Below are 288,358 nucleotides of genomic sequence, written 5' to 3'. Positions count from 1 at the left end.
TATTTTTAATAATGCAGCTTCTCAAAGTTGAGGCATGAATAAGTTTGGCACATCAGAGAAGCTATAAGCCAGCCAAAATTACTGAATCTCAACATTGGCAGTTGACAAGCTCATTGAGGAAGCCAAGGTTTCGATAATGCAAGGCCTTATGGGCTGTGGTAAGAATCGCATTTTGTTTTTGTTTTCCCTAAGAGTGATGAGAAAGTATAAGGGAGCTTAATTTGGAGCAGATAAGTGAAATGACCAGAGTTGAATTTTCAGAAGTCACTCGATGTGTGAAGGATAAACTACGAGGGCAAGATGGGGAATATCAGATGGTTCTGTGCCAAGGGAGAGCTGATAGGGGCAGAGCCCATATTGACGGTGGTGAGGGTTGGTGCCATTTGTGAAGTGCTTGGCACTCCTTGAAGCACACATGACTTTAAATTCAGATGCCCCCGTGTCGGATGATGCCTCTAACTCGGTCAGGTTAGCCATGCAGAGGGGAAGCTGGGGCGGAGCCCTGGGCTGGCACTTCGGTTACCTAGGTTCTGGTGCGCCATCTTTCCAGTAATGAGCTGTGGGCCACTAGCAAGTCCTTCTATCTCTCAGGGCCTACGTTTCCTTGCAAGTAAAAGGAGGGAGCTGGGAAAGATTTTACTTAAGCATGTTCGTACTCCTTCAAAAAGCAGGTGTTTTGCATTTTAAAAGAGAAGCTTGGAAAAAACAATTCCACTTGATGATACGCAGTAGGGAGATGTATTTGAGTTGGGACCTCTCGGGTCCACTGAATTATATGGGAGAGCCCCTTCTTCTTTGTTCATCTGATCAAATTCGTGAGGCACCAGGAATCTGCACCCCAGCCTCCCTTCCTTTTCTCCTTCCCCACATTAGGCCCCCAACTCCTATCCTCTTCATCACATGGGTATGTAGATCACACTTTAAAGAGCTAAACATGGAAAGCTGAAACACCATTGTGAGTATTGGCAACTGGAAAAGGATTTTTGTGCTTAACAGGACACATGAACGCTGCCCAGATTGCCTTTCTGTGCCTGCATGTAATTACCATAATAAGAAAGAAAGAAATATGAAATAATTACTCCATTCTTCTTGCTGTGCCATGGAGCGGGAAATTAACAAAATCCAGAAACTTAGTTTATAAGTTTCAAATCAACATAATGCTTTTTTTTCTGGGACATTGAGGAGACCTAACTTGATGGTTTAGATTAATTTCTATTAAACTAAAGGGAAAATAAATGCACAGCCTGTGGTAAAACCGTGAGAGCCTGGGCTTTTTAAGTGAGCTAACGTTTCCGTGCATCTTGCCTTCCTCACTTTCCTTGCTAGGGAAGGGAAAGCGCAGTGTGGAGGGAACTCATTTGATTGGCCACCTTCTGTGTGCTGGTCCCTGTGTAGATACTTTAAGCCTGTGAGCTTACTTGACTCTGATAAATTTCTGAGGTCTTATTCCCATTGTACAGATGAGGAACAGTGAGAGGCACCTTAGCTCTAACATTTCGGAGGTTGTATTGCTAAGGGCTGTTGAACTTCATCTCCCTTTGACCCATCATCTACTTCACAAGTAACTTAAGGATGTTTCTTTCAGGAAAGTTGGACCTGTCCTCTCAGGCTTTTACCACATCCCACTGAAAGTGCTGAAAACCCCTTCGTTTATTCATCTGTGCATCTCTTCCTTCATTCAATGAGTACTTGCTCTGTGCCATAATGCTCGATTTCCTCTCTCCTATGATTACAGATGTCTTTGTTGAATTTTTTTGTTATTCTACTACAATCTAAAGGAAAAGAATATTAACTTTTCCAACTATTCTTGTCAAAAGGTACTTGAATAATTCCACAAGTGGGAGCAAGGTGTGAATGGATTTGTTTTTCAAAAGGGAAACAGGTGTTAACTTATGGAAGGATAATGCATGGCTTCTCACCTTTAAAAAAAAAAAAAAAAAAAAAGGACATCTTTGAATACAAACCATTGGCTTTGCTATCCTTAAGTCTTAAGTAAATTTTTTTTTTTTTTTAAGATTGGTGATTTAAGAAGAATGAACATTTTCATGGAATTATATAAAATATCATACTTCGTATTCCAAAATAGACCAAATGGCTACTTGGATGAGTGATCTCAAAAACAATACATAATGCATGAATACTAGTAGCATATATCTAAGGCATTTTAATTTATTCTTTTCAAGCTGTGAACCATGATGGAATTGTTCTATGCTATGTCACAAGAATTTGCTAGCTTCCTGAGCTTTAGATTGTAGGAATCAAGCCCACCGTAGTGGATGTTGTCCTGAGTACATTCTGGAGCTTAGGGCATCAAGGTAGAGGTGCAGTAACTGTTCAAAAAAATCTTGGTGAACTGCTGTTTTATCACCCTTGAAATTCATAGTGTACGTCAGCCCAGGAAAGTAAGTGTGAGCCAGAAGAATGTAAGCGGTGACCTTTGATAATGTTCACTGGAGGAAGTGGGCATGGGGGTGTTGGCTGCCAGCTGCAGATAGGAAATGGAGGTGTGGACTGTTTGGATTCCATGATGCCAAATCATTTAGCCACAGAATAACCAAATGTTCCCACTGGGCACTGCATTTTTACCTAGGGGCCCACACTGGGACATTTCTTTAAAGCAGATATATATTAGCTGTTTTCATTGAACCAAAAAAGCAAAACCAAGCATGACCAGAATATTTCTAGAAATGTTCCAAGATGAGCTGACTTTGGATGAAGCAAGAGGTGACAGTTCAAGGCATGACTTGGTTCCCTCTGAGTCATTTTCTTCATAAGGATAGAGGGAGGGAGACCAATGAGACAGAAGCATTTCTCTTCCTGAAAGAGGAGTTACATTCCATCGTCCAGATGGAAGGTACATCGAGACCTACATAAAAGTTCCTAAGACATTTCCCCAAAATTGGGATTGTTCTTTAGTACACTAAAACAAACAAACAAACAAACAAAACAAAAACCCCAGCCTCCTGAAAAGCAAAAGACCAACTTCCCTGTTTCCTACCCTGCACAAATACAGTTGTTTCAAGGACTTGATTTCTCACAAAATTGTGCTGATGGGGAATGGCAGTCACTATTCTCACAGGCATCTTTTTGGGAGTTTTTATTTTATGGCACCTTGATTGTAAAGCTTTATTATCTTGTGGCTGCTATTGGGGAATAATGCATTCTTTGGATTGTAAAATCTAACTTGGTGTTTCCTAAGCTTTTTATGCTATTTATGTGACATCCGAGGCTGGGAATTCAATTTTCTTTTTATATTTGACTGGCTAAAGAAACTCTTTCCTAGCTTATCCATTAGTAAAAGAGAGAGGATTTGTGGTGAGAGAACACTAAAGAAAGGGATCACAGGAAACTGTGTTGGCCTTTGTTTTTTTTTCCCAGGCATGTCGAAAACTGAATTCTGTATTTGGCAAATCTAAGTCCTCTTGGCTTAAATCTCTCTCCCGTACCAAATGAGAGGCAGCAGGGCCCAGTGGTTATGTGCATAGAGCTTTGAGCCAGACTGCTAGGCTTTTAATCCCAGCTCCACTGTCGGTTGGCTGTGTCACCTTGGACATATTATTGAACCTCTCTGCACTTCATTCATCTGTTGAAGAAAAGAGGAGGGGGTAATAATAACTTCACAGGATTGTTGTAAAGATGGTATAAGTTCATGTCTGTGAAGCACATGGAGTAGCACCTGGCACAGAGCAAGAGCTCCTACGTGTAGGAGCTAGTATGTCACCAAAGCCTCCCGATCTCCATTCGTGTCCGGTCCTCTCTCCCAGCCTTCTACCAGCTGTGTCATTAAAACCATTCCTCAGCTGGCTTGACTCTGCTCCAACTTCGTTATTGCCACGCTGTCTTCCCTCCCACTTTGAGTTCACATCCACTTAGTTTTAAGAGATGAATAGTCATTTGTCTGTCCATTCTTCATACTTCTCATGAGTCTCTCATTTGTAAGCAGTAAGCTAATTTAAAAGACTATTAGGAAATAAGAGAATGTCTATACCTCATGTAAATCAATTGGTGGCTCGGGGAAAAGACTAGAAGATAAAGTAATGGGCTTAAGAAATTAGTAAAGTGATGGATTACATGTTTGCCTTGGGTTTTCCAGTCCTAGAGATGATCCTTCTTGGTTGGAATCAAGAACAAAATTTACACTTCTGGGTAATTTTTTGGATTTTTGTGGTGGTGGTTGTTCTGTTAGAATTGTTCTATCCATTTTACATAAATGAATGCACTGAAAAGAAGTAGTAGCACTTAGACTTTTTGCAAGGTTAAGGTTGATTTATTTCTGAACTGGCTTGAGGAGTCATAGTTTCTCAAACAGCTCTGAGGCCTATTTGAGGTTTCAAACTTTCTTAGAAAGATTGCCACTGTGCAATAAAATCCAGGATTCATTGAAACCTCTCCACATTAAAAATAAATAAATATTGCAGTGTAATCGTGGGCTAGAAAATAAGACCTCTTGAGGTCCTTAACTGCAAGGCTGGGAGGATGCACTGGGCCAACCCTGAACATCTACTTGAAGCTTTGGGTTTGTATTTCAAATTAAACTAGCAGCTTTGGAAATCTGGTTTGTTTTTATTCTTGGTAAAGTATTCCAGCCTTATTCAAAGGGAAAAACGAAAAGTTAATGTCTTCCATAAAAGCCAAAAGCTTCTGGAACTTCTAATAGCTCATATTAAACATCACAACAAACAAAATGTAAATAAGAAACATGTATTTCCCTGCTCTTGAAATATCTATGAATTTTAAAATTAGGAAAGTTGGAAGAAAAAAGATCTGGTGAGAGATAATAAATTGATCATGACTGTAGTACATTGTCTTATAATCAAAACATTCTTCTGTAGTTGAATATAAGATCAATTTCTAAAGAATTCTGAAGTTTGAGTTTGTTACAAGATCCCTAGTGTTAAAACACTGTTAAGTTACTTAGAAAACATCACTGAAGTATCTTTTTATAAGCATATATTCTTAGAGCAATTAATTTTTTTGTTCTAGTTGACCACACCTTCAGCACTGACTATACATTCTCCTTTACTACACCTAAGTGTTGCTAGAAAATTATCTAAACTATACATGGACACAAACTATATGGGACTATGCATGCATAATTTTCTGCCACTGGATCCATAGGATAAGGGGAGGATACCATACTTAAAAGGTGGTAGAATTCATTCATAAAAATGAATTTATAATGCTGTGAATATTTTATGAAAAACTGAGCTCAGAATATAGTCTATTTTCCAAGGCCACAGATGAAAAGAGGCAACACTTGGTGACTGTCCCATTGCTCATTGAGAAGTTGAGGACAGGAAGAGTTCATCTAGATGTTAGGTCCACTGTGCTTGCTCAAATCCAGATGAATATAGAAAACAGAAACTTTGCTATTAAGTTTGTGGTTTCTGTGCTCTTGTTCTGGATGAGATGAATTGCTGCTTTGTCACAAACATGGACATCAACCGTAAATAGCAAGTCAGAGTGTGGACAACCTGGTGATATAAACACCAACGGTGGTCAACTGGGTCAGGAAGGAATTTTTCTCATTGGACTTTTCAATCCAGTTTTCCTGGCCTTTGCCTTCAGGTAGTCCCTCCTTCCCTGGAATTCAGGTTTGATGGAGACTAACACGCATGCAGAGTAACACACACTGTCTGAATCCATCAGGACTAAAGTAGAACATGACCGAATATGCCATCCCCCAAAATGCCACTTTGGCATTTGGATTATTTGGTGCTGTAGGTACTTGAAAAAACTCAAACACAGGCACAAGCTTTTTCTCAACTCCGTCATTTGCCTGAAGACAGATCCTCCAAAAAGAAATCACTTGTTATAAATCACCTCCCTCAGAGTTTCATCAACAGGGCGGGGGGTGGGGGGGTGGGGAGAGATTCTTGTCACAGGAGAGAAGTCCTAGTCCACACCACATCCAGACAGACTATCATACCTGCGATCTGTTATTCTAAGGAGCCATTCATCTTTCCTAAAAATCATTTACTGTCCTCTAAGAAGCCTCTAAGATCCGCCCCATTCCCTATTAAGATGGTACTTAGGTCTGAATTCTAAGGCACCTTGGGGAGTTAATCATTCTCCCCCAGGTGTCCCCCATATATCCATGAGGTCCATCCATTAAGAAACTTCTGTTTATTTTTCTTCCATTAATCTGTCTTTTATTACAGGGGTCTCAGCTAAGAATTCAGAGGACTAGAGGAAAATTATTCAAATGTATAAGTAATCCTACCTTGAGGAGCTGAAGACCCCAGTGCTTCACATGACATTATTGAGGACCACCCTAGAGAATAATTCTTGGTGCTCCCCAGTTCAAACTGGCTACAGTATCCACTCAAAAGCATTTTTGTTTATTCTGCCCATCCCTCTACTTAGCTTTGTTTGGATAAATACTTGGCCTGCTACTGAAAAAGTTAAATACAGGTATTTTAATTCCTAATCTAGTTATTACACTTGATGAGATTCTCCCTACTTAGTGCATCTGTCACTTAAAATCTCTTTTTCATCTCTGCCATATTTCACCAAGTTTTAACTTTTTCATCTTCTCATAGATAGGGTTTACATGGGCTTCAGAATGACATTTTTTAGCAATATCTGGCCTGTAAAGTTTTATATTTGTCAAATTGTAGGGGAGAGGAAGGAGTTTTCTGTCATATTGACATGATTGGCTTCCTCTTTTTTTTTTTTAATTTAGTGTGTAAATGGGATATGTATACTCACACTAGGCAGGTATTGTGAATGGCCACAGAGCCCTCCAAGCATTCCCAGTCCAATTAGATTCTCAAGAGTTTCTCCCCTGCCCTTTGCTTTGGAGGGATAGCATATTCTTTTTAGGATTCTCAATTCCTGCTTGTTAATGCATGTATGTATGTACAGCAGAGTTTCTGAGGTTTTTTTATTGTAATATTCACCTGGTGGCAAGATTACAACAGGACCTATAAAAGCCTTAGCATCCAGACATCAGAGCCTTCTAATGTCTGCCAAAAGGAACCAGCTTGACTTAGCCCTGTTGGCAATGTATTGTCATCCCTCTCTACCACCACCCTAATTAACCGTCTCATTGTGCAACACATGTATGTAGATAGTCAAGTCTTTTATTTTTTAATACTTTATTTGACACACAGAGCACAAGTAGGCAGACAGAGAAGGCGAAGCAGACTCCCCACTGAGCAGGGAGCCCGATGTGGGGCTCAATCCCAGGACCCTCGTAGCACAACCTGAGCCGAAGGCAGGTGCTTAACTGACTGTGCTACACAGGCGCCCCTATAGTCAAGTCTTTTAAAAATGTGAAGAAACCCACAAGACCCTCTTTAAAAAAAAAAAAAAATTAGAGGTGTACATGGAGATACTAAATGGCCTACAATTTCCTTAATAAAAGTAAGCACATTTTGAGGGGCATGGGCACCACTGTCATCACCTCCAACAACACAGGAACCCAGCAGAAGAAATAATGACATGGGGTGAGGGTGGGGAGGTGTACGATGTGAACTTCAGCTGGAAATTCTCATTTTGCCCTTTTATTCCATTCCCTTGAGGGTCAGTTATATTCACAGCCAAAGCTCCTGATGGCATTTGGTTTCCTGGTAAAGCCTGAAAGATGTACTTGGCATTTGCTGAGCACAAAGAGCATACCAGCCTCTGCTGGCCAGATCAATAGATCCATAACCATGTGAGAAATGTGAAATGCGTTTCTGTAGAGGGTGCAGCTGTGGGCCTGGAAAATGTCCAGTGTCAATAAGAAAGCAAAAGAACGTGGTTAAAGGAGGAGGAGTCTGGCTTGATCTTCACCCAAGTTTTTCAAATAGATCCCTTTCACTTTCAGGGAAAGTTCTGGTCTGTAATTCATTATCAGTGGATCATTCCTTTTGTGGGAGCTGAAGTGGTACATAATAATTCTTTTCTAGGAAGTCCCCCAGAGATGTTTTCTGAGTATACTTTTTAATTCTCTTAAAGAAATGTCTGTGCAAATAGAAGTGGACTCTTGGTTTAATTTCTGGAAGGATCAGCAGTTGTAGGGTAAAAACATGTTTTTGTATTGATTTAATCATTTAACAACCATATTGACTACTTGATGTAGGACAGGCCATGAAGAATGCAACATAGCCCCTGCTGTATGGGAGCTTGAAGTTTGGTGAAAGAGACACCTATCACCTCTTCTCCTAGAAACTTTGAGATTGGTTACTTATCCCACCAAGATAGTTCATATGAAACCCAATGGCCCAATCATCTCATCACCATTACTAATAAATTCTTACAAGCCACCATAATATATACCTCTTTTTTTCTTAAAGTTTTATTTATTTTAGAGACGGAGTGTGTGTGAGTGGGGGAGAGGGAGAGAATCTTCAAGGAGACTCCCTGCTGAGTGTGGAGCCTGATGTGGGGTTTGATCTCCTGACCCTGAGATCATGACCTGAGACAAAACCAAGAGTGGGGTACTCAACTGACTGCACTACCCAGGCACCCTAACCATAATACATACTTCTACTTAGTGTTTTGTGTGATATTTGAAACATCATTTCTTTAGAAAGGTCCAAGAGTTTTGACAATGTAAGAAGTGGTTGTAAATTAAACTTCAGCTTTGAGACTTAGATGACCCGGAGTGGAATGTATAAACAATGTAGTAATGCATAGAGCTATCTGTTCATTTGAAACACATGTGAAAGGATTGACTACCATCTACATAAACACAAATCTCTCCCATTCTAAACAGGCTGACCCATTTTCACTAATTACTGTCTGGGCAGGAGGCTGACATGGAAGAAAGTCCTACCATTCTTTTGGAAACCTGACACTTTTCATCTATTGGCTGATGAGTAGATAGAATAAGGATGAGAGAAACACACGTATATATACACACTTGTACACACAGAATAATGAAAATTGTAAGGTAGAATAGTAAGGTTGACTGGATATAAAGAAGGGTTATGTAAAAGTCAAAAGCCTAACCCTTACTGTAATTCTCCAGGTAAATATAGTCAATATTCACAGTTATCAAAAAGCTAGTGAACGTTTTTCCTCAGCTTAAAGATATACTCATTGGGCTCCTGGGTGGCTCAGTCGGTTAGGTGTCTGCCTTCAGCTCAGGTCAGGATCCCAGGGTCCTGGGATTGAGTCTGGCATCAAGTTCCCTGCTTAGTGGGGAGTCTGCTTCTCCCTCTGCCCCTCCCCCCCCTTGTGTGCTCTCTCTCTCTCTCTCTCTCTCATATAAATAAACAAAATATTTTTTAAAAAAGATTTATTTAGTTTCCTTTTATATTTTTTTAAAGATTTCTTGTAAATACCCAAAAGGATAACATGACAAGGTCAAGTTCTAAATAACAAAGTTATTAATAAGCACAATGTCCTTTACAGGATCACTTATAAAACCTTTGGCTTGTGTTTAGGGACTTTGTCTTCCAGCACAATGGAGTAGCCCTCTTTTTCCCTTTATGTACAACTAAGATCTGTGGACATAGAAAACAAACTTATGAAGACTCTGAAAGCTGGAGATAAGGCAGACTGGCTAGGGACCTTCGAACTTGAGGCATGACAGAATAATAATAAAGTCGTTGGGTGTTCTTTTTGCCTCATAATGCAAATGAGTGTAGACAAAAACAAAATGAAGACAAAAGCATGCTCTCTCTTTAGCCTGAAGACTAGGGAAGTGGCAGTCTTGCAAGACAGAAAACTTTAAGGAAATAAATGCTTTAATTCAGCTAAACACCACAGAAAAAAAACAGATGGGATCGTCATCCAAGCCAGCAAAGGCTGAGCACTGAGCCTAGATCCACCCTCATGAGGTCATCATCAGGTGCTCCAGTACCCATCAGAATGGTATCAGAGAGGGCCAAGTAGAGATCAGACACTTTTATTCCTGCTGGCTGGTAATGTGCCCTTTTCTTGCCCACTGTGTCAATGGGGACCACATGGGAGTTAAAACATTTACACCTGATTGGCAGTAACAAGGAGCTCTCTTCACCTTGGGTGTCAGTGGAGCCTAAGAGGGGAACCTACTCTTCAACCTCCACTTGGCAGTAATGGGAAAAACAATTCCGTTAGAAAAGAGGAGGAAGATAGAGATATTTAACTAAAGAGAATATACGAATGGACAATAAGTACATGAAAAGATGTTCAACATTATTGGCCATTAGAGAAATACACATTAAAACTACCATGAGGTATCACTACATGCCTAGCAGAATATCTAAAATAGAACCTAGTGACAAAAATAATGCTGATAAAGATGAAGTAAAGCTGGATCACTCCTACATCATTGGTAGGAATGCTAAGCCACTTTGGAAAAAAGTATGGTAGTTTCTTAAAAAACCAAACATGTGCTTACCGTATGACCTACCAGTCCTCAGTGTTTATCTCAGAGAAATGATGATGCATGCTCATGGGTAATCCTGTACACAAATTCTTATAGCGGCAAATGTCTATTGGTAATAGCTAAAAGCTGGAAACCACCCATATGCCCTTCAGTGGATGTATGATCAGACACTGAGGTATAGTCTGTCCATACCATGGATATTACCCAGCAATAAAAAGGAATAAGCTACTGATACATGGAACAGTTTTGACCAGTGTCCATGATCAATCTCTTTTTTCTGAGTGTGTGTGTGTGTGTGTGTGTGTGTGGAAACAATCTCAAACGATTCTATATTTTATTCCATTAAATGTTAATCTTGAAATAACATGATAGAAAGGGAGAACAGATTAGGTTACTAGGCTTAAGGAGGGGGGTGAGAGTGTCCCTATAAAAGGGCAGGATTGTATGGGTGATTCTTGTGGTAAAGGAAATGTTCTGTGTCTTGACTGAAACAATGCCAATATGCTAATTGTGATATTGTACTGTATTTTACAAGGTCCAACACTGGGGGAAACTTTATAAAGGATATACAGGATCTCTCTGAATGATTTCTCACAAGTGTAGCGAATCCAGTTTCCTTGAAATAAAAAGCTTAACTAAAAAACTTGGAGCTTGAGGTTCTACAGATAGAAATGGTATAGGGTGTTTCCTTTATGAATTTGGATCTAATTTATGAAAAGTCAGGGTTTAAAATATAACTATTGATAAATACAAAATCCCTATATTTGACAATAGTTATTAGTCATTAACTTGCAAATACCTATTACAAGAACTAGCCATTCCATACCAAAGCTAATTAGGAAAGATCTTACCCTTCCTCCCACACTAATGTGAAAATTCCCTTTTCCTGTGGGATAGGAACAGCTCCAAGATTGCTGACAATGAGGCTTAGTGCACAAGGCCTCTTTTAGCACTTGGCAGTGTTGCCTTTCTGCTCTTGAAAAGGATGCCCTTTCCAGACAGAAAAATTGCCAAAAAGTGTCTTTCTGGGCAAACCATTTTGACAAAGGCTTTGCTTCCTCCAGACTGACTGCAGTCCTGAGCCAAGACACCAGGCTTGGCAAGCAGAGCTGAGGCCAGTTTTCAGCCCCCATTTCTCTCTCTCGGCTTTTGCCCTCATGGAGGTCAGTCTGCACAATCCTATGAAGCAGCACTGAGTCCTTCCTGCAGACCCAGGGCCTCCTTTTCCTGCTGTTGGCAGAGGGAAGAGCACCCTCCTAGGGAAACAAGGCTCTTAGGACCTCTTTCCTGTACCGTTGTCAACCTCCATTCTGGCGGTTTCTACAATAGAGGTTCAGAAAGAAGTGAGAGGAAAACTAATATTTACTGAGCACCTCCCATCTATATATCTGTAACTTTTCATGGTGTTTTACAAACATTATGTGGCATTTTAGAATCCTTCCTTAGCAGACGAGACCACTGAGGCTCAGAGAAGTGAAAATGATTTGTTAAGGCTATGCAGTAAGGAGAAACAGTTGGATTAAAGTCTAGGACCACCTGACTGCAAATAAAAAAAGACTCCACTGTGTCACTAGAGGTCCATTCTGGATTCTTGGCCAACTACATTGAGAGAAACTCAGCTGTTTAGGCAGTTATTAGCCTTGAACTTGATGGGGTGACTACCAAAGAGTTATCAACTGAAAGGCCCTCCTGGGGAGGAAACATGGACTTGGCATGATAAAGGTTGGTGTGAGTCCTTACTCTACTTGGCTATAGTATGGACTCAAGCTGAGGCCAACACATTCTGAGAACTTGAAAAACAGAACACTGAAAGTCCAAAAAAACAAAAACAAAAAAACAAAAAACCACTGGGGTAGACCTGAAGAAATCATGAGACTATAAAAACTCCAAGGAAATTTTGGTTTAGCAATTGAATAAATTGTATATGTTTCTAAGTGCAAACATTTTTAAAAAGAGTAAATGAAATCCCTTTAGGAATTAAAAAAACTATATAGCTGATGGACAAGAGATTGATATTTGTGGTTGAGACACATTTATCAAATAAGACTTCTGAGTTAGAGGCAAAATGACGCACAATAAAGACATAGCATCTCCGCCTCTCCAGCCCTTGGAAATGGCCAAAGTCTCAAACAGAATCTCCCTTATACCCAATTTACAGCCACAACTCAAACAGCGTGTTAGTAATTTTAGTTTTTTTTAATTTGGATTACCAGTGTTTTTTATCTACATTCAAAGATTTTTAGGTTCTGGAGATGTTTAAATACTTACTATATTTTAAAGAAATATTTATTCTCAAGCATTAATTTCTCTCATTCACACTTAGTTACATCATGAGTTAAAGGAGGTTTGGTGGACTACTTGGGAATCCAGCCAGCATTTGTGAGATTGTTTCTAAGATAACATGTATTCCCAGTTCCCAATACCCTAGTTAAAATAAAACACTGCACACAATAAGTATTGTCAAGTCAAATATTCAATGAACAATAGGAGAAAATACTAATTCAGTCTGTTCTTCGAGTCTTGTTTTTCCTTTCCCTAATTATAATTTTTCTCTTGTCAACTTGATCTAACTCCTTAAGCTGAGCTTTATGTTCTAGTGCATAGAAAAACTAGAAAGTGGGAATATGAAATCTTTGGTTCAAATGGTGACCTTGGGAAAGTTTTCTGCCTTCAGTGAAGTAGTCTGTCTGCACATGTATTTGCAGAAACATACCCATAGCTTGTAGGAAGTAATCCACCTTTTGGAGTGACTCATCTGTGATTAACCATCACAGGCATTTTCAAAGATCACATTTGGGTGACTGCTTTGAATGAGTTGAAAGGTAAGGGTTAGCTGAGATTTTTAGCTGTCACTCACTTAATGACAGAGCTTGGCACACTCTGAAGTGTAAGTCTCTTTCTCTGAGTACCCCTTCACGGGCAGGAACATCCATCCCCCAGAATAGGAACAGCTTCCACCTCAGAATCAGCCCAGGAGCAGGTATCAAAATGGAATTTCTAATGTGGAACACTCAACCCACCAGTGGTGATGTTGCTTTTGTTGATAATTTATGTTCAAGAGCCAAGGAAGTCAGACTGTGAAGGCTGTGAAGAGGAGGTATTATTATAGATAAAAGTAAGGGGAATAATAGAATTCATGCTGGCCAAAATAGAGCTCAAACATTCAAGAAACACACATGGAGGACACACTATCATTACAGTAGTGGCTCAGTACATCACATTTGAATAGCACCTCACAGTTTATAATGTCTTTTAAACATAGAGTAAGGAATCTCACCACAAACCTGGAACAACTCCATTAGGTATACTTGACAGTAATGGAATTTTTACAAAGGATTTTTATGGCTGGTTAAAGCATTTGTATGACTGATAAAATTTTTAAGCGTTATCTTAAAGTGAAGCTCTTTTCCTTTCAGAGTAGAGAAAGAGTATGTCATAGCACCAAATAGTACTGATCCAAAGTAAAAACTTAAAAGGATTCATGAAAGAAACCTCATCATGTCCAGTGACTTGATGCAAATCCAAGTGAAAATCTAAGACTTGAGTTCCCAGTTCAAAACCCATAACTCTAAACTAGATAGCCTTGCAGAACTTGTCATTGCCTCAATTTTTTCATCTATAAAATGATAATAATGAAAACTAATCCCATATAGCTGTACAAGTTATTGCTTACTCCAATTTTGTTCAACAGATATCTCTGGAATACCTACCATGTTCCAGGTGCTATTTTCTGCATTGAAGGTTCTGTAGTACAAAATGCCACAGACCCTGCACTGGAGCTTAAATTCTGGAGAAGAGAATCATTTAATGATGACTATGTTTGTCAATGGTGTTAAAGAAATATGGAGAAAAGTAAAGAAGGGAAAGAGGACGAGAGGCAGTGTGGAATAGGGGTATATAAATAGTAGGGTGGTCAGGAAGCCTTCACTGATGAGGTAATATTTTAGCTGAATCCTGACAAGATGGAAGCAAGCCAAGTGGCTATCTTTGGGAACAGCATGCCATACAGAGGAAATGACAAGTGTAAAGGCCCTGAGGCCAGTGTGATGAAAGTGAGCAAGGGGGACAGTAGTAGGAGATGGTAGCAGTCCAGAGTGTTAGGGTCTTACAGACCAATCTAAAGATTTTGAACTTCATTCTGAGTGAGCGGAGAAGCCACTGGAAGGTTTTAAATAGAAAAGTTATAGTTCAGTGTTTTAAGGATTATTCTATATTTTCATGTTATAGTTATTTATGTAACTTGAGATTCTTTATTAATCATACTAAAAGTAAAAATTGTAGGTAAAATTCACTTTAATAATATATTTTGTTTAGACCAATAGATCAAAATATTATACTTTCAATGTGTAAAAAAAACAAACTATCATTAATGGCATAGTTTACATTGTTGTTTTGGTTTTTTTCATACTAAGTCTTGGAAATTTGTCATGTATTTTACATTCAAAGCTTGTCTGAGTTAGGGCTGCACACATTTCAAATAGCCATACGTGGGTAGTGGCTACCTCATTGGGTACCACAGGTCTAGTTGCTGTGTTAAGAATTTACAGTGGCCCCTACACTGCTCGTGGGAATGTAAAATGGTACAGTCACTTTGGAAAACTGTTCAACAGTTCCTAAAAAAGTTAAATTTAGAGTTAACATAGGACTCAGAAATTCTACTCCTAGGAATATGCCCAAGAGAAGTGAAAATGTATTTCTTGCAAAAACTTCATTGCGAGTATAAACATCAGCACTGTTCACTATAGTGAAATGATAGAAACAACCCAAAAGCCCATCAGCCAGTGAATGAATAAACAAAAGGTGGTATATCTATACAGTGAAATGTTAGTCAGAAGAAGGAATGAACGAGTGATTTTTGATCCGTGAATAAATGTTGAAAATACTATGGTGAAAAACCAGACACAAAAGGCAAATATGATATGAATGTATTCATATGAAATCAACAGAATAGGCAAAATGATAGAGACAGAAAGTAGATTGCTGGGGCCAGGGGTGGGGGGAGGGGCGTGTATGAGAAGCGACTTGTAGCGGGCTGGGGTTTCTTACTAGAGTGATGAACATGTTCTGGAACTGGATAGTGTGATGGTCGCAGAACTTTGTGAGTATGCTAAGAACCAGTGAATTGTACACTTTAGGAGGGTGAATTGTATGGTATATAAATTATTTCTAAACTGAAAAAAAGATTTTAAGTTTCGCAAGGGCTGGTGGGGAACATGGTTGAAGCATGGAGGTCAGTTAGGAAGCTATTGGACTAGAGCTAGGAAGAAATAAAAATGATTCGGACCAGAGTGGTAGCAGTGCAGGTTGTGAGACATGGCAGGATTCTGGGCATAGCTTGAAAAGGAGAGCCACATACTTTTCTGATGGATTTTTGTCTGGGTGTCTGGAAAGATGGAATTTTCATTGTCAGTATGGGGTATGATGTTGGAGAAAAAATTAGTGGTAGTTTCAAACAAAACCTTGGCTTTGGATATGTTTGAAGTGCCCATTAGACATCTACACAGGGATGTCCAGGAAGTAGCTGGATATGCAAATGAGGAATGAGGGGAAATAGCTGGAAAAAGAAATGTGGGCATCAACACTATATAGGTAGGTATTTAAAGCCATGAGAGTGGATGGAATCACTTAGGAGGTGATTTTAGGTACAGCAAAGAAGAGCTGTAAAACTTGAGTCCTCTTTTACTCCCATGTTTAGGGGTCAGGGAAATGAACAATTAGCAAAAGTGACAGAGAAACAGTGGCCAGTTCGAAGAATCAGGAGTGAATGATGTTCTGAAAACCACATAAAGGAAAGGGTCGAGTGATCCATAACCTCAAATGCTGCTGATAGGCCAGGTAGCATGAGGAGAACGACCATTGGATCCAGCAGTGCAGAGGTCATTCAGGACCTTGCTGTGGTCAGGCTGAAAGGAGTTTGTATTGGGTCAGGAAAGAATGGAAACATTATTGTAAATGGGAGCAGAAAAATAGGCCCATGGACTAAAGGGAGATAGGGTCACATTATTGTTTTAAGGTAAAAGTAATAACCATCTATTTGTATGCTAATGTAGATAGTCCAGTAAAGAGAGAATAGTCAAGATTCAGGAGAGGGAAAATTGGAGTGTCATAGAAACAATGAGTGTAAAAATACTTTAAATACTTACAAAAGTAAGTAAAAGCAAATGTATATTATGACCTTTGGAAGGTTTTCCTCTTGATTCTGTTTTAGAGGAGTGAGTTGGAGAATCAGCAGCCTCACTTGGGTCACTCATGTACCTTTTCCCCCCACCATCCAGGCTCCAAAATATGCTCAAAGTGAGGTCCAGTTTGACCACTGAGAAAGCATGATAGTGGCCCTTGCATGAGGTTGAGACAAGAAACCAAGTGGTTGTAGAGGCCCCAAACATAAAAGAGAGGCAATGCAGAATGCCTGAAGTTTGCTGGTTATCAGCATGGAGATCAGAAGACATTCTGTCAGTGAGCTCAGCCACAGTCATGGCATGTCTGAGGTTTCATGAGACATTCTTCTAAAAACCTAAGTATCAGGCTATTCCTGAGGATACTGGAAACTGCTCATCAGACGTTTCCCTAATGATTACAAAATGGCAAGCCCTTTCCAAGACTCACAATAAACCAGTGGCTTAGGTCAGGAAATAGTTGTAAATTCTCCTGGGTCATCTATTGCTATTTTTTCTCTCTTTATCCATGAAGCTGGATCGAATCCGTCTTTGATTTCAGCTGAAGGAACTGCATTGCTGAACTCAAGTAACAGCTAGTTCCTGCAAAAGCCCTGGAGATGGTCACGTTTCCTCTCAGACTTTACAGGGAGGGATCCTGGCATCTCTGCCACATTCTCCAAAGGACTTGAATTCTGTAAGGTCAATAGTAACCTTCTGTAATGAAACACAATTTAGATGCTCTGAAAGGAAAGGCTTCCTGACCTGATTTTTGTCTCTAATGATCCATATTCCCCTTAGAGTGGAGACTTTGAGGGAGGAGGGGTCTTTGATCCTTGCTTAGCAAACCGTCCTAGGTATCATTTTTCTTAATATTCCTTAGTATAGTTGCAACCAGGTTGAATGTTCAAACCAGACTCTACTGATAGCAGAGTATAACCAAAAGAAAGTAAACTTAAATAAACCAAAGAGAAGTAACCCAGACACTCTGAATTGAAAGGCAAGTTTTTTGCATTTTCAGCTTCAGGTCCATGAAGTGATTGGTGCCTCCCTACCTAAACTCCAGGCTGCTCGCAAGTTAAAAAAAAAAAAAAAGTCTTTAATTAATCTTGTTCCTTGAAACACATATACGAGTTTTGAAGTCTAGTCCTATAAGGTCAAGATCTGGAAAACTACAGGAGATCCCTCCCCTACCTGCCTAAGATTTACTGCCTGGATATGAGCTATGTCACCACCAGCATTGGGTTATTTTAATTTTGTCTACCTCTGGGTAAAGAAAGGAATTTGTAAAAGAATAAGATAAGCCTTGAGGTGCCTATTCCAAATTCTCATGCCAGCTCTGTAAAATCAAAACTTTATTCTCCATTTACTGCCTGCTACCCAGCCCCTAAAATAAACATACTAACAAAATTAGAACAAGTGGGTCAGTAAAAGGTCTCAGTGACTGAACAACATCCGGTTGTCTATCTACTTCTTGACTGGCTTGTGGATTCCTATTTGTCCATCAGCCATGCCAGGGTAGGTATCTCATTCTAGATATTCTTAAAAGGAGGACTTCCTGTATGCCCTGCTGAGTGCTTTCTTCTCTTCTTTCCCTGGGGAGCTGAATGGGAGTTTTAGGTGGTGGCCATAAAGGATAATAGGGAATCTAGCTTGAAAGTGGACCTATGACTTGGGTCTTCAAACACTAGGAAAGAATGACGCTATTATGCATTACTAAGTTGATTTCTTTTAAAAATTATTTATTTATTTATTTATTTGACAGAGAGAGAGAGAGAGAGTACAAACAGGGGGAGTGGCAGGCAGAGGGAGAGGGAGAAGCAGGTTCCCCATTCAGTGGGGAGCCCAATGTGGGGCTCTATCCCAGGATCCTGAGATCATGACATGAGCTGAAGGTAGATGCTTAACAGACTGAGCCACCCAGGCACCCCTACTAAGTTGATTTTTTTCTGACCCTAGAACAAGTTGTTAAGACTTTCTTGAGTATAGATAATCATGCCTTGAGGGCTTTGGGGTATTTGCAGATAGTTGGGGAAACAGATGGAAACAGTGACCTGGTGGTGCTCTTTGGGTTCCAGATGATGTAGCAGAACCAGGAAGGGGCTCATAATATCCAGAAGACATGGTGGTATTAGGATCAGTTGGTTAGAGCAGAAGAAAGGCACAGTTCTTTCTACACACAGTAGAACCCGGAGACTGATTGGTCTTACTCATTAACCCATTTGGAACATCTCTCAGACTCCCAGAACCACTCTGAGGAGACATTTATAGGAAGCTAGAGTTCTAAATACCATGTGAAGAGGGAAATCAGAAAAATACAGGTCATGCTCAGAAATACCTCTGTCTACGATGGATTTGAGGAAGCAGAGGGACCCATTAGGAGGTTGATGTAGTAATTAACATGAGAGAGATGTGAGCCTCAATTAGGGCAAGACAAAGGGATTGAGTTAATAGGATATTTGTAAGTGCTACTATTGAATTAGAACTGACAGAAGTTGGTGTTTGATTGGGTATGGGGTGTGACTGATCAGATATGCTGAGGGAGAAGGCCATCTCCAGGATGATTCCCACTGTCCCAGTTGGGATGTCATAGAGGAACAATGCCTTCCTCCCATGTTTAGCACCTTGTAAACCACATGCATTCTCACTAGATTGTGAAACAGCGTTCTCTGTATCCTTAAACTCCTGGAGGTGGTGCTGCTTTTCTTCCACAAGAAGATGAGCTCGACATGGATTTTGTTTCTTGGGCAGAATGTAAGAAGTTTCTAGAGCCAGCTTTACTGCTAGTTCAACCTGAACTTTGTGTATCCATTCGTTTTCATGGCTTTGTCTTTCCTCTCAAATATCAGCAACTAGATCCCTGACTTAAAAAACTAAATTCCATAATACCTGGTGAATCAGGGCCAAGTAATCCTCCTTTGCCTATACTGGAGTCCTGTTTTGGTTACCTAATTCCAATCTCCCTAAGTCAACCATCTGCATTCCTGGATGTTTACCCATTTTCTACCAATAGAGTCCCCACCTTGATCATCCACTTTGCTTCTGGGAGGTCTCCTGTAGCTTATTGTTGACTCTTGCTGTTGCTAATCAACTGTATAATAGTGTTTAATTTTGTCATTGTCTCCTGGTGACACGCCATCTGCCTCTCTGTTTTTAAGCCGATGACTCGGTATCGGTGTGTCTTCAAGTATCTTCCCACCAGAAGGCTTTCTGATGTCTGAGTGGGTCTTTCTTTCCCCAGTTTGATGTGATTAACCATCACTGAAACCTCAGGAGGTCCTCAGGAGCTCTCTCAAAAAAATTGGCCATCTGAGCTTAAGTTTCTATTTGAGACATGGCATCCTTAATCCATATTTTCAGAGATTGAGATTTCTTTAAAAAAATATAGGCTAAACAGAATAAATAAAACCTGAGATTTTGAAATTATATTAAGTACTGATCCTGGAAAAATCAGCCACTTTGATTTGTGGCAAGATTTAGTAAACTACTTTTAAGACATATGGGAAAAAATTATTTAAATCTCAAGATGTTATAGACTTTGATTAGGTGTCATCTCTTGACTCTTGAAGGAACTGAATTTAAGTACATTAGAATTACACCAGAGGTTCTCAACTTCGGCTGCAAGGTGGAGTTTCCTGGGGATCTTTAAAAAAAAAAAATACCGATGCCTGGGGCCTGCCATCAGAGATTCTGATGACTTACTCCAGGGTACATCCCAGGCATTCCAATTTTTAAAAGCACCCCAGATGATTCTAGTTTGTAGCCAAATTTATGAATCATTGACTTAGATTAATGACATTTAATGGTAATGTTGAAATATTAAGTACTGATTGTATATGTGAGTTTGAAAAACAAAAGAAAATTTCATATACCACGCAGATATCACCACTTTTAATTTTTTTGGTTTATCTCACACACCCACACACACACAGAGGCACACAGGTGCATATATGGTATTAGTTTGTAATCTCAAACGATGTTAAATTACATAAAAGTAATAAAGAGGGAGCTCAGCTAGCTGCTGGGCTGGGGGACTTTTAGGGAAAATTTTAGTGGAAATTAAAACCTACTATGTAAAAGAATTTTATATGCTTGTTTGATTAATTCTACTATCTTTTACACAAAGTGTAATTTTCATTTACAAAAGGGACACTGGCTTCAAAGTGGTTGAATCACTTCTGCATGGTGGTGGAGCTGTCATTCAGACAGTGGCCATTCACTTCCCACACTACCTCACCCTGGCAGGTCTGTGTAGGAGGGAAGTACATGGATGGGATCATCCTGGTATGGAACTTAATAGTCTACTTTTAAAGGTCCAAAAACTTGATTGTTACGTGCTCAGTGCTCATCAAACTCAGAGGAACTGACTGTGCTAACCAGATTCATAAGACGGCACTGTGTAAAAACGTCAATGTATTATTTAAAAACTATGAAATAGAATGGCAAAAATTGATAAGACAAGAAACAAATATTGGACAAGTTGTGGAGAAAGGGGAACCCTCTTACACTGTTGGTGGGAATGCAAGCTGGTGCAGCCACTTTGGAAAACAGTGTAGAGGTTCCTCAAAAAGTTAAAAATAGAGGTACCCTATGACCCAGCAATTGCACTACTGGGTATTTACCCCAAAGACACAGATGTAGTGAAAAGAAGGGGCACACATGCACCCCAATGTTCATAGCAGCAATGTCCACAATAGCCAAACTGTGGAAGGAGCTGAGATGCCCTATAACAGACGAATGGATAAAGATGTGGTCCATATATACAATAGAATATTACTCAGCCATCAGAAAGGATGAATACCCAACATTTGCATCAACATGGATGGAACTGGAGGAGATTATGCTAAGTGAAATAAGTGAAGTAGAGAAAGTCAATTATCCTATGGTTTCACTTATTTGTGGAACATAAGGAATAGCATGGAGGACACTAGGAGAAGGAAGGGGGAAATGAAGGTGGAAAAATCAGAGGGGCAGATGAACCACGAGAGACTATGGACTCCAGGAATCAAACTGAGGGTTTTAGAGGGGAGGGGTTGGGGGGATGGGTGAGCCCGGTGATGGGTGTTAAGGAGGGCACGTATTGCATGGAGCACTGGGTGTTATACACAAACAATGAATCCTGGAACACTACATCAAAAACTAATGATATACTGTATGGTGACTAATATAACAATAAAAAAATCATAAAACATAAATAAATTTAAAAAATAAATTAAAAACTGTTAAATAGACCAGGGTGTTTGTGTTCGCTTTTTCTCCCTTGTAAAGAGTTAGAACACATTGCCAAATTATCATCAAAAGTTTGCTTAAGGGACGCCTAGGTGGCTCAGTCGGTTAAGCGTCTGCCTCCAGCTCAGGTCATGATCCCAGGGTCCTGGGATTGAGCCCCACATCAGGCTCCCTGCTCCGCAAGGAGCCTGCTTCTCCCTCTCTCTCTCTCTCTCTCTCTCTGTCTCTCATCAATAAATAAATAAAATCTTAAAAAAAAAAGTTTGCTTAATAAACTAGATAATTGAGCGAATACTGTCATTAAGCCACAGAGAACTTGATGCATATGTCTCCATTGTGGGGAAATAACCACTGTGAAATCAGCATCGCCCATGTCGAGGGTCCACAGTCTCTCTCTGAACACTGTGGGGTCACAGATTCCTGGGCTTTTATTTTCCCTCATATGGGCTCCACGCACAGCCCCTGCTGTTTATCCTCACACTTTTCTCCTCAGTTATGTTAACGTCAGTGTTTAAGCTATGGTTCCTTTCACTTCTATCAAATCTGGGGTTAGATTTCTGGGAGCTACTCTTCCTGCTTTGTCTAATGGGCATCCTGTTCCTTGATCTGGTGTTGCTCACATTGTGTCACTTGGAGTATCAGCATCACAGTTATTTGAGGTGCTTATTAAAAATTGTAGAATCAGGGGGTCCACTCCAGAAATATTAAACCAGAATCTTTGCTTTGGAGCCTGAGCATCTAGATTTTAAGGAACTACATAGCTGATATGCACGCAAACCATAAGATGCCTTCTGTGGAGGGCTCATCTCAACTGTCATGTGTTAGCTGTATTGGTTTAGTTCTGAAGAATTCCTCTAGTTTTCAAAATCTAGAATCAGCTTTAAAGTGGCATTAAATACTGAGTATAGTTAGAAGTTAGCTCAGGTTAAAAATGCTGCGAATTATAAAATCTAGCAACTGATAATTGAAGTGATGGATAAAATTAATCTCTATTCTTTAGGTAATTTCAAAAATCATGTTACAACAAAATGAAATAGAATATCATAATCCTTAACTGAGTTTTGAAAATAGAGGCCCAAAGGAAATATAAAAATAAGGAGTTTGGGGCTCTATCTTTAATGCCAAAAATAGAAGATTAAAAAAATCATGTAGAGGTTTGAGTGGGTTTAACATCTGGCTTGTGTCATAGCATGGTCGATTTGATTATCTCTGATATTTAATAGGGCTGCAAAAGCACAAAGAATGGAAAAATGATCATCTCTGAGGCCCCACAAAGATGAGGAGAGAGACCGCTTTGTCCCAGGAAAGGGAATTAAGAGGGAAGAAAGTGACTATCTCCTTCATGGTTTGTCTACGGCTATCTAGATGGCCTGAGACAAATGGTAAAATGACTCAGTGATTTTTCTAAGTCAGGCTTTCATTTACTTAGTCCCTAAAATCCTATCTTGGAAGATGATATGGGACTGCAAGATGACCATCTCGAGAAGCCAGCAAATAGCGTGGGTAAGAAAGAGTTGCACTTTTCATTAACCTGAGCCTGGAATTACCTGAAAGATGTCTGCACACAGGCTCATGGACAGCTATTTTCTATTTCCCTGGAGAACAGTCCAGGAAAAAGTCTTTACGTTACAGCAGTGCCTTGCAGTCTGGCTCAAGGGAAGTGTTTCCAGCCGGAAAGGGTAGTGAGAGGTTGTTAATAAGAAAACATTTCTGTGTCTCTCTAGAGATCTTTAGAAATAGATCTGAAACTGCATAAGAATCGACAAGTCACAGCTGACTTCTGTGTCTGTCTCTCCTTTTGCCTCAGTCCTAGGTCACAGAGGTGGGGAATGTCCTAGATCTTCCGGACTCCAGTTTCTTTTTGCTTTCTTCTCCTCAGTCTTTCAGACTGGTATGACATTTCTCTTGGATCATGTCACAGTACTGTCACCAAAACCAGTCCACACCCAATATGGTTCTACCAATTGTGAATTAGTTATTTTATCATAAATTAACAGAGATAATAGACCCAAGTCTATTGGAAAGTAGGAGAATTTTAATTTTTTATTCTTACTTTTTCCTCCTAATTCTAATTACAGTGAATTGAAAGCAAACCAGGAAATTCAGGCTCAGGTCTTGAATTACAACATTTCAGGTACTTATGGGGGCTCTGAATTCTTTTTTTTTTTTTAAGATTTTTTTAAAATTTATTTCACAGAGAGAGACAGCGAGAGAGGGAACACAAGCAGGGGGAGTGGGAGAGGAAGAAGCAGGCTCTCTAAGCAGGGAGCCCGATGCGGGGCTCGATCCCAGGACCCTGGGATCCTGACCTGAGCCGAAGGCAGACGCTTAACGACTGAGCCACCCAGGTGCCCCTGGGGTCTCTGAATTCTTGAGATATACTAAAACGTAGTAAGCTCTAGTGAGAGATAGATCTAGATGGTTAAGGGTTTTTTTGTTTTGTTTTTTGGGGTTTGTTTGTTTGTTTTTGTAAAGCATAGCAGAATAAAGGCTAACTCCCTGTGTTTGTTCTTGTATATCAGTTTCTCAACCTTATAGTACAACATAAATTATTTGGATTTTAGCGTATCTTAGCAGAGACTCAAGGGGCTCTTAGGGAATATTTCTGCTGCATTCCCCTGAACAGAGACAGGGATGGAGGAAGTTTTTGTGATAAGATAGGATGTTTAGGTTTAGAGTAATTTCTTAACCTCCAAATAGGCAAAAGCATCTTCAGTCTTGGTGATGTCTCCTCTTTCCAGATGGACAAAACAGCCACCAACCTGTCTGCTGAATGCTGCTCAGCAGCCCTCTCCACTTTCTGTCTAGGTGACTGGAGGTGTCAAGTGGGATGGCTCCATCAGTGTTCTGAAATGCAAAGTGAAACCACCTGAAGTTTACCACAGAGTTTTGACATTGTCACTCTCACTGCTACATGAGGGCCTCTCGAGAATTTTTAGATAAATTCCACCTATTTTATATCATTTTTTTTAAGATTTTATTTATTTCACAGAGAGAGACACAGCGCGCGCGCGCGCGAGAGAGAGAGAGAGAGAGAGAGAGAGAGAGAGCGCACAAGCAGGGGAGGGGAGAGGGAGAAGCAGAGCAGGGGAGGGGAGAGGGAGAAGCAGGCTTCCCGCCGAGCAGGGAGCCCAATGTGGGGCTGGATTCCAGGACTCTGGGATCATGACCTGAACTGAAGGCAGACACTTAAGAACTGAGCCACCCAGGTGCCCCTATTTTATATCATTTTAAAACTGAGGGCTGTTAATTCCTTGATTTATAGGAATATAAAAGGCTGCACCAGACCTAAAACCAGGTGCCTGAGTACTCAAATAGAACAGTCAATTGAACTCTATTTAAAATAAAATTCAGTATGCCAGGTGACATTACCCCTCCTCATTCAAATGTATCTTGAACTTTCCTGGCCTACATTAGCGCCTCCAGATGAACAACCCCAAGCCTGCTCCAAATTTCAGGATGTGTTTATGGCTAAAGAATGCTACCAAAAGCCGAATGGTAGCACAGTTTTTACAGACGGTGTGAAGTAGGGAGCTCTTTAGCATAGCTTTGGAAATAAACACCAAGCCCAAAGGAAGTTTGAGTTAACTTTGTTAAAAACAAAGGAAGACCTTAGCAATTTCATGTTTTGCATTTCTATCACTTTCTGTTTTGTTGGGACAAGAAGCTCTTCCGTAGGTCCATTTTTATTCCTGACCTGTCAGTTTCATCCAGTAATAGTTCCGTTTAGTCAAATAATCAGTTGATGGTGACTTAAATGGATTGACAGGTGGTTTTGAGGTCTTCAGGATAGTACCTCTGAGGCTTTTTACCCTGCGTGTGTGTACGTCTGTGTCTATGTTCTATACCCACGAATGTGGCCCAGGGGAGAAACACAGCATTGACTGTCAGAGAAAGAAGATGGCTTTTTGTAAATATAGGTAGGGCCAGTGCAAACACAGCAGGTCAAATAATCCTATGTGACCTAACTGTTCTTTTTTTTTTTTATTTTTTAATTAATTAATTTTTATTTGACAGAGACACAGCAAGAGAGGGAACACAAGCAGGGGGAGTGGGAGAGGGAGAAGCAGGCTTCCCGCTGAGCAGGGAGCCGGATGCGGGGCTCAATCCCAGGACCCTGGGATCATGACCTGAGCCAAAGGCAGACGCTTAACGACTGAGCCACCCAGGGGCCCCTATTTTTTTTTTAATAGTAGAATTGTTTTCAAATGAAAAGACGGATTCTTATTTAAATAACCAGATAGTTATTTTAATTTCCCGTCCATATTCCTAAGAGCATCTATTTGTAACCATATTAAAAGCATTGCTTTGAATTATATCATGTTCTCAAATGTTTCTTATATTCAACTGTATCTGTGACTAAGACATAGTCACATTCTTACCTTCATCAGAAACTACGTAAAACAAAAAGTTGTCAACATTTAGTACCACCGAGGACACTACGGTGCTTATTTAGGGGTTTGACTTCAAATACATTTCACAGTAATGCATCCTGGATATCTCTGTAAAGAGGCAGGGGACTGCAGTCAGAGGGACAGAGGGGAACAGTAATGATGGTAATGTTTTATTCCTTATCTAAACATAGGATACACAGTAGTTCATTGTATTACCTGACATTACATTGTATCTCAAACCTGGTTAATGACAATTATTTAAGTACTTCAGCGCCTGCTAAGAGACTTCATGCCCTTTGTATAGAGAGAAAGAAGTCCAAGATAAACTGTGTTTGAGCTCATTTTAAAGGTGATTATTTATCAACTCCTCCGTTTCCCCCACCTATCTGTTCTTTCTCAAAGGGAGACCTACCCCAAAGCTTGCAGGTTGCTCTAAATTGCTGAGCCCCTGTGAAAAGTAGTGAGGTAATTTATTTTCCATGGAAATAAATGGAAACTCTGAGAGCATTTATTTAAAAAAAATTTTGTGGCTATACAGATTGTAATGGGTTATTCAGAATAAGAAAATCCATTGAAAAAGATGTTTGCACATGACCGTGCAGATTGAGCTATGCTTTCACTTGCTGCTGCACGCTACGTGCTTCCTGAATCTGCATGGCAACATGACGTAGTCACGTCAGCAAATTAGCAAATTCCTAATGCTCTTCTTTTTTCCTCCATAGCACTTCCGCAGATCTCCTCATCCAACTGCCAAGCCTTAGACACTTCTTTCACCTTCTCCACATTTCTACCAGTTCTGTTCCTCTTAGTGATTAATGACTGGTCATCACTACATTTCATTCGCTCACTCTCCCTGAAGTTTGCTAGGATTAAGCCTGAGGAATGTCAAGGAAGTAAGAGGGGAAAGTAGCCAGATAATACTTTCATTTGCATTCCTTTTCAACAGAGGAGAGTCTACAAATTTATCCCATTCCAGATACGTTTGCTATTTATGTAGGAATCCTGAGAGCAAGATGGTATCGGAGTAGAGGTTGGTCCTATCATTTCAGGAGTAACCACTGCTTCTGAAATCACAGGCCCCAAGAACAATGAACAGGGTCACCCTTTACAGCCTAGCTGTGCTTTTGTTTGAGAAAAGATAGCCCTTCAATGCTGAGAAACCCAGCTTCCAGGAACTCCAGGCCTCAGCTCAGCCACTGTCTTTCACGTAGCCCTGCAGAGAACAATTGTGTGAAGCACAGTGACCTCAGAAGCCCAAAGCCTTGCAGGCTATTTATGAATGCAGTGTGCTCAAAAAATGGGCTCAGGATGAGGAAACCCTATCAGAGCCCAATTTAGCTCCCACTCTGACCATCCTATGAGAAAACAAGTATAAATATAGCAATAATCAGTTCAAAGGTAGAAGGCCAGTTGACTGCTGTGCTTCTGAGAACAAAAATGAGATCTCTAGAGACGTTTTAGCCAGAGAAGTAGATTTCTGGGGACATTTGTTGCTGACGTAGTTAATTAAGGTTTTGTTGTTGTTGTTGTTTCTCGTTTGTTTGTTTTTAATGGCTCTTATATTCCGAAGGTGAAAATCTAGCCAATGAATTCTCAGTGTGTGGAAGAAAACAACTCATGTTCAAAATGAGACTAAATAGTATTGTTCATCTCCGAAATATGATGGCCTCATTGTTCTTTCCAGAGCATTCTGAATAGATATGGCAGTTCTGGCCATTTTGGGTTAATGCAACTGTACATCTTGTTTGTGGGAATTAAGCCTGGCCTGAAAATGCCCTCAGCAGACTTCAGTATGATTCACCTGATGGGACATATCCATGTGAGTAATAATGATGGAGGGTGAGTCCTTCCCCTTTCAGGTGTCAGTCACCTAGTGAAAAGTGAACAAAGAGCCCTCCAATAAAGCAGCTGCTAATGCAGCATGGTACAAGACCCCAACCTCACTGGTTTGAAACTTTCTGCAGTGATTTTTCTTTCTTCATAGACTATATATTTCTCTTTTCAGAATGTTCTATGCTGCTTAAGATCTTGCATTCTTTTGGGGCACCTGGGTGCTGCAGTTGGTTTGGTGACTGACTCTTGGTTTCACCTGGGGTCCTGATCCTCGAGGGTTTATGGGATTGAGCCCTGCGTTGGCCTCCATGCTCAGCACATGGGGTCGGCTTGGGGTTCTCTCTCTCCCTCTCTTTTTGCCCCTCCCCCTCATGCATGCATGTACTCTCTCTCAAATCTTAAAAAATAGAGTTCTTTTCATGAAATGTCACATGCCTAGGTTGAGGCAAATGCTGATTTAATGAAAGTTCTGGAAACGCATGTATTATGAACAATGCCTGGCTCTTCAGGGGGAAGACAGTGGCGTTGAGTGGCGGTGGAAGTTTGTGTTAACAGCCAAGATGAAGGTAGGGAGGATGCTGGGAATGTAAAACGCTACAACTGTGTCGAAAAGCAGCACAGCAGCATGAGGTAGGGGGCCCAAAGGAAGTCAAGTGTCAAGTCAATAATTCTTTAGGAGCTTCTCCTAAATAATCAATAAAAAATACCCCCAAACTAAGTACAAAATTGTTCATTGCAGTATAATCTGTAATAACCAGTACTGAAATCCCCAAAGAATAGAAAACAAAATCCCTATGATAATGTATATATTGGGTATCTCACTCTGGCCATTGGTATAATGTTACAAACATTTTGGGGAATATATATATATATATATATATATATATATATATATATATAATCAGTTTGAAACAGGGAGTCAAGTCCTAGCTGTTGAAAGGCATTTGCCAAGAGAGTACAAATAATTTTGTTGTGACTTTGTAGAAACTTTTTCTTTGAATTTTCGTGTATCAAAATGAAACTTGATCCCATCTTTATATCCTCTGGAAGGATATGGGATAAACTTTACGGATTTCTTCTATTGAAAAAAATGGATTTTTCATGTGTACTAATTAGAGAATCAGTTGCTTATCATTTGTAGCTAAGAGCTGGTGACCCTTTCTCTCTAGAGTCCCAGGTACATACAAGGCGAGTGAATGACAGACCTTAACGTTTCTCTGGTCAGTCTCTACTACAGATAAAGAATCCATACCCAGGGCAGTGGGGCCATTTGTGAAACAATAGAATTCTTAATACAACAATGGCCCCTGAAAAACAAAGTTTTGTAAATGATGTGGAGGAAATGACATCATTTTTAGACCTAATGAGAGTCTTAATGTTTCAGAGATCATAAGAGCACAAGTCATCCAGCTTGACAGAATGTGTCCATTCATAAAGAAATCTTCAGAACAGGGTTAGAATTAGGCTTTTAAAGTCAGGAGGACAGGGGCCCTTGGGTGGCTCAGTCGTTAAGCATCTGCCTTCGGCTCAGGTCATGATCCCAGTGTCCTGGGATGGAGCCCCGCATCAGGCTCCCTGCTCAGCTCAGCAGGTGGGAAGCCTACTTCTCCCTCTCCCACTCCCCCTGCTTGTGTTCCCTCTCTCACTGTGTCTCTCTCTGTCAAATAAATAAAATCTTTAAAAAAAAAAAAATAAAGTCAGAGGGGTGGACAAAAAAAGAAAACAACCTTTTAATCTTTTTATTCTGCATAATTATTTTGATGGTACTAAGTGATTAATGACAATGGCTCACTGCCCATCGAGAATTTGTGACTTTAAAGAATTAGAAATGCATGAGTTTTTTTTTTTAAGTCAAGGAGAGAATTCAAAACTGTTAAACAGAAAATAATAAAAAGCAATTTTACAAAATTATTTTTTACCTTAGGGAATGATTTCAAGTTATATCCAAGATTCTAACTGATGGGTTGACAGATGTGTCTGAACTTCACAAAGGAACATGAATTCAAGGGGGAAAGGGTATTTTGGGAAGGAAAGAGCTTCATTTAAAAGACATTGAAATAAATGTTCGAAAAACTGTCTGCTTTTGGGAGATAGGAAAGGACAAATTAACTAGGGACAAGGATGGATATGAAACCTACATGTACGTATAGAGAGGTGCAAACACAGAAGCTGATGGACATGTATGTACGTCAGGACAGTCTCTACCCACAGACTGAAGAAGTCCAACCAGTCACCTTCTAGGGTCCGATATGTAAGAATAGTATTCTGTTCTGTAGCGGTTTCAGTGAAAGCTTAGGATTTCGATACCACAGCTAATGTCTGCAAACAAAAAAATGAAACGTTAAACTCACCAGTCTAAGTTCCAGTAAGGGTTGCATTATAAAGTCCCCCAATCCAGCAACTTAATTAGGAGCTCGGTCTTGACAGCAAATGTCAGGATATGTCAATATTGGATGAATCTGGTATGTGCTATCACAGCATAGCTGAGAAATTCTAATACACCAAACTTGATCACCAGACCTGGTGACTCTGAAGGCAATTGTGACATAAAGCTTATTTCAAAGCAATGAATAGGGTTGTACACTTAAGTATAATCAAGATCCTACATAAATCTTTCATCACTGTTTATGTTCATCTAAGTCTCTCTTCAGCTGCCTGAAACATCTCAAAAGGGGAGCTTTGTTTATTTCCTAATTGTGATTTCAGATTGTTTAGAGAAGATGTATTATCATGTACGCACCGGTCCATATACATAGATGGTGATGGTTAAAGAGAGGTATAGCATTGGTCATCTCTGGATTCCTCTCTTTACTCTTAGCACAATGACTTGCTCACAATAAATATTTATAAAATAAAATATAAATGCTTCCCTTATATATTACTGCATTACCGTCATTAAAAATGATTTTTATTTTACTGTGGGAGAGCTTGCTGTGTCTTTGCAGTCATGGTTTTGCATAGCACATAGTGGAAAGCACTGAACTGAGAAGCAGGTGGAGCTAAGTTCTGCTTCTGCTACTTTTCATTAGCCAGGTGATCTCCAGGGAGGTCAAGTCAATTCTAGAGACTCAACTTCCTCCACTGGAAGACAGGGAAGGAAAATGTACCTGGCTCATTTCATAAGACGGTGGTGAGGACTGCTTGAGATACGTGAATGCTTGGCATACAATGTACAGCCCATACCAGGGTGCATCTTAATACAGTTTAACAATTAATTGTTAAACTTTCATGCTGTCTATCCTTATTACTTTCTTCACATTTATAGCTACAAGACATTCTCCGTTTTCAGCCAGGGGTAAACACTAGGATTTAGTTAGGGCAGAGACTATTCAACAGGGCTTTCGCAGAATGAATATTACAGCTTTTGGAAGCCATTACTCATTATATTGAAAGGTTTAATTTTGAAGAGAGACTCATGTTTTGCCAACCAAGGAAACATGCAGTCTATAATGTGCAAACAATATAAAAATTATTGTTTGCAAGTCTTTTTGTATCTAATTCTAGGATTGCCATGGAACTGGAAAAGAAGAAAATGAGATATATGTAAAAGCTCCAAGCTTATGCTTTACCTCAACCCACCCACTCTGCAAGAACCAAAGTTTGAAGTTGGTTTCTAAATTAAGAACACAGTTTCCTAGAAGTTCTATATTTGGGAGAAGGAGATTTCCCTTGTCTAGAAATACACCCTTTCCGGTGTGGTCTGCAGAGAGCCAGATGGGAGTTTTCCTAAAACCAAGTAAACAACCTCAACTCCTTTGCTGTTATCTTAAATTTGAATTGAGATCAGTAGCTTTGGAAAAATATTTGGTAATTTGACGTGAGTGGGAATTCTTCCAGTGCTGTGTTTGAAGTAGAAGGCCCCACCTCTTTGTTCTGCTTTCATCACCTTGTTCTTTCTTTCATTACGGCACATACTGTGTTACAAATGATGTTCTTCCTCCCTGATAGAAAGTCACTGAGACGAGAGACTTGATATCTCATCTTGAGGTCTCTTGGGCCTAGCAGGAGTTTGACACGAGGTGTCTCTCCGGTAAGAAACTGTTGAAGGGGTGAATAAATAAATTGGGTACGTGTGTGTATGTATATATGAATTTATATTCAAAGACAGTGTGAAATGAACACACATTTATCCAAGTTGTTGAATAACTGCAGTCCGGTGGTAGCAATATGGTACAGTGATTAAGAGCACAGATTTGGAATAAGATAGATAGAACTGGGTTCAAAGCCACCTGTTGCCCCTTTACCTAGCCGCTGTGTGACTTAGGCAAGTTCTTAACCTTGCCATAATGATTACAGTTAGTACATCTCTTGGATCCTCATTGTCCCTATCTGTAAATTATGGGATGAGTATAGGGATTAAAGGAAGTAAAACATGCAAAATATTTAGCAGGGGTCTAAATGAAGCAATGAAGAAGTCCTCAATAAATGGTAGCTCTTGTCACTGAGTGGTAGCTGTGATAGAGAAATAAAGAATGCTTTAATTATTTAAAAAGACTTTCTCCATTAGAAACACTCTACTTTTTTTCTTTTAGGTAGTATCTTTATACAACTTTTTGTTCAATCTTATCGATGCTTTCTTTCTGGAAAACTGTTCCATTTCCAGTTTTCCTAATGCATGAATTCTTTTTTTATTCTCTTTAATGAAATAGGGGCAGCTGATAGGCATAGATCACTCTAACTTCCTTTGGAAATTACTTCATCGATTTCTGAAACGATAAAGGACCTGTAATGTGCCTCTAAATATACTCATTAAGTCACACGTTGCTCATGGCAGCACAGGAAATCTCAACATACTGTGCAGGCATCTCCTTCCTCCAAACACACATTTTCCCAAGGGTGCCCAACCCCGATCCATTATGGTAAGTTCTGCTGGAGCTAGAGTCGGAAATCCGAGAGCAACCTTCCAGTTCCTCATCCTCTTGGAGATCCCTTGGTGGGCGGGTTTTCAGGCTAATGTGCTAGGTCAGAACCAAGGATATTTACATAGAAGGTGATTAATTTTCACCACTCAGCTTTTTCTGTTACAGGATCAGAGTTTGGACACTAAAAGAAGTCTCTCTTGAACAACAGAGGGCTCTGGTGAGAGGGTGGTAGAGCCCCAGGCATTTCGTTTGAAGGCATCTCACCGTGACTCCTGTGTTGTGCTGTTAGGGGTCTGCTCCTAATGTCTTCCCTGTCGGAGAAAATCGTGACACTATTGGGATGCTAATGGTGGCTTTGTATGTAAGCAGCTTCTGGATGGCTGCACAATAGCACAGGTCAAGTTTTTGACATCCCTACCAGGAGCATGGGCGGTCTTCAGATCATTTTATCAAAAGTCTGGTGGATAGACACTTGGGGGAATCATGCCCAGCAGCGAAAATTCAAGCTGAATTGAGCTCTGAATGGGGAGGTAGGGGGAGCCTTCATAGCAAAATAATTCTTTTAACCTTTTCATATTGTCCATATTTCCCTCTTACTCCATACTGAGTGTGTTTCCCCTTTGAGTTGTATTAATTTTCCTGAGACTGTTTCCCTTTGTTTCTCCCCACATCATCCAGGACCTCCAGTCTCACAGTTCAGGTGTTTAAATAATGTATTTCAGTGTTACGCGGAAGAACACGCAAACACAGGAGCCTGCTCGACAGCAGCAGAACAGGCTCTGGCCTCCATAGCCTAAAAAAAGAACCCCATTAACGCCCTCCTGGTCCTTTTGGAACCATCCAGCACACCTCACTAATGGAAGGCTAGCTGGCAGCCACAGCTCACTGCTTTAACAAAAATGGTTTTCACAAGAAAACACAGTTCATGTGCCAAACGGAAGTAATTCGATCCAAGTACAGAATAATCTCCTTCTGATACCTCGTATTTATTTTTTATGTGCCCTATTTGAAATTTAATCATTTCCACAGAAGTAGAATTACTACCCACCATCATTCTTGGCTTTGCACTTGGGAATATTACCAGCACTCAAGAATTACCTGAGGGGTACATATTGAATTCCTGTTTTCACTTTCTTACTGGGGTCCCATCATCTCGCCACTGTTCTTGGCTTTTTAAAGTAAAAGAGGCCAGGTGAGCTTGAACCTGTTCAGAGCAGCAGCCTATAGTGAGGAAAGAGAAAATCTCCTGGGTAGGGTTTATTCAAGTCCCTTTAATGGCATATTAATTACATATGACCCTGAGGGCAGCTTTGGTGTCACTTTCTTCAGATAAATTATCAAGTGTTTATCCCCGGGGTTTATGTTGTTTCTCTTGGAGAAAATCCACCAGGTGTCTGAAATGACTCTAAGGCTACTCCCCTTGAACCTACCCTAAACTGAGCAGAGTTTGTCACTGACAGAACCTTAGAGGGAAGGGTTTTCATCCTCATTGCTGCTTTTCTCCCTGAAGTTCTGTGTTCTTCTATTTGATGCTTAGATCATCCTCATGCATTAGGAGTAGTCTAAAGCTCTTCTATTAATTACTGTGAAATTTCCTTTATGGCAGACTATGCATATATATATATATATATATTTTAAAGGAAAATTTGGTGAAGGCTTAACCTACTTTTTCCTAAAGGGTGAAAATTAATCTCTTTTAGTTCTGCATTCTCGTGTTAGGAAACGTGCATAGGTCTCACTAGCTTCCTGCATCTCCCCTGCTGCAATTTAAGTGAGGCTAGAGTTTGTAGGGAGACTGCTTAATTGTTGAGTATTCTTTGTGAGCTCTTTATAATAAGGGACAGCATATACTTGTATATTTCAAAAGTGAGTGATTGCAGAGAGTAGTAGTTCTCTTGAGAGCTGAATAATAACATGTTTTATATTGGCAAATTTTAGATGGTTTTCTAAGGTATATTGTGTACCTACTTAAACTATTCTATGCATGTTTCATCTTTTTATTAACTTAAGCCATCATCATGGGCATCGATTATATTCCTACGTCATAAGACATAATGGCCTTGGGAGTTATTGAGCTGTTTATGGCTATTTGCTCATGTATCACTGGTCCCATACTGCTAGACTTTTCCAATGTTTTGTCTGTCTTTTGTAAACTTTTTTCATTGCTTTTAGTGGTTGCTTTCACCTCTTGATGTGCTCTGGGTATCCTTAACGGCCCCCAGCTAATAAAATGCATTAACTCTAGTGCATGGGCATGGAGGCCCATGTTTTGACTATTCTCTCCCTCGGACACTGGCTTTATTTGAGTTCCCTATCCCACATACAACAATGATCTGTGTTACTCTGACATTGAAAGAAATCTTTCAAATGAAGAGGTCAAATGGTGGGACATGAAATATTTGTTTATTATGTGACTTTAAACGTATACGATGCAGAAATAAAATGCAGAAAAGCAAACAATGGGTATTTCCTGTAATAATAAATCCAGATGGGTTAGAATTGAAATTTTACCTCTTTTTTAAGTAGGCTCCATGCTCAGCATGGAGCCCAACAGTGGGTTTGAACTTACAACACTGAGATCATGACCTGAGCTGATATCAAGTGTCGGACCCTTAACCAACTGAGCCACCCCGGTGCCCCTGAAATTTTATCTCTTTAAAAACTATATGACAACCAAGGTCAGGGTTCTTTTGTTAAAAATGCAGATTCCTGGACACACTCTAAGCCTTCTAGGTCAGACTTCCCAGAGGTAGAGTTCTGGATTTTTAAACAAGGTAATTCTGAGACAGACACACACACACACACACACACACACACACACACACACACACACACATGATTTGGGACTGTGCTTTGCAAAATGTTGAGTATGGGTTATCATTATAATAATTATTAAAGGGCTGTTGAAACCTGGCAATGCTGGTTATCAGAAAATTTCAACTGATAAACAGAATTTCTTGATAGTTCTTTCATCATCCTGAAAGTTGAATTTAGCAGAGTTCTGTGAGATAGAAAATTTATCTCAGGGTTGAAAAATTGTTTAGGTACATGTTTTTACTCTCAAGATACTAAACGGGCTGTAGGGCATCTATGAACTTAAAAGTACAAGCAAAATTTTTTGTTGTATATATTTTTTTCAGGAAGAGAATTGATAACCGAATTTTTGTCCCCATTTTAAAGGTGAAGAAACAGAGGCTCAGAGAGATAAAGGAACTCACCCTTAGTAGTTAAGAAATAAGTCGTTCTTGCCCTGAATAGTTAAGGCACTTCTTCTTAGATGGATAGAACTAGGATCCCAAAGATAGGTATGTCTGATTCTAAACACATGCTGTTTTTCAACCCAGCTCAGGGCCTCTAAAGTTACTTTAAATTCTTCCTTTTGTTATTCTTGGAGAACTGGCCTAATTATGCCACAAGGCTGTCCTTCCCACAGTCTTGATCATTCTTACCAGCTTTGTTCACTACCTAACTGGTCAACCTTATCTTAAGAGTCTAATCACAATGTCATCAAGTGCTTTTCTTGCCCTAGTTCTCTGCCCTATTTGATCTCATTTTGTTTCCAGGTGTTGCTCATTAAGTTTCTCCAAGATCAGTTTCTGTGAGATGATCAGATAATAACCACAGCAGATAAAGGAAGTGGGCTGCAGGCAGCCCACTTCTCCATTGCCCCCATCTTCTTTCTTTTCAGCTTACACGGAATAGCACTGAAGCAGTTAGGAAATTTAAACTGCCATCTCAGGAAAGCCAACTTGATTTCTGCCTAGGAACAGGAAGTAGGATTTCTTGCCTATGGCATTGTTTGTTTGTCTCAAGTGCCTACTCATTTAAGAGACAACCAGTCCTCTTGGTTAAGTCATTATTTTTTTTTTTATATAATTGTTTTTTATTCATCTAAGTTGGGCACTTTTTTAAAATTTTATTATGTTAATCACCATACATTACGTCATTAGTTTTTGGTGTTGTGTTCCATGATTCATTGTTTGCGTATAACACCCAGTGTTTCATTCAGTACGTGTCCTCTTTAATACCCATCACCAGGCTAACCCATCCCCCCACCCCCTCCCCTCTAGAACCCTCAGTTTGTTTCTCAGAGTCCATAGTCTCTCATGATTCGTCTCCCCCTCTGATTCCCCCCTTCATTCTTCCCCTCCTGCTATCTTCTTTTTTTTTTTTTTTTAACATATAATGTATTATTTGCTTCAGAGGTACAGATCTGGGATTCATCAGTCTTAGACAATTCACAGCACTCCCCAATGTCCATCACCCAGCCACCCCAACCCTCCCACCCCCCACCACTCTAAGTTGGGCACTTTTTAACAGGTGGGCTTCCTTCCCACACATGGCCTGGTAATATTCTTTTTTTTTTTTTTTTTTTAAAGATTTTATTTATTTATTTGACAGAGAGAGAGACAGCGAGAGAGGGAACACAAGCAGGGGGAGTGGGAAAGGGAGAAGCAGGCTTCCTGCCGAGCCGGGAGCCCGATGCGGGACTCGATCCCGGGACTCCAGGATCATGACCTGAGCCGAAGGCAGTCGCTTAACCAACTGAGCCACCCAGGCGCCCCTGGCCTGGTAATATTCTTAATGTACAGCAGGGGTGGGAACTCTCAAACTCCTGCATGAAGTCCAAGAACAGCCAGGGAGAGAGGAAAAATGAGAGCTACTGCTAGGGGATACTTCGGTAGCAGGGAAGAGACAGACATCCGGAAACCTTGTGAGACTACCATTGCTTCTGCTTTTGTCCAGGGTAATGAGTACTTTTTTTAGGTATCTGCTACATGCTGTATGCATGGCTAGGAAGGAGGTAGAGACACAGAGGTGATGAAGAAAAAGTATGTGTCCTCACAAAGTTCAGCAGTGAGTGAAGGAGACGGAGGCATATGGGCAAGGAGGTGGCTGAGTCTGTCTGTGCATTAGGGACACTCTCAGGGATGAAGAGTAGAAATAGCTGGTCCAATGGAGAATAAAGGAAGCAACTGCTCCTTTGGGCTGACATTGGGTTTTCTTCTCGCTCATCACCACCAGTGTTATATCAATCTGACAGTGTGCTCGAGGAAACAAGAAATTCTCATGGGATGGTGAAATTTCCAAAGGCCTTTAACCATCTAGAGTTGCTCCTCCAAAGAGGCTGAGAGCACATCAGTCTGTCATTGGAATCTGCTGGAGACCTGCTGACCAGCCTAGAGGAATTAGCATTTAGTCTCTTCCAGAAATCTTATGATCTGAAACTGTGCCCCGGTTGAAATGAGAACTGACTCCCGAGAATAATATTCCTGGGAATATACATACACAATAAAAATAAAACAAATAGATGAATAAGTCTATGGCCAGACTGAAGTTTTTCCCTGAAATAGGCTTTTGGATTAGCTGGACTTTGCTGTTCAGATTTTTCTTCCTGGAAATATTTTGGAATCATTGCTTCAAATGTTTTATGTTCATACTTGGCCAAAATTATATTATTAAACTAATTAATTTGAAACAATTTAAATGTAGTTGGGTAACTAAACAGAAACGATCCTATACCGATTAGTTAACATCACACTAAAAATGTAAGGATATGAAGTAAAATACATTTTTGAATAATGCCTTTGTAAAGCCTACTACAAAAAAGTTCACTCAACTTGATACCCTTCTTTTCTGGAAGATCTCAAAACAAAACAATGCTTAAAACCTACAAATTTATATTTTATGTTATAAATATCAGTGTTCTAGTTTGATATCCTATATCAAACACCTATCAGGTAATGGGTTCAATTCTGGGTGCTAGACTATAGATGCAAATAGCATGGGCCGCTTTCCTTCTAACAGCTCAATGGTAATAAGGTGGGCAGACCTACAAACACCCACTCACAAAGTCCTGTGATCACTGCTGCACAAACGGAGTGTATGGAGTATTTTAGGAGTTCAGAATGGGAAGTGACTACTCATCAGAAGGAGGTATGGGCAGAGATGGCAGTGGGCTAGGGCTTTGAATGGTAAGTAGAAAGCAGTTTGATATGATCAGGTTCACATTATCAAGGAAAAGAATTAAAAAATGTTATAACTTCAGTTATTTAAAAATAACTTCTGGTCTAATGATTAATAGTATGCTGTACTTCATCAGTTTGGAATACAATATAAAGAGACATTTATTTCAATTATGCTTCTGATTCCCCTCCTTTCCCAGGAGGGAAGTTTGCACATGTAAACTCAACTGGTATTTATTGAGCTTTTACTCACTCCAGGCCAGACACAGGTCAGACACTGGGGATAGAGACAATGCCCTGCTTTTACAGAGTTTGCATACTAGTTGGGAGAAGCAGTGAATAACCCAGCAAACCAGCAGTCTGCCCAATAAACAAACATCAAATAAATAACAAGGAAAGTGTAAGAGCTATGCCAGAATTAAATTTGGGTGATGTGATGAACAATGACAGGGTAGTCAGGCAGGGCTTTCTGAGGGCAGGGGATTGGAGCTGAGGTCTGAATGACCACTTCCAGAAGGAAAGCCCTCTTGGCTGGAATACATGACTGAGGGTGAAAGAGACAGGGAGCAGGGACAGTCCTGCAGCGCCTGGTGGCGGTTTGGATTTTAGTGTTGTTGTGATGCAAAATCGTTAGCACCTTATAGGTAGGGGAGTGGTGTGATCTGATGAATAGTTTTAAGAGATTCAACTGTATGGAGAACGGATCTAGCTGCAAGATTGAAAGCAGGGTGAGTAGCTAGGAGCTTTGATGGTGGCCTAGGTGAGACTCAAAAAGGACTTGGAAAGTGTTCACCCATGGGGATATGTTATGTGGCACTAATTAGACCTGGATAAGGTATGGGAGGGGAATTGGAAATGACTTCTGGGTGGTCCCACCGATACCACAATGCTGTTAAAGGCTCTGAAACATTGTGGTCTCAGAGATTTCCAGGTTACCCTATCCAGTCAGGCCAATGGTATTTCCTGGATGTTTCCTCTCTTGATAACAACTTGCTCCAAGGAAAGAAACTATCTTCATCTTCAACAGTCCAAATGCCCAACTAAACCACAGTATGCCGTTGCAGATATCATTGAGAATTTCAAGTTTCAACACGGTTAACATCTTATCAGACTCAGGGTTCCTGCCTGAAGACCAGGTCCTGGGGTTAGCTTTCTCTCCTGGACCAAATGGAAATCTTTGTTCTCCTAATTCAGAGTCCAATTACCCCTTATCCGCCTGTCATAGATGACATTTCATCTCCCCTTGGTTCTGGATGATTAACGGAAAATTCTTTGCTTGCATGAGAATCTTATATGCGTCCATCTACAACATACAGTTAGAATTTCTCCACCAAGAAACAGCAATGAAAATAGGAGATCCAAAGCCTTGATGATTTATCCAAAAAAACTTTTTGTAAAGTAGTTAGAGCCCAATTTACATACATATTTGTGGGCAAGCATTATTTAATAATAAAGTATGTTCAAATTTTCATTATAAAACCCAACATTTAACACTATTCTGCAGCATATATATATATATATATATATATATATATATATCGGTTTATGGCCACTTTGTTAAATTCTCAGAGAGTAATGGGTAAGAATTTGCTTTATTTTACACTTTTCACTAAATAAAGCTTTCATTTAATGGTGTTCTCAATTTGATTTGATTTGGAACAAAGAGATTCTTCTCTAAAAGTAATGGTTTCTCAATCTTCGGAAGCCAATTCTAACAAGATCTTTGGCAATTTTCCACAAATAAAACAATAAATCAATTTAAAATTTCCTTTGATTGCTCTTCCACTTATAATTGCTATACCACCATCAGAAAAGGAAGACAGTATGTTATATGAAGGGTTGAGTTTTTAGTGATAAGTGGGGATTACATCTTTTAGATGTGATCCAGAGAAGTGGTTTTGTTGAAGATTGGAGGGGGTGGGTGAGTGCCAGGGAACTAGTACATTAAAATCACCTGAGGATATTTTTCTAGTAGTTGTGGCTCTCTATCTTGCTTGAGAACCACTCATTTATATTCAGCAGTATAATAGGCACAAGCACATTTAACTGTGCAAAACCAGCTTTATAAATTCTGAACATGGAACTGAGGCACCAATTGGTGTACATGTGACACATAATTTATAGAATAACTTATTTTGAAAGTGACTTGTATGTAGACCTCGACTACGTTAGAGATGGAGTTTCTTAGAAATAGAAGTCATCTTTGCACATGTTATGCCTTTTGGATATGGGAGACAACTAAAATATCCTTTTTTTTTTTTTAAAGATTTATTTACTTATTTTGGAGAGAGGGCGGGAGCTCTCATGCACGTATGGTGTGGGGGGTGGAGGGGGTAAGGGGCAGTGGGAGAGAAAGTCAATCAGACTCCATGCTGAGCATGGAGTCCAACGACGGATTCCATCCCACAACCCTGAGATCATGACCTGAGCCAAAACCAAGAGTAGGACGCTTAACCAACTGAACCACCCAGGAGTCCCCTAAAACATTCTTAATAATTTCAAATAATGTGCTTCCCTGAAGAATAAGGAATATTCACATACCAACTTTAAAATGAAAGATTCTTAGTTCTTTAATCTTTCATTTTCCTTGGATGTTGGCTATCACCTATCTTAAAACAGGATCTCAAAACAAAAAAAAAAGGAGCGGGGGGAAGTCCTCCAGGGAGAATAATGATATTACTGAGGAGAGACAGATGGCCCTCAGGTATGGTTTCTTGAGCCCACTGGAACATGTTCTGTCTTTTCCTCCCTCCTTCCTTTTCCGTTACATTCAGCCTGTCCTCCTTTGTCTGTTTCACTTTCTCACACACAGTCACCTTTCACAAATTGAAAAATAAAAAATATCACTGGGTCTGAGAGACTCTGATGTGAAATATTGCAAATGGTCACAGCAAATTCTGTGCCACGAGAAAGACCTTTAGAGAGAATAACTTCGTGAAAAATATGAAGAAATGAGAAAATACATTTGAAAAGAACATACCTTTGTTTATTACCATGACCTGAGTACACTGGGTCTTTCATTTTTTAAAATAGTTCTCAAAGGAATCTCATAGTAGCATTCATTCAGTAGACAATATTCTTTACACATACATTCCATTTGTCACTTGCCCCAAGTAGGTTTCCATCAAAAGCTCCATAAGCTACCTTACCACTTAATCTAACTCTCTCTGATTTCAGAACTTCATTTCATTTAGGGATACAGATAAGGTAGTCCATGAAGGGTTTCTGGATTTCTCTATCCATTTTTACTTCTTTCAGCTCCTGATTCTTAGGCACAATTACACCCTCTGGCTCATTCTTCTAGTAGTTAAAGCAAGATGCTACTTCTCATCTGAGAGGCCAGCTGTCCAGGAAGCCAACCTGTTGACTCTTACTCACAGAGATACTTGTTCTAGATTCTGGCTTTGAATCCCCACCCACTTAACTCTCTGACCTTGCCTTTTTGTTTCTAGTATATGTGCTCCCGTATTCTTGGTATCCTTCCCCATTGCAACACCATGTACTTAGTTAAGCACTTGATTCCTAGCAGAAAATTACTTACTTTCCTCAAAGCTCGGCGCTCTCCTTGTACAAGAAACCATGCTAGAATTGTTTCTCTAGATACACAGGTTGATTTGATTTTTACCGTGGCTCCCCCGTCCCCCAGCAGTTCTTGCTTTGTCTGTGAATCACATATAGAGGCTCCCAAGGTAGGGACTCTATCCATATTTTCCAAAAGAAGTTTTGAAAACCTCCCTCATCTTTCAGCACAAAATACTACATGCAAGGGAAGCTTCATTTTGACCCTTATTTAAAACAGAGAAAAATGATTTTTTTCAAACCAAATTTGTTCTCTTGAAGTTCATTTCCTCTGTTAATTTTTGATGATACATGTTTATTTATAATTTAAAAATGAGAGGAGAGTACCTAATACTGTGGGGCAAGTTTAAAACACCACCGTTGTGTTCCCAAGTGCTTTCTAAGCCTTCTCTGTTGTTACTAATACTTGAGGTCTCTAAATTGATGTTATGGACGCCATATTTCTGTCAGAGCAAACTTACCTGGGGTAAAATCCTTAACATCTGACTTCATGGGCTTCACAAAGTGAAGAGCCAGGTGAAAAGCCCAGTGAATCACAGCATGCCTGTGGTACTGTGTCAACAAAATGTGGTCCAGCTGGCTTCTGCTTACACACACTTCCTCTGGTGCAAATGGACATGATGATGCCATTCTAGCTGCAAGGCCAGGCAGTTGTATGATAAAGAGCATTCATGAATATTTTAATCTCCTCAGACAGCAACTCCACATAGTCACTCCAACATCTGGATAAAAACAGAAATTCTGGACTGTTTTTCATCACCAAGGAAAGATTCTGGGGTCATTCCACTTAAATCATAGAGGTATCTTGAGGTCAGGGATAAAGAGGTGATAAGTCAAACTTCTTTCTAGTTTGCTGAAGTTCTGAATACAGTAAGTCCAGTGATGCCAATCCATGGGCTCAATAATCTGAAGGGATCCGAAGGACTTTAGAATAAGCAAATTATGTTCTAATATTTCATTGCCTTCCTCCTCTCAGGCAAAATAGGATAACTAATACAAACAAAAGTTGTTGCCCATCATCAAGTCCACCTCCTTCATAGAAATTCTCCGGTATGCTAGCCCCAAAGGTTTAGGATTCTAAAGACATTTAAAGAAATCCAAAGTTTGGTAGTCTATAATCAAGTGGGTTGAAGTAGTGTTTAACTACACTAGTAACATAACTCTAAAAATTTACAGTGATCCTTCTATAGACTTCTGTGTAGACAGAATCCTTTAAACTATTTTGCATATTACAAAGGATTTATCACAATTAAATGACCTAAAAATGCATTTAAATTTTGGCAGATGATATACAGTAACCTTGCCTTTATGACAGTTGATTTTTAATTTGTATCTTAAAAAAAATTCAGGCTACCTGGAACCTTTCAGTTTCCCTGGAAATAGATAAATGGGAAGTACGTTAATCAGCTATAAATCTGCTTTCCCTTAGACTCTCCCCCCAACTCAAAAACAAAAACAAAACCCTAAAAAAACAAATTCTGTTGCCAATATTTTCTAGTTCTATAGCACACTTAGTAACATAGCTAAATGAATTTAAGTCTTCATTGAGCGTATTTATCGAAGATGACTGGAAGGATAAATGAGATTTCAAAGGAGTGATGTTTGCTCTGCTTTCTAAAGCTCAGGCCTCTAATCCATGGTATTCTCATTAAGCTACACTATCAGTGCAGTCCAGGGAAATTTGCCCCAGACTTGATAAGGAAACTGAATTCTACCTGAGGTCCTCTTCCCCAGAAAAGTTGTTCCACGACAACAAAGGGTCGAGGAGTAGCAGAAGGAGGTGAGGTGTAGAAGAGCAGTCAGTGCTCTTGAGAGTCTAAGAAGATTCGATCTTCTGTGGGCCCTTAGGTGTGATGGCAGGATGGGGCTAGGCCAGGGCTGCTAGGGCCTTGCTGAGAAGGAGAATTCAGGATGGTCAGAGATGGGTCGTTCTGGGGTATGGGTGAGGACAACGGACAAATAGGTGGATTACTACTGCTGTCCCCCCAGAATCTCTAAACTACATCTGTGACAAAGAAGCCCACTTTTCTCCAAATCAAAGGAGCCCAGAAATGCTAGAGAAAGAGATTGTTCGTTTACATGCCTTCCACTAAAATTCTTCAAAGTCCAAGGGTCTCTATGTGTGTGGCCTTCGAGAAAAAAAGCGATGTGGTTGAATTTGAGAGCCAAAACAGCCTAATGGTGGTCAGATAAGCTCTCTGGGGGTCAAAAACAACACATAAAACAGGATGAGATTCAAAAAGGGTCTTGATACTCTCATCCTAGAAGATCAACAGTAAAAGGTAAACATGAAAAAAACAGGAATTTGGATCAGTTCAGATGCATCTCAAAGGTTAAGTGCCACAATAGTGTTAACTCTCCAACCTAAAGACAGTTTCTCATAAAACATCAGGAATGTTTTCCCCTGAAGATTAGCAAAAATAACCTATTTTTTGAACCGTACCTCTAATTTAGGCTTGGGTCCAGAAGAGAAGACAAATCATCTGTTTACATATTTAGGTTTTTGATCAAGGCCTGTAATTCATCACAGACCTTTGTTCTCCTTTCTTAAGACCTGTTAGCACCGTGGCTCCGGGCTGGGTGGCTTGAGTATCACTATTCAGCCATTTCTGTCCTTATTGACGTCCCGGGCTGGGCTGGGCATGTAGTTACTCAGCTGCTGAGTTTCACTGCAGGAAGGGGGTCCACTTTAGGGGAGAGTGAAGTGAGGCACCGGTCTAATTTGTTGAATAGGTTGTAAACAGCTTTGGATATTTCAGGACAAAAGACTGCATTTAAAGGTAAGATGTTATTATAAAGAGCGGTAATAAGAATAATAACAGTGATTAGTGTTCTAATAAAATACAAACAAAGGAAATGAGTACATGTATCTTTAATAGTCTGAGGTTAACACAACAAACCAAACAAAATAACGAAGTGAAACCAGCTTTTTATTACTTCTTTAGAGTTGACAGTGTCTTGCCCACTGAAGGTATTTGTCTTTGCAGGAGGGTATGTGAAAGCTGCCTTAATAATAAAGGAATCAAAAAAAATAATAATAACCAAATGATACCTGTATTCCTTCAATACATTTAAATCTAACTTTAGCATTTAATGAAAGGAAAGAATAGTTTGGTTATACTGTGTAAACCAGCATGCTGTCAATTGCCAAGAAAAAAAAAATGTACTTGCTTTCTTCTAGCCAGTTCTTCCTCTCCTTATGGAGCACAAACGGGTGGTGGTACTAGGTTAGGAAGGATTCTCTGGGCACATGGATTGTAGCTGACCCTCTTCTCTTGCAAGTCCTTCTCTTTAATGTGAGATTTGGAAAATTTGGCTTCCCTTGGGTGACAGACACGGAGCTAGAAAAGAGCTTCTAATTCCAGAGGTGGGTTCAGAAGGCAATGGAAGAAACCCAGGTGTTGATATTCCCTAAGGCAGAGACTTCACTGTGGAAGTGATCTCAAATGATGATGCAGATAAGCTGGTAATAACTATGCATGTCTGCCATAAATTAAGGGGCTTTTCTAACTCCCAAGTCTCCTTCCTATGACACAGTGCGTGTGTGTGTGTGTGTGTGTGTGTGTGTGTGGTTTCTTTCATCCACATTACCACATATTCCAACGGACAATACCAACAGGAAATGCAGAGGGTGAGTGTCTGGAGATGACCCTGGCGTTTGACCCAGCAAAGGTCCCGGAAGCAGGAACCTCTTCCAGGAAGGAGGGGGCTGGGAAACACTCCGCTGCTGTATTATTCTGTTTGTAAAGGGCTGTCCTTGAAACCTGTAAGGGTTTGCGTTTTCTCCTGGGAGAAAGAAGTAGTAATTAGACAAAGCAATTTTTGACTCATGATTTAATATTGCTCCAGAAAGGAATTAGAAATTATTTTCTTCTTGGGGCGCCTGGATGGCTCAGTCAGTTGAGTGTCAGACTCTTGGTTTCTGCTCAGGTCCTGATCTCAGGGTCCTGGGATCACTCTGTATTGGGCTCCATGCTCAGTGCAAAGTCTGCTTGTCCCTTTCCCTCCCCCTCTGCTCCTCCCTCTGGCATGGGTGCATGTGCACTCTCTCTCTCTCTCTCAAATAATAATTATTTTTAAAAAAAATTTTTTTTCTTCTCATACATGTATGGTTTGGCTCACAACTAAATGTGTATATAAGGTGACAAGGTGGATTTGCTGTGTTTATTGTAATGGGAGTTTTCCCTCTGCCTTAGATAGGTACTTCAATTGATAGAAAGTTACAAGTTGAAGGGAATTCTCTATCAAAAGAACAGAGATAAGCATATCTACTATGTTTACAAACTCATTTATTCATGCAGCAAACACTTAACTGAATGCTTAATAATAGTTCAAAAATTAAATAGGTCTGCATAATTCTAAACCATATCTTATTTGAACTCTGCTAAGATTATGTTATTGATCACTATGACATATGAAGTTGAGTTCTAGGAAAAAAGTAGAAAATTTGTGGCCAGTATTTTTTGAGTAATTTCTCTTTTACGATCGCCGTTCTGTCCCTTGATGTATATTGTCTCATCCATCCTCATTTGGTAGTGGTGCCCATTATTACCTCTGTTGTAGAGATGAAGGACTTGGGCTTAGGTTGTGTCTGTTGCTCAGGCTGCCATAACTAAGTACCACAGATGGGTGGCTTAAACGACAGTTTGTTAGTTTCTCAAGTTCAGGAAGCTGAAAGTCTGAGATCAAGGTGTCAGAGGGGCTGGTTTCTTCTGAGGACTTTCTCCTTGGCTTGTAGATGGTCATCTTTTCTCTGTGTCATCACATCATCTTCCTTCTGTATGTGCCTGGGTCCAAATTTCCTCTTCTTAATAGGATGCTAATCTCAGTGGATTAGGGTCTGCCCTAATGACCTCATTTGTACTTTTGCCTCTTTAAAGACCCTATCTCCGGGGGCCCCTGGGTGGCTCAGTCGTTAAGCATCTGCCTTTGGCTCAGGTCATGATCCCAGGGTCCTGGGATCAAGCCCCACATCGGGCTCCCTGCTCAGCCAGGAGCCTGCTTCTCCCTCTCCCACTCCCCCTGCTTGTGTTCCCTCTCTAGCTGTCTCTCTCTCTCTGTGTCAAATAAATAAATAAAATCTTAAAAAAAAAAAAAAAAGGAAAAAGAAAAAAAAAAAATAAAGACCCTATCTCCAGGTGTAGTCCCATTCTGAGGTACTGGTGGTTCAGGCATCAACATTTGAATTTGGGGTAGTTGGTGGGGAGTTCATAATTTAGCCCTTAACAGAGGTTAAAATAAGTTTCTCAAGATCACATAGAAAGCAAGTGGTTCAGCCAGGATGTGAATTTCCTCATGCCCTCTTTGTTAGCCTTAGGATGACTTCACACAATAGTGCTTCTTCTATTTCCCTAGTTCATGTCCTTACTAATCACCTAGTATGCACCAGACTGCGCTGAGGGTGCTGAGGCCAGAGCCATGAGCAAGATTCCCAGACTCCCTCTCGTTCTTTCGTTCGTTCATTCATTCATTCATTTGTCAGAGTAAGAGAGAGAGGACACAAGCAGGGGGGTTGGCAGGCAGAGGGAGAAGCAGGCTCCCTGCTCATCAAGGAACCCGATGCGGGGCTCGATCCCAGGACCCTGGGATCATGACCTGAGCTGAAGGCAGACGCTTAATGACTGAGCCACCCAGATGTTCCCCCAGACTCCTCTCTTGATGAAGCCTGCTGTGGTCCAGCAAGAGGCAGGTAACAAATGAAACATGAAACACACAAGGTAATTACACAAATGTAGTAAGTGTCATAAAGGAAATAAACAGGACAATGGGATAAAACCTAACTAGGTGGGATGAGGGAGTGGGAGGCTACTTTTGAGAGGAGGGTCCCACAGCATTCTCTTGAGAAGCTAATCTTCAGAATGAGACCTGAAGCAGAGGGTGGAGATCTGTTTTTGTGTAAGTCACTTCCCAGAACTGCTCAACATAGGTATTAGGACAGAGTCGCGTCTCTGCAAAGCAGAGAAGATGTGAGCATCGGAGTGGAAAACACTGGGAGTCACTGTGTGGAAGAGTGGGAGGCAGACAACATGAGCCCTCCTCTAAGCTTCCGCACCTCCTAGCTGTCTGACCTGGAAGGTCACTCTCCAGCTGAGCCTCAGCTTCTTCCGATGGTGAGCAGGGAATATCAGTAACACACGGCACCCACCCTGCCTTGGCCCAGAGCTTGTCACAGTGCCCAAGAGAGGTAATACCCATGAAAGCACTTTTGAGACTGAAGAATACTATGTAAATAAATGTGGTGCCACAGAGAAGTCCTGCAGCCATTGTCCTAACATGTAGATCTACCTGTATATTTTTTTCTTCCAACTCGTACCTAAATGAAATCCCGACTCAAAACCAATTACTGTATGAAGTGATTAAACTCATTGGCCACAGCAAAATATCCAAGAAGGTAAGTAGGGCATTGCCCTTCATTCATTAAACACTCAGAGTGAATTAGTTATTTTTTGTTTATAGAGAGACTTGCGGAGCTTAATGCATTCCCTTTGAGAACTGACCAGGCATGACCAGGCGCACCCTCATTGGCCAGAGCAGGGTCTGGCCGGGGCTTGATTTAGAGGAGGGTCCACAGAGCTGTGTGGGAGAAGTGGGAGGGGATAAGTCTCTGTCACTCTCTGCTTTTCATAGCTAAGACCCCCTGAGGCACATGGAAATGGTTCTTATCCCTTGACAACCAGGACATTTTTACCATAATGGGGAAACTTCAGAACTTGGGAAAATAAGTTTCTGTTGTCTAAGCCACCTAGTTTGTGGTAATTTGTTACAGAGGCTCTAGCAAACTGATCCAATCTCCCTAAGCCTTATTTCTTCATCTATAAAACAGGGATAATAACGGGCACCACTATTAAATGAGGATTGTTGAGATAATATATAAAGGGACATAACATAGGGATTGTTAAGAGAGAAATTCTCAAAAATACTGGCTACAAATTTTCCACTTTCTTTCTAGAATGTAACTCCTTCATATGTCATAGTTGTCAGCATGATAATCTTGACGGAGATAGGAAACGGTTTAGAATCATGCACACCTATATAATTGTGAAGTAGCACCATGACCACCATTATTAAGCATTAAGTAAATGTCTCCTTGAGGGAACACAGCAGCAGGTGCACAACCATCAGGCTCCGTCTGGCCTCCACGCCTCTATGCACGCTGTTCCTTTTGCTTGGAACGCTCTTTTCACAGGTCTTTGCGGGACTGGTTTCTTCCCACCACTCCCTTCCCATCTCAAACATGACTCATCAGAAAAGGTTTCTCTGACCACCTGGTTTACCTCCTTGAGCCAAATCACCTTCTACCAGCTCACCCTGCTCTGTTGTCTTCACAGCACTTAGCACTCTAAATGTATCTCAAATATCATTCCTTCACTGTTTAGTATCTGTTTTATCCCATGACACATCAAACTCTGTGAGAGCAGGGACCCCAGTGTATTCATCACTCTCTCCCAGTGCTTGGATCAAAATAGTTGGTCAATAGTCACCGAATCAAGGAAGGGATGACGGCATGGGGGAAACTATTCAAGGTAAAGCTGAGTCCTAGGCCAGGGATTGATTCTGTGCACAGTAGAACATTACCTAAATTACATAATGTCCTTGGGCTCCACGGGACACGGTTCCCTTGGGAGGAGAGGTAGTGAGGTATAGAAAAGACAGTAGATAACAGGAAATCAGGTAGGCCTGGGTTCACCACCCAGATTTGGCCTATTTAGGTACACTCCATTGAGGATGTCACTCAATCTCTACAAGCCTCACTCTCCCATAAAAGACTGGAAATACTACCTCAGTGCAGAATGGTTGAAAAGATTAAATGAAGCAATGTTTCCAAAGCACATGGCAAACAGAAGATCAGTAAATGGCATCAATTATTTTTAATAAAGAAACATAAAGGGCAAGCCACTCCTCTTTTGACCTAGTAAAAGGAGTTGAAGGGAAGTGTAAAAAAAAAAAAAAACTAAAAGCCACTTTGACAGTTTAATGCAAAGAGCTAGTGGATCCTACGCCATCTGGGGAATGGAGATTAGATTTCTAATTGCCTGGCCCTGAGGATCCTCCTTGGTCCTACTGGCCTCCCTCAGACCACAGTGCAACTACACCTGAGGGCCACAATGCTTCTTTGATCAGCAGGAGCATTTTCACACTAATGAAAAATTCCTAATTTTAAGGAGTTATTGAAAGAGATGAATATTTAATTCCCTAATATTACAATCCAGAGAAGAGGGCTTTAAAAGAGCCCAAATGTGTATGTCAGCAGCATCCGTCTCCGTTAGTCAAGCTGCCGTGATATCCTTCATCTGTAACTTAAGGGAGGGAGAGGACTCCATGCACCTGAGCTGATGGATGCTGATTTCAGCAGGCCCCTCCGGGGGTAGCACCCGCATGAAGGATGTGTGCAGGAAGTGTGCAGGTGTTCCTCCTGCTCTATTCAGGTTTGCTAAGTGGTGACAAGTCATCATTTTCCCATGAGTGGCCGCCTAGTCCTTTCTCAGACTTCTGAATCAGGAAAGGCTTGGGGCCATTTTCCCAGCAGGAGCAGTCGCCCAGGAAAGGCTAGGTGCCTGAGCATCCTCTCCCTGTGGCCTCATGCTTTCTGAAACAGGCCCAAGGAAAAAACGCCAGGAGGCACGTTGATGAGAGTAAATGGTGAAGAACAGTGGGATATGCATTAGAGCTGAGTGCACACTACGAGAATAATTAATATAGTTGTTTAATTTCATTCTAGAACTATCTCAGTCTTTGGCCTGCTTTGTCTAAAGAGAGAAGTCTGATTGTTTGCTCTCTGAAAAGAGGTGACTGGACTTTTCTGAAGAGCTCTGGGTTCCCCATCTTGAGGAAACTTCCACTCTCTTTCTTATCCTCCACCCTTCTTCCCCCACATAGTAGAGATCTTTTGGAGTCTCACGAATGATGCTTTTCTTTTTCCGTAGAGCACTTGAGTAAAAACAGGAAAAAAAAAAAAAAGTTGATTTTCCATCTTCCTCTGAAAGTAAAGAGATTGGAGACAAAAATATCTGGGTCCTACATCCAACATCTCAAGTCCTCCATCCTTCTGCCCAAGGATTACTTCCAAGAGAAAGTACTCATCTTCCAACTTGGATCCAGTCTTTTGAAAGCAAATTTTAAAATACCGCTTCCTTTCCTTAAACTGCTCACTCACTACCCATTGTCCTCCAAATGAAGGTCAAACACCAAAACTCCACTAAGAAGTCTCCTTCTAATCTAGGCCTGTGCGCTTCTTCTTACACCCCAACCACACAACTGGCCATGTTTTCTGTTTTGGGCCCTTGCAGGTGCTGCTAACACTTACACTGATTCTGAATCATGGAAATCTTCTGAGATACCATGTCCTAGACAGACTGCTTGGGAATCTCTGGTGTTTCCAGAGTGAAAGCTGTCTAGGTGACTTTAAAGTGTAGCCAGTATTCACAGCCACTAGCCCAGATTCTCAGCGTTTTCTGCACATTAAATTTCTCTGGGGAACTTTAAACTCCAGTGCCTAGCCTACACTCGGACCCATTACATCAGAATCTGCATTCATGGGCCTCAGGTACCAATTACTTTTTTTTTTTTTTAAGCTCCCCAGGTATGTGCAGTTTTGAGAAGTACTAGCCTTGAGGGTTCTTTGCTACAATTTCTGGAGAACTTCCACTCATTCTCTAGGTCTTAGCCTAGATGGAACTTTCTGAGAAGCCTTCCCTGAATCAGATGCTCCTCCTGAATGTTCACAGAATGAAAGCCCTTGTGCAGTGACAACTCGGCAGGGCTCCCTGTGGATTCATCTGTGTCCCCATCATTCAGTGAGCCCCTTGAGGGTGAGGACCATGTAGAGCCTTGCCTAGCTCCTAGTTTTACAGGGAAAGCCTCCAACAGAAGGATCTCCTATGAGCAATATTTCCAATTCTTTTTTTTTATGTTATGTTAATCACCATACATTACATCATTAGTTTTTGATGTAGTGTTCCATGATTCATTGTTTGTGCATAACACCCAGTGCTCCATGCAGAACGTGCCCTCTTTAATACCCATCACCAGGCTAACCCATCCCCCCACCCCCCCTCCCCTCTAGAACCCTCAGTTTGTTTCTCAGAGTCCATAGTTTCTCATGGTTCGTCTCCCCCTCCGATATCCCCCCTTCATTCTTCCCCTCCTGTTTTCTTCTTCTTCTTCTTCTTCTTCCTCTTCTTCTTCTTCTTCTTTTTTTTTTTTAACATATAATGTATTATTTGTTTCAGAGGTACAGGTCTGTGATTCAACAGTCTTACACAATTCACAGCGCTCACCATAGCACATACCCTCCCCAATGTCTATCACCCAGCCACCCCATCCCTCCCACCCCCCACCAATTCTAAGAACACTGTTCTCATCCTGTTAGATTTCTAAATAAAATATCAAAAAGTGGGAACACCGGGTAGGAACAATACAGAAAGGTTAATTTTTAGAACAGATTCTGGACACACCCATTCCAATTTAAATCATCAGTATGAACAGAAGCAGGCTTCATCTAGAAGGTTCTAAATGCAACCTATAAACAGCTGAATTGAGACATGGTTGGAGTTGCTGATGTCACTGTATATGAAAATGGAAAGATTGCCACAGCAAGAAGATACTGAGTTTGAGTCTAATAGGAATTGTCCATATGTTCTTACTTTTAATCCCTGCAACAAAATGCTTATTTTCAGTCATTATAGGACTGTACAGTGGGTCTTGATTCAAGTCCTAGCTTTGCCAGCGGCTATGTCAACTTGGGAAAGTTAATGATCTTCTCTGGACCTCAGTCTCCTCCTCTGTTAAATGTGGACAACCAGGTTATCCATCTCCCAGGGTTGTTGTGATGATGAAATGCGATTGTACAAGTAAAGTACAGAGCACAGTGTCTGACCTGTAGTGATTTAACAGTAAATATCTGCTATTATTAAATTCTCCAGCCAAAAGTGGGACACCTAGGAATGAACTGCTTTCAGCGCTAACGAGCTAAGATACAGAGCAGGGATTTCATTGGAGACTGTGCCCTCACATCCATGGTGATGCATGTTCAGATGGAGGGATCACAGAACCACCATTCTTCACTATTATTCAGTCCTAGATTTTTATCCTCGCCCTTTTAAAGGACTTTCCATGAATACCCAACCGCACTTCTCATTTCCTGCTTGCTTCATTGCTTTCCTTTTCCTTTCCTACTTATATCTGAACAGGTATGAAGAGCAAAACTCTGGAGATGTCTTGTCATTCTTAAACATTAGATCCAAGGACTTTTAGGTTCCAGCAGTTTCATTTCTTTTCTCTTTTCTTTTCTTCTTTCTTTCTTTCTTTTTTTTTCTTCCTTTCTTTCTTTCTTTAACTCAGTTAATTAACATATAATGTATTATTGGTTTCAGAGGTAGTGGTCAGAGATTCATCAGTCTTATATGATACCCAGTGCTCATTACCTCATGTGCCCTCCTTAATGTCCATCACCCAGTTCCCCCATTGCCCCACCCCCCTCCCCTCCAGCAACCCTCAGTTGCTATGATTAAGAGTCCCTTATGGTTTGTCTCCCTCTCTGGTTTCATCTTGTTTTATTTTTTAATCACTATCCTTGTACCATCAGTATAGCTGAATTTCTCTCAGATTAGTATTTATGGAACTCCTTTTTAAGTAAATGGAAATGGATAACTAATCAAGGAATTATTATGAGTTTAATGAAGCTCTTCAGAGTAGAAAATATTAGGGTCTGTTAGGATTTTTCAAATTAACTTCAGCTTCATAAATAGGAAGTAATTTTCTATCACTGTAAATGGGCTCCTATTTAAGTTGGAAGTATTTAGTGAAAGGTTATTTTGGAGAGCAAATTGGGTGGAATGTGCATTAGGAAAGGGGACAATGTGTTTTGGAGGGACCAGCAGTGTGTCTGTGTCAGGGGAGCACCTGCTAACTTTCTGTGTCAGGAAATCCGTATGAAAATGTATGAGTCCATGGGGAATTGTTACATTACGAATTTCCTAAGGCCAAAACCTGTGGGTGGGAATAATAACTCAGGTCCAATAAACTCGTAATTCTCCCAAAGGATCAGAAAACTGGACATCTACAATGTCATCTTTAATTTCTTCTTACGAACTTCTTCATGCTGTGTTGGCGAGATATTTGTGCTGCAAGTCATCTTGCCTCCTGTAAACAAAATCATCGCTCCAAATATTCACCATATGTGAGTAGTTCTCTACCCAGGCTGGCCTAGTTGGTACTCTGACAGTTCCTGCTGAGAACTCTGCTGCCTGAAATACAACATCCAGCCTGTGGTCCAAGTTCCCAGGAACAAGATAGTAGGGAAGAGGACCACCTGTTCAACAGCTTTTTCGTGGAGCCTGCTACTTGCATCAGTATTTGTAGATCTGGAATCAAGTGTGATGATTTTTACCCCGGCATCCATCAACAAACAACTCTTTCACCTTGGCCAGTCACCCCTACTAGGGGTGCATGTGCACTGGACCATTGAAAAGGCAAGCACTGGCCTGGTTCCAGAACAGACTGAAAACCATGTTGACCACCACACAGATCTTTAGGCTTCTTTGTTTGCCACAGCTTTGGTGGAGGGACCAGTTCTATCCATGCCAATGGAATATATAGTAGTGATGGTGAGAAGTCAAAGTTTTCTCCATTGTTGGAGCAAGAACCCTCAAGTTTTCATGTTGTAGTCAAGCAATCTAACTCCACCATCATTGCCAACACAGCCACCACCCTGGAGCATTCTGATGGAGCATTGACTACTACTCTATGATAATAGTCATGAGGCCATCCACAATGTCACAAAAATTTCATTCTTGAGATTCTCATCTACAGAAATTCTCATTGCATTAACCACATTGTGTTCCCTTTCATTGCAACTCTTGGACTTAATAGGGCCCATAATAATGACCCAACTCAATTAGTTCAACCTTGCCCAGACCCACTGCTCACATGAACACCTGTCACCTCTTCTGGAAAAGCCTATCATGAGCAGGTAGGGAGCTTGGGAAAATGCGGTCCTTGTCAGTTAATATATGGCTCAGTGCCCTTTGTTGTATGATTATATGTTCTTGGATTTATCACCTACTGCCACTATAAACTCAGCCTAGTGTCCTGTTGGCAGACTGGTGTTCTACTGGTTCCAGTTCAGATACGAATACTAGATTCTCAGATGGAAACCTTGCTGAACTATAATGAAGAGCTATATAATCAGTTACCCTGCTGTTTTAGTTGAGGTCTAATCTCTTCCAGATCTCAAATTTAACTTAATATACTCAGGGGAACTTTGTTCATTAATAAGTGGAAGAAGGGTTAGAGGAAAGCAGAGTTTCTGAGGTATGTGAGAACATAGCTATCCTAATGTTTGGACTCAATTGTGTGACACCAAAATTCACATGCTAGAGTCCTTACACCCAGTGCTCCTCAGAATGTGTCTTTATTTGGACATAGGGTCTTCAAAGAAGTATTTAGGCTTAAATGAAGTCGGATGGGTGGGCACTAATTCAGTATGACTGATATTCTTAGAAGAAGAGAGAAAGGGACACCAGGGATGCACACAGAAAAAAGGCCAAGAGAAGACAGCCAGAAGGTGGCCATCTGCAAGCCAATAAGAGAGACCCCAGAAGAAAACAAACCTGCTGAAACCTTGATCTTGGATTTCTAGCCTCTAAAATTGTAAGAAAATAAATTTCTGCTGTTTAAGCCACCCAGTCTGTGGTATTTTGTTATGGCAGCCCTAGCAAATTAACATATCTTGAGAAAAATTGTGATGAAGCTAAAACATGTTGCTGAGAGGGAAGAAGAAAGTGAACTGTCATTTTATACTCTATTTTTTGAGTTTTCCTTATTTCTGTCCTGTGAAACTATTGTGACTCTTAACTGTCCAAAAAAGTTCAATTTTTTCACAACATTTACCTTGCATTTATTTTTTTCTTTTTTAAATTTATTTTTTATTAAAATTTTTTAAAACAATTTTAATTCCAGTATAGCTAACATACAGTGTTATATTAGTTTTAGGTGTACAATAGAATGATTCACAGTTACCCAGTGCCCATCATGATAGTGCACTCTTATTCCCCCACTATGAGTTTTACCCATCCCTCCCTCCCACCTCCCCTCTGGTAACAATCAGTTTGTTCTCTATAGTTAAGAGTCTCTGTTTCTGGGTTTCTCCCTTTTTTATTTTGCTCATTTGTTTCTTAAATTCCACATGTGAATGAAATCATATGGCATCTGTCTTTGTCTGACTGACTTGTTTCACTTAGAATGATACGCTCTTGCTCCATCCATGTTGTTGCAAATGGTAAGATTTCATTCTCTTTTATGGCTGAATAGTATTCCATTGTATATATTTACCACATCTTCTTTATCCATTCATGAAGCAATGGACACTTAGGCTGTTTCCATATCATGGCTATTGTAAATAATGCTGCCATAAACATAGGAATGCATGTATCCCTTTGAATTTGTGTTTTTGTATTTTTAGGGTAAATACCCAGTAGTGTGATTACTGGATCATAGAATAATTCTATTTTTAACTTTTTGAGGAACTTCCATATGGTTTTTCACAATGGCTGTGCCAGTTTGCATTCCCACCAACAACGCAAGAGGGTTCCTTTTTTTCCACATCCTCGCCAACACTTGTTTATTTTGCTTTTGATTTTCGCCATTCTGTCAGAATGTAGTTTTGATTTGTATTTCCCTGATGACCAGTGATGCTGAGCATTGTTTCATGTGTCTGTTGGCCATGTGGATGTCTTCTTCAGAGAAATGTCTACTCATGTCTTCTATCCATTTTTATTTGGATTATTTGTCTTTTGGGTGTCGTTTTATCAGTTCTTTAAATATTTTGGATACTAACCCTTTATCAGGCATGTCATTTGCAAATATCTTCTCCCATTCTGTAGGTCGCCTTTTTTGTTTGTTGTTGTTTTGATTGTTTTTGTTTTTTGTTTTGATTGTTCCTTTGCTGTGCAGCAGCTTTTTATTCTGATGTAGTCCCAATAGTTTATTTTTACTTTTGTTTTCCTTGCTGCAGGAGACATATCTAGAAAAATGTTGCTATGGTTAGTATCAAAGAAATTACTGCCTGTGCTCTCTTCTAGGATTTGTATGGTTTCAGGTCTCACATTTAGGTCTTTAATCCATTTTGAGTTTATTTTTGTGTATAGTGAAATAAAGTGGTCCATTTTCATTCCTTTGCATGTAGCTGTCCAGTTTTTTGAACACCATTTGTTGAAGAAACTGTCTTTTTCCCATTGGATATTCATTCCTCCTGTATAGAATATTAATTGACCATATAACTGTGGGTTTATTTCTGGATTTTTTATTCTGTTCCATTCATCTGTGTGTCTTTTTTTGTGCCAGTACCATACTGTTTTGATTACTACAGCTTTGTAATATAATTTGAACTCTGGAATGGTGATACCTCCATTTTTGTTTTTCTTTCTCAAGACTGCTTTGGCTGTTTGGGGTCTCTTGTAATTCCATACGAATTTTAGGATTGTTTGTTCTAGTTCTGTGAAAAATGCTATTGCTATTTTGATAGGGATTGCATTAAATGTGTAGATTGCTTTGGGTAGCATAGATGTTTTAACAATATTTATTCTTTCAACCTATGAGCATGGAATGTCTTCTCATTTGTTTGTGTTGTCTTCAATTTCTTTCATCAGTGTTTTATAGTCCTCAGAGTACAGGTCTTTGACCTTTTTGGTTAAGTTTATTCCTAGATACTTTATTACTTTTGGTGCAGTTGTAACTTGGGTTGTTTTCTTAAAGTTATATGGGTTTTTTAATTTTCTTTTAAGGAGTCTCCATTTGTCAAGGCCTTCTCTTTTACAGGAGACTTTTCATTGTTTGTTTTTCATACATTTCAGGAGCATAAGGAAGTGGGTCCTAATCAGATCAACCTAGGTTCTGATCTCCAACACTTACTAGTTCTTTTCCCCTGACCTCTATGGCCTCTACGACTGTTGACAGCCTTTTCATGGTTCCACATTAGTCCCTGTAGAGGGGATTTAGGATGAAATCTTTAATTTGTTCATACCTCTCCCTGCTTTTCCATATATAATGCTTTGTCAAGACTCAATCTCCATTTTAGGAGTACTTTCAAAATATTATTTATAAACATGTATGATTGTATGTGAAAATTATAAAAGTAGAGAGTTATGAATCAGAACATATGGATCCATTTATATATGTTCAGTTCTGTAAACTATGGAAGATGGTGGTTTCACAAATATAAGTTGGGGACTGAGGTTTTGCTTAGAGGAAAAGATTCACCTGTGATAATCAATAAAAACCATCTGTCAAGGCATCAGACCTCATTCATGAAAGAATAAAATCCTCAAACCACTGAAGAAAGGGAAGGATCTCCTTTGGGATACCATCTGGCATACTCCTCTACCTCCAGCTTGTCTGACTCCATGACCTTTGACACTCCTCACAACAGGGGCTCTGCCCAAACATCAAAAGGGCCCATGCTCTATTCTTATTCTTCATTTTTATTTATTTATTTTCATTTGTAGTTTTTTTTTTTTTTTTGCATAATGGCTAAAGCAGAGAAGCTAGAAGAAATACACAATATTTTTAAAAGTTTAATATTTAAAATTATTAAAAAATATTTATACAAAATATCTTTAAAAATTTCTCTTCCCTTTCTTCTTATTTATTCTTGGTCCATTATTGATCTTTATCTCACCAGGACAGGAGTCAATTACTAAGACAATCATAAGAACCTTAATTTGACCATTTGTATTATAATCCAAAGATGCATTGACTTTTTAAAGATTCAGTTTTCTAGTCTATAAAATGAGAATAATAACAGTTGGGTAACATGGGGATTCCCTGTGACAGGGCATGTTCCCTAGCCCAGGGCCTGACATATGCTCAGTGCTCACAGATGTTAGCTATGAGCCTGGTTACTATCGGCCTCAGACCCCAAGGGCACTCCTCACAACCACATTGCACATCTTCTTCCTTCGGGTGTGGCAATGCTACTGTATGATTTCATCTTCACCTTTCAGAGATTTTCTATCCCATTCCCCCAGCATTTCGTTTATTTGTTCACAGCATCTTAGAATCCAAGTGGTGACTCCACTAAGGGAATTCTCCTCCTTGTTCTCTCAGGACTTTGATTTATGTACTTACGATTCACAGAAAAACCTCACTCTTGATTCCAGTGTTCTTTTGCTTTCTATCCTTCCTTGAATTGTATGATCTGTTTAGGAAAGTCTATATGCTGTGATAACATCTGTCTGACTTCTATGTAGTCCTCAGTGGCACCACCTGAGTCACTCTGTGCACACAGTTAGCCGTATTAGTCACCATGGAGTGGGTGATCTGTTTCACATCAGAGCTCCAAGTGCCACTTCTAGAATGAGTTTCAAATGCTGCCGACATCCTTTCATCCCAGGCCTTAGACATCACAGCTCAAGGTTTACCCACCTTGCTAATCTTAAATTCCCCTCTTTACTGTCTCTACTCTAGGCAGATTTTATTTTGTTTTTTGTTTGTTTGTTTGTTTGTTTGTTGTTTTAAAGAGTGGGCCTTCTCTTAGCAGCTTTATTTTCCTATTCCAGCTTCTCTCTTTCATTCTTCTCGCAACCTTGACTTCTCCTGTGGTTACACCCTTTTGTCCACATCATCCACTGTAGTCAAGCATGTGCAAACAATACAACTTTCTGTGAAGATGAAAATACACACGTGTGTACGTATATCTGTGTGTGTATGCGGGTATACTTTCCAATATGACAGTCACTAACCACCTGTGTCTATTGATTGGAAACGTGGCTAGTGAAACCAAAGGAGTGTATTTTTAATTGTAGTCAGTTTGTTTAATAACCATATGTGGCTAGTGGCTTTTGTATTGCATGATATAGCTCCGCTACGTAAGCGGTTACTACAGGATATGACTAGATCCAGTAAGGAACTCCCATAGGTCTATGTGACCCAGGTGCCTTTGGTCAGATGGAGAACTATAATTTTGTCCCTTGGAGGAGAGAGTTAAAAAGGAGCAAACTTTTCCTCTTAGGTCTCTCTTCTTTTATTTCCTCATTAGGCTAATTAACAGCTGTTAGAGTGTTCTTCTGGGAACCTAGATGCATGCAGGGTCTGAGATACTCACAACTGTCTCAAAAGACAGTTACCATCCACATTTTATAGATAAGGTCAGAAAAATGCAGTAACTTGCTTGACACTGCAAAGTTAATAAGCCATGGGCTTGGGATTTAAATTAAGGTGTGCCCTAAAATCCTTTCTTCTCACTGTCTCCACTTTCCAACCTGTGACACACATTCACCGGCAAGATTATTTGTCATCACTGCATATTAAAAACACTGCCTGCTAATGAACAATCCTGCTTTTTGCTGTGATTATATATGATTCCTTTCACAGCTTTTCCTCTGCTCCATATTTTTCTTTTCTAGATGTGTTCCCCTTCTTATATTTTTCCCATAAAAGGCTACTTTGTACTCCATTCTCCTGGTTTTATTGCCCTGTACCCCTGTCCTGCTGACATTGTTAAACTGCTGTGAGTCATAGTGCATTTCCTTTCCATGTTTCCTATATGACTAAGCAGTGCACACCTGAGCTTCCAATGCAGCCCCACAGATTCCTGGCTCAGTTTCCCGAGTCCATATTTATTCTTGAACACTGACAATTCCAATTTGCTTTATAGGCCCTTCCTGAAACCACTACCTCCTTAAGGAGTTAAGATGGTCTTTCAAAAGGCCAACTCTTTTTTTTTTTTCCTCCTCTTTTTGCCATCTATCTGCAAGAGGCTTCTAAAAAAAATCCAGGGAATACACACACCCAGCTCATCCTCCCAATTCACCGATGTGTTACTCTCTCCCATTTCACTAGTGAAGAAACCCAGGCCCAAAATGATTTATTTGATTTGCAGCAAACCTATCAGGAAATCAGAAAGGAGTCCAAAAATAGAAGCTTGTTCAAGGTGCAGCCTAAAGTTTAGGCACAATTCCCAAAAGTAGTGGTCGAGGGTCACCCTTTTGTAACAAAATCAAGGGTATTTATTTCCAAGCAGTTCTAGGAAAAATAAAAACAGGCAGAACTACAGATACTATTTCGGACCACACACGCAGGCTGCTTCTCCCACTGACCTGGCTTGGGAAATTTCTCATCTCCTTCAGCACACACTGCTGTGAGGAAGGGTTAGCAACAGCAGTGGGACTCCTTTTTCTTAAGTGTGGCTGGATTTCTGAAAATACCCTGCCATCAGCATAAAAACAGTATCTTTATGCATGGGTCAGTCTGGGGTACTAGCAAGACAAGCAGTATGTAATGGTAACTGTGTGCCGTAAAGAGGACTGGGAAAGGTTTGATTTCAGCCAGTCACTGCAGGGAGGTCTCTGTTGGTACTTATTTTCAGACACCTCATTCTTGGTAAGACCTGAGTTATCTTCCTGAGTCAAAGAGTACTTTAGTGCACAGGAAGTCAACAGCATTATTTTTTAAGCTTTCTTCGTTGTTTGCATAAAGCGAACTTCCGTTGTGCTACGTATTTTAAATGGAACTTCCTCTTACATCTTCACTGGATTTAAATGAAGTGGAGTCTCTACTCTCCAATTTCACTGGATTTAAATGAAGTGGATTCCCTATTCTCTTTCATGATCAACAGTAGCTATCACAGCATGGGAAAACACGGTCCATTGTTTAAAAGTGACAAAAGCAATGTGATATCAATGTAGATCCAAGAATTTTTCTCAGCATAACACATCACTACTCATGAGGAAAACCTAGAAAGACACGAAAGGGCATTGGTGTGTCCAGCTTTAATAGCCGGGTCAGTGATGGGAACAGCATGTGAAGATTTTTTAAAGTATTGTGAAGAAAGATTTGAACAAAGAGGGATGCCTGGCTGGCTCAGTCAGTAGAACATGCAACTCTTGATCCTGGGATTACAAATTCAAGTTCTGTGTTGGGCATAGGGTTTACTTTAAAAAAAAAAAAAAAGATATGAATAAAGATACTGGTTTCCCAGGGCTGTCATAAAAAACTGCTATAAACTGAGTTTCTTAAAATAACAGAAATGTATTCCCTCATAGTACTGGAGGCCAGAAGTCTTAAATCAAGGTGTGAGTGGTTCTATGGGGGGAGTCTGTTGTCCGCTCTGCCTAGCTTCTGGTGGTTAACAGCCGTCCTTGGCATTCCTTGGCATGTAAAAACCTCACACCGATCTCTCTGTCTCACTACAATCTCAAATGTCATGCCAATTCACAGTGACAATCTTCCCATGGCCTTTTAAGAACACATCATTTAGATCTAGGCCCCACTCTACTATACTATGGCCTCATCATAGTTGAACTAATTACATCTGAAGAGACCTTTTTTCCAAATAAGGTCCTGTTACGAAGTTACAGGTAGACACGAATTTTTGAGCACGCTGTTTGATCAGCACAACCTCTTTAAGAATGATCACTATTCCCTTATCTCAGCTCTATGTTAGAGATGCAAGGCATGATGAAGGGTTGTTGGATTGGGAATCTGGACGCCTGGTCGGTGCTGCAAACTTGCTCTGACCTTGGACTTGACTGCAATTCAGTCAAGGTTTGGAGCTTTCTAGCAGTATCCATGTTTCCCACAGAGTCTGAAATGTCGCTTGACTGACATTTTAGTGTCTCCCTAATAAGTAACAACTTCCTAAGTATTAAAAATAATTCCCTTTGATGGCCGCACTTATCAGGTCACATAGGTTCTACTGTGTTTTAAAAGAAAACTCTCCCTCTGTCTTTTATAGGGACCCTTAATGTATATTTACACCCTAACAATGCAGGCTCTTGAGGAACTATAGATAGTTAAGTTCATCTGCCCTTGTATTTTCCCCTCTTCGTTTTTTTTTTTCTCTTCTTCTTCTCTTTTTCACCTGCCTGATTTTTATTTCTTCATCTCTTTGGAGCTTTCCCACAGAAGAATGAGCAAAAGAAGGAAAAGTGGATTCTAGTCTTCTGACTATATTGCTATTTTCTATTATTTGACAAAGGTATGGTCCTAAGGAATGATTTTTAGCTCTATATATTTTTTTTGTCCCATTGCCACAGAAAACCGAATTAGTCTTTTAAATTAACATGACATTAACATGACATGGAAAATTCAACTTTGTGAAGGCTGAGTTTAGAATAATAAAAATAAAAATATTTTTTTTTCTTCATGATAGTTTGGTTTTTCCAATTCCCTTAAGCCTAATATCCATTTCTGTGAATAGAATAGAAAAGGTGAAAATACACCAAGTAATAATATAATCTTTTATTGGTTTCTCTAGTCTGGTCTAGTCATGTTCCAGAGGCTCATATGTGCTTGACCCACAAGTCACTTTCTCTCAGGTGTCCTTACATTGACACTATTGAGTGCTCCTTAGAGAAGAATACTCTCCAACTCTCAGAAAAAGGCATTTGGAAATGGGCTTTAAGTTTCTTCTCTAGAGTAGACTATCTGCACATCCTCATTTAAAACAAAACAAAACCAAACCATGGTATAGTCTGAGAATGTTGAGTTCATAATTATTCTTTCAAAGTCAGTGAAAAGAATGAAAAACAGTAAGCAAGACTTAAAATGGAACTCTCTATTATATTGGCCAGGAAAGGAATCCTAGGTAAGCAAGACTTGAATTCTAAGAAAACAGGCTTAATGTTTTTTTGAGCTTGAAATAAAAGGTGTTGGGTAGGAAGGGGAAAATAGGAGGGAAACTGATCCCTAAAGAGTTGCTGACCACACAGAAGGCACAGAGAGAAACTACCAAGGGTCCACATAGTCACTGTCAGTCTTGACCTACCCTTTAAAGACTTAGAGCCAGTTGATGTCAGTTGAAAGCTCAAAATAAAATTGTCTTAGCTATTTGGGATTTGTCATTTTATCTTATGATCAGCCTTTCACTTTCTAGATAGCTGAAAAACAGCCAACAAATTTGCTTTGTATTAGAATAGAGTCTAGAAGTAAAAAGAGTATATATATGTGTGTGTGTGTATATATATATATACATATTTATCCTTACCTTTATATTTACATTTACATTTATATTTTTTTTTCCCCTAAGTAGGGGAATGGAGACACTACCTAGACTAGAGCTTTCTAAGAGGGAATCTTAACCAAGTAAATTAATTTTTTAATGGTTTTAGGTTTACAGTTTTCAGTAGTTTTTAATATTTGTAATACTACATTCAAGTAAGGGCAGGTTGATTGAAGTCATTTATAATTAAGTCTTACCCTCTGTTACAGGTTTAGAAGTTCTGTTTTCTTTTTCTCCCATCTCTAAAAATTTGCAGTTCAGGGACCATTGCAACACTGACAGAACTGAGACCAAGGATTTACATCTTACATAGTTAATTTCATGGGTATTTACTAATTCACCGGTGTCCCTGAGAATAACAAGTTCTAATTTTCCTCCTGTGCTTTTTCCTTCCTTGCTCCAAATACCTTCATAAGAGATGGAGCCCATTGTGCAAAATACACAATAACATCATCAAGAGGCACAGAGAGGCTGGGAAGGGCTTTTCTACCAACTTGGATGTGGAAGTGGCTGTTCTGTTCAAGTATTATAATTCAAAAGTTGCCACAAACCACAAGGAAGGAGAATTGGCCAAGGTAAATTTCAACTAAGTTCGTATCAGAAAGTATTTCCTTCAGGGGAAAGTTTCCCCAGAGGAGCTAAAAAAAAAAAAAAAAAATCCACTGACAGAAACTTTTGAAAGCAACAGAGGGGCCAAAATATAAAAGCAGCCTATCTTATCCTCACAAGAGAATTGGCAATACAGATACCTTTAATAACCCTAGCTTATATGGATGATAAAAAAAAAGCAAAGCTGATGAAATATTTATTTAGTTATTCTAAATGGCCTTGTGTGGTGCTTAAAATAGAATTAACATAAAAAAATACTTTCTCCTCTTTGTGCTGCAGAATTACACCACAGATCTTCTTTCTTCCCACACATGTTGATGATCTGGCACCTTCTCCTTGGATCTAAGGAATCTTAAGCAATAAATTGGTTTAGTCACTGTTAGTGAAACTTCTTCTATTTGTTCCTTTTAAAATTTTACTACCCTAAGAATGGACTTGGACATGGGCTATCAAGTTTCTTTCAAGATAAAGTGGCAGTTAGTAAATAATGGCTTAAATAATTCTCAACACTGGGTGGCATAAAGCCATGATAAAACTCTTCCTAGTACGTGTAACTGTTTGCGTTAATCAGAGTTTATCTAGAGACACAGACAATTGTATAGAATTCTGAAGCTCACTGAGGTTTGAAAAAGCTAGTTAAAGATGTTGAGAAATACTCTTAATCAGTATTTGTAAACCTCAGCCCTATAGAAATGTTGGATTTTGTAATTCTTTGTCGGGGGAAGGGACCTGGCCTGTGCATTGTAGAATGTCGAGCGGCGTCCCTGACCTTTACTGACTAGATGCCATGGCATCTCCCCTGCCCCAAGTTGGGACAACCAGAAATGTCTCCACACATTGCCAAATGTCCCCTCAGGGACAAAAATCACCTCCCATTCAGAACTGTTGCTTTAAATCATGGCAGAAGGACAAAGTAATTCACCCTGACATCCCATTTTTCTTTCCCTCTTAAATGTATTCACAGGAGCCTCTGAACACTGCATTTTTTCCTTTTAATCTGTGAACATGTGACAAATCTTTGAATAATTGTGTTTTTACTGTCTTTTTTCGGGGGATGAATCCGGTAGATTCCCTCCCCACCTAGTCCATTGCCCATCTCAAGCTGCCCAGTTCTACTCTCTATTTGTACGGGGAGAAAAAGCCCTCTTTCAATCAGGGAGGCCTTCCTTCTGTACTCTCCTTCTTCTTGGTGCTGCGACCCATGGGCTACTGCCTTCGGGGCTGGAGGTCTTCCTGAGAGCGTGGACTTGAAACATGCTAATACCTGGGGTTCACCCCACAACAATAAATTCAAAATATCTGTGGGTGAATCTTGGGTACTGATGTTTTTAAAAGCTCCAAGATAATTCTTATTTGTAGCCAAAGCAGCAAACCATCATTCTCAACTGTTTAAGCCAAAAAAAGAAAAAAAGAAAGAAAAGAAAGAGCGTGGACTTGACCCAAAGCTAGGATTTTCGTGTCCTGCAGCACCACAGCTGGAAGGGCATCAGTGACTGCTTCGAAGGGATGTTCCAGAAGTATCTGAGACTAAACTTGGGGGCACTGAGGAGTTGCTGGGAGAGATTTAAAGACCCCCACTATGTGGGCCCCCTGAACTCAAACAAGACAAAGGACTCACTGTTTACTGACTAAAGGAGAAACATTTTTGATTCTTTTCCAGACCTAAACTTGGGTTGTAGTTCTGAGCATCCCGTAAGTTAGGCAAGCCAACTGTAATAAAATATATTTCAAAAACAAATTTGAAGTATTTTTTTTTTTTCCTGAACAGTCTTTTCATCACTCCCCAACTTACTAGAAGCCTGCTGGGAATGTTTTTCAATGGCTTTGAATAGATAATGGGTAAAGAAAAGTAAACTAGGTCTCCTCCCTCTTATTCATCTTGCCATTTCTCTCCTCTGTTTACATCTGAAGCCTCAAGGTACAAAGACTAAATCATTATTTGCATTATTAAACATGAGTAAAGTGCTTGCAGTCTTCTTTACTGAGCTAGCTTGTCTGTTCCCTATTGCGGCTTTGACTCTGTAGACCACATCTAATGCTATTGTAGAGCATGGATTATGACAAAGCACCACAAAATGGTAACAGCTTATAATAATAATAACATAGATAGCATTTATTGTATGTTGCTAAAGGCATTATTTTATTTTTAATTTTTCTTTCCTTTTGTTACATATAGTCCTCACTGCAACCCTGTAAATTAGGTCCTATCACTCTACTTTTGCAATAAGAAAACAGGCTTAGAAAGGACAAGGTCACATTTTTTTAGGTGATGGAGTAAGAATTCAGACTCAGTTGTTACTAACCTCAAAGCCTTTGTTCATAGTCAAACAGACAGAAAGACAGACTAACCAGGATGCTACAGAATGCCACTCTCAGGAATTCCCTGAAGATAACGCCTTGACACGAAAGTAGGGTCTCAAAGACAGGACCTTCCTTCTTTATTTAAGGAGGTATTTATCATAATGTGATGGAATGAATATTTGCTGAATATCTTGCTCGGTTGAAGAAGCAGATTCATGAGTCCTACTCCAGACCTAATGATTCATAGTTTCTGGAATGGGTGGTAAGCAGGCCCAGGTATCTGCCTTTTTAAAAAAAACTCCAATTATTTGTATGCCCAGAGAAGTTTTTGAACCACTGACCTATGTTGTCAGCAGAAATTTACTCACTGGGTTGAGTATCTCTGGTTTTTCCCTGCAGATCCTCCTTGCCCCGGGGGGGAGGGTGCATAGGTTCCTTCCACAGCCTTCCTTGCCCTCTGGTTTCCGGGGGGCTTCACATATGGGAGTGGTGGTAAAGGTATTAACAAGAGACCAGGGGAGGGAGAAAAGGTAGGAAAAGGTCTTCAGTCCTCAGATTTTCCTCCTCTTCAATCATTGTGGACTGGCTACTTTGAGCTCCCAAAGGCCACAGCACCTGTCAGGAAGCCCTCTTCACAGAAGGACATCTCCATGCCAAGAACCACACTCTTACCTATTTAGGTGACAAATGTCAGGGTATAAATGTTCCTTCCTGTTGCTAGCTCTGTTGGTTTCTTGAGGGTCTCTCCACATCTCTGTCAATATTCCCTTTCTTAAATTCTCTGCACTGGAGAGTATCTTCCGGTTCCTGGCAGAACCCTGATTGACACCCTGACAAACATGACTCAAAGAGCTATAATTTCTCTATTTCTTTTGTGCTATTTTTTATACATGACACTTGTTAGGGAGCTGATACCCCTAAGTTGCCTCATCTGTTAAGGGAATACTATACCTACCTTTCCAGCTGTTGTGAGGGTTAAATGAGATAAATATGTATGAGGTGCTTATTGTGTGTCTCCTATAGACTTTGAGTTACTGTTACTTCCTGAACGCTGTTTACAGCAAACCACCTCTGTGTTATTGTTAGCATAACTTGATCGGCTTTCAAGGCATAGCTTACTCTCTTTAGGCCCTCCTTGATCCTTGGCCCCCTCCCATCTCCAGCCATCTACCATATCGTCTCATCAGAGGATCCTTTGTTCATTCTGTCTTTCCTGGTTTGCTCAATCTTACTGGTACCTACAGTATTCACTGCAAGAGCTACCCTGTCAACTTCCATGGTGCCCAAGCCTCACGCTTTCTGTCTTTTCTGAGCACCGGACCTTCCCATTAATGCCAGATTGACCCTTCTTTTCTCTACTGTCCAATTTTCAGGCATCTCCGGATTTAGTCCTCAGAACTTAGCTAAGCTAACCTTCGGTTTCATGGGAGGCTGCTGTTTTTCAGCTCCTATAGGTAATCCAGTCCCTTCTTCTTTAACCCTTATCATGCTTCAAAACAATAATCCCTGACCATCTAGAGCTTGAAAATGCCCATCCTAGAGTAGCACTCTGTATCTACCCTCAGGTCATTGCACCTGGTCAGGTATTCATGTGCAGCTGGTAGAAGGGCCCTTCTCAGCCTGGCAACAGCATAAAATTCATTCTTTAATTTAGAAAAAAGTGAGCCGGGGAGATTGAACATATCTGTTCCCTTGAGCACCAAACACATGCCAGGCACTCTCCTAGGCACTGAAGATCATTGTTCCTGCCCACGCTATGTGCAAGAATACAGGCAAGAGATAAGTCAGTCTCTTTACTCAAACTTCTTTGATAATCCTGAAGAATTAATCTGTGAATTTTTGAAGAAGGCACTTGGACTTGTGGAGAATGAGTGAGCCCATATATTCCAGTGGAATCACTACACAGGTTACTCTACATGCTTAGAGCCAATGAACTATAAAGTTTTACGTTGGGTACGGTTCATACCTGCCTAAACCATTCTAGTCTATCCCAAGTCCCATGTTTTAGTTGGATGCTATCTGCCCTGGAATACCTGCTTCCTGCTTCAGGGTTCTGATTTCCTCAATCTCCCACTTTGATTATGCCTTTGTTTACATATAGTCTTGAAGTGTGCAAGTATTGGCCAGTTAGTAATGCCATAAGGCTTCCTACAGCGTTTTCTGGAAATAATGAATCTAGATTTTTTGGATTTGTCCATTAGATGCTCCAAGGCTTTAATTATTGTACTCTATGGCCATTGTATTTTCTGTGGAAGATCAGTGTCATCCCATAGTCACTGCGTTATTTGCTTTTTGGTCTATGCCCTGTGCCTCTAGAAAGAGGGTTTAAAATTTAGGGTATTGACGGAGTCTTCATTTGTGAGATTTGAGCATCATCCTAGAGTACACCAAGCACCCATAGCTTGAGATGCAAGCATTTAATCCATTCACGGCCTCTACACTGGGGATTACCCACACATGCTTTTTACACATAGAAAAGAATAGCTTGTCCAGAATGTCCCAAATGAGACCTGTGTTGAGAATCGCTAAAACTGTATATTTTGCGTATGATTTTTCATATGAAGAAACTGAGGTCTGAAAGTTTAAGATATTCTCCCAAGGCTCTAATAATCCAAACACTTTTTACATTTTTTTCCTTTGGAAAGTGTTTTATAGCTTTTTGGGGATGTGGTAAAATAGCTATTTATCTTTTTAATTGTCTTTATTTAGCCTATTTTTCAAAATATACCCCCCAGATGCACATGAAGGGATGGGATGGGTGAAAACCAAAACTTCTCTGAGATAGAGGAAAATAAACCTAGGGTTTAAAAAATATTAATAATCCACATCATACAATCCACAAATGAGATAAACCATGTGTGGGAAACTCACTACTGGAAATACCAAGCAAGGTCAGAGGGTTAAAGAAACAATACATCCAGCTGAGAAACATAGATCTAGGAATCTATATCTGTAGAGTTTTAATAAATTCCAATCTGACTAAACTTCTGGTATCTGCATAAACTCTGCAGATCTGTTTAGACGTTAACAAGATGTAGTAAAATACTAGTAGCTAATGAGTAAATTTATTTCCCAGTAGCTGTTCTAAGTTGTAGGTTTTATATTTTTATTTATATTTTTATAAATATCTTATATTTATATTTTTAGGAAGGCAGAATACTCCCTCATTCTCAGGGAGAAGCAGAGGGTTAAGACTGATTACTTTTTCGAACCATGGAATAAAAACTGCATGCGAACCATCTATTTCCAGATTCCCAAAAGATGTTATCTTTCACTTGAGATGGAGACCTGAACACTATCACCAAGGCATCTTCAAATATTTGAACGCAATCTGTGCTTGCCTTTTCTGATTGCATCTGACGCCAAACCCAGGTTAAACTACAACCATAAAGAACTTGGACAATGTGCTCTAAATTGAATTTATTGTCTGTACTCCCTAGTGAAAACCTACTTAGTTGTCTTCCTAAATCGCAATAATGTTCCTTCCTCTCACTTGTCTGAGTCTCACTGTTGGGCTGCAGAGGTAGGATCCCAGTCGCCATCTCCTCTACTATGTGACCATGCTTCCTGACCACAAGTGATTGTTCCAGAAGTGGACATTGGACCCAAACTGGGCAAGTCAGAGTCCCTTCTAAGTTAATTTGGAATTCATATCCAGAGAAGTATCTCTCTGTATATATCTGTAATATGTCAACTTAGGGACCATGCTTTCTACTACCTCTACTAGAGAATCAAAATATCTGTACTAGTATAGTAATGAACTAAGTGGTCCTCCAAAAAGCATGGTCACAGTGTGGTCCCATCTACCACACTGCTCACCTCCCACCCAAATGTGGTATCTGCCCATAAAAACAAATATAATCATGTCACTCCACTGCTGAAAATCTTGAATAGACATTATACAGTCTGGCTTACATGTCTTCATAATCTCATTTCCACATATCTTTTAAGCCCCAATCATCATCTTTCCCCTGTCAGAGTCTATGACCCACAGACACAATTTCACAGTCCAGTCAGGCTGAACATCTATCTATTCTCCAACTCACTGAGTGGTTCCTAACTATTTGACTTTATGTGCTTTCTTTTCCCTCTGCCTAAAATATCCTTTCCCCTGTTGACATTTTGACAAATTGTTACTCATCCTTCATGTCCCATCTCAAATATCATCTCTCCCTGGAGTTTTCCATGTCTTTGGTTCACTTCTCAACAGTGATTCAACTCCTATGGAAAACCTCTGCCAAATCCTGATAAACAAGCTGGTGGTTCGTCTTTCTCTCTGTAACTGCACTTTGTTTACATCTGTTTTTCACAGCATTATTACTATCTAACTAGTTTCCCAGGTCCATGCCTGTCTTTCCTTTGAGACTGACAGTTCCTGGAAGACTGTAACTATGTCTTATATCCCAAAGCGAGTATAGAGCCTAGTGCTTCGTACCTGGTGAGCACTCATTAAATAATGCTGAATGCGTACATGAATATCTTGTGCGTCTCCAGAGTACAAATAGAGCAAGAGGTAAAAATAACATGGAAAAGATTTTCAAAAGATGCTTATAAAAGGAAACTAAAGAGATAAAATGTTTGTATTTGTCAGCAAAAGGGATTCAGCCCACAAACAGGAGTTGCATTGGTTCTCCTGTGAGCTCGTTGAGTTCAAGGACTGTGTCTATTCACCTTTATATTTCCACAAAAATGACCACTTTAGCACATATATCTGGGCACTGAAAAAAATGTTCATAGGGTGAATCAGTGTTCTTACAGCTGTGATATTTCATGACTTTAGGTATCCTAATCAAGAGTATGTGAAAAAAAATTTTACGACTCAAATATATAATCTTAATTAGAGTGTTTATTTCTACACATGAAAATGGTTAGTTGAAAATACCCTTGGATTCAGAGATGACTATTTTCCCTTAATATTAACTGTGTTTTCAAACTTTATTTCATCACAGTTTTATGCACAAACTGACCATTTTAACTTTTTCATCTTCTTTAGCCTTTTTTTCCCTTTTTAAATAGTTTTTGGTTGACCTCACTAAAATAGATGCATATATAAGGAAATGATAAAGTATCGAGGAAGAGGAATTAAATGAAAAAATACCTTTCTAGTTAATAGAGATATTCAAAGTGTATTAGAAGCGTGAGAGTCTGCTGATTATGAAGGATGAACTTCCATGCAAACACGACTGGCAGGCTTGAGAAGTTAGACCGGCTTCAGAAATGGTCTATTTGGAGTGTTTTGGATGAAGGCAATAGTCAGTTTGTGGATAAAGACAATTTGTTGGTGTAGTTTCACACAGCCATAATATCATCTCCAGGTGAATTTTGACTATTCGGTGTTCCATTATTTACAGAAAGTGTGTCCTGTTTAGAAAAGGCAGGTGACACAGAATTAGGGATTTTCAGCTAGTCCTATCCTTGTCACTGTCAATAGCTTGATACCATAGAAGTCATCCTACTGTTTATCCTCACAATTTTTTTGCTTCCTGTCTATCACCTAATTTCTCTAACTGGCTATTTTATTGAAAAATTGCAATCATAGAAGTTAAGGAATTATGTATTAGTGACATTAATTCTTTAGCTGGCCTCTACCTAGCCCTCAATAAAACAAATGCTTGAATTAAAATAACTCTTCCTCATGTCTTTTCAGTATTTAAGAAGTGTATGAGAACAGGACCAGCTGTTTCTCTTGAGCAGCAATGTTTAAAACAAGCAGAAAATATGAAAAAAAAAGGAAGAAAATACTTCGCTGCAGGCTTCAGAAAGGTCAACTTTAAATATAGGTAGTCACACAACCAGCTAGTCCACTTGAGGTTTGTTTGACTGGTTAAGAAACTTCCTAAGAAAGTGGGAATAAAATGGAATAAAGTCCACTACTAACAATTTGGAAATAGATTTGCTACGGAATTTTTTAGTTTTATCCCATCTGAATTAATTTTACCTTTAGTTGGAATTTGAGCAGCATCTTTACTGCTCTTTACACATTATAGAAGACTTTATGAAAAAAATGTAAAATACCTTTTTCTTTCCTTTTACCCTCAAATATGGATAAATCCCTAGCAGGTGCGTCTGCACACTTCTGTTCACACTGGATATGTTTGTTGAGTACAATTAGCATTTCTTTAGCATACTTTGCTTAGTGATCTATTGAATTAATTAAGACTCATTTGGGATTTTTTTCCTACAAAATGTCATTCTTTTCGGTCATTAGAGGCACTGCTGTGCCATTTCAGCAGTCCTACGTTAAACTACAAAATCTGAAGGGGTAGTATTTGCACTCAGGAACTATGTGAATACGTGCCGTTGGTCTTAGACTGTAAGAAAGTACACTTGACCCTTCAGCAACAGGGTTAGGGGTGCTGACCCCCGTGTAGTCAAAAATCCATGTGTAACTTTTGACTCCCTGAAAATTTACCTACTAAGAGCCTACTGTTGACCAGAAGCCTTACTGATAAGATAGTTGATTAACACATTTTGTATGTGATATATATTATATACTGTATTCTTATAATAAAGTAAGGTTAGAGTAGAAAAGGTTAAGAAAATCATCCAGGAATATAAAACACATTTACAGTACTAACTGTATTTATATTTAAAAAAAGCTCTATGTATAAGTGAACCTGTGAATTTCAAACCCTTGTTGTTCAAGAGTCAACTGTAAAATATATGGAAATTATATAACCTGTCTAAAGTGTGAAACTCAAGTTAAAAAAAAATAGGCCAAATATTCTTTATTGTTAAAAAAATTGTATTTTTATAACAAAAAATAGTAAAAATTGTATTTTACTAGGACCTACTATAAAATTCCACTTAAAGCTTTCAGTAAAATATAGCACTTCAAGAATATTTCCACTTAAATATTGATCAAAAAGCATAAAAGGAGATACTGTCTTAAAAGAAATATATGCCATTTCTTTCTTATACCAATGACCCCCTAGCCGCCTCAGGAATAACCCTCAAGTCTGGTGTCTGAACTTCCAGGAATTTGGACTGATTTTACCGGTTAATTAACCTCATGCACTTCCAGGAATCTAACCAAGTTGACCTTCAGGTTACACCTAAGTGCTTCTTCCCTCAGACTTCCCAGATCACAGGTGATCAAGTGACTCATTAACAGAAAACCAACTTTAAATACCCATGCATCACATAAACTCCTTAACAGTGATGAGCCACTCATACCCAATAAATAAGTCATTAATAGTGAATCTAAATAGCCCATTCCCCCGCCATGGCATTATAAACTCTGTCAATGCTTGGGAATATTAAAGTGTTCTCCTACATGCTCGCTACACTTTATAATTAAAATCTCATGCTGATGAACTTAAGTCTTAGGCTTTTGGGCAAATATGAATTATGCCACATTAGTGATCTATTGTTGTGTAAAAGATTACTCCAAAATGTAGTAGCTTAAAACAACAAGCATTTATTACCTCACAGTTTCTGTTGGTCAGGAATTAGGACGCAGCTTAGTCGGGTGATTCTGGCCCAGAACTTCCTGTGAGTTTACAGTCAGCATGTCTGTAAGAACTTCAGTTATCTGAAGACTTGCCTGGGGCTGCAAAATCAACTTCCAAGATGGTTCACTGTGACATGGCTGTTGACTGGAGGCCTCAGTTTCTAGCCACATAGATCTCTTCACAGAGCATAGCCATTGGGCTGTGGAGTGTTCTCATGGCAAAACAGCTGCCTTCTCCCAAAGTAAGAGTTTCAAAGGAAGGAACAAGGGGAAACTACAATGCCCTTTGTGACCTAGTCTGGGAAGCTATGTGCCATCACTTCCACCATATTTTATTTTTATTTTTTTTAAAGATTTTTTAATTTATCTGACAGAGAGAAACACAGCAAGAGAGGGAACACAAGCAGGAGGAGTGGGAGAAGTAGGCTTCCTGCTGAGCAGGGAGCCTGATGTGGGGCTCGATCCCAGGACCCTGGGATACTGACCTGAGCTGAAGGCAGACGCTTAACGACTGAGCCACCCAGGCACCCCACTTCCACCATATTTTAGAGTCATTAAGTACAACCCACACTCAAGGGGAGGTGAATTAGGCACTACATTTTTAAGGGAGGAGTGGCAAAGAATCTGTGGGCATTTATTAAAACCACCACACATACAAATTCACTTTCCACAAATAAATGTTAGGTGCACGTGGTGGCCAACAATAGACCTATTAAAAGAAATGGAGAATTAAAAAGGCTGCTGAAATTTTTTTTAAACACTAAAAAAAAAAGGGGGGGGGAAATACTTGGTTGGGAAGAGAAAGAATTAAGGCCTTTGAAGCCTGTTATGTACTCAGTCTTTTTCCCAGGACAGCTCATTTAAGGCTCATAAAAAACATTGCCCAGCTCTAGAGCCCGTATGCACTGGCTTGTGAGTGACATTTGCTAGCATCTCTGTCAGCATCTCTTTCCCATTCCATGTTCAATGATACCATGGCGGAAGTTTGAAATCAGTCACGGTGGGAGCATTTACACCACGGAAATTGATAAATTCTCCGAATTAGTCATCCTTCCCCTAGAGAGCTGGTTGTTAAATATTGATGAGCATATCACTGGGTGAGAGTGGGCCTAATTTACAGATGAGGAAAATTAAGGAAGAGAGGTTTTTATATTTGTTTTTAATATTTTGCTGACATTTTTGCTTTCTCCAAGGGCCATAAGGGTAATAAATGGAAAGCCGAGAGTTTGCAACCAGTGTTGAATGAATCTACAGTTAGTTTGGTTTCTAGTATGTCTGCTACCTCTCCAAGAGGATTAATTGCTATACATGGCTCAAACCATTTTCTTTGCCTTCATCATGATATTGGTGTACTTCTAATGATGAGACAGACTGTGACAGATTAGCTGACCATTTGCAATTGGGAACTAATTCTACTTCAGGGACTGAGAAAACTAGTGCAAATCAAAGAAAAAATGAGCTAACTGCAGTTTAGTTCTAAGTAAGAAACAATGGGGAGAGGAAAGGTAACAAATGGGGGGAACCCTATATTCTATTAAATCAGAGCCTGCTAGAAATTGGATATATGAGGCATTTCTGCATCATCTAACCAAAGTGTGAGAATATTTTCTCAGCCAGAAAACATTGGACCTCATTTCTCTAAATCGACATTTATCCCTCAAGTCAATATATATTACCTTGCACCTCAGATGAACACTCTTGAAAAATTATTCCTGATTTATACAATTTTTGCCCTATTTTGCATAGTTAAAACATCCATATTCCATACACAAGTGCAAAGTTATGCAGAATCTTCCCTGTGCAGACAGCCATACAAACACAAATGCACACATACCCCAAAATGGAAGCTTGCGATGTATAGCACATGGAGAGGAAGAATGAAATTGACTTCAGTGGAGCAACTATTTTTTTTTTTTTTTTTTTACCAGCAGCACTAATAGCTCAAAAGTGATCACATTTATAGTTATGCAGTTAAATACTGTGCCAGAGACTATGGACATGTGCATTAAGGCACACACAATGACATCTCCCCACCGTGATAGAAATGAAAAAATGACAGGTCCGTTACCATGGAGACAGAAGCAGAGACACCAGCTACTAACTCCGAATACCAATTAACAGCTAGCACTTCTTTATGTTACAAAAATTGGTTGCCAGGGCAACTCACAGGATTGGCCCAGGTTATCAAATGAATTACAAGCTGAATCCAAAAAGTCAAATTCTTGAGAATTTTATAGATCTTAACTTAAGGAAATGATTTATGGAGTTCATCCTGTAATCAAAATAGTGTCTGTTTTCTCTGATTCTTCCTTTGTCATTCCCCCTTCCTCTTTTTTTTCTTTTAAAATATTCCTTACGCAGAGACTGGGACATATACCTCAATATTTATGTTTTCAACAACAACAACAAAACTCCAAAATCAAAAACAACAGAAGTTAAATAAAACCATCATCTAGCAAGTTCTTTTCAGACAAGCAAAACATAAACAACCTTGGTTATATCTACACAAAATGGTTGATCCCTGGTTAGCTACATTTTATCAAGCATCTACTATATGACGTGGTGTGAGAGATGCGGCATATATTTAGTCCTCAGAAAGAATTCTGGACATAGAGATATTGGCCACATGTCGCTGAGAACCAAGTGTTAAACTGTTGGCCACAGGAAGGATTCACCCTGAAGCCTTGTAGTCTTCCGGGGTCTGCGATGTAAGCAACAGCAGAGCCCAATGGATAAGAGTCAGCTTGTCCTACGTAAACCCGGTGCCCACCACATGACGACTAGATAGCCTTGAATGAGATCTCTAATTTCTCTAGTTCGGTGTTTTCATCTATTAAGAGTTTTCCTGAGGTCTGACCAGGGCCCACCACCTCTACTGCAGCCTCCCTGCTCCAGACCACCAGCCCCTGTGCCCTGGATCGTTACAACAGCTGCAACCTAGTCAGCAGTACTCAGTGCAATCCTCATAAAACATGTCAGTTCATGTTACTTCTCCTGGAACTCCAACCTCTTAGGACTGTAGTGAGATTAAATGAGACTTTCCCTGTAAGGGACTTGGCACAGTTCCAAACATGGAGAAAGCATTGATTCACTGGACAGATGTTTATTGAGTCCCTACTGTGTGCCTGCTGCCGGGGAGAGAGCAGTGAACAATACTGAGAAATATGCTTGACCCTTTGGAGGTTCCTTGAAAATACAAAGCATATTATTAGATCGTGGTAAGTACTAAGAGAAAAATGTAAAGCATGGAAGCTAGATGGGAAATGGGAGTCTATAGGGTTCTATGGGATGACTGGAAAAAGCTTCACTGAGAAGGTGACACTTGAGTAAAGCCCTGTGAATGACAGTGAGTCATGTAAATTTGTGGGGGAAAGGGTACCCCAGGTAGTGAGCTCAGCAAAGGCCATGTTCCACCTCAGGCAGTGTGTCTGGGATCTGTGAGGGTGGAGCATCGGAGGAGTGGTATCTCAGACACACTATGGAGGGAGGTGCGCATCACTTAGGGCCCATGGGACATAGCAAGGGCTTTGGCTTTTATTTCAGTGAGCTGAGGAGTCCCTGGAAATTACCGTGAGCTGACTGTGTTTTATTAGGATAGCTCTGGCTACTGGTGACGGGTTAAGAAGCGATTGTAATAATCCATGGCAGATGGGCTGGTGGTTTGGTAGGCTGCAGGAGAGGTGTTGATAAGATAGAGATGCTCAGTAAATAACAGCTATTTTGACATTCTCTGACATTGTCTCTTAAAGCTGAATTTATCACTCAGTTTAGACAAACTAGCAGTTGGTTCCCTGTTTATGATCAGTCAGTTCATGCTAAGGGCTCAATCCTATTTGTATGGTAGTCTGAGTTATAATATTCTGACTTATAATAATATTATGGTTGTTACTTTTTTTCCAATACTTTGCCACTGTTTACTACAATGCCATAAAACATTAAGTAAGTACTATGAAAACTATATGGTGGTTGCCAAAGGCAGGGGATGGGGGTGAGGGAAACGGTTGAAGGTGGTCAAAGGTACAAACTTCTGGGTATAGTAAGATAAATAAATTCTGAAGCTGTAACGTGCAGCATGGTGACTATATTTAATAATGTATAACATGTTTAAATGTTGCTGAGAGAGTAGATCTTAAAATTTCTCATGAAATGAGAAAAAAATGTATAACTCTGTGAGGTGATGGATGTTAAGGGAACCTGCTGTGGTAATCATTCCATAGTATATACATATATCAGATCATTATGTTGTAGACCTTAAACTAACACAATGTTATATGTCAATTATATTAAAAAAAAAAAAAGGGTGGGAAAATGAGCAGGTGAAGTTAGGGAAAAAAAGCAAATAGACTTCTGGAATTGAAAAAAAAAAAAAAAAACTCAATAAGGGGTCCCTGGGTGGCTCAGATGGTTAAGCGTCTGCCTTCGGCTCAGGTCATGATCCCAGGGTCCTGGGATCGAGCCCCACGTCAGGCTCCCTGCTCAGCGGGAGGCCTGCTTCTCCCTCTCCCTCTGCTGCTCCCCCCCCTTGTGCTCTCTCACTCTCTGTCTCAAGGAAATAAAATCTTTAAAAACAAACAAAAAAAGAAAAACCAAAAAAAGCTCAATAAAATATTATAAAACAAATCAAAAACCAAATAAATAAAATATATTCTAATGAAAAAAAAAAGAAATCTCTAAATATCTGATTGAATGACATAAAGCATGTTCTTCTAATGGAGGATTGTGTTTCTTACAATGCCTCATGCCTAAAAACCACAAGATAGTAAAATAATAGCTGAGATTTTTGTTGAAGCCAGTCCATTAAGTAACAGAGAATGTATTCCTTGTGGCTAGTCCTTTAATAAGATGCATTGTGTTTATGCCGTTGTCCTTTCAATAAAGCTCCTCGTATGCACGTAATTTATTGAGGGCATTTTTTTGTTTCTCAAAGCTTTCTCTCCAATACATTGTATTACCTCATGAGGGATAATAAGAAGGCTGTTCTGTATTCCTTAATGATGAGAATTAAAGATTTGTCAAATGTGACAACTTGAACCTTGAACTGATTATTTCCTCAACCTCAAATTTTCCTGGAGTCTAAGAACTAATCCCATTCCATACACACACCTGCCTTTAAAACCATCCAAAAGGAAACCTGCATCAAACTCACTGTTCAGACTTCCTAAGTGGAGGTTTTTGTTTGTGTCGGCAATAAGGAGTAAGTAAGGAGTAAGGACTTTTGTCCTAATGCTAATATTGTTAATAATAACGGCAGTTAATGGTGGTACAGCACTTACCTGTGTCAGCCACTGTTTTCTCTGCTTTAAGTCTATGAACTCACATACAAATCACCACAAGCCTCTGGCAGTGTTGGTATAATTGAGGAGGAAACTGAGGCACAGATATTAGTTACTCAAGGTGACTGAGTTAGTAAGTGGTAGAATTGAAAGTCAAACCAAGCAGTCTGACTTCCGAATCCCTGCTATCAAGCCCCATATTCCATAGCTTCTTGGCATACAGATCAGGACATTATTTTTTGAAATATTAGTCCATATTACTCTTCTTAGATTTTCTGCTTTCCATCCCTAAACTTTCACGCACCTTGACCACCTGCAGTTCAAACTGGAAATGACTTTTGCTTTCCAAAAGCTCCAGATTTTGCGGCTGCTTACAACATTTTGCAAAGAATGTTAAATAAAGAGGTTTGCCAAACGGGTTGGAGGCACAATCTCTTAGCCCATAGGAATGAAGATAGTGCTATTATCCCTAAATTAAACAATGATTCTTCTCTTTGGAATCCTGGGAGAAGTAAAAAAGTTGAGGTGAGGACTGCTTGGGCTCCCCCTTAGCACCAGGAGGAACAGAGAAGACCCCTAATATGAAACGGCTGTCTGATATGCCCAGGTTGACAGAAGAGTAGTAACCAGGCTGAGAAAATCCATGAAAAAGATTTTTTGTCTAAAAACCTTGCCAGCGTAGGAGGATTATGGAAATAGAAATTAAGTTGAATCGCTGAAAATAAAGGAAGTTACACTTCTTGTCAATATGAGTTTGTGGGTAAAAATTAATGTGCATGAATCTACGATATAAATTTGTTGTCTATCCTAAACTCAGAAAATTACTTCACAACTACTGGTAATTAAGAAATGTAACATAGGTGCGGGGTCACGTAGTTGGTTGAGTGTTGGATTCTTGGTTTTAGCCCAGGTAGTGATCTCAGGGTTGTGAGGCTGAGCCCCGTGTCAGGCTCTGCACTCAGAGTGGAACCAACTTAAGTTTCTCTCTCCTTCTCCCTCTGCCCCTCCCCCCTGTTCACTTGAGCTCTCTCTCTCTCTCTCTTTCAAATAAATAAATAAGTCTTTAAAGAAATGTAACATAATCCTTTCCTACAGCCTATATAGCACTTCATTACCCTTCTTAGAACCTTAGAATCTACCACCAACATAATACAGAAGATGACAAATTAGATGACACCAATCTTTACCCTGATTTTATATGGATAATACATACCTCATTCTGTGTACAAGTAGACCTGAGCCTGAGGTGCTTTCTAAGTAAATCTTATGGTTGAAATAGACTACAAATAGAAATAACCAAATAATATGACAGCTTTTATATTTGTCTTAAACCGTGGTTTTATTCCTGTATCATAAAAATCGGCTGAATGAATTTTGTTTTGGGGGCATATACTCTGTTCTGAAGTTGGCAGAGGAAAAAAAAAAAGTGCAAGCATAGCAGACAAAAATCCTTTTGTATTTCAAAATCATAAATTAACATCCTACAGGTTTTATTCACCCAAGTTGCTGGAAGCTAAAAACCAAAAAGTCCTCTTAATAGGAAAGAAATGAGTAGATAAAATATTCTTTTATGAGAAGACTCCACAAATATGGCAATAATTAAACTAAGCAGTTTGAAAGTAAACATTCAGTGTTACTGAGGCTGGCAAGGTTCCCTGTCAGTGGTTCAACTCTGATGTATTTCCCGTGAGGTTAAAAGTCGTCATCTGCAAGCTGTCTCCCCAGCTATTGAACACTCCTGTCAGATGGGCATGATTTGGCATGCTGGAAGGGGTAAGGAGTCCTGGTTCATAAAATATTTCAGTAAGTTAATTCTATTATGCTGTCTGTTGATTATCTTGTCAAATGTGAATATCACATTAAATATGCAGTCTCTTATTGATTCAAATGGAATTCAAATGGAATGATTTTGTGTTGGACTCATCACAGTGAGCACCTTTCACCATGATAACAAAGCATGGATATGTAAGGAGTGTTTAACAGAGTCCCGGAGAAGAGAGAATTTATGGGGCATCGCTTTCTTCTAGCTCCTGAATACATCTCACTTCTTGACTGGCAGGAAGGCATAGTGGTCAAGGGAGCAGACTCTGGACGCAGACACTCGGGGTTCCTATCTCTGTTGTGCCACTTACTCCAGGAGTCCAGGCGAGTCACTCAACACTCTGTGCCTCCCTATCCCCAACAGACCAAATGGGTCTATTACTAGTACTTATCTCATAGGGTTGCCTGAGAATTAAATGAATTACATGTCAAGTGTTTAGGGACTAATACATAACAAATGATGTGCCAACATTAACTGTGATTATTGGCCATGGGAGAAATGAACAATGTGGTCTAGACTCTCCCTTTTTAAAAACCACATCATAAATAATCATCTTTGTAAATATTTGAAAAATACACATACAGCTAATTAAGTTCTTAATATCTACCAGATCCTATTATAAGCTGTACATATATTTTAAGTGATTTAATATAGGTAGATTTCTAATGAAATATTTTATTGGAACTTAAATGGAAATGAAAGATATTTCTCCATTAATTTTTTTTTTTTATTTAAAAAAATACTTATTTTAACACTTACAGAGATAGCTCCTGAGAGATGTGTAAAGTTCCCACTAATCAGTGGACAGGTCAAAACTAACCTTAATGAAGCACAGAGATGACCTATTGAATTAACTGTGCCGTATACAGGTTGAAATTCTTAATGTTCAAGACCAAAGCTAGCACCATCTCCTTAACTGCTAGGAAGGCCATTTTAACCACAGGTTAACTAAAGGCCAGACTGTGTTTAAGCTAATTTAGGGTCAAACCAAGCTAATTTAGACACATATACTTCAAATCCAAAAGGCATGCCTGCCCCTTTGCTCCCTTCCGTACAAGAATATCTCAATCTGTCCTTGTATCAGCATAAGTAGCAACTTACGTCACCCTGACTCTGAGATAAATACTAATTAAAGAACATTTTTACGCCAGTCAACACTTGCCTCTCAAACTAGCCCTTTGAAATGTGTTATCACCTGGTTCTGTAAAAAGCACAGCTGGGTAGGGTAGCTCCCGAAATTTGCTGGGGTAAATATTTGCTTCTACCCTAGTAGATGCTTCTTTTGCATACAAACCCCTTTGTCAATACAGCCCACATTGTCAATAGAAAGCACAGGGAGAGGAGTTTTCTCTGTGGAGGAAACAGCACTGTTTGCCTATTCCCACAGACCCCGCAATTCTGTGCCCCCACCTCGTTGGCTCTCAGGGACAGCTGGCCATTTCGGGGTGGGCACAAACACTTCCCCCCGGCACGTTGTCTTCACTGGCCTATGTTGAACAGAAGCCAAGTCCATTTACAGCTATTTCAAGGACAGACTTAAGATTATTTCAAGGGCTCTAACAATATTTGCTTTTCTAAGGAGGCACGGCATGATACCCAGTCTTGGTTGGCACAAAAACTTAAACCTACCACAGCCCTACAAGCTGGGCAAAGTTTCACACTCATAAAACACACACTCTTGCCATCCAGAGGCCTTAACAAAACAACTCAAAAACAATGTACATTCTCTCCATTTCCTTCGGTGTAAACTTCCTCAGAGGGCTCTCAGGTTTCTTGATAGCAGAAGGAGGTTAAATGAATGTTGAAAACAAACCATGAGACTCGCTGGGCTGGATTTTTGAATGGCTCCCAAATTCCAGCACGGCTACTTCTTTCTGGTGTGCCCTTTTTAATCTGAGGATGTTAAAGAAGTTGGTAAACATTAACGAACTTAAAAATCGTTCTGGGTGGTAGCTGTCTGAGCTCACAAGTAGGAAAGTGGGTGGGCAGGCCTTCCCTCGGGAAACCATGAGTGAGACCAGCCATAACCCATTCAGATGGGGCAGATGCATTTTCACTTCTCACAGGGGATGCCCTCTGCTCTAACGCAACAGCTCAAGGGCTCAGGTCAGGGCCTGCTTCTCTGTCTATACTCAATGTACCTTTGTTGAACGAATGTAACCCTGCACGTTATAAAAGGATCTTTTCTCTTACTGTTTCAGTCATGTCATCTAAAGTCTAAATCAGGAACAGAAGGGTCCAATTTAGTTAGGAAAAAAAACTAATTTTTGAATTCTTCTGAAGATGAAGTACCTGCATTCGTGGAATAAGAATTCAAATCTTATGGCTATGAAACCGTTTGAATAATTCCCCCGCCCCCAGGCTTTATTGAGGTGTAATTGACAAATTGATATTTGAAGTGTACGGTGTGATAATTCGATATACAAGTGTGTTATAAAAGGATTCCACCCATCAAGTTAATGAGCAGATCCATCACCTCACATACTTATCTTTTTTGTGTGAGAACATTTACATTCTTAGCTTATTTCAATTATACAATGCAGTGGTATCAACAATAGTTTCCATGTTTTTCATTAGATCCTTAGACTCTGTTCATCTTAAAACTGAAAATTAGTACCCTTTTACCAACCTCTCCTTATTTCCCCGGCGCCAGCCCCTGACAACCACTTCCATTTGTCTGCTTTCTGTTTCTGTGAGTTGACTTTTTTTTTTTGGTGTGGCTTATTTCACTTATATAACCCTCTGAATTAACATGGTTCGTCCATGTTGTTGGAACGACAGGAATTCCTTCATTTTTAAGGTTGACTCATATTCCATTGCATATATGCCTCATCTTCTTTATCCACGTATCCTAAGTGATGGACACTTAGGTTGTTTCCCTATCTTGACAGTCGTGAATAATGCTGCAGTGGATGTGAGGGAACAGTTATCTCAGTTGGACAGTTTCTAACCAGTTTCTTCTTTATTCCCTAAATGCTCTCTTGTTATAATAATTTCCTCAACCGTTTTTGGGGGATAATAGACACTGGATATAAAACCGAGAGTTCAAAATGTGTCCTTGAAAAAGAGTGTGAAGCATTTTTTAATTCTTCAACCTTTTGAGTTACCATGAAATTAATTGAAAGAACCAAACTGGACACTGTTTTACAATTGTTTCTTCCATTTGTCTTGCATTGTTTAAAACCCCTAGACTTCAGCAATAATAGCTTGCCGCTCTATTTACGGTTTTATGGTAAAGCTGGTAAGAAAGAATTGCGGGATTTTGTGGAAAAGGAGTATTTTATACCTGAGTTTTTAGGAAGATTTCCTTAAATAAGGATTTGACAGGCATTTTCTGTGAAGGGCCAAATAGTAAACATTTAAGGATTTGTGTTGTACAGCTGCCATCGTAGCACAAGAGTAGCCACAGACAGTACTGAACAAGGGGCCGCGGCTGTGTCCCAATAAAACTTTATTTACAAAAAGAGGCCACAGCTCAGATTTGGCCTCCTCGGCCATTGTTTGCCAACTCTTTCTGATACCATGCTTTTGGGACTTTGTGATGGTACAAGGATATAATTTGTTAGGAAAACTAAAAGTTAAATCTTTAGTCTTATAATACGAGGACCCTCCAGTACTGAAAGGAATGATCAGCCGTAAAACGTGAGTCTGACTATGTTACCTGATTGCTTTGTAAATAATGTGCATCATAGTTTCTCCTTTCTGGACCTGAATTTTAAAATTCGATCAACTATAAGAATTTACCCTTAAAAATTATGCAGAAAGTAGGCACGTAGTAAAAATGCTTTCAATCCCTCCAAATCTTCATTCCAATGGAAAAATCTCAGGGGATTTGGTGCTTGGCATTCACTCTAGCTCCTGTTGACAGTTGTCAAGGCTCAGCTTCCCTCTCCCTTCCTGTCCTGCTCCTTCATCCCCACCAGCTTCACGATCAAGGGCTTTGGCTCCTTCAAGGAGCTAAAAGGGAAGATCATGGGCTAAAGCCTGGCCTGCCTCCATGTGGAGCTGACAAGATGACTTCTGAGCAGATGCATCAAAAGAAAAATCTGCCTATGCACGCTGCTCACTCCAAGTCTTTGTAGTTGAAGCCACCTATTGAAAATATTATGTGACTGGTTTCTTCTTTGCTTTTCAAACATTTGCCTTGTTTCAAGGATATGGTGGTTTCCATCCTTGAAAATACTTAACATGAGATTTTTCTGAGATTTTTCATTATTGTTACCAACACCAAAACACCTTTGTGATTTTACCAAAGACAAGCAACAAAGGTCCACATCATCTCTCTAATAAATGCAACTCATAATTACAGTTTCTAATAATTACCCTTCTGGCCTATCTTTAAACTAAAATTTAATATTGTTAAAACTTCCACAAAGCTCAAGTTGGTAGGATTTCACCTTTTGACACCTTGTGTCAGGGAAAATATTCTTATATCATTAATGTAACTTTTTTTTTAAATGTATGAGGCATTGGTGAGATACCCAATGATCAGTAACTTAATGATAGAGGAAATAGTATTATCCTTTCAGTCTTAAACTGGCAAAGCACACATACTTTGTGTGATTGCCCATCTGTGACAATTCACTAAGAATTTGTCTATAACCCTATGTCTCCCCATCCAGAACTCCTTTCTCCTTACCAAATTCTAACAACAACAGTTGCCAGGATAAGTGGAAAGCAGACTCGTGCCCTTTGAGAGCAGAAGTGTGCATCACCAGGAGAAGGCTATGCCTAGACACCCATTGAGGGTGGCATTTGCTTTTTTGGATGCACTGAAGTCCAGGGCATGGCCCTCTAGCTTGCAGGCTGATTTTCTGGCACACACCCTGTGTGGACACTGGAGTTTCACAATAATCACACTCACAGAGGTTGCTATATTAAGATTCGATGAAAGGGCTAAAATGTCCAGAGGGGCAAGTCAGCATGTTCTTTCTTGGACAACAAGCTACACAGAGAGCCACATTTTCATAAGGCTTGGTGAATTAGGACCAGAACAAAGGAAATACATAAGAGAACAAGTGTTTAGTCATGTCGGTATCGTAATTTTACGTCTCATAAATGGTCACATCTATTGGAAGGGTAGAACTCTTGCTGGCTAGAAAGGGCCTTCGTCACCTAAATAGTGCTTGAATGGGCATGGCTTATTTTTTTGTCTATCTGTGGGTTAGTGGTTCCCATGCCTGAATGAGCAAAAGAATGTCTTTTTTTTTTAAGAAAAGGGTGGAATTTCATCTTTATTTATAGGATACTGCAAGATAGGAGATTCCACACAGAAATAAGAAACCCACTGAGAGGAGAAGCTTCATACGGTTTGTACAGTTTGGAACTGTTCAAGTATAGTTTCCATTGTAAAAAGTGCTACAATAGCAAAACACATTAAAAAAAAAGCTCTTAGTGGAGAAATGGTGAGACAAATTTATACCAAACATAGCACACAACAAACAACTTTCTGCCTCAGCTGTGCAATCTAAAAGCTAAAGGTCCCAAGAGTGCCGTCCTGAACTTGGAATATAAGACCGTCAGAGGTTGTTTCTTGCACAACACCTTGATCTTCCTCTTCCTCCACAGAGAAATAGTTCTCATTCAAGTTTAATAAAGCTTTGTACACAGACTCATTTTCATGGTTTTGTAGAGTTTCAGTTTTGTCTAAACCTCCACATTCTTCGATCACTAGACAGTTTCTCAGTTTCACATAGTTTCTCAACAGAATGTCTTACTGAACTTGGAAGAAGCAAAATCTTGATCTGTCATGCCCTCTGCACTGTAAGGTCAATTGAATTATAATGGGGGGGTGACTCAGAAATTTTGTTTAGGGGATTCTGATATTCTGATACTCTTGTTCTTTGAAATCAGACAGACTTGAATAAATATTCTGGCTTTGCCACTTAGAAAAATTAACTTGATGGAGTTTTCAGAGCTTCTGTTTCTTCATCTGCAAAATGGCTATGATAATGCCTACCTATCAAGGATGCTGGGAGAATTAAATGAGATCATATTTGTAAGCCCAGGGCCAACTAAACATTCAGTAAACTAGATAGCCATTCACTGTATGTCCCCAAATAGGGTGTGATATATGACCCCAGTGCTTAGGTCATTGCTTATTAAACTATGTTCCTTTTATAACCCTGGGTCCCAGAGAAATTTCCTTATCATCCCAATTAGATGTAGAGATACATGATTACAGACAAGTTCTTGGTTGATTCTCATCAATGGTTGACCACACAGAATGGGTGGGCTTTACTAGTTTAACGTCCCAAAGGCAGCGTTGGTCCCCTACTCCCAATTCTTGGGAATGGATGTCTCCTCATTGCCCCCAAAATATAGATAAAAAATGTCTTTTTTGTCTATATTTTTATCACAAAAAAAATCTCAAAGCTCCTGTCAGTGGGTTGAGAATATTTCACCAGAAAGCGAGTCTCATCAGAGTTGTGTTCTGAGAACATTTTAATGTGAAACTTGTAGTTGAACGACAGAACAGTGATTGTTAGAAACTTGAGTTTCACATAATGGGTAAGGGTGTCTGAGATCATTTTGTGTTGCTCTTTAGACACATAGGACAATAGAAATTGGTGAGAGAAAACGGGATAAATGAAGTGGGAAAGAAACATATGGGACAATGCCCTTCCTTATGCCAAATAATTCCCCACTAAGGAGCCTAAAAGTGTAAAAGCAACTCCTGTAAGTGCCTCATTTACCAAAAGAGGGTCACTGGGATCCTGAAAGAATCCACTTTCTGCATGACAGGATGGGTATAATCTATGCTTCCTCAGGATCCACAAGCATGGAGGTTATAAATGCTTGACACAGAAATAAACCTTCCTGTCCATTCCTGTGTGACCTCTACCTGCTTCAAGGTGTTATCTGGGTGTTTCTGGGACTCCCACAAATCCTCTCACGTGGCTGATGACCAAGCCTGCTAGTGGCCATGTAGCCTGGGCCATCTTGTCAGTCCTCTGTTGCTTTGGGCCGCTTCGGGGCCATCCCACTGTGCTCTGGATATCCTGTTCACTGCCTCTGGCTCTCTGAGCCACAAGCTTTGGCTGCTACTGATACTGTGAAGCCATTTGGTTGCAATCCAGGCTGAGAACGTGGACATTCTCAAGGGGCTAAATCCAGCTCGTGTTTCACGCAGAAACAAAGCTTTGGTATTAAAGTTTGGAACATGGGTGCAAAACATTGCTATAAATGCCTCAAGTGTCTTCCAGAAGATTTGGTGAAAATAGCCCTTTTGGTTGTTACAGCACCATCTTCCTTTTCCCTGCTTCCTCAGGATCTGGACTTAACTCCACAGGGAGTTCCAGAGACAAATACTGCTTCCTTCACCATAGCTACGCATGAGGGCACGTGCACACACACATACACGCATGCACACACACACGTTCTCCTTTAAAGCCACTGACCAAGGCAGGCAGGCAGATGACAGCTACCTGACAGTCACAACCGCCCTGATCTGCTTCCACGATTTCAGGAAGCCCCACACATGCACTTTGTTTCTCTGTACATCTCATATCATCATAAGCTGTTTTCAATCACTCACCAATTGTCCTTGAATAATTACTTGACATTTTACCCCTCTTTCAAAACAGCACGTATGTCTTTTCTCAGTCTTGTGTGGATTTTTTTTGCAAGGTCACTCATGAGCTTGTTCCAGGGAGTGAAAATCTTAAACATCATTGCACATCGAAATATGACACATTGACTTAGCTGGAATGTAAAGAGTTGCACGACTCCCTGTTAACAACAAAGAATGTTTAAATTATGTTGTAAAGAAGGGTGCTATAAGACTTGGCATTAAGCATTTGGGTACAGATATTTCAACACCATTACTTCAAATAATTGCCACTTTTGAAAATTTCAAACGAACTTTGAATAGCATGTGCTCTGCACACACGAGTGATAAATTGAAATCCGGGGAACTAAGCCAAAGTTACATTTGTAATTCAGTAAATATAAACTAGCTCTGCGACACTGCTTCAAAGTCAATGCCTAGATCATTGATAAGCTCTGTTTTATTTCTGGATTCATACAGTGCTTTTGATATTTATGCAACACTAATTGTTTTGCAGTTCAAGAAAAACCCCCTTAAAAATAGGAGTTTTTTTAGAGGATGAAATATTGTGTTCTGCAGTGAATACTGAGAGTGGGAGTAGTTCAGTCAGGACTATGAACCGTACATGGTATAATTCTGTTTCACATTCTGAAGATAACAGGAATGGCAGTTTTAAACGGGTGAACAGCAATGCATCTAGCATTTTCAGATCTTGGGGCAGCCTGGTGGACCAGTAGGTACCAGAGGTCCCAGGCCAAATTTGGCCAAGAACACATTTTTTTGGCATTCATCTTCTCATTTGGATATGTACTAGATGTTGCTATCAATGTTATATTTAGCTGTATGCATCAAAGTACCATTATCTTGTATTTATTATGCAGATGTGGCTTATTACTTTCATGTATGTCCCATCATTTATGCAAGACAAGTAGTATTTTCTTTGCTGGATGAGAAAATCAAATACAATGAGAGTATTCTGTACTGGAAGATGATGCCACGGCAGCAAACAGACAGAGAAGTCATGAATTCTTGCTCCTCGAGGCATGCCTGTCACCTGAGACCGCCCAGGGCTTGAAGGAGAGAGTAGTCCCTTTTTGAAAGGGGAGTCTCTCCCCTGCTTCCCTCCTCAAGACACAAACGTTATAGTAATGCAATCCCAGAGAGTAAATGTTTGAAAGAAATTCTTATTTATATCCCCTGAAATGTAAAAAAGCAATCATATTAGCCTAGTTTCTCAAACCACAAGTGCTAATGATCTTAAACCATACAAATATTTGATACCAAATGGTCTTATTAAAATTCAGTTACTATGTACGCATTGATCTTTGTATCCAGCACACCTCTTGGTTGGGGGCTGAGAAAGAGTTGTGAGCCTGGCCCTCCATGAGCCTCTACAGGGGCATCCTGTATCTGTTAAGTAGGTACAATCCCCCAGGAAAGTGATACACCACGGAAAGAGCAGAGTTGTCTCCCGAGCCCTCAGCACAGCTGCCATCAGGAACTGCAGCTTAGAGGGGAACCCCTGGACAACAGATGCAGTGACAGCCTGGCTGACAGCGACCCAAGAGGCTTGCACCCAGCTTACCCACTTCTCAGGAGTTCTGGAAGTCCAATCTCTCTTCCTGAATGTAACCCAATGCCATGTCATTGATAAAGTAAGTATAGATTTAAACAAACAATCATCCAAGCCATTAGACTTTCTATCTCCATCCCAGTAAAAAGTCCCTCCTAACTTTTATAAAAGCACACTAACTATTCATAAAACATTGTTTTTTTTTTGTTGTTGTTTTGTTTTGTTTTGTTTTAAAGATTTTATTTATTTATTTGAGAGAGAGAGAATGAGACAGAGCGAGCACATGAGGGGGGGAGGGTCAGAGGGAGAAGCAGACTCCCTGCCGAGCAGGGAGCCCGATGCGGGACTCGATCCCGGGACTCCAGGATCATGACCTGAGCCGAAGGCAGTCGCTTAACCAACTGAGCCACCCAGGCGCCCCACTATTCATAAAACATTGTTTTTGTCTAAATTCTTTAAAGTGACTAAAGCAGAGGTGAGTGACGTGTGCCAAACCCGTCTGTGCAGCGTTCTACAAAGTTTATTTTTTTAATTGACTCAACTCCTTTAAAAACAAAACAAAATATAGACCAATGCTTTCAAAAGGATGCAAACACAGGAGACCATGCTTCCTCATTATATGAGATATGTGGAAGGGGACAGAAACCAAAGGGGTGGAAGGATAACAATAAGGCAACAAGAAACATGAGTAAGCTTCTGATGAGGGTACAGAAGTGAGGTCACATCCTACCCTGCATTTAGGCCTCAAAGCTTTTATTAAGTTTTCTAATAATTAGTCCATCCCTAAATTGTAAGACCATCTATATTAGATGGTGAGAAAAATCTGTCATAGTGAAAATTATTCTCTGGGCTGTAAAAGCTTAGAGGGTACCCCATGTTTAGAAGGACCTGCACTTGGTTTAATGCTCTACTGTCTTGATATTTCCATTCTTAATTATTTCTAAACAAGGGGTCTTGTGTTTCTTTTTTTTTTTTTTTAAGATTTAGTTTTTTATTTTAGAGAGAGAGAGAGCATGAGGGGGAGGAGGGACACAGGAAGAGAGAGAATCTCAAGTAGACTCCCCACTGAGTGTGGAGCCTGATGCAGGGCTCTGTCTTATGACCCTGAGATCATGACCTGAGCCAAAACCAAGAGTTGGATGCTTAGCTGACTGAGCCACCCAGGCACCCCAAGGGGCCCTGTATTTTCATTTTGCAACAGACCCCACAAATCATACAGCTGTCCCAGACATCATGTCAAGCTGTAGGCTACAGCTTTACTAGCCTCCACTGGAAAAAAAAAATGTGTGTGTGTACGCACGTGCACACACAGTCCTTGAAAATAAATAGTGTTAGAATATTTTCCAGAAGGAAGTGTTCTTATATTCAGAAACTATAACCCTCCCTACCTTTGATATATTTGATATTATTCTTTTAAAAAATTTTATTATTGAAGTATAGTTGATATACAGTATGGTATTAGTGTATGACATAGTGATCTGACAATCCATACATTACAAAATGATCACGATAAGTATAGTTATCATGTCACCAAAGTCATTACAGTATTATTGACTATATTTCCTGTGTTGTACTTTTCATCTCCATGATTTATTTATTTTATAATTGGAAGTGAGTACTTATTAATTCCCTTCATGAATTTTGCCCATACCCTGACCTCCCTTCCCCTTTGGCAACCACCAGTTTGTCCTCTTTATTCTTCTGTTTCTCTTTTTTGGTTTGCTTGGTTTTTTGAAATTCACATGTAAGTGAAATTCTATGGTATTTTGTAATTTTCTGCCTGATTTTTTTTCACTTAGCGTTATACTCTAGTTCCATTCATGTTGTCGCAAATGGCAAGAGCTCATTGTTTTTATGGCTGAATGATATTCCATTATGTGTGTGTGTGTGTGTGTGTGTGTGTGTGTGTGTGTATAGCATGTCTTTATCCATTCATCTTTCATGTGACACTTAGGTTGCTTCTATATCTCGGCTTTTGTAAATAATGTTGCAGTAAACATAGGGGTGCACTTATCTTTTGGAACTAGTGTTTTTGTTATCAGAATTCAGCTCTGAATGACACTGGCAATTCACTAAATGAGAGAGGTTTTACTGGGGTCATTTGCAGTAGATCAAACTTCAGTCTTCATCAGAACACCAGTCACTCGCACTAAGAATCAAAGACAGCGTGTGTGCTTGCCACGCTGCCCAGACCTAGCTTCTTACCACTCTGCTGAATTCCTTTCAGTTTCTCCACTTGAAGTCACTGGTCTCACTTAGCTCCTCAGCTTGATTTCCTTCTCCTTCAGGCTGCTGTAGAGCTTGTGGAAAGCCCTGAGTGGGGGCTGTCTCTCCCCTGCCAGTAGCCAAGAGCTGCCCGTTGCTGCAGATTGCATGCATGTGTGACTTTCATGAACCGAATTGAAATAATTCAGAAGGAGGGAAGTTTGAGAGCTGGTACGGTGGTAACACAGATCCCTCTGAGGACTGCAAAGTGATACCCCACACAGGCAGTTTATTCTCACTGCGGCAACTACAGGGTAATAGCGACCTGGCTCGCTCAAAGTGTACCACGTGACGGGAGGAGCCTAAGTAAGACACCTCTGCCGTATGTAGTAAGCCTCAACACTTTTTGTCTGGCATTTGTTTACTAAATCAGAGATGCTCCGAAGAGAAAGCAACTTGAAGTGTCTGTTTGCCTGTCTTCTTGTCTTAAACAGTGGTCTGTCTTAAAATAACTCTGCACCCTCCCTCATTTATCTATGACAGTATTTATTACAGGGTTTATTGTCATTTTTCACTAAGAAATATCAGGTACTGCTTCAAATATCAATACAGTGAATGGTAAACCCTGCATTTGCCTTCTACCCCAACCGCAAAAGGATCGGAAGCTCAGAGTGTCTGGCTTTCTTGTTCCTGAAAGCGCAGTGAAAGACGATAGCATCTAGTAATTGTCCCTGAGCAGAAATTTAATTAATACAGTGTTTACAATTGATACCAATTGGAAAATAACTTTGGGGAAATGTATGACGTGGGGGCAGGGACACTTGGTTTCCTCTATATTGATCAAATAATTCCTGCCCTCCATTTTGTAAAACAGGAACATTTGCAGTGGTTCTACGCTGTGTCAGGATCCCTCCAGTTCAAAAATGTTAAGGTTACTGATGTCCATCACTGGCAGATGACATCGTTCCTGTTAAACTAGTGGGCGTTGTCCACTTGGGGACTCCTTTTAAATTTACTCCTTAATGTCTATTTCGTGAAACACAAATCTAAAGAGGGCTTTTTTTTTTTTTTTTTTTTTAAGGCAGACCACCAGGTTTCATGTCTTACTGAACTGAATGTATTGTTTCTGACAACAGACGTAAAGCTCATTAAGCTGTGCTTGACATGGTCCTAGCCTCTTTATCTGCACCTTGAGAAGACTGGCCTAGAAGCTGTCTGCATCTATGAAATCAGAAAAGGATCAAAGCAGAGACACAATTTCCTTTGAACTTGAAATGGAAATGAGTGTGTTTCCGGTATCTATTAATCTGCCTAAAACCAAGGCAATCATTCCAGAAGAAGCTTTCAGCACGCTATCAAAGTGATGCGGCTGGTGAGGTGGCAAAGTAGAAACACATTTAGAACTTTATTTCTCCTGACTAGATAATTAACCTTCATCACTCACCATGATGAAACCAACCCCAAAAAGATGTAAAAATGTCCACATATCATTCCATGACTAGGACCTGAATCTCACCAGAGGAATAGAAAAAAATAAACAAAATTGGGAGGATGACATCACAATGTTGCTTGGTCATGATCCTCCCCACTGTTAGCTCATTCCCTCCCAGATGTGTTTGACTCGTTTGTTGTGTGTCTGTATAGTTTAAATGCACATTTTGGGTGAATACACTACATGGTTACAATGTATGAGCCAAGAAATATGCTGGGTGCTTTACATATATGATCTTCATTTGACCCGACAATATTGTCGTGTAGTTTTTATCAGCACTGTTTTAATGATGAGAAAACTGAGGGTTAGTAGAGTTGAAAAATAATTTTCCCAGCTCTCCAGAAATAGTGAATAGTGAGTTAAGGATTCAGATCCTCATTTGTCTACCCAAAGCCCATGTTCTAACTCTTTTGCAACATGAAAAGTAGGATTCTTTTTGTTTTGTTTTGTTTGAGAGAGAGAGAGAGTGGGAGTGGTGGAGGAGGAGAGGGGCAGAGGGAGAGAGAATCTTAAGCAGACTCTAAGCCCAGCATGAAGCCTGATGTGGGGCTTTATCTCAAGACCCTGAGATCATGACCTGAGCTGAAATCAAGAGTTGGTTGCTTAACTGCCTGAGCCACTTTCGATAAGATGAGAACACAAAGTAGGTTTTAGACTGTGTGTTCTGAATGTTCTGACATAATATGGTTATGATTTTCTCCATTTGACAAAAAAGAAAGCACTGGACTAATTATGTTTAGGAATCAGGTAATGAGCATATTTTGATAGAAAATGTACAATAAACTATGGACAACTCACGGTAGATATCCCAACCTAATCAGAGAAAGATATTCTTCTTTCTCTTACTAGTCAGGATCTGTGGATGTGGATTTAGGCCACTGAAGCTTTGACTGTGTTTTATTAGGGTATAAGGAAAAGAAAGAATCCCTATTTTTGATGTAGCAGCTTGGACAAAAGAGTCTAAAGAGAGGCTCTAGTGTAAGTGTTCTTGAACTTTTTGTGCCATAAATCCATTGTAGTCTGAGGAAGCCTCTGGACCTTTTCTCAGAGTAATGTTTTTAAATGCGTAATATACATGGAATTAGAAAGGAAGCCAATTATACAGAAATTTAGTTGTTGAGAATTTCTAAATAGGATATAGTAATACATGAACTTCTTTTCTACATATTAAGTAATAAGATCTATTGGTAGGTCTAATAGCTATCACACATTTGAAGCAGGGGTGAATGCCAGAAAAAATTGAAAGATCTGGTTTTTTCCTATCACATTACAGTTGTTGTAGGTGATTTTTGTTGGTGAGGAAGTTGCAAGTACTAACAGTAACTACGTGATGTCATGCCTCCATTCATATCTGAAGGCAACGCTAATTTTCACTTAGAGTTTAATGAAAATAAAGATACACATTTTTCCTATCTGCAATTGCCCAGGGGTTTTAGGGTATCAGATCAGAACCCCTGGTCTGATGAGTGAGAGCTGGAGGTGAGCGGTGGTGACGAGGAGGAGGCACCAAAAGAAACCAAGATGTAGGGCTACTGTGGCACATAATTTGTTGGTGCAAATGATGCTTTGAAACTCAACGCTGATGACTACTTCTGCAAAAACAATGCAGGAAATAAACAAAAAAATAAAGGCTCATCTTAGTCAAAGAATGCCCCAAAGAGAAGTCGCATCTTTGCTAGCCACTTCTACTCTGAAGAAGAGTAACCAGATTTTATAAGTTACCTTATTTGGGGGAAAAAGAATGGGAAATATTTGGGAGGAGATGCTTGGTGCAACTTGTATCTTTTAATATTTTCTCTCTAACACCAAAATGAGTAGCGTATCCTCCTTAAAGTGCTTGGCATACACAATGCCCAAACTGGATGGTGGCTAAAGAGATTTATGTAGGTCTTCTGTCCCACTAACCAACAAATAATGATAGTAATGGAGTATAACTCATTGAATAAAATAAGAATCAGTGAGCAAAAACTCAAAATGATGAAATGAGTACATGCATGGAAGAGACGGGAAAGCTCTCAGTTACAGAGATTGCCAACTAATAATGGAGAAAAAATGATGTAGTTATCAAATGACCACTTTGCAAATGAATAGAAATAATTGGTTCAGGCAAGAACTGCCAGTGGAGGAGTAATAAGTAAAAGCTTAATAATAATAGTATATTTATATGGTAACTAAGTATTATCCCATAATTACTTATTTACTCCAAAGAGAAAAATTAGTGATTTAAAGTGTAAAAATTTGGAGCTCGCTACTTTAGCCAATGTCACTAATAATGGAAAAAAATTAATTTTACACACTTCCTACTATATAAGTGGGACTCAGTATCACTTGAAAATATTTTTTAAAATGTATAACCTGAATCAATTATGAAAAAACATCAGACAAACACAAATTGAGGAACATTCTGTACAAACAACTGGTCTGTACAGTAGTCCCCCCCCCTTTATCTGCAGGGGTTAGGTTCCAAGACCCCCAGGAAATGCCTGAAACCATGGATAGTACCAAACCCTACCTATAATGTTTTTTACTATATATATATATATATATACATATATATGTATACATATATACATATATATACATATATATATGATAAAATTTAATTTATATGTGAGCACAATGTATAAGTAAGAGATTAATAAGAATTAATAATAAAATAGAACAATTATCACAATATACTGTAATAAAAAAATGAATGTGGTCTTTCTCTCTCTCAAAATATCTTGTTAGACTTTACGCACCCTTCTTGTGATGATGTGATATGATAAAATGCCTACACGATGAGATGCGATGAGATGAATGACATAGGCATTGTGACAGAGCGTTAGGCTACCATTGACCTTCTGGTGATCTGTTAGAAGGAGGATCATCTGCTTCCTGACTGAGGTTGATGATTTGGGTGTAATCGAAACTGTGGAAAAGTGGGACTGTGGATAAGAGGGGCCTACCATATTGCCCTCCTTCCTGCCCTCCCTCCCTTTCTCTTTCTTTTGTTCTTCTCTTCCTTTTGCCTTTATTGTTTTGATCATGTTTTGTTGGTGGTGGTAGTTTTTAATTCCTTTTCTCTCCTCTACTGCTTTGGGACACAGACATTCATTCTTATTTCTTTAAATATTCACATTTTAATACACATATTTGACTTAAAGTCTCAAATTATTCAACATTTCTACCCTTCTTGCAAACAATGCAGTGGGTTTTAGAAAGCTTTAAATCTAACCACTCATCTCTGAATTTGCTATAACAAATTATCAAAACTTGGGTGGCTTAAAAAAAAACCCAATCTATTATTTTACAGTTCCGAAGGTCATTTGTCCAATAGGAGCTCACTAGGCTAACATCAAGATGTTGTCAGCCTTCTGAAGACTCAGAGAATCCATTTTCTTGTCTTTTCTAGTTTCTAGAAGCCATTCGCATTACTTGACTCCTGGCTGCGTTCCTCCGTCTTCCAAGTCAGCCATGGCAGGTTGAGTCCTTCTCACATCACCTCACTCTGACTTCCTCTTCAGCCTTCTTCTTCCATATTTAAGAACCCTTGTAATTACATTGGGCTCACCCATTTAATCTTCCCCATTCTAATAATCTCCCTATTTTAAAGTAAACAATTCATCTGTAACTTTTGATTTTAAAGCATACAGTTTGCAAAATCTGAGGGTGTTGCTCTTGAAATTAATAGAATCAAACAATTAAGAGAGGTCACTAGGAAATTAAGCGTGGATACCTCTTGAGTGGCACAGATTCTTGCAAGCTCTTTGGTTTGCTTTAATCATACAATAAAGTAAGATGTTGAAATCAGAAGCCTTGAATGGAATGTTACAACCTGGCATGCTGACCACTCGGATGTCTTTACTAGCTATAGTTGTTTTCCTCAGTTGGAATGTCAATTCTTTTTACCTCCCTCATCTGAATTCTCCATATGCTTCCAGACTCAAATTTGGTCTTTCTTTACCGTAAAACCTTTTTGATTATTTCAACCCTAATGGGTCCTCTCTTTTCCAAACTCCCATGAGACTTACAGTCCATATTCTGTAATTTTTGTTTTAATTAGATACCTAGTCTATTTTTTACTATTGTTTCATCATTGTCACCATCTTTGCTTCCATTTACTGAATCCTCATTGTGGAGTCAGGTCTGTACTAAATGCCTTGTGAGCATTACCTCGCTTAATTCTCATACCTACCTCTCAGAGTATTTTTCATTATCCTTAGTTTGCAGCAGAAAAATGGAGACTCTGGAGGTTACGTTTGGGACCCAAGTTCAGGCATCCCCAAAGTGGGGGAACAGGAATGTGAGCCAAAATCTGTTTGACATGAGTTTGGTGCTTCTAACCCCTTTTCTCTACCACTCCACACAATATTTGCTTTGTTCTTTGACGATAAGCTCTTCCATGGTAGGGACTCTCACAGTTTTTCTGGAACTCCCACAGGGCTAGCACAAACTTAAGCATATAGCAGGAGCTCAGTACAAGCACTGAATGGGCACATTTGTCATGAACATGAACTTGAAGCAGAATGGTGTCCTAAGCAATGCAAACAGCCCCAGGTTGGGTTTATGTTAATGAGTGAAGTGGTCATACAGCAAGTTGAAGGATCTATTTCAAAAGTTTTTATTTTGTGCCTTTAAGGGATGTTTGGTATGTTAGGAAATTTTGGGGAATTCCCTCCACTGGTTTTGGAAAGATGACTATGGTAACCTCTATCAACAAGGCACCTAGCTGAAACAATGTAGCCAGGAGAATACCTAGGCCTATAACCACAGAATTTACATAGTTTCCACATCAACCAATTGTCCATAAAATAATTCCAAATGATGCTGCTCAAGGGAGTGGTCTGTGGTTACATCCAAATTTCTGTGAGCCTGCTCCCTACTGCCCTCAGCCAGCCTTCTGGGGAAACTGAAGTACTAGATCACAGAGCCCTGCCCCAGCATGAAATTCCAGAGCACTTATACTTGGTTTAATAATAATAATTAAGGATTAAAAAGGGCTCTTCAGTGCACACAGATGATACATTTTATTAGACATGTAGCAACCATCACTTCTTAGAGCAGAGCATCTTCTAGTATAAAGTATCCTAAGTCTGTGCCTTGCTCAGAGGAGCACAGATGTGCTCAAATTTATTTCTCAGATATTCATGCACTTTGTGCTCCTGTTTGGGGCTGTCCCTTAGATACCAGTGCTTTAGGTGAATTGGCTAAGCTCACAGTTGGGCAAGCAGGTGATGGGAAGGAAAGAGGGAAGGCACCGTTGCTGAAAAGCCGGCCTTTGGGCCAAGATAAGGCTTGTAGAAAGCTCCAGGCAATGAAGAGGTGCATGGGAATGTTTCCTGGCCCCGTGTGTATGTCCTGCTTTGTTTCTGAATACGGTGCTTGGCGCAGGGTAGGTGTTGTGGTTTGGAGGAAGCTGTTTTTCAGCTCACTGGCACAGGGGCCTTGTATAAAATGGGCATACAGCTGGGGCCAGAAATAAGCAGATTTACAAAGTTGGCAAAACCTTTAGAGTTATTCTTATCAAACCCTAGTCTTTGCCCAGCCCACTTGTTCTTTTATTCTCTCCATCCAGCTCTCTGGGTCTGGATGCAGGTGAAGCAGATCCACCACTTGGGCCTCCCAGCTGCGGTCTCCCAGAGTCCTGTCGGGGTGAAACTTTTCATGTTTCCCCATGTCCCATCCCCTCTGTATTGTCTTCTGGCTCCAGTCTAACACCAGAGCTGCCCTACTTACATGCCTCTGCCCACCCCACAGAGGAGAGAAGGATGGTCCGAATTGGTCATCCCTCAGCTTTGCAGATCGGCAGGGCCTGGGGTATGGGAGCCACCCTGTCCCACACCCTCACCCCATACAGCTTCTAGATAAAAGGAACTTCCTCTGTTGGCCCCAGCAAGTCATATACTGAGTGCCATTTTCTGTGAGTGCCGTGAGTGAGAAGATTCAGAAGGCATTGTTCATTGCTGCCCATACAATCCATGGGTGTAAATGCTTACTTGCAGCAATTTTTAGTCTTTGAGGTGCATCAAATTTACTGACTGGGCTTCTTAAAAATGTGTTGCCTCCTAGCCCTGAAATTCTAATTCAGTCAGTTTGGGGCCTGAGAATCTGCATTTTAATAAACTGAGCTATTTTTATGAACACTGTAATTGTCAAGATAGACAAGGCATTTATAGCAAATAATCACCAAACCTGGAAGGTTTCCAGCAGTTTGGTGTGTGTACAGGATCGGGGGGGGAGTCGCAGATGGGGAAACTGAGGCCCAATGGGGTGAACTGACTTTCCCAAAATCACAGTGGAAGTTAGAAGGACAAAAGCCTCCCTCTTCATCTAGAACTTTTCCCACTCTTCCACACTATATTCCTTCTTCAAGTTTGTAGAAAAGCTCTTGTTAAGAGAGAATTTTTCCCTATGGGAACCCTGATACATTAGGAAAATAGGTACAGGGTAGGGAGCGGAGTCAGGACTGTGATGGGAGTTGGAGAAGAGGCAGTCGGTATCACTGAAAAGTGCCAGGTGGGCATTTTATTACCTTTACCTAGTGTATCAAAGAGTTTTTAATTATGCGAATTAAGAATCTTAACATTATAAAATGTTAACGTTCAGTTTTGGGAGAGATATTTTAGGTTATTGAATTTAATTCCCAGATGAGGAGAATGATGAGTCCTCTACATCATGACAAAGCTATGACTAAAACCCAACTTAATTAAGGTCATTGGTGTTTCTGCTGCTTTGCCTTCCTGCTTCCTTGGTATTCTTCCCTGGCATGAAGTAAAGATCCCAGTAAAGGAAACTCATCATCTTTCACTTTTGAGAAAACAGTACTTTTCTGTGTAGCAAAATCATCCACTCAGCTGTTACTTCTCTCTTTGGCCTCCTAGGTGCTTCTCATGGTCTTAGAGATTCTGATAAGGGGCACGAGATTCTTGGCATTTGTTACATACCAATAGCTAACATGGCAGTGGTAGGTTCTCCATAAATGGTTGACAGTGGGTTGAATAATGGAGAATCTGCATTTCAGTGAGCTCCATAGACTCTTCTACCACATATTGCATTAGCCAAGATAAGTTAGTCTTAGGTGGCAAACAAAAGTTTTTGATCCTTATTTTATATACCAGCAGGAACATTATGAGGTATCTTTTAAAATCTTGGACAACTCTCTGAAGCTTAATATGCTACAATCTCAGAACCTAAACATTACTATTTAGCTCTTCAGACCTAGATCAGAGCCTGGGAAATAATAGAGCCCAGTTGAATGAATGACTGTCTGCCCCTCTCCAACTTCCATACTGTCCCCTTTCCTTTCTTCTCCACACACTGGCAGGGGCCCTCAGTAGCTTGTCAGAAATCCTGTGGGGGTCACGGAGCTGAGCAGTGTTTGTCCATAGGTACAGGGGCCACTCCTCCACATGAGAATTTTGACATGGAATCCATGTCAGGGCAGCTAGGGAAGCACTAGAGATGCATTCCACAACAGAGTTCTTGGAATTATCTCCTTCCCAAAGGTGACGTGGTCCCCATCAAGCTTTGCTGTGCTTCTCGGATCCTATGTCCGGTCCCCGTTCTCTCAAGCTTCCTCCTCCTCCTCCTCCTTTGTCACTCCTGCTGCACACATGCGTCATTAGCAGCCTCTCGCTGCGGCAAGAACCGCTTTCATCTATGAATAGATTTTAACAGCCTCCTTCAAACTTCCTCTCAGGGCTGCACTGACTCAGCTACCCTGGGAACAGGGAGTGCTTTGACTGACAGTGAGCCTTCCCATTCTAAAGTGTGATGATGGCAGGGCGAGAGGTGCAAGAAGACCTGTCTAAAGGAAGCCTTCCTGAAATGATAAATCCACCCCAGCAACATAAGAGGCAGAGTCGAAAGACGAGGAGCAGCTGGAGAGCTATGGTGGGTTGCTGTGGATGAAGTGAGAGTTGGGGATCTGAAATTACTGATTAAAAAAAAAAAGCATCTTTCAGGTTTAGGGCTTTGATCTAAGGATTAAAAAGAAAGTGCCTCCCCTGAGAAAGGATATTTAGAGAGCCAATTTGCAAGTAGCTAAGGCAAGGGAAAAGATTTCCAGAAGGCAAATCCAGGTCATCTGTTCACAAGTAATGGGTGCTATGGCTCTCACACTGAATTCGCAGCTACTGCCTTTAATTAATGACAGGACACCATCACCACAGTGGCCAGCTGCAAAGCCTCTGTAGGCTTTCCCAGACAAGAAGGACCATTTGTGCTCAAGCACCCAGGATGTGTGGGAACAAACCTAGCTTGAGCCTTATGTAGGATGAAACCAGCCAAAGAGGTTTTTCCAGAAAGAGGTAACCTCAAGGCTGTTTATTAATAGGACAATGGATTCACCCAATAGAAATGTTTGGTGGTGTCTGCTTAATTATTCTCAGGCACTTATTATTGCAATTAGGAACCTGCTAAATTGCAAAACCTCGTCTAGACTAGAATTAAAAAGAACCTGTTTGTGATTGTTTTTTTGTTGGAGAGAGGAGGTAAACAGTTCAACCTAGAGTCTCACTCAAATGTTTACTCGGTCTCTCTTGGACTTGGACTACAGCCTCTCTTGGCTTTTAATGATGCAAAGGGGCACACCAAAACACAAGTGCTTGCAAGACTCCTTTCGCACCACTCACCCTTAGCTGCAGCGTGTAACACTCTTGAGTGTGTTTGCTGTTCCTATAAACAATGACAATTAAGGTTTTGATTTTTATTTTCTTTAGCTAGAGACTTTGTCTAGAAACAAACTAGAATGAGAGAAGGAGCTTCAGAAAGTCAGGTAGGGTTCAGAAACACAGTGATGGGAAGATATCCATGTCCCAAAATATCACTTCCTACCGACACTTCCAAAATGTATTCCTCTTGAAATCCTCTCTGCCTCAGATTCTATGTATTTCCATTTCTTGAGGTTTCTCCTACCTCTTACAGTGATCATTCTTTGTTCCTTGATCTACACCCACAGGCAGATTTATTATTAATTCCCCTGTTTTTTTAAAGTCAATGCTAAGTGCAGATTTAAATTCACCTTCTTAACCCCATGCTGATTTTTTTCTTCTCTGAACAGTCACAGCATTTTACATCTATTCCATTCATCAGTGCACTTAACTATGTGAATCCTTGGATTGTTACTTAACAGTTTGGGTGTACATTATCTTCCCAATTATATCTACAGTACTTGGCAACAATGACATAATCAGGAGTCTGCGATTCACAACAGTTTCTAGGGGCGCCTGGGTCGTTCAGTTGGTTAAGTGTCTGCCTTCAGCTCAGGTCATAGTCTCGGGGTCCTGAGATCGAGCCCCGTGTCAGGTTCCCTGCTCAGCGTGGAGTCTGCGTCTCCCTCTGCCCGTCCTCCCACTCGTGCTCACTCCCTCTCTGTCTCTCAAATAAATAAAATCTTAAAAAAAAAAAACAACAGTTTCTAACACATAAGAGGTCTTTAGGAAATATTTTGTAGTTTGAAGATGTTTTTTATAATTAATAAAATTTTTTTGAGCAGTTCAAGGTTTACAACAAATTTCAGTGGAGAGTGCATAGTTTCCATATACCACCCCCACCCCTGCTGCAACACTCCCCCTTCCAGCTTCCCCTATGATTTTATATTTTACATCCATAGGGTACATTGGTTGCAGCTGATGAGCCAATACTGATACAATATTATTAACTTAAGTCCATATTTTACATTAGGCTTCACTCTTCTGGTTGTACATTTTATCTATTTTGACACTATATAATATCTTCAATTTACCAGTGCAAAAGCATACAGAATAGCTTCAATGACCTAGAAATCTCCAGTGTTCCACCAGTTCATCCCTCCCATGCCACACCCCTCCACATGCCACACCTGGGCAGCCCCGGATCTTCTCGCTGGCTTGAGAGCTCCCAGAACGTCAGAGAGTTGGAATTGTACAGTATATACCCTTTCAGACTGTCATCTTTCCCTTAGAAATCAGCACTTAGGTGCCTTCATATCTTTTCATTGCTTGAGAGCTCATTTCTTTTTATTATTGAATCACATTCCATTATTTGGTTGTACCATGTTTTATCTCTTCGCCTACTGAAGGATACCTTGGTTGTTCCTACATTTTGGCAAGTATGATTAAAGCTGCCATAAACGTTCATGTGCAGCTTCTTGTGTGGACCTAAGTTTTCAGATTATTTGTGTAAACAGCAAAAAGTGCAACTGCTGGATCATATGGTATGAGTATGTTCCATTTTATAAGAAACTGCCAGTTTGTCTTCAACGTGGCAGTACCATTTTGTATTCCTGCCAGCAATGAATGAAAATTCTGCTTGCTTAGATGATCTTTTGAAACTGGCTTTTGGTAGGCAGAAGATATAAAGGAGGAACATTTGTGGGGTGGAATTAATCCAGAGTCACCTATCCTTACCTTTAGGTTGTCCTGCGGTAAATAGTGAGGAGTCGTGAATAGTGAGTGGGTGTAGAAACAAGCAGGCCTGGATGGTATCTTCATCCTGCTACTTACCAGCTATGTGGTCAAAACAAATGACTTAACCTGAGCTTCACGTCTTTTTTTTTTTTTTTTTTAAGATTTTATTTATTTATTTGACAGAGACACAGAGAGAAAGGGAACTCAAGTAGGGGGAGTGGGAGAGGGAGAAGTAGGCTTCCCGCAGAGCAGGGAGCCCGATGCGGGGCTCGACCCCAGGACCCTGGGATCATGACCTGAGCCGAAGGCAGACACTTAATGACCAAGCCACCCAGGCGCCCCTGAGCTTCACTTCTTCTTAAAGACTGGGACAATAGTATCAACTTCCTCAGTCTCTAATGAATATATTAAACAAGATAATGCATCTGAAGAGACGCATAATGGGCACTCAAAAGATGGTTTCCATCCCAGCTGTAGGGATAAACTAATTTTATTCCACCCCAACTATAGGGACTCTACTAATTTTTACTGGACTTTTTTTAAGATATGATAATCAATATCCACTCCCTGTATTCCGAGTTCCTTTAAGATCACTGCACAGTCCTGTGACTAAAACAAGAAAAAAACATCAGTATTCTTAATGGGAGTGGAATGTTCCAGTTGCTATTTTCACCTGGGAAAACAGTTGAGGGACTAGAAATGTCCTTCCAAGTCCTTGACTTATGGAGACCTCACACTTGAACACAGGGCTGCGTGCTTGCCTCACCTCGGCCACCTCTCAGCAAGTGAGGTCACCGTGACAATGGGCAGCGCAGGTGGCTCCACTTGATTCTTTTTCATGCAAGCCTCACTGACCATGAGCTTTTCCTCTGAGAAACGTAGCAGCATCTTGCAGTCACAGCTTCACTGCGGCCTGTGGAGAGCTCAAAAACTGTAGTCACCCTAGAATATTTTCACTCATCTTCCTGTACTTACCACAGGAAACATCACTGACCAGTGAGACCTTCGTGAAATGCTCATGTGGTGGGTCGTATTTTCATATTTTCTCTTGCGTTTGCTATTTATGTGTGGCAAAGTGCGTGCGTGGAGGTGTCTTGCCTGCAGCCTAATTTCTTTTAAACTCTTTTAAATATCGTTTTCAGACCCTGCTTCTCTGGCCCTAAGCTAATAGTTATCTTCGGTTTATCTGCTTAATGTAATTCACAAGGTAAAAACAGCCTTTGGCCCTCAGCCCCTTTTTCCATATGACTGTCTTCATCTGCTGATTTCCAGTTAAGGAGTAGCTGAGAGAAGTTGAATCTAATAAGCGTGTTTTATTGTGCAGGTGGGCCAGGTTTCTATTTTGGTGGTTGCTATATATATATGACTAGTCTGTCGATTACTGCTTTGCCACTCCCATATGCATCGCATTGTGCTAGGAAGGAAGTGATCAGTGAACACCAGAAATTAAGATTCAAAGATTAGAGAGTCATGATTTCTTTACTTTTGGGGGTTTATTGCTATGAATAAATTATGGTTCAGTGACTAGTGGAGAAACTTACTGATGGACCTCTATTACCAAGTAATTATTGATATACTCTTAATCCATACATAGATCTAGCATTGTGACTGCTAGAGAACCCCAGTATAGGTGAGCTGGGGAGAGGTGAAGTTGTTTTAAGGATGCTTTCATTTGGAGGAGAATGTGAGATTTTATGTTTTAAGAATTCTATACTGGGTCTATAAGGGCCAATATGTAGAAATTGTACCTTAGGCCATATCGTATGGAAAAAGATTGGTCAGACTTCAGGAGGAGTTTGAAAGGACTCTGTTACTATATCACTTACTGAAAGAATGATATTTTGGAATCAAAGCTCCAGCATAGTTAAAAGACTAAAGAATATTTTTGATCTGAGAACACATGCTTTTTTGTTTTCTAAAGGTAACAGAACCATCAGTTGGATCGTGGTTTAAGTATTTATATTTCCACTAAGTAATAAGTAAACCAAGGCAACTAAATTGTATAGTTCCCACTCATGATCCATATTACCAGTTACAGGCAGATTATAATAACCAGATTCAGTATTTCATTTCCTGAGATAATATAATATTAGCTATGTTAGTAGTTTTGTTTTAACCATATTAATCTTAAAGGGGTTACTGGTTTTCTCCTAGACTCTGTGAATGAAGTTAGATAATTGAGGCATCACTGGACCAACTGTTAAGATTTCTCTGTGTGTGAGTAATCAAAGTAGGAATAATGGAGGTAGTCACTTGATTACCTTTTTACTTTTGAAAACATAACATTGTAACGTTATTTCTAAGGCTGATGTTTGGCTTAGGCTTACCTATGTGACTGCACTGCTTGTCCAAATACAGAAATACTTCCATTGAAATTGGTAAATAGTTACTACCTCGGGCCCCTCTAATGTCTTTCTAGAACCTTGGCTGACTCAGGGCCTCTCCTGGACCCTTCCCTGATCAAATTCTCCATTATAGTAAATCGTTGGCAGAAAGGGTCACAGTCGCTTTCTTCTCTATACGCACACCCCTTGGCAATATGACTTTTGTTTTTTCCCATTAAGAGGTAAAGCCTCTTTTTTCACTCCTTGAATTTGGACTTATCTTGGGACAGGACTTCACCAATAAAATGCAGTATAAATGATATTATGTAAATTATACACCTAGGCCTAAACAGGTCTTGTGCACATCTGGTCTTTCTCTCTCAGAAACGTGCTCTGGAGTCATAAGAACAAGCCCAAAATACTCTGGTGAAAGATGAGAAACCAAGCGGAACAGAGATGAACTCCTAAACCAGGCTATCTCAGACCACTCTGAACTGGCAGTTGACTGAAGATGTAGGAGAAAGCCTGGATGAGAGCAGAAGAACTACCCAGCTGAACCTAGTCCAAATTACTGACCCTCAGACATATGAGCTAAATAGATGGTCATGACTACTTTAAGTCCATAGGCTTAAATGTTTCTTATGCAGGAACATTTATTGCAAATTTATAAGATTACATATAACTTATTATCTACACATAAATAGGCAAATAATATACCAATAGTCCAGCATCTAGGGGGTAACAACTAGGGAATAGCAGGTCCCCCAGGTCCTCCAGGAATCTCCCATGCCCAGGCCAGTGTCTATTTTGATTCATTGGTCCCAATGGTGCAGCAACAATTTCCTCAGGAGAGTATGAGCTTTGACATTTTTAAAATTCCATACTGAGGCCACAAAGGCCAATAAGTAGCAATTATACTTTAGGCTATACAGTATGAAAAGTTTATCACATTCCACCAGAGTTCGAAAGGATCCTATTACTATAATACACACCTAGCTGTCATTAATTTTTTAGTTGTAATTAGAAATTATCTGATACTAGGCATTTACCCCAAAGATACAGATGTAGTGATCCAAAGGGGCACTTGCACCCCAATGTTCATAGCAGCAATGTCCACAATAGCCAAACTGTGGAAAGAGCTGAGATGTCTGTTGACAGATAAATGGATAAAGAAGATGTGGTGTGTATATATATATGTGTATATATATATATATATATATATATATATATATACACAAAAGAATATTACTGAGCCATTAGAAAGAATGAACACTTACCATTTACATTGATGAGAATGGAACTGGAGGGTATTATGCTGAGTGTGATAAGTCAATCAGAGAAAGACAATTATCATATGGTTTCACTCATATGTGAAATATAAGAAACAGTGCAGAGGATCATAGGGGAAGGGAGGGAAAACTGAATGGGAAGTCACCAGAGAGGGAGAAAAACCATGAGGGACTCTTAACTATAGGAAAGAAACTGAGGGTTGCTGGAGGGGAGGTGGGTGGGAGGATGGGTAATTGGGGGATGGGCATCAAGGAGGGCATGTGATGGGATGAGCACTGGGTGTTAAACGCAACTGATAAATTATTGAACACTACATCTGAAAATAATGATGTACTATACGTTGGCTAATTGAATTTAAATTAAAAAGAAATTATTTGATACTTCAGAGCATTTTTAAGGTTTAAAGTATTCATTAAAGTTTATTTTTAGTAATCACTGTTTTTCTTACCAAGTTTAATCAGAAAGAAACACTCGAGTTGAAAAATTTTTTCTTGGTAAAACTGAGTAAAAAGACAACCCAATTTTTTAAACAGATAAAAACCCAATGAACTGAAAACTTATGTGCACACAAAAAATCTGGCTGTTTATAGCAGCTTTATTCATAATTATCAAAATATGGAAGCAACCAAGATGTTCTTCAGTAGGTGAGTGGATAAACAAACTGCATTCCATCCATATAGTGGAATATTATTTAGCTTTAAATAGGTGTGGAGAGAAGGTTGAGTAGATAGAACCCTGGGCGTTTTTAAGGCAGTAGGTCTGTTTAGTATGAACATTAAGAGTGTAACCTAATGTAAACTATGGACTTCGGTTGATAATAACACAATCACAACACAGTGTGATATCACAATGGTTAACTTTTACAAGTGGACCACACTGGTGTGGGATGTTGGTGGTGGGGGAGGCTGTGTGTAGGAAGAGGTGGTGTATGTGGACTTTCTGTTCTATTTTGCTGTGAGCCTAAAACCTCTAAAAAATAAAAGTATACATTTTTAAAAAATTGGATAAAAGACTTGAGTAGACACGTTATAATGAATGGTCAATAAGCACATGAAAAAAATTCTCAACATTCTTAGTCTCAGGGATGCAAATTCGAACTACACTGACGTATCACTACACACCCACTAGAAGGGCTAATATTAAAAAGACCATCAATATCCATTGTTGGCAAGGATGTGGAGCACATAGAATTTTTACACGTTGCTGGTAGGAGTGTAAAATAGTGCAAACACTATTTCTTATAAAGTTAAAATATGCACTTACCCAGAAATTCTACTCTTTGGTATTTACCCAGAAGAACTGGAAACAAAATAAAAAGAAATTGATAAAAAGATGTGTGTATAACTGTTGGTTCCAGCTTTATCCATTATAATAACCCTGAACTGGAAACAACCCAAATGTATGCCAGCTGGTGAATGATAAATAAACTGTGCTATAGTCTTACAATAAATTCCCTTAAACAGTAAGGTAAAATGAACTGCTAATTCAGGTCACAATGTGGATGAATCTTAGTCATCATGCTGAGCAAAAGAAGCCAAACACAAAACAGTACAGATTGCTGAGTGCATTAAATGAAATTCAGTACCAGGCAAAACTAATCTTTAGTGATGGAAAAGAGGTCAGTGATCATTTGCGGGATGGATGAGAAGGAGGGATGAGAGATGGACTTCAAAGGGATTAAAAAAATATATCCTTCCTACGGTCAAGATATCACTTCTAGGGATGGTAAAACAGATCCCATGCTCATGGTGAATATTGCTAATCAATTATGGTACATTTTTCAGCTTTTTGGCATTCAAAGACAATGCTCCAGATAGCTACCGTGAACCATCAAAGTTGGCCCAGTCCTTGAAACCTTGCTGCTGTTCCAGACTAAGGCCCCCAGGCTGTACCCGCCCCAACCCCCCATACACCTCTGCCCCAGAGCAGGAAGTAGGACGGGCTCCATGGACATGTGTCATGTGCACTCGCACCGAGCGTTCCTGTTTACAGTCGCCCCATGGTTGGCACCGTCCTGAAATTATTAATAGATTTTTTTAATAATGGACCTCTCATTGTCATGTTGTACTGGCCCCCCAAATTTCATAGCCAGTCCTGGCAGCAAGCCTGTCCGTCATGAAGCCCCTGAAGTCGGTTCAGCTTCAGTTTTCAGTCTGTAGTTTTTTTAAGATACAAAGATAGCATCCATTCTTTCTAATGCTTTTCTTGCTCAGTATCTGGCTCTCTACTTCAAGGCCAAAGCAAATAGGTCGAAGACTCTTGTGGGGGGAACAGACATTAGATTCGCTTTCCAGTGAGAAAGCCCTAATTACTGCTTTGAATGGGTTTGATTTCTAAGTCTTCCTTCAGACTTTTGTTTTCGCCTCGGGCTTCTTGTAAAAGGGCCATGCCCTTTAACTACCTAGGAGTTTTTAAATACGGGATGGGTCATTTCCATTCCCATTCTTCCTTTCGAACCGCATCGCTTTCATATCTTCAGCACTTGCATTAGCATAAAGTAAAATAAAAAGCTCTGTCCTGATGCTATGGGCTGAACTGTATCCTCCAAAAACATGTCACAATCCTAACTCCCAGTACCTGTGACTGTGACCTGATTGGGAGTAAACTCTGAAGACACGGAGAGAACATCCTATACAAGCCTGGGATGCCTGAGGCCACCAGAAGCTAGAGGAGAGGCATAAAATTCCGCACCCCTCCCCCCCGTCCGCTGTGTCCTCAGAAGGAACCAACCCTGCCAACACCTTGATCTCAGAAGTCTAGCCTCCAGAACTGAGAGATAGTAAATTCCTATTATTGAAGCTACCCAACCTGTGGTACTTTCTATGGCAACCCCAGCAAACTAATGCAGCCACTGAAATTGAAGGGCAGAAAAGCATGACAGTAGACCTCCCAGATAAATTATATTTAATTTCTATTTAATTTCTCCGTTATTTGCCCTTCTTAAACATGCGTTAATCTCTGTTTCCTCATCAACACCCTTGGGTTTTCCTTGGGTTATCATGAAGCTACCATCTGGCTGGAATCTAAGACCTAACCATCAAAATGTGGTCTCCCTGCTGTCTACACTAAAGTCACCAGGTATGCTTGTTTAAAACATAGGTTTCTGGGGCGCCTGGGTGGCTCTGCCTTCGGCTCAGGTCATGATCCCAGGGTCCTGGGATCGAGCCCCGCATCGGGCTCCCCGCCCAGCGGGAAGCCTGCTTCTCCCTCTCCCACTCCCCCTGCTTGTGTTTCCTCTCTCGCTGTGTCTCTGTCAAATAAAATCTTCAAAAAAAAAAAAAAAAAAAGATTCTCTCTCCCTTTCCCTCTGCCCCTGCACCCCATGCTCTCTAAAAATAAATAAATACATCTAAAAAAAACCAAAAAACAAAAACAAAAAAACATAGGTTTCTAAGTCTCCGACCAGAATGACAGAATTAGATTCTTTGGGAAAGGATGGCCCGCGAGTCTTCATCTTCTACAAGTTCTCCAGGTGATTCTGAAGTAAACTAAAGTTTGGTTAGTAAACTAAGTGGTTATTGAAGGAATTTCTGGCTGGATGGCCAGCGCCACATGAGGGAATAATTCACACACAGCAACAGCCTGCCCCTCCCCAGGGTCTGTCTCTTTTTAGGAGCTAAGTAAGGGAGACCCCCCTTCCCACACTCATCCCCATTCTCCTGCTCCAGATAAAAGACCCACTTTGTACAAGTTCCAGCATAGGGGAGGAATCTCATCCCCCTTTATCAAAAGCAGCAGAGGGATTCCCAGAACCAGAATCTTTCTGAAACTCTTCATCCCCCTAGCATTTCCAGAGACAAGGAAAGTGTTTGGGTAAATAGTTGAACTCTTAATTACTGTAATTTTTACCTTACTCTTTACCACAGAAAACTAGGTTATACACCAAGAGTTTATAGCTATGCTTGGTTCCTTAAAACTACTTTTGAGCCAAAAAGCACTACTACACTTTATCAAAAGGTGACTTCTGGCTGCTTTAAACCCCAATAAGACCTGTGTTGGATAGGTTAGAAAATTCAAGGCCCCAGACCATTCTTGGTATCTGTTCTCCTCTTTCAAGAGTCCTCTTACTTACACATTAAGTTCACAAGCTAGAGGACAAATAATGGTGCCTCAAAAGTAAGGGGTTCAAACCCAAGACACACACAGACACATGTAGGAAGGAGCAGGCTATGGAATTACACTTTGTGTAGGCAGAATTTGGAAATCCCTAGTTAAATCTGGAGTTTCCAGAAGTTTCTACTGGGAAGCTGTTAAAGTGCCTCTTTGCTTTTTATCTTGTCTGTGAGACAAAAGGGGGTGCTAGAATTCCAGTCCAGAGCTATCCCTAGCAGTCCTTTCTGAACAAGTTCTCTGTCTTCCTGCGATCAGCTGCTACTTTCTCTGTAGTCTGGTGCGTTAGTTAGGGTGTTTGTTGTCTCTTAAAATCTGTTAGTTGGGGCGCCTGGGTGGCTCAGTTGGTTAAGCAACTGCCTTCGGCTCAGGTCATGATCCTGGAGTCCCTGGATCGAGTCCCGCATCGGGCTCCCTGCTCGGCAGGGAGTCTGCTTCTCCCTCTGACCCTCCCCCCTCTCATGTGCTCTCTCTCATTCTCTCTCTCTCTTTAAAAAAAAAAAAATCTGTTAGTTGCCTGAGGAAGGGGAGGTCTCTGTCTGAGGGATATTTATTAGCATGTGATTTACATTTGAATTTGGCACCCCAAGGAAAAATAATCTTAGGTTGGAAATACCAAACCTGTTTTGTTAAACCATTTTCCAATTCAAACATAACATCTCCTCTGCTTCTTTCCTTACTTTTAGATAAAAGTTCAGTGCAAAATACAGAAGCCTCTGAATCTAACTCAAATTTTCACCTTACCACAGCACTGATTTTCCTGGCTTGAGCAAATTGGACCATTGGGGTACTCTTGACCACTAGTCCTAGACCTCAAATCATAATGTGAAGTTTTCCTTACACCTTTCTCCTTTGATTCAAATTCCCCTTTAATTAGCAGAATGAATTTCTAATCATATCTTCAATCCACAAGTTCAAGAGGCAGTTGTTGGCAAAATGCAATATTGCTAGTGTTTGAGAAGCTCCACGGTGGTGTTGCTTCCCTCTTTAATGCTCAGGCGCCACATGGTTGCCACCGTGTGGTGTGCGCGTGCGGCCCTGCGCACGTGTGCACCCACAAAAGACAAAACTGGAAGGTGCCGAATAAAATAGGTGCGTTTATTTGGGGTCTTAGGGATGGCAATCCTAGAGACACAGGTTCGACTGAACTTGAAAGAGTGACCCAGAGAAACAAAGGAGTTAAGAGTTTTTTTTTTTTTTTAATTTTTTTTATTTTTTAATTTTTTTATTGTTATGTTAATCCCCATACATTACATCATTAGTTTTAGATATAGTGTTCCATGATTCATTGTTTGTGCATAACACCCAGTGCTCCATGCAGAACGTGCCCTCCTCAATACCCATCACCAGGCTAACCCATCCTCCCACCCCCCTCCCCTCTAGAACCCTCAGTTTGTTTTTCAGAGTCCATCGTCTCTCATGGTTCTTCTCCCCCTCCGATTTCCCCCCCTTCATTCTTCCCCTCCTGCTACATTCTTCTTCTTCTTTTTTTCTTTCTTAACATATATTGCATTATTTGTTTCAGAGGTACAGATCTGAGATTCAACAGTCTTGCACAATTCACAGCGCTTACCAGAACACATACCCTCCCCAGTGTCCATCACCCAGTCACCCCATCCCTCCCACCCCACCCCCCACTCCAGCAACCCTCAGTTTGTTTCCTGAGATTAAGAATTCCTCATATCAGTGAGGTCATATGATACATGTCTTTCTCTGTTTGACTTATTTCGCTCAGCATAATACCCTCCAGTTCCATCCACGTCGTTGCAAATGGCAAGATCTTATTCCTTTTGATGGCTGCATAATATTCCATTGTATATATATACCACATCTTCTTTATCCATTCATCTGTTGATGGACATCTTGGCTCTTTCCACAGTTTGGCTACTACAAAGCTGTCATCATCAAGACAGTATGGTACTGGCACAAAAACAGACACATAGATCAATGGAACAGAATAGAGAGCCCAGAAATGGACCCTCAACTATATGGTCAACTAATCTTTGACAAAGCAGGAAAGAATGTCCAATGGAAAAAAGACAGTCTCTTCAACAAATGGTGTTGGGAAAATTGGACAGCCACATGCAGAAGAATGAAACTGGACCATTTCCTTACACCACACACAAAAATAGACTCCAAATGGTTGAAAGACCTCAATGTGAGACAGGGCATCTTTTATATTATGTAAACCCACTTAATGTGACAGAGATTTAAAACAGACTAAGTTCTTGATGTACTTAGAAAATATTTTGTTTTCTAAACTCTAGAATCACAAATCCCTATTTTATTTTATTGTTTTAGCTTTACTTGCAGTTGTCTGCCTTTCTGTTGATGTTGATACTTGGATTTTTTAATGAATTTACTAAAGCCAAATCCTTTCTCGCACTTTGGAAATTTTCAAAAGGTTCTTGTTTATAATTCAAGAAGAAACTTATGTCTTAAACCTTATTCTTTCTGTAAGATACCCTGGGTCAAATGAGGCTGGCATATTACAGGTATGGTATTGTAGAATATTATCAAGGTAAAATGAAATACTTATATTTTCATTTGTAAAGTAATCAATATTTTGGCTCTAAAATTATGTCCAGTATGCTTTATCTAAAATATAGTTTTGTACTTCCTTCTCTTATACCGGGTATTTATGGTATATATTATATTTATATTACACATGAGTATTCAGTTAATAAACTCAGAATTGAAATCATGGAGAATACTTTTTTTTTAAAGATTTTATTTATTTATTTATTTATTTATTTATTTATTTATTTAGCGAGCAGGGAGAGGGGCAGAGGGAGTGGGAGAGAGAGAAAATCTGAAGCAGACTCCGCAGCTGAGGCTGGAGCCCAACGTGAGGCATGATCCCACGACCCTGAGATCATGACCTGAGCCGAAATCAAGAGTCAGATGCTTAATCAACTGAGCCATCCAGGTGCATGGAGAATACTTGATATATAACTCAAAATTGATACCATCATGAAAGAAGTTGTACCCCTAACATAGAACTTCTACTTGTGTTCTCAAAGAAATTCATTAGGTCATTCTATAACCAATACGTTTTGATTATATGAGGTTATTGCAAAGAAAAAAAATGTATATGGGTAAATACTTAAGGTGCATTTTAATTATTTCCTAAAAAGTACTGATTATATTGGGTTTGCTTAACTCTTGCATTTCATTTTCCAATTGTGCAGTCTATTTTTTTAATTAAGGTATAATTGATATATATATCATTATGTTAGTTTCAGGTATACACCATGCTGATTCAGTATTTGAATACATTGCAAAATGAGCATCACAGTAAATCTAGTGAACGTCTGTCACCATAGTTATGAAGAATTTTTTTTCTTGTGATGAAGAGTTTTAAGATTTACTCTCTCAGCAACTTTCAGAAATGCAATACAGTATTATTAACTACAGATATTACATCCCCATGACTTATTTTATAACTGGAATTTTGTACCTTTTGACACCCCTCCCACTCCCTTTCTGACAACCACCAATCTGATCTCTATCTATGAGCTTGGTTTTTTTTGTTTGTTTGTTTTGTTTTGTTTTTTAGATTTCACGTATAAGTGAGAATATATGGTCTTTGTCTTTCTCTGTCTGGTTCACTTAGCATGATGCCCTCAGTTTCCATCCATGTTGTCACAGATAGCAAGATTTCATTCTTTTTTATGGCTGAATAGTATCCCAATTTTAACATTTTTATATGTAAATCAATTTTGGATAGGGTGGATTTTTTTTCAAAGCACCAAGCTTTATAAAAGCACATGCTTTGAATGTAAGTCACAAAATATTCCATTTTAAATTCTAATCTATTATTTTTCTAGAGACAATCTGTAATTAATTTAAAATTGTATTCTCTATTTTTCAAGAAACATTCCAATGTGCTGGACAGTAATTGCACAGAAAGAATGATCCTTGGAATTATATCATTTTTTATTTGCTTTTCACTTTTGTTTGCCCATCATAAGGTCTGCACCAGCTCTCTCTCCTGTTTTGATCTAAAAACAAAATTCTGTACATCTGTGTGGTAGATCTTCTGTGTTTGAGTTGTGGCCCGTACTCCAGAATCTTCTTATGAAAACAAAGCTCTTTTGCACCCAGGAGTAAACTCAAGATGTGAACTACGTGCTGTAGGGAGAAGAGAACTTCGTTTCTTGGCTGGATTAAGTGGTAGGATACCCAAACAATGTTCTTGCTGGGAAAAGAACACACTGAGAAACAATGCTATTTTCCTCTACAATCTTCCCTTTAACAAAATAAAGACAGCTCATGTTACATATCAGCATTGTTGATGAGTCATATACAGTGAACTCCCTCAACCCTGTACGGAAGTGCCAAAGATGTAACCACCTATAGAATTTTATCAATCTGATCTCATAGGAATGTCTGAAAAAAAAAAAGATAAAGAAACTCTGCTATCTTAATCACTACAAGTCCTTACTGTATCTTAATAATGGGCAAGTGGCTATTTTCAAGGAACTCTTTAGAAGAGAAGCACTAATCTTAGAAGTCTTAGAATCTGTTTTTAGTCCTATCCCATCTAGAACCTCAGACTCAAATGTCTCATCCTAAACTCCTATCTTCTTCCCTATTTGGTTCTTGTTTTCACCTGCCACCCAGCAACCCAAGTTGGACATGTGGTTCATCCTTAACTCCTTCCTTCAGGTTTAGTGTATCTGTTCAGGGACATTCCCTGCTGGTTTTACCTTTTAATTAGTTCTCTGGTCCATTTGCTCCTCTCCTTATGAACAGTCATCCACCTAATTGGGACTACTAGACTGTTGTAGACATGTCTGAATTGATTTTCCTCCCTTCATCCTTGGTACCCTCATGTCTGCCTTCAATACAGCCAACAGAATGCTATATCTGAAATTGGATATTTGGCCGCACCACCTTTGTACTGAGAACCCAACAGTGTTCCCTTGCCATCCATTATATTATAAACTCCACACTCTTTCATATTCCTTCAAACATCTTCATGATATAGCATTTAACTTCTTTTTCAGGCTATAAAACTTTATGTAACTTATTAATCATGCTGGTTGCTCATTCTCTTGTCTCTACCCCCACTAGTCCTACACATGATCCTTTTACATCTAGTTCCTAAGCATGTCCTTTAAGCCTCAGCTCGGATGTAACTTTTGCTAGGAAACTTTCTCTTGCTCTCACTCCCACTTCTAGATCAATGGAAGTATCCTCCTCTGAGTTTCCAAAGTATTCCTTGGATATCGCTAATATTGTACCCACTACTTTAAATTGTAATTTCTGTTTATATATTTGTATCCTCCATTAGAAAGAAAGCTAGAGCTGGGACATTAATCCTTGTCCTTACAGAATTCCTGGTGCAAGGTAAATGCTCACTCAATGTTGCTTAAATAAATGTGGTCTTTAACCAGTCATGAAGTTTAACTAGAAAAAGAAAAGGCCTTAGGATACATTATTCTGGGAAACCGTGGAATTTCCTATTCATCATTAAACCAGGTGATAATATTTTCCAAATTTCAGAGCCACCTGTGAAGATTAAATAAAGTATAAGATGAAGTATAACTTTTGTTTTCAAGATTTATCCCTTCCGCAGTGCCTATCATCTCAGTAAATGAGCCTTCCATCTACCCTACTACTAATATTTTGATATCATCATTTATATCTTCCTCATGCTCAATCCCATGCATTGAGATTCATGGTGATTCCATCTTTTTTGTTTTTTCTCCCAAGAGAGAAAGCCCCTTTTTTGCTGGGCTCAAGTAGGAAAACTGGGAGGAGGGGAAGATTCTTTTAGGACATATAACTTATGTTGAACTCCTATATAATCCAAGTACCTGTTATTTGCCTATCGGTATTCATTCTCCCCTCATAGGTCATTACCTACAGTGGAGTGCCCATTATTTCACTAAGAAAGGAAACTTCCTCACCTAAATGTCATCAGAGCTATCCTAATTTTAATAAATTATTTTAATATCTACATTAAATTGATGCAGGATTTTTTTTTTCCCCACTCAAAGCCACAGTCTCAGAGTTGTCATGTTCCAGGGCGTTCTTCTGTTATCAAATTTGGGTAATTCTATAAATCTCTTATGAGGAAGTTCTCCTACCCTGTACCAACTTCAATTTGTACTGATATAAACTAAGCTATAGGTTATGCGTATTTAACAAGGGAATTTTTCTTAGTTTAGGTATGTATGCCTAATGTATGTATTCATTATAATATATAATGCCCTTAAATATGGTATAATTTATCATCACTGGATAGTTTTTCAATGTATGTGTTATATTAACTTAAAATCCGAAGAGTGGCCTCTCCTGATATCTTCTGCTTCTTCCTAAAATTTGATTGTACTGTTGCAGTGTTTTGTACTTCAACTGTGTATGATGCCAACCGGGGAAGTCAGCAAAAACTAACCAGTCCCATTGTTAGTATCTTGTAGAATAAGTAGTAGGTTGCTGGAGACTATAGTTCTTGTTGTCAGCTGGTTCTGATCATGATCATGTCATGTGGTTTTATTCCGTTGTCTTCCTTAGTTTATAATGTTTACCTATCAAAAAACTTCTTGTTCTTTTTGTGGAACAAGAAGTTCATTTTTAAAGAATATTAAGCAAAGGGATTAGGTAGTCTGCCTGCCCCAGAATGTGCCTTGCTGTTACATGAAGTTCAGTGATGACATTGGCCGATAAAACTTCTGCAGACTCGGGTCCCCCAAATGAATTGATTTTCTTGATTTGTAAAAGATAAAATCAGTAGTTCTTAAGCCATATGTGACCTTATGGATGAAAATTTACAAGTTGGCCTGAATTGGGGACAAGATATTTAGTTTCCAATATTCACCAGAAGTTGTCTGCTTGCCCACCATTCTTAAGATCAGAAAAAAAAAAGCAAAACATAAATATAAATATCAAAGAAAGAGCTCATATTTAAATGAAATGCTGATACATCATTTTCTATTTGGTTTTCTCCCCTCTTGCTACAGTAATGTCTATGGCAGTGTCTGTATAATCAGTTAATCCAAATGGTCCTCTTCAAGTCTTGTTGAATCAAGGGGGTTGAATAGCCAATGATTAGCTTCGTTTATATATAGGGACCTTCTTGAAGATTCAGTTGGTAGCTGATAACCAAGTCTAGTAAATTTGATATTTAAGTTTTCTGAATTGGTTAGCTCTAGATCAATTCAGTGCTGTCAGTTTCTCCCTAAACAAACAAACAAACTTAGAATCCATCAAAAAAAAAAAAAAAGTTTCAAGACGAAATTTCCTACATGCCTCAAAGACTATAAACTGATATTTTGAGGATTAGGTAAATGTACTCTCATTGATTCACACCCCCATCCGAAAAAATGTCTTCCTCAGAGAGAAATTATAGCAGCTTATTTTACATAACTGAAAATGTAATGGTATTGGTGTATAAATAGGGCTTTTGGAACACACGGGTTTCTAAGACTCTTGAGTGGTCATGAAAAATGCAGCTCCCTGGCCTCATCCCAGCAATTCTGATTCAGGAGCAGGCGTTTTTAAAAACCTTTCTCAAGTGGTTCTGAGGCAGGTGGTCCAGGAACACCTCTTCCAACAGCGCAGTTAAAAACAATTAATAAACAGATTGCAGCTCTTCTTATGTCCGGGCCTAGTAAGGACCCTAGGTGTGCTTTGGCCTCTCAGCATTGGAATGCCAACGTGCCACATACTGATTGGGTGGCTGTGTGGCCCTCTTCTTCTCCTTTGCTGGGTCCAAAGAAAGAAAAGTCGACTATGGAGCTAATATCACAGTTTTGCTTTGTTTTATACTTGACAACCTACAGGGCCTGGCCCCATCCTTTTGTAACTGGAGAAAAGGGATCATTTTCTCCCTACTTCACCTCGGGAAGCCAGTGCCTGGCAAGCCAGGGTAAGGGGACCTTACCGTTCTCTCCCCTTTGAGGATGGGCAGGTGGGGGTGGGGTAGGGTGGGAGACAGGGCTCTTCTGGAGCTTGACCAGAAAAGTCCTTAACACTTAAACTTGTTAAAGGACAAATATCTTCTGACCCCACAAATACCCATCATCTGAAAGATATAACTTGTCAGTAAACGTGAGGCAGAAAAAGGAAAATTAAGCAGCTGAAGAGATTTCCTTCTGGCTCTACTATGACAGCTATTGTTTTCAACTAAATGATAATGAGCAATCAGCAAGTAGCTCACCTACAAAATGCTGAAACTATTTTCCAGGGAAGCCTAAGTTTCCATTTTAGAGAAATGTAACTGTTTGCATTTCTTTATCTATAATCTCTTACCAAACTTCCTTGGGAGTCATATCTCTTATTTAGTTTATACCAAGAAGAGAAGTTTTCCTTGCAGCTAGAGGCATGAAGACGGGAGGTGAGGACAGACAAGTAAACCGGAAACAGGATTTGCCTCAGGAGGAGAAGCCATTTATTTTGAGAAGTAGAGACCCACAGAATATTCTCAGATATAAAACCGAGAACTTCGGTTGATTTTTCCTCAGGGTGTCTAGAAAATAATTAGCTCAGTCTTCGATGCATGCTCTGCACTCCTAATCCTTGGAGACACAAGAGTAGGAAATGTAAAATTAGCCTTGCCTTGCTCAAGTTGGGAGGGAAATGTGAGTCCTCTATAATTTGAGGAGTTAAGAGGGAACAAATCACACCATTTGCTTCATTCTTCATCTGGAAAATGCTCACGTGTCCCTAAATTGCCTGCAGTCCAAATATCTGATCATTAAGGCCACAGATTCTTAGGAAAAAATACAGATCCAGCCTCTCAGGGACACATTCACATGCCACAGAATGACTCACAGTTGATCAAGCACTTGTGTATATTCAGCCACTGACTTCCGCCATCACGTAACCCCATGCTCCTCGGGAGTTCCAGCATGTGGCTGCCCGTAGCACAAAGGACTGGCCCCTGCCCTCTTCCCCTTTGGTGTCCAGACTCCAGCTAGGTTGCAGTTTCTGTGTATTTTTGTTTTGGATCTGCCTAGATCTGCATGTGGCTGTGAAGATCGTCAGAAGGCAGCTTGGATAAATGCTATCCGTGTAACTCTGATGATGCCTTAAGTGGGGGCAGCAAGTTACACTCGTCAGTGAACTACAGTGGCCAGCTGTTAGCCTTCAGGTGGAGGAGAGACCAGTGAAACATTGACAGTATTAAGCCAACAGTTTAAATGTCCCCATCTAAGTCACTCAAAAGACCTAATGCAACTAAATGGCTTACTTTAAGTGCATGAAAACTAGAACATAATTTCTATCATTATGACCTTTGGAAAAGAATGCAATCTTTTCTGGAATGTAAAAAGCTATATGGTAGCGTGGACTAGGTATGGGTTGCGCTCACACTTGATGTGTGTCTACTCCCTTGTGTAAAACAATACAACCAGGAAGCCACGTTGATCTGAAGACGATTTAAGCTACAGGGTAAGAACCTAGCAGATAAGCTGCCCAGGACTGATGCTAAGTGCTGTGTCTGTCCACCCTGCCCCCTCACCATTACAACTACTTGGAACTGAAGATGGATAAATATCGGCTGTTTTAGGCTTTGGTTGTTAGGAATTCCAGAGAGAATATTTTATGGTTTGCTTGGGTAGTTTTCAGATACGCCATTGGGCAACTTCAGCTCTGCACTTTGAGTATTTGTTAATTCATAATCGATTAAAAACCTGCTAGCTGCCAAGTCGGTAATAGACATGGAAAATAGAGAGTCACAGAGGAAGACCCGACCTGCCTTTGGGGATCTTACAGTTCAGTGGGAGGTTCAGAGATGAACACTGATCATTTCATTACTGGATTTGCAAGTTAACTGAGAGGTAAAAGCTGGGACTGCTGAAACCCTTGGAAAGCTTGAGGAGGCCACCAGCGAAGCCCTCTGCTCTGTGGTAACTATGAAGTAAGAATTTGCCCGATAATAGGTGGAGAAAGGAGAGGATAATTTTGGCTGACGAGGAACATGGCTGAGGCACTGAGGAGAGTTTGGAACAGGGAAGGAGTTGCAAATACTGTAGTTAGAGACTAAGTGAGGGAGTAAGTAATAACGAGCTGAGGCCGGGGAAATAGGCAGGGACAAGATAAGGCTAAGGAGCTTGGCTTTTATCCTGAGGGTAATGGGCAGCCATTGAAAAAATTCTAATGGGAAGTGACATGATCAGATTGGCAGTTTGGAAAATTCATTCCAGCAGCCTTAGGGAGGATAAATTGGAGAGAGATTATCTTGGAGGCAGGACAAGGTAGTTAGGAGGTAATTACAGTGGAGAAAAAACACAAGAAGGAACTGAATAAGTTTGGGTTAGCTGAGCAACATCAGCACATACGTGATGCAGTCTGAGAGCGCGAACAGCATATGGGCATAAGGTGCAGCCAGAACTTGCAAAATTATCGTACTACACTTTTTGAGGAGCTGTGTCTGCACTAATAGACATGATTTATTCATTTCCATGCATCTTTTCATCTTCCATACATACTCCTCAGCACAGGTGTTAGTGTGTAGTTCCATGCAGAACTTGATAATTAATTGCTATTTCATAGTTTTCCATAAAACTGGGTTTGGGGAAAAGAGATTAATGAGGGTCTTCCTCCCCCTACTTGTCTACTCAGAACCTGGTTTATGAGCTTAATAGATAAACAGAGATAAGTAAACCCCAAGTTAATGCTAACTCTCCTATTCAGATTTTATTTTTACCGAAATCATGCCAACCAAGTAATTAATTGCTGTAAAAATGGCAGTGTTGTGAGTTGGTATTAATTGGACTTGTCAATGATTTACAGAATATTGATGCAACTGTAAAAGTATTTTAGATATGGCAGGACTTTGGGGGGATTCCCTGTTTTATTAATGACCTGGTAAGGTTAGTAAGTCAGTGGTGGAGAACAAGAAGATAAATGCAGATATTGACTAAAATATTTGGATTACCAGATTCCAGAATAAGAAATATATTTCTGCATAAAACCAAATCAATTCTATTGTGCACTTAGTAATGGCTAGAGAAACAAAATAATTTGAGCCCCTTCTCTGCATCAACAGCTATGCAGTGTATAAATGCATATGTATATTTGTATAAATGTTTTATTTTCTCATTTAAGGCCTTGTTTACCTCAAGTTAAAGCAACCTCTAAAAGTTAGGATCAGGGTTTATCCCCAGATGTTCTGACATCAGCTGTTAAGCCCTTTCCTCTATCCTGTTTATTTCCCATGCCCGCTGTCTCTGAAATAGGCATGCGTTTCCTTCTTTCAGGAGAAAGGAGTATTTCCATGCCATCTGTAGCCTTCCAGGCATTTAACCACTATTGTGCCTTATTGCTTCAGAAAATTTTTATCCTAACTGGTCTGAATATTTCAGGTGGTTTTGGTTGTCAGTCACAGATGTATGGAGGAGAGCAAAGTTTTAATTTCCTCAATTATGTGGAAGTAACACCTCTAAGATTGCATAGTTTAAGCTGAGCTCTTCATATAGGCAGAGTTTGTGCTAAGCATGTTTGATTAGTTAGTTTAAGCTTCACCCTAATATGTATGAGACAGATCTATCCCAATTTCGCAGGTAAGGAAATTGGATTGAAAACCTGGAGCAGTTCACGCAGGGTCCTTTGACTACTAAGTTGCGAGGCCAGCATTGAAATTCAGGTGTGCCTGCCTCCAGAACCCAAGAGTTCAAGCATCACACTAGAGTGTCTTGTACTTAAAAAATCTACTAGAGCACTGCCACTCAAACTAGTCAGTCCACAAACAGTTACTGGTCCCTAAGGGGACAAAAGAACTTGCCCCAGAATGTAAATTAACACTCATCTTCCTTTACTGGGGAAGTTACGGTATTTAAAAAAAAAAAAAAAAAAAAAGTACCACCTTACTGGTATAGTTGGCTTACATTCTGGTCAAGCTTCTGCTTATCTTGTTGCAGCCCAGTAACAAAGAGTCCCATACAGACTGGTTGAGAGACCACATTTAACTTGCCATGCACCAGGTAATTGTGGGACTGCCAACTCCATCTGGTGATAAATACCCACTGAAGCTGTAACAACACGTTTCTTGAGCCCATAAATGCCTCATAGTTAACAAATATTCCACTAAGGAAAAGAGAATCTGTCATAGATATATCTGAAAATTTTGAATGAGATGGATAAATCTTCTTTTTAAAAATGCTCCGTCAGAGGTTGTATTCCAAAACAAAGCTAGCTTTCTACTTAGAGATCTGAAGCACATACAGTTCTGCGACTCTGCTATGCTTGTGGGAGTTACGGTAACTACATTGCTCAGTGATTTGGGTAGGGTATGTTTAGTTCATGTTAACATTTTTCCTTCATATAATCCTTAAAATTATGAATAAAGTCCTTCCTGGAAATTCTATAGACAGACACAAATCAAATGAAAGTAATAGGAAGGAGGTAGAGAATCGAATGAACAATTACTTAATTTTTTCAAAACTGACATCTTTAATATGGTTTCCATGGGATGTTACACGCATGATTCCCAAGTGTCATACGGTTCTGAGGTGAGCAGTGGTTTTGTCGGTCTTTCCTCGGTACAAGGCCATTTGCCACTTGTGCCTGGAGAAAGCCTTCTTTATGACATCCCTAGATGACTGCTTTTTCTTTCTCTTTCTTTCTTCCTCCCTTTTTTCTTCCAGTCTCTCTTTCATTTTCTCTCTCCCTCTCTTATTAAGAAAACTTGCCTGTTCAAAAGAAAGTTCTGTGCCTCTGTAAATTCCAAGAAGGCAAGGAAACCATGATTTAAGTTAATCTTTATTGTTGAGTGAGGAGCAATTTCACACTCAGTAGGCTTCTGTGTATTCACTTCACAGTATATTGAGATTTCTTTTACAATTTTAGAAACTGCAGTGTGCTGATGCCCATTAGTCTTAGAACAAACTTTGGCAATTTTGAATGATGCAAATGCTTCCATGTGTTTTATTTTTGCCTGTCCTCTATCGGATGCTTGATCAGGAATGCAACATGAATCTGTCTAACAAAGCAGGAACTATTTATGCAGGGTTAAGTTTTTCATCCAAAAAAAATGTTTACTGAGCACCAATTATGCACAAGTAATTAGGAAAAGGCTTGACCCTTTCTCTCAGAGGTGCTGTTAAACAATGTCGTTTTTCCATTTAGGCTGTAGTTCTGTTCAGAAATTAAGGAGCAAAGGTTCTGAATGCCACTTTTTTTTTTTCCTTCCTAAGAATCAATAGGCAATTACACTGACCTGGGAGGCAAAATAAATTCACCCTAATATGTGAGTTTACCATTTAGAGGACAGCACACACTTTTACATGCTCACTTAAACACGTGCTTCTCTAGTCCTTTTTGAACTCATGTGAGAAGAACTTCTTTATACATTATGAAAAAGTATTATCCCTAACTGACAAAGTAAAGGATTTTATTTTTTTTATTTAAATTTTTTTATTGTTATGTTAATCCCCATACATTACATCATTAGTTTTAGATATAGTGTTCCATGATTCATTGTTTGTGCATAACACCCAGTGCTCCATGCAGAACGTGCCCTCCTCAATACCCATCACCAGGCTAACCCATCCTCCCACCCCCCTCCCCTCTAGAACCCTCAGTTTGTTTCTCAGAGTCCATTGTCTCTCATGGTTCTTCTCCCCCTCCGATTTCCCCCCCTTCATTCTTCCCCTCCTGCTACATTCTTCTTCTTCTTTTTTTCTTTCTTAACATATATTGCATTATTTGTTTCAGAGGTACAGATCTGAGATTCAACAGTCTTGCACAATTCACAGCGCTTACCAGAACACATACCCTCCCCAGTGTCCATCACCCAGTCACCCCATCCCTCCCACCCCACCCCCCACTCCAGCAACCCTCAGTTTGTTTCCTGAGATTAAGAATTCCTCATATCACTGAGGTCATATGATACATGTCTTTCTCTGTTTGACTTATTTCGCTCAGCATAATACCCTCCAGTTCCATCCATGTCGTTGCAAATGGCAAGATCTCATTCCTTTTGATGGCTGCATAATATTCCATTGTATATATATACCACATCTTCTTTATCCATTCATCTGTTGATGGACATCTTGGCTCTTTCCACAGTTTGGCTATTGTGGACATTGCTGCTCTAAACATCGGGGTGCACGTAGCCTTTCGGGTCCCTACTTTTGTATCTTTGGGGTAAATACCCAGTAGTGCAATTGCTGGATCGTATGGTAGCTCTATTTTCAACTTTTTGAGGAACCTCCATACTGTTTTCCAGAGTGGCTGCACCAGCTTGCATTCCCACCAACAGTGTAGGAGGGTTCCCCTTTCTCCGCATCCCCGCCAACATCTGTCATTTCCTGACTTGTTAATTTTAGCCATTCTGACTGGTGTGAGGTGGTATCTCATTGAGGTTTTGATTTGGATTTCCCTGATGCCGAGCGATATTGAACACTTTTTCATGTGTCTGTTGGCCATTTGGATGTCTTCTTTGGAAAAGTGTCTGTTCATGTCTTCTGCCCATTTCTTGATTGGATTCTTTGTTCTTTTGGTGTTGAGTTTGATGAGTTCTTTATAGATTTTGGATACTAGCCCTTTATCTGATATGTCATTTGCAAATATCTTCTCCCATTCTGTCAGTTGTCTTTTGGTTTTGTTGACTGTTTCCTTTGCTTTGCAAAAGCTTTTTATCTTGATGAAGTCCCAATAGTTCATTTTTGCCCTTGCTTCCCTTGCCTTTGGTGATGTTTCTAGGAAGAAGTTGCTGCGGCTGAGGTCGAAGAGGTTGCTGCCTGTGTTCTCCTTTAGGATTTTGATGGACTCCTGTCTCACATTGAGGTCTTTCAACCATTTGGAGTCTATTTTTGTGTGTGGTGTAAGAAAATGGTCCAGTTTCATTCTTCTGCATGTGGCTGTCCAATTTTCCCAACACCATTTGTTGAAGAGACTGTCTTTTTGCCATTGGACATTCTTTCCTGCTTTGTCGAAGATGAGCTGACCATAGAGTTGAGGGTCCATTTCTGGGCTCTCTATTCTGTTCCATTGATCTATGTGTCTGTTTTTGTGCCAGTACCATACTGTCTTGATGATGACAGCTTTGTAATAGAGCTTGAAGTCCGGAATTGTGATGCCGCCAGCTTTGCTTTTCTTTTTCAACATTCCTCTGGCTATGCGGGGTCTTTTCTGGTTCCATACAAATTTGAGGATTATTTGTTCCATTTCTTTGAAAAAAGTGGATGGTATTTTGATGGGGATTGCATTGAATGTGTAGATTGCTCTAGGTAGCACTGACATCTTCACAATATTTGTTTTTCCAATCCATGAGCATGGAACGTTTTTCCATTTCTTTGTGTCTTCCTCAATTTCTTTCATGAGTATTTTATAGTTTTCTGAGTACAGATCCTTTGCCTCTTTGGTTAGATTTATTCCTAGGTATCTTATGGTTTTGGGTGCAATTGTAAATGGGATCGACTCCTTAATTTCTCTTTCTTCTGACTTGTTGTTGGTATATAGGAATGCCACTGACTTCTGTGCATTGATTTTATATCCTGCCACTTGACTGAATTCCTGTATGAGTTCTAGCAGTTTTGGGGTGGAGTCTTTGGGATTTTCCACATAAAGTATCATATCATCTGCAAAGAGTGAGAGTTTGACTTCTTCTTTGCCAATTTGGATGCCTTTGATTTCTTTTTGTTGTCTGATTGCTGTGGCTAGGACTTCCAATACTATGTTGAATAGCAGTGGCGAGAGTGGACATCCCTGCCGCGTTCCTGACCTTAGGGGGAAAGCTCTCAGTTTTTCCCCATTGAGAATGATATTCGCTGTAGGTTTTTCATAGATGGCTTTTATGATATTGAGGTATGTACCCTCTATCCCTATACTCTGAAGAGTTTTGATCAAGAAAGGATGCTGTACTTTGTCAAATGCTTTTTCTGCATCTATTGAGAGGATCATATGATTCTTGTTCTTTCTTTTGTTAATGTATTGTATCACGTTGATTGATTTGCGGATGTTGAACCAACCTTGCAGCCCAGGGATAAATCCGACTTGGTCGTGGTGAATAATCCTTTTAATGTACTGTTGGATCCTATTGGCTAGTATTTTGGTGAGAATTTTTGCATCCATGTTCATCAGGGATATTGGTCTGTAATTCTCCTTTTTGATGGGGTCTTTGTCTGGTTTTGGGATCAAGGTAATGCTGGCCTCCTAAAATGAGTTTGGAAGTTTTCCTTCCATTTCTATTTTTTGGAACAGTTTCAGAAGGATAGGTATTAATTCTTCTTGAAATGTTTGGTAGAATTCCCCTGGGAAGCCATCTGGCCCTGGGCTTTTGTGTTTTGGGAGATTTTTGATGACTGCTTCTATTTCCTTAGTGGTTATAGGTCTGTTCAGGTTTTCTATTTCTTCCTGGTTCAGTTTTGGTAGTTGATACATCTCTAGGAATGCATCCATTACTTCCAGGTTATCTAATTTGCTGGCATATAGTTGCTCATAATATGTTCTTATAATTGTTTGTATTTCTTTGGTGTTGGTTGTGATTTCTCCTCTTTCATTCATGATTTTGTTGATTTGGGTCATTTCTCTTTTCTTTTTGGTAAGTCTGGCCAGGGGTTTATCAATCTTGTTAATTCTTTCAAAGAACCAGCTCCTAGTTTCGTTGATCTGTTCTACTGTTCTTTTGGTTTCTATTTCATTGATTTCTGCTCTGATCTTTATTATTTCTCTTCTCCTGCTGGGTTTAGGCTTTATTTGCTGTTCTTTCTCTAGCTTCTTTAGGTGTAGGGTTAGGTTGTGTACTTGAGACCTTTCTTGTTTCTTGAGAAAGGCTTGTATTGCTATATACTTTCCTCTTAGGACTGCCTTTGCTGTATCCCAAAGATTTTGAATAGTTGTGTTTTCATTTTCATTGGTTTCCATGAATTTTTTTAATTCTTCTTTAATTTCCTGGTTGACCCATTCATTCTTCAGTAGGATGCTCTTTAGCCTCCATGTATTTGAGTTCTTTCCGACTTTCCTCTTGTGATTGAGTTCTAGTTTCAAAGCATTGTGGTCTGAAAATATGCAGGGGATGATCCCAATCTTCTGGTACCGGTTGAGACCTGATTTATGACCTAGGATGTGATCTATTCTGGAGAATGTTCCATGGGCACTAGAGAAGAATGTGTATTCCGTTGCTTTGGGATGGAATGTTCTGAATATGTCTGTGAAGTCCATTTGATCCAGTGTGTCATTTAAAGTCTTTATTTCCTTGTTGATCTTTTGCTTAGACGATCTGTCCATTTCAGTGAGGGGGGAGTTAAAGTCCCCCACTATTATTGTATTGTTGTCAATGTGTTTCTTTGCTTTTGTTATTAATTGCCTTATATAATTGGCTGCTCCCATGTTAGGGGCATAGATATTTACAATTGTTAGATCTTCTTGTTGGACAGACCCTTTAAGTATGATATAGTGTCCTTCCTCATCTCTTATTACAGTCTTTGGTTTAAAATCTAATTTGTCTGATATAAGGATTGCCACCCCAGCTTTCTTTTGGTGTCCATTAGCATGGTAAATGGTTTTCCACCCCCTCACTTTCAATCTGGGGGTGTCTTTGGGTCTAAAATGAGTCTCTTGCAGACAGCATATCGATGGGTCTTGTTTTTTAATCCAATCTGATAGCCTGTGTCTTTTGATTGGGGCATTTAGCCCATTTACATTCAGGGTAACTATTGAAAGATAGGAATTCAGTGCCATTGTATTGCCTGTAAAGTGACTGTTACTGTATATTGTTTGTGTTCCTTTCTGGTCTATGTTGCTTTTAGGCTCTCTCTTTGCTTAGAGGACCCCTTTTAATATTTGTTGTAGGGCTGGTTTCGTGTTTGCAAATTCCTTTAGTTTTTGTTTGTCCTGGAAGCTTTTTATCTCTCCTTCAATTTTCAATGACAGCCTAGCTGGATATAGTATTCTTGGCTGCATATTTTTCTCATTTAGTGCTCTGAATATGTCCTGCCAGTCCTTTCTGGCCTGCCAGGTCTCTGTGGATAAGTCTGTTGCCAATCTAATGTTTCTACCATTGTAGGTTACATATCTCTTCTCCCGAGCTGCTTTCAGGATTTTCTCTTTGTCTCTGAGACTCGTAAGTTTTACTATTAGATGTCGGGGTGTTGACCTATTTTTATTGATTTTGAGAGGGGTTCTCTGTGCTTCCTGGATTTTGATGCCTGTTTCCTTCCCCAAATTAGGGAAGTTCTCTGCTATAATTTGCTCCATTATACCTTCTGCCCCTCTCTCTCTTTCTTCTTCTTCTGGGATCCCAATTATTCTAATGTTGTTTTGTCTTATGGTATCGTTTATCTCTCGAATTCTGCCCTCGTGATCCAGTAGTTGTTTATCTCTCTTTTTCTCAGCTTCTTTATTTTCCATCATTTGGTCTTCTATCTCACTGATTCTTTCTTCTGCCTCATTTATCCTAGCAGTTAGCGCCCCCATATTTGATTGCACCTCATTGATAGCCTTTTTGATTTCTACTTGGTTAGATTTTAGTTCTTTTACTTCTCCAGAAAGGGTTTCTCTAATAACTTCCATGTTTTTTTCAAGCCCAGCTAGTATCTTTAAAGTGATGATTCTGAACTCTAGATCTGACATCGTACTAATGTCCGTATTGAGTAGGTCCCTGGCAGTGGGTACTACCTCTTGTTCTTTTTGTTGAGGTGATTTTTTCCATCTTGTCATTTTGTGCAGAGGAGAATAGATTAATGAGAGAACAAAATGCTAGCAGGGTAACAACGTCCCCAGAAAATATACTCTAAACAAATCAGGAAAGACCTGAAGCAGTGGGAAAAGAAAGGGAAAGAGAGAAAAAAGAAAAAGAAAGAAAAAAAGAAAAAAGAAAAAGATAAAGATAAAAACAAACAAAAGCAGGACAAAACAAAACAAAACAAAAACAGAATGTGATCAAATATGATCAGGCTGGATTATAGATTAGTGCCACACACTAGATTTTGGGTGTATTTTGGTCTGTTAAAAGAAAGTCCCTCCCAAAATTTTAAAGAAAGAAAAACTTATATATGTACAAAAATAAGGGTTGATATGATGAAGGGATGGAATATGACTGTAAAGATGGAAATTATAAAAAATTTTTAAAAAGGATTTGATAAGTTGTTTGAAAAAAGAAAGAATAGGATAAAAAAAAAAGAAAGAAAGAAAAAAGGGAGAGAATGTGATCAGGCAGGGGAGTAGAAATAAACCATACACTAGAGATTTAGAGTATATTTTGATCTGTTAGAAGAAACTATCTCAAGATTTTAAAGAGAGAACAACTTATATATATATGCCAAAAATATGGGTAACTACTATGAAGGGATAGAATATGACTTTAAAAATGAAAAATAAAAATGTTTTTTTTAAAAAAGGGATTGATAAGATGTTGGTTGAAAAAGGGAAAAAGAAAAATTCAAAAAAAAAGAAAAAAGGAAAAAAGAAAAAAAGACAGTTAAAAAAAATAATTAACTTTGAAAGACTAAAGAATCATGGTAAAAAAGCCATGAATTCTATGTGCAGTATTCCCCTAGCGCTGGAGTTCTGCCGTTCTCATTGATTGGTAAACTTGGTCTTGGCTGGCTGTTCTCGCTGATCTTCTGGGGGAGGGGCCTGTTGCCGTGGTTCCCAAATGTCTTTGCCGGAGGCAAAATTGCCCCGCCCTTGCCAGTCCGGGCTAAGTAATCTGCTCGGGTTTGCTCTCCGGAGCTTTTGTTCCCTGCAAGCTTTCCGTACAGCTTTGGAGGCCGAGAGTGAAAATGGCGGCCTCCCAGTCTCCGCCCCGGAGGAGCCGAGAACTCGGGGTCCCGCTCCTCAGCGAGCCCCCAGAGAAAAGCAGTCAGTCACTCCCGTCTCCCCGGTCTCCGGCCGCACTCCGTGCTCACCCGGCCTGTGACCGCGCCTTTCTATCTGGCACCCGACCCCGGGTGGAGTCTCCAAACCCAGCAGATCCCCGCGGTGCGCTCCCGCACCTCTCCTCCCGGGGGAAGAAGGTGAGTCTCCCCGGATCTGCCGCTTGTTGGGTCCCTGCTGGAGGAGCAGTGGCCCGACTGTGCCGCGGATCACGGTTTATAGCAACCCCGAGCTGAGAGCCCGCGCCTGGGCTCCGTCTCTGCAGCCGGCTTCCCTGCTCCGATACCTGGGAGCTCTGCCGCACTCAGGCACCCCCAGTCTTTCTGTGACCCCGAGGGTCCTGAGACCACACTGTCCCGCGAGGGTTCCACCCCCCACTTCGCCACCAGAGTGACGTCCCTCAGCAGAGCAGACTTCTAAAAGTTCCGACTTTGTGCTCCGTGGCTCTATCACTTGCCAGAAGTGGCCGATGGAGGCCCCTCCCCCGCCGTCTATCCTCCCGAATAACGCCTCGGATTCACTTCTCCGCACGTCCTACCTTCCAGAAAGTGGTCGCTTTTCTGTTCAGAGAGTTGTTGCTATTCTTTTCTTCGATCTCCTGTTGAGTTTGTAGGTGTTCAGAATGGTTTGATCCCTATCCAGTTGAATTCCTGAGAGGAGACGAAAGCCAGGTCTCCTACTCCTCCGCCATCTTGCTCTGCCCCTCAAAGTAAAGGATTTTAAATATTCAAATAATTCTTTCAAAAGATAACTTGTTTCCACTTTTTTTTTTTTTTTTTTTTACAGCGATGATATTGAGGTTTACTCAAATTTGTTGTTGTCCTTGGCCTCTGGTACCTGGAATAATCTTCCCATCACGTCTTTGGTGATATAACTTCCACCATCCTCTTTCGCTCTACAGAGAGTGAAGCACTTTGGCCAAGCATCTTCATGACAACCGTACTTGACATTCCTATAGCCTTTGCCAGTTCCAGTGTAGGGCTATTATCTCATTTTACCTTTGAGAAAACTGAAGCTAAAAGGGCTGAGAGTCTGTGAAGCACAGACTTACAGTTGTCTGTCTGGGTTCAGACCCGCGGCTTGTCAAATATGTGATTGGGGGCAAGTTACTTAACTCTTTTTCATCACTTTCTCCATGAGTAAAGTGGGGGTAATGATAGCACCTGCCTTCCCGGTTGTTGTGACAACTTGAATTAGTTAGTGTATGTTAGATACTTAGACCAGTGCCTGGCACATAGTAAAACTACATCTAGGTCAACATTTGGACCCAGATTTCTGACTGCATGTAGTGTTCCTTTCATTACCCTAGTGTTTTAGTTATGTCTCATCTCACCACATCCTGTGGTGGTTGATGAGGTACTGGACCAGAGGGAAAAGAAGCATGTTCTTCTGCTATCATCTCTACAGCTTCTTGAATTCAGAAGAATCTAGGCGATGACCTTGTCGATGAAAACAATTTATTTAGTAAGGCATCCAGTGGGCCAGGCTCAGTATCTGATGCTTTACATGTGTTTCTCTACTCAATCCTCACAGAAGATCTATTTATCCTCATTTTACAAATGGGGAAATGGAGGCACCAAGAGATTTGTACATCTAATCAGAGGACAGTGATATGTATCAAAAGGGAGTTTCACATCTGACTTAATAATGGCATCCTTGGAATGAAACAGGAATGTGCTTAATCATATCAAGCAATCTGATACTCAGAGCTCATCTTCATCCATTACCCATTATTTATGCTCTGAAGCTCAAGAAGTAGTGGCAGGTAGCAATGGTGGGGGAAGGGAGGGGTCAGGATTATGAGACGTAGGTAATGAATGAGGGTAGCAAGCTGGTTGTGTGTGGCATGACGGCACAGGAGGGAGCAGGAGCAGTTTAAAAAGCGCACCTTAAAAACACTCCATTCTGGGATATTTCAGAGAAGGGAAGGTGGCCTACACACCTCAGTAGCCCCTCAAAGCATCAGTGTCTGCCAGTGCTGGGGTCATGAGTGTTCATAACAGTGGCCGAATTTCATCCAGAAAATGTGACATTCTGCTTTGTGTCCTCTTTCTATTGCACATTTTGGAGAATTTTTACCCCCAAATAGCAAATAACTATTTGGGTATTAAAGGGATAAGCTCCAATTATCTGGAATGTTTCCATACTTTTAACCACACTCTAAATCTAACCCTTGGAGCAGTAGGGATGCCTGAAATCAGAATTTGGGGGAGCCTAAGAGTTCCATGTGACTAATGATTTGGGTCAAAACAGCATTTTAGAAATATTTTGAGTATTTTTTTTCTCTATGACATCAATATATCGATCAGCTCCTGTTCAGTGTTCTTCTTTGAAAATCATCGATCTCTTCTCAGCTCATCATCATTAAATACATTTGCAGTTTGTTTGTGAAATGTTACAGGCTTTTCCCTTCTTTGCCCAATTGAGTTATTTCAATGTGATTATAGCCACTCATCCTTTCCAGCCTGGCATAATCGTGTTCTTTACCATCAGTGTCAGGTTGGGTTTTGTTATGTTAGTAAGAGACTAAAGGCTGTTAATAGGGCAGGGTGGAAGCAGGGTAACCTCAGTTTTTCTCCTCCTTAAATATTAGTACTTGCTGTCTTCATTAATAGTCATTGGAAAATACCTTAATACACACCAACAATAAGCAGAACCTGTGGATTCTATTCCTGAAGTAGATAGAGTTTGGACAAGTCACAGTCTCTGCATTGTGACTGCACCCAAAGGGGAACCCTCTTGCATTGTAGGTGGGAATGCAAACTGGTGCAGCCACTATGGAAAACAGTATGGAGGTTCATCAAAAAGTTAAAATTAGAACTTCCCTATGATCCAGCAATTATACTACTAGTTATTTACCCAAAGGATACAAAAATACAGATTTGAAGGGGTACATGCACCCCGATGTTTATAGTAGCATTATCAGCAATAGCCAAACTATGGAAAGAGTCCAAGTGTCCATTGCCTGATGAATGGATAAAGAAGATGTAGGATATTTATATCTCTATAATGGAATATTACTCGGCCATGGAAAATAATGAAATCTTGCCATTTGCAATGATGTGGATGGAACTAGAGGGTATTATGCTAAGTGAAATAAGTCAGTCAGAGAAAGGCACATACCATATGATTTCGCTCAGAAAACAGTTGAACAGGGGTACCTGGGTGGCTTAGTCTTTAAACATCTACCTTTGGCTCAGGTCATGATCCCAGGGTCCTGGGATTGAGCCCCGCATCAGGCTCCCTGCTTCTCCCTCTCCCACTCCCCTGCTTGTGTTCCCTCTCTCACTGTATCTCTCTCTGTCAAATAAATAAATCTTAAAAACAAAAAACAAAAAACAAAAAAACACAGATGAACGTATGGAAAGGGGAAAAAAAAGAGAGGAAAACAAACCATAAGAGACTCTCAAGGATAGAGAACAAACTGAGGGTTGATGAAGGGAGCTGGGTGGAGGATGGGCTAGATGGGGGATGGGGATTAAGGAGGGCACTTGTTGTGATGAGCACTGGGTGTTCTATGTAAGTGATGAATCACTAAATTCTACTCCTGAAACCAGTATTGCATTGTATGTTAACTAACTGGAATTTAAATAAAAATTTGAAAAGAAAAAAAATTTTTTAATTGAAAAAAAAAAGTAGAATTGTATCATTGTAGTTCTCCTCCTATCACTAGGGATGCAGTAAAGATAAATGAGGTGATCTGTGCAGAATGTGTGGAAGCCCTTGAAACACGCTGTATCAACTGGCAGTGATTCTTTTCTTGTGGTTGTTGCCTCCCAAGCCCTTCTCCACTAAGTGGTCATTATTGTGCTCTGATGGACTGGTGCAGTGGTGAAGCTGTGACAGTCAGTGGGGTTTACACAGGAAGCCAAAAAGTAGCAGGATTAGATGGACCAATTCAGCAGGTAGAAATCAGATATGGGGGGTTTCTTTCTGAGGGAGGACATGGACCAATTATGAGCAGGCGTTACAATGCAATATTAAAGCCATATTTAACATTGTTTTTCCCTTATCTGCCTCCACCAGGCATCTTCCCTTCCCTTTCATCTTTAATGTCAGGGGACAGCCATGATGAGCTATGGGAAAATTCAGTGGCAGGGAGGTTTAAAGACTTTGAGATTTTGGGGCGCCTGTGTGGCTCAGTAGGTTAAGCGTCTGCCTTCAGCTCAGGTCATGATCCTGGGGTCCTGGGATCAAGCCCCTCATGGGGCTCCCAGCTCAGTGGGGAGTCTGCTTCTCACTCTCCCCCTGCTTGTGCTCGCTCTCTCTCTCTCACTTGCTCACTCTCTTTCAAATAAATAAAATCTAGAAAAAAAAAAAAGACTCAGATTCCACCCACATTTTGAGGGCACAATATTTTAGTCAGCACTAACCCACCGCTGGGTAGAGTCAGCATCTTCCCATGCTAGGGTGAGATGTGAAGAGGCATACAGGTTCTCTCCACCACAATCAACCCCACATAGTTCAAAAGTATATTTTACAATCACTCTTAGACATAAAACCATATTTCTAGAAAGTCTAAGAATATTTAAAGTCATTAAATTAAAGGACATAAGTGGATACCTGATGTAGTTCCTAGCATATGGTTGATGAACATGAACCCCTCCCTTGTCCTCCTCCTTTATTAGCAATCATTATCGTGCTTGGTGGACTGATCTATTAGCACCTGGTGACAAGAACACAGGGTGGGGGGGGGATGGAAAGTAGGGAGAGTCAGGCAGTGCAGAAGGTAATGAACAAGACTCCTAGAGGAGTCACTAGATGGGAAACCCTGGGGGTTTCAAGGGATTTTCATGAGAACTTCAGGGAAACCAGAGCTTAGGGACCTAAGAACTCTAACATGGGCAATCCTCAGATGTGATCACATTGTACTTCTAGAGAAGGATCAGTGCATTCCAGTGATCTAGTTCCCCTTTGAGGCCAGGGGAAGATAAAAAGAGAATTGGAGAGTTCAAATGCCAAGGTTTTGATGCAGAGAATTGGTTAGGGTACACTTGCATGTATGGGGCCCCGGAGAACAACATTGTCTCAGATTTTTGTGTCTAGGGAGAGCAGAAGTGGGAGACTTCACCATAAAATCATAGCAACAAACTCTTATTCCACAACAGAATTTGCAAATAACTTCTCATAAATCTCTGCCAAAGGTATCTCTTAGCGTTTCTATTTAGACACTGGAAATATATCAGTGACTTGGGACTGCTTAGTCCAAAACTCGTGTTATCTTCCCCTACATTTGTGCCTAGGAGAATATGCATGCATGTGACCTCTAGGACAGAGATCCAGTCATCACAGAGAAAACATCTACTTTGAGTTTAACATCTGTTTCTTGTGTTACGTATGGTATCCCGTTAACTCCCACACCAACCCTGTGGAGTATGGATTATTACCATCCATTCATGGATGAGGAAACTGAAGGTCAAGGAATTTAAATGACATACTTAACATCCTACAGGAAAATGTGGCAGAGACCATCTCTGGGAACCCAGATCTTTCGTCACAAGTTCATTTTCTGCACGGGAACTATTTCCATTGACTGTTCTGTGAGGGAGGTCATTGGGATTAAGAGTAAGGGAAGGCAGCCAAAGCTAGAATGATGATCCTCTATGACCCTCTATTTTGTAGTCTTTTTTTAAAAAAAAAAGAATTGGAAGGAAAAGTAAAGCTTCTATCTTTTTTAGGTAAAAATGATCGGAACTGTACAGGGGAAGAAATGATGGGCAGGGTGGTTACAGCTTAGCTAAGGTGACATAGTAAAATGTCTATAATACTTTTAAAATACAGTATTTATACACCACCAATAAAAATGTATATCTTTCCCTCTAACTTTTAAGAAAAGAGTTTAGAATTGATAGTAATTTCGACTCCAGCAAAATCATTTTTTGCTACTTTTGGTTTTTTATTCATCTCCATAGAATATTAACAGTTTTAAATTACAGAAGTCATGAACTCCAGTGTATCTATTTTTTCAGCAAGGAAGCTGGGTGCAGATATGTTATGTGAGTGACCCAGGAGTGAGGTTATAAATGAATGTCTTAGAGTTAAGCTGAAAATCTGGTCTGTTTTTTCCTAGACTTCTCATCTCTTCCCTGCCAGTCTACTTTATCACTTCCTTCAAATTTGGATTCAGTTCTGTTTAAGGAAGTCTTTCTTAGTTAATTCTTATCCTTGACCACTGTCTTATTCAACACTGCTTTGAACATTTAGGTATTATGATTATATTATAAATTCTAAAAACAGATGTCAAAAAAATCTATTTCATTAGGTAGCTCTGCTTTTTAGAGGTATTTAAGTGTTGTTCCCCCCCCCCCAACTAAACACCAAGTCTTTTCTATTACAAATACTTTGTAATAATAGTTCCATTTTACTTGGCAAAAGGGAATGCTAACAGAATTCTATAGAGTAAATGGGAAAATGGAAATTTGCCACTGGAAAATTTTTCCAGATTTAGGATGTGAATACCAAGACATTTTCCCCTACGATGTAGTGTGACTGATAACACTGTTGATAGTAGGATTTTTGTTATGTTTCATTCTGCTATCAGTCGATCACATGGTAGGCTTGTTTCTGCAGGTATTTCTGTTGGAATAAATAAGAGTTTGCATCTTAACTGGAAAACTATTTCATAGTAAATTAAGAGAATTCAAAGCATTAACCCAATGGCAAAATGATGCAGAAATAGCCTCCGTCTAGATAAAGGCCAGTCAAAATATCTGACAATTTGATGAGAATAAACAGTTATTCTATTTCTTTGTTACAGTGGAGAATGGCAAGATGAGTTAACGAAAGCCAGATTGTCTTTTGCTATAAGTGTAGTAGGTGCGAATTGAGCTGAGGATGCTAAAGGATATTTAATGGGATTGCACAGGAAATGTCCTCGTGCTACCTAGTACATTCTGTGTGCCAAGGAGTAGACTCTAAGTGCAACTAGTGGGTAAGAACACAGCAGGCCAAGAAAACATGATACTTATGCTACTGTGACATTCAAGGAAGGATAAAAATGTCATTCTCAAGCAAGTACGGAAGGATGCAGTATTTTGCAGAATATGTTGAAGGCAAGCATAGGCTCCATAAAGACTATTACAAAATGGACTTTGGGTGTGTGCTGAACTAAAAAGTAAAAGCTATCTGTAAAGAGGCCTTAAAATGAGCCAGATACATTCCATCATAGAATCACATCAGACAAGGAACCTCCATGGCTCACCCAGAAGAAGGTTAACGTAATTGGATAAGACACCAGATTCAATTAGGGAGAATTACCGGATCCTTACTGAAAGTTTATCTTGTTATCTCCAATATTTAAAATATAAATGTATAAGTTAGTGCCCTGAAAATGATTCCCTGCCAGCAATCCACAGTTTAGCACCAACAAGATGGGGATTTAAATATATGAGAGTGTCTCTCTCCTACCTCCTCTGTGCAGGGGCTTTTAGAATAATGATGTTCATGCTGTCTGTAAGAGAGAGAAATCTTGATCTTTTTCTTAAGCCAATAACCAGTCTCTACAATCATAAATCCTATAGTTTTACCCTAAAAGGAGAGGGCATGTGTTATTTGAATGTTTTCATCCCTTCAGAATTCATATGTTAAACCCTAATTCCCAGTGTGATGATATTTGGAGGTGGGACCTTTGGGAGGAGATTAGGTGATGAGGATGGAGCCCTCATAAATGGGTTTCACCCCTTTTAAAAGAAATCCGAGGGAGCTTCCTTGCCCTTTTTGTCTTGTGAGGACATTGCAGGAAGACAGGTCTCTGCACCTTGATCTTGGACTGGCACCTTGATCTTGGACTTCCCAGCTTCTAAAACTATAAGAAATAAATTTCTGTTGTTTATAAACCAACCAGACTATAGTATTCTGTTATAATACTATAATGCCCAAATGGACTAGGACATTATATGTAGGATTTGGGGACCCCTGGAGTCCCACCAAAATCTATGTTAGTTTCCTAGGGCTTCCTTAACAAAGTACCACAAACAGGGTGACTTAGAACAACAGAAATAGAGCTACTCTATGACCCAGCAATTGCACTACTGGGTATCTACCCCAAAGACACAAATGTAGTGAAAAGAAGGGCCATATGCACGCCAATGTTCATAGCAGCAATGGCTGCAATAGCCAAACTGTGGAAAGAGCTGAGATGCCCTTCAACAGACGAATGGATAAAGAAGATGTGGTCCATATATACAATGGAATATTACTCAGCCATCAGAAAGGATGAATACCCAACTTTTGCATGAACATGGGTGGGACTGGAGGAGATTATGCCAAGTGAAATAAGTCAAGCAGAGAAAGTCAATTATCATATGGTTTCACTTATTTGTGGAACATAAGGAATAGCATGGAGGACATTAGGAGAAGGAAGGGAAAAATGAAGGGGGAGAAATCAGAGGGGGAGACGAACCATGAGAGACTATGGACTCCAGGAATCAAACTGAGGGTTTTAGAGGGGAGGGGGATGGGGGGATGGATTAGCATGGTGATGGGTATTAAGGAGGGCACGTACTGCATGGAGCACTGGGTGTTATGCGAAAAAAAATGAATCGTGGATCACTACATCAAAAACTAATGATGTACTGTATGGTGACTAACATAACATAATAAAATAAAAATTTTTAAAAAAAGAACAACAGAAATATATCTTTCACATTCTGGAGGCTAGGTGTCCAAAATCAAGTGTTGGCAAGGGCCCTGTTCTCTCTGAAGGCCTTTCTTGTCTCTTCTAGCTTCCCGTGGTTGCAGGCAATCCTTGTCATGTTACCTTCTACTAATCTTGACCTGACCTTGCTAACTATACTAGATTGGTTCCTCCCAGTTCTGCAGTGAGGCCACCATGCATTTTCTTCTCCAAATCTTTGGTTTTACATTGCCCTGGGTTTTATCTTGAGGCTGATAAATTTTGAGACTAAATCTATAAGACACGAAGGCAGAACATACCAGGGTGAGAATATATTCCTTCCAGCAGTAATTTACCCAGCAGCTGGTTAACAGGGAAATTTGCCCAACTAAGCAATTTCTGTCGTCTTACACAAAGGATTTCTACCCCTCCCTGCCTCTGCTTTCTGATACACATTGTGACCCTGGGAGCAGTGTCAGTCCTATTCCTACTGTTTGCCAGCAGTGTGCCTTGTGCTTTACAGAGAGGTAAGTATTATCTCCATTTTATACGAAGGAACACAACATCAGAGGAGTTAGTGATGTGTCTGACATCACACAGGAACAGGGAGCAAAATTCAATATGGCTGATTCTCAAATCCCTTTCATTCTATTTCACCATTCTGTGTCATACCTTCTTCCTTAACATTTTTTGGGGGCACGTATTTATTTCAAACTTCATAAGTAATACATGATGAAACACAGAAGTTGAACAAACTAAGATCCCAAATCTCCCTGGCACGTCCTTTAGTTCACCAACACAGGGATACATAGAGCTTCTCACTATGAACAATTTAGGGTTTATCCCTCTGTATTTTTCTCCATGCATTTAACTGTGTAGACAAATATATTTTTTCTCATATTTGAATGTTGTTTTTTCCTACCTAAAAAATGGATCATGTTATACATTTTACCTTCAATTTGATCTTTCTTTTAGTTTGTATAATCATCTTTCCAGGCAAATGCTTGCAGAAGTAATTTGTTTTTTTAATGGTTACATGATTTTCCACAGAATGAATGGATTAGAAAATTTTCAGTCATTTATTGATGAGAAACTACATTTTTCCCATGTTTCTCTTGGTTCATTTGCTTGCTTTGGGCCATTATAAAGCATGCTCAAATAAATGTGTTTGTGCATGAATCCTAGTACTTTAATTTCTGTAAATAGATTTCCCAAGGCGGAAGTATACTAGTTTATTTACTTAATAGAAGATTCCAGTTAACCTTCCAAAAGTTTTGTAGTACTTCATTTCCGCATCAACAGTTTATCAGAGTACCCATTTCCCTATACCATTGTCAACACTAGATATTATCAATTTTTATTTTTTGCAAAGCTAAGGGTGAAAATGGCCTCCATTCATTTTTACAAGACTATTTTAAGTTTCAGCACAAGAGTGACCTCCACAGCAAATCCTTGTTTTGCAGTAAGGAAAAAAAAAATGTACATGTCTGGGTGTATGCATTTGTGTGTTTATGCACGCACACTTTCAAAAGACAAAATAAATTACCCTGCTGGAAGGTAAAGGAGACAAATGGCTACTTAAACCCAAGGAAAACAACATATGTGATGGTTGAACAGCTGGAGTTTGACATGGGGTCCTTGTCTCTGAAATCAGGAAAATAATACCTGATTCTTAGCTACTACAAGGAGAGTAGGAAAATCAATGAATTCATATCTTCAGCACATCTGGACATCCTTGGGAAAAATGCTTTGGAAATGCAAGATGTTTTAGTTTTGTTCCATAGATTACATAATGCAATTTCAAAGTATGCACTACCTACCTTTTAAGGGACTCCAAAAATTTCACATTGCGCATAAAAAGAATCTCATTTAAAAATCCATTTTGCTTATTATGTAAGTTACATATCATTACTAGATGCTTTTCAGCTTTGTTCTCATTGCAAGGGGCTGCTGCCATCTTCAATCTTACTCATTTCTGAATTTCATGGTCTGATTTCTAATTCTGATGTTCTTTAAGAGATACTGCATTCTAGTCACTCAGAGGGGGAAAAAAAAGGAAGAGAGATAGCTAAAAGGTCAAAGATATTCAGAAAGTGGGCTTTCTATGGGGATGTGGAGCTGTTCAGTTCAGTGTGAAAATACCCCTCAGGTAAGGCTGGTCAAGCAGGGTATTTCTAATTGTCCTGAATAGTGTGTATCTTTTGAACAGTTTTTAGCAAGCAAGGTATGATGTCGCTGGTTTCAGGTAAAAGTCACCGGAATCGGTTTCTACATAAAAAATAAACATTGATTCACTGAGCGTGATTATGAAATATGTCACTTCAAATGTTCAGCCTGGAGTGGGATGCTCACAAGAGGGTTGGCCTGAAAGCAAATTAGTTGAACTGGTCTCTGCAGTGCCTTCTAATTGATGAAGTGAAATTGACTCTCAGTTGTGTTGTTTGGTTTTGCTTACCACTTACCATTTAATCAGGTTTCTAGGGATAAAAATCCAACAAGTCATACCACAAATGCAATGTAATTGTGGGTGATACCTCTCAGGCTCTGTTTTCCAATATGTCTCATTGTATTTATAAATATTCAGAGAGAGCAAAGAAAATTTGTATTTACATCTGTAAGTATGAGTATAGTTTGCAGCCAGACAGTTATCTCATCAAATTGCATCCGGTTGATGGTTATAAGAGAAAGGAACAGTCTCCAGAAGGATGAAAGTCAGGTGGTTTTTGGAATACCATAGCCAGGATCAACAAGAAGAGGATGGGTTTTGAAGGCAGAAAAATTTGAATTAGAACCTGAGGTCACTGCCTATTCCCTGGGCCTGGGATTCTCTATCTACAAGTATTCACATAGCTGATTTCCTCACCTCAATCTAGACTTTGCACAAATGTCACTTCAATGAGGCCTCCCCCGTCTACCTAATTTTAATGGCAGGAAATTGGGATATGTTTCATTCACTGATACGTCTTAATACCTAGAACTGTGCCTGGAAAATAGTGAGTGCTCAAAAAATATATTTGGTGAATGAATAAATAGCTAAATCTAAATAACAGATTCTTGTTCAAGCCTTTCTCACTATTATGATGATGTCATGTGTGTCAATCAAGTTTAAATAAAAAAAAGATGTACAGTCAACTATAAGACTTTTTAAAAAAATAAAAATAACACTATCTGTAGTAAGGACTTCAAAAATGAGGTGCTTCAATGGAATACATAATCTGTCCTTTCAAAAACTATCTAGAAAAGGAATTTCCATCTTCCGCCTCAAGGATTTATTCAATGTGTAACTAATCTTTCATTTCTTTCAGGCGTCCAAGTCTTTTTTTCTTGTTTCCATTGACGGTACTTTTGTCTGGTTGATTCCTGAATGACATGCTTGGAGGAGTCTTTTCTCTTGTCTAGTCCTACTGGAGAAAGGATCTTTTCAGTCCAACTTTCCTGTTGACTTACATAAAGTAGATCCTTCTTTGGTTTCAGTCCAGAGGTTGACTTTCCAAACCTCTCTTTAGAATTAGGGATGAAGATAAGAAAGCAAAAGGTTGGGGCACCTGGGTGGCTCAGTCATTAAGCGTCTGCCTTCGGCTCAGGTCATGATCCCAGGGTCCTGGGATCGAGCCCCACATCGGGTTCCCTGCTCTACGGGAAGCCTGCTTCTCCCTCTCCCACTCCCCCAGCTTGTGTTCTCTCTCTCTCTGTCAAATAAATAAATAAAAATCTTAAAAAAAAAAGAGAGAGAGAAAGCAAAACGTTTGCTGGGTGGTAACACCTGAGAAAGGAAAAGGGATGAGGGCCGACTGGGCAGAAGGAGCTGTCAGACTAGAATGAACCTAAGAAAGCCTCTACCATGAGGGCCTGTGGTGCAGAGATTACCTGCTAGATAAGTCTTCGTCTGGGCAGAGTGGACAGGCCCTTGCGCCACCGCCTGACACAGCCATGAGGTGGAGTTGCCACAGGAAGAGAGCTGCCTCACCTCGAAAGCTGAGGGGGGTCCAGAGGCCACTGAGCACAGGAGTCCTTCAGCTCACCATTCTTGAAGGAAGCAGCTCTCCGGCTTTGAAGGAGAATTGAGCAGCGCATCTCCCTTTCACAGTATGAGAGCATTTGCTGTCCTAGCCCTACCCGCGTCTCCTCAGCACTCGCCCTCCCCCTGCATGTTGATGACTCCCTTGTGCGGCACCTGTGACCGGTCACTGCTGGATTTTTCTGATGTGCTTGGCTGGTATGCACAGCAGGCCACAGGGGCTGGGTAATTGCGGTCTCAAGAACACTGCTCAGCCAGTGAGGAAAGGAATTGGAGGAAAAAAATGACCCACTTTCCCCTCTGCTTAGATGGGACAACTCTGACATATGTCCTATACAGTCTTCCAGAGATTCCCCCAAGGGATTGAGCCTGAGCTGTATGCGGTGTTAACCTGCTTGATAACCTATATTGACTTCTTGCCCTTCCCTCATTTCTCACTGCTCTCTCCCCCATCCGTGCTTTTTGGAATCACCTCCTAAATAAACTACTTAGACTCAAGTCCTGCTGTGGCATCTCCTTTCTCAGGGAACCTAGCCTAAGATCGGTACCTAGCTCTTTGTGTGGTTGATAACATTCTACCTACCTGACTACAGGTGAGACTGGGAGTCAGGAAACCTGGAGGATATTGAATAATCAGTCCCTATAATCCCAGGAATGTCAGATAACTTGGCAAAATTTATGCAGTATACTAGTGGGAATGTTACAACCAGTAGTCCATCAATTGATTTTGGCATAGTTGAATTCTGATCTTATAAATATGGGGCTGATGAGCATTTAAAAATAGACAAGGTACAAGCTCCCCAGTGTTTATACAATAGCCGTATTATGGAAACAACTCAAATGTCCAGTAACTGATGAATGAATAAAGAAGATACACACACACACAATAGAATATTACTCAGCCATCAGAAAGAATGAAATCTTGCCATTTGCAACAATGTGGATGGAGTATTATGCTAAGCAAAACAAGTCAGAGAAAGACCAATACCATATGATTTCACTCATACGTGAAATTTAAGAAAGAAATGAGCAAAGGGGAAAAAAGAGAGAGAGATAAGCCAAGAAACTGACACTTAGCTCTAGAGAACAGACTGATGGTTACTGGAGGGGAGGTGGGTGGGGGGATGGGTGAAATAGGGATTAAGGAGGGCACTTGTGATGAGCACTGGGCATTGTATGGAAGTGTTGAATCACTCGCTACATTGTACACCTGCAACTAATATTACACTGTATGTTAACTAACTGGAATTTAAATAAGAACTTCAAAAAATCAAATAAATAAAAATAGACAAGGGATGTTGGTTCTTTAGCTCTGTCTTGTGTGTTTCTTCTGAATACGATACATCACCTTCTGCTCTGGTGCTACGATTATGCTGCTTAATGTTCTTATGCCTTTGAGTTTTAACAATGCTTTCTTTTATTTTATCCCATTTTTCCCCCACAGTAATCTGGTCATATGACTAGAGAGTTGAGGCTCCATTTTACTATGAGTAAAATTAGGCTTAGGGAATTTAAATATCTTCTTTTGCCATTGGTTAAATTGTTAGTAATTGGAAGAGGTGATACTCAGACCCAGATTTTCTGGCTCTAAATATAGTCACCTTGTCACTATATCTTGTTGGTTTCTCTCAGATCCACATGCAGGCACAAGCCATCATCTTCCCTTCTTTCCCCTTTATTCCAGTTAGCATCATCGATATTTTGTTCCTGTGTATGTACATTTATATACTGTCGTATTCACATTCCTCTGATATCTAGGTAGAGCTAATACGTTGATAAATAGAAAGAAAACTCCCAAGTAATACAAAATCTGAATTTCATTATTAGCTTTGCTGTTTCCTATGAAAACTTTATGCAATGCTGCTCACAGAAAAATGAACGAGTCCTTTGCTACTTGATTACTTTCACCTTATTTTTTTTTTTAAATCTAAGAAGAGTGTAGAAAAGCCACTTGAATAATCTATACCCTGGAAAAGAAATCCTTGAAAAGTCTTTCACTTCAGATCTATATAGAGAAAAGCTATAATTATTTACTGCATACAGTCAACCCCGATAGGAATTTTGAAGAGTTTTCTCAACTGGCAATCTTTTCACCTCATCTCCAACTCCAATTATTTAGTCACACAAAATTTACTGCCTGCAGTGTATGCAAACAGGGTGGAAAGGTGGCAGAAACAAAGAATATTAAATTATATTTTTTGATAGGGAAAATATTAATTTCAAGTTTTTGTGGTGGAAATTAATGAGAATTTTCTTCAGCACAAACTGAAATATGAGCAGCAATGAGTGGTGCAGATATGAGTAGAAAGCGAGGGATACTGATGAGAAGTCAGTCACTTGCATCCTTATTAGTGGGACAATTACACCTGACTGTGGAAGTGTGTGTTTAAGATCCTCATGGTCTGGACTCTAGTCAGAGCTGTGTAGCTGGGACCTGGGCTTGAGACTACGGCTGTGGGGAAGTCTCTTTTGACCTCCCACACTCCTTACCTTGGGACTTAGCAACCCTAATATCCAAGGCTAAAGTCCTTCCAGAGAATGTAATCTTCCTCTTAGATAGAGACCAAGGAAACCTGTGGGAACAGTAATATTCCATTCCTCTTAGAAAATTCAGGTCTGTGTTAACTGCTCTCCATCATTTAAGACCAGCAGTGGAGCTCAGGGAAATGACCAAGAGAACACATCTAAGCTGATCAAGATAAAAGGGACCAGGCCTTCTTTAGAGCATTTCTTATGTCCTGACTGGCCCTGATGAAAGCTCTCCTGAGGTCCTACTGATTTTGAATCCCTGACTGACAGCCCTGTCTCTGTCTGTAATAAATCCCAAAGAGAGCAGGTCATGTCAAACCCCTCCCGTGTGGTATCTGCCTACCATTATTACCTTCTTACCTAATATCCTAGGCAGTCTTTCTATACTCCTTTGGGTATTTCAGGACCTTTCACAAAAAGGAACCATGCTCAAAATCCCAAACAGAGGATCACTCACCCTACTGGAATAGAGAAGGTTCATATGTCTCCTCATCTTGAGGGCACCATTCAGTGTTATAGGCCATAGACACTTTCCCTTGAGTTGGTCTGGCCAGAGAAGATGTAAAGAGTTTTCAGTGTAAGAAATATTAGGCCAAAACATGCTTTGGTAAGTGATACTTACTGTAAGATAGACTTTTGCATGAAAAAGTGAGTATATCTGCCAGAGGCTGAGTTTATGTCCAGAGCTGTCTGTAATCCAAGTGTGGCAGTCCAAAAAAAAAAAAAAGAGAGAGAGAGAGATTCTGAAACTTGATCATAGCCTTCAGCAAAAGCAGGACATATCTGCATAAGTATCCCAATAACAACAATCTGAAATCTATAGCCTTTTCAAGTATATCACTATAGATCCTATTGCTGGGGGGTACCTGTGGCCCAAGTCAGTCTTCTCTTTCAACATAGCTTTACTTTTTTTTTTCTTAATTGAAGTGTAGTTGACCCACAATGTTACATTAGTTTCAAGTGTACAACATAGTGATTTGACAACTCTTTATATTATGCTATGTTCACCACAAGTGTAGCTACCATACATCACTATTAAAATACCACTGACTATCTTCCCTATGCTGTATCTTTCATCCCTGAGACTTATTCATTCCATAACTGGAAGCCTGTATCTTTGACTTCTCTACACTCATTTTGCCAGTCCCCCCACCTCCCTCTCCTCTGGCAACCACCAGTTTGTTCTCTGTATTTATGGGTCTGTTTCTGTTTTCTCTTTGTTTTTTTTGTTTGTTTTTCTGATTCCACATATGAGTGAAATCATACGGTATCTGTCGTTCTCTGTCTGACTTATTTCACTTAATATAATACCCTCTAGGTCCATCCATGTTATTGCAAATGGCAAGATTCCATTCTTTTTGATGGCTGAGTAATATTCCATTGTATATACATACCACATCTTGTTTATCCATTCATCCATCAATAGACATTTAGGTTGCTCCCATATCTTGGTTGTTGTAAATGATGCTGCAGTAAACATAGGCATACATATACCTTTTTTAATTAGTGTTTTCATTTTCTTTAGGTAAATATGAAGTAGTGGAATTACTGAATCATACAGTATTTCTATTTTTAACTTTTTGAGGAGCCTCCATACTGTTTTCCACAGTGGCTGCACCAGTTTGCACGTATGACACTTCCTTTTTCTCCACATCCTTTCCAACACTTGTTATTTCTTGTCTTTTTGATACCAGCCATTCTGACAGGTGTAAGGTGATATCTCACTGTGGTTTTGATTTGAATTTCCCTGATAATTTGTGATACTGAACATCTTTTCACATGTCTGTTACCCATCCACATGTTTTCTTTGGGAAAATGTCTATTCAGGTCCTCTGCCCATTTTTATTGAATTATTTGCTCTTTTGGTGTTGAGTTGTATGGGTTCTTTATATGTTTTGGTTATTAACCTCTTGTCAGATACATCTTTGCAAATGTCTTCTCTCATTCCATATGTAGGTTGCCTGTTCATTTTGTTGATGGTTTCCTTCACCATACGAAAGCTTTTCATTTTGAAATAGTCCCAATAGTTTATTTTTAGCATAGGTTTACTTTTAAATGTTAATTCTTGAGAGTTCTCCAGGTGCCCTCACATACTTTACCTTTATTTCACCTCTACTTTATTAGGTAGACATGCCAGGAACAGTTTTCACCATTTTAAAGACATAGAATCTAAGGATCATATTAGTTAAATAACTTGGCCTTCAATCACAGCTAATTAGATAGCAATGCTAGAATTTAAACCAACATTTGAACTAACTCCAAAATCCACTTTCTAGAAATCTGAGGTCCACATTTCTAAAACTAATTCACAGCAGAGCTCAGTCAAGAAACTGAGATTTCCAATCTTTAAGGATTGTTTATGTTTCACATCAGAATCTCAGTATATTTCTGTATTTTTAAGTCTGGGAACATGATAAAGTTTTGAGTTATCATAAATGATAGTCATCAATGTAGTGTTCACAGAATTTACTCAAATTATTGAAGACAAATATAGTATAACAGGTGATGTAATTGTACAATTTCAATGTGATAACCATTGAGCGATATCTCTGGCTTGAAGAAAAGGAACTTACTAGTTTGTCACAGCTTGATGAAAATATCCTCAAAGGTAATCAGTGTTTTTACCATGAGGTTTGTTGCTCACAAAGCAACCTTCTCTTACCAAAGAGGTTTTCCAGGATTTTGGTATAGAGAAGGAGAGGCTAAGAGATTACTAAAACTTCTTCCCTTTTCTCTGCCTCTTTTTTTTGTGCTTACAATTTTTTATAAGGCTTTCTTTACATGAACAAAATCTTACAACTGAGACATAACCTCCACAAGAGAATTCAGCCACACAAAACAAAATTCCCATGATGGGACTGTAGTTCTGACAGAATCTCAACCTGTGAAATAGTATGATTTCATTTTTTATCCAGTCTTCCTCCAGATAAACATTGTCTGGTAAATTCTGCTCAGATCCTATCATAGACGTGGGTTATCATAGATCTTCTAAAGCAGACCAACTCCTACCTTCCTTCTGATGGGACCTAGCTAGTTTTTATTTTCAACTGCAAAGCAATGTTTCCTAGCGTTTTTAGACATACACAGGTTAATAGTGCTGTTGTTCTGTTTTGCATGAGATTCCATTAACTGTCAACTTCATTTGCCAGTGAAAATGTTCCAGGAGACCAAAACAATTTATGGTAAATTTTCTTTTATAGCACAGTAAATGATGGAAACTCAGCTGCCAGCCCACAAGAGGAAAGAGTTTTAACCGTTTAGCTCTGGTTCTAACGTGTTATAGGAAACATTGAAGAATCAGCAGAAGCTTTATTTAGCCCAACAGGAAAAAACACTAATATTTGGACTTCTTGTCATATTTAATTTTAGTTTCCTAACACGTGGACAACTTTGCTTTATTTCTCAACTCTCAGCAAAGAGACGACCAGTTACCTTAGTCAAAAGTTGTTTTTGTGCAAGGTTATTTTGATGGTCCTGGCGAAACCATTAAAAATAGTCTCACTTTCAGAAGTGGGAAAGGAAAAGGGCCTTATCAAACTTAGAAAACAGTTGCATTACTAAATCAGAATTTCAGTACCGTGTTAGGTCTTTGGAAATTCTAGATAAAAATTCTGCTGGAAATAGAAAAGGCAAGCAAAGAACAGCCCCAAATGGACAATAAACATATGCTCTTCCTGAAGTTAAGGAAAAAATAGTATCAGTTAAGCACACATTTTTATTAAAGGTTCCTATTTAAAATGGCCATGAATTTAAGAGATCTTTTTATATTATTGGAATCTCTGTTGGGTTGTCACTAATACAGTTGAAATCCACTTGCTGACTTAGTTTACTTCTCTGACTCCGGAACCTTCTATTCCTCCAACTGAAGTATGTAAGTCACAAATAGGCAATTTAATGGAAATGAAGTAAAAAGTTTTATCTCAAGGAAAATGAAAACTGACATTCACACACAAACTTGTACACAAATGTTTCTAACAGCTCTATCCACAAATATCCTGGAACAGCTGAGTATATAAACAAACTGTGGTAAATGGAATACTCAGCAATGACAAGGAACACAATACTGCTGCATGCAACATCACGGATGAATCTCAAGGTCATTATGCTGAATGACAGTTGTTAATCTCAAAAGATGTTGAATAGGACTCCATTTACACGACTCTCAAGTGAAAACCATGGCGATAGAAAGCATATGAATGGCTGTCAGGAGTTAAGGGTAGGGGAGTTGTTGCAAAGGGGCAACATGGGGAGGAATTTTTGTGGTGATGTTACAGTTCTCTCTTCTGACTGTGATGGTGGTTCCATAAATCTGTACATCTATTAACCTTCATAAAACTCTATAACAAAATAAAAGAGTCGATTTTACTCTGATGATTTAAAAAATACAATTTAGGGCGCCTGGGTGGCTCTGTTGGTTAAGCGACTGCCTTCAGCTCAGGTCATGATCCTGGAGTCCCGGGATCGAGTCCTGCATCTGGCTCCCTGCTCAGCAGGGAGTCTGCTTCTCCCTCTGACCCTCCTCCCTCTCCTGCTCTCTGTCTCTCATTCTCTCTCTCGCAAATAAATAAAATCTTAAAAAAAAAAATACAATTTATTATGAGAAGCAGTGAACAAGATTTAAAAAAAAATTTTCACTACCTTTCCTTCTTCTGGAATCCCATAAGAAGGATTTTACTATTGGAAGCTGACAAAAAATTCTTTTCCCTTTCGATATCTTGGGCCTCTCCCAGCTAAAACTGGCTTATTCTTCTTCAGGTCAAATCTGGTGGTGATGATGATGATGCCGTCATCTAGTATTCAATCTGTGCCCCACACTATTCTGAGTCCTTTACATGCATCTCTACATTACATATTCATCGCAACCCTGAGAAGTTGGTCTTATTAGGATCTCCATTATACTGTGGAGAAAACTGAAGCATGGAAATGTTAAATAATTTCCCCCAGATCCTCAGCTAGTAAGGTGCTGACTTCAAGTTCAAATTGAGGCACTCTCACCATAGAACCTGTGCCCTCAGCCGTGTTATGGTGGTACTACTTTCTAAATTCAAATTACGAATACAGAGTCTCTATTCAAGCCACTTGGGTTGACTTCATATCTCCAAACTTTTGCAAAGGCAAGAGACACACATCCATCAAGTGTTTTCTTTCCCCCTTTAGCCCCACTTTCTAGTCCTTCTTTTTCTGAAGGTGTATTAGCAGAGCTCAAACATTTTAAAAGTTTATAGTTAACTATCTGAGGATATTGTCTAGACCTAAAAAAGAGACCATCTGCTGTCTTCCTATTGCTAATATAGGTTAGATCTTCAAACACCTGGTCCCAGAGACACAGACATATTGCTTTTTGTGATATTTTTTTGTGAGGAAACATTATGTATCATTGTGAGAGGTTCATGTGAATATAACTTGTCCTAAGCTGGCAGAATTAACTAATCTTTTCTCCTTATCATTTGGATAAACACAAGACAACTCACTTTTGGATCTGTTCAAATTCCATCAGCCTATTATTACCACTGTGTATTTAACTGAAGTAGGATGTTTAATATCTAAAGAGAAAATACTGCATCATAGAAAAAGTATCATTTATTTTAGATCTTAAAATTCCCTCCCCCAGTTTTTTTTTAATTGATACTTAAATCATTTTCATTTTATCATTATTCAACTGGTCAAACACAACTACTCTCACCTTGTTTCACACTCCAAAAATAATAAAAAGGAGTACAAAGGGTAAAATCATTACCAAGAGTAAATCTGTCATTTGGTCCCCAAGAGAAAAAATTTATGGTTGCACATTTCCACCACAATGACGTATAGCTCGTGTCTCAGTGTGGGTCCAAAAAAAAAAAAAAAATAGAGCCAAGCAACTCATCTGAAATAATATAGAAAGGCTCAAGAAATGATAGGAACTTGAGCTTCAGGATGTGGTAGTGAGCCATGGAGGCAGGAAGAAACAAACGTCACAGAAATGAACAGTAGGAAAAGGCAGGCGGGCAGATAGAGGCAGCTGAATGACAAATTGGCAAGCCCACTAGGGACACCTCAGAACAGGCTCTATAACTGGAGGCTCTATTTGGGGGATGTTACTTTTGTAAGTGGAGAAATAACACAATGACTATAACCCATTTGATCAATTTGGGTCACTATATGTATAGTTTGTTAGTACCAAGTAAGCCTCCGTGGGAAGTTCTGAGAGGTTTGGCTGCCTCACACATGCTGGGTTGAGAAGGGTGGGAGACACTCAGTATTTCTACGAGCCCCGAAGAAAGAGATGGTAGAGACATACTTGAGGAAAAGTGCATGATGTCACTCCCCTGCCTGCAACCTTCTGATCGCTTCTCATCACACTTAGAATAAGACCCAAATATAACAGATCAGTCTAGCTGGCCGAGATGAGAAATGAGATAGCCTATTGTATAAAGGCATTTCTAGAAAGACGAGAAAAAGAATGTGGAAGCAGTTGCCTTGGACAAGCCTACTTCTAACTGATTTCCGCCCAGCAACGTGGTACTATAGAATAGTTCAAACGACGGTTCTTACTGTATTAAAACTAAAATATTAAAATGATTAGTCCACTACTTGATTTGCTGTTTACTCATTAGGATTCTCAAGAATGAAAAATTTTCGAGTAAATGCTTCTCTACTAACAGCTCCCAGATTTTGTCATTCTATCAGAAATGTATTCCTGGGGTGCCTGGGTGGCTCAGTCGTTAAGCGTCTGCCTTCGGCTCAGGTCGTGATCCCAGGGTCCTGGGATCGAGCCCCACATCGGGCTCCCTGCTCCACGGGAAGCCTGCTTCTCCCTCTCTCACTCCCCCTGCTTGTGTTCCCTCTTGCTGTGTCTCTGTCAAATAAATAAATAAAATCTTTAAAAAAAAAAAAAAAAAGAAATGTATTCCTGCCAACGGTGTAACCCATTTCTAGTTCTTTTTTTAATGTAGCCTTTTGAATTTATACATAGTTTTTCACAGAGTATTGACAAGGAATGTTGGCAGAAGAAAGAATCCAGTTCCTGTTTATTTATTTCCTCATTCTGTAGAATATCAGAGAGTGCTTCTCTCTATTCCTGAAAGCATGAGGTAGAGGAAGAGAATCTCTGCCCCCTTGGCCTTTTCCTACAGCTTTTGAGCGTTGAAACCCACTTTGCAGGAGGGGGATTATTTTCTCATGCTGAGTTTCACAAACACCACGGGACTCCTCCACTTCCTCCTGGATCCACATCAAACCCTCACCGAAGTCTTTTCCGTGCTGTAAACATTTGCCATGCAGCATTTGCATGCCACGCATGACCTGAAACACTGCTCCCCGCAGAAGCACAGGCAGGAAGGAAGGTTCACGTTTGTGATTCAGAGAGGGCCACAGAATAGTCTCAACTTCTCTGACACTTTTTTTCCTTCTCAAATATACCCTAACTCTGTAGACTTTATATTCTGTCATGAGCCAACAGAAATAAATGCATGACATGATGAAGGTTGAATCGAAAAGGAAGCCTCCCACACTTGTTCACTATTGGTGGGAGAATAAACTGATATATCCCTTCTTGAGGGCAATTTTGTAGCATACATCCAAGGCCCTTAAAAATAGCATATATTAACCAGAGAGTCTCACTTCCAAGAATATATCCAAAGGAGATAATCAGACAGTTGAAAAGATGGATCTTTCAGGACATTCATTCCGAGGTTATTTATGATAACAACATAGAAATAGTCAACTGAATGCCCAACAATAAAACTTCTTAAATAAATGGCACTCCCGGAAAGGATAGTTTGTAGCCAAGTAAACACCTGATGCAGATCTATTTATCTTGACATGTAAAGATGCTCATAATATATATCATCAAATTTTAAAAATTATTAAATAGAAATGTCTGTTGCCATTAGAGATTTTAAGTTATATAAACATGATGTAATTGCATAGAAAAAGATTAAAAAGGCTATATGTAACAAAATGTTATGTGTACGAAAACATGGTTGTTATTAGGTACTGAGATTATGAATTTTTGTTTTTTCTTAATTTTTATAAGAGAAATACATTCTGTGATGAGAAAAGTGATAGCTATTTCTGTTTGGAAGAAAAAATAACTGGGAGAAAAATAGGAGTGATTGCTTTTTCTGATTCCCAGTGATAGCAGTCCTTTTCCTAGCAGCTGAGACAGAGATAGATCATCAGGTTCTGCTACTTCCTGTCAATAAGATGGCTCTGGGAAGCCTTCGTAATGGTCAGGCCACAAGCAAAAAGCTCCAAGGGATATGGATTTGGAAAAAAATCTGGACTAGCCAATGGCCCTTAGGAGTTTGGAGCATTTGTGTCCGTTCCAAAAGCTATTGCTTAGAGCCAGAGGTCCTTAGTGTGTGGGGGGTGGTATGGGGGTGGCAAGCTTCCTGAGTGAATGAATGGCATCTTGGAGGCCTTCAGAGCAAGGATGAGCTCCAGTGAGCCATCAGGCCCTCAGGAGCATGTGGTTTTCCTGAAAGATCCTTAAGCTCCTTCCCATGGGACTTCACGCTACACATGCACACAAGTGTGCTCATAGAATTGCAGTTGTCAGCTGTGGATAATACTAAAGGGAGGTGAAAATGACACTTTTCCTGTGTCTATGTTAGATATGGGATTATAAAACAGGCTGATCGTTCTTCTTGCATGAAAGTCCTTTGCATGCATCAAAACAGATCAGTGATTATTTCAAAGCTGCTTAATCAAATATGAGTTAAAATAAGTAGCTTTTTAGCTATTTAACTTACGTTGATGTATTTTATCCTAACATTACTTCAGAGATAACTGTGTAAAACTTAAGGTAGGAAAATTAGTAATATTCCTATAAAAGCAGTTAATTACCTTTCAAAACATTTGAAGAGGCATCCCATGAAGTCAACTTCAGTCATTTTTTGAGTCAAATTCAATCTAGAAATCTCAAACTCACTTTTTCTTTTCTGAAGGTAAAGTTCATGAAAAATAAGTCTGTTGCAAAAAAATTAACTTGGCAGCTTTTTTTTTTTCTTCAGAGATATAAAACTTAGTGTTCTTAGATATAACAAGTATTTGTATGCGTCATATAGCTTAGGATTAAATAATACTTTTCATTCCTCGCTTACCACATACCCTAAAATCAATATAGGGTTGAAACATGAAAATGCCAATATTTGGCTAAAACAACCGGCAAAATCATAACTTTCTGGCAGAATAAGTCAGTGTTTGTGTTAGAAGGATCTTTGAAGGAACACATAAACCTAGCCAGAATTACTTTTGGTTACAATAATATATTTTGTACTCCATTCATAACCTGTCATCTTAACTACTTCTAAACCCCCAAAGAATCCAGTCTGTTTTATAACCTCAATTTCAAGTGTGAGTATTGGGGAGGAAGGGGCAAAAGTAGGGACAATGGATGGTCCTATAATTAAGATTATTTCCATATCATCTAGAAGGCAGAGTAACACCTTCTATTACAGGAAAGAGATTTGAATGTGACTTTACAACGACAACTGGCATTTCAAAATGACATCCAGGGGCGCCTGGGTGGCTCAGTTGTTAAGCGTCTGCCTTCTGCTCAGGTCATGATCCCAGGATCCTGGGATCGAGCCCCGCATCGGGCTCCCTGCTCTGCGGGGAGCCTGCTTCTCCCTCTCCCACTCCCCCTGCTTGTGTTCCCACTCTCGCTGTGTCTCTGTCTGTCAAATAAATAAAAATCTTAAAAAAAAAAAAAAAATGACATCCATTTTGCCTACAAGCGTAAACAGAACCATGCCTCGGGAAGTGTGACCCAAGGCAAATTGCAGAGTGAGGTTTTCACAAGCCCTTCCTCGCATGGGCAGCAACAACATCCTCCCCCCACCTTTTCCCAGACACACACATACCCACCTGGCACAGAGTGGTAGATTGGGCCTTCTCCCAACCCATCAGTTCTGGTTCTGAATAGGAAGAAATAATTAGGTTGTCTTGATAATCTGCTCATCAACAGACATTCTTTACAGTAAAGCTTATTTCTACTCTGTGTATTCTGTGCTAGAACTATAGAGTCAGTACTGTAACTATAACTCACTGTATTGTACCTGTCTGTAATGAGATTTTATCTGCAAGCTCATTCATTTCTGTAATGAGCTTGCAGATAACTGAATGTATTAAGTTGTGTGAAATAATGTCACTGAAATCAAGAAACTAGACAGGAGACCAGCTTTCAGTTTCAGGTCCCTAGATCTTCTCTTTCAGTGTTTTTGTTTGTTTGTTTTACAAAGCACTTACCATTATTCCAACATGACATTTTTCTTGGAGTTCAGTAAGAACCCGGTTCAAAGTGACTTCGATTCTCAAGCATTTGGGGTCAACTCTGGACAAGGAAGCCAGCTGCATTGGCTCCAGCTTCTGTTTCTCTTGAGGAATGACAGAGAAGCCCCTTGTTGTGTGTGGCTCATCTTCTGCTCAGTGCAGAGGGAAGATGATCCAGACCCCGCAGGTCCTTCAAAGTGGCTGCAACCACGGAGTATGCTGGCCACAGGTGCCAGGCCTCTCACCATTGCCAGGAGCCAATCTTCTGGTGAGGGTCAGAGCTCCTGTGGAGTTCGATGTGGTCACCCTGGGCAGCAGATATCACCGGGACACAGATGTCCCTCCGAGACTGACAAGAGGACTTTTATCACATGGGTAAAAGAAGAAACATCAGAGGTCTCCAGATCACTGTGCCATTTTACAAATCTCAAAATTTCACCAGCCTTGCCTTTATTTATTTATTTTAGAGACAGAGTGAGAGAGAGCAGGGGGAGGGACAGAGAGAGAGAAATGCCAGCAGGATCCCCGCCGAGTGCAGAGCCCGAAGCGGGGCTCAGTCTCACGACCCTGAGATCATGACCTGAGCCAAAATCAACAGTCATTCGCTTAACCGACTGAGCCACCCCAGGGCCCCACCTGGGGACATTTTTGATCATTACAACCTGGGGAGGTGAATGGGGTTGCTCCTGGCATCTAGTTGGTGGAAGCAGGGATGCTGTTAAGCGTCCTACAGTACATAGCACAACCTCCCATCACAGCACATTATCCAGCTCCAAATGTCAGGAGTACTGAGGTAGAGAAAATGAACTGAATAAAAACACTGCAATATTTGTATTCTTGTCATTTGTACTTTTCCTATATGTAGAGGGTCAAATAAAATCTCCAGTACCTAAAGTATCCCTTTAAATGAAACTAAAAAATAATCTTGTAGAATTAAATAATCAATGAGGACCAAAAGGCAAACAAGTAAACAAACAAAAGAAAAAACTGTCAAATGTGGATAAACTCTTTCAAGCTCTTGGTACATGCATTGTACAGCTATTGTAGAATGATACAGATAAAATTCTTCTGCTTTCCCAGCTGGCCTCTTAGTTCTCTCCCTAAAATGTCCCTTCACCACGTCTGCATTATAACCTAAAAACTAGCCTAAATTTGCTCCTGGCATTTGTGGTTAGTAAATATGTAGTAAAGAAGTACAAACACTTGAGTTGTGAAAACCAGCGACTTTCCACACATGACTCCAGTGGAAACAATTGAAGGACTAATTTTTATTGCTAATTTTTAAAATGATTTCCTGTATATCGTCAGCTGTGTTACTGGGAATAAGTGAAACGTTCACAGCCCAGGCTGCACGTGCCCATCTCCGCTGGGCTGAGCCCGGGACTTCTCGGCAGTCCTTTCCCAACCATTCTGTTTGTAGGCATGCATTTCCTCGAACTTCCTCGTGCTTGTCCCCTGTTCTTGTGACATAAATTCGTCTTTGTCATTTTCAGCTGAAATATGCAAACCTCTTGCTGATGTCATCTGGGAAATAGATGACCTTGTGGCTAAATATATACTGCATGGCTTTGCAGACTGTCCATCTTCAGATTTAGGACTTAGTCTTTGGCATGTTGGTCTTGTCAGTTTCACAATTTAAAAAGGAAGTGTTTCCAGGACAACAACCCTGCCTTCTGATGAGCACATGATATTTTTTTTCCATCTTAGTGACGACTTGACTTCATTTTATACATTTGAAAATTCACGAGTAACAAAGCACAAAAATCTGCCACTGTTCTGCAGCTTTTCACTTGTCTCCGTTCTAAGCATAGATATTTTTTACAGTAGGTCCAGGTAGACAGATGATAGCTTGATTGTCTTCAGGAAAATTCAAATTTGTGTGAAAACACAGGCAAAAGTGTGTAAGTCAAAACAGAACACATTTCCTCATCATGTAGGAATACTTTCTAAAGTTGGAATTAATGTCATATTTCTTTTCTTTGTGCTGTTGCCTTAACTTTCCTCTTAATGTTTTCTACCTTAGTTCTACCTAAACTTCCTAAGCTCTTAAAATTTTTTTTACTTCAGGGAACATGGCAATAGAGGCTCTCCAAAATGTCACAGACATTGTCCTATTTGGTGCTAGAACATGTTCAAATGTAATGATGATGGTCAAAACTGAACCTTGTTAATTTAAAGAGCAAATTTGCTGATAGAATGAAGACTGAAGAAATAGATTGAGCATATTAGAATTTACTGACAACCAAGAATTAGCACAACACTGAGGAGGGTACATGTATTTAAAAGAGACAACTTGATATTAATATATAAAATTAACTTTAGACAACTTGATAGTAATATATAAAATATGTTAGAGGTTAAAAGAAGTTAGGATATCCTGGTAGGCTCCCTTGGAAATGTTTTTTTTAATCAAGGAATTCCTACTGGGTATCTATGCTTGGCTAAACAGTATGCTAATCACTGCAGATAGAGGAAGGAATCAGGCATCTCCCTACCTTCTGAGCTTCTCAGGGTAGACATTCAACATGCAGGTGCCTTAGCACTAGAGGTGATAAGACAGAAGCATGTACTGAGTTCATTGTGATCAAAGAAGCAGTCAGTTCTTCTCCTGGGAGGTCAAATGCTAGAAAAGTATGACTAGGATGTAATATGGAAATATATAGAAAGTCATTTTATGTTTAAAAAATTAAAAGTATATAATATATGCATAATAATTATAGCTATGAAAAATATTTTTAAACCTATGCACAGAGTTCTGAAATTTAGTGGGTCAATTTTATCCTTGTAAAGTTGTCTGAATTTATAAGGTTTTAATTACCAGTGAGAAAGAAAGCCACTTATATTCCCTTTAATCATTTTTTCAGTCCTTAAAATAATCCTTTCTTACATATACTCTAAGGTGGAGGGGAAATAGAACTAACTTTTTGAGAGGCACTGTGCTCTGAGCTTTATACATTTATGTCAAATCCTTTAATTCTTTCTTCAATTCTGTGATTTAAAAAAATACTTATAGAAATAAGGAAACAGAGGCACGAAAGGATTACATAATATATGCAAGAAAGAGGAGTCCAGTTGACCCTGAAGGCTACTATTCTGAAGGCTACTATGTTTGATATTATAAATCTGACTCATTTAAAATAAAGATTAGTTTTCCTAAGATGAAAACTTCATTAACGGTTATTTTTAAGGATTCAGAAGCTACTTTTCTGCGTATGTCATTATAAGTCACATTTAGTTCAACAGGATTTACTGAGCACTTTTTGTGAGCTCTGTGCATATGATCTTCACATTACTTGCCGTAAGTCCATAGGTACAAACAACCTATCGTATAATTTATTTAATATTTTTAGTTAACGCTGACTTGGAGTTTAATGTAAATAAATTTATTTTGAAAGAAATCTTGATAAATATGGATTCCTTGCCATTGTTACAAACTAAAAGTAGCAGTAAACTACATCACTCTTTTTTTTATTTTTTATTTTTTTAAATATCCTTTCCTGTGCTACCTAAGGCCATATCAGATTCCACTGACTGCAGTATTTGCATGCTAGAATTCTGGAAGCAAGTTCCTCTCAACATGGGTAATCAAATTAGCTCTTAGCACAGTGCCTCTGTAACTTATTTTACTATGTACTCCACAAATAGGCATTTTTTTTTAGACTATAAAACAGATGATTTCTCAGAACAAATAAATTGGGTATAACTTTACACGTGTCATGGCAATTTTATTTATTGATTTATTTAGGGTTCTGGTCAATAAATCAAAAGATAAATCCAGAAAGGCGTCCACTAAGAATTGGCCTTGAGCTAGGTTATAAAGCTAGCAACTTGTCCTTGTGAGCCCCCCACACCAAGTACCTGTTTTTTTATCACCACCCTAATTCTCAACTCAGGCCATGTTTTCCCTTTACAAGTGTCCTCCCTGCTCTCTTGATCTCCTAGGGATCCTTTTTGCTTTTCATAGCCTTCAGGAAAGAATTTGAAACTCATTCACACTAAGCTGATAAGAGCTTAAAGGTTTGTGTCTCCCAGGGACTACTGCCTTCAGGAAGGAGGAAAGTCAGCCGTTGAAAATCAAGTGCAGTGTGTTTGGGTTTGACTCACCCACAACCACCCTCGACACCATCAGCCCAAGACACTTGACAGCTACTTGATACTGAGCAAGTTCTATCACTTCTCTAAGCTTCTTCCCTTCTTGGCGAAGAAGGAACGATATTTCCTTCCTCATAGATTTGTTATGAGACCTTATGTAATGTAAAGTGCTTAACATTGTGCCTGGCTCAAAGTGTGAACTTCATAAACAATAACTGATATTATTCTTATACTACCGGTTTCCACCAAAGAGGACAATTCGGCCCTACCCCTAAGTAAAAATCCGAACATTCTGTAAACTATAGGTGGAGCCTGATAGCATTATGCTGTTTAGCGAGTGTTTGTTTACAACCAGCTTTGTAATTGGTCAAGATACTACTTTATTTCCTGAAAAAAGTGACAGGATTAACAGAAATGACTCAACGAGGTTGTGGGAGCACTAATCAGAAGGGAAACACTTCGAACGTGTTTTACTCAAACAGCGGAGTCACGAAAACAGGTTTAAAAACAAAAAGTCATTCTTCCCCCACCTCTAACCATCTCTGCCCAACATTGGTCTTCCAAGTTTGGCTACAGAAAAATGCCTTGCTTTCTGCTTTCTCTTCTGCTCTCCTGTAAGGCCTGAGCGCACCTTTTCAATTATTTCTTATAGTACATGTAATTAAAAAGGTTACTGTGACAGATGTGGCCAAGCTAAAGCTTTGCTCTTACTCTGCTTCAGTTATGGGAGGACAACCCTGAGGATCTGGAAAATCTGCAAAAGGTTAGCTTTGTTCTTGAAGAGGAATGGAGAAAAAGGTTGTGATCTGCACGTGACGTGCATTATTTCCTGAATGAGAAGGTGTTTATTCAGATTCCTTCCGCGGGGTTCTGTTCCAGGGTTATCAACTGAGAAAATCATCTCCAACGGGTTGTTGCTCTTGTTTGGAGGGATTCCCCTCCCCTCCCCGGGGTGAACTCTTTTGAAAGCACCTGCTGGGTGACATGGGAGAGAAGGTCATGAGAAAGTCAACAATGTGACAGCCGTTTCCTAAGCCATCCTGATCTTATCCTAGAAGATGGATCACGTTCTCCAGCTGAACTTGTTATAAATAGCAGTTAGCAGGAGCTGATAGTACTAAGAAGACATATCAGACTTAGCATAGGATTGACAGTTTGGATCTGTCCCATGGGCTCTTCCTAAAAGCTGGTTCCTATCTTGGACATTATGGATTCAAATACTATCGCACCCCCTCACCCCCATTTCTAGGCTATCTTTTGCTTCCTCAGCCAGCCAAGATTCTTGTAAGCTCGACTTTCTGTAGTTTGTATTGCAGAAAACAATAGATCAAATAGGTTTTCTATTTTATTTAATACAATTTTTCAAATTATACTCGACCTTATTCAACACAGCCCCCAAGTAGTGTGCATCCTTCGTTGACTGGCCCCACCTGTTGGAGATTCACTGGCTCAGAGGTTTTAGACTGGCCTCCGGGATATGATTCTTTCATCCTATAGAAGGTCGAAAAGCCAAGTTTGTTTAAGAGATCAGTTCCCATCCCAGGTTCAGCATAAAAGGATCTGAATATTCAGGATGAAGAACAAACCCATGTGCAGTTTTTTTCTGGTCATCCTAACATTTCCTGTCAATGCAAAGGACTACCAGCCATCACAAATACATGACCAAGCACAAAGGAGTCAGCATAGACCAGAAGTTTCTATCTGAAAAATCCACTAGGTATTAGCGTCCATGAAATGTTAAAAGATTGTTTTTACAGTAGTATTTGATAATGTAGACACGGTTATTTCTTCCTTCAGTTTTGTGCCTCAAGAACAACTCTAATGTTTAGCTGATAGAAGGATTCAAATTTTGCAGGAATTGGAGAAGGTGTGGCTAAATCTCATTTGACAAGAATTTTTGAACACATATCCTGTGCTATGTTTTGTTCAGAAGAGCAAAATGTCTTGCTTCCTTCGAGATTCAGCACAGTGGAGAACTTCTTAACTGAGGAAAATGATAATGGACCAAGAAGAATCCTGAGGTCCTTGCTGATAATATTTTTAAAAAGTGTAATCATTGCTGTGTGGTTATAGGAATCTTTTATTTTATTGGAAATAGATATAAATTTACTGGAATGAGCTTCATTTATATTAAAATCCTATTGGAGCTTTAGTACCTGGAAAATATCTCTGAGCCTTAGTTTCATCATCTAAAAATAGATGAACTTTGAGCTTCCTTCTAGCTCTATTACTCTATAGCCATTATTACGTATTTCTAAAATTTACAGACCAAAGTGGATTACTTGACTAGAAAATACCTGTTATTCCTCTAAAAGCTACACATGCATACATACTGTGGTGATATGTTTTAGTCAGGGGAGTCCTAATTGTGAAGAGTACATCTTGTTCTTATTCCTGTCACAAGGATTCTGAGGTAAGTCACTGCAGTTGTCAACAACAAACATATGTGGAAGCCCCAACACGTATATGGCATTTGAATAGATGCAGATTCAGATTATGGCATTAGGGAGGGCACAGGCATGCCTGTGTCTGAGACCTTCCAACACTGCTGCTCGCCCCCAGCCCTGCCAGCGCAGGATGGTGAGGGAGACCCCACCCTCTGACCTTATCAGGGGCCTTCAACCTGGGAGAATGGTTATTCCCAGTCCCATTGTTTTGAACTTCCTGATCCTACTTGCTCCCTCTGACTCACCAAACATGAAATCATAGCTAAGGAAGCTTCAAAGGACCATGGAAAGCCCTAGACACACACAGTTTAAACGATAAAACGGTGTCAACCGCGAGACTATAAACAAGATCATGGCGTTCATCATGACAGCTGCCCTGTGTAAAGACCTACCCTCCAAATAAAGCTGGGATTCCTTAGGCTGCTTCCTAAAGCCTTCCCAATCTAGACCCACCCACTTCTTCCATCTGCACAAACACGATGCTCCAACAATACCGCATTCCTTATACTTCTCTGTACGTGACAAGCTTGTTTCTAACTTTTTCCTTTCAAATTACATGCTATCATATTCCTAGCATGCCTTCTTCATCTCCCCCTTCCACCTGACAAAGCCTTCTCCTCCCGTGAAACCAGCTGAAGTGCCTCATGTTCTGTGAAGCTTTTTCTGATAACCTTGGATAATGTTAGTCATGCCCTCTCTCCTACTAGCTGTTCACATTTCCACCAAAACCTCTGTTATAATTCTTGGTTGACACGTTTCTCTCTGCTACCAGATTTCGGGCTCCTTAAGGGATCGCCCTTTGTTTTATTTATCTCTGGATCCCCGAGGCTCAAAGTTTGTCAAGTCATGGCTCCTGCCTCAAAGCAGAGACATCTTTAGTAGGAGTGTGTGTAATTGAGTAAAGGATGGTGGGTAGTGAGCTTGATCGGTCACTTTGAGCCCAACTGGAGAGCTTTAGGGAGCCCCAACCTGCATCCAATTAGTGAGAGATGCCAAGAAGCGGATCCCATTTCATTGCTCTTTCCATTAATGGTGCTCATAAAAATTAAACAATATAGAAGGAATGGAAGTTAGTACTTTCACACCATGTGTTTTGTTTCTCTGATATATGTTGGAGGAAGAATTGGGGTGGTAGAATCATCAGGTAAGTTGAGGGGTCTCCCAGGCCCATTTGAGAGGACACAGGTTTTTAATCTTCAGATAGGCCGCAACTGAAGTTATAAATGAAAACACAAAGCAAAACAAAAACCTAGGTCTTCTTCATTCACTTAGTCCAGCTCCATGGATGCATGGACAAGAATGTATGGGCGAAAAATTAGAATAATTCCTGTCCAATGATCCACAGGTACCTTTTCAGACTTGGCAGAACTTCAGTAGAAAAAGTGAGGTGGAAGTGAAGGTATATTTTTTAAAGTAATGAATACTGGTTGCTGTAACAAGCACCCCCTAAATCTCAACAGCATAACACAGATTGCTGTTTCCTCTCACATCAAGGAGGGAGAAGTGGGGAGCTCTGCTCCAAGTGAATGTCCAGCTAGCAGCACATGACTGATGAGGGGAAAGGTTTTAGACGATGGGCCTGGAAATGTTGCCTATGGATTTCCTCACATTCCTTTGCCCAGAAAGCAATACGAAGGCCCCCTCCATCAGCAATGGGGGTGGCTTAGCTATTTCTAAAAAGAGGAGAACCCATAATCCTCTCACAGAAGAAAGTACAAAGGGAGAAGAAGGGAAGGGGAAAATCAAAAATCAGAGTAAATGGCCAAGTTGGCAAAGCACTCGGGGAGAAGTTTGCCCTCTCTGGGCCTCTCTTACACAGAGCATCCTTTACCTTAGATGATCACCCAGCTGAAGAGTGGAATCTCTATAAATATGGAGCATATAGATATAGGTGTTCTGCTTCAAATGTGTGTGGGAATGTGTGTGGTGTGGTGTGTGGGTACACATATGGCATAGTTGGGGTCCAGAGTGTGAAAAACGACAGGAAATAGTGAAAAGCATAGATTAAAATACACTTACATCAGCCGTATACTTTTAGCAAACCCTCATTTCTTGTTATATTCAAGTTATCCGGGCCTTGTACTACAAACACTTCCCATACAAGCCCTTTTTCTTTCATGGCCTTTTAGTTTCAGGCACACACTATTTCTTCTGCCTCTTCCAGTCAGGAAAAGCGGTGATTAATTCTCACCTGTTTTCACCCACCTCTCCACCTTCTTCCCCTTCTCTTTCGGCCAACTGCTACTATTTTTAAAAGGTCTTAGCAACTTGTACTTATTTCTGCACTAGCCCTTACTGAATGATAATTGTTTTGCTTGTTTACCTTGCTGAACTGTGAGTTTCCTGAAGACCAGCTCTTCTTGCGTGCCCAGTGCCTCACAGAGCTCCAGGCTTATAAGTTAACATGACCATATACATTACGAACCAGACAGAGTTTCTGAGAGGAAGGGTGAAATGCTAATAATTATGTGAGATGGCAGGAGTAAACGCAGGCTCTCCCTGGCAAATAGGGACATCGAAACTCTATAAATAAGTGTCGAATGAGGAGATAAGCTCTCCTCTGGCCATCCTTTTTTTTGTCTAGCGATGGCCATCCTTTTTTTTGTCTGGTGTTGCTTTATCTTCCATCTCCGTGACTTAGAGCCATGACTGGTGGGTCGTCCATATGTGATAAGGATTTGTTGAAGAGTTGAAGGACTGGGAGAAGACAAAATCTGTGGCAGTTCTACAAGCTGTTGGTCTTGCTCAAGGAGAGAGCCTTGTCTAAAGCCCTTTGACCATTTGTCTTCTCACTTTTCCATCCAATATGTTCCTTCAACAGCTTCGTCTAATATGGTGGACCTCCCAGCGTATCTTTCCATAACTCTGCTAGGACCTGAAGTGTCCCTCATGGTGCAACACGACACAAGTCCATGATCTTTAAAATAGGAAACTAACCTGCTGCAGAGACGGAACTATTTTGATTCAGGGGTTTTTTCCAGTGTTTCATAAACATCATGGTAGATCTGAGTCCTCAGCCCAAGAGCCTTCCTGAAACTGTCCTAGACTTAGGCATGGCTAAGTAGCATGAGGAGTGGGAGGCAGAATGCTTCTCCCCATCCCACTTTTTGACTGCTGTCACCCAGAAGCAGCTGCTGCTAGGGAGGAATGACGAGGGGAGGGGTGTTTGAGGCCATTACAATCAGAGGAAGCCAGGGGGCTGATGGAATTGGAAGGACTGTGCTGAATTTACTGAGTCATCACCCAAAAGAATCGAATGTCAGAAATGAGAGATTGTGCGTTTGGGGAACAGGTGATGATGAGGGTGAAGGGACACTATTTTAGAATCTTTTGGAAGCATCGTGGAGGAATTTGGGGAAGCAGCTCTGGAATTGTAGATGGGATTATTCCTGAAGTCAAGGTCAGTAAGATCCCAGAAGCTGAGACTATGGGCCCCAGCAGGAAACCCCTCCTGAGAAGCGCACATCCTCCTCTTTCTGGGCAGGTTGTGATGCGGAAGCACGATCTTCCATGCCCTAATTAGCGCTCTTGGTTTGACAAGGGTGGCTCCCGTTCTGAAGTTTCCTTTCTGTGTTGTTTCACAGAAGATTTCACGGGAAAGGACCACAAACTCAGTTCCTCTCAATTTTGTTGAAGAATGTCAGCAAATTACAATGGTTCAGAATCAAAATTTCATAAGCTTGGCTGTAGAATATTTATGATGCAAAAACAATCACAGCGCGCTTTGCTGCACTGCTTTATTGACACAGCCTTCCTGTCCCCACATCTTGCTTCCTCTCAGGAAAGTGGGACGTGTTGGATGATTTCCCAGCTTCTATTTGGAGAGGAAGTCTCCAGGTTTTCCACCATCCAGCCCCCGCCAATCTGCGCTCGCTGAGCAACACCTGCAACCAAAGGCTAGGCCTGTTCTCTTTTGTGCATTTGCAGCTATCAAAATAAACGAGCCATCTTGGATGGGAAAATTATATCTTTTTTCAGAGTAACCTCACTCTCCACATGTGCACAGGGATGCATACGCCCTGATGTTATGAACACTGCCTCTGACTAGAATTACAATCAGGCATTTTGCATTCAAAACTGATGTCAATAATTGTCTCAAAAGAAAGAGCTTTTAAAAGACCTCATGTCCTGGCAGCTTTTCCCTGGTACTGCCCATTTATTTTGCACACAGTAAATTCTTAAACCCACATACTAATGGAAAACAAGGGAACTGCCTGCCTCCTCTGCCCAGATGTCTCACTATTGCAATATTAATAATTCTTGGTGGGTACAAATCCCCTCTCCCACCCACTCGTTCACTCCCATCCCAAGCATTGGTCTCAGAAGCCATCGTTCTACAGAGAAACCACAAGTGCTCTGCTCCTCACCCAACTGCTTGTCCTTCCAGACTATCATGCTGGCTAGGACAGCCTGGGAGCTTATGACAGCTTCATGCTCAGCCTGAGGCTTGACACGGGATAGAGGGTGTACCGTCTGCTCAGATGGATTTTCCTCTCTTGGTTATTATTTGTAACTGTGGCTTTAAGAATGGAAATAGTCTTTTGAAATTCCTTTGATAGAAAAAGAGCAAAACCCCACACATCCATGGGCAAAAAACCTGACTGCTGATTCAAGGAGCCCTGATGGTTCATGAGCCCCCTCACTTGTCTTATGGGCATCCATAGCCGTGTGGATGATTGTGGCGTGAGGAGTCAGTGTGGTATACAAAGGTCTGTGTACATGTCGATAAATTGCTCGGCGGTACAGAACCCAGCTCCACTCTGGAATTTGCTCAGTCAACGTGGCTGGGTTGATGAGAAGCAAGAATGCAATCCTTTTCCTGACTTTCTGACATAGTCAAAGGGACCCCAAGCCCAAGTGACCATATCCTGTTTCATCAGTACTCTCCGGGGATTGGTCACTTCCTTTAAAGTGATTGAGTACTAGATCAAAACCTTCAGACAACACCATTATTGAGGCCCCCTTTCTGATCAGATTGTCTTCATAGGAATATTCACCCCAGCATCCATCTCCTCTGAATCCCTCTGAAGTGTTTAGTCTTCTTGCAAAATTCTCTAGTTTCATGCCCTCACTATAGTTTTCAGTTAATTCAGTAACATCCTACTCAGAATATGCCTCATCTTCTCCTTACCTTGATTTTTGCCGTCTGTCCCAAGCTCACTTCTTTTCTGCTTATCTGAAGCCTATCAGTTTTTTAAAGTCCCAACAGAAGTCTTTCTTCAAGAAGGAAGTCCACGCTAATTTTCCTCTCCACAGAATCCCAGGAGTCCTTATTGCCTGCTGGACTTTCTTGACAGCGGTCATGTTCTGCCTTCCAGTTCCAGTCATGTGGCATATCTTGGCACCAGCTAGATTGGAAGTTTCCTTAAGGGTCAACCATTACCTTGGCAACAGTTGGCATTTCCAACGACATCTAACACACGCTAAGTTCTCTGTTAGGATTTCTTGAATGCTAGAGCAATGGGAATATCCATGGCCAGCCAGTAAACTTACCTTCTACATCAGTTCAAAAGAATTGTGACCATTAGGCATGACCTCCTTCAAACTTGTTTCCCTTCTGTCACACCTATAAAACATCAATGACCACTCCCTTCCTTTTTTCTGTCCTTAATCGTAAGAATATGAAGTATCTCTTGGGCAAAGCAGATCCCTCTACATGTTTTATTAATTCTGTTTCTCCCACCCTCCTGCTGCTGATCATTTGCTCTCCCATGAGTCCTTATTTCTCTTTAGTCTCTAAAATTGTCCTCCCTTGACCTCAAATCCTGCTTATTCAGTTACTTCACTTCCCACCCCTCTCAGCTTCTCAGAAGATTAATCTGTGTTTGCTATTTTCATTTTTTAATCCTTTTATTCTCAACTCTCTGCCACCGGTTTCAGCCCTGCCACTCCATCAAACTTGCTTTAAGTCCATCGATTATCTCCTACTTATATAGTACAATCAGCTTTTTTGTCCTAATACCTTATGGGCCTCGATGCTATCTTGGATATTGTCAGTCTCTTTCTTCTTAAAGCTTTCTACTTACTTGGGTTCTTTTTACTGAACCCCTTTGGCTTTTCTCCTATTTCTCTATTATTTCTCTGCTTCAAATCTTTCCTGGGCTCTTCTTCCTTGAAATACCTTAAATGTTGATTTTTTTTTTTTTTTCCCCTGAATTTTATGCTCAAACAACTTCTCTTTGGTTCCTGGGTCACCAGTTAGCTCTGGATGCATGAGATTGTTACTGCAGTAATGATAAGCATGAACAGTATTTACAGAGCACTTTATACCAGGTATTATTCTAAGTAGTTTTACATGGACTAACTCAATCCTCATACACATCATATTTTACAACAGATGTTTTATAAATGGAAAAAAATCCCAAATACCTTGCCTATAGTCAGAATGAGTAGACTCAGGATTTTAATCTGCAAAATCTCTCCCCAGAGCCTTTGCTCAGGTGCAGATTCTGAGTTGCATATAGACATTTGGGGCTCATTTTTCTGGAACAGCAGACAGTAGCCCCATCTTCTAGCCATCCCTCAACCTAGAACTTACAGAATCCTTCTTAACTCTTGCTCATGCCTCCTCCCACAGCACATCAGTTATTGACTCCTGAGGATTTCATTTGCTCTATCTGCCTGCAACCTGTGCTCCCTTTTCCCGCAGGCCTTTCACCACTGCCTGGATGCGGGCCATCGTGGCATTTGACCGGACTACTCAAACCAGCCTCTTAACTGATCTCCTTGCTTCCAGTGCTGTCTTCCTCAGACCCATAATCACCATGTGGCCACAGAATGTTTTCAATAAAACACACATCTGACAGTGCCAGTCCCCTACTTTAAAACCTTTCAGTAGCTCCTGATTCCCTGTGATTAGAAGACCACCTTCTGTAGAATAGCATCTAAAACACTTAGTCCTGCTGACCCCTTCAGCTTCATCTGTGACATAAAATTACTTGTTTGTTCCCTGCACATAGCACTTCTATCCCTTACTGATACTCTTCCCTTGGCCTATTCTGTCTACCTGGGTAACTCCTGTGTTCCTTTACATCCCATCTAAGGCTACGCATCCTGTCCTTGCATTTAGTGTCTTTGCATTTCTTACAAAATATTAATAATCTGTGTGTGTTTGTCTTCTCCACTAGGTTATTAGCTCCTAAACATAAAGACTTTGTCCTGTTTTTCTTTGACTTTGCAATGCCTTATATAGTGACTGATAGAAAATAGGCACTTTATAAATGTTTGTTTTAATGAATAAATTAATGAACAAATGAATGAATGAATGAATGAATATAAATCACTGTTTTTCTTTTACCATGAGTTATTTCTCAATAGAGCACGCACACACACAAACTTAAGTAAGAGAATGTTCCTGTTTATAGTGCTGGATGTTTTATAGCCCTAAGTATTAATTACAACATGTTTATTTTCCTTAAAGCAAGACAAACATTATAGAAAAACACTACTAAATTCCATAGCACTGCCCCTTGTTTTCCTGTCTTCCCTTACCAAAATTTCCATCTATATTTTCCTAATGCAAAATGTAAAATGTTTATTCAGTCACTCTATGTGCTCATTAGTAGTGGTATGATTTATCTTAGGATTAGCTGCATGTTATAGAGAAACCCAAAATAATAGGGGCTTAAGAACAATAGAATTTTTTTTTTTTTAAATCTCACATTCAAGAACTCCTAGGAAGGGCTGATAGGCAGGCCAGGGCTGATAGGCAGTTCCAAGTTCATGCAGAATTCAGGTTCCTCCTATTTTGTTGCTTCTTAATGCATTGCCTCATAATCCAAGATGGCTTTTGGAAATTTAGCTATCTTATCTGCATTTCAGGTGGCAGGAAGAAGGAAGACAAGAAAATGTGTTTGCTCCTCCCTTTTAAGAATGCTTCCTGGAAATCCCATAGGACTTGTCCACTTATATCCCTCACTAGCGGTCAGGACAATGACAGATTACAGTTTTTGTTTGTTTGTTTGTTTGTTTGTGGTATTTTCTTAGCTGGTGGTAGTGTGAGCAGCAAAACTTGAGATTCTGTTCTTTGGGAGAAGGAGGAGTATATGTTGATGTAGGAAACCAGTAGTCTCTACTGTAGTTTAGTCTGAATATAAAAAAAATTTGGAAATCTCAGAAATATTATACTGGAGAACAGCCTAGGATCAGCTGAAAGATGAACTGGAGATGATTATTACCTAGCTGGTGAGCCTGCAAATAAAACCAAGAGCAAATAAACAGAGAGAAACTATACATATGGCCTCATAGAACTGAAGATCAAGGGTTATGGATTCACTTCCCTGAATCAAGAAAATGCACTGTAGGGGCACCTGGCTGGCTCAGTTGGTTAAGCGACTGCCTTCAGCTCAGGTCATGATCCTGGAGTCCCGGGATCGAGTCCCGCATCGGGCTCCCTGCTCAGCAGGGAGTCTGCTTCTCCCTCTGACCCTCCCCCTCTCATGCTCTCTCTCTCTCTCATTCTCTCTCTCAAATAAATAAATAAAATCTTTAAAAAATATATATTAAAAAAAAAATGAAAATGCACTGTAGCCTCTCTGCCATTATTTAAGTTCACTATAACAAACACCGTTGAGGAGGTGCCTGGGTGGTTCAGTCGGTTAAGCATCTGCCTTCGGCTCAGGTCATGATCCCAGGCTCCTGGGATCGAGCCCCACATTGGGCTCCCTGCTCAGTGGGGAGCCTGCTCCTCCCTCTCCCTCTGCCCTCAACTTGTGCTCTCTCACTCTCTTTCTCTCTCATGCTCTCTGTCTCAAATAAATAAATAAAATCTTAAAAAAAAAAACAAGCAGATGATATACATGTTCTGATTTTTTAAGCATTTCCAAATTGATTTTATTTTTTTATTTTTATTTTTTTAATTTTTTTTATTATGTTAATCACCATACATTACATCATTAGTTTTTGATGTAGTGTTCCATGATTCATTGTTTGCGTATAACACCCAGTGCTCCATTCAGTACGTGCCCTCTTTAATACCCATCACCAGGCTAACCTATCCCCCCACCACCTCCCCTCAGTTTGTTTCTCAGAGTCCATAGTCTCTCATGGTTCGTGTCCCCCTCCAATTTCCCCCCCTTCATTTTTCCCTTCCTGCTATCTTTCTTTTTTTTAACATATAATGTATTATTTGTTTCAGAGGTACAGGTCTGGGATTCAACAGTCTTACACAATTCACAGCGCTCACCATAGCACATACCCTCCCCAGTGTCTATCACCCAGCCACCCCATCCCTCCCACGCCCCACCCCCCACTCCAGCAACCCTCAGTTTGTTTCCTGAGATTAAGAATTCCTCATATCAGTGAGGCCATATGATTCATGTCTTTCTCTGATTGACTTATTTCGCTCAGCATGTTCTGATTTTATTTACTCCTCTGTGATGTTGGTATTATAACAAGATTCATTTACATGGTGCATTACTTTAGACCAGTGCTTCTGAAACTTAACGGTGCGTAGGAATTACCTGATACCTTCAGTAGGGCGCAGGTGAAGTCCAAGTTCTGTTGTACTTTGGGTTGTAAAGCTTTTGGAGCCTCAGCACATGTCAATCTATGTGTTAGTTTAGCTCTCCAGTGATATGAACGCCAAGTTGGTAGAGAGATGTAAAAGATTTTTGGAAAAGCCTGTGGAAAATAGAAAGGAGGGAATGAGAGAAAGGGACAGCCTCCAGACTGCCACGATGGCTTACCTGGATAGGAGAGAGAAAGGGAAGAAAGAGTATATTGGAGGAGTATCATTTTATCAATAGATCAGTAGGGAAACCTGAGCCAAAGAAGCCGTCAGAGTCCTACAGTCCATAGGAACGGGCCTGCACCGATACTCTGGCCTGCATAGTCACTGGCTGGGAGCAGCTCAGGGAAAGCATGGCTTTGGCACTGACAGGGTGGGGGATCCAGAGGGGCAGCAGCTAGGGCCATTAGAAAATTACACTTCAGGCAGCAGGAGATCTGAGCAGGTGCATTCTAATAGTTGCCACAATTCGTATTCTTGCCTTTGTAAGTACAGTACACGGAATATAATTTAACACTTATTTGAAGTCCCTGCAGGGTCTGTGCGTGTTTATTACAAATATTAATTTTTCAACATGGATTTACAGTACATGGCCTGGAGTGCCTTCAGTAAATATTTGTTATTGAATAAACAAAATTGAGGATGAAGGAATTACAGCAATAAAGAATGAGTTGTTATAGGGCCCAAGACACACCATGGAATTTGCATGGGCAGGAAGGATAAATTATTTCTAACCTATGGTCTTGGTATTTGCTTCTTTCTCATAAAAGCTGATTGCAGCAAATATTATTCAATTTTAGGTTCCAGTTAGTTGATGTTTGATTGTAATTAGTTTAACAGTTTGAATTCACTTCCTTTAAGGAGACCGTGGAAAAAATAATTTAATGGAAACAAATTAACCATCATGGAATTTATATAACTCACCCATATGCATTTTGAACAGTGAATATAATTACATAATAATTTTGACTCAAAATTAAATCATTTGGCATACTTTTCTAGGATGAAATTAGCAAAGTCCAATTTAATTTGTGTAAGGTATCAACATTACTCACTTTTGGAAATAAATGACCTTGGGAGATAAAAATTCAATTGGAACTGTTATATTTTCATTCAGATTCATTTTCAATATGTTACAGTTCATAAAATTACAAGTCAAAAATGACTATTTCTGAATTTTTAAAGTGTACAAACATTGACAGAAAAGGAATTATGTCCTTTTATGAGTTTGGGGTTCAAATTTTCTCTAGTTTTTTTTTTCTTCTTATCAGAATCTTAAGACAAAAGACTTATGTCTTTATTATCATATAAATGGTGATATAGCTCAGTACTTCTTATCGGCAAACAAGTGGCAAAACTCAAAAAAATCTACCATTAGATTTAGAAGGGAAGAATGAAGGGGGGGATATCAGAGGGGGAGACGAACCATGAGAGACTATAGACTCTGAGAAACAAACTGAGGGTTCTAGAAGGGAGGCCAGTGGGGGGATGGGTTAGCCTGGTGATGGGTATTAAAGAGGGCACGTACTGAATGGAGCACTGGGTGTTATATGCAAACAGTGAATCATGGAACACTACATCAAAAACTAATGATGTAATGTATGTTGATTAACATAAGATAATAAAAAAATCTACCATGTATTAGAGAGGTGAATGTTATACTGATAAAATTTAGGGTGGGGGATTTCTCTGCACACCAAAAGAGAATCAACAGTCTATTGATCATGTCATTTTTATCATCATGACTCTACATTTACAAGCATCATTCACTGGTTCATTCAATGAATCCTTACTGAATGGGCTAAGGACAAGTCACTGTGGCAAGTTCTATTGGGAATTCAAGAATGAATTAGGCCTACAATATACTCTCAAAATACTTTGGAACATATAAAGGTAAGAGCATCTGAATAAGTTACTCCATGTCACTTTCTTTGTAACTCCTTGAAGCAGGCTTATTAAGTAAGTGTAAAGGCAAATGTGTGAAAGTTCTGTGGGGATAAGATCTCTGTTTTGCCTATTACATTTTGAGTTCAAGAGAATGGTGGTTTTCTTACCAGGATAGTCAAGCTTCTGAAAGAGGTTACATTTGGCTTTGGAATGGAAGGGGAGTTAATATTTCAATAAATGAAAATGACGGAATCGGCATCCAAGACTAAGGGAATGACAAGATCAGAGACCCAAAGAAGAAAAAAACAGCCTAACTTCCAGAAATAATGAGTATTCTGGATGATTTAGAATGTAGGGGAGTAGTAAATAGAAGGAATAAAAAGATTTGAATCAAACTTAAGAGAGCTTGGAATAACATGCTGAGGAATTTGAACAGAAATCTCAGAGGCTATGGGGATAGCATTCAGGTTTTAAAAGAGGGTCCTTATATTACCCTTTAGGTAAGTTGATCCAGTAGTGGTAAGTGGTATTGGGGCTCCTAGGTGGCTCAGTCAGTTAAGCATCTGACTCTTCATTTCGGCTCAGGTTATGATCTCAGGGTCGTGAGATGGAGCCCTGTGTCAGGCTCTGCTGGGTATGAAGCCTGCTTGAGATTCTTTCTCTCCCTCTCTACCCCACACCCCCACCCCCCGATGCATGCACTTTCTCTCTCAAAAAAAAAAAAAATAGTATGTAGTATTTATTACATGGGGTAAAAAGTGTGAATTTTTTGCTTTTCAGAAAATAAAGCTTTTCAGTGGCTGTTGTGGGGAGCCAATGAGCTAACCCACAGGTGACAAAGATTTCTAGGTAGTAGACGGGGAAATAGCTAATTACTAAATATGCAGTGGACTAAGTCTGCATGTTTTGCATGTTTCTCAATAAAAATGGAAGTAGAAACTGAAAAGCAAGAAAGTTGAGGTCATCCTGGATTGGAAGATGGCACAGCAGACATGAAGAGGAACAAGGGAGTATGTAATCTTTTGTTAATGAAGACAGCATGGATGAGGCTGACCACCTCTCTGTCTTGTCTCTTTCAATTCCTTTCTCTCTTTTCCTAAATCTACTGACATGCTGGACAGTTTGCCCAGGGGATAGGAGCAAGAATTTTGGAGTCACTTCTATCTGGATATGAGTCCCAGCTCTGTCAGATAGTCACTAGCTATGTTATGTTGGGCAAATGACTTTACCTCAATGATCCTCAGTTGCATGGTAAGTAATATGGAGGCAAAAAAATAATCTATCTCATAGAATTATGAGACTTAAGTGAGTAAATGCACATAACACACTTATAAGAATGTCTGCTATGCTCTAAGTAACGAATTTATTATCACTATTATTGTTGTTATTATTCTCGGGTAAACCAAGCTTCAATTTCTTGTCACCCATCCCTTCCCACTGTCAAAATCTTGAAAATAGTCTTATTTTATTCCTCCCCCTATTGGCATTCATCAAAATGCAGCTTTATCTCAAAACTTACTGGAATTATTGTTTCAGAGGTAACCAGTAAGCACAAAGTAAGCAGAGGCAGTGACCTCCGCTCTACCCACAACCTCTTTGATGGCTATCTTTCTCCATTAAGCTCCTTCTATCAGAACTCCCCTGTCTTTGATGTACTCTCTAGGATCTACTCTTATCTCCCTGGCTGCCTTTTACCTAACTTTTTTCTGGCTTCTCTTTCAGGTCAGTGAATGTAGGTATTTCCCAAGCTTTGCCCTTGGCTCCTCTTCTTTCTCCACGGTCACATCTTCTCCCAAGGCTTCAGCAATTCTTAGCTGATACCTTTCAAAATCTGCACCTTTAGTCTCATTTCATAACCTGTTTCAGTACACCATTTCAACACCCCCATCTCGGTATCTTTGTCACTATAGAGTCAACAAGTTCAAATCCAAATCCAATTTGTATCTAAACACAAGCTTTCACCCTTCTCATTTCTATTAGTGACACTATTCTTTAACTAGACAGCCAAAAGAAAGACCTCAGAGTAATCTTAAAAACCTCATCAGCTTTCCCCCCTTCGCTCCAATTTAGGCAATTGCCAAATCATATGAGCTGCATCACTTCATTGTCTCTCATAGCTGTTTGCAAGTTACCCCACTATTTCAAGACTTGTTAACTCCTCACCTAAATTATTGTTTGATAAAAGCCAAAGTGTTCTCTCAACCTCTATTCTTTGGCCCTTCCATAACTTTCTAACAACTGCTGCCACATTACTGTCCCAAATACAGCTCTTCTCCAGCATTGTTGACTTCTATAGGGTGAAGCTGTACTTCATTAATAACTTTTTCATTAATAGTATACATCGACATAATAATTATATAATGCATATTACACACACACACACACACACATACACACACGATCCTGTCTCCCCACTAAATTGAGCTTATTAAGTCAAATACCATATTATAGGGTTATATCCACTCATATTAGGGGCACTGCCTTCATCATAGCAGGTACATAATAAGTGCTTACTGAATTAATTTTGTACTGAATAATGGCATTCCCCTGCTCAAAAATCTTTAATGTTTCCACATTTCTTATCAAATGAGATAAAAATTCTTTAGCCTTAGCTCTAATACTTTTCACAATTTAACCCCAAACTACCTCTCCTACTTCCCCAATTTATTTTCTTTTTGTGCCACAGTGCTATAGACCCAATTGTGCCCCCCAAGCCCACCCAAAATCTGTATGTTGAAGCCGTAACTACTAGTGTGATGGTATTTGGAGGAGCCTTTGGGAGATCATTAGGGTTAGATGAGATCACGAGGGTGAGGTCCTTTTGATGGGACCAGTGACTTCTTAAAAAGAGAGAAAGAGAGCACTTCCTCTCTCTGCCCTGTGAAGACACTACAAGAAGGCAGCCCTCCACAAGTCAGAAAGAGAAACCTCATTAGGAACTGAATCAACTGGTACCTTGATCTTGAACTTCCCAGCCTCCAGAACTATGGGAAAATAAATTTCTGGCTTTTAAGACACCCAGTTTTTGATAATTAGTTGGGGTAACCCAAGCTGATTAAGACACATGGATTCCAGCAAAACTAAAATAATGGTTTCCTGCACATTTCTTGCCTAGAGCTTTCCCCATCATACTCCCTCGGCTTAGAATATCGTTTTCCCTCTCTTTCCATGATGATATCCTACCTAACTCAAAAGTCCTCTTCTCACTTGAGCCTTCCCTGATGTCTCCTTCTTGAAAGTAATTTATCCTTTGATATTCCACACCACTTACTTCTGTCTTCTGGCATTCGACATATTCTGTGAACAAGATAGTTCCATGTGTACTTATCTTCTTTACTTGACTGTGAACTTGCTAAATTCAAGGACTTTGTCAGGTTCGTGTTGTATCTCATAGTACTGACCATAGTGCCTGGACCATTGAAGGAATGTAATTTATATCATGTTTTTCCAGCTGACCTGAGATCCAAATACAATCAGAGTTTTTGAATAGGCAAGATGAAGTACCTGAAAGACCAGAATCTGTGCTGGCAAGAATGGAGAGTAGAGAGATAATGGGTGAGAAATGTTTTGAAAGAAATAAAGATGGAAAGCAGTGAAGTTAAAAAAAAAAATCAGAAGAAATGTCACCACGTGGCTTGGATGGAACAGATAAGTGGGATTTCTCCACTAAAATCCTAGAGGAAGTTGGAGGCAAATCCTGGAGGGATATATACAACAGAAGAGGGTTTGGGAAATGAAGAGTAATAAAGTTATAAATAGGGCTTATCAATCTCAAATGAAGAGCTTTTAGGTGGTAGTTGCACGTCAGTGGTCTGAAAGAACAATGAGGGGTGAGAAGCTGATGAACCCGTGTTCTAGCTTTGCTACAGGAAGTGGGAAGAACTACAGAACATAAGTGATAAGATGCTAGCTATTAAGACATCCAGCTAAGAAAAATAAAGCCCACAATTAGATAGTCATTATGTAAAGAAGAATAGAACAGTGAAAGACTGGACATGACAGAGTTGGGCACCCAGTGGATGGGGAGAGAGAAAGTCTGAATTAGATTGGGATCTAAAAGCCAGAGGAGCCATAGGTTTGTGCTGAGAACATCAGAAGTTGAGAATCAAGATGAAATAGGTAAGAGATGGGCAGGAATTATAAAGACCCCTAGAATGCAGCTCGGACTGGGTACCAGTCTCCACCTGGATGTGAGGAAAAGCAGGCCAGCAGGGCGCTGCATGGAGAGGGAGGCCAGGCCCTAGTGCAGCAGGCACTGTTCTGGGCCTTACCCATCCTTCCTTCTCACCGTGCTAAGCCTGGATCTCTGACTCCCTCTGCGCTCCAGTCCCAGCCTTCGAGCCACCTCTGGCTTTGTCCACGTGGATATTCTGCCAACACTTCAGACTCAGTACTCCCTAAACCAGACTCCTCCATTTCTGTCTCTAAGACCCTCACTGGTCTGGCCTCATTTTTTTTTTTTTTCCCCATTAATGTCACTATTCTCCTAGTCACATGGCTTCAAAAACTTTGGTTTTTCCACAGTATAGTAGGCCACGTAGTGGTTACCTGCCCACTTTGATTTTAGCCCAGTTATACCGACTTCCAGTTTCTGGCCTCCAGAACTATAAGAGAATACATTTCTGTTGTTTTAAGACATCACGTCTGTGGTAATTTGTCGCAGTGACAATCGGAAACTCGTACAAACAGCCTCCCTCCTCACACACAGTTACCAAGTTCTGCCCACCAGGAAGCCAGGTAAGGTGGTGGTTAGTCACTCCAGCTTCCACCACTTACCAGCCACGGACTTGAGCAGGTTAATAAGCCTTTTAGAGCTTCAGTTCCCCATCTGTAATAACATGAGGTTTGGGAGACTATACTGGGAACTGAGATAATCCACATAAGGCACTTAACTGCTGTGTGTGTCACACGAAGTGATCAGTATGTATGTCATCATTATTGTCTATCAAAGGGTCTTTGTGCTTTTAGTCCCTTGCCCTTCGAGTCCATTTTTCCTAACACTCCATATTATCCATCCCAGAGTAGTGTTATGACCTTGAAATCCCTTCCTCAGCCTCCTTTGATAAGCCCACGAGTGCTCAGTGAGGACAGCCCCAAACTCCTCAGAATGGTGGTGGTGTCCTTCCAGAGGGCACATCACTGAGGCACCACCCTGACCCCGTGCGTAAGGTTGCTTGCACCTCCTTGGCTATGGAGAATGTCCCCTGCTGACTGTTGCCAGCTATTCCCTACTCAGGCTCTGTGCTCGCTGCGGCGTCCAGCCTTAGCCAGACTCCAGCTGAAGCCACTTTCACGCTGAGTGCCTTCCGTCGCTGAATCCTACTGCCCTTGCTCCCTTTCTCCAGACAACACGCCCGTAGTCATAAAACGCATGGACCTGAATCCCTGCTTCAGACTTTACTTGCAGAAACCTGACCTAAGTCATCCTCTTAATGTGTCCCCAAATTTCCTTACCACACGTACTTTTTATTTCTTCTGTGTAAACCCAAATCCCTGGTCACCAGAGCCCAAATGTTCTTTTTGATCTCTTTAACTCATCTTTTATGAAACTTTCCTTCTTTGCCCTCTGCTGGTCCAAATCATACACATATATCAAGCTCTGCCATGAGACCATCCTGTGCAACCCTACTCCAGTGATTTATCCTTATTTCTGAACTTCTATAATATTTTTTCTGTAACATTTATTTGGTAACAATTTAAATACTTACATTCTTCTAAAAAAGGAGAGGGGCACCTGGGTGGCTCAGTTGGCTAAGTGTCCGACTCTTGATTGCGGCTCAGGTCATGATCTCAGGGTCTTGAGATCAAGCCCTATGTGAGGTTCCATACTGAGCATGGAGCCTGCTTGGGATTTTCTCTCTCCCTCTCTCTCTGCCCCTCCTTGCTGTTTATGCATGCTCTCTTGTTCTCTCTCTCTCAAAATAAATACATACATACATACAAGAAAAACAAAACAAAAAAACCAGAGAGATAATATCTATCCTGCAGGTTTGTTGTGACAATTTAAATGAGATTCATATAGGGCGCCTGGGTGGCTCAGATGGTTAAGCGTCTGCCTTTGGCTCAGGTCATGATCTCAGGGTCCTGGGATCGAGTCCCGCATCGGGTTCCCTGCTCAGTGCAGAGCCTGCTTCTCCCTCTCCCTCTGCCACTCCCTCTGCTTGTGCTCTTCTGTCTATCTCTCTGTCAAATAAATAAATAAAATCTTTAAAAATAAATAAATAAATAAATGAGATTCATATAAAACTCATAGCACAGTGACTGGCTCAGAGAAGGCTCATGATACTGTTAGGATATTTGATGTCTCGAAGACATTCTGCCTCTCTCCCTCCTGTTTCTTTGTTTCTTTGCAAAAGTGGACCAGAAACTGGAGCACTAATTTGTATCTGTTTGCCTCTAGGAGAATCATTAGCCATTGTGTTTTATCTCTCTTCTCTTCCTCTCATGACCCACAGCGGTGCATCCACAATATGGGTGTCTAGCTGAATTGACAATTTGAGTAGGGGGTGGACACAAAAGAGACAAAGTCCTTCGAAGTCCAGCTTATGAAGACTTCTCTGTTGAGGCATGGAGGTATCTCAGCTCTCAGAAAAAACCGTAGGGAGTGGGGTGTACCATTTGTCAAGATTATCCAGCATCCAATATCGCCAATAGACATGGCTGAGAAAAAGGTGCTAATGAGCCTAAATCATGCACATTACATTTCTATTGAGATGTACCTCATTCAAAAGATAAAGGGAAATACATTTTTGGCTAAATGCCCAGTCCAAGATTTTTGTAAAATATAATGAAATGTTTAAACAAGTTCCAAAAGAGCATCAGCTTCTGTCTGATTTAGAATGGAAAGTCCCACAATTCATATCCTGCCAGTCATCTTTTTAAAAATTATCCTTAAATTTGAGTTTCACTTCTATGAAAAGAAAACTTTTAAAGTCATATCAACTACTTCAGTTCTGTGAAAATCAGGTAAATAGATGGAAGGAGCAGACAAAAGATGGGGGTGGAGAATAATCTTTTTCATAGCATATTGATTTGTTTTATATTTTGAGTCAGCTTTTTTAAAAGAGATACTTGTTTAATATGTTTGAAATTTTTTCGGTGTCCCTGATATAATAATTTTGCATTAAGCATGATATATTATGTAGGATAGAATTGAGAAATACAAAACAAATTTTTAAAGATTTTGTTTATTTATTTAGAGATTAAAAAGGGAGAGCACAAGCAGGGGGGGGGGTGCAGAGGAAGAGGGAGAGAGAATTTCAAGTAGACTCTGCCCTGAGAGAGGACCCCAAAGCCCTAGGTGGGGCTCAATCCCACGACCCTGAGATCATGACCTGAGCTGAAATCAGGAGTTAGAGGCTTAGCCCACTGAGCCTCCTAGGTGCCTCGAGAAAGATATAAAAATTTCAAACATCATCATAAGCAAACAAACCAACACATACACACCATTTTATACTGTCTTTTATGTTTGTACTCAAGTGAATTAAAAGAAACATACTCTCTTTTCTAAGAAACTGTTAATCCATGCAGTATTTCAGAGTCTTTACCTATGGCTTACTTCTGTCAGGAATATCTTTCTCCCCCTCCTCACAGTAAGAGTCTCCCTTCCTTCACAGCCTGATTCACACATCACCTCCTTGATTGAGACTTTCCTGATTCTCCCCAGCCCTAAATGGTCTCCTTCCTCTCAAACTCCATAGGCCTTCACCGATTCCTAATTGGACGTGCCTTCCCGGATCTGCTGAATGATTTTCATGGGCTCTCAGGATTTTGCCTTGTGAGCCTCTTTCTCCATAACGAAATTTTCAAAATTATACGTTATAACTGCATTGGTATAAAGAAAAGTGTAATCCAGGCTGGGCTCGTTGTTATGTATCAACTATAATAATGATATTCAATTTTAGATCTGATTTTTTAAAATCAAAAATAAACATTTTCCCCAGTCTCTAAATGTATCGTGTCACTGCACCTCCTGTTAGTAATGGGTCACTTGGGCCCATCCTTTCCACTTAGACTTGTGTTGTTATTACTTTTGTCTGTGCTATCTTCTGTCCCAGGGAAGAAGCTTGAGGTGGGAAGCTTGAGAACCCCTTTAAAGCAGGTGTCTGAAAACATTGAGTCTTCTAGGGTCTCCAGATAAAGACCACTCAGGAATCTATTCAGTCCTGTATTTACTGAGGCAGGGTGGCTACCCCTCTTTGGTGTGACTAATTATGATTCTTACTTTTTTCCAGTGATAAAGCTACATTATTATTGTTAGACCTTAATGTTCCTATTTTTAATGAAGTATTAAGGGAACAAAGTTAGAACAAACTAGTAATCGAGAACCCTGGAGACTTGTTTCCATTTTCAAAGCTTCCTTTGTTGATTAGCACTTTGTTTTTAGAAAAGGGTGTGTGTGTGTGTGTGTGTGTGTACACGTGAGCATACGTGCATGTGTGTGTGCTCACACATGTACAAAAACAATCTGGAAGGAATCTGGAAAACAAGGCTTTCCCTTACTTTGATCTAGTACATTAGATTAACCGATTTAAAACTGAGCTACCACCTAACATGCATAATTCCACGGCTATAACTGGTCGTAAGCCCACTGTGTTGTGCATATTAGTGAAATCTGGATTTCCACTATTCAAGTACCCCACTGCTCTGCCCCTAAAATCCTAAGTCTGGGTGACCTGAAAAGGAGAACTGCAAAACTTACACCATTAACAAGGTTCTTGACCTACGTAGGTTTTGATCTGAGCCGTTTTGTAGACGAAGTTGCTCTTCCTGTAACTGGTCTCACGGTCAAGGTTGCAACCAGCGTACCCCACTCAGACTTCTGTTCTTGAAAGGGGAGGCACATGCCCTACTTACTTTTACAATATGTTTTTCCTGCCATGGCAGATGTCTGGCAGAAAGCACTTAGTTCTGAGTGCACTGTTACAGGGTTTAGCAAATAAAATTCCCTCAGCACACAGCATCTCCCGAAACTTCCCAGAGTTCTGAGACAAGTGATTTTTATGGCCTCGTCATATAAAGTCTCTTCTAGGCAAGGTCCTCCCTTTTGAACTTTCCTGATGGTATTTGCGGCAAATATGTGGGGAAGTGGTGTTGTGAAGCAGAGTCAGGAGATTTGGAACGCTGTTGGTGAGGGAGGGCTGCTGAACGTATTGTCGCTTGATTTCCTCCTGCTGGGGGCCTCCAGGGTTGGCTCTGTGGAAAGAGTGGAAGCCTTTCATCCTTACGCTCCATTCGGACCTCTCTCAGTGTTGCCTCAAGTTTAAAAATACAATAAAATTCTTCACGGGGATAATTGTCATTTTCTCACACTGACAGTATGTATAAAAGCATTTTTAGAAGCATTGTTATTTTTATTGCTCTGTATCATTTGAACTAAATAAAAACAATATCCTTGCCATTCATAAGCAGCCCCAAAATCTGGCCCCCCAGGCACCACCAGTCCCACAGATGGCTACCTGGGCAGAAGCCCCTCCACTCCAACAGAGACATAAGGTGCCTTCACAGTTTCTCATTGTCTTCCCACAAAACCAACGGTTACTGACACCCGTGCTCTCATTTGAAGAGTCAAATCAAACACAACTAAAACAAAACTCACACACTAAAAAGACCAACCTTCTGATGTGGCTGGTACTTTTCATTCAGGGAGGGAAAACAAGATCACAAGCTTCAGGGGGAAACAAAATGTGCTTGTAAATAATTCAGATAAGGTAACAGATAAGGTAACAGCTAGTTTACCCACCCTGTGTTTGCTTTGAAAGTGTCAGATTCCTTCAGAGGGACTTTCCCAAGTTCAGATGGCAATCACATTGAGCTGTAGTAATTCCTTAGGAATGTAACACGTTCTGGTGACCCAGGTAGCTGTGCCGTCTACTTTCCAAGGGCATTTTGAGCTCTCCTCTCTGAGAGTGACAAAATACATTCTTGCCTACTCATTGGCCCTGTGATGGGCACAGAATAATGGAGTGCAAGCCCAGTGTGAGTCAGCAATATTGGCTGTTCACAAAAAGAAACTGACCTGATGGGGGTAAGAAGTATGAAGAAGTAGGAAGGTAAGAACAACAAGCTAATCCCCAGTGTACCCAGCCTGGCTCACACTCTTGCTGGGTGACTTGCCCAATCCTGGATTCCAAGTAAATTCTAAGTGGTGTTGCCAAATAAAACACAGAACACCTAGTTGTATTTGACTTTCAGACAAACAAGAAGAATAATTGGCGGGGTGTTAAGACTTCTACCTTTCCAATATCCCTTCTTTTTGGAAGCATCCCAGAATCCCTCCCCTCATGGCCCAAGGATCAATAATTACAGCAAGATCAGCACTTAAAAAGAGCTTCCCACTTCCCAAAGCACTTTTCACATTCATTAGCTTACTTTTAGTTTATCTTCACCACATTCCTAAATATTTATTTTAATACAGCCTATTGATTGATAAAACTTGAGGCTGATCTGAGATTAAGTTAATTACTCATTCAAGTGAATGTGGAAGTTAGAATTTAAAGCCCTAATATCAACTCCACCAACTCCTCAGAGCACTCTGTATCTGCCTTTTTTATAAGAGTTTATTAAATTCTCCCAGATAACTTTACTTATTTACCTTGCTTTTACCTAGATTTTGAGTTTTGTGAGAACGGGAGGTTGGTTCCTATATAATCTTTAACCTCACAGAGACCTAATGTCTATGGATTTGAATTAGGTCACAAACACCAATTTTTTCTTTTTTCAATTTAGCCAAGAATACCTTCAGACCACCTTTTTTATTTTTTTTTACCACATTTCTACAAAGTAGAAGACAATTGCAATTAAGTTCTACATATTTGCTCAAGGGAACACAAGTGAATTAGGACAAACAATGAAAATGGAATTTGAGGCTCCTTTTTCTTAGTTCATCGTGATGATCCATCATCCTCAAATACCTTCTGTGATTCTATTATCACTGCCTATTAAGACGTCTGAGGACTCTACGTCTTCTAGAAATAGCACATGTTAATGAAATGAGATGTGTGCAAATCCACGAAAGGATGTCAGAAAGAAAGGAGCTTTCAAAGCATGAATATTAATCTCTCAGCCTTGGCTTGCTGACACTGGTGATGTGGGTAGGTTCTAAGTCTCCTAAAAGGCATGTGAAAAAAAATGCAATAAATAGGAATGAAATTGTTCTTGATGCTTTGATATTACTGTATCTTGGAGCCCAGTAGTTAAACCCCACATCTCCACCAGAATGGGCAGAAATTATAAGATGTGCCTTTCACAGATGATGGAGTGCCTGGCTCTCTCTGGCAGGAACTAATATAATTTGCTTAGAAAGTGACTGCATTCTAGTTCAACACAGTGGTCAAAGGAAGCAGGCTTTAACCAGCTGGAAATGTATCCTGGGCAAGTTCAGTTCCTGGCCCATTCTTGGCTCTTTATCCTGCCTTAGCTCTATGCTCTCCATTCACTGAGGCTGGGATTTCTTGCTGCACTGAGCCACATTGCCAACATTCTGTCAGGGTGCTTTTCTTCCTATGTCATTGTGTAACCACAGGTCCAGGGAGAGAGGAGCTCTTTTAAAATTGTTGCAGATTTTATATTATGCTCTTTTGACAAAAGCTTAATTTACTAAGCGTAGCAGAATTATTAAATAAATGCAGGGGTTTTGGAGGGAGGCTAAACTAGTTTCACATCCCATCTTGACCCTGTGAGACCTGGGACAAGTTACTTAACTCCTCAGATCTCCAATGTTCTCTTCTGTAAAACAGATCTGATGATCCTGACCTCATAGGATTTGAGGGAAGATTAAATAAAAAGCCATGAATTCAAATCATGTGGCATAATGGCTAATATTTAGAAAATCCTGGAGAAGTGTTGGTGTGGCTGTTATTCTTAAATACTTGAAGCATTAAAACATTACTAAAGTGTGTGCCTCAGTTTATGCATATATTCCAATATCTAGAGTTGGGATGTAGGCATTAGTCATTTCTAAAAGCTCCCAGGTGATTCCAATATGAACGTGGAGTTGGGAACGACAGCTCCAGAGCAGAAGTGATAGTAAAAATACTTAGGTGCCCGACAGGCACCCACCAATCAGAAAGGAAACTTGATTAGTCAGGAAGAATCCTGACAGTAAACAACCAGCACAGCCATCAGCCACACTCTGGCATGAAACTCTGTCCCTTGGTCGGGTATGTTTAGGAAATGCTTCTTATTAGAGATTCCATATGATTATTAAAGGCTCTGAAAGATCATGTAACTAAAAACAAACCACCAGATTGCAAATTTTCCAAAAGAATGCGTGCATGGAATGTTCTTGTTAACATCAAGTAGCCTGTCACGTGGCATCTTAGTAAAAATGCTGAGGGAAAGAGAAGCATCCCAGTTTGAAAAAGTTTGATTGTGTTTGTTTATTTCTGTCTATAGCCCCAGCAATTCTGACTTCTTACTGGAAATTTTACAGTCTTAGGTAGAATTCCAAGATGGTGCGCAAGAGTCCCACCCTGGTGTGCATGCTTTGTATCGTTATCTTGAGTGTGGGCATGACTTGTGAATACAATGAGGCATCACTCCCATGATTACTATGTTATATGATAAAAGGGAAAATATTTAAGGTGAGCCTGACCTAATCACTCGGACTCTTACAAAAAGAGCATTTTCTCTGGCTGGTTGCAGAAGTCAAAGGATGTGCTTCTGCTGGCCTGGAGTTCCCAAACAGCTATGTTGTGAACTGCCTGAAGGGAGGAGTGGCCCCTAAGAGCTGGAAGCGGTCCCCAGGAAACAGCTAGCAAGAAAACAAGGACCTCAGCTCTGTGGCATGAGGAATTGAATTCTGCTAATAATTTGAAGGAACATGGAAGAGAACTCCAGGCCTCAGATAGTACACAGCCTTTGTTTGCAGTGTCCAAAAATCTATCAGAGGATTGGATAAAGAATAAAGAACACTGGTTTGCAGTATCAGAACTATTTCTACCATAAAGGTTTCAGATTGTAGGGAAAGCAGATGTCATCTAGGGTTGGAATAAAGAGGAAAATGTGTCATTAGATCTTATGAAGATAAGGTGGCATTCAGAAAGAACAATCTGTGACGTTCCATCAAATTATTAACTCTGTAAATGCGCGATTACTGTTTATATTTGAGAGTGAAATGTACTGTGAGCAAAATATTAGAGAAGTAGGAACAAAATAAAAGAACAATGAGAGGCAGTTTATTATAGTGAGGAAAGCACTAGATGAAAAGAATTTTCAGGTCCTCTCTCCAGCTTTGCTGTGAAATAGTCATATAACATAGCTGCTCAGTGACTCAACTAATGCAGCTGTTTGATTTTTCATGTATAATTTATTGAGTATATTCTGGGCATCAGCACTCTTCTGCAGTTAGGGATACAGCAATGAACAGGGTATGCAAAGTCACTGCCCTCAAGGAGTTTACATTACAGTGTGGTGATAGTGATTCAGCCAATCAACACACAGCACCCATTTCAGATGGTGAAGAGCTCCACAGAGAAAAACAAGAGCTAATGAAGACAAAGAATGGCTTGGGGGATGGGAATCAGGGATGGCGTCTTTAAAGATGGCATCCGTGTTTGGAGCTGAGACAGGAATTTAGACCGGCTGATGGATTAGATGTCAGGCTGAGAGGGAAAAACAAGAGTCATGAATGGCCTCAGGATTTTTGGCCTGAGCAATTGAGTGTATGTTCATGACATTTATTTGATTGGAAATAGTGTGGGAGGACAGGTTTGGGGGAATATAAGAGTTCATTCTGGGACATAAGGCATTTGACTTGCCTGTGATCAAAGAGGAAATGTGGAGGAGGCTGTTACATTTGAGGCTGGAGTGCTTTGTCTCCTCCGTAAAATGCATGTGTTGAATTGGATCCTTTATGAGACCCTTCCAGTTCCAATATTCTGTGAGTCTGTGAACTAGAAATCAAAGCAAATGAAAGGAATTGTAGACTTAAGTAAAAAAAAAAAAAAAGGGACCAGAAAACTGAATGAAATTTTCATGGAAATGAACAACAACGTTCATTTAGAAAGGAGGCCAAGTAATTGGCCAAGATCGGAGGAGAAACTAATTAAAATGGAATAAGAACAGAATAGTTCCTATCTGATATGTACACCTTTTGTTTCCATGAAAGATAAAACAGATTTTCTTAAAGTGACTGGTAGCGAATTTCTTATTATCAAATGCCATTAAAGATAATGATCTCCTGTGCATGAATGTTTTTTCAAAGTGCTTTGATTTACATAGAGTGTTTATTGAATGAAATATTCCCAAGTCAGCTCTGTAACCCAGGAGCAAATGTTTCAACAAATACATACCTATTGGATATGGTTTGTGCAGTTCTTCAATATTTTCATGAAAATCACAACCTGAATTTATCTCCGAATATGACACCTTCTCCTTAGTAACCCCAAGGCAGCATGGGACATTAATAATTCATAAAACACCACTATTTTCCATTTTAAAAAATGAAGCAGGAAGTTGATAAAAATAAAAAATAATCACAATTTCCATTTTAAATTTCTAATAAGGTATATTTCAGTTTATCAGTAACCAAGAAACTGACAGGTATGGCTGATGGGAAGGATGCCCCCAAGTGAATAGACTTATATTTCTGCCTTCTATAGTTTCCATGACTACAAGCCCATCGGAATTGCATTAGTCACACATAGCACCAAGAAAGAACAAAAGGAAATGGAAGAATAAATGACATTAGAATGTCATATAAAGGGAAAAGTGATCACAGAGTTTTTTTTAAAGGAACATAATTTCTCATATCTAGAACTCTCTTGCTGAACCTACTTCAGCAAGAGATGTTTCTATTCAGGTCTGGAAATTTTTTATAAGTAGCTCAAGGTTTCAAAAATGAAATTGGGGGGCACGTGGGTGGCTCAGTCGTTAAGCGGCTGCCTTCGGCTCAGGTCATGATCCCAGGGTCCTGGGATCGAGCCCCGCATCGGGCTCCCTGCTCTGTGGGAAGCCTGCTTCTCCCTCCCCCACTCCCCCTGCTTGTGTTCCCTCTCTCACTGTGTCTCTCTGTCAAATAAATAAATAAAATTAAAAAAAAAAAAATGAAATTGGGGAGAACTGTCTGATGATACGGCTGAATCAATGTATGGGTGGCCATGTGGTAATTAGGACATTCAGAATATTATGATATAGTCACAGAATTGCAAACTTAGAGTGTCCAAAGGGGGGAAAAAAAAGTCATGCCCCAATGTGAACTGATTTGGGTAGTTTTATTCAAGTTGTTTTATAGTATCAGAGTTATTGATATAGGTGGGCTAACTGGCTCCTATTCAAAATATATCAATAAATGGTACTATTTTAAGTATCAAGAGAGGTTCTCCTGCCTATTTACAAATACGTCCATTTCTTAAAAATAGAAATGAAATAGTTCCTAAGCAAAACTTGCCATCTTCTGATAAAGTACAGGCAGAGAAATACAAGAATCAACCCACACTCCAAATAGAGGCCAAGATTCCTTAGTAGATGCTTCTCAAGTTAGTAATGATTTGATTAAATGCAGTGTCTCCTACACACTTCAGGCTTTATGAAGAAGTCTGCCTAGATTTGCCCCTTTTTGAATTTTCAACATCTCATACAGTGAATTGAGATACTCAGTGAATGACTGAATGAGTGAATGAATGAATGAAGGTAAATGAAAGCTTAGCAACCCCTTAAGTTCTCTCATCCTTCATTTTATTTATTGAAGTCACTAAAATAAAAATAACAATAATAAAAAAAATCCCATGATCTGAGATCCTCAAGTAAAATAAACCTTCAGTAGACATCAATGTCAATAAGTGTTACGTGTTTTTTAAATGCAAAGATTAAAGCATGGAACTTATTGGTTTCTGACCAAGATTTGGCAAAGATGTATGTCATTTGAATTAAACCACGCTAATCACAGTGACTGTTTGGTTGAGCATATTGGTCAGCGCTATGTTCATGGAAGATGCTTTCCCTTGGTGATGTCTCTGGCCTTCCGTAAGAGTTCGATTTCCACACAGATCTCTGTCATTTAGGTTAATGATGCTTCCAAGACTTTTAACGTTTTTTTCTTTTTAAAGATTTTATTTATTTATTTGACAGAAAGAGACACAGTGAGAGAGGGAACACAAGCAGGGGGAGTGGGAGAGGGAGAAGCATGCTTCCCGCTGAGCAGGGAGCCCGATGTGGAGCTCGATCCCAGGACCCTGGGATCATGACCTGAGCCGAAGGCAGACACTTAATGACTGAGCCACTCAGGAGCCCGACTTTTAACTTTTTAAAAAAGATTTTATTTATTTATTTGAGAGAGAGAGAGCACAAGCAGGGGTGGGGAGGAGCAGCGGTAGAGGGAGAAGCAGACTCCCCGCTGAGCAGGAAGCCCAATGTGGGACTCGATCCCAGGACCCTGAGATCATGACCAGAGCCAAAGGCAGACGTTTAACTGACTGAGCCACCCAGGCACCCTCTAGGACTTTTAACTTTAAAGGAATCTTGAAATTATAGTGTTCTTAAATACGAAATTACCTATTTCACATTTTACAGATGCCCAGGGAAGTTAAAATGGCACTTCTATCTCAGGCAGCAGCCCATTAAGTTGTTCTTGACATGGATTTTTCTTTTACTAAACTTGTACTGTCACACTGTGTCTTCATTACCTCTCTCAGGCTCCCCTTCCTGTCTATTTTTTACTCACACACCCCTCCCCCTCCACTCCCTTCTCCTTTCTCTCCATTTCCTCTTAATCCTGGGTTCTCCCAGTCCCAAAGAAAGCAAATCTGGTGAGTCATGCACAGATAAATATTTGCATGTCCTATTAAAAGTCTAAGCAATGGAATTGAAAAATAATGGTTTATGGGGCAGCCTGATAGTGAAATCTCACTTGCAAAGTGTTAGGGGGTGGATTGGGGCCTTTCTTTGCATGTCCAAAATCACACCTCATAGCTATGCCAGTCACTAGAAAAAACAGAAGTTTTGTTGGCTTGACTTCACTTTCTCCTGGACCAACAGTCTACCACCCTAAGCCTATTAGGGTGGGTGGCGATTCTGTTCATTAAGGGCAGTTCCAATCTGGAAAGTAGAAGCTCATTGACCTTATAAGGGCCCCTCAAGGTCATTAAAACTCTCTCTTGATGGTGTTGGCCATTAATTCTGCAGCTCTGTGTCAAGTGAGGGAGTTTAGCAGCTCCACCAGGCTTCCCCTGCGTCACTCCTGCAACCTGTTTCCTGCTCACCTTGGCCTCTGCGGGAACCCAGTTAAGCATTTGGCAACTCTCCATCCTTGTGGATGTGGATGTCTCCTAACAACTTCCCCCCTCCCATCTCTACCCACCCACACACTGAGTGAAGGTGAAATGATGACCTCTGATTTTCCCATAGGCATTTAGGTGCATATGGATTGAATCTCACCAAAGCTTTAATTCATTTTCCGTGAATACCGCAGGCCTAAAATAAGAAGCAAAAAGACGCTTTTCTGACCATTGTTTAACAATTACATGCATTGGAAACAATGCAAAGTAATTAGCTATGTCCCTCCATCCAGTGCTTTGCACCATTCCAAACACTTAGAAGCCACTTAGTATGTATCTGTTGAGTGAATGAATCTCTAAGACTGGGATTATGGGATTTGAAGAGTGTGGGATGACAGGAAAGAGAAAAGGGAATAATAGAATATGGAATCCCAATAAATCAAAAGGTATCTAAAAGGTAGATAAAATATATTTCCTTCTTTAATAGTAGATCTTTTGATCAAGCTACCAAATATTTGAGGGTTAATCTGCCCACAAAACAGCATTTATTAGGCAGAAACTACCTACTGAGTATCCAACATTGGGTGATACAGAAACATATGACACAGACTTTTCTTAAAAGGAATTTATAATCTAGGTGAAAAGAGAAAATTAACCAAATGAAGTAATTAGAGGTAAGCTACATTCCAGAATGCGTGGTTCTGAATTCAGAGCTAGAGGAGTTGAGAAACAGTGCTGAAAGATATGCTGATAAAATTAAAAAGTAATTACACACACACATTTGATTTACACAAACTGAGGTGTACATGCTATGAGAAAATTGTTTTTGAAATAAGTAATGTAAATATTGTGGGGCATTCAGTTGGCCATTCTACCCCATAAACACATGAGGAATAGCAATCTCCCCCCGCCCCAAGGGGGTCTCATTCCCTCTTGCTTCTTACTGTAAGCACCTTTCTTCCTTTAATATAATTTTAATACTTACAACTTTCCTATGATTGATTTATGGCAATTTCCAAGGGTAGTTTAAATATATGTAATTATCACCTTAAAACATATTTCATATATTCTCCAGCCTTACTTACACTAATTTCTCATGGTCTAAACACTGTATTTTCTCCTTTGTAATCAACTAACTGGCCAAAGAAATAAAAAGAAAATGATTATTGTAGCAGTGGTTGGTTGATTGTTATTTGGTTGATTCTTTCATTCATTCATATTCGAGTACAGATCAAGATCAACCTAGAGTCAAGGCCTGGGGTAAACACAGAGAGACCATTTCTTACTGAAAGTCTGGCTTTATTTCTCGCTAAGGTTTGGAAGGTGTTTTATTTAGATTCATAGTATATGGTACACAATAGTCCAAATGCACAGAAGAGAAAGTCTTCTTTGCTTTGAAGCATGTGGCTCTGTTGTCAGGATTTGCAAGCCGTAGGAGATACCCTGCTGTCTTACGCAAGTGTTGTGCTCCCTCTCATTGTCCCTCCAAAGGGAGATCAGCAGACACTGTTGCTGGCTCATAGGTGGAAGAAACACATGGAAAATCTGAGAAAGAGACAGCCCATTTCCATTTCTGAAACTATCATACTCTCACATCTCTCTTAAGAACATCTGAAAACAACAGGTGTCTACCTTTGATGAAGTCCAATGCCTCAAAATGCTACATAATGTAAAGGCCAGAATGCTGTCAAATTTGATGGATTTTTTTGTTTTTGTTTTCTTTTTTTTTTAATAAATAATCCTTTGCACATATTATCATAAAGACAACTCTGCTACTTTTCCTTCTTCAAGAATCCTGAAACTTTAACTTATTTCCTCAGGATGGACAGAAATACAGCTGAAGTATATTTGCCAAAATGAGTATAAATGTGTACACAATGTAGTGAGAGTTGCAAAAAAAAGGCTATGAAAAAGAAGTTAGTGATGCATTAGAATTCTGTGCTGAGCTCTTCTGTAAAAAGCAGTGTTATTCTACCGAGAATACCATCATTTTCCTCGTGGCTATAAAGGGAAGCAAAACATTTTCTTGTAACTTTTTATATTAGTATATAAAAGGACAGTCTAAATTTTCAAACAATGAGGTGATATAGCAATAGGAGAAAAGTAAAACGCATATTTGTTTTAATAAAATGCACCATAATTTCAAGGTGCTTGCTCCTCCCCTGTGTAGAAAAGGAGGCATGTAGGGGCACCTGGGTGGCTCAGTCGTTAAGCGACTGCCTTCGGCTTGGGTCCTGATCCTGGAGTCCTGGGATCGAGCCCCACATCGGGCTCCCTGCTCGCAGGAAGCCTGCTTCTCCCTCTCCCACTCCCCCTGCTTGTGTTCCCCTCTCGCTGTGTATCTCTCTGTCAAATAAATAAAATCTTAAAAAAAAAAAGAAAGAAAGAAAAGGAGGTATGTGATTACAGGGGCTGTAGATATTTAGATCAAATCCTTCCATAAGTCAAAAATACATGCATCAGAAAATGAATTTTAATGATTTTTCCATAAAGTCATAAAAACCAAACTATGTAGTATGCATAAGGTTATCCATTCTTATGCAAAATAACTTCAATTCCAGGAGTGTTGGCTGGGGGTGTGATAGAAAAATATGTCTTTCAAAAAGAAGGACATCAAAAAGTGAAACCCATGCCCACACCAGCATATTGTTAATTTTTAGGTTTTAATTTTTATATATTTATATAATATAAAACCAAAATTGACCACAGGGAGGCCAACCTTAAAGAGCTTTTATTATAAGGAATTTGCATGTATGCTAGATCAGAACTAAATATCTAGTCATAGTATGGAAATCTGGAGGAATCTTGTGACATCCCTTACCTTTCAGAGCTTTGATTAGATTTCCAAAATTTACTGTGGTTGTGAAGATATTTTAGTAGATTTAAAGAAGACTCAGTTCACCTAAATGAAAACTTCGGGCATAATAAAAGTAAGGTGGTTTATTTTTCTCTTCACTAAGCGTTGGGGTGGGAGGAAGAGGAGTTGAGAGAAGTTGGGAGATTGGGTGTTGTTCCTTTTCTTCTTAAACAGGATCAGCATTTTGAAATTAAGGCAGAAAGAAATGCGAGCCTGATTTCTGGCAACCAGACAGTGTTTATAATCTACTTCAGCAGATTTCTGCTAGGAACATCTGCCCTAAACTAGTGTTAGGCTAAGACTGATTGTCACTCTTCCGAAAGGAATTCCTGTTTCCCTTCCTCACACACACACACATACACACACACACACACACACTCTCTCTCTCTCTGTCTCACACATTCACACACACTCACAGTTTATCCGGCAATCTTGAGAGAACCCAGAGAAATCTGGGAAACTAAAGAGTGAAATCCCAACCTACCCTTGTCACTCACCATCTTCCTTAACAGAAAGGAAATGTATTTTAGGTTTCATTGAAATTATAAACAATACTATGCATGCAGCTGTGTTTCAAAAGTCTGATGTCAGTAGTGCTGAATACATGTTTTCATCTTAGGCAAAACTTATCGAAAACATACAGAATGAGATTATAAGATTTTATTGAAAACAGCCCACAAAAAAAAAAAAATCTCTATTCCCTTTGTTGTTATGTTGCATGTGTTTCTCATTATTTATTGCCAACATATTTACTTATTAGTAGTTAACCCTCTCTGTGGGCCTAGCAAAATAAGATTTCAGAAGCCACAACTTTGAATCTGGACACAATTCCATACTTGTAGTTGATCTTCATCAGTATGTGTTACTGACACTCCAACAACTAAATGGAGGAAATAAAGTTTTGTGAAGTGTGTACTTTGCTGAGAAACGCACACACACACACTGAAATACCAACAAGAAAAACATAAAGACTTATAATGCCACATATTCATATAACATTTACTGTAGTTGAAACGGAATCCTTTTCTCCCTAAATAAATGTTTTTATTCTTTCTGCAAGCTAGATATGGAAAGCTCTTGTCTCTACTTGGGGATGAAGCAGCCCATTCATGGGATATATCAAGGCCAAAAAGAATCATTCATCAACAGTAAGGAGGCATGTTTGTGATACTTTGGTTCAGTGTCTCACCTGGCAAGTGTTTCACAAGCCCTACCTTAGTAACAACATGCTATGTTACAAGGTAAACCTTTCTCAATAGCAATTTAGCAACATATCAATAGTCTTTAAATGATTCATATGCTTTGCTTCACTGATTCCATGTTCTGGAAATATTAAGAGTGGCAAAGCTATCCATCACAGGTATTAGTTTAGTTCAAAGAGTCACAAATTGAAGACATAAATGTCTAGCATTAAGAAAAGGATCAAATAAATTGTGAAATAACCATACTCCAGAATATATTGCAAACCCTGGAATCATGTTTTAATAAAATATTTAATAATATGAATGCCAAAAGTATAGGTTAAGTGCAAAAATTTCATAAATATATATGCAATCCTAGTAGTATAAATGGAAAGGTATATATGTATACTTACATATATTCATATAACCATAATAGTGTTAAAGGATATATATGAGCACACATACATTCTTTCATATATAATATAAATATTAGGAAGAAAACAAGCATGAACAATGGCTATTTTCTTTTTGAGTGGCAAAATTAGAGATTTTAGATTATTCTTTAAACCTTCCTTCTTCTTCTAAAATATGCCAAAATAAAATGTTTTACAATTATATATAAAGATATTTTAATTTTATTTTTTTAAAACAAACTCCACTGACCTCATGTGAAGCCTTGTTCCTTATTAAATTACTGGAAAATAATGGAAGTCTCAAAACCTAAAAGCAATATTTCTACGAAGGAAGTCCAGAAAAGTTGATACTGTAACATAAGAAAATAATTGTACATTAATGAAAAACCCAGAGTAGAAAACAAGAAATCTTGTGATATTCGGAAATTTGGAAGTTTAGTTATGTATATTGTATTTGTGGGTTTGGATAATTCCTGCTTACTCTCAGTATAGTAACCTTACTGAAAAATAGTTGTTAAAGATGGGGCGCCTGGGTGGCTCAATTGGTTAAGCATCTGCCTTCGGCTCAGGTCATGATCTCACGGTCCTGGGATTGAGCCCCGCATTGGTTCCCTGCTCAGCGGGGAGTCTTCTTCTCCTTGTCCCTCTGCCCACCCCCCACTCCCCACTCCCACACCCACCACTCCCCACACCCCCACCCCCATGCATGCGTGCTCTCTCTCTCTCTCTCTCTCAAATAAATCTTAAAAAATAAAAAATAGTTGTTAAAGAGAGTTTAACAGCCAATTAAGATTTTTGTCCAAATTTAGTGAGAGTCTCAAAAAAGGGGGAGAACTATAAAATAGAGCGTAAAACCTGATTCACATAATTCTGTTCAAAATTAAATTTTCAGAGCTTATTATTTACAGTCATCTGCATAATACGTAACTCTAAGAGAAAGTGGTCCGTATTTTAAAAAATAATTTATAAAATAATTTTTAAAAGTATTTTATTACTTCCAGGTATACAACAAAAATTAGAATTCATTAAGCAATTTTGTTGAAGTTTTAAAATATATTTAAAATGCAGTCAAAACTAAAAGTGTCACCCTCAAGCAACTAATAAGCAAAATAGCCTTAAAACATAATTTTCTTCAGAAAATTAAACATGTCTTCCTATAGTTTTATGTTCAGAGAACTAAACATGTCTTCCTATAGTTTTATGTGCAGTATTATTTTACTTAACTAATTCTTTCAGGTAAAATATAAAATATTCAGATTTAGGAGAATTACAATATTTTGTTATATTACACCTGTAATCACTGTCCCTGAGAAAGGTAGAGGTCACTCAGGAGTTCACAAATCTTGTCATTTTACACAATTTTATAAAACTCTTCAGTAAAACTTTCAGTGCTTTAGAATATCAAATGAAATGTTTACTGAGATAGATAGCCCTGGATGTTTTGAAATTTTAAAGAACAAATATTTTTTTAGCTTTTCCTCAATTCTGTGGGATTGGCTGAACCACAGGTATTATGAGCAAATGCACATCACTTTTCTAACTGTGCATGTGACCCAACAAGCCTGACATTAAATGGCTTCTGAGAAATGAGAGACTGTGGAAGCAATAGGTAATATTCTGAGGAACAATAAAAATTAAGATCATTTAAAGTATTTTCGACAATTGAGAAGATTATTAGGCAAGATGAACAAAACTGGAAGAGAGCAGATCAGCCTATGTACAATTCTTCCCTTGTTCTCATGTTTCCTGAAACAATATCAGGATGATTTTTTAAATTACTAGTTTATATTATTTATTTTTAAATGGGAATAGTTCATTTGAGAAATGGAAAAAAAATAAATGTAAACAGGTTGCTTTTTTTAGTTAGAGGACAATAAATTAAGTGGGATTGCTGATAATATTTTGAGACTCCAAATGTTGACATTGGAGCCAGTCATTTGACCTTTCTGAGTCCACAGTAGGGATGGGGTTGATCAAATGCTTTCTAGGGCCGTAGAAGGGTCCCCAGTTTGTAAAGAAAAAGAATAATATAATAATATAAACAATATAAAATATCATATATGATAATATAAAACAAAGGAAAAAACACATATAACCAAAACGATTTTGAAAGGAACTAGTTGAATTTGTTTTCTGATTCTCGACTAGTTATTTAAAAACTTAATATTTGACTGATCCCAAATGTTTATTGTTACAAAGAGTTAATGTTTTGTCATTAGGAGTTAAGGTGGAAATTTATGCCATATCATTGAAATTAATTTTCAACTTCCTGGTATTGACTAGGTACCTTGTCTACTAGTCTATATAATTACTCTTTCACTCTATTAAGATAATTATCATAGAAAACTTTTATTTTTTAATTTTTTAAAAATATTTATTTATTTGAGGAAGAGAGAGAGAGAAAGAGAGTGCTCATGTAAGTGGGGAGGAAGGGCAGAGGGAAAGAATCTTCAAGCAGACACCCCGCTGAGTCCGGAGCCAATACTGGCTTGATTATGACCTGAGCAGAAACCAAGAGTTGGACCCTGAACTAGCAGTGTCACCCAGGTGCCCCCATAGAAGACTTTTAAATATCATAATCATCATAGTTGTACTCTTGAAATAAAGGAGGAAAAGAGGTCATTATAATATATTTTCCTCCCTTTGAATGGCACATTCTGTTTCCTGTGGCCTGCCCTGCCTTCATTCTTTATCTTAAGAAAAAGGTCCAGCTGACTTCAAGATGAAGGAAATGCCCAGTGAGAACTTAGCCATTATTTTGTTGTATCATTGCTGGAGCAGAGGGTCATAAACAGGTATTACATTATTGTATCTGAAAGGGCCTCCATTGTAAAAAACAGAAACTAGCTCTAAAAATGACATTTATGGGGGCGCCTGGGTGGCTCAGTCGTTAAGCGTCTGCCTTCGGCTCAGGTCATGGTCCCGGGGTCCTGGGATCGAGCCCTACATCAGGCTCCCTGCTCCGCGGGAAGCCCACTTCTCCCTCTCCCATTCCCCCTGCTTGTGTTCCTTCTCTCGCTTTATCACTGAGCCCTGGAGATTTCTGCTACCACGTATGCTATCCATTCTACATGGCTTCTGATTCCTTGTGCCTCTCACTTCCTCTTCAAAGACTGGCTTGGATTTGTTTGCTTATGGGACTCTAGTGTTTGCCTGCTCCCTAGTCTCAAGAGAGGGGGGACATTGTGTTTAATGGCTTCTGTTATGAAGGGTAAGGGCTCACAAAAATGGAGAATCCCCCAGACACTCTAAAAAAGAAGCAGGAATTCTGCTTTCGGTATCATGAGTGAGTAGGTGCTCCAAGGGACCCTCCTATTGCAACAACTAGATTGTGGATAGGACAGACTCCTTGCAATCATTGCTGTCTTACAATATAAAAGAGGTCTCCCAGAAACCCTCCTCTGCCAGGAACAAACAAACTACCATCAGTGGGACCCAGAGTAGTTAGCGACTGCTCCAGGGTGCTAGGAACCAAGACTTTAGAGGCAGTGAACCTGAGGTGGAGCATCCTAAAACCCAAAGATGGGAGACCCAAAGCTAAATATTGAGCACAGGATGCTGAAGCCACAGCAGTGGGAAGTTGGAACAGCCGGAAGCCAGGGTAGCAGAATCAGCAGGTGTCTCAGGGGTGTGGTGTTGCCCTGGGGTGGACCCATATAGCAACACTGCTATGGGGATAGTGAACCTTGGAGCAGTTAGGAGTTGCAGATTTATAATCTAGCACTGCTGATCTAAACCAGAATTTACTAGAGGGGTACCTACTAGCTACCTGCAAAGATAGGAAGCAAACCCCCTCAAGTATTCTTAAGAACTACCTCAGAATAAGATCAATAGATTGACCAACATTATCAGAAATACAGGAAGGCAAGCCACTAGGAGTGAGAGTCAGCAGAAGGAAGAAACAGCCTGCGAGGACTGCAAATACTGTGGTTGTCAGACACGGGATCTAGAATGGCTACATATCATACAGTAGAGGAAACAAAAGATACAATTACAAAAATGAGCAAATAACAGGAAACCTTCCATATGAACACACACAAAACACACTCATATGGACTTTTTAGAAATGAAAATAGAAAGGTTGAAATTTTAAAAATGGAGAGGTAAAATGAGAATTATCAACATTTGAAGAAAGTTAATAAAATAAAATATGAAACTCAAGTCTTTAATTAAAAAAAATGAATGTTTCAAAGGAGATAGAAACCTAGGAAAAGCAAAACAAACAGAAATTGAAATGTAAGATGGCATTAAAAAATCCAGCTTTTCCAGTAATCTCAATAAGTATAAATAAAAATTGACCAGTGCTATAGACATATCTATAAATACAACATATATAAACATAGCATATATAAAAGCATAAACTCACCAAGTAAAAGATTATCAAATAGGGTTATTTTTAACCCAGTTAGGTGTTATGTATAGGAAATATTCCTAGAGAGTAAGAAAACTTCCAGGCCAAAGTATAAAAAGAAAAAAAGATACATTAAGCCAATAATAACCAAAAGTAAGCCGTAACAGGTATATTATTCATAGACCAAATATCTTTTAAGAACTAAGAGAATCATTGGGATCTAGAGAATGACTATACATGATAAAAGGCTTAATTCACTGGGAAAATATGACCAGTCTAAACAAGACAGCTATGGCAAAATAGCTTTAAAGTGTAGGCAGTAAAAATTGTTCAAACCACATAAAATTTCGACAACTCAATCAACATAATGAGAAATTGCAAAATAGCTCTGTCAATTATTATTGATAGCAAGCAGAAAAAAATAAAAAATAGAACACATCTGACAAGCTCGATCTAACAGCTCTGTACAGAGCAGCATCCAAGAGTTAGAAAATACTTGTCCTGCTCAAGGACATATAGAATATTTTTTAAACTGTGAACAAGGCCATAAAGCAAGTCTCAACACATTTCAAAGAATCGGTATCCCACAGAACAGCTCTCTGATGAAGTACAATTAAGAAGTAATAATAGAAAGGCAAATGAAGACAATTGAGAAGTTGGAAAACACATTTCTATTTAATGCACAGGTCAGAGAGGGAATGTTAGTGGATGTTAACAAAAACACAAAAACCCTAAAACTGAAGGGCAACCCAAAGTCTACTTGTTAAGACTTGTAGGAAACCAAAAAAGCATCATTTTGAGATCTGTTTAGCTTTGAATGATTTTATTACAAAAGAAAAAGGATTGAAAAGTCACGAGTTTTTTTCAACATTAAAGGTTATAATAGGAATAGCAGAATAAACCCAAGGACAGCAAGAAGAAAGATATAATATAGATATGAGCAGGTATCAATGAAATAGAATATAAAGGTACAGTAGGAAGCAACAAAAGAGCTAAGTTTTGTTCGAAATAAACCTTCTGTGAGATTGATAGAAAGGAGGAAGGGAGAGAGAGAAAAACCAGAAATAATATACTGGATAATAAAGAGGATATGACAAAAGATGGGGCAAGATTAAAATATATGAGATCATCAACAATTTCGTGCCAATAAGTTATAAAATTTAACCAAGACCAAAAAATCTGGAAAAATTACAACTTGTCAAGAGAACTTCAAGAAGAAATAACTGGACCATTTCCTTACACCACACACAAAGATAGACTCAAAATGGATGAAAGACCTAAATGTGAGACAGGAATCTATCAAAATCCTAGAGGAGAACACAGGTGACAACCTCTGTGACCTCGGCCGCAGCAACTTCTTGCTAGAAACGTCTCCAGAAGCAAGGGAAACAAAGGCAAAAATGAACTATTGTGACTTCATCAAGATAAAAAGCTTTTGCACAGGAAAGGAAACAGTCGACAAAACCAAAAGACAACCAATGGAATGGGAGAAGATATTTGCAAGCGACTAGTCCAGATAAAGGACTAGTATCCAAAATCTATAAAGAACTTACCAAACTCAACACCCAAAGAACAAATAATCCAATCAAGAAATGGGCAGAAGACATGAACAGACATTATCCAAAGAAGACATCCGAATGGCTAAAATTAACAAGTCAGGAAACTACAGATGTTGGTGAGGATGCAGAGAATGGGGAACCCTCTTACACCGTTGGTGGGAATGCAAGTTGGTGCAGCCACTCTGGAAAACAATAGGGAGGTTCTTCAAAAAGTTGAAAATAGAGCTACCTTTGACCTAGCAATTACACTACTGGGTATTTACCCCAAAGATATAAATGTAGTGATCTGAAGGGGTACATGCTCCCCAATGTTTATAGCAGCACTGTCCACAATAGCCAAACTATGGAAAGAGCCCAGATATCCATCAACAGATGAATGAACAAAGAAGATGTGGTATACACACACACACACACACACACACACACACACAATGGAATACTACGTAGCGATAAAAAAAATGAAATCTTGCCATTTGCAATGACGTGGATGGACATAGAGGATATTATGCTAAGTGAAATAAGTCAATCAGAGAAGAAAATTATCATATGATCTCACTGATATGTGGAATTTAAGAAAAAAAAAAGAGAATCATAGGGGAAGAGAGGAAAAAATAAGATGAAACCAGAGAGGGAGACAAACCATAAGAGACTCTTAATCATAGGAAACATACTGAGGGTTATTGGAGGGGTGGGGGCAGGGGGATGGGGTAACTGGGTGATGGACATTAAGGAGGGCACGTGATATAACGAACACTGGGTATTATATTTAAGACTGATGAATCACTGACCTCTACCTCTGAAAGCAATAATACATTATATGTTAATTAATTGAATTTAAATTTTTTAAAAAATGAAAAAAAACTGAAAAAAGGGGAAAAAGAAGAAATAAAAATGTAAATATTCCTACAACTATTAAAAAGTTGAACCAGTAATGAAATATATTTACATATAGAAAAATAAGGCTCTAAAAGTTTTACAGGTAAGTTCTACCAAATGTTTAAGGAACATATCATCCTAAATTTGAATCAATTTTCTGGAGAACAGAAAATGAGGGAAGAATCCCTGGCTGATTCTACAAAGTCAGTTTAACCTTGGTACAAAAGCAGGTAAAGACAGCTTGAGGAAGAAAATTATAGTACCAAGCTTCTCATTCATAGAGGAGCAAAAATCCTAAACAAAATATTTACAAATGGAATTCAACAGCATATAAAAAGAAAATACGTGATATCCAGGTTGAAATTACTTTATGCATAAAAAGATGGTTTTTAGAAAATCTATAAATATTATTCAAGCTATTAACAAATTAAAGGAAAAAATATATTCCTTTAAATAGTTGGAGCAAAAAGGATTTTTTAAAACTTCAATGCCTATTCTTAATTCGAAAAGAAGTTAGTAAGCTAAGAGAATTTTGTTAACCTGCTGATATGTATCTGCAGAAAACTTAGAATAAACATCATTCTAAATAAGAAAACATCAGAAGCATTTCCTTTAAAATCAGTAATAAAAATGAAAATGCTCACTATTGCCATTTACAGTCAACATCTCACAGGAAGTTCTAACCAATCCAATAAGACCAGAGAAGTAAATGCTGTAATTTTCTGTGTGTAAATCCATAGATAAATTAATAGAATAATATAAATACTATAAATAATGAGAACTTAGTAAGAAAGAAAGGCATAGAATGAGTTTCTGAAACCTCAAGTCAGTTGCATTTCTGTGTACCAGTAATAAACAACATGAACATGTAATTTAAAATGATTCAAGGACGCCTCAGTGGCTCAGTTGGTTAAGCATCTGCCTTCGTCTCAGGTCATGATCCCAGGGTCCTGGGATCCAGTCCTGCATTGGGCTCCTTGCTCAGCGGGGAGTCTGTTTCTCCCTCTGCCTGCTGCTTGCCTTGATTGTGTTCTCTCTCTCTCTCTCTCTGGCAAATAAATAAAATCTTTTAAAATAAATAAATAAAAATAAATTTAAAAAACATTCATAAAGAAAACAAACATCACTATCTAAAATTATAAATACCTAATGCTGAACAGAAGATATGAAATACCTATATGCAGAAAATTGTAATTCTTTTCCTGAATGTTATTAAAAAGACCTAAGCAAATGAAGCAGTAGCTCCCATTCATGGATAAAAAAAAACCCAAGTGCATCAGGATTTCAAAGCTCTCCAAATTGACATGAGAATCAATGCAATCTAGTAAAAAAAAAAAAATCACATATTTTTTTGATGGAACTTAAAAAACTGACTCATCTGTACTGAAATGCAAAAGGCTCAAATTAGCTTAGGCACTCTTAAAGGAGAAGATGAGGGGGAGGAACAAATTGCTATTTCAGTTTTACAAAACTTATTATGAAGCTGTAGCGATTAGACTGTGTGACTGGTATAGGTTGTCTATACCTATAGACAAACTGAACAGTGGAATAGAACAGATACCCAAAGAACTGTGCATATATATAACTCAGATATGAAAAATATGACATAACATATTAGTAGGGAAAGGAGAAACTATGTAATCAGCGAAGCTGAGGGGCACCTAGGTGGCTCACTCGGTTGAGTGTCGGACTCTTGATTTCAGCTCAGGTTGTGATCTCAGGGTCTTACGATTGAGCCCTGCGTAGAGCTCCCTGCTCAGCAGGGAGTCTGCTTTTCTCTCTCTCTCAAATGAATAAATAAATCTTTAAAAAAATAAAAATAACAAATGAAGCTGAAAAATATTTTTTACTTTGATACATTTATATATTGTAATATAATTGATGTAGCAATCAATGTTCATCACATTGCATAATTATACTACAATATATTCATTATGTATATTATATATACATTATATATAGACATATTATATGTCTATATTCATTATATTGTGCATTAGATCTCTATGGCTTGTTTACTACTTGTTACAAGTTTGTACCCTTAGATATCCTCACTCTTGCCCCCATCCCCACCCCCCAGTAACCACCATTTTAACTCTCTGTTTTTTATAGGTTTAACTTTTTTAGATTCCACATGTAAGTAATATCATATAGTACTTATCTTCTCCCTATCTGACAGATTATCTCACTTAGCATAATGTACTCATGGTTCATCCATGTTTTGTCAAAAGGGAGGATATCTTCCTTTCTTATGGCTGAATAATATTCCTTTGTGTATATATACCGCATATTTTTATCCATTCATCCACTGACGGACATTTGGGTTGTTTCCATATCTTAGCCATTGTGAATAATCCTGCAAGGAACATGGCAGTGTATACATCTCATTGAAATTCTGTTTTCATTTCCTTTGGGCATACACCCAGAAGTAGAATTGCTGGATCATATGGTAGATCTATTTTTAATTCTTTGAGGAGCTTCCATACTGTTTTCCATAGTGGTTAGACCAATTTACATTCCCGTCAACAGTGTGTTGACTACATTCCTATCAACTCTTTATAACACATCCTTGCCAGAACCTGTTGTCTCTTGTGTTATCTTTATTTTTATAACATAATACATAAAAATGATTTCCTGATGCATTACGAATTTCAAATGCAAAACATTAATTTTTAGGAGAAAATTTATGTCTGTGGAGTAGGAAATGATTTCTTAAAATAAAACAAAAATAATAGCCATAGAGAGAAAGATTGATAGGTGCAATTTTATTAAAGTGAAAAATTCTTCATTGAAAAAATGAAATTAAAGTTAAATGTAAGTATAAACTAAAAGAAGTTATTAGCAACATGCTTATCAAGGGATCCATATCATGAATTTCTAAGAAGATCTAAGTCTTCTATTTCAATAAGAAAAATACAAACTACCTAATACAAAAATGGGCAAAAAGCATGAATAAACAGCAGCCATGTGAGAGATATGTTCATATTCTCATATATAGAGAGATATGTTCTACCTCATTAATACTCAAACCAAATACCACAATGACATATTATTTCACATTCATTCAAATGACAAAAATTAAGAAGTGTGACTTTTTTCCAGTGTTGGGCAATATGCAAAATAAAGGCAATACGCAAAATAAGGGGATATACTTTGCTGATGGGAATGAAAATTGGTTCATCCACTGTGAAAAATAATTGGTCACATCTCACCAAGTTGAAATTTGGCATATTCTGTTATGCCGCATCCACTTGGCATGTCCACTTCTAGTTATATTCCCCAAAGAAACTATAGAGAACATTTATAGCAGCACTTTGTGAAAGCAAAATGTAAAAGAAATCTAGGTGCCCACCAGTAGGAGCATGGATAAAGTACGGTATAGTTACACAATGGAATGTTATGCACCAGTGACAATGAATGAATTTACAGCCTTATGTACTACATGGTTAAACTTTAATAACATTGTGTAAGAAAGGCAAGTACTAGAAGACACTATGATACCATTTTTATAGAGTTCCAAAGAAGTAAAACAACATATTTTATGTATATGTGTGTGTGTGTGTGTGTGTGCGTGCAATGTGTGAGAATGTGTGAAAACACGATATGCATACACAAACATGTAAATGCATGTACACATATATATATTTGAATACATATATACACACATACTTTTTGTAAGGCAACATCACATACAAAATTCAGGGCAGTGGCTACCTGTAATGGAAACACGAGAGGATGAAATAGGGAAGAACATAGGTAAAGCATGTTATTGACAATGTTTTCATTTCCGCTTTGAGTGGTGGATTTGTGGCTATTAATTATTTTATTATCAAAGAAAGTCATGTCTGGACAAATAAGGGTAGCACTTTATGAAAAAAGACTCTGATTAACATAATTCAGTACATCTTCTTTTAAAAAATCAAAGACATGGTCACACACACCAAAAACAAGTAGACAGAAGAATAAAGATGTAGCAGAAGATGTAAACAGAAGGCAGTCATTTGGCTAGTGCTATAATTATAATAGTTAACTGAATCCAAAGAAGATTAACTGAATAAAATCTTTGCCACTGGAATTTCTGAGATACTTTATTCGCTTCCAGTTTTTTTTTTTTTTCCTATAGTTGTTTTGTATTGTGCTGTAAAAATAAATGCATAACATTGGTATTGACGGGGAAAGATGCATTTGTTAGGCAGGGTGACCTGAATAGTAAGACATGCCTATTCAGACTATTTGATGACAGTAGGCAGATTCATAGAGATGTGAAGGCTGGATCAGCTGTGAAACACAATATTTTAATAATAAAAATAATAAAATAGCTGAACTATCAAATAATTACAAATTATTTACTTCACATACGATAATTCTACTTTTACTTGCATTTTAAAATGTGTTTTTGAACAAGAAACAAGTAGGGTTAGCCCGTTGATGGCTATTAAGGAGGGCACATACTGCATAGAGCACTGGGTGTTATAGACAAACAATGAATCATGGAACACTACATCAAAAATTAATGATGTACTGTATGGTGACTAACATAACGTAATAATAACAAAAAAAAAGAAACAAGTAGTTGGCATTCCAGAGAACGGGCAAGACATGCCACATAAGACACAGCCTGATTTATCTTCATTTCCCAGAAGCCCATTTGCTACATGTCAGCATGGGCCATAGAAAGCCTTGGGAGTGAGATTCTGAAGGTCAAGTGAAGGAGCAGCTATGTGGCTTTATCCTCAAGAAGTCTGTGAACGACATTCTAGTGTCACTTCTTGCTGGATTTTCTGGTTAGGAGACACAACAGCTGGGTTCACAGCTCCTTTGGCTCCTGCCAAATTTCCTGCTTTGGAGTCAGGTACACGTTTAGCTTTGTGATAAAGGGCAGCCAGCTATTGCAGCACACTCCCATCATCACATTTGGAAGTGAAGCCAGTCTAACAAAGGTTCCAGACCACCCTTGTGTGTTGGAGCTCAGCCTTGCAGGTTCCATCTTGACCTTGCTTTCCCACCTTCATGTCCATCTACCCTTCTCTGATGCTTCCCCTCTGGCCCTCAGCACCAGACACAGCTTCACATAGACTGTGAAATCAGCTCCTTCAACTGCACGACATCAAATCCCATAATAAACCCCTTGTTATATGCACCTCCTAGTTCTTCCGCTTCTTTGGACACACCCTGAGTAGAATCAAACCCAGAGGATAATCAAGAACGCATGCTTTTCCCCATGAGTTCACCCATCTCAGGTTTTGTTTGGAGGCAACCTGGTACAGCCTTTGCAGTAAAGTTGATCAAGGATCCAGTTCCAGGTCCCCTACTTAGAGTTGGACTTGTCCCTTCATTTCTCTGAATATCAGTAGAATTCATGTGTAAAATTCTGGTAATAGTCTCTGCTTTCTAATGTTGATGGGATCATCAATTTAAATCCTATATTTCAAGCCCCAAAGCCAGTAGCTGGCTCTTGGTAAATGTTCCTGCCCTTTGTTTCCATACAGGGCTTTGCAGTCCTTAGAAAACTGTCGGATGCCTGAATTCATGCAGCAGATGCTTCATAGGGTCTCCTACATAATTAATTGACTGTTTCAACCTAGGAGTGAGTTTTGTACAGATTTCAATGACTACAGGGAAGAGATTTGTTGATTTTTATACATATTAGAATATATTTCAGGTCTCCATCACCATGGACTTCAAACTTGCTCTCCATGATGATTTCTAAATTAAGGTAGAATTTCAAGAAGGGTTCCTTTTATTTACAGAAGTATGGATAAGCTAAATTCTAAGAATGCACAAGGCACAAAATAAAGAAAATGTGGCAAACCTGACAAAACTCAAAATGCATTTTATGCGTTCCAGGGAAGGGATCTAAAGGAGTCTATATGTGTTTGTGTTTTGTTATTCTACTGAAAATCTTTTGGGGATGCATGATGTCTATATGCAAAAATTCTTTCTGCTTCAGTATTGAAGCCTTCTCCAAAAGTTTTTTTTTTTTTCCCCACCCTTACCTTGTTTCTTTTCCTACATCGTGTCCTGTTCTGTGGTGATTTCAACAGCACTGACAGCTTAAAGTGTCACCTCGAGACATACGATTCTCAGGTTGACGTCTCTACGTCCAAACGCCTTTTGAATTCCTCCGCAGGACTTCTGGCTGTTTTCCAGACAACACGTGTTCCAGCCTCTCCCATTCAGCGGCTTGGAGACGTCTGTGCTGTCTCCTCGGTCTCCCCACCTCCTCTTCACAATTTCCCTTTTCTTCAGGGTCCGTTGTTCCGACCATAGAGACTAAAAGATCCCAGAAATATTTTGGCCTCTTTCTCTCCCCAGCTGCGAGTCCCCACGTGTAGCTTCAGATTCGGTCAATTCTCTTTGCACGCGATCCTCCCTTCACCTCCGTCCGCGCGGCCTCATCCAGGCGCTCATGACCCCATGTCTGGATCACCGCAGCTGTTCCCTGTTCCATCTCCCCACCCAGCACACCCGCAATTCAGCAGATCCTCCTCGCCATCCCAAGCAATTTTTTTTAACATTTTATTTATTTATTTGAGACATTGAGAGAGAGAGCACAAGCAGGAGGAGGGGCAGAAGGAGAGGGAGAAGGAGGCTCCCCAATGAGCAGGGAGCCCCATGCGGGGCTCGATCCCGGGATCCTGGGATCATGACCCGAGGCAAAGGCAGACGCTTAACCGACTGCGTCCCCCAGGCGCCCCCCAAGTAATTTTTAATAAAATACAGCATAGGTCATATTGCTCCCTTGCTCCAAAACATTTATGGCTCTCTGTTGCCTAAAGAATACAGTTTCAAATGTCTTGGTCTTGCGGGTTGCTGTGTCTTTGAGGCACCTCTGTGTGTATGCTAAAGGAAAGAAGTAGTAACTGTTAACATACCACTTACTCATTTCTGCATTAGAGCTGGCTGCTTCTGCATTTGCAAACTGTAGAGAACAGCAATCAAGTCTGTCCGTAAGCATTCCTAGTTAATCTTATTAACTTTAAATTCACCTCTTTTCCCCCAAATATCTAACGTCCTCTTTGTCTCTATTATAGTTCCTCAAAAACATTTTTTTTCCCTCAACTGTCTATTTGGTTTCTTCCTGTTCCTCCTTGTAGCTGAAATGCTCATACTTGCAAATTTCCTGGGCGGATGTTCACCCTGTGTTTGGCATGGAATATGCCCCCAAATCCAAACCTGGAGCTGAAGCATACCCTTGCATATGGATCAACTAACACAGCACAAGATCTCGTTCCTAACTGGAAAGGAATTGAACATCCATAAAGATTACATTACTCCAGTGTGTTTAAGTGCATATAACATAGCCTAATCATAATTATTGGCCAGATGTATTTTAGAATTTACATGACAAAGACAGCTCACTTCTAAATTCCATAGCAGAAAAAAATTTTCTTTATTAGTATATAAAAATAATTCCTTAAAGATGCTAACGCAGTACACTGACATAACATTATAAGCATAGGCATATATAGAAGATGACACAAAAGCTATTTAGGAGAGAAACAGACCAGATATTTTACTGACAGGGTCATAATTGCTAAAGATACAAACTGGCCAAATGCTGAACAGCAGATTCTAAGGAGCGACTCCATTCGGTTCTTGATTGATTCTCTGTCTCGAAGTGGGTCATCAGTTACAAACAGGAATCTTCTTGTCAGGTCAGAATTTTGATGGAAGCTATATTAGGAGTCATGCTATTTGCCCTATTATTGTCAGGTCATGAAATGCAGTTTAACAAAATGCTTTTTCTAAGACCTGATGTGAAAGTTTAAAAGCCTCCCTCTTTCACCTTTTTGTGCATTACAGTTTGCATGGAAAATAGGCACATAGTTAAAAGAAAAACACTTACTTCAAGTTCTGGAAATAGCAGCTGGGCACCATTCATTCTACTTCTACTTCTAACACTGGGGTTATCCCAGGAATACAGCTGCAAGTGAAGCCAAACATAAATTCACAAATAAATACTTGAAGAGGGAGACAAGATCCAGCCACCCATGGGTAACCATTCCCCACTCCACTAAAACAAACAAAATCATTTGCTTCAAGTGAAGCCTTCTTCAAAGGAAGGAGGATACAACCAAAATAATAAGAGGAAAGTATAATGCACAGTAGGATCTGACAAACTGGGAAATTCTTAAGTTTGATACAAGGTAAATGACAGAGAACCTGCCCTATCCCTCACTTTAACGATGTGTTATAGCACCCCTCGAAGATTGGAAGGACTTCTGCACCTTGATTTTTGGACTCAGACTGACCCTAAGTTAATATTCTTCTTCTGTCCTTTATCTCTTTCTAACAACTTGTTGGAGTAGTTTGCCGATAATATAATCCTGTTTAAGGGAGGAAGTTTTTAAAAACAATTAATCTGGGCGCCTGGGTGGCTCAGTTGTTAAGCAACTGCCTTCGGCTCAGGTCATGGTCCCAGGGTCCTGCGATCGAGTCCCATATCGGGCTCTCTGCTCCACGGGAAGCCTGCTTCTCCCTCTCCCACTCCCCCTGCTTGTGTTCCCTCTCTCGCTGTGTCTCTCTCTGTCAAATAAATAAATAAAATCTTTAAAAAATATATAAAAATAAAAACAATTAATCCTCCTTTGTACTGATCTTTAAACTAGCCAACATTTTCCACTGGATTATTGGTAACCTCTCTGTACAATAGAATAAGATCTGAAATCTGGTTACTCTTATGAAAAATTAGTCATCACTAATGCAGAGTGTACTTTTTGTTGTATTTAAGAGTCCGTATGCCATTGGTACTCAAGTTAAAGAAAAAAAGAAAACCAACAATAATCAAATTTTCCTTCTAATGATTGGAGGGCAGCCTTCTGGAAGATTAATTGCATTAATTCAAAAATTGTAGGGGCACCTGGGTGGCTCAGTTGTTAAGCGTCTGCCTTCAGCTCAGGTCATGATCCCAGGGTCCTAGGATCGAGCCCCACATGGGGCTCCCTGCTCAGCAGGAAGCCTGCTTCTCCCTCCCCCACTCCCCCTGCTTGTGTTCCCTCTCTCGCTGTCTCTCTCTCTGTCAAATAAATAAATAAAATCTTAAAAAAAAAGCTGTATCATGGTAGGATAGATAAAGCACTATGGTGACTCAGATGGAATACTACCACAAGCAGAAACTATAACTTGAGCAATACAACTGCCCACATACAACAGATGCATTAGTGAGTAGAGCAGAACTTCGTGAGGAGTGGAGTGCATAAGGACGTGGTCATTCAGGGTTTGTGCTGACTCAAAAGTCTGCCCTGGTGCCTGGCTGTCTTTCTGAATGTAATCCTCCCATTTCTCCATTCCTTCCTAAACAGAAGCTGGAGGAGGAGTGGTCAGCCAAACCAGGGAGAGCTCCACCTTCTGATTACGCACTGCCTCCTTCCATGCTTTCCCCCCTGAAGTTGGAGGACCAGTTTTCCTTCAAACATGGCCACCTCTGATCATCTCACTGAAGAAGCTCTTTGGCTCAGTCGAGTTCTACAAGTCACAGAGGCAGCTAAGAAAGACATTTATCTAAAAGAATTTGAGAATAATATAGATAATATGGAGGTATATTATCATGTACAATAATATGTATAATATGGAGGAAGCATGATTGAGTGCGAGGAGAAAAGCAAGATAACTTTGCAGTATTTCAGGAAGAACCATACGTCTTTAGTCAGCAAAACACTGTTTGATACCAAAAGAAAATAGCTTCCTTCCATACTTCCTTGAATATGTTTAATGAGATTGTTTCTGAAATTTGCTCAATTTAAAGTGTATCTCAAAACAGCTTTTAAAGATTTCTGTCAGACTTGGGCAACTTAACAAATGCAATTTTTCTTTGACAATTAAACAGAGCCAGATACCTTTGAGAAATGAATCCCCATTCCTAAAACTTGTATTTGTAGCTCTTTTTTTTCTTCTCTGACGTAATAAAGTGTAGCCATTATCGTTTCCATTTTGCTTACTTGAAAATAGCTAACCTTAAGTATTTGAGCAAAATACATTTTGACTTAAAAATATATATTTCCATGGATTTCTTAAACCCGTGCATATGCTCCTCAAGGCACTGCTTTGCTTGTGTGTCCTCAGAAGGAGCTTTGGCATAAGCAGCAGCGTAGGCCAGGGGCTAGCAGCAGGGGAGGTGTGGGTCCATTGTTGCAGACACCCACAGCCGTAACATCGAGCTCCAGGCAAATTGTAATTAGGCAAAGAATGTTCTCTTCTATAGTCTTCTCTTAAAAACACCATGGAGATCAGCTTTAAAATGCAGAGTTATCTTAAGACTTACTTGTCATATACTCTTTATTGAACCACCTGGAATATTTTTGGTTTGATGTCTCATTGTACAACCAGTACATTCTTCTCTGCCCCTCCCCCCCAACTTGTGTGGCTAAAAGGAATGATGATAGGTGAGAAATATAACTTGGAATCATGAGTCTAAGGATTTCAGTCTCTTCAGCAGGCAGCAAGGTTTATTTCAAGTGGCTGTGCTGTCCTAGGGGCCATAGAGTGTCTCACAAAGCCCCCTGGGGGCCTCGCATTCTTTTCCACTGTGCTTCATGTAGAAGGAAACATAGGTAACAGCAGAACTCATCCTGGTGAAAATACTGCTCAGATACCAAGGGGGGAGAGTCACATAAATCCCTGGGAAGAGCATGTTAACCATTAGAAAAAGTAGGGAAACTGAAGTGGGATTAAAGGAATATACACATTAAAGAAATATAAAGCTATTTCTCAAAGGAACAGGAAATTAGTACATGCAGTTTGGAAAAACCAGACGATTGACTCCTTTAATCTTAGTTAATTTTTAAAAGCTACAAGGAAGGGGCGCCTGGGTGCTCAGTCAGTTAAATATCCGACTCTTGATTTTGGCTCAGGTCATGGTCCCAGGATCATGGGATTAGCTGCATTGGGCTCTTCCCTGGGCATGGAGCCTGCTTGGGATTCTCTCTCTCCCTCTGTCCCCTCTCCGCTCCCCCCCCCCCCCCCGCCGCTTGCATGCATACTCTCTCTCCCTCTTTCTCTCTCTCTCTCTCTCAAAAAATGAAAAAAAGAAATCAAAGCTACAGGGAAGGCAACTCCCACAGCAAGCTAATGAAAAGGAAGAGTCTGAGGAGTGCCCATCAAGGAGGAAGAGTAGAGCCAGGGTGCAAAACACCTTCAAGGACTAGAAGGATTATCCAAGGGAACAGGAAGGAATAAGGGAGAGAGTCTATACTTACTCCATATTTACATGTATCAGGTACAGCTCTGTGTATTTTCCATTTGTTATTCTAACTCCAAAAAAGGTAAATAATATATAATTTTCTGATTCACTTGATGAGTAAATGGACGTTTAGAGAAATTAAGTACTTTCCTAATGTCACACAAGTGCTAAATATAAAGTTTGCTTTCAAAACTAAGGTCGCCTACCTAACTAATTTCAAAGCCTAGTTCTCTCTGTAACAAAACCAACTCCAAATGGGAAGCCAGTTGTTTATATTGCCAGACAACTTTCACTGAGAAGGGAAAATGAAGTCTCAGGACATTAGAAGTCTTGGCAGTTTCCAAGGATTTTCCAATAATCGGTGCTATTTCTTCTCACAACCATATGCTCCTACCCCCAGACCTCTACACTCTTAAGAAAATAGTAGAAAACTACATTTTGCCCCTAGGCATTCAGGAGGCAAGAAGTCAAAATCAAAACCAAGAGTTGTAGAGTTTTATGAAATGATAAAAATGAAAGAAGAATGAGATTTTTGAGACTTTGTAATTTTAAAATAAAAATTGTTTTCAAATTTGCAAATGCTTTAATAAGAGTAGAGTTAGGGCTTTCAAAGTCAGAAATACAATTTCTGTGTAGTCAAACACAAGAATATCTATATATTCAGTATTCCAGTAGGCATTTGCATGTATACATTTGTAAATAAACATTAGATAAATATTAGATATTAATCAAAATATCCAAAAAAAGAAACAAAAGCAACATAGGAAGACCTCTGGTTCAGGTGTTTTTTTTTAATAATAACATACCAAAGCTAAGATTAGCTGGTTAAACACTAAAATGATAATTTTTTGGAATATATTTTTACATTAGCCCATGAATGTCATATATATTGGTTGGATGTATACTGTGTATTGGTTCAGTTAGAGTCACAACCTGACCACAAGGTCTAAAATGTGTTTTCCAAATGTGAGATCCCTTTGTTTGTCAATTGCCTAAAATTTAGGGTGGAGTTTTTTTGTTTGTTTCATTTAGAAACATCTGAAAAATAGAACTTAACTTCTGAAGTGTTGAGATAAAACACTTTGAGCATATATTGTTATCATCTATTTACAGATGAAGAAATCTTTGTTCAAAGTCAAACAGCTGGTAAATTTTAAAACCAAAATTCCATGTCATCAAAAGCAATGGTTCTCCACTGGTGGCAATTTCTGGTATTTAGATAGATGTTCTCAGTGTGGCTCTAATATGCGTTCCCAAATAACTGATGTTGAATCTTTTTTATTCAATGTATTATGCTGTTCTTGTTGATATAAGCTCTTTGTTGGTATTATAGACTGCAGATATCTGCCCACACTCAATAACTTGAGTTTTTACTTTCTTAATGGTGTATTTTGACAAATATAAGTTCTTACCCCAATTTTCAGACCTTATCTATATAGGGCTTATGATTCTCTTTTTAAGACATCTTTGCGTAGTATAAGGCCATAAGGGTATTCTATATTTTATTACATAGAGACTTTCTTGTTTCATCTTTCACATTTAGATCTACAACTAGCCTAGAGTTAATTTTTACCTATGGTGTGAGATAGGGGTCAAGGGGTATATATTTTCACAAAGTAATCCAGTTGGTCCAGCATTCATCTGTTTCCTCACTGCTTTGCAATTCTACCTTTGCCACAAGTCTCCATTTAGATGTTGGTCTGTTTGGGGACTCTATTTTATCCCATTGGTTTGTCAATCTTGTTCCAATTCCATATTGTAACAATTACTGTAGCTTTATAATGAGTTTTGACATCTGGTAGTGTAAGTCATACAACTTTGTTCTTTTCCTTCAAGATAGTCTTGGCTTTTTTGGCCTTTTGCTTTTCCATATAAGTTTTAGAATCAACTTGCCAAATTTTATGTCCCAAAAAAGGTCTGCTGGATTTTTATTTGTGAGTGCATGCATTTATTTTTTATTTATTTTTAATTTTTTTTGTGAGTGCATTTATTCGATAGATCAATTTGGGAAAAACCAACATGCTATCAATAAAAACTTTTCCAATCCATAAACATGGCAACCCTTTCCTTTATTTAGTTCTTCTTTAACTTCTCTTAATAAGGTTTTATAGTTTTGTGTGTGTCTGTGTGTTTGTGTGTGTGTTGAGTCCTTATACGATTTTCATTCATTCCCAGGTATTAGGTATTTTGAAGTTATAATAAATTTTTAATTTTAAATTACTAGAATATTGAAATTTAATTGATAGTTGTGCACTAATTTTGTATCCAACAAATTGCTTAATTCACTTATTCTAATTGTTTAATAGAATCTCTACAAGAACTATTGAGAGTGACTAGCATCAGTTTTTATTTTTAGCCTTCTTAATGTGTCTACCTTTTATTTCTTTTTCTAGCTTTATTACACTAGCTAGGACTGCTAACACAATGCTGAATAGAAGTGATAATAATGTGTACCTTGTTTTGTCCCCTATCATAGGGTGAATGACTTTAATAATTCAACACCAAAGATGTTCTTTGCTGCAAGGTTTCTAAAGGTTTTGTTGTTGTTGTTGTTTTTAACCAGTTTAAGGAAGTTTTGTTCTATTTCAAACGTGGTAAGAGTTTTGTTTTCTTTTGTTTTTACCATAGATGGCTACTGGATTTTATCAAACACTTTTTTTGCATCTATTCAGATGATCATGTGATTTTTGTCCTTTTGTTGTTGATGTGGTAAATTATATTAATTGGTTTTTGAACTTTAATTTTTTTATATCAAGAAGAACCCAACTTGGTCCTGCATACATTACTGTATTTGAGTCACTAATATTTTGTTAGGAATTCTTCATTTCTGTTTACATTATAAAACAAGTTGAAGAGTTTCCTTCTTTACATTCTCAGAAAGAGTTTGTGTAAGACAGATATTCCTTCCTCCCTAAATGTTAAAAAGAATTCATTGGCAAAGCCATTCAAGTGTGGAGTTTTTTGTTTTTGTTTTTGTTTTGAGAGTTTTAAAGTATAGATTAACATATTTAATAAATAGACTATTTCAGTCATCTTTTTTCAGCTTTGTAATTTGTTTATTAAGGAATATGTCAATTTCACCTAATTTTCAAGTTTTCGTTAAAGGCATTCATAATATCCTTTATTAACATTTTATGTCTGTGCTACATTCCCTGTAATATCTTTGTGTCTTTCCTTCTTATTTACTTAACAGTCTTGCCAGTTTAAAATTTTAACTTTTCAAAGAACGAACTTTTGTTTTTATTGGTTTTCTCTATTGTGTTTTTTATTGTTTTCCATTCATTTCTGTTTTTATGCTTATTATTTTCTTCCTTCTACTTTCTCTGAGTTTCAGTTGATGGGTTTTTTTCCCAACCACTTGAGTTGTATATTTAGATCATTTGAGTGTTTTAACTTTTCCTTTTTAATGTAAAAAGGCTATATATTTTTCTCTAGGAGCACTATTTAGCATTATCTTACAATTATTGATGTCACATCTTCACTGTCATTCAGCTCAAAATATTTACCAGTTTTCCCTGGGGATTTTGTTCTTTGACTGAGGACTTATTTAGCAGTATATTGCTTAATTTCCCCTAAATTGGGAGACATTCTAGTTATTTTGTGACTTATTTCTAGCTTTATTATACTTTAGAACCTACTCTTTCTGACTTCAGTCTTTTATAAGTTACTGAGACTTGATTTCTAGCCCAGTTTGTTTTCAATTTTGGTAGATGCTTCATGTATTCTTGAATAGAATGTGTATTCTGCAGATGCTGTGTGCTATGTTCTATGTAAGTCCACTGAGTAACCTGCTATCATATTTTTCACATATTCTATGTGCTCACTGATTTTCCCACTGCTTGCTTTGTCAGTTACTGAGAGTTTTTTTAAAATCTCACTGTTTTTGTAGGCTTGCTTACTTTTGCACTTCCATCATTTTTTGTTTTATATATTTTGAGACTATTTTATTAGGAGTATATACAGTTTAAATTATATACTGTAACATCCTGGTAAATTGACCCTTTTTATCTTCATGAACTCTCCTTTACATCTATCACTGCTTTTATTTTGTCTAACACTAATATAACTATACCACCTCTCTTTTGGTTTCTGTTTTCATTGTGTATCTTATGCTGCTTTTTCTTTTACCTTTCTTATGTCTTTAGGTTTAAAATGTTTCTCTTTAAAGCAGTGTATGATTTTTTTTTAATCAAAACTGATGACAAATTTTAACCAGAGAATTTAGTCAGTTATATTTAATGTAATTAATGATATATTCAGATCTTATTATTTGTTTGGTATTTGTACTTTGTATTCTTTTTTTTTTTTAATTTTCTTTGTCTTCTTTTGTATTGTCAAGTATACTGGATTATCAAGTATGTGTAGTATATAATACATACTAAGATGCGTTAAATTAATATATTTATATATTGTACTATATTATCAATCATTTTAGATTATAAAGTGTATATTTTTTAATTCCATCCTCTATCAATGAATCACAAAAAGAATGTTTAATTTATTGATAGAGGAGGAAAATGAAATACATATATAGACATACTTGATAATTCCTGTGAAAGTGATATATCATTTATCTGTGGTTCCTTTTAAGAGTTCTTTTTATTTTTGTTTTTCATCACTTTGGTCAAAATGTGTGTAGGTGTTTTATTTTATTTTATTTTATTTTTTCCCTGTTTGGGTTTTATAAAACTTCTTGCATCCTGGATTTTATATCTTTCACTAGTTTTTAAAAACTCTCAGCCATTATCTCTTCAAATACTGTTTCTTTTTTTTTTTTAACTTTTTTTTTTTTTAAAGATTTTATTTATTTATTTGAGAGAGAGAATGAGACAGAGAGAGCATGAGAGGATCAGAGGGAGAAGCAGACTCCCTGCTGAGCAGGGAGCCCGATGTGGGACTCGATCCCGGGACTCCAGGATCATGACCTGAGCCGAAGGCAGTCGCTTAACCAACTGAACCACCCAGGCGCCCACTTCAAATATTGTTTCTGCCTTAATTTTTTCTCTTTTTCTTTTCCTGGGGGCTACACATACATGTAGGTAATATTTTACAGTGTTCCATATGTCTCTCAAGCTCTTTTCTATACCTTTTTGCTATTGATGCTTCTATCTAGATATTTTCTACTGACCTATATTCTATCTCAAAAATCTTCCCTTCACCTGTGCCTAATCAATGCTAAACCACTGATTAATTTCTGAGGGATACCATAACAAGATACCAGAACTTGATGGCTTAAAACAACAAAATTGTTATCTCCCACATTTCTGGAAGCAATCTGAAATTAAGGTGTTGGCAGAGCTCTTCCCCCCGCAGAAGACTACGAGAAAGTCCTCCCTTGCCTCTCCCATCTTCTCGTGGTCCCAGTTGTTCTTGGCTTGAGGCTGCTTCAGTCCAGTATCTGCCTCCTCTTCACATGGCCTTCTCTTCTCTGTATGTCTCTCCTCTATGTGTCCCTTATAAGGACATTTGTCATTGGATTTAGAGCCCACCCAAATAATTCAGGATGATCTCATCTAGAGATCCTTAACTTCCTTACTTACATCTACAAATACCATCTTCCCAAGTAAGGTAACATTCACAGTTTCTGGGGGTTAGGACATGGACATATCTTTTTGGGGACCACCATTCAACTCACCACGATCATCTAATGAGTTCTTAATATCAATTATTGTTTATAGCTCTATAGTTTTCTTTTGATTCCTTACTCATACTCCGGTTCTCTGCATGAATTCTTCAGGCTCATCTTTAGTTTTTGAACTTATGAATCATAGTTATTTTAATATCCACATCTGATAAACTCCAATAGCTACATTTTCTGTACTCTGTTTCTGTTATCTGTTTTTTAATCTTAGTTTTTAGCAATAGGTCTTGTCTCTTGGATAAATTACTTTTTACAAACAAAAGGAACATTAAAGGTCCCCACAGTAAACTGAAAGAATTATGAAATTCCTTGAGCATTTTTATTATGATGAGAAAATATCTTATTCTTAAGGGGAAATAGTACTTTTTTTCTGTCTGCTTTTATCTGATTGGAAGATGATCCATATAAATTTGTTTTTATCTTGCATATGCCTATATGCAAAAATGGTATCACATAAAGAAATTCTAGATAGTGATTGTGCCTTATTGAAAAATACCTACTATTTTCAGATATTGAACATTGTGAAAATCCATGAAAAAGATATAGAAAAAAGATGTGTAAAATATTTGGTTCTTTTGCACAGTTGTAAAATCACAAAGATGTCAATATATTTGAGTTTAAAAAAAAATTTTTGTTTTCTTTCTCCTTCAGACTTTGTATATGTGAATGGAAGCAAATAGTTAAAACCAACTTTCAATAATTTAAACCTTAAAATCCTACCAATGAAGACTTGGACTGAATTATCCAAAAGGGGAGTCAGAAACAATCTAAATAACCAGCACAATAACCAAATTGCTATTTGACTTTGATGTTGAAAACACATTTAGCATGTTAGTTCTCAGGTGTGATTTCTGCAATCCTGTTCAACACCTCTTGTTAAGCACCCTGAAATCTGTCCTCAGACTTTGCTCAAATGTTTTCCTTCTTCCATGTGTCATATGCAGAAAATGCAGGTGGAGGGAGCCAAGTCCAATCCTGGGGGATTTCTGTAGAAGGTTCAGCTGGATTGCAGGGTTGTGGTATAACAATTTGGAAACCCCTTCATGATAGTATCTTTGTTTAAACCATTGGCTTTATGGGTGTAGTTCAGGACCCATTGTTTCAATCTGACCTTTGTCAGAATGACACAGAAAGTCCCATGATGCAGGAAGGGTATACTTACTCATTGGTTTGGTTAAAATGTATTTAGTTGGGTCTGTGGAGGCAAGGAAAAAGTGAGTAAACCTATTTTGATAAGTTAATAAAAAAAAGTAAAAATGGATCACATTTCCAAATTCCATTTATTTCTTTAAGCCAAAACTAAAACCCTGTATTAATGATTAGTTTTATATGGAATTTAAGATTCTCTGTTAACAGCTATAACAAATTAACTGCTATATGACTAATATAGGAAGTTGCTAACATTTCTTACTAGGGATGGTGGGTTGATTTTTCTCCTTTATTTCTAAGAGAACATGAATAAAGAAGAGTCTTATCAGAAACTAATCAGTTTATAGAGAATTATTTCCATTGAGACAGAGACAACCTGAAACTATGATTAATACCACATTCCCAACTACATAGTAATTGATAAATGGGATAAATGGGTCAGTTTGATGTACTTTGAATCCTTTACCACAGAATTCCAGCTGATTCCACAGCACCTTCTGATATTCACTGTGCAAACATCTCCTATTTACACAAAACTTAGTTTCCGCATTTTCATTATTTTACTTTCCCTCCAAGATCTGCCCCAAATGTACAGACCATTTTCACCTTAACATCTTCCAAGTGGCCCATTATAAGCAATACATTTTGCTTTAGAGCCCAGTGCATACATACTCATGTGTGTACACACATACGTGCAACAGACACCAAGGCCACATCCCAAACCTACAGAGTCAGTCTTTGGGGATGGGGCTCAGCCATGGCTAGTTTGAATATTCCACAGGTGATGCAGATGTGCAATCAGGTTGAAAATCACTTATTTATGTATTTTCAAAAGAAGGAACTAAGGTTCAGAGAGAGAAGACTTGAATAAGATTCAGTTGTAGGTGGTGGGGAGCCAAACTTAAAATCCGGATCTCTTCACTGCATACAGCTGTTATATTAGTCCAGAATTTGCCAGTTTTGTATTCCATGGTATAGCAGGGTTTTTTTTTTTTTAATATTTATTTATTTTATGGGGGGAGGGGCAGAGGAAGAGGGAGCGAGAGTCCCAAGCAGATTCTTCACTGAGCATGGAGCCCGACATGGGGCTTGATCTCAGGACCCTGAGATCATAACCTGAGCCCAAACCAAGAGTCGGATGCTTTAAACAACTATGCCACCAAGGTTGCCCCGGTATATCAGTTTTGAAGGAGTTACAGATGTCACCTTGAAAAATTATTTTCATTGGTCAAATAACAAAGTCAAGTAGATTTCTTTATTACTGAATTTAAAAGGGCTTAAAATATCCTAATGTGCATTATTACTACCCAACCATGGTGTATGGTATATATAATTTTCTATACTTGTTTGACCACAGATTCATTTTATTTTCTCCCAAAGAGCTTGTCATGGGTCGATATTCTGTGTAATAGAGTGCAAAAGCTACCACAGACCATTAATAACTATATTAGCGACAACTAACATTTTATAGCTTTTATGGTTTGTATAGAACTTTCATATTAGGTTATTTTGGTTAATCACTTAAAACACTACATAAAAATGTCTAGTTTTGTTTACTTCCAACACAAAGTTATACACTAGTACCAAGTCTGTGTCTCTCTGTGGCAACACAGATCCTGGAAGAATCCATCAGTGGAGCAATCACTCTGTGACTGCATCATAAAGAAATGTCTCTGACTAAATTCTCATGCTCAAAGCAAATACCATCACTGTTCAAGACCATTGCTTATTAATTAAAAAGAAAAGTCTAAATCTATGAAAACCATACTTCTTTTTTGAGAAACGCTAGTCAGAAATGTGTGTGCATACAGAAAACTAGGTAATTCATGTTCCACATACATATTGGGTGCTTACCATAGGGAAGACACTGTCACGTATTATGAGAAATACAAACCTGGAAAATAGACCACATAGTGCCTGGAACATGAATTCTCAATGTATGTATATTAGATGAATGTCTACAGAAAACAAAAATGCCATTCAGTGAACATTCTTTCTAGAAGGAAAAGACAAACAGTAGATATAATACAAAGAAAAAGTAAATAAATGCTGAGTAGAGTCAAAAAGTATCACAGAGAAAAAGGATGTTAGTAAGAGCTAAAATGGCTAATATTTATGGAACGTTCGTCCTTGTTCTAAGACTACACTGTTCAGTATCCTAACAACATGTGACTACTGGCCACTTGAAATGTCATCCACCCAAACTGAAAAGTACTGTAAATGTAAAATGCCCACCAGATTTCTATGAAAAAAAGAATGTAAAATATTTCATTAATAAATTTTATATTGATCAAATGTTAAACTGACAATGTTTGAGGTACGTCAGATTAAAGAAAATATTATGAAAGTTCTTTTCAACTGTTTCTTCATACTTTTGAAATTGGACTACAAGAAACTTCAGAATTATTTATGTGGCCTACATTTGTGACCAGCATGACATTTTTATTGGACAGCGCTACGAGTCTGAGAACTTTAGCATATCCTATGTCGTTTAATTTTCCAAACCATCCTAACAAGTCAGTACTTTATTTGATGCAAAGCATATTTTAAATAAACTGGAATTATGCCAGTGAGTAAGGGACCCATTCCACAGCCAGTGCTTGTGGGTAAACTGAGGAAGGCTGTGTGAGGGATGATGATGATGACTCAGGTACTAGGTAGCATCAGTGAAGTATCTTTCCTTAGCTAAAACTCTGCATGCCTATGAAGGTGTCAGTTCTAATCGCAGTCATTTTGCAAATTGAGATGATGAGGATTTCTAAGTGAAAGAGTAAAGGGATGTGACTGGTGTTACTTGAGAAGCTCAGCGGTATCTGTATTGCCACTTCCATCAGTGTCTCTTGAAGACTGCGTTCCCATTTCCCCAAAACTTCTTCTAGTAAGACAGCATGATTGAGCAGGGCTTAATATTCTCTTTCATTATGGATGAGAACAAACAGCGTGCTTCTCAGGCTTTCACTTTCTGGAAGACACCAAGTTCAAGCAAATTTGGATTTCCCACAAAGAGGAAGGCTTACTATAAGTTTCATCATACTTCTATCTTCAGGTGATATGCAAATACCAGCACGAAAGGCCCATGACTGCAACTAACAGAGCTTTGATGTGAAGCCACTCACACTTTGGGCCTGCCATTGTTCTAATTATGTGATACCCACGCTTTAGGAAATGTCAAGAAGGTCTGAGTTCCCAGTGTCTACCTCACCTGAAGGCTTGTAAATCAAAGACTAGAATAAAGGCTTAAGCATGATTGGTACAAAAACTTGGCCTATTTCCATTCCCTGTGCATGAAAAGAGAGAAATAATATTTTGTCTGGATTAAAGTAATACCAGTTATATAAGATCATTCATGTAAAATGTTGCCAGTACTGCTTTATTACTGGAAGTCAGCACTGGGCTGATTTATCTGAGTAGCAGAATCCGAGGTGTACCTCAAGGCTCTGGGCTGTCTTTTGGAAACAATGGGGAAGATTTTCTGCAGCACTTTCCAAAGCCTCTATGGATGGGGCAAGCCATCATCTTAGGCAAAAAGAGAAATAAGGAATGAAAATTTCTCCCGGTAATGGCTTCAGTGGATAAGGAGGGGAGATTTAAGATTACTTAAAAAATGTATGTGACTGGGTTATCTGAGGCAGTGTTAGAATTGATCTGTGCAAATGTGATCTATAGATCTCAGGTGCTCTGTATTTCAGAGTCTAAAACATCTTCCAAGTGATGTTTAGAAGGGTCCATATGAAGGTGAATAGTTTACATAAAATCTTCCATAAAAAGGAAATCCTTTACATAAAATTCTCAATTCTTAAACTTCAGCAAATCAATAATTAAAAGGAAAGTACCTGTCACTCTTGACATTTCCATACAGATTCACCTTAGATTTCTTTTGAATGGTAAGCTTTCTCAGAACATTTAAAATTTGATTTAATTCTGCAGGTATTTGGAATGTAAATAATAGCCAAAGTAAAGTGAGCCTGGTGGGAAGGAAAACTATAGAGACTATGTATCCTGGGTATTTATGACCAACAACAAAACAAAAAAAATGTATTTGAGAATATTCTTTCATGATAATGACTAAAGCAGTCTAGTCAACCTTTCGATTGTGATCCAAAAAATGTAACATCTGGGAATATATCCTATAGATAATGGATATATGTGAAATACCATATGTTTAAGGATACTTACTGCAGACATGTATATAGTATCAAAAGTTGGGGAAATACCCTAAATGCCTAATAAAAGGTGCCTGGTAAAAATAAATCATTATATAACTATAAAATAGGATATTATGCAATCATGTTAAAAAAGAGAAAGCTCGATATGTACAAAATGGGATTATATACCTAATGAAAATTATTTTTTTATAAAGCAAATAGCAGAACATTGTTTAAAGTCCACCACCTTTTGGGGCACCTGGGTGGCTCAGTCGGTTAAGCATCTGACTCTTATTAATTTCAGTTCAGGGCATAATCCTAGGGTCATGAGATCGAGCCCCAAGATGGGCTGATGCTGGATGTGAAGACTGCTTAAGGTTCTTTCTCTCCCTCTCCCTCTGCCCCTAGCCCCAGCCCCACTTGCACGCATGCACACACACTCTGTCTCTAAAAAAAAATAAAGTCCACAACCTTTTGCAATTAATATATATACTTGTGTGAGTGTAGCATCCATGGAGAAATTCCCATACTAACAGTGTTTGCCAGGTGAGTTGCACAGTGGCTGGCGAGGGGGGTGGGGTACTTTCTGTCCAAATCATCTGTACTTTTTGCATTTTATAATGTGCATTTGCCTTACCTATTCAAAAATGTAAGTAATTTTTTAATTGAGGGATGGGATTACAGACTGGTGCTTTAAGGAGAGAGATGGTGGGAGAAAGAAACAAAGGAAATGTCTCTTAAAAAATGAACTGACAGGGGCACCTGGGTGACTTGTTCGGTTGGGCATCTGCCTTTGGCTCAGCTCAGGTCATCATCTCAGGGTCCTGGGATTGAGCCCTGTGTGGGTCTCCCTGCTCAGCCAGGAGCCTGCTTCTCCCTCTCCCTCTGCTGCTCCTCCTGCTTGTGCTCTCTCTCTCTTTCTCTCTCAAATAAATAAATAAAATCTTTAAAAAAATGAACTGACAAAGTCCTCTTTTGTAAGCATAAGATTCAGGAAAGCCTCTCTTACTTTGACCAATGCAGTTACTGATAAAGTGTGCCGAGCACGGGAGTGCTTAAGAAACACAGCTTGGTGATAAATATTTAGTTGAAGGTTCAGGGGGACAAAAGATATGTGTCCAGTTGAACAGATTCTCTCTGTTGTCCACATTGCATCACATATTCTGGGCAGAACCGTCTACAAGGAAATCCCTCTCATGGAGCAAACATTACTCTGGGAACACATGCAGGAAATGGGTGTGATAAATCAGTAAGGCAAAGGGAACATAATGGGCACTGGAAGCAGCTAGAGGAAGGCAGGAGGATATCAAAGTGTTCAAAGAAGAACCAGAAAAACAAGACTGTTGAGGTGACATCACTGAGAAGAAAATAAAACTTGGGACACACCAGCAAAAGAAGCAAGCACAAAGATGATTTGACGGCTCCTCAGTTGCTATGAATAGGATAGCAAACCACCCAGATTTATTTGCTGGAAGATCTGTTGTGATGGCCCACAGGGGGACATTGTGGTCAAGAGCAAATGTTTCCTTCCATGCAAACTTTGGCTTTTAATCTCTCGCTTGAGAGGTATGTACTGAGCACCTGCTTTGCAAGGTGCCATGGATGAGTCAGAGATGAAGATAAAGCTCCGTCATCTGGGATCAGTCTACTCTCAAATGGAAAACTTGCAGATGAAAACCTAAATTCAAACTTATTTTTTTAAATATTAAGAACTTCTCTCTAGAACACTTCTCTCAGGGTCTACATCTACAAACAAAAATTTCTACTGGATGGTGCTTTCAGTTCCTTCAGCAATTTTTAGCTCCTCTGAGACATAACCAGTAAATTATCTGCGCTGACAATCTGTTTTCGTAAAGGTTCAGTCTACTTTTCTCCATTGTTCAAAACATCTTGGTCTTTATATCTAAGGTGTCTTAGAGTTTATAGTCAATTACATCTCAGAGGATCTTGGATCTTGAAAAAGTTATATTGAGAAAAAATGTCTATTTTAAGGTATCCAAAACTGAGTATCTGCTGAGTCAAAAGAGCTTTCCTTAAACTGAATCAAAATTCTTCCTGCTAGAATTCTGACTCATTTCTATGGCCTCCACGTAATTTAGCTGATGCTTTCATCAAAAATCTTAACACAAATAGAATCAAACTCTTCATCTAAACAAAACAAAGAGCATCAATTCCCCAAACATTTACCTATCATATGTGTAATTTGAGTAGGGTTCCAAGATTAAATGCAGGATATCCGGTTAAATTAGAATTTCAGAGAAACAACAAATATTTTTTTTTTTTTTAGTATAAGTTTGTCCCGAATACTGCATTAGAACATATACTAAAAAAAGTATTTATTGTTTTACTGGAATTCAGATTTAACTGAGTAATCCTGTATTTTTGTTTGCTAAATCTGACAACTTGAAACTTGAGTAATTATGTTAAAAAGAAGTATTTTTATAAAATGGAACTAACACCTGAGTGCTACTTAATGGTTAGCACATTTAAGGTTTTGAAACATATTCAGCAGTTTACCGAGTCAAAGATGATGATGACAATTTCTGGAATGTATGGAGCCTTTTCCCTTATTTAGCTATCTAGAGTCAAGAGACAGAGTACCCTCTTGGGTGGAAAATCAGCATAGGTCATTGACTGGACTGTAAGAGACTTTCAAAACAATAACCAGCTTTATTTTCTTTTATTAGCACATAGGGTGGTGGGTGCTTTCCCTACCCTGAGTTGATAGCAGGGAGTATTGTTCCATGTGTTACTGATGCTTAACTTAGAAGGAAACTTTTACCAGATACTTAGTGACTCATTTTGACCTGAGAGGTGGTCCCGATACACTTATATGTGTACTATTATAGGCTGCCAAAAGACTTCTTTCTAGAGATATGTGAGATTAACAGGGGGAAAAAAATCTTTTTTTAAAATTTATTTATTTGAGAGAGAGACAGAGAGAGAGAGTACACAAGTGGGGGGAGGGGCAGAGGGAGAGAGAAAAATCCCAAGCAGACTCCCCGCTGAGCCCAGAGCCAAAGGCAAGGCTGGATCCCATAACCCTGCGATCATGACCTGAGCCGAAATCAAAAGTAGGACACTTAACCGATTGAGCTACCCAGGTGCCACTAATTACCTCAATTTTTGTTTGCCAGAGAGAGTCTGTATTTCTCCTTCACTTTTACCCATGGTTCCCCAGGGTACAGAATCCCACATTGGTGTTCCTTTTTTCCTCTCAATACCTTCAATATTTGTTCTACTTCTTTCTTGCTTGCATGGTTTCTGAGGAGAAGTCAGATTTAATTTTTATCTTTGCTCCTCTATAAGTAAGGTAATGGGGTTCTACTGGTCTCAGAATTGTCCACACTGAGCTTCAACTATTCATCAATTACAGTTTGGTTTTTTCCTATCCTGGTATTGGTTTCCAATGGAGGCTTCTGCTCATAGGTTTCTGCTCCAGTAAGTTGTAATTATCTCTGTTCATCTGACTTTCCAGTTTTGTGGGCAGCAGTTTCTCCTGTGACCTTCCTTCTCTGATGGGTATAAAAGAGTTGTTGATTTTTCAGTTTGTTCAGATTTTTACTTGTTTGAAGAGAATGATGACTTCTAGTTTTCTTACATTCCAGAATGGAAAACAATGATTTCTTTTATTGTTTTTATTTTTAAGTTTTCCAAACAGACTGTGATCTCTGGGTCATGAGATTGAGCCCAGTGTGGGGCTCTGTGCTCTGTGGGGAGTCCGCTTGAGATTCTCTCTCTCCCTCTCCCTTTGCCCCCCAACCGCCCCCACTCACACACACTCTCTCTCTTTAATAAATAAATAAATCTTTTTAAAAAATTGAGGTAATTAGTTGCTAGTAGACCTGCCTTGCAAGAAATAATCAAAGAAGTTCTTCAGAGAAAAGGAAAAGGAACTGGGTCAGAAACTCAGAACTACATAGATAAAGGAAGAGCATCAGAGAAAGAATAAGTGAAAGTAAAACAAAAACTTCTATTTTTCTTACTCTTTATTATTATTTTTGTTTTTCTTATTCTTAATTGACCTAATAGTTTTTTAAAAAAACAATAATAATAGCAACAATGTATTCAGTTAGGTATGCTTATCTGTGTATATATATATGTGTGCTTATTTATGTATAAGTGAAGTGAATGACAGCAATGATACAAGGGAGGGGAAGGAGGAATTAGGATTATTTTGTTATTGTAACATAGTTGTACTATACATAAAGTGGTATAGTGTAGTTTGAAAGTGGACTTGGATTACTTGTGAATATATATTGAAAGTCTAGGGCACTAAGCAAAAGTAAAAGAAAGAAATATAATTGTTTCACTAAAACAAGAAAATGGAATCATAAAATGCTCAGTCAAAATCACAAAAGGCAGAAGAGTAGAAAATAAAAATAGGAAAAAAGAACAAGAGCAACAAATAGAAAACAGTAATAAATATGGTAACTCTTTATCCAACTATATCAATAATCACTTTAAACATCAATGGTCTAAATACACTGACTAAAAGATAGATATTGTAAGAGTGGGCCAAAACACCATACCTACCTATATGTTGTCTGCAGGAAGTCCACTTTAAATATAAGGATACATATAGATTAAAAGTAAATGGATGGAGATAGATATATTATGGAAACACTCATCAGAATAAAGCAGGAGTAGCTATGTTAACGTCCTTTGCTCTGAAGTCTGCTCTGTGTGAAATTATCAGGGATAAAGAGGGGCATTACACGATGACAAACGGTTTAATTCTCCAAGAAGACAATGATTCTTGATGTGTCTATACCTAAAAACAGACACATCAGCAGGCTCAAAATATGTTGGGAAAAATTGATAGAAAACTGCAAGAAAAAATAGATGAATCCATTACCATAGTAGGATACATTAAGATCCCTCTATCAAAAAATGGACAGATCTAGGAGACAGAATATCAATGAAGACACTGTTGAACTCAACACCACCACCTATAGGCTAGATAGAATTGACATCTATTGATTTTTTCATATAACAACAGCAGAACATACATTCTTCTCACACATGAACGTTTGACCAAGGTAGACCACAATTTGGGTCATAAAACACACCTTAACAAATTTAAAAGACTAGAAATCATATAATGTCTGCTTTCAGACTCCATTAGAATTAAACTAGATTAATAACAGAAAGATAGCTGGGAGAATCTCAAAATACTTGGAGATTAAACAACACACATTTAAATAACACACAAGTCAAAGGAGAAATCTCAAAAGAAATTTTAAAATACTTTTTGCTAAATTAAAATGAACATAACACTTACCAAATTTGTGTGACAGCAAAAACAGTCCATGGAGGGAAATTCATAGCAATATATAGAATGCATATTACAAAAGAAGAAAGATCTAAAACCAATAAACTAGGTTTCCATCTTTGGAAACTAGAAAGGGAAGAGCAAATTAATCCCAAAGTAGCAAAAGAAAAAAAATAAGAAAAATTAGAGCAGATATCTCTAATTTAAATTTAATTAAATTTAAAGCAGGAAATCAATAGAGAAAAATCAAAACCGGAAGCTGGTTCTTTAAGAAGACCAGTGAAATCAGTAAGCTGCTTGTCAAGCTAACTAGGAAAAAAACAGAAGGGACACAAGTTACTAATATTAGAAATGAAAGAGGGGCCATCACTATGGATCCCATGGACAGTAAAAGGATTAAAAGTAATATTATGAACAACTCTAAGCCCACAAATTTGATAAGCTAGATAAAATGGACCGATTCCTTAAAAGACACCATCTACCCAAACTCAGACAAGAAGAAATAGACAATTTGAATAGGCCCATATCCATGAAAGAAACTAAATCAATAATTAATGACCTTCAAAGAATAGTAAGAACCAGGCCCAAATTGGTTCACTGGTGAATTATATCAAACATTCAAGGAAGAAATTATACCAGTTCTTTTCAATGTTTCCAAAAGACAGAAGTAGAGGGAATATTTCTCATTCTAAGGCCAATTACCCTAATACCCAAACCAGACAAAGACATCACAAAAAGGGAAACTGCAGACCAATATTTTTCATGAACATAGATGCAAAAATCCTCAACAACATATACTAGGAAATCAAATCCAGCAATGTATAAAAAGAACTATGTGCCACAACCACATGGTATTTATTCCAGGTATGCAAGGCTGGTTCAACATGCCTAGAGGGCCACTGTTAAAGTTGTGTGTGTGTGTGTGTGTGTGTGTGTGTGTGTGTGTGTGTGCGCGCGCGCACGCGCGCACATGTGTCTTAGAGGCCCATGCATTCTACTTTATTAAAGACTGCAATCCATGGGACAGGAATGAGGACAAGGGAGCAAAGCTGGGAAGGAGGGATTTCTAACAAAAGGGTATTATCTAGGGGGGGCAGCTCTGTGCTGCTGATTACTGGATCTCTCAGGATCACCCTCTAAGAAGCCTTGTAAACTGCTTCTGAGGACATCCCTCCAGCAGTGCCTAGAGCAGGAGATGGGTGAAGCCAAGAGGATGTGAAGTGAGACATGTCTGATGAAGAATCCTTCTAGTCACAGTTTATAGTTTTTCAAGCATGTATACTGCCTTTATTAAAGACCTAAACTGGCATTATGCATACTGTTGTGCAACTTTTTTCACTTATTTAGATTAGATAGCCTTCTTTTTTTGCACATTTCCTTCTTCTACAGGCTACGGAGTAAAAAGAGAAGTTTTATATCAGAGGATAATAAATTTTGGAGGTTATATGGTATTTAGCTTTTTCCCTTCTGTGTTTGTTTTGACAAATAATGACACATTTTATTATGTACACCAGTCTCTAACTTCATTTAAGTCTAGGGAAGCTTGGTGTCGCATCACTGAACTTTTTATGTTTATTCAACAGGTTTGCATTTAATTATTTAAAAGATGACCAGCTACACTGGCATATGTTTCTGATTTACCAGTATTTTATTTGGTGTATTTCTGGGGAAAGAAAACCTAGTTTTTTCAGGTCAGAAGAGCATTGCTATGATCGTGCTTGTGAAGTTAAAATGTTAAAAGGTCAACCAAAACACCTAAAAGATAACTTTAAAGCTCACTTACAAAATGAATACCTAACATTCTATTGATCTTCTTGACTCTCTATTGACCAGTTTCTCTCCTTGGTCATATTCTGCCCTGCTTCTGGATATTGACTGGAAGGAAAGAAGGGCAAAGGGGTGAAAGGAAGATTGATTTTTTTTTTTTAACCAATACTAGATTAATTAATTTAGTTTTACAAATGACTTGACTTCCTTGTGAGTTTATCTCCTTTTTGAATGGGATATCCATACTACCCCAGTGTTTCCACCTAGAGGGTCATTCTAATCATGCTGGGGAACAATCTGGACTTGCCAGCTACTGAGTTAGCAAAACTTCCCTGTGTACCTGCTCTGGACACAGTTCCACCACAAGGAGAATTGGACCTGTTCAAATCTTTGGGAGGGCCCAAGGTTACTTTACAGAGTTGGAATTTTAGCAAAGGGAAAAGTGGTTTTGCAGGCAGATAACAAGATGGCCAAGAGATCAAACTTTCCTCTGGCCTCTCCGTAAAGGACACTGATCCTAATGGAAGGTGGTAAACAGGGACTCAGTAGAGCTTTCATTTGGTGAACATTCCTAAGCAGAAAAACAGATCATGAATCACGGCACATCATTTTCCCCTTTATCCTCACCAATAAGTAGAAAGAACTTCTCAGCAAAAATGTTAACATTTGGCCCTCAGGCAAGCAGTATGACCTTTCATGGAATTCTTTTCAGTACACCAGGCATTTCTGCAAGCCCGATGGCCATTGCAGTTCAAGTTGAAGGCAACGTGAGGCAAGGGAGTTTAAGGAAAACCTAAGACAAAGACTGAAGACAAAAGTTTGGTGAAACAATGAATCATGGAACACTATATCTAAAACTAATGATGTAATGTATGGGGATTAACATAACAATAAAAAATTAAAAAAAAAAAAGAAGTAAAAAAAAAAAAAAAAAAAAAAGTTTGGTGAGACAATGAAAGGAGGGAAATAGCCTTAACTAGAAATCACTTTTTCCTTCAGAAGATATTTCAGGATGCGGAAGGGGTTATCCATACTTTTGTCTTCTTAGTCCTTTTATACAAGTTCATTCCATTTGACAGTAAACTTCTAGAAACAAAATGTTCCTTATTACTTTACTGGAGTGTATTCAGATCTGTATGTTGGATTTGGCCAGGGCTGCTCCCCTAAGACAAATAGTTCTAAATGAAGAGCAGTATATTTGGTGTCATGGTGTCAGGTACATGCAGTATGTAAAAGATGAAAAACAAATGTTTGCTTTTATTATTCTGAATTACAGAGTAAGGATCCATTAAATCAGAGTAGCCTCACTGAGAGCTGAATTTCGATAAAATCGTCCTAAAGGCAACTCTGTTCTTTATTTTGTACTTCAAAAATATTTAAAAATGTATTTAATGTCCATAGCCTAGGTATGATAGACAGTGTGTCAGAATTTTGGCTGTAAGATATTAAGATAAAAAGCAGAGAAATGTTAGGTTTTGTGACTCTAAAAAGCCCTATCTCTCAGAAATAAAAGAACAAAACTATACCCTAGAAAAAAGATACAAAAGCAGAATTACCAAGTTTGTCCGTTATAGGAGGAAACATTACATTTCTCAAGTTATTTGGGAGCCTTTAGGTTTCTTTTGTGTTCTGCCACTGAATAAATACATATATACACACTATATATATACACTATAAATATATATACACACATATATACACATACACACATGGGGGCGTGTTTACAATGACAATGAGGATGATTAGTATCAGAAGACCTTGGTTTAAATTCCAGCTAACCTACTTAGGAGTTTTGTTTTGTTTTTTGGGTTTTTTTTTTTTAAAGATTTTATTCATTTATTTGAGAGAGAGAGAGAGCATGAGCAGGGGGAGGGGCAGAGGGAGAGGGACAAGCAGACTCCCCGCTGAGCATGGAGCCCCACTTGGGGCTCAATCCCAGGACCCTGAGATCACAACCTGAGCCAAAGTCAGAGGCCTAACTGACTGAGCCACCCAGGCGCCCCCTACTTAGGAGTTTTGTAACAATATTCCAGGCACACTTCCTCTCTAAGCCTCAGCTTCCTTATCTGTAGAATGATAAGCATAGCCTTTTAGCCTTTTGCCTTTATCTTAGAGGGCTATTATAAGGATTAAGTAGATAATATATAGTGTGATAGTGAAAAGGTTGGTCTCTAAAGTCAGATTTTTTGGGGCGTGATTCCGGTTTCTTTATTTACTACTGTGTAACTTTGACAAGTTACGTAACCTTTCTGTGCCTCAATTTCCTCATCAGTAAGATGGGATCATAATAGCGGCCCTTCGTAAGATTTAACTTATTTAATATCCACATGCATTTACGGCAGTGCCTAGGACCAAGTGGAATTCAATACCTGTTAGTCATGTCTACCTTCACCTGCATATCACCACCATCAATATAAAAAGCACTCAGCAATGTGCCCGGTAGGGAGTAGGTATGCATTGCGTATTTGTTGAAAAACCCAGGCAATTCTTACATTTGAGGTTTTTTTAAAGTGAGATATGCCTTTCTTATTCTTTGTCCTGAAATGATTATATATTTTGGGGAGTGATAGGCATATTAGCTTGTCCTCCAATAAAATATCTCCATGATCCTTATATCTGACTCTCTTGGGCCATCTGTTCCCAGTAGAACGCAAACCAAGACAACCTTTTGAAACCAATATAAATTCGGTTAACTAAAAAAACCACATCCCCCTAATCAGTGGAAGTTAATGAAATAATCTTTTCAACGTTGCCTTCTCCCTAATGTAGAGTATTATTGGCTTCTCATTTTCTTAACTGATATCTGAATATAAATTGTTATAGAAAGGTCTTTAAGCACTCAAATCATTCAGATAGTACATTTTCCTGGCGTCAGATTCTATAGAATCGTTCCTATGGTATGTTTTTCTTGCCTCTAGGGAGTCAGCTTTTGTTTTTATAATTTTACCGCATTTGTACTGAAAGAGATTATAAGAAGCAGGAAAAATAATTCATGATAAAAGCTCTCTGCAAAAGGTGAACCCATTTATCTTCCAAGTCATAATGAGCTACTTTGAGAAAGGCCTTTGAACTTGCTTCTGGCAAGTGGAAACATTAACTAGCCCGATTTGAGAAGTGCTTTTGAACTTCTGGCAAGTGGAAACATCAGTCCCAACAAATCATCAGAAAAACTCAGGTCAAAAGTGCAGAAGCCGGAAAGTATTTCCATCCATGTTTCAGAAAAATCAACGTATCTGCATGAGCTGTCATGTTTATGCATATTTTAGCCAATTTTCAAGGAGGCTTCATATCCAGGAATGGATAAAGATGATTCTAGTATTGCCCAGAGCAATATTTTTCAAACTGCAGCTTGCAACCATTAGTAGGTCATAAAAGCAATTTAGTGGGTCCTGACCAGCATTTTAAAACAATGGCATAGACTAGAATAAACAGAAAATATTAGAGGGCATCCAGTAGCAAGAAATATTATTTGGGAAACTTCTGCTTCAGGTGTGTTTTTGCATGATCCCAATGTAAAATGTCCTTTTTACTGTGAGTTGTAGTCAGAAAAGCATTGGTCTGGGGGCTTGTGGGTTCCAACTGGGTTTGGATAAAGATGGAGAGACAGAGGGCTTTGCATCTGAAGTCTAAACCAGAGAAACTCTGCAGAATTGAATTGTTTCTAGCCCGTCCGTCTCCAAATTGGGATAACACAGTAGGGACGAGATGGTGAATTGGATCAGTTATCTGGTGTCTTTTGCCTTGGGTAGATCAATTCTAGTAGCTATAAAATCCTTGTTTCAGTTTCTGTCTTTAGCACCAGCTAGTGTGTTCTCTAACAGGGCAACGGTGGTTTGAAAATCACATTAAGACAGGCGTGTGTCTACCCGCCACGTTTTCTTTTGCTTTCAGAAACTGCTGCAAGAGATTCATTGTTTTGGTGGATACAGAGGCTTGCATTGTCTTGCAGCTTATATATTTACTTAAGCTTTCCGGTGAATTCTATAAATGTTATCAACACTTGCCTTTGCCTTAACTACTTCTCGTTTATTCACGAAATGAGAATCACTTGACATTAATGCTAGCTAATCATTTCAAACAATTGCAGTTAAACTGGAGGAAAGTTTGAAATATGAGCTTAACGAAAACCAATTTAAGGTGACTCCACACCCAACTCATTTAGTATACATTAGCTAACTTGCAGATTTCTCTAAGGGAAATGAAGGATGGCTGGCTGATGACTGCTACCCCTTATCGCATTTTGTAAAGGACTATAAAATATACATGGGTTAATTTGTATACATTTGGCACGTGGCAATTCTAGTTTTTGTTCAAACATGAAGTCAAATGCCTCAAAAGATACCATATTGGGGCGCCTGGGTGGCTCAGACGGTTAGGCGTCTGCCTTCGGCTCAGGTCATGATCCCGGGGTCCTGGGATCGAGCCCCACATCAGGGTCCTGGCTCGGCGGGGAGCCTGCTTCTCCCTCTCCCTCTGCCTCTCTCCCTGCTCATGCTCTCTATTAAAAAAAAAAAAACAACAAAAACAAAAAGATACCATATTATTCAAAAGTAGTGCTATCCAAAAGAACTCTCTGATAATGGAGAAGCTCTCCATTTGTATTGTCTGAGTGGTAGCCGCTAGCCACGCAGGCCTTGTGAGTATTTGAAATGTGGCCACTGTGACAAAGAAAATGAATTTTTAATTTTTTTTTTATTTTGATAACTTTAACTAGAAATTTAAATACCTACATCTGGCTAGTGGCTGAGACAGTGGACAGCACAGTTCTAGAGTCTTTAATTTTCATGCTAATTCAAAACGAATGAAAATCCCTCTTTTCGATCAACGCCCTAAAATTAAATCACTCATTGATGATAGGGTGACTTTTTGTCCCATCTCGTCAGTCACTCTTTTCAAGTCTTCTCCCTTACATGCACCTCATAATGCTGTTTTACACAAAGTAGGTACTAAATAAATATTAGCCTTTGTTGTTCTTACTGCTTTTATTATTCATTTACTACCTATCTTTGACCCTGAATTCATTCTTAAAACTGAAGTTTATCAGAATGTTTTAAGGATCCGTTGCGATGAATTCAAACACCTAAGGCTTTATTTTAGCCAGTGTTTTTTAAACTGCAGGTTGAGGGATGCCTGGGTGGCTCAGTTGTTAAGCATCTGCCTTGGGCTCAGGTCATGATCCCTGGGTCCTGGGATCGAGTCCCGCATCGGGCTCCCTGCTCAGAGGGAAGCCTGCTTCTCCCTCTGCCTGCAGCTCCCCCTGCTTGTGCTCTCTCTCTCTCTGACAAATAAATAAATAAAATCTTAGAAAAAAGTTTTTAAAAAAATAAAAAAATAAACTGCAGATTGAAATCCATTAGTAATTCATGAAAGCAATTTAGTGACATAGAAGCATTGTTATATGAATTCTGTTTTTGTCACTAAGAATTACAACTGAAGTCTGCTTTACCAAGTATTTCTAAAGTAACATATGGTCGGTGCCAGGTGGATAAATTGTTTTTAATTTACTTGGGCAACTCCTTTCACTCCTCTGGGCTCAAATGTATTGATTTATTGAACAGAGATTGGATTACACCGGGTATCACAGACGTAATGCCTACAGGATCCTGATGGTGTCTTAACAAATGAAATCTGCTAAGTGTAAGACAGTAAGGTAGAGAGGAGACTGTCGAAGTGCAGAATTCATGCCCCATCTGAAAAAAACAATGCACTGCACTCCAACCAATTTTGTCCATATGCATATTTGGATCCTGTGTTCCTAAGTGCTTTAGTTTTCCAAGATGAAGCAAAAATTTAGATTTTTATAAATGTCGAAACTAAATCCATTTAAAAAATAACGTGTCAAGTGGATTTTAAGGTATGTAAATTATTTTTTAATAAAACTGGTAAACTAATGTGTGGGCGGGCCTAAGGGTCACATTTTGCAATTTCTGGATGATTTGATCTTTAAGGTTCTTTCTGGTGTTGCTATTCTGGCCTTTCTAACCCCTCTCCATATGTCTTTCTTGAAAATTTTAGCAGAGGTTTTATCTGAGGGAAAAGTATGCTCCAAGAAGGGACTTTTCTGAAGAAAGATAGCTAATGTAGTAATGATTCCTTGCATTCGGGCCTATGCAACAAAAATTTAGATAAGCCAGTCAATAAAGAAATAAGAAGTAGAAACACAGTAAAGGAAAAAACTAAAGTAAGAAGCCAATACAATTTTTTTAATATATAAAACAGTGAGGTGAGAAAAAAAAAAAATCCAGAGGAACTAGTAGCATAAAGAATAGGCAAAGACTCTAATTACTCTATACCCCTTCAATGTTTTTTAAGGATTCACATATTCCAAAAATCTTACTTTTTTTACGAAGACCAAAGTGAATGTTAATTTATATTTGTTTGGAAACAGATGGCATTCTACGTAGATTAAATCATGAATAATAGGTAATGACAAACCAGAGCTTTAATAACCGATTTCTAAGAAGGTGAGTATAAAAATCAGCTCAGATGGGGTTTTTAACCCAATCTTGGAACACCCCTGACTTCAGACTTCATTCGAGTGCTTCGAACACATGTGTGGCAACCACATCTGGAAAAGAATAAAGCGGCACCTTTGGACTCTAATCAAAGCCAGAAATGGGAGCACGAAACCAAAGCCAAATTTGGAAGTCAAGAGACAGCCTGCTGTCTGTTTCATTTCAGTTGGACATTTTTCAGTCCCTTTCACACCAATTCTAGCCCAGCCAATGTACTGAAAAACATTTCATTTGCAGAATGGATGAAACTTAAGTCATTTTTTAAAAAATGATCAGAAAATATTATTAAGTAGTGAGTAGAGTAGAGCTGTGAATTCAAGTTCTGACCAGTACCTGTTCTGACAGTTGTTCTTTCGTGGAGTATCAACGTGTTCGTCTGGTTGAAACCTCAGCTCAATTCTGTTTGTTTGGTTTTTTTTTCAGATGTCCTTTACCCAGCTATCCTTTATCTTTATGAGCATAAATGGACTATGTTATCTTTTGAAAAGTCTAGAGATAAAGTAGTCATTATTTCCCACAACCTGTAAAGAGTTAAAAGAGTGAGAGAAAGAGAAAAAAAGAGGATATCTTAAAAGTGTAAAGAACGAGAAAGGCTTCAGCGTCAGAATCAGAAATTCTTAAATCTAAATAATATGCTAGGATTAAAACTATTAGAAACAGCAAAAGATGGCCACATTTTCTGTGTAGCTCTTTAAGTTTTTCAACTCAATTATGTATGTAATGTTCAACTAGATGCCTGCCATGCTTGTCCACAATGTGGACAAAAACATGATCCTTATTCTTGCACGTGTTATCTTTTTAACTCACTTAGAATTCACATTTTGTACACAAGCAAAAAAAAAAAGAAGATGAGTATGGACCATAGGGTCTTTGGAAGGCCAGAACAAAAGAAGCATCCTGGGGACTTGACCTGAGCAGAAGGCAGACGCTTAACCGACTGAGCCACCCAGGCACCCCTGTATAAATCATATTTTATTTAATGTTTCTCCTGATCCTAGTTTATATTTCAGACCTACAAATTGTCGTCCTGGTTCACAGGACTTAGTGATTCAGAACAATAAATCTCAAGAATGTTTATCATGTTTGTTTCAAAGGAAGAAAAAGTGTTAAAAAGTGTAAATCCCTCTCTCCCTCCTAGAAATAGGCTTGTGTGCTTGCTGAGGCTGTCCTGGATGCTAGGGATAGATCCAGGTGCTAGGTCAGGCCCCTCTCCCTGTTCTCAGCTGACCTTACAGAGGGAAGAAATGCCAGGAGTCCCTGAATGCATGACCTCATGGGGGGGGTGGAAGATACAACATTAATTTAAATATCACTGAAAAAGCAAAACGACTTCTGGCTAACATGTTAGTGTTAAGAGCAGACATGTTCCCCTCATGAATCCCCCATACAGCCCTAGTTTGTTCTTGAATTTTCTTTTTGGTATGCTGGGGGCTGGGGTCCTGTCCCTGCCTTCAGCCGCAGCTCTTGGCTTGTGAGAGAGAGAATTCTCTTTCACACATGACCGTGACAAAAATGTCACACAGCTCCCATCTGCTTGCAGGCATCTTCCTTTCTTAGGTCCCATAAAGTGATGCTTTTCCAACTTTAATGAGCCTATGCAGTCGGATCTCTTTCAAATGAAGATTCTGATTCAGTACGTCTGGGGTGGGGCCTGAGATTCTGCATTTCTTTCAAGCGCCCAGGTGATGATGGTGCTGCTATGGGTGGACCACACATGGGAGGAGCGAGACCATAAAAGGAACTGGTGATGGCTTTGCAAGAACATAGAGAGTTGTGGGTCTTCCTCCAATAATGCTTCCCTAAAATCAAGTTATACTCCGCTGCTCAGCATAAATAACTGTTTCGGTGACAATCGTGTTCCCGGATCAACAATAATGATAGGACATCATTGATTTTAAGATCAGACAATTCCAGCCCAGATTAAGAAGACCACATCAGACCTGCACGGGGTAGGCAGGACACACGTGGAAGGGTTACCTAACCCCATCTTCGAGGTGGCAGGTTGGCAGTAGGAGGTGGACCAAAATGGCTTTGCTGGAGGAAAAACATAATAAGCATTGTTCATAAACTTAGAACCTGGGGAGTATTTTTCCTCCTTTCTGTATTTACTAGTTGGCCTAAATCAAGATCTGGAAAGGTATTTTTCAACAGGTGTCCTTATTTTTCCACGGAGGCAATGCTAACATACTGCAGAGTGCTACAAATAGCTCTAGACGTAACAAATCATGGTCCTGGAAACTAGGACAAGCTGGGACTTAATTTCTTAAAAAATATACACGAGTTTACAGTTTTCCTCCCTGGGACAAAAATTGGGCATGACAAAACATGCAATTAGTGACCAGAGTTACTGATGTTCTGCTTGAGGTGCTAATGAAGCAATTGCTGAGTGGCCTCCAGAAATATGCTGCTCTCTGCAGCATTCCAACTTCTTCAAGGACGCTGAATTTCTATTTTCCGTTTGAGATCTACCTGTGAGTGATAGATTTTAAAATTTTAAAAACAAAGTACAATTGCATAACAAAATGAGAGATTAAAATAATCCTCATTGGCTTTGAACCTATGAATTTAAGAAAAACGTATTCATGGAAATTAAGGCAACCTATTTTTAAAACAAATTTTCTTTTCTAAATGTGTTAAGTATATAAATGTGTATGTATGTATATATGGATACACACATATGTATATCACCTTAAGTAACTCTGTATTTAAGACTTTCAGGATAGCATTATAAATACCACATTTTTAGTTACCTTAAACACATTTCAGTGAAAATCGATGACTATGATTTTATGAAAGTTATCCTAATTCACCTTATCTTTCTAAGAATGTTTGCATAATTATTTCCATCTCTTAAATAACTGTCTGACACATTAAAATTGTAGCATATGTATTGGTAGTCAAACTGGTTTTTAAAAGGTAAATCGTGGGGCACCTGGGTGGCTCAGTTGGTTAAGTGACAGACTTGGTTTCAGCTCAGGTTGTGATCTCGTGGTTGTGGGATCGAGCCCCACGTCAGGCTCCGTGCTCAGCGTGGAGTCTGCTTCAGATTCTCTCTCCCTCTCCCTCTCACCCATGCTCTCTCTGTCTCTCAAATAAATAAAATCTTAAAAAAAAAAATTAAAATTAAAAGGTAAATCACTACAGATCCAAAAACAAAAAAGCTTAGTTGCCATTTTTTTAAATAGGAAAAATGTCCAGATTTGAGCTTAATGTGTGCTTTAAAAGAATTCATAGGAGAACCTAAAATGTGATTCTTATGGATTGCCTTAAGCATGTTCATTGAAAAGCAAATGCTATAACCATATATGTTTTCTTAATAAAAGACAGAAGTAATAGGTGATGTAGTTACCACTGTTACTTTCTGGTAAGAGGCGTGGGCTACCTGCTTTACCTCCCCAGGTAAGGGATTACTCATTTCCCCTGACATCTTCCAATGTTCTTCTGAACTTCGGGTGACATAATATGTTGCTGCAGTAACTTCTCCAAACGTGTCAAAAGACTACGAATCAAAGGAATTCAGCTCTAACTTTGATTTGCCATGACCTAGAGCTCCTATTCTCCAAGCTTGCCAATGCTCTAGTTTTGAAAGCATCTATGTGAGGTTGCCAACCAGAGAGCCATTAAAATATATTAAGTAATCATTCATCTCCCTTAATATCCCAGCCACACATATTTGCTTCCTGCTAAGATCAGAAGGTACCCTAGCTGGCAAAACTGTGAATTATTTCAGACAGCAGAGTTTTGTTTTGTTTTTTTTTTTTGACTAAGTGCCCTATCTTTCCTTAACAAGTTAATGGGGGCAATAATTAGACATCTAGAAAACAGCAAATTATAGAAAAGCCAAATTGTCTTTAAAAAAAAAAAAGAGGTGTAATTGACACACAGCATTATATTAATTTCGAGTGTGAAACGAAGATTGAATATGCATATATACTGTGAAGTGATCACCACAATAGGCCTAGTTAACATTTGTCACCATATGTAGTTATAGATATTTTTTCCTGTGATGAGAACTCTTAAGACCTACTGTCTTAGCAGCTCTCAGATATGCAATATGGTATCGTTAACCATAGTCACCATGCTGTACATTACATCCCAATCCCTTTTTTATAACTAGAAGTTTGTACCTATTGACCCCCTCCAGCCATTTCTGTAGAAGAGATGGCTAGAGCTGCAGTATCCACATTACGACTATGAAGGGCTTGTCAAGAGCATCAACCTTGGTCCTGACATTCTTGGACTACCGGGCCAGCCCTGGATTACCTATCTCCATAATGCTCCATGTGAGGAGGGGAAAAAAAAAACCTATCTTGTTTAAGCTACTTTATTTAGATTTTCTGTTACATGCAGTTAAACTTAAATCCTAACCAATAAAATAGTCTATCCAAAGTCAAAGTCCATCTCAAATCCCAACTCCTTTATGATGTTCTCTCTCCACCTAATTTTTCAGTTGGGTCAGAAATTATCTCTCCTTCCTTTGAATTCTTATTTTACTCTTTTTATACTTAATTCTAATTTGCAACTTAAACATTGCTTATCCCTTCTTAAACTCTTAACTGATTTCTGAAACAGGATTGTAAACTATGTGAAGGCAGGAACAATGTCCTATATTTGCCGATGGGGTTGATAGTATGATGTGCTGGAGTTTTGTTGACTGTGCTGCAGGTATTTGTTGCTGTAAAAGACGTATTTAAAAAAAAAAAAAAGATTATTTCCCCTAACAAAAGTTTTTATGGTCTGAAAAATAGGTGAATTAAATTACATTATGTAAAGTAATAAATGTAAAGGACAGACATTCCAAGAGTTTTGAGTTAGAAAGCTGTTTTTGCTGTTTTATATTTTTTTTGAAAGACAACATACATAGGCATTTCATCATTTACATGTTAAGAATAAATAATGGCTGAATCTGTCTTCTGTTTCCCAAAGTAGAGCATGATATGTTATTTTACTCTATAGTTACATCAAATAAAGATCAAGTTTCCTTTGGGTACAGGTAGATTGAATGTATCTTTCCTATGTCCTTCAGCCATAGAAATTTTATCAAATTTTCTAGGTTGAAAACATATTTGAGGGATATATGTGGATGTTTTTATCTCCTGTCTTTTATTTTTATGAAGTCAGCCTCACAAGGGCTCTGTTGGCATGGAGTCTAGAACTTCATTCAATAGGATTATAAAATGCTCAATTATTCCAGAGAGCCTGATGCCATATTTCTCAGATGCCATGACAATGTATCCCTTTGCAAACAAGGATGAATTATTTTCCTGTAAGTAACACCGGTAGATAGAGATAGAATAATGGAGTTATAAGGGATATCAAGAAATCACCAGATTCAGTCACCAGCAGCCTGCCAAATGATGTTTAAAGCCCTTTGAAAATGGAGAATCTACAACTTACTTTCTGGGCATTGCTTGAAACTTGGCATCTCTAATTCCTAATTCCAAGTGTTTATTAATGCAAGGGCATTCCTGTTCTCCATGTTTGATGCATTTTCCATCCTCATATCTCCCAATACCTTCATACACATGGATTGTAATAGAGTAGATTAGGCTACAATAACAAATAGATCCACACATGTATATTGGCTCAAACACAATAAAAGTTTGTTTCTCATTTATGAAATAGTCCAAAGCAGGTATTTCTTAGAATGTGGTAACTCTGTTCCATGTGGTGACTTGGATACTCAGGCTCATTTTTATATTGTGGCCCTCTCATCTTCATCATGTGGCTTCCAAAGTATCCCTAGGGGTGGAAAGAAGGAAGGAGAGTAGTGGAGTAGTCAGGGGTCATCACCTAAATCATTCAAAAAGAGAAAATACTTGGAAGAGAGTACAGGTGGGAGACTTTAATAGATCATGCCTGGAAACAACCCACATCACTTGGATTCTTTCACATGGCCACATTTATGTGGGAGCCTGAGAAATAAAGTTGGGTGTCTCCAGGATAAAACCAAAATGGATTTTGGTAAAAACTAACAGTTTTTGTCACATGAATTCTGTTTTCCCATGTCATTGAAGAGTCCATTCATTAATTCAATAAATGTTAAAGAGTCCCTACTCTTTATTGCTTATAATCTAGTTGGGGAGAGATACATTAATTACATAGTCACAACAAGATATGATTATAAACTGAGACAAGCACATGAAGGTAAAATACAGAGTGCTCTGAGAGCGTATAACAGGATATCTGACATAGGGGTAGGGGTCACTGACACGTTTCTAAGGAGGGGACACCTGATCTGTCATCTGAAGAACAAATGAGCTTTAAGTATTTTATCCTTTTATTTGTCCTGAAATAGCATTCTTTCTTTTTTGGGGAGAGTTTTCTCTGGTTTGTAATCATGGAGAGGTACTTATTTATACCCACCATTACATGGGTCTCATTGCTCGGTTTCACAGTAGGTAAACCAGTAAGCATACGTACCTGGTACCCTGCCTCATGTTTCCACCAACTGCCATTACCAAAGATCCAATAGGTGAGTCTTAATCTCTTTTGGAAAAAGAACTGGGGTCAGCTTACCTCGAACAATGAACATCACTAGAAAGATTCAGAAGAAAGTAAGGAAGTATTGGACACTCTCATAGTCAGTATAGTCAAGTTTTATAGTAAATGGGAAAATCATTTAGAACACAATAGAATCTCTAGTCTGCCTTCCCCATGACTCTTCTCTCATTTTTTTTTTTTTTCCCATCTCTGTTTCTACTTAAGCTCCCACTGCCAACTCTTTTCTCCCATCTTCCCCGCGGCTTCTACTGAACATGGTTTCTCGCTGCCACTTTATTTGTGCCTCTTGGCTTTTGGGTTCTTTCAGTGCCTATGTCTGCTGATCCTTCTGCTACCACTGTCATTTGGGATGTTTCATTGTCATTGTCCTCAAGAGAGGAAAGAATTTGGAAATGTTAGTCATTGTTCTGTGGCCAGCCCATGGGTGGCTACCTTAGGCTCAGGAACAAATCTCAGATGGAATCAGCTGTGTGTGGCCCTGGTGAAGCATGTCTGTGGCTCATGATACAAAGTATGAGGACTCATTTTCAGGTATGTCCAAGATGGATCAGATTTACTCTCCCACCTGAAATATATATTTTTTTAAACATAGGCACAGTATATGAAATAACATTGTTCAGACACTGACCATCTGTGGGTGAAGGGCAGTGAATCCTGATGGAGGTTAACCCTACAACTGACACAGTTAACCCTCTGGAGAGAGTAAAACAGCTGAGGGAGAGCGGACCCCAGGCAGAGCCCGGTGGTCGCCCTCAGGTGGGGACATGCAACTGGGAATCCACACTCAAGAGCTGATCATTTTATAGGCTTCATGCTTATTTACAAAGTGAATGAGATCATTATCAGAGGCACAAACAGAGGAAATAAGATTATTATCAGGAATCCAAGCAACATTACAAACCAAGCCCAACCAAATGAAAGCTCCATTGCACACATTTTCTCCTCTCTGCCCACCCTCCCCTCCCCTCCCACTCCCACGAGCCCTACTTTCATGATTTTACCTCACAGATGACCTGTTTTATTTTCTAACTTTTCCTGGTCCCCCTTCTCTAGTAGTGCCCCTGCTCTCAAGTGTTTCCCAATTAACACGCAGCTTTCTGCGTATTTTAGGTCAGCCACTCTCCACTCTTCTTCCTGTTTTGTTTTTTCAATCACATGTCATTATTTTATATTTTATTTAAACATTTTAAAAATTTTTATTTAAATCATGTATTTTTTTTAAATTGTCCATTAAGTGAGGAACCCTTTCTGTCCTGTTCAACTCTGTTTCTCTGGAACCTAAAACAATGTGAATGTAAAAAATGAAATAAAATAAAATTGTGGGTGGAGGGATGAAAAGAAGGAAGGTGTTCACGATATGACATAATAAGCAACTGGCAGTTTAAACCCTCTGGTGTGTTTGAATTTTAAAATAAAAAGTAAAATTTTAAAAATTGGGTTCTAGGGACGCCTGGGTGGCTCAGTCAGTTAAGCGTCTGCCTTCGACTCATTTCATGATCCCAAAATCCTGGGATCGAGTCCCGCATTGGGCTCCCTGCTCCGTGGGGAGCCTGCTTCTCCCTCTGCCTCTGCATCTCTCCTTCTGTCTCTCATGAATAAATAAATAAAATCTTTAAAAAATAAAAAATAAATAAATAAATAAATAAATAAATAAATAAATAAATAAAAATTGGGTCCTATTGGAATTTGTGAGGGAGATAAGGGACTGGCCCCATCGGCTTTCTGCTCAGAGCCATAAAGAGAAGTGGTGACGGCCAATTTTTGTAAGAAGTTACCTCTTCCTAATAGGTCTCATTTTTCCAATATTTAAAGTCTCTTCATACTGAGGAAATTGGTGTCTTTAGTACATGAAAGTTAGCTTGTATTTGTTTTACTACTGAAACCATTGAAACGAAGAAAATGCTGGATTCTGTTGGCGGAGATCCATGAAACATTGGAGATCTTGGGGCTTTACCAAAGTTGGAACAAGAAGTAGGTGCAGGAAGGAAGGGAAGCTTGGGGATTTCTAGTCTCAGGAATGAGAATTAAAGTTTAAAACCCTAAGTTTCTTCCATTCCTTCATATAAGAAGCAGACTTGGAGCCATAACTAGAAAGTCTTTTATAACATTCAGGATGTTTTTAATTTCCCTACATTTATGTCCAGTTTGTTAGTCATAAGGATTTTCAATAAAAGTTGCATAATGGAAAGAATATGTTTATTTGTCTTGATGGTGCAAGGAAGGAGGATCTGGAGAGTCTGTCTTACTCTGCATTGAGTGTTAGGCAGAGGGAAAGGGACGGAGATGAAAACTTGAAGACCTAAAGGGTAGAAGTACCTTCCAAGAGAAAAAGAGAGGTCAGGGAGAACCACTCTTGAGGCTGCCTTGGACTGAACTTCAGGAAGACCCCAGAGGGACTACTTCATTTGCTTGTAGTCATCCTCACCAACTACCCTTAACCCCGAGTGTGGGACCCCGAGTGTGGGAGAACGGTACATCCAGTTTGATCTCTGGTGACTCAGCTGTTTGCCTAAATACAGATTCTCCGGCCTATACCAGACAAAATAAATCACACTCTGGACGCATGGGTAGGAATGTAAATTTTCATTTGGGGAGATGTTGTTAGAAGGCTACAAACTTAATTGCAAGATAAATACGTTCCGGGGATCTAATGTATAGCATATTTGCTATGGTTAACAATACTGTATTGTGTACCTGAAAGTTGCTAAGAGAATAAAGCTTAAATGTTTTTACCACACATACACAAGGTAGCTATGTGAGGTGATGGATGTGTTAACAAACCTTACTATGGTAATCATTTCATAATATATATGTATATCAATTCATCACACTGTATACCTTACCCTTACATAATGTTATGTGTCAATTATATCTCAATAAAGCCAGAGGGGAAAAAAAAGATAAATAAATAAACAAACAAATAAATCCATCCACTAATGATTCTAATGTACACTAAAATTTGCATCTGGGTCCTAGAGAACAATTAAAAGGAATCAACCAGTTATCCATGAAAGTATTTCGCTGGTACTTAGCCTCTGTGGTATTGATAGCACTCACAACTTCAGTGTGTACACAGGAATGATAGCCTGGTTTTAAGTGGTAGGGATCTCCCTAACACACTGGGTCATGGTAGTGGACAAGTGAGAGGATTTTCTCTGCAGGTTCATTCTGAGATTTTTCTGGAACTGAAGTCCCATCCTGAATAAGTCTCACAAAAGACACTACAGAAACCACAGTAAGGAATGGGCCTCCCAATTTGGTCCTCTTGACAACAGGAAAGAATGAACAAGAAGCAACTCTTCTGAGGATAAAATGCAATAATTGCAGCAGGATCTTTTGATGCTGCTTAGTGCTACGTATGTCAAATCTTGCAATTCCTGGCCCTGGGCATTTGCACTGGCCCCAAGGACAATAATTACTTCCTGCCAACTATAGTTCTTGGGGCCTCAGACAGTTTGTTGTGCTTCTTTTTTTTCCTTTTTCTAATTAAAGAACTAGAGAGACCACAAGTGAGATTTATTTCCTTTATAACTCACATAATATATTCCAATTCCAAATGCCACTCTCCAACTGCGGCAGGAACTGGCTTGTCGGTCCTGAGACTTCTCTGTGAGCATCTCTTTGTTTTTAACTAGCAGAGTAGAGACCTAGGGACAGAGCAAGGAAAATAACTGCTAAGAGACCAACTAATCTATTGCTGCATGTGTCCACCTTCCAGGTTTTTCTCTGACCTTTCACAGCGTTCTTAGGGAAGCTCTTCAAGTTATAAGTATTGCACTGTGCTTACATGCCTAGATTTTAAACCAGGTTTAAAAAAGCTTCCTTTTGACAAGGCAGAATACGTTATTTTCAGATTTTCTAAAACATATGGCAATTTTGTTCAGACCAGTGATATGAAATTACGTCTTGTTTCACTTAAAGAGAAAGGCACTGGGCGGGGGAGCTATCAAACATTGGCAAGGATATGGAGCGAGTTATTTCTTTTAAGTTATATTTCAGTTGTTCCTCTTGCTTCAGAGAAAAACAATCAAACCTTTATGGTATGTTAACATCTCCCTTAGCAAAAGGGCTTAAAGCAAAAGAAAACAAAATTAACCTACGGTCTCTCTGTACTTCTTCCCGTAAGAATTAAAACAGCACTGGGCAGACTGTATCATCCACTTAAGGACTGTGTAAGCTAATGGGTTGTAGACTGCTGACTGGAACAAACTTTAAAGATTATAGAAACTTCTCTTCAGATTACGAAAGTCATCACTGAGAACCAAAAAACAAGTTGCTTCCGCATGTTCGCACCATTATTTAGTGGCTGAGCGAGGACCAGAACCCAGATTCTCTGAAGATTTATCCTGTACTTCAGCCATCTCCTCAAAATTAAAAGGTAAATAAAAAGCCCTCTTTCTGGGAGGCACGCTGTGCCAAACACAGAATGAGCACTTGGGAGGCTGATGCGTCTGAGTATAGACTCTGACTTCATTAGTAGCTACAAAGGAAAGTTATGTAAGCTCTCTGAGTCCCAGTCTTCCTTCACTGAAAATGAGGATGTAACTCAGGGCACATAGTAGCTTATTCAACAAATATGTGAGTAGCTACTTGGAGCCAATCACTGTTCTAAAGCACTGGGAATGCAGCAATGAACAAGATGAGAACTCCCTCGTGCTGTCATGGACTTTCTGTTTCAGGGGGCACATAGGGACAACAAATGAAAAAACAGGTGAAGTATATACATCAGATAGTTGTAAGTGCTCTGGAGAAAAATAGAGAATGGGCATAGAGTTTATCAGGTCAGACAAGGTAGAGGCACATGAGTATGTGTTATTATAAATAAGATAGTCTGGGAAGGCATTACTGATAGAAGGATAGTTGAGGAGATATGTGAAAAAGGGGAGGGACAATGACATTGCAGAAAAACAGCGAGCCAAATGCCCTCGAGGGAAAGCGTACTCGGGCTATTGGAGTGACCGTGCAGAGGTCCTGTGGCTGGAGTGAAGGTAACAGAACGCAAGTGGGTGAGATGGGGCCTGGGTAGCGGCCCGGAGGGACATCCTCTAAGGGCTGTAGCCACTGTAAGCAGTTTGGCTTCCATTTTAAATAAAATGGGAAATGACTACAATGCTCTGAGCAGAGGAGTGACAGAACTGGAGTGACAGATGATACCCCAGGAAAGACATGATAAACAAAAAAGATCGGATTTTGGATGAAATTTGAAGAAAGACTCAACAAGTTTTGCTGAGAGATTAGACTGTGAGAGAAAGAGACGAGTCATATATGAATCCAAAATGCTTTGCCCCATATTACAGGGATGAAACAGAACTCAGGAACACAGGTGTAGGGAGAAGATGGATTCTAGATAAGTTAATTTTGTGATGCCTACTGGCCATCTCTAGAAGGAGACAGTGAGCACTGAGACACCTAGAAGTGGAGTTCAGAGCAGAAGGTATACACTGAAGAGTCATCAACCTATTTAAGGTTGAACCCTTTGGGGAGGGGGGTGGTTGTGTAATAACTGGACTGAGTCTCAGTATACAACATTTAGAGGTTGGGGACATGTGTAAGACAGGAGAAAGGAAACTGACTAGTAGAGTACAGAGAGATGGCAGGATGAACAGGAATGTACACTAAGCCAGAAATCAAGAGAAGAATGCCTTTCTAGAAGGAGAGAGTGTGTCCGGTGTCACTGATGGGTCAAATAAGACAAGGCCTAGGAAATAACCATTGATTTTAGCTAAATGAAGGTAATGATGGGTGGAATGATGGAAACAAAAGCCTAAATAGAGTGTGTCCAAAGATAATGGTAAACTTGGAAAAAAAAATTAACAAATTAATAATGAAATGAGCAAAACTGAACATTAAAGAGCTTACAGAAAAAGAAACGCTTGTAGCAGACAAAACACAAAACACAAGAAGATGCTCAACCTCACTCATAAGGCAAATGTGAAATTATTATCTAATGTGAAATTATATCCCAATTCAACCAGCACATTTTGGAACTCTAGAAAATAATCTATGGGAAAGTAAACATGCACGAATATGAAAAAAAAAAAAGAAAAGCTGACTTTTGTGAGACTTCCCACCTGGAGAACTTAATGTGCTTCAGTGAGGAGAGTGGCCTTTGGAACTGCCCGGGTTTGAATCCTGGATCCTCGATTTCTCACTGAGTCTCTCCGTGGCTTCAGCTACCTCAGCTATAAATGGGTCTTTTATTTGTACCATCCCTTAGAGTTGCAAAGACCTTAGAATAATGCTTGGCCCATAGCAACAACGATAGGCAACACTTACTGGGTGTTTATTACGCATGAGGCATTGTTCTAAGTGCATTTCTGTCATTTTCTTCATAGCAACACTAAAAGGAGGCCAAGACACCAAGACATTAAGGTATTTGCCTAGATCACACAGCTAATCAGTAAAGGAATCATGATACACAAAGACTGAGCTCTTAGCTACCACACTATGCTGTATCAAAGAATATTATGAGAAAAAAACTCATCTTACCTTGCAAGGTAACATATTAAAACAGTACAGCACAGCTACTATAATTGATCTGTATGGCAATACAGAAAATCTAGAAATATACTTAGTCATATATAACGATTATATAACAATTTTACATTAGATAAAGCGAGATCCTCAAAACAACAGGAAAAGCTTATACTGATCTGATTGATAGACATGATCTGTTTTTAACACAGTTCACAAATAAAAGGCAAATAGCCAGGAACACTTGAATGTTTTATCAGAATCAGTGAGTTATTTATCTAGATTCATTTCATTCAGCAAAATGGCACTTTATGGATTCACTTCTTTTCTAAACTAGCCATGATCTAGATATCCTAGGTTAAAGAGGCTGAATTTGGGGCGCCTGGGTGGCTCAGTCTGTTAGGCATCTGCCTTCAGCTCAGGTCATGATCTCAGGGTCCTGGGATCGGGCCCCGCATCGGCCTCCCTGTTCAGTGGGGAGCTTGCTTCTCCCTCTCTCTCTGCAGCTCCCCCTGCTTGTGCTCTCTCTCACACACACACTCTCTCTCTTAAAAAAATTACATAAATAATTTTTTAAAACCCTTAAAAATAATAAAGAGGCTGAATTTGATTTACCCAAGTGTTGGTCTATATTTTAGAATGTTCAGTATGTAGATAATGTAGCAGTCTGCTAGGGCTACTGTAACAAAGTACCACAAACTGAGTGGCTTAATCAACAGAAATTTATTGTTTTATGGCTTTAGACCAGAAGCTCAAAATCAAGGTGCCACCAGGGTTGTTTCCTTGTGAGGGCTACAATGGAAGGATGTGTTGCAGGCCTCTCTCCTTGGCTTGTAGATGGCCATCTTTTCTCTGCCACTCCACATCATCTCTCTATGTGTGTCTGGGTTCAGATTTCCCCTTTTTATAAGGACATTAGTTATATTGTGTTAGGGTCCTCCCTAAAGACCTTCTTTTAACTTAATTACCTCGGTAAAGACCTTACCTCCAAATAAGGTCACATTCTGAGGTACCGAGGGTTAAACTCCAACATTTCTTTTTGGAGGGGCGGAATTCACCTCATAATACTTAATATTTGAGTGTAAGACATAGTAGCCGCAAGACCCTTTCGGAAGCTGTCCGCTTGGCCTCAGTGATCCTTTTTAAAGCAGGTCCCTGTCAATTAACCATGTATATCTAATCCTTTTTGAAGATTAATTGAGGTATATTTAAAACTCCAGCCCAACATTCTTCTGGATGACATCAAAGAGTCCCTTGCTCCTTTTGCACAAAGACAAACCCTATCAAGACGAACACAACACATTTCTTGAGCCTGGCCCAATATTTCTACAGTCGTATAAGAACCACCTTAGTGTTTCACAAATTCCATAGCATGAAACACACACAACAATCAAATATACAACACACTCCTTCACAACAACATGGAAATCACAACGGGAAAACAAGCACCTTACATGCAAGCCAGGAGGAAATGGGTTAGGGAAACAAAGACTGGGCGTGGGCAAGAATCAGTGGAAATATGAAATAGAGGTGAAATCTCGGCCCCATAACACCCAGATGTGTGGTGTCACCGGCCTAGAGCCAGCTTTGCCACACCCCCAAACCTAAACAATTCAGCTCCTCGCTACCTGGTGGATTATCAGCAGTGCTGGGAAAAGCCTCCTGTGGTGGGCACAGATATTCATCTCTTTATCACCTACTGTAGAATTGGGGGTCATCAGCCTCATCCCTTAGTCCCCCTCCTTTTATTTGATCAGCAGGCATTCACGTGATCATTTTCAAAATTTACCACCCTTTTCTCTGCCTCCCTACTGTCGTCACGTTTGTCCAAGACGCCATTATCTTTTGCCTCAGCCACTACACGTTCAGCCTTGAACAACATGGCTTTGAACTCTGGGCCCACTTAAACTTGGCTCTTTTTCTCCTGCAAAAGCTTTATTGTTTCCACCTGGTCTACGGCTTGGGGGAGGGCTCCAGGGTGAACACGGGCCGGGTGGCCGCAGGAAGAGGCTCGGGCAGGAGCCCAGACGCCAGGGCGGCGTCAAGGGGCCCCTCGGAGCAAGGCTCCCGGTGGCGCCTGAGGGGGAGCCGGATGCGGAGACGCCCGCCCGCCCCGCCTGGGGGCCGCCCGCGGGGGTCGGGCCCGCAGTGGCCATCTTCTCGACGGGCTGCACCTGCGCCGCGAGGCCGAGCTTGGGCAGGCGGGCAGCAGACCCCGGGGGCCGCACCTGCACCGCGAGGCCCAGCTTGGGCAGGCGGGCAGCGGACCCCGGGGGTCGCACCTGCACCGCGAGGCCCAGCTTGGGCAGGCGGGCAGCGGACCCGGGGAGGGGTCGCACCTGCACCGCGAGGCCGAGCTTGGGCAGGCGGGTAGCGGACCCGGGGAGGGGTCGCACCTGCACCGCGAGGCCGAGCTTGGGCAGGCGGGCAGCAGACCCGGGGGGGGGGGGGTCGCACCTGCACCGCGAGGCCGAGCTTGGGCAGGCGGGTAGCGGACCCGGGGAGGGGTCGCACCTGCACCGCGAGGCCGAGTTTGGGCAGGCGGGCAGCAGACCCCGGGGGCCGCACCTGCACCGCGAGGCCGAGCTTGGGCAGGCGGGCAGCGGACCCGGGGGGGGGGTCGCACCTGCACCGCGAGGCCGAGCTTGGGCAGGCAGGCAGCGGACCCGGGGGGCGTCGCACCTGCACCGCGAGGCCGAGCTTGGGCAGGCAGGCAGCGGACCCGGGGGGCGTCGCACCTGCACCGCGAGGCCGAGCTTGGGCAGGCGGGCAGCAGACCCCGGGGGTCGCACCTGCACCGCGAGGCCGAGCTTGGGCAGGCGGGCAGCAGACCCCGGGGGTCGCACCTGCACCGCGAGGCCGAGCTTGGGCAGGCGGGCAGCAGACCCCGGGCGGCCCGCGTCGGGTTCCTCCCCGGACCCGGGCCGCTTCCTCGGCGTCCAGGGTTCGACCCCGCTGGCGGACGCGGCTTCCGCACGTCCTGGAAGAGGCGCCGCCGCCGGCCGCTCGGTTGGCATTCGCAAGCGACGACGCCGGGGACCCGGGAGCCTCTCCTCCGCCCGCGGGCGGGAGTGGCCGCCGACGGAGCCACGTGCTCCCGGCCGAGCCGCAGCCCCGAGACAGGTCAGTTTGGCTGGGGGGGCGCGCAGGGCCAGGCGGGCCGGGCGTCGACGAGGCCTCCCCCCCTGTGTGGAACCAGGCGGACGAAGGTGGGAGCTCCTGCTCCTGGGGGGACACTACAGGGGCTGCGACGCGGTGTTGGCGTCGGGAGGCAGAGGATGGCGGAGAAGGTGGTTCCGAAGGTTGCGACTGGAAAAGAGGTTGCAGGGTGTGGGAGGCCGGAGGAAGGGGCGTCCTGGGCTCGCTGTTCCTTCCAAACACTGTTGAAGCAAGAGACAGACCTGCACCACTGCCGCCTGGGGCACTGACTATATCCAGACTTTTTACAGTATAATACTGTAAATGTATTTTCTCTTACTTTTGATTTCTTTAACAACATTTTGTTTACTTTATCGTGAGAATACGGTATATATTACATATGCTATACAAAATATGTTTTAATCAATTGTTTATGTTATTGGTAAAGCTTCCAGTCAACACTAAACTATTAGTATAAGCTTTGGGGGAGTCCAAATTTATAGACAGATTTTTGACTGCATGGGTTTTGGCGCCTCTAACCCCCATGCTGCTCGCGGGTAAACTGTACGCCCTGGTGTCCGGCTTCACCATACCCCCAGGCTAATCTGTTCTCCACTGAGCAGTTTCTCACCTATTTGCAATGCTTCAATGAGCTTTTAAATAAAACCCGCTGTACTTGACCATACCTGCACCACCTGATCCTCTTTACCCCGCTCTCCCTCTTGCCTGCTATATCCAGCTTTTCTGTTTTCCTTTTAGTTCCTTGAATATTCTAAATACTTTCTGGCCTCAGGGTTTTCACATATGCTCTGCCCTCTTTCTGGAACTTGAGCTAATATTCAGCCGGCATGCTCCCATACAATTATACTAGTTGTGAAAGCAGTGAAATACCTCTCCATCTTATTGGTATGTACTGCTACCCCATGTCCCAGCACACCCCCAGGTACATCTGTCTACCTTGCCTCTTTCCTAGAATCCCCTGGACTTCCACACTGCCCAGCAACTAAAGAAATCATGCCTGGCTGGCCCTTTATGAGGCCTGTAAGGCCCTGCATGAGTTAGGATTCAACCAGAGAAACAAAGCCAATAGGAGATACATCTTAAGGGATTTATTGCAAAAAATTGGGTTAGGCAGTGGTGGGGGCTGGCAAGGCAAGTCAGAAATCCGTGGGGCAGGAAGGGCCGACTGGAAGTCTCAGGCACGAGCTGATAGAGCTGCAGTCCGTAGGAGAATTTTTCTTCTGGAAAGCCTCAGTTCGATTCTTAAGGCCATCCACCTGACTGAATCCGCCAAGATGATGTAGGAAAATCTCCTTTACTTAAAGTCAACTAATTGTGAACAGTAATCGCATCTACAAAATACCTTCACAGCATTACTGACGTTAGTGTTTGAGTAACTGGGTATTGTAGCCCTAGCTAGTGACACATAAAACTGGCCATCAAAGATGTTCCAGCACTGTGGTTGCTGGTTGTCTTCCTTACTGGTGGTTCAATATATTTAATCTCATCCTTGCCTGAACTGTCCCCTCCTCTCTTCCCTTGCTCTTTAGATGGTGGACACCTTTTCTCCTTGCCCTCCTTGGGAACCCCACTTTAAATGTCATCTCCTCACAGAGAGTCCTCCTTACTACCCTCTCCGTGTAGGTTCCCCACCCCCCCACACACACCCCAGAAGGACCTGCACTGTATTGTTTCTCTTCACTGCACTTACCACAGCTTAACTACGTGTTCTGTTTGTTTACTTATTTTTGCCTGTCATTCCCACAAAACTGTGTGTCCCATGAGTGCCAAGACTCATCTGTACAAAACTGTATGCTAAGAGTTAAAATTGCCATGACTGACCCATAGCAGGAGCTCAGTTAATATTTGTCAAATGAGTGAAAGTCATCAGAGATGACTGTGATTTGAGGCACAAAGACCCAGCTTGTTATCCATTTATACATAGCCTTTTTGCCTTGCCCTGAAGCTACCTTCTCTGTTCAAAGTCCCACTCAACCAGAAGTCATTGTTCTGGCACACACAGAGGTTCAGTGCAAACACATGGGTGAATCATTGCTTTTAGAGAAAACCATGTAGAGCTGGCTGATAGAAACTAAGATCCACAATGTGGGTTCCTTCAACAACTATTGTTATTCACATACACAGCCCTCAGTCTTCCCTCTAATGTCTGACCCAAGTCAGCTCCCACTAGAATAAAGGGTATTTGTTGGAATTGCTGATTTGATATTAATTACCCTCTCAATCAGAGTAGATAGAACTCAAGAATGGATGTTGGGGAGGCCCTGAAGTAGGACATGATCAGATCAAAAGTTCAGATGTAGAACCTCAGTAATTGAAGTGGGCTCCCAAAACTCAGTCTTACTACATCTCATCAGGAATCACGAAAGGATCCTCCAAATTGCTCAGAATTTCGTCAGTTCTCTACTGTCCATCTTTCTAATCTTTTTCCTCTCTTCTGATCCAATGGCCTATTTAATAGATGTCCGCCCTTAGCTTCCTTGTTCTGTGTCTGGGGTATTGGGCAGCAATGTGTGCTGTATCAGTGGACTTCCTCCTATGTGGAATAAAGGTTTTATGGCTTTTCTTGGTGAAGTGGATATTTCCCCCCTCCACTTACTTGCTAACACATACAGGGATTCTGAGTCACCAGTGAAAAAGCCTTTAGGAGATTTGTGCATTTGATGGCCTTTGCATCATTCTCATTTCATAGGATAAAATGAGGCAAATAGATGTTGTCTTAGAAGAGCTTTATATGTTGGAGCAAAAACAGACAATTTTAGAAAATGGCAAAACTATTTCTGTCCACAGCAAAATTGCATGGTTCTGTTTAAGTCATCATGATGACTCTAGATCAGGGAGAGTAGAGTATGATTCAGAGTGTATCAGTGATACACTATCCTATAGATGATCTAAAACAAGCCATTAAGCAAAAATATCCATGCAAAATTCCCTCCATGTTCCTAATTTTGTTCAATTGCCCTTCTCAATCTGTTTACCTGCCATGAGAATATGAAATATTACAACACGATATGGCTAAGGTCAATCAGGAGAATATGACATCTACTGTGGGGCATAGATACCTGCCCAAGACAAAACTGGGAAGTAGTTGAAGTTTAGAGTTGAGGCCTCCAGTCCAAATATATACTGTTTTTTCACTTTAAGATTTTTTTTGGTTTTCCCCTCAGGAACCAAAGGTTCCTTGCTCTTTCTCTTCAAGATATAACTCAGATCCTTTATAATACTGCCCGTAATCACATTGCCCTTCTCTCAATTCCTATAAAACAGTTGGCGGTTGTTATGCCAACTTGTCCTGTTATTTTTCATTATAGATTAATTTCCTTGTTGCCAGCTTAAATTATGAATTCCTGAAGGGCATGGCTGTATTTTCTCTTTGTTTCCATGCACCCCAGGGCATAGATATTTTGCCAGTTCCTACTGGACGAAAAATGAGGATGTGGCAGAGAATAGTTGGTTGTTCATCAAAATTTGCTTTCTCTTCTTTCTAGATGCACAGCTAGACTGCATTTCCCCAGCCTCCTCTGCAGGGAAGCTGAGCCTTGTGGCGGTCTGTGCCACTTTTAGGCTTATTCCATTTTAACCTCTTATGTTTCCCTTCCTTATGCTTCATTTTTCTTCTTCTGGTAAAAATGAGTCCTTAGGGATTGGCAAAACCACCAGATGGAAGGAGCTTAGGTCCCGTAATGATCTTGTTGAGGAAGCTGCCCACAGACCAGAAACATGTGCCTTGGACTCTTGGTACACATGAAATAAACAGCGGTTGTGTGTGAGCTGTCACGTGTTTGTGGGTTTACTTGTTATAGCAGCTTCCAGTCGTTCTCCTGCACCTAGTAATTTTAGTAGACAGAGCTTGAACTGGGTTTAATACTTAGTTCTGCCACAATGACTAAACTATGTGATTGAAGGCAAGTTATTTAATTTCTCTGAGCCTCAACTTCATCATCGGTAAAATGTGCATGATTACAGCAACTACCTCAATCAGTTTGTTGTGAGAATTAGATATGTGCACGTGATCCCTTACAACAGTGCCTGGTGCCTAATGGGCACTCAGTGAATATTAGTTTAGTACCACTCTGATGTGTACTTAGGATTAGAACTCATATACGTTCACCCCTGGCACAGATCTAAGATTTTAGGTTTGAGTATGCAAGGACTTCAGATTAGTCCAGTCTATGTCTACACAGATAATTAGGGATAATTATGCTGCTATTTAGGTCAAAGATACTCTCCTTTCCAGGCTGAGCTATTCAGTACCTAAGGAGTAAGTCTGATCGTCCATTGGGTATTAATGATTAAATGACAGGTTGTTCGCCTAATCATTGATTGCGAATAGAGCAAGGCTGGGGGAAGTGGACATTTGGTTGATTTGGTCAAGTTAAATTTAGATGGAGGACTGAAATAGTTACTATCCCCTGGACTCTTAAGGGTTCTCAAACACAGCAGTCTCTCGTGCGGTATACAATAAGCAAGACTGAATACAACAAAACTTAATTAGGCATTTATTTGTAGGCTGAATACGTCTTTGACATCTACTTTTAGACACTTTTAGGTCTCTTGCATTAATATGTTTATTCCTATCTAGTTAACATTCTGTCTTCATGTTCAAGGTTTGAGACATATAATTTAATATCTTCTCCAAAATCTATTCCTTTTATTTTCAGGAGATTTAATACGTTTTTTTGAAGATGGGCTGTGGAAAGTGGGAGTCTGTAGTAGTTTGTCCTAACACAAAAGTTGTGTATCCAAATAAAATTTTAAGGTTTGAAGTCATGCTATCCTTTGCTACAGTTTTCTCCCAAGAAAGTCATAGAGATTTGGCATTCTTTAATTTTTTATGTAAGGAAAAAATAACAGGGTTTTTTAAAGGCCAACTTCTTAAGTCTATCACCCAAATCTGGAAACCAGGCAAGAAAAGATTTTTAAAACTGACCACATATAGGTGGATGTTTATTGCAGCATGACCTGTAGTTAAAAAGGCAAATAGCCTCCGCCTACAAGAAACCAACCTAACGTCCACAAAGAGGGAAATGGTTGGTTAAATTATACACACACACACACGTGCACACACATGTATAGTGTAATTCCATGTTTGTAAAAGCAAAACTGAAATTCAAACAAAACAAGGCAAATTCCCTATATTTGTGAATACGTATTTAATATAATTAGTAATATAATATATTTTTAGGGAAAGTTATAAAAAATAAACATAAACCTTTTCCTGTTGATTACTCAGGCACATGGATAGTCAGGGCTTTGTGACTAGAGTGTGTTAGCTTTTTTTGTGGATTCCTATGTTGTTTGACAGATAAAATAGGAAGGTATTACTATTGCAGTTTTAAATAATTTATAAGTCTTAAGAGGTCTTTAAATGTGGAAGGCATTCCTGAAATGTGGGATAGATATGAGAACCCACAGAAACAGCTATTTTAACATTTCCTAGGATTTTACAAAGCTTTAGTGTGCTAACTCGTATCTCTCATCCCTGAATCTACAAATTTTCACGTAACTGACCTTATATGACAAATAGGCAATGCTAGGGATAGTCATGAAACCAACAGTCACATTCATTTCAAAAGTAATGTGAAACAGAATATATTACAACGTCGAATATAAAAATGGCTTACAACAAGCTTATCTGAAATAAATTAAAGTCTTTGAGTTATTAGTAAGAAAAAGTATTCCACATTCCATTAATCAGAAGGAAGAAAGGAAAGGAGGAAAGAAGGAAAGAAAAAAAAAAGAAGGAAAGGGAAGGAAGGAAAGAAAGAATGACAACTACTTGGGTGGCTTGACTGCCATTTCTGCGCTGGTGATGGTAGGAGGTCTAAGGCATTGGGGTCAGCAGTAGAAGAGAAGCGGATGTGATGGCAGCAGCCCAACGTTTCAGAGCATCTCATGAGGTACAGTGCAGAGGTGGGATGTCAGACTAAGTGGCATTTGAGGACTTGGCTATCCCCCCTTTCCTCCTCAAAGCATGATAAATTTAACTGGGACCAGGGCTCTAGAATTGTAGTAGCCTTGCAGTTGGGTTGGTCCTACTTCCATCTTCATTACAGATGTGGCCACAGCCCAGGGGTGTCGTGCATGCAGTATACCACCAGCTGCAGTGGAAAATTACACCCTGCCATGTAAGGGCCAGGTGCCTTGTGAGTTCATGGAGCGACTGACTATGGATGTCTCACGGATGACATTCCTCATCACTCCAAATTTATGAGCAACCACCAACTGGAACTAGGTGCACAACACAAAATCCTTCCCCAGCACTGTGGTGAGGAATGGAATATAACCTGGATTGGGAAGCACAGTTTAAAGTGTATCAGGAATGGAGAGGATAGGGAGGATAACAGGAGGGAATCACAGAGAGAAGGGACAGTTGGCCTGCCTATTCAAAATAGGCTGGGAAGTAGGAGAGAATATAAAATATGTATGACCTAAATTGGGAGAATGGTTTTAAGGAAACCAGAGAGAAAGCAACATGATTAGAAGAGAGGATTATCATTCCATCCCTTACCTTTGGATTGTTTAAGGGAGAAGTACATTTTAAGAGTAGGCCACAGAAGGGACTCTTTGTCCAAACATATGATGTCAAGAATTTGGATCAATTTTATTATCTTGGTAAAGGACAGATGACTTTGTAAAGCTAAGGAAAATGAGGGCTTTTCAGAACAGACTGGCAAGAAATCATGCCCTTTGGCAAGTTTAGATTTCCTCTCCAAATCTCACATATTTGTTTAGGGCCAAATCCAACCTTTTGTTTTCAAACAATGCTGTATTCTAAAGTTCTTCTAAGGAGAATCCCGCCTCCTGGATGGGCCTGAAATCTCACAAAGCGAGTGGAAAGACTTCCGTGGAGTCACACAGAGTGAGAATCTGGCGCATCAGTTTTCTGGGCTTCTTTTTTACAGCACAGCTTGTAAGGGGAAGCCAGAGGCTGTGCAGCCCAGCCCAGTGTGCAGGATGGCTGGCTGCCAGCAAAGCCACAGTCAGACTCAGGTGACCCTGTCCTTTTCCTCCCTCTTACTGAAGTGAAGCCTTCCACGAATGGCTAGAAGCGAGGGCACGCCATTTTGATTTAGGCATTTGTTTAATGTTTCCTAATCATGCATACATCTTTCACCTGTCCACTTCAGACTTCTGTCTGAATTGCTCATTCTTACAGAATATAAAATACAGTTGTTTAACTTGTCTAGGACCAGTGAAAATAGGGACCTAATTTAAAAAATGGTGTGTGTGCGCATATATATATAATGACCATAGTGTTCTATGTTAACTAAGATTCTTTATCTAATGCTAATAGATTGGAGCATAAAAATTCATCCAAGGGGTGACTCTGAAGCAGGAGAACTTGTAGGCAAACTAATATGGAACAGAGAGGGGTGCCTAGTGCCTCAGTCAATTAAGTGCCTGGCTCTTGATTTCCAGCTCAGGTCCTGATCTCAGGGTCATGAGATTGAGCCCTTTGTCAGGCTCTGAGCCTGGAGCCTGCTTAGGATTCTCTCTCTCCCTCTCTGCACCGCCCCCCCCCCCACCTCTCTGTCAAAAAAAAAAAAAGGAGAAGAAGAGTGAGCAGACATGCGAGAAAAAAGTTAATAGGTATGACTCATATTCCTTGCAATAAGTGCCTTCTACATTTCCTCCTTCTTGCATTTCCCACCTGGAGTTCTTACTAATTTTTCCTAACATAAACTATTTTGAATTGATGTCTTTAATTATACAAAACAGAAAGCCAAAGAAAGTTGTTGAATAACTACTTTAAGTTAAATTACTTTAAATTAAAATATTAAATGAATGAATATGAAAATACTTAAAACATCTGTTTGAAACAAAGATTATATATAGTTTTAGCACAGTTAGAAGAACTCAGAGAATTCTCCTAATTACTTTCCCATGCAAATGTAGGTGACTGGTCCAAGGTCTCTTATCTAGTTAGTTAGAACAGATTGGAAACAGAGAATCTCCCAGTTTTTAAGCTAATATTCTTTCTACTTAGCTCTGTGGTCTTGGGAATAGTTATTTAATCTTTTCATGCCTAGTTTCCTCAACAACGAAATGGGCATCATGATGATATATAATTCATAGAACTGTTTTGAGGATTAAGTAAATTAATGTATATAAAGTTCATAGAAGAGCACCTGATACATGGTAGGCCCTCTATAAATATTAGCTATTATTGCTTACCACCTTGCCTTTCTATTAACTTACTACTTAAAAGAGTGTTTAAAATTAATGCTTTTGAGTGTTTAGCTACTGGAAATATAGAACTAGTGAATCGTCATGTATCTTGGATGGGAATCAGGAATTTTTTTTGTTTCTTTTCTTTCCTATTCCCAAAAATGATTTTGTAGAGCATCTTCTCTCTTCAAGCCTAGATTACTTCTTAGATAATCAATAAAAGTTGTAGTGATTAAATAGACAGAATACATGGGAGAAGGAATATGTTTTCTATCTCCTCTCCCAAATTAGACATTGAGTCCAGGGTGTGCCATTCACTGCCATCGTAATTATCATGACAAAGTGATTTGGAATAAGTTGAGCTGACAAATTGAACTAGGGAAAAATACATATCCATTACTCATGAATCACTCAAAATGCCACCTCCTCAGTGAAGTCCTCTCCAATCCCACCCATCGGAACGGATTGCTCCCTGATCAAGGTTCCAGTGCATCTTTGTTTATACTTCACTTTTGGCACTCATTATTTTTTTTCCTGTGCCTTGTTCTTCCATTGCACTGAAGTGCAGACTCACAAAAACAGAATCTGTGTCTTATCTGTCTTTGTTTCCAGAATCGAGACTACCTCACAGTATTTACAAATATGCAGTTGTACCTATTGAATCTAATTCATAGAACTTACTCAGAAATAAGTGAGAATATAAGCTTCTTTTATTTTTTTTTAAAGATTTATTAATTTATTTGAGAGAGCACGAGTGGGAGGGGCAGAGGGAGAGGGAGAGAATCTCAAGCTGACTCCGTGCTGAGCACAGAGCCCAAAGTGGGGCTCAATCTCAGGACCCTGAGATCATGACCTGAGCTGAAACCAAGAGTCAGACGCTTAACCGACTGTACCACCCAGGCGCTCTGAGAATATAAGCTTCTTTTAAAAATACTATTATTTATTGGGCATGGGATTCAAAACTGCTAAATTCATAATGACTGTGTGAAACATCATTATTTTCATTTAATAGATGAGAATAACTGACCTGCTCAAGGTCACACTGTAAGTGGCAGAAACAGAATGTAAACCCCAATTCTATCTGATACTGCTCCTTGGTAAGAAGAAAATAAGGATTGAACACTCCTTATTTTTAATACTTGATCCCTTATAATCCCTCCTGAAACAGGTTCCGACTAGGAATGCTTCCTCTTTAGGACGGTCATTTTGCAATATTTTACTTCCACATAACACTGAGTGTTTTATGTGACCATCAAGAAGATTGCCAGTACCACTCCCCACTGGGCAATACTGAAGACCCCAGCATGTCAGCCCTGTGAAAAGTCCTTGTGGACCGACATGATCCTGTGGATTGGTCTGGCTTTGTTTTGTTGCTGTCAGTGACTTGCTCCTTCATCTGTTAGGATACACCTTATGTAGGCTATCACAACAATGCCCGTACCGGTAGAACTTGTCTGCGTCTGCTCATGGGATTGGCTTCCAACGACTTCACCCCAGAGCTGCAACATGAACCAACTCTTTTCCAGCTGGAAACCTAACCAGCCCTGCACAAATGTACTCCACTCACATCTGACACAAGTCTGTTCAACTCCACTGTGACCTTTCAAAGGCTATAATTTTGAAAAGTATACTGAGCCCCTTAAATATGCCACTTCCCCAGTTTTTTCAATTACACAATTTTTTAGTAATTCTTCGTTTTAATCTCTTAGCCATTTTATAACCTTGTGTTTGATTATTCTTTGCAAATGCTCTGCAATATCTGACTTATATAATTTTCTCACACGGAGCAGAACGTTGCGCGTTTTAGTTGTGCGTGTGTTGGGAGCTAGGGAAGCCAACAGATGAACTGCATACTAATAAACAAATCAAAATAGTGTAGTAACGGGATACATGTCTTTCAATGACTTAGTCCCCTAATTTGATGCTACCCACTAGCCCATCCAACTACAGCTTTCTTTTTTCTCTAAATGCTGTGGCTGCCCGTGGAAAAATAAATAAATGTTGAGAAATATTGAGAATTACAAAGTTGCTTTTTTTTTTTAAACAAATAAAGCCCAAAGCATCTCCAATTTTCAGTGTAGGATCAGTGTGAAATTAAGATGATCACACCAAGAGAGCAATAGAATTTACCCCGGGGGGAAATGGAAGATGATAGCCATCAAAAGCAATAGAGGGAACAGAAGTGGATCACGGTAGAACCCAGCACACTGCCCTTTCTGCCAAAGGCAGGCTCTGAGGGCAGGAGCGTGGAGCAGGGGGCCGAGGGGCCGAGCGTCTGCCCCTCCCCCCCAGGGAAGCCGGGGTCGGGTTTACAGTTATTATCGCTCACAGCCGAGCGGCAGCTTCCCCGCCAGGCCCACTCTTCATTCTCAGTGGGCTTGTTCAGCTCCATTTCCTGGAGAGAGCATTTCCTCACAGGAGCTTCTATCGCATGCTGTGAGCTTGCCTACATTCGGGGCATGACATATCGATTTGCAGCACAATTATATGGCCTGTCAAGGGACGACCAGAGAATCCAGTGGAGGCTTCCCTGTGGATCGCCCTTTCCAAAGGCACTGTTTCATTGACCTGCAAATCTCAGTGGAGTAAAGAGCTTAACACCAATGCGAATTTTCAAAGGAAAAGCATCAAAGGTGTTTCCTCTTCCTCATCTTCTTGTTCTCCTAAGTGTCTAAGTGTAAGAAAAGAACAAAGCGAGGAAGGGAAGAGACAGAAAAATAGGGACAGGACCTAAACTACAGACACAGCTTCACACAGACCGTGGCAAGAAAGCCATGTTCTGCGACCTCTTGGAGCACACCTGGCCTTGGTCGTTCTTAATCTGCCATAGATCTCGACAAATAACCGAAAACGTTCTTCTTCCCTTGAGGTCCTCTAGACTTAAACATCACAGTTGACGAAACCCTGGAAACGTTAGCACTGGGAATGGCACAGCCCAACGTGGTAGGCAGGGCCAAAGGAAAGCAAGGCAGGTCTTGGATTCTAATTACCATTTTCTCCTTAATTTTTAATTGGCAGATCGCTGTACAGGGGTAGTTCTCTTCATCTGTAAGGACGGGTGCGGCGAGCTCGTTCCTCGGTGTGGAGAGGCAAAGCGGCATGTGGTGGCAGAAACTGGAGTTGTGGGGAGAATGCATCCCCCTGGGTGCATATCCAGACAATGGATTGCTCTGGTGAGTCCTTGAAAATGTAGTGGTTGACTTTCTTACTGTGGAGACTTCTAGTGTATAAAATTTAAAAGGGATGATAAACTAGACTGCTCGCTGCTGGGATGTGTGGGTGCGTGTTTTTATGACGCCCTGTAATTCCGAGAGCCTTGTAAGATTTTGTTCAGACAGAGAATTTAAATTATACCACTATGGCCTCTCTTCACCTTAACCTCCTTCATTCCTTTGTGAGGCTGCTGTTTGCCTTGTCCCCATCCAGTCTGTCACGTGGCGTAGCACTCTCTCTCTGTCCAGTGCACCCCAGTCTCATAGTGTGAGGCCTCTTCATTCCCCATTTTCATTTAATTTTTATTTCATTCTTAGATAAAGACAGAGTTGCATTCACTTAATCCAGTTTAGGTTTGCCCACTCTTCAACTTGACCTGGGCTTCCAACCCACCCCTGATCTGCAAACTGCACACTGTCTCCCAGATGCCTTTTGCTGACATGGGCATGATATTAGGAGGCAGGTCAGAACACCACAATTGTCACAGGGCATCTTTATTCAAAGGTGTCTGCTCTTGGCTGCTTGGACCTGACATACTTCAGCATATTCTTGATATGTGGGAGCATTTAAGTTCCAGAGTGATAGATGTCATACGATTATGTAAAGAGATAATTGATTTTTAAATAAGTTGCTACACTTTTCTTCCCTTCCCTTCCCTTCCCTTCCCTTTCCTTCTCTCTCTCTCTCTCTCTCCTTTGTCAGCACTGAGTTGGCTCCTCTTCAAACATCCATGTAATACTTGGTGAGCACGACAAGGGGCAGAGAACTCTGCTCTGGTAGACTCTGTTGCATGAGAAAGACTCATTAGAAATAGAAATGTGGGGGAGTGCCTCCTTGTCCTCACTGTCCCTGAGCTGTCCTGCCCAGCAGGTGCCACCTCCTACTCGATTGCAAACAAGAAGCTCACAATAGTTCTCCAGCAGCAAATCTGTTGTCATTATCACCAAGTGAGGTTTGAAGCCAAGCAGCCCAAATGCCATTCTAAGTTTGTAAAACATGCAAGGATACGTAAGACGGGGGTGAGTCTGCAGAACTCAGCACACATGCTCTGAAAACAGGGAGGAAGCCCAGGCAGAACTCATGAAAATGGACTGTGCAGAAAATCCTTGAAAGATAATGGAGAACCAGATGGATATAATCAATTGGGAGAGGGAAGGGTGATGATCCTGAGCAAATTGATCCTCTTGATTCATCAGGTCACAAGGCCCTACCACATTCTTTATAATATCCGTTGACCTATGCACCATCCCTTTTTGCAGTTCATATGCTACTAGCTTTTCTCTTTTAACATACTATGTTTAAAACTGATTTGGCTACCTTGTAGAGACAAACACCATGAACCATTTCATAGCTCAGCTTTTTAAAAATAAACGCACGCAACTATGTGAAATTATTCTGGGTTCTAAAAAGCAGGATGAAAACTACAAAAAATATGAGGAGTGAAGGGTTGTTTTGTTACCCTAGTTACACTGTCACAGTGAAAATTCTTGCCATTTCACCATTTCAGTGGCTTTTATTCCATTTGCAAAACTAACCAGCCTAGTGCATTACATAGTCTCTTGATTTATGGATGTATTTTGTCAACATTGTCATATTTTTGAAATCAGGTATTCATTGCATAATTAAATGAAAAGCAACCTGCCAGCTCCCAGAAATATAAGTTGTCCTTTGTGGTAATTGCCTGAACATGTATCAGCATAACCACGTATAAAGGTAGCTGTCCATGTATTGCTGCCTCCATTAAGATATTTGCAATTATTGTGCCGCCTGTGGTTGAATTTCATTCAGAATTGTCATTCATTAATTGCCATATGAAATACCTTAAAAATTACTATGATCTAGCAGGGAAATGAGAAGTTATTAAATGCAAAAGGTTGTCATCTGCCAGCTGGCTTAGAAACAGGCAGTGGGAACCACCAGTCCTTCAAAATAGAGCACAGATTTTCCAGAGCTTGGTTAGATTGATATGACGTGACCCATTCGGGTGCTGGTTAGGATTATCACCAGGGCATTGACTGATCGAGGCCAGCAGCTTCCGACTAAAGTTAGAGTGGAATTATTGAATTCTTAAAATGTTCAAGTCAGTTAAACAATACCAGCTAAGCATCCAACCATTTAACAAGATAGGGGAAGCAGGTAAAAACATATGGATCTTCAAGTATTCCAAGTAAAGTCCTCATAATGCTAAGAATTTCAACATTATGATTGCAGGTTATAATTAGTGTAGAGTAAGTTTTATAGTGTTTTAGATCAATGATACATCTTCAAGTCCTGTGAAAAGGAACAGAGTGGAATGCGAGAATTCATTGATAATACCATGGTTGATGGGAAAAATGACAACATTATAATCTCAGTCTTACTTTGGCATTGAACATGAGTGGGCAATATATTCTTCGGGCCATGATTGAGAATATATTTTTTTTTGTCCCATCTTTCAGTGTTTATCTCAGTGGAGCTAATTGAACTCGAATACCCCTAAAGACCTGTCTTACACTCGCAGTGATGTCCCGTGCTTTGGTAAGTAAGCACAAATACTACAGGTTCCATTTATTTGTTGGCTTCACTCTTTCTTTGGCCAAGCAACCAGAACAATTCATAGACATAGATTTCATTTAAAAAAAAAAAAAAATACTTGGTGCCTTTGTTGAGGAGAAGATGTAATCTTCGGCCACACCTCTCATTTAAAATACATGTCTGGAGTACTGTGCCACGTCTCCCAGCCCATTTGCTCTTATGAAGGATGACCTACAGTTTCAGTTTGCCTGGGGCTGTCTCAGTGTGTGTCTGTGGTCCAAGTGTCCCTTCTACCTGAAACTTTTTCCAGACAAAAGCATCCCTTACTGGATAGTAAATGATACAATTACTCTATTCATGTAGGATATGCTAAGGAGACTAAAGAAAAAAAAAAATCATTCTCAAGAAAATATATGTCAGTCCACTCAAATTCCTTACATGTGGAGTCTACAACTACCCAGAGAAAAATCTTCAATACCAATCTTGCACATCATTCTGTCAAAGCAAAGAGCATCAGTATAAAACACTGTAATATCACCAGGTCATATCTTTAATATGTCCTGATCAAACATTTGGTGATGGAATGTGTACTTTGTTGTATGTTATATGGAATTCAGGTTAGTAGACAAGGAAAATTACCATGTATCATTATGCAGATGCTCCTTCCTCATAAAGCTCAAAGGGTACAACCTCAGCCTGACTGTGTGATTATAAGACCAAGAATGCACAGCCATCCAGGAGACTGAAGGTGGTGTAATCACGACTCACTCACTCCTTTAGATGACACATGTTGAAAAAAGGCAGCAACAGAGTGCAAATCTGGTATATTCCTGCCTAGGGACACTAACTATGCAATAATGCAAGGCCCAGATATCTCTTACAGGTATTCTGGGAAGAGATGACATGCTTTCTTCTACTTAGAAGTATTTAAACACTCTTCTGTTAACAGTAATATCAGCAAGGTATCTTGTAAATAAATCATTTCTAAATAGAAACTCTTATTTAGAGTAGGTAGAAAACTTGAGCATGGAAAACTAATTTAGGTTTCTCTGATGGAAAGAAAGGAAAAGAAAAGCGCAAAGTCTTCACATTGTTTCAGGAATTTCACTTCTCTTAGTGATAACATCACTTGACTGGGTTGTCATTTCTCTTAATGTAAAATTAAATTTGGGCACCACATTTCTGGTTTTTTGTTACTAAGGTAATTTCATTTGTATGCATTTACTTCTATTTCTAGAGCTTTGTTGTAATATTAATTAGATTGGGCAATTGTTTTAGAGTTTTTCTTTCATCTTTGCCCCAATCCCCAGTTATGATAACTGGAACTTGAAATCTTGAAATTGAAAAACTTGAAATTTTAGATGTACCAATTTTGTTTAACTGGGTAGCTGATATTTGAAGAAGGCAAATAGATTGAGTGCCCCCTCTCCCTTCTAGAGAAAAATCTAGATTGCAAATGGGGCTGCGCCTCCCGACCTCCCATATTCCCTTAGATCATGGCTTTTACGAGTTGCCCAGATCAAGATGTGGCTCTTTGTAAGGAAGACTGGAAAGAAACAGACAGGACAATATGGGCAGTTTTGTCAGTTTAAGACATCTCAGATTCTTGGGTCTCTCCCTCCCCTCCCAATCCCAAATAACCCCACCCTCCACATCCACCCCAGCTTGGCATTTTTAATGTCTGTGGGATTTTCCATTTCCTGCGTGGCTGATGCAGAACTATGGGGTATCCACTAGTGTCCTCATGGCCTGAAAGGACTTAAGAATTAAATCCAGGAAGGGACAGTAGAGAGAGAGTTCCTCTCTCTTGTGTACTGAGAAGCCATTTTATAGCAGAATAAAATTAGACAACCTCAAAGGACTTTTTAAAACCCAGAATTCTAGTTAGCAAGGTTGTTATAAATTTTCCATTCTCCTCTTTGATCCTCAAATAAGCATGCAAGATGGGGGGGTGCTGTATAATCCCTTAAGATCATTTCAATTTGAAGATGTGTTGGCACTCATAAATTTTCTGCTTGGTGAGTTTTCATTCTGCTGAGCATCTGATTATGCTAGATAGTTTTGATAATGCTATACTTTCCATATAAACCTGGGATCCATTTTTTTAAAAAATAATTTCAGACTTGCAAACTAGAGCCAGCATATACAGAACTAAACAAATTCCTCATGTCTGGTTAGCTCCAGTCCACGCTAAATATGTTCCCTGCACATGTTAACGAAGAACTCCGTAGGTTTTGAGCTGTGGCTATATAGTAGTAGGTTCTACACTGTATTGCTGCTAAATAGGAGAATGGAAGGCTATTTTCCAAGAGAGATGAGACAAGAACAGAGAGAGAGAATGGCAAAGGAATTCTTCCTCGGAGGGTCATTATTCCAGATGTACCACATTCCTTAGCCTCAGACTTCCTTCTTTCCTCAAACATTAACTCAGCTTGTTTGATGTAGCAGACATTCCTAGTTAGGGTTTCTCAACATCAGCACTATCAAGTTTTTTTTTTTTATTGGACTTGCACATTGTAGACTATTTAGCAGCACCCCCCACCTCTACCCATGCCAGTGGCCTCCCCATCCAGCTGTGACAATCAAAAATGACTCCAAATATCAACAGGGTAGGTATGGTAACCGTGGGCTATATAGAGCATGATGAGAGCACAAAAGATGGATGAGGACAAACTAGGGGGAACAGGATGATGTAGGGCATAGAGGCAAGATAGTGTGGTATGATAAAAGGGCTGGTGTGGCTGGCATCTAAAGGTCATGGCTACCTGTGGTAAGGTGAAAGAGAGGCAGGCACCAGATCAGGGAAGGCCAACTTCTTCTGTTTGCTCCTTGTGAACTAAATTTAGCTCACATCCACACCTTAGTCATGCCATTTAAAAAACATCACACAAAAGATTATTTTAAATCTTGGTGGCAGAATCGTAGCAGCATTTTTGTAAAAGATGAATTAAGTCATATTTATGGATCAAGTTTATTTTGTTAGGGCCAAACACATGTAGTTGAATTATTTTTTTCCTAATATTGATAGTGCATTCTTTGAAGACTACTTGGAATATGTTCATATCCTCACTCCATCATAAATCCTTGCTCCAAATACTATTTTTCTCAACAGGTGCATTGGCATCCATGTTGATTTCTAGCTGTGCTTGGTCTTACATCAAAATGCTGGCTTTGTCTGAGCAATGTTTGAGAGAAGAGATTTATCCATCTGCATTCTATTTCAGGCAGAGCCATTGACTCAGGGAGTGAGACACTTGACCTACTTGTGGCTCACTTAAGCCCAGCAGGAGAACTGCAAAAGTGGGGCCTCTGATTCTAATAGCATCAGCACTGACATTTCCTGGCAAAAGGAGATTTAAATTTAAATAGAATGGGGCTCTAGCATCATCATTTTTTACCTTCTCTTGGGTGAGTTAGTCCTGTGACAGTTTTGTTAAAGCAAGTAAAATTTTAAAATGCACAATAAATTAGAGTCTCATGAGACTCCGAAACAATCTCCCTTTTCTTTCCACAAAAATCAAACAACTGCTGGGAATGTGGTATCTCCCTTTGGTCTCTTCCTTTGTTGAAGAATATGGGAAAATTCCAGTTCAGTTCCACACATATTTATGGGGACATCCCCTCTGAGCTAAGCACTTGATTGTGAATACAGCCTAATGAACATAAGGTGAACTAAGACCTGATATACCGAAGAAAGAAACATACCATTTTTGAACCAATGTAGTAAATGCATGACTGAGGGAAAAACAGAAAGAAATAGCTAATCTAGTGGGAGTGGTTTGCAGTAGAGAATCTGTAGGAGGGAGAGGCAAGGCATCCTAGGAGAAATACTCTGGGATCTGCCTGTGCAAAGGTGACAGGTAGTTGCCAGGTAAAGAAGGGGGGCAGTTGTTCCTGCAGAGAGAAGAGCAAAAGCTAGCAGATAGCGGTGAACACGGAGGATGGAAGCAGGAAGTGAGGAAGGCTTGAGGGGCTGGGAATGTGGCCAGCAGCCCCCTCAAAAGGAATGCGGACTATATCCCATATGTGCTGGGCCATAATATGATAAAATCAGAGGGGTGTTTTTTTAAAGATTTTATTCTTAAGCAATCTCTACACCCAAGGTGGGGCTCCAGCTCACAACCCCAAGATCAAGAGTCACATACTCTTCCAACTGAGCCAACCAGGCACCCCAGATGGGTATTTTAGAGAAAGCACTATAGTAGCTGGGTGGAAAATGGGTTTGAAAGTGATATAACTACATGTAAGGAAACTAGTTAATGGTGTGTTGTAGTTGCTCAAGTGAGGTAAGTCTGTACTTACAAAGTGGCAGTGGGGTTAAACGAACAGCTTTGAGAAACATTTAGGCAGACCGGCTTGGTGACTAAATGAACTTGAAGATTTTAGAAACTATTATTAAGAGGAAAGATAGAAAGTATATATCTTAAGGACACATTGAAGTTATTATAATTGTTCCAACTGAAAATAACCATCCATGACTTTCGGTGAACACTAAGTCTAATAACTAGGAGTTAAAGTAACTTGGAATGGGGGATGGGGAAGGTGGGCAAAGTTGGGGAAAAAAGGATAAGGAAGCATAAAGATAGGAGTAGAAGGCAAACTTGAAGTAACTTCCTACTGGTGGTATAAATATGATTTTTACTAAAATTGCCTAAGAAATAAGCATGGAGCACGTGTGCAAAGTTTGCTCCTTGTTTAAGTGAAATAGTCTGAGGTCTACTAAAGAACTGTGGACATGGTAGTGCTTGATACATGATCATTGATTGCAGACCTAATGGAAGGTAGAAAAGGGAGGAGAGAAAAGCAGATTAACAAGATGAAATTATGCCCTACAGGGAAAGAGCCTCAATAATAACAGGGATGCTTGAAGAAAGATTTAAAGAAACACTTCTCAAATAATGATGATCAGACACTGAAAAATCACAGTAGCCTCAGTGAAGTAGCCAAGAGCTGAGTTACTAGAGCCCTACTGCCTTTGTTGGAATCCTGATTCTACAAGTTAATAGCTCTCTGACCTTGAACAACTCCCTTAACTACTCGGAGGCTCAGTGTCCCCATATGTAAAATAGGGGGACTGTTGGAAGAGTACCTGTATTATTAGGCTTTGTGAGGATGAAATGTTCGTACATATAATGTGCTTAGAACAGCAGCTGGTACAAAGTAAGAATTATTTAATGTTGACTGTTTTATAATATTATTAGAGCTGGAATTGGTTGAATATGGCAGTACTTCTTATTTTTTATTGTTTGGGGGCCAGGGGAGGGGCAGATTCCAGTTCTTTGAGACCACGCCAATGGTTTTGAGGTTCTTATCGTTCTAAGGAATTGATTTATAAGCAAAGTCACCAGACAGTCTTGCCCATCACCTCTAGTCATAAGATGCAGATATTTTGAAGTGACAGGTAATCCACCAAGAATGTTGCTTGCTTACAGTAGGACTCATGATGCAATGGAGGCTACCTGTTCTTCTGTAGGAAATCTACTTCCTTCCCAGTCATTTGGCAACTGCAGGACAAGGAAGGGTTAGGATCCATCATCTATAGGTGCCTCAGGTTTCCGAAAAGACAGTGTGGTATTCCTCCAAACAATCATTCAGAATGCAATTACCATAAATTTGTTGAATTGGATTTAGCCCAATTTAGCTCAGTATCAAGAAAAGGAGATCATTTTTGGCAGCTGCAGACAGAGTACAAAATATTAGGACATACAAGACTAATTTCAGTTCCATTGCATGGAATCTGCAAATTATCATTTGCTTTTGAAATGAGCTACTGGCTGAGCCCTAGAAATGGCTGCCAGACACATGCAAAATGACCCAATTCAAAGGGAATATTTTTGCACTGAAAGATTGAGGACATAAGTGTTTGCGTTAGTGAGTATAATTGTCTCAAACGAAGCAATGACAGGGAAGGAAAGCAGCCATTTTGCAGCGTTTACAATCCACAACACAGGGGAAATTAGGCTTTCTATCTAATGCGCCCTTTTAAACATAGGAAAAACAGGGGAATACACCTTTCCAACTGTAAACAGCCTTAGCTGATGCATGCCTCGATTAATACAACTAGAAGAACACCTTCCAATAATGAGGTTTTCACAAAGAACCAACTGCTTGTTTTGGCACAAATGTAAGTAAAGGCATTGATCGAAGATGTCGTTTTGCCTGTTAACCGCAGTCCCACCTTCTCCCAAGTACTCACCAACTGTGATGCCTTTAGCTTCTAAAAGCCCGTGAGTTCCAGTTAACTGTAAAATGTCACATCCTTCTACATTTCACTGAAGCTTTAGGGAGTGTGTGCATGTGTGGTTTGATTTGTATTTTGGTTTAAGGTAGCATCATGTAGGATACCTTCTTTTAATATGACTGTTATCTTTTTGATAGGGAGACTATTGCAGGGCAGAGAAGGGAAAACTCAAATTTGTGTGTGTGTGTGTGTGTGTGTGTGTGTGTGTGTGTATGTTTATTGTCTGTGCAGCGAATATTAGGCACTCCCACAGACTATCACAGCAAAGGCATCTTATACAGTTAAGCTGTCTCCCAGCACTTACATTAGACTGCTGTTTTTTCCATAACTAAGTCCTTATTCTAAAGCACGCAACTACACATTTCCCCTCTGTTAGGGCTCTTCTCTCTCTCCTTCAACTGTCTGTCCCCTCCTCTTCTCTCGCCCACCAGCCCTGCAAATTCCTTCATCTTATTTCTACCTCCTGTTTTCAACATTCTTTAAACAGGGATGGGTGGCTCAGTCATTAAGTGTCTGCCTTCAGCTCAGGTCATGATCCCAGGGTCCTTGGATCGAGCCCTGCATTGGGCTCCCTGCTCAGCGGGAAGTCTGCTTCTCCCTCTCCCTCTCCCACTTCCCTGCTTGTCTTCCCTCTCTCGCTGTCTCTCTCTCTGTCAAATAAATAAATAAAATCTTTTTATTTTATTTTTTTTTATGTTAGTCACCATACAAATAAAATCTTTAAAAAAAATAAACAGGGATGGTTAAAAAATATTTGCTAATATAATTTTACAGAGCTTTCCAAAGTCTAAGTGATAAATAATACTTATTTAGATCCACATCATGCCCGACACTTCTCTAAGGAATAATCCTTAGGCTCAAGGTGTTTACGGACTGGAGAGAAAAATGAAACATATTTGATCACAAAATCTGAGAATTGAAAGAACCCGAGAAGCTATGTGATCAGCTTTCTTACTCCATGGAGGTAATCTCTCTACAACATAGTGATAAACTGTGACTCAGCCCAGGCTCCTGGGCTTCCTAGGCTGGGGAAGTGACTGCCATTGATCTAGTTAATGCACATTTCTCCTGAATGATGGAATAAAATTGGATTCTCACACTTTTTCCCATTGGCCCTAGTTATGCCAAATTGATTTTTCTTCCATATGTGAGCTCCTCAAATATTAGAAGTTTTCTAATAATATCAGAGGTATATCCTAGACTTTCTTCTCACTCTATCCACTTTTCCTAAGCAATCTTACCTATATGTGGCTTTATAATTCTCAATATCATGATGACTCTCAAATGCTTCTCTCCAGCTCATTTCTCTCTCTTGAGCATCAGGTCTGAGTGTTCACTTACTTGCTCTCTGTGTCTCACAAGTCCCTCAAATTCTGTTGCCTTCATCATCTCCCTCTGGCCCCAAACTCCTCTTTCTTCTCCTGGGTCTCCTGTGTTAGTGACATCCTCACCCACCTAGGTGCTCAAACCTCAGAGTCATCTTTGACTCCTTATTCCCTCTCACTCCCAGGATAGAAAAAGAAAGCCACTGAGGATTTTTAAATGTAAGTGGCATAATAAAATGGATTTTTTATTTTATTTATTTATTTTTTTTTTAAAGATTTTATTTATTTATTTGACACAGAGAGAGAGAGAGGAATCACAAGCAGGCAGAGTGGCAGGGAGCGGCAGAGGGAGAAGCAAGCTTCCCGCGGAGCAGGGAGCCCGATGTGGGACTCGATCCCAGGACTCTGGGATCGTGACCTGAGCCCAAGGCAGACGCTTAACGACTGAGCCACCCAGGCGCCCCTATAAAATGGATTTTTTAAAGAAAAATTCATCTGTAGTAGTATTTCAAATAGATTAGAAATTGATAGAATTAACATAAGGAAAGCAGAGCAAAAAAGTGGGTTTTGTAGGCAGTTTTGTAGGTGAATGGATGAGTGTTTGAACAAGAGATTGGAAAATAAAAGCAGAAAGAGACAGATAAGACATTATATAGAAAGAAGCAGTAGGACAATTCATATGTGTATATAATACAGTGATTTAAATTAAATCTGACTGGTTTAAAAACAGGGTGGAGAATCATCTACTTGAAATCTTATCGTTAGCCACTTAGCATATTTTCTTCTGTGAGGAACTATCATTCATAGTCACCAACTTACAGATTCCCTTTCCATGCTCTGCTCCTAATTCTCCCAGAGACGAGAGATATAAAAAAAGCATGAGTAGTATTTTTGCTCTCATTTTCTGAGGATTTATACCAGGTTATTTTCTTCAGGGAGTGACTGGGGAGAGTCCCAGGCTTGTTTATGGGATAGAAGCTTCAGTAATACTAATATTTCACTTTGAAGATAATTTCATATGCAAATAATTCTCATGGGTAAAATATATCATATATTTAAACTGTAGCTTTCATGAGACTAAATAATTACTGTGAACAAATAGCGTTGGTTAAATTTAAGTGGGGTAATAATGATGATCTCTAATAGATGCATTATATTTAGCTAAAGGAGTCCTCAAAGCAGTATATGACAAAACTAAGAGCTGAGAATATTTTACAAGCTAAAAATAACAGAGTGGAGTTTGGTTGTTAACTGGTATTGACAAGAAAGGTACCAACTGGATATTTTAATTGTTGGTTGACCCTGCACTAGAAATAGGATTAATTCCCGAGGAACTGAAATGTAGCTGAGAGGAGCTGGTAAAGACATTTTCACTTCTTCAGAGAGCTGGGATTTGGGATTATTCTAACATTACATGCCCCATGCCTTGCAACTTGAAAGTACAGTGTAGAATAAAAAAAAATGTAGCAATAGAGAAATCATAGGATTTAAAAATAAATGAATCCCACTGGATTCTCTTTAATAATAGTTGAATAAATATATTCAGCCATCTTCAATTCTCAATCAGTAAACTAACTCTGCATTTACCTGGTTGTACGGGTTCTGCTCACTATTTGCCTTCAAAAGCTGACAAAGAACTTACCTTCAAAAGGTGCTATTTATTATTCATCTTAACAAGTAATAGAGATTAAACCAGTTTAGGAAGAGGGAAGTGAAATAAAACAAAACTCCAGAATAGAATAAAATAAATGAAAGCTAAGAAATTGGAGGTACATTCAGCCACCTATTTTCAACTTTGTGTAAGAGACTTAACCAAAGGTGGGTTTCTTTTTTTTTTTTTTGCCTATTACTAATTTTTTTTATGTTATGTTAATCACCATACATCACATCATTAGTTTTTGATGTAGTGTTCCGTGATTCATTGTTTGTGTCTAACACCCAGTGCTCCATGCAGAACGTGCCCTCTTTAATACCCATCACCAAGCTAACCCATCCCCCCACCCCCCTCCCCTCTAGAACCCTCAATTTGTTTTTCAGAGTCCATAGTCTCTCATGGTTCGTCTCCCCCTCCGATATCCCCCCCCTTCATTCTTCCCCTCCTGCTATCTTCTTTTTTTTTTTTTTAATATATAATGTATTATTTGTTTCAGAGGTACAGGTCTGTGATTCAACAGTCTTACACAATTCACAGCACTTACCATAGCACATACCCTCCCCAATATCTATCACCCAGCCACCCCATCCCTCCCACCCCAACCCCACCACTCCAGCAACCCTCAGTTTGTTTCCTGAGATTAAGAATTCCTCATATCAGTGAGGTCATATGATACATGTCTTTCTCTGATTGACTTATTTCGCTCAGCATAATACTCTCCATTTCCATCCACGTCGTTGCAAATGGCAAGATTTCATTCCTTTTGATGGCTGCATAATATTCCATTGTATATATATATATACCACACCTTCTTTATCCATTCATCTGTCAATGGACATCTTGGCTCTTTCCACAGCTTGTTTGTTGTGGACATTGCTGCTACAAACATCAGGGTGCACGTGCCCCTTCGGATCCCCACATTTGTATCTTTAGGGTAAATACCCAGTAGTGCAATTGCTGGATCGTATGGTAGTTCTATTTTCAACTTTTTGAGGAACCTCCATACTCAAAGGTGGGTTTCTTTTTTCTTACATAAGAAGTGGTCTAGAAGTAGGCAGTCTCAGGCTTTTACAGAGTTGTGAAATGTCATCAGTGGTAGGAAGGTCATTCTCAGTGTCGGCTTTTGTCTTCATGTGTGCAAGATGGCTCCTCTCCTCCCAGGCATCATGTACACATTCCAGGCAGGAAGAAAGGGGAAGGACAAAGGGCAAAAGGAAGGAGACCAAATGCATCTGTCCCTTTCAAAACACTGAAAGATCCCTAGAAGATTTACTGATGATACATTGGTCAGAACTAGGTATCCTTGGCACTTCTACTTACAAAGGAATTTAGAAAATTTAATTAGGTATGTGGCTTCAGCGAATGAAATTAGGAGCTATCATTTAGGAAGATAGTGAAAATGGATATAGTGGAGGCAAGCTTCATTATCTTCCATGGAAAGACATTAACAAAATTATCATTATTCACAGACAATAGGTTTATGCAATCAAAATCCAAAAGAACGTATAGAGAAACTGTTAGAACTAAAAATGCTAAATACATACACACACACACACACACACACACAATTGAATTTCTATATACTAGCGACAAATTAAAAATATATTTTAAAAATATCTACAGTAGCAACAAAATTTATTTTATACCTAGGGATAAATAAATCTAATAAAAGAAGCAGGGCTTATGGAGAAATATGTAAAAAATTTTAAAACATAAATACCTAAGTAAATGGAGAGCTATATCATTTTTATAAAGATTCATTATTATTGACATAGTAATTCAATCCAAGTTAATCTGTAAATTCAAAACAATGAGATGGTTTGGTAGGGCTGTGTTTTATATGGACAGAAAACTGCCAAAGCTGAGCATGAGATCCCCAAGGAATTTTATTATGTTTTTTCATTTTACAAATGTTACTGATTTTAATGCAGTCAAATCCATCATTCTTTTCACTTATGGTTTGTGATTTCTGTATTTTTAAATATAGTCTCTGCCACCCCGAGGCCATAAAGATAGTGTCTACATATCTTTTCAGAAGAATTTCTCTTTTTAGTCTCAACTATGATTTCATGGCAGTGGGTGAACAAGTTCTAGATTATAAGATGGAAGTCTACAGAGCACGTAGATGGAACCTGTCTGCTAAATGCCCCTTAAGACCTTATAAGTAGAATAAAATGTAGCTGTTAGAGTGAGGTTCATGTGCTTGGTTGAGGCCGCCAACATCAGCCCGTGCCAGAACAGCAGGAGAACCCCAATTTATGTTTGGGTGGTTTCAAGGAAACTTGGATTCACAGAGATGTGCTTTGGAAGCTGTTCCATACCCCTCCAACTCTCCCTGGGAACTCTGTCTTTGCCATAAAGTATTCCTGAATTGGGACTTACTCTACCAGATTCCATCTTAATTTTTAACAAGTACTCACTTTCACCTTAGTCTCCACAAACAGTGCTTTTCTAATAATCCCTTAATATTTATCTAAGACTCAAATTTTAGTCTTTTTTTTAAGATTTTATTTATTTTAGAGAGAGAGTGTGTGAGCTGGGGGAGGGGCAGAGAGAGAGAGGAGGAGAGAGAATCTTAAGCAGGCTCCATGCTCAGCACAGAGCCCGACGCGAGGCTCGATCTCACGACCCTGAGATCATGACCTGAGCCAAAATCAAGAGTCGGACGCTCGGCCGACTGAGCCACCCAGGCACCCCAAATTTTAGTCTTCTTCTTAAATAACTGTTCCTTTCCTGGATCTTTGAGAGATACAGATCTCCCTTAACTCTTCCCGGCTTGACTTCTGTTGACAGTTGTAGAAACAAGGGCCACAGGGAGTGTTACTAAAAGCTGTTCAGAAGCTTCCAGGCTTCTCTTTGGGAAACACTGAGGGGCAGAACTGGCTCTCAGCAAGTTTCATAACAGTTTTTTTCATTTTCTCCTGCCATGTTCCCCAGCATCTATTCATCACACTGCTTCCTCCACCTCAGACCTCTCAGTGTGCAGCTCTCAGCGCCCACCTCTTGTCACAGTGCCCCAGTCCTGCCCTCCAGTACCCCCGTCTGGCCGCCTGGCCCTGCCTGGTATGCCAGTCTGCATCGATGAGGGGAGCTGGGTAGAATGGGCTTCTGTCAGAAGCTTTGCTCCTCCACCTCCTCGATAGGTTTGCATTTTAAGAGGAATTTTAATCGGTCCTAATCCAAATAACCTTAATGTGGATCGTGAGGATAGAATATCTCCTTCAGAGGAGTTTTAGAGAGGCTAACGTCAGATCAGGTTATGTGACGAGTTTGTGGAAAATAAGAAAGCACCAGGTGGATCTAAAGAGGGATTGTTTTTCTATCTGTCACTGGCAGGCAAATTAGGAGGCCCTTTACTCAGACTTCTTTTATGCCCCTTAAGGCACATCTGTTAGGTGCTGTCTACTTTAAGCACAGGGAGCTGGGAACGCAAGGTCCTGCTTGAGTTCCAGGAAAAGTGCAGCAATAGGAAAAGTAAAACCAAGAAGGAAGATAGGACACAAGATATATGCTGAGAGGTCTTATACAGAAGTCTGGGTAGGAGATTTGAGATAATCGGCATTTTTTTTTTAAAAAAGATTTTATTTATTTGAGAGAGAGAGAGAGCACGAGCGGGGGAGAGAGGCAGGGGGAGAAGGGCAAGCAGACTCCCCCTGAGCAGGGAGCCCAATGCAGGGCTCGATCCCAGGACCCTGGGATCATGACCTGAGCCAAAGGCAGATGCTTAACTGACTGAGCCACCCAGGCACTCCTCCACATGGTTTGATACTATAGATTACTACCGATATAAAAGAGGTCACCCAGGCAGCATGTTTAGGGAGAGCAGGGAAATGGCCTCAGGCTGGAAGCTTGGGAAATATGCATAGGTGAGGATCAGGTCAGGCAAGAGTCGGCTGCAGAGGAGGTGGGAGAAAAGCAGGAATCATGCCACTATCTCTGTCTCCTATATTTACTGGCACTTTCTATATGCTAGAACATAGCTTAATCTTTTTGCATGCATTTTTTACCCTATCCTCACAACAATGCTATAAGGTAGAGATTATTGTTATTATTATCTCTAAAACATAGACAAAATTTAGAATTAAGTAATGTATCCCATCCGCAGAGGTGAGAACAGCCCTGTGGGGATTCTATGGCAGATTAAGCTCTTGGCCCCCTTGTGTGTGACTCCCTGTATCCATGCCCATTACCATGTGGCTTTGTAGCCCTTCCCGTGGAGGCAGAGTGTACCTCCCTACCTTTCAACTTTGGGCTCAGCTATTTGAATTTTATAGTCAAAGGAATGTGGGCAGAAATGACAGTGTACCTGTTCCAACCCAGGACTTAAGAGGCTCGCCATGCTCCCACTTGCTTTCTTGTGTTTCTGGCATCACTCCCAGCCTGCAAACCTCCTCAGCTTGCTTCCTGGAATGATTATGCAGGGAGTTTAGCTGAGTTCTGACTGCAGCTGGCTGGACCAGCAGCTTGAGATGCACTCGCCTAGCATACCTAGTCTAGATCCGCAGACCCCAGCTGATGCACGGACACATGCCTAAATCAGCTGAGACCAGCAGAGCCATCCTAGCTGATGAATGAGAAACAAATGCTTATCATAATCCATCAAGAGTGATAGTTGTTCATTACCCAGCGTTATTGTAGGAAAAGCTAACTGATGTAGAAATGCACCCAGGTGGTATGATTCCAGAATGCTGTGCTCCTCTCTGACCTGCAAGATGTCAGGGATATCAGAGGAGTTGCGTTGTTAGAAAGAGTAGCCGTCATGGCCAAATGCTGCAAGATTAAAGAAGATAATTATAAAACATACATTTCAGAGTATTGTCTCTGCAAACAGGTTCGATTACAGTGTGGTACCTCAGCCAAGCCACAGACTAACAGCAGGCACAGAAGTTTCACCCAAGAACAGTCAGGTGACAGATAAGCAGATGTCTCCAGAAAGAGAACTCCATTTAGACAGCTGGCAGATGGGATATTGTGGCTGCAAGCACAGCATGCCTTTGGCTTGGCCATAGATTTCAGCTCTGATTCTGAAACACCTGGCAAAGAAGCCTTGGGGGAGGCAGCTAAGTAGCACCAGACGTAGAAATCAGGCATGAGTTAGTTCACTGTACCCTAATGCTGCCCAGGAAATCCACCTGTGGTAAAGGAGAATCCATGTTCATCACCACAGAGAGCAAGGCATAAACATAATCAGGCCATTTAGGTCTTATTATTCTATTATTTTTTTATTAGTCCATCATGTTATCCGATATAGTAATATAACAATGGTTTTGAATTTCCTATAATTTTTTAAAAATTTAGTGAGTTTGTAATTAATTTAAGACATTTGCCAAAATAGGTAATTTCCTTTTGATCTAGAGGGAATAGATGCATATTTGATCTTAGCCAAAGGCTGTGAGGCCAGATCATAGTGGAAAAACAAGCAAACAAACAGAGAACATGTCAGGACACTTGGGCTTGAGTGTTGGCCAGGTCATCAGAAGAGCGCTGTGGCCTGACCTTACTCCCTAAATTACAGACATCTCATCTGTGCGAGAAAACAAGATAACCGTAGTAGTTGTTTCAAACTTGTATTACTTATGCAACGGCTGCTCAACTCTAAAATTACAGAAAGCTAATAACTATAACATTGAATTCTTTGGACTAAGTAAACTTCTTAAAACATTTTACTGGAAGAACATATGAATTTATAAGGATGTTTACAATTCCTGATGCGATTATACTGCAAGGAAGCTTCCAGCCAAAAAAGGCCAAAGAAAAATTTTTAAAGTGAAAAGTTTCATCAGAATTTGAACTAAGGAACTAGGACAATGCCTTACCACAAAATTTTGGTTTGATATAGTGGATTTAAAACAATATCAAAGACTGATTCACAAATCCTCTTACCACCGGAATGGGGCAACACTGTAGAGAATAAGTAGAGGAAGTCCTAGGAATGGGAGCCCTGGAAGAATATTCCAGAAAACCTTCCTTGGAGGACTTGGCTGAGTCTTGGCACACACTGGAAAATCAGGCATCACTGTAGTGGGAGCCTCTGACCGCCGTGGATTTAGGAGGAAGCTCAGTGTCCAGGAGCAGTGCTTTGAGAGAAATCAGCGGCTCTACCCAACAGACACCTTGAGGGGAGCATGAGTTTTTGAAATCCAGCTTCTCAGTGGAGTCAGGAGCTGACTCTAACATGAGACTGCACTTTCTGAAAGGAAGAGGAGTCTCCTAATCTAAAGGGGAAAGGGCTAGAAGCGATGCTGTACTGTTGAAAGAGGAGGTTCATTTTACTCAGAACTGCTGCAGGTGAAGAGCAACCAGAAACAGCTTCTGCTGGAGGGAGAGCGAGACCCGTGCTTCCCTGTGGCTGAACTTCCTGTCACCGTGGCCAGTTACCCTTGACCTGGTTTAAAAGGAACACTTTTAAAGCTAGAGGCATCCCTGGTATGAAACAGAGTGAAACAGACTTCAACCAGAAGTCTATAGCTTCATGAAGGCAATGCCCAAGGACATAACTATACGTTGTATCTGGAGTAGAGATGAGACCAAATTGAAAGAGACAGAAAGCTGGTCCACAGTGCAGCGGTACCAACTAAGAAAGAACGCCGGCCAGAGAAAAATTGTCCTCCTCCAGCTCCACCCGCCATCCCCACTGACATGTCCCTTCAGACTACCAACACCAAATTTTGAAATAGTAATATAATTTTTTCCTTAATTTTTGTTCAGGATTGCAGGTTAATTTCTAAAAGGAACACCTTGATGAAGCCCAGAAAAGCCAGGAACAAACCCAAGGACAATTGGCACAGACTGTTTTGGTGCACCTTCCAAATAGCCCAGAGAGGCTGGTTCTTATTCAAGAGTGGGTAAGCAGAAGAATCAGTAAATACCACCTTTGAGATCTGAAGAGCTTCTGCAACGTGAAAAGACACAAACATGGCATGGAAGGACCAGGTAAAGAGCTGAAGATTCACTCCAGGAAACAAGAAATTTGTTTAGGTAGAAAATACTTCGGTTTGTTTTGTTTTGTTTTGAAAAATATTAAAGAAAATATGGTACAATGAAAAGGAAAATGATGAAGGGCTTGAGGTAAGGTGATGGCTGACAGAGCTAAGGCAAAGTTTTAAAGGGTACAGCCACTGCAGAATTAAAATAGTATCAAAAACCAGGCTATTTGCATAAAATTTAATTGTTGATAAATACTGTTTTGAAAATAGTCACATTTCAGGGGGAGGAAGATAAAGAGATGAGACCATCAGAGAGAATATGGTAGAAAGAGAGAACAGCAAAAATACAATATAGAAATAATTTTTCTAAAAAGATTTTCGAATAAATGGCATGAAGATAATACTTAAAACTGTAAGAGAGGAGCGCCTGGGTGGCTCAGTCGGTTAAGTGTCTGTCTTCTGATTGGGTCATGATCCCAGGATCCTGGGATCAAGCCCCGCATCCGGCTCCCTGCTGAGATGGGACTTGTTGCTTTCCCTCTGCTTCTTGCTCTCCCTCTGCCTGCTACTCCTCCTGCTTACTCTCTCTCTCTCTCTCTGTGTCAAATAAATAAATTAAATCTTTAAAAAAAACCTATAAGATAATTTTACCTCCCAATCTGAAGAAAGAATTGTTGTGTTGAAAGGACCCTCCCTATCGTCAGAGGGAAAATGAAATAGAGACATCTCATGTAGAACATCAGATACAACAGATGCCCACAAACAATACAAACAATAAATGAATATTCAGAGTTTTGCAAAGAAGAGATTAAAATCTAAAAATCTGATATCCATTCAAGGTACACCTTCTGTATAAAAGCAACAGAAAGACTACTTGCAAAGACTCCAGAAGAATACTCCAAAATCCAGCCTAAAAAGTGAATAAAATTGAGAACTCCCCCATGACGTAGTTGATGAAGAGCTATTGGTGAGCAAAGGAACTGTGTACTTTACCTTAAAAAATATAGTTACAAAGAGAAAACACTCAAATATTTTTTTTGTAAACAGGGTGAAAATGTAAAACTTAGAACAGTGTAACAATAATGAATTGGAACAAACATTCTAGAGTTTATAAAAGCCAAAACTGGGAGGTGAGCATGTGAGGAAGAGACCAGGCTTTGGCAGACAGCATTTCATTCCTGGCATTGAAAACTTTAGTCATTCAGATGAGTAGATGATGGAAATTTTTTCTTTTGTACTTGTGTTTTCTTTCTTTGGTGAGGATGATAAAGTGATTAACTTTTGCATTTGTCTTCTAGAATGTAGCTTGTTCTAGACCAAGAATAAAATTTCTGCCCTGAAACTTGAAATCAGCTTCTTGAAAACCATGAATAAAGCATAATGTCTGATTACTGTAAAAAGACGAGCTTTGTTATCATTACCATTAATTTGCAAGGCATGAAAAATCCAAGTATTTTTTAAGTTTTTAAATTATTCCTCATGTAACTTACTGGAAAGAGATTGATGTTAATTTAGGCAACTAGGAGATAGGAAGAAAGAAATGAAAGTGGGATTATTGAAGATATAAATTATATGTATTCCCGTTAATAGAAACTTGTCTTTAATCCTGCTCAAGGATGGTTTTTGGAATCTCAGATAAAACCTTCCCACTTTGCCTGGCTAGTTATGGCATTTAGAGAAGGTTGATATAAAATAAGAGGGATAAGCCACTGGCGTTCCCAGCTTTTTGCCTTTGGACTATGACATGTCAGGGTCTGCCTACAGGCCTGGTACAGGAGCACACAGCAATTCAGGAGGTGATGCAAACCCCAAACCACGTGACACTCCTCCATACTTTCCCAAGCACACTTACGCCTGAAACTAAGCTTTAATAATTAGCCTTACGAATATGTCTGGGAGCATCTGTTCCATAGAGCAGCTGGTCCTATTGCTTTAGGTATTAACCTTTAGAGAAAAACTTTTGCTAACAAGCAACCCTAACCGGAGATCAGAAGCAAGAAATAATTCACTCTGAGTCATGGGAGGAGAGTAACTAGAGAACACTGAACGTGGCACTCTGTTCTACCCATGGACAATGCTAGAAGGGAAGCAAACTGGGGGAAGTGAGGGAGGGCAACCGTGACTGTGGAGTATCACTTTCAAAATACTGATAGACCTGGATCAGTGAAGGAAAATGAAGCATAGAGAGGTTAACTTGCCCAGGTTGACACGGTGAGTGGTGGTACTGGGATTTGAATC

General features: G+C 39.6%; 1 long non-coding RNA gene across 1 annotated transcript; it reads left to right on the top strand.

Annotated features, from left to right (window-relative positions):
- Nucleotides 1-105,792: 105,792 nt before the first annotated feature.
- On the top strand, nucleotides 105,793-287,498 carry LOC118546055 (uncharacterized). The gene is made up of 3 exons (XR_013445362.1): nucleotides 105,793-105,988; nucleotides 267,266-267,420; nucleotides 285,903-287,498. It is a non-coding gene; the product is annotated as an uncharacterized LOC118546055 (long non-coding RNA).
- Nucleotides 287,499-288,358: the final 860 nt, after the last annotated feature.

The sequence above is a fragment of the Halichoerus grypus genome, chromosome 2 (assembly GCF_964656455.1).
Source record: "Halichoerus grypus chromosome 2, mHalGry1.hap1.1, whole genome shotgun sequence".
In the NCBI taxonomy this organism is placed as follows: Eukaryota; Metazoa; Chordata; class Mammalia; order Carnivora; family Phocidae; genus Halichoerus; species Halichoerus grypus.
This window is presented reverse-complemented; position numbering and strand designations above follow the sequence as displayed.